The 288,358-nt window shown below is 40.7% G+C and overlaps 1 protein-coding gene across 2 annotated transcripts; it reads left to right on the plus strand.

The window, feature by feature from the left end:
- The first annotated feature begins 15,937 nt into the window (after positions 1-15,937).
- Positions 15,938-191,421, plus strand: LOC118113156 (MAM domain-containing glycosylphosphatidylinositol anchor protein 1). 2 transcript variants are annotated; one of them, XM_035162589.2, is made up of 18 exons: positions 15,938-16,479; positions 17,662-17,751; positions 64,834-64,973; positions 82,760-82,934; positions 121,817-122,013; positions 124,517-124,649; positions 137,948-138,217; positions 141,613-141,942; positions 143,394-143,693; positions 152,131-152,397; positions 152,499-152,647; positions 163,497-163,677; positions 163,790-163,813; positions 165,623-165,775; positions 165,910-166,071; positions 171,073-171,203; positions 181,913-182,030; positions 187,536-191,421. In XM_035162589.2, the coding sequence occupies exons 2-18, from the start codon at positions 17,685-17,687 to the stop codon at positions 187,619-187,621; spliced, it is 2,883 nt and encodes a 960-aa protein (XP_035018480.1). In that variant the 5' UTR covers positions 15,938-16,479; positions 17,662-17,684; the 3' UTR covers positions 187,622-191,421. The 2 variants fall into 2 exon arrangements, with proteins under 2 accessions (XP_035018480.1, XP_035018489.1); XM_035162598.2 differs by having other exon boundaries at positions 181,913-182,021.
- Positions 191,422-288,358: the final 96,937 nt, after the last annotated feature.

Consider the following 288,358-nt stretch of genomic DNA (forward strand, 5'->3'; position numbering starts at 1 on the left):
CTTCTCTTTTTCTTTTTTAGATTTTTCGTTTTTGTGTCTGTCATGTGTTAGAAATGTCACCAACACGCCTACTCGCTCGCAATGAATGTCCTGCTGTGTTCTCACATCAGCTCCTTGCAACATTCTGCAGACTTTCTACTTGGGGGCTGGCTGGAGAAACTCCCCAGAAATCCGGAGGCTCTCACTCGGACATTTGCATTCTCACACGCATCCCCTCCGGAAAATGTCTGGAGATTCCCTGGAGTGTAGTGCACGTCTGAAAGCAGCCTTAAAATGAATTACTCTAACAGCACAAAGATGCCACTGAGCTGCAAACCATCATCATCATACATGTATATTTCACGTTGTCATTTAATTTCAGGGATTTTAGGCCTTCAAAGTTGTTCCTACATACAAACCTGCTTCCTGCTTTCACCCCAATGAACCAAAGCTACATTGACGATAAAATGTCTCCATGAAGCCGCATTGTTTATGGTTGAAACAAATGCAAGAAATGTTTTGCAAGTAACATGTTACAAGTTATATGTGGCATGTAGTTCACCCGGCGGCAGAAAAGCAGCTGCTGGCAAAACATGTCCGTGTGCTCAGCATTGTCCACATCATTTACAGAGCTGTGTTACAGACAACAACCTATTCAAAAGCACCAGCAGCTCCCACTGGGTCCATCTCTCCTTCTCTCCAGTCCTAATTGGAGAAAGAGATGTCACACTGTGATTGTCATTGGAAATTGAGACTCTCAGTCAATTCTCATCATTCTCCCATAGCTGAACGCCTGAATGGAAAGGTCTCATCTGAGGCGTGCTTATTTATCGTAGTGCTCAATTAAAACACACTAGCTACTGTCTCCTGGGTCGTTTTAGATGAGTTGCACTTGTTTGGTCCCCTAACTCATTTCAAGCTGGTTTCACTCCTTGTTTTAGGCACGTCTGTTTTTGACATGAACTCTGGAAAATGTCTTGAAAATTGGGTTCTGTTTATATATATGTATATTAGTTTTTATTCCATTTCAATTTTTTATATATTTTCATGTTATTTATTTCTCCCACATTTACTTGTTTTTACTTTACTGACTTCCTTTTTCGACTGCCCTCTTGCATCTGTAATTTTGCAAATATCCCCACTGTTGGACAAGTATTATCTTATCTTACCGCCGAATGCTGTGGAATCTTGTTGTCTTTCCAAGTTGATGTCATCGTTGACATCTTTTACATGAAAAATGTTTGGAGCAACTGACTCGGACATTTTAAATCTCACATACAGACCCATTTCAGGAATATGTCCGGACTTCAATCCATGTCTGAAAGCAGCTTGAGTTATGCAGCACAGAAGAAACATGAAGAATGAAAGTTATTAGCTTTAAAATAATGAAATAAAAACATGATGAACAGAAGTTTGATTGCTGAGGGAGGGGCCTTAATACTCAGAAAATGTATAATTTTGACCGTTGATCTGGGAATTTGTAAAGCCGTTCATTTTACATTGTGAGAATGGATGCTTGTGTCTTTGATGATTCCCTGACTTTTCATCAGGTTGATTCGTGGTTTTGATTGAAAAAGCCATAGAAACTATTTGATGGGTTTTCAAGAAACTTGGTATCCAAAAAGCATTGATCCTTTAACTTCATCATCATGTTCTGTTGTTTGGGTCTATCACTTATACAAACACTTTAGTTTTGGCTTTAATACATCTTACCTACCAATAAGAGAAATGCAATATTCTCTCCCCTGCACAAACTTTCAGTTCAGCTCACCTGCAGAGCAGCTACACTCCTGTATCAGCCTCATGAGTCACAAGTCTCTGGTTTCACTTCTAAGACCCACAAATCAATATCTTTGTTCATCATCAGTGATGTGAAAACATCGTGTTTTCACACAGAGAGAGTTAACATGTGTCCTGGTCATAGCTCAGTTCCTCGCTCTCTGCATATTGTCTCCCCCCGCCGGGCTCCAGACAGAGCTGTCACTCAGCCACAGTGAATGGCAGCAGAGGATGTTGTACCAGCATCAGATTCATTTGTTTGAGCGACTTAGTTGAAAGTCAGTGCCAGAGCTGAGAGTGTGATAGTGACCATTAGAAACACTGCACACTGCAAGTGCAGTGAGTCAACTGACACAATGTGACTCGTCTTCTCCACTAATTCATAGACTCATTATCTTTTAGGGGGCATCCCTGGTAAACATTAGACCTGCGTAACGTCACCTCGTTAACTTTATCATCTTGAGTATGTTAGCATTAGCATGTCTTAAAGCTCAGCTGTGCCTAATGATACTCTCACAGAGCCACTATCAGGGTTGTAGACTGTAGAGGCGCCTACAGACAGTGAGCAATCTAATAAGTCTACTGCCAGCAACACTGTGCGACATGGATCGAATAAAATAATAACATCAAGTTTGATGCATGTGGACTGTCAATATACAAGAACAAAACACCATCGGCATGTGTCATCCATCTGCAGCACTATAGCGGTAAAAATGAAGCTAAGCCCTTGCAGCAGTAGAATTTATGTGTATTGAAAAACATCCAAAGAAGAAGAGGAGGAGGAGAAATTGGGCCTGATCTTGGCTACGGAAAAGAGACGTCCTTCATTCAGTGTGTAATTTATTTTGTGTACCTATTGGTTGGGTAGTAGATCAGGTCTCGCAGTCACATTGTGATATGGTCATCCATCTTTGAACCTCTCTCACAGGGTGACATGGGACTGCTGTTTTGGAGCCACGACCACAAATATTGAATGTTTTCACGTTTCGGTTACGATGGTCAGCTGTTGTCTGGATGTAAGCCCACCATGAGCCTCAATTAAAGATGTCTTCTGTTTATGTGCTTATTAGACCCTAAAACAATGGGATTATCAAACTGTGACAGAAGTTTACGACACTGGAGATAAACAGCAAAAATACAGTGATTACGTGTTCGGGATCAGGCAAGAAACCACGGTATTGGGTGTCATTACATTGTTTTGGAGGACCCTGCCTCGGTGTGGATGCTGGGGTTTCACAAAACATATTGTAATGGGTAATGTGACTAATTACATTTCAAGGGGAAACTTGTTTTAACACATCATCACAAGACTACGAGATTACTGAATGAGCCAGATTCCCGGGGCAAGATTAAAAAACTAATTTGGAGCAGAAGTATGAAGACCCCTGGGTTATAATATCAACTGCACATGCTGAGATAGAGAGTTTGTGTCTCTTACCTGCCTCGCAGCTACAGACCATGTATGGTAAAATCTGCTGGACCAACACCTAAATCGTCACTCAAGGGATCATCAATTAAGTTGAGTTATTGTGTGTTTCCAAGTCTGGTTCCTGGTTGCCTTTATCGTACTGCCCTGCTGTTTTGACCCCGGACTACCTCGCCATCTCGTAAGCCTTAGTTTTCTCTGTTTAATAAATCCCTGAGTTGCATTTCCAACATTATTTCATGTGTTCCGGACAAATTCAGGTTTGGAATTTTATGAAAACTGTTCTCCTCACTTGACCACATTTTTTTGTTTTGTTTTTTGCACCAGTGTCAATTGCAGACAAGCTCAGTATTTGAAATGGTTGTTTTTCCTTAGAAAAGGCGGCTTTTTCAAGAGAGAGATTCAGACTCTGGGCAGTCTGCCAGCTCTAGCTCAGACTGTCTGGAAGATAACCTGCCTCTCTGTGAGGTAATTGACTGTGGGGATGACAATAGCAAGGATGTCATTGACTTGACGACCATCAATAGAGGCGTTTTGCAGAAAGTATGTCTCCACTAGTAACCTCACACACATGCATCCAAACACAGACAGGCTGATGGTGACTGCACATCGAAGAGATGGGAATGCAGAGACTTAGACAGACACTTTGTGACAGGTCATTATTTATTAATGCAAGGGTCTGATTCACACACAGCATTTGATGTCGAAGTGGCTATGCTGGTTTGGGGCCATGGTGGCTTTTCAGGCCGTGACTGAGTCGACACAGCTTGTGGTTTATCTGTGAGGTCAAAAGATGAGGGCTGATATGTCTCTCTGCTGATGATCTTCTGTGTGCAGTCTGCTTTGTGGATGCTGCCGGTTAGCTAGCTTATCTCTGGATCTTCTGGCTCACTGGTCAGGCTTTATGTGCGAGTGTGTGTGTGGATGGCAGTGTTGAACTGGGTTAGATGGATGGAAGAATACATAGTAAATCAGAGTAATCATTGGCTTTTCTTGCTCAATCTCTCGTGCTGTACTTTTTTACTTTGCAGCAATGCAAAGAGCTGACCCTCAACATGCCACAGAAAAAGATTATCCCCTCGGCAGGCGACTGCTGCAATTTATTGCCTTTTCTCTTGCTCCTCTGAGAGCCAACAGGCCTGTATGGGGATGGCGAGTATCAGAATGAATCTGTAATTGAAAGGGAGCCGAGTGTCGACTGCTTGTTTGTTGTCAGGGAACAAGGGCAGAGTTCGAGGGCATCAGAGAGAAGGCAGGGGTGAGGGCACACGAAGGAAGAGAAGAGGCCGTTTTGGTATCACTTACTCCTGTCAGTTCGCAGGGAAACAACAGAAACGTGATTCGAGTAGTGGTTTCTCAAAGAACATATTTTATAATGGCCAAAACAGTCGTGAGAGTAGCCTTCTTGTGAAGAAACCCCCCATCCTGCACTCAACAGAGTTGCTACTGCAAAGATGATGCCATTGGATTGGTTCAAATTTACTTCTTTCATTTGCCTTTAGGAATCCTAATAGATGTACTGACAACCAGCTGCTGAGGGATGTGAGTTTTTTCAGTGTTCTCTCTCTCTGTCATGGATACAGCTATCATCGAACAAGTGGTCTACTGCACAATGAGGGACCTTCACAGTAACTCTTGGTTACGTTGTGTTGTTGATGAGAGAATTGCACTGTGACTGTCTCTCTTGTGCAATTCAAGGCTACGAAGAAATAAAACCATCAGATAGATTGGCATGTTGTTATTGAAGAGATAGGCAATTTATATACATTAAGGTTCTGTTGCAGTCCCATATTGTCATTCGTCATTTTTTTATTGCTAAGCTTGTAAATGTGGGCATGTGGTGGAGTGTGTTTTTGTTCCTGACATATTTTCTTTGAGATAGTGACTCTGAATGATAACCCTCATCCCTGAAGAACTTTGGTTTAATCTCTGCCTGTGTAGGTTAACCTCAGTGAACAGAAACCAGCGCAGTGCATGGCTCAAGAGGAGGGTAAGTGCGGTCTGGCCCCAACCACAGGATAAGCGACGCAGCAGCTGGAAGCTTGTTGAGTTCACCGGGGTTCAGGTAAGATCTGAGTCCTTTCTTGTTGGCAATGGATGGCAGTCAGGGTATGTTGTGGTCTAGGTTAGTAGCTGGTACTGCCATAAGGCTTAAACCTATAAAGAGGTTTTCAAACTATTCCTCAAGGGTATGTGGTCGAGTTAAGGGGTGTGTGGGAGAGATGTGAGACAAAGATACTACATGAGGTGCATGAGCTTCACAAATGGTACTCCTTGTTGGAATCTGTCAAATCTGGACACAGATACATGTATTAAGATTGAGTGTAAGTTATGCTGCTTGAGGATATAATGAATTCTGATGTCCCTCCTGAATAAGAGCCCATAAATCCACTTCGACCTCAAAGAAAAAAGGCATAAAACTCAGAGTAATTCATAGATACCTGCACCTTTAATTTGCCCAAATACAAAAAACCCAGGCATAAGAAACCTATATGGAAACATACTGTATAGGGGATGGGAGTAGCTATTTATAGGGATGTTTGGGGGTGTAGTTGTATCACTTCTGTCATAAAACCTTCCTCTACAATTAACAACAAATACTTATATGTATCACTTTTACCTGTGCCATGCAACAAATAGAAATGTGTGTGATGTACGAGTGTATTCCTTGTGTTGACTTTACATGTGAGTGAAAACTGGTATTGTTACCGTGTTGTAAATGCTCTTGAATAACCCATCTCTTACAAAACATCTTTCCTCTTTTGTAAGAAATAAACAACAACAATTAAAACACCTGCTATTTACCATTTGATACATAATGTTGTATCAATAACACAATCATAATCATTGGTGAAAGGTCAAAGGTAGCTGTGTCATGGTATTAACAATAATGTTTTATGAAGAATATACCATTATTCAGCGTTATCGTATCCATCTCACACATAAGGATTGGTATGTTGGTAGCAGACAGCCAACACCTCTGTTCTGCCTCTTTTAAGCTTCAGCTCGATGGAAAAACTTAATATCTATGTAAATTTTTGGCCCAGGAGCCTTTTGGGGGGGAAGGAAATGACTCGGTCTTAAAATTTGATGAGGACTTAGGTGGTATTCTTTTTAATCACACGATGCTAAGACAATGACGGCCCCCATCCCACCAAACAAGGGGAGACTCACACATACACAATTAACACACACAACGTCCATCCACGAGGCTTCTCACTGCGTGATTTATGGGCCAACTGCTGTACGGAAGGAAAGCGAGGGGAAAAAAAAACACCTAAAAAACAAGACAAACAACAAAGTTAATCATTTAATACCAGCAAATAAGATTGGAAAGGAATGAATTATTTGATCCCCCAGTTGTGAGTTTGTAGCAAATTGAGCTGGTAAATTACCTCCCTCTAATACTCAAATTTGGAGTCAAGGAGAGAGTAAGGAGAGCTAGGGAGAGGGAGAGACATTAGGGCCGGTCTTATACCACTGTTGCATTAATGATAGTGTTTGCCTGTGGCCAAACACACAGAGAGAGCTGTGTGTTAGCAGCGAAGAGAGGATAATAGCGTAGAGAATTATTAGACAGATCCGAGCAGTCTGTGTTTGAGTCAGTTCTTTAGCCTTATTACACACTGCAGGGGGTGGGAAGGAGGGGAAGAGATTTAAACAAGTAATTCTGCATTACACGGTGACAGTAATTACTTATACCACTCAAACCGAGGCATTAGACAGTAAAACACAAGCTGTGCACCCACTTTCTACATTTTCCCCTGATTGTTTCCTCCTTTTCCCTTTCTGCCTGTGTCTGTCCTCCCTTCCCTCCTCAGTCTCTTCCCCTCTCTCCCCTTCCTTCCCCGTGCCTCTCCTCCTCTCACCCTCCTCTCACCTCGTCTCTCTCTATCTCTTTCCTCTCTTCCTTATTAGAGTGGTAGAGGCTGCCTGGGTAATGAGGATCAGTGTTGTTTTAAACATGAAATGGTGAGAAGGCCCGGCGGGGTGGAATCAATAAGAGCCATTACCTCTCTCCTCTCTAATGATGCAGCCCCCCCGCCCTCCACATTTTTTCTGTGCACACCACCACCCCTTGTCTCAGCCCATTTCTACCTGCTATCCAATATCGGATGGGAGGAGGTTATGAATTATCGAATCCCAAGGGCAATGTGCCTCACCGCCAATTACCCAGTGAAAAATGACCCTTTCTTGGACATAAGTGTGTGTGTGTGTTTGTGTGCAGATGTGTGTGTACGGGCTAGCTGGAGAGTTTGACATGGACCAGCTGAGGCCTGTACTACTCAGAAAGTTTAACATACGTAGGATATCTTTTTGTAATCTGGCTTCACTAAGCCTAAAGACCGATGTCTCGCTAAGCACAACCCTGGTTAGAAACTCACAGAGTCAACCAAGCGTTTTTTAAGTACTCCCACATAAAAGGGGCTGAGTTTGAAGCATGTGACCAATAGCAAACATGGACAAACCAACTGATAGCAGAGCGACATAGATAATAAATGAAAAGCTAACTAACATTAGGCAACTAAAACTAAATTAGACACGTAATCCAGGCTCGAAGCAACAGTTTCAGCTGCCGCATGCAATTTAATAGTTAAAATAATATCACAGTCCATCAGTAGAACTTAGGATAAATACATTTGTGCAAGTCCAAGGATTTAGTTCCTCAGTCATTCTGCTTTGTAGGATGATATCAGTATACAAAAGCACAAAGAAATGGCTTTGACATTGTTGCAGCCAACAGTAGAAAATGAAATAAATAAGACAGGTGGGGAGCCTCTACACAGGAGTACGCTCCTGCTGAGGAGCTTGCCCTCTGCAATAATGAGGGTCGCTCAAATTAGAAATTGTCAGGGAAAGCCAAAGGGGAGAGACACTCTCACGATCCTCCCACCGAGCTACCAGAGAACCTCTACGAATGATGATGCCACTTTCCAAAAGAACTGATTGGTCAGTAGACGATGCTCTTCTTTGGGCCGATTTGTTATCTTGACCACAACCTGATCCGAAGCATGTTACCATAACATAGCTTAAGTTACTATGGCAATTCACTCTGGTTAGAATCTAATCACTATTGTAAACCTGAAAGTTAAACTTCAAGTTACCTGGGTAACCAAAAATTCAGATTTACACAGCTGTGGACAGCAGTTCCATCGCAGTCTGTTACTTTGATCTATGCGCACACTAAGTGTTTATATATACATATATAAACACTTTGATTACCACACTTAATAGAATGACACTCAGTAGTATAACTCTGCCATGTCCCTACAGTCCCCAAATGAAACCACAATTGAGTCCACTAGATCCAGATATTTCGGATTATCTGTAGTAAATTGCACAAGCTAATAGATAACAGTCCCCTTAACATGTCTAATTGTTTATTTTACAAGATCGAAAAGTACATAGATCAAGATACATGCGTTATTCACTGGGAAATCTGTGAAAGTGTCCAACAACACCTCATTTCTTTTTCCAGATCTTCGCAAACATTTTAATGGGTTCTTTCTTGGCCCATGTCCCATCCTTCCACCAAGTGTCATAGAAATCTTTTCAGTGGTGTTTTGCAAAATCCTGACAAACAAACCAACAAACGGACCGGGGTGAAAACATATGGCTGCACACTATGACTAATGATGCTCACTATTTTCCTTGTTTACTTTGTGTTTTGGAGACTCTGTAGGAGCAAAAAATTATCCACCAGCTTACACAGGATTACAAGGAATCTACATGATTTCTGTTACTACACTGAGGAAGGCCTTTTGCTGGTGGTGGTCAGTTTTACATAACACAACAAGAGTCTACAATTTCGATAGACATCAGTTTTTACCCATTTGTCAGTGTTGCTCTCGCTCTATGACACTGGGACCAGTCAGTTCTGCTCATGTCACCACCCTTCACTGTTTTGTCTTCAAAAGATTGACTTTCAAAGTGGTTTCTCTTAAACTACTAATGAGAAACTGCAGCCAAATTCTCAAATAGGCCTCACATGCACAAAACTGTTCTCCTGCAAATTATATTCACTGTGGATAATTAGGCAATAGTAATTCATGTCAACCACCCACATCCATTACCACTGACAGAACTAGTGTGCTGTTAATTTAGCTGCGTAAAGGAGGCTAGAGTGGTGGGTCCCTAACTCTACGAAATGTGACTATATCTCAACCATTCTATTTAGTTGTCATATAATCAGATATGAATATGAATATGATCCAGTCTTGTTCTGCTGAGCAAATGATGGACCTGTAAGAATAGACACAGAAAATAAAAACCATATGAAGATCATCCTAGCTATCTTGTATTTTATGGAAACGGGGTGTGTCTCCTTTAGATGCTCACAAACTCACCCCTTCAGAAAAGTTGTATGTACTTGTTGCATGTTCAAGTTAGAATGGACCATTCTATACACAATACAATACATATATGGTGTGCTGCACAGTATGTGATGTGTCTCCCTCCCGCCCAGGTCTCATAATGTGTTGGGTTTAGGGGGAACATGCCGCTGGGTGTTTCTGGCAGCAGCAGCTCTCATTAATCTCTACATACTACACCCAGTTCATTGACTTGACCTGACCACGTAACGATATTATTCTATAATAACTGTATTATAGCACTTGACCTCTTGTCCAAAGTAGATAGGCTTTAGAGGCGTATGGCTGTGTAGCACATTCGAAAAAAACATGAAAGGTGGAGTAAATAATCCTAATCCAACACCAAAAGTCAGCAAAATATCTTGTTTACTGTCAGTTCTCTGTGCATCTGCTGAAAAAAATCTAAACTTGTAAATGAGAAACAAACAATGTGGTTCTGACTAAGCCACACAACACTATTCCAGACAATCAGCAACAGGCGACATTTGTGCTCGTGCACAGGGCAAAGTAGAAAAGACAAGAAGAGGGGAGATGGCGGAAAGAGAAAAGTGGGAGTATAGAAATTCCAACACATGCCAATGCATAGTGCCAGTTTAAAGATAAGGGAAAGAAAAGGATCAGTCTACCCTCCATTCCTTGTGAAGTTTTAACTGGGTTGGATTTTGTCTGCAGACAAGACTGGAGAAGATGTCAAGGTGCAGTGCATGAAAGGAACTTACACTGGCGGCACCTTGACATCGACATATACTTCACAACATAATCACATCCTAGAGGAGAGATGGCTGAGGAAGAGCCAAAGAGGAGTTGGTCAGAAGAACAAAAATTGAAAAAGAGGTGCTATGAGCAGATAGATCTGTGTTAACATTGATGAGGCAGTGGTGGAAAGACTTCCAAGAGGTGAGTCACAAGAAGACGGTTGCAGATGGATTGCTCTGCTGCTGCAGGACAGGAAGGTAACATCAGCTCCTCAACTTTCTCCCACTGTGCAAAAATTAGGCCCAAATATCCCTGATAAGGAAGCTGCCATCTTGCACTCTCTGCTGTCAATAGTGACGTCTCATTCTCCTCAAATAGCATCAAATAACTAATAAAAATCAAAATATCAAGTGATAAGTAATCTGAACTACATAAAATGACAGAAACCATATTCGTAAGAAAATAAATAGTTCATACTTTTAACGATTTAACGACGTCCCATCTGCTAACATGGAGGTGGTGGAGGTTATGAACCATACTGCATCCAGCCATCAGGGGCAGTCAGGATGTTTTAGGGAGCCGTCTTGTTGCCTTTACATACACAGTCATTGGTTTAACCTAAAACCAGGACTTCACAATCCTCAACCCTTTGCGGTGTCCACTCTCCTCCATTGGCTGAGTTGACAGGTGGAGATTCCTGTAACCACTGTGAAACTCACTCACTGTGTTTAACCAGTGTCTCTGCCACACTCTCACACACACACACACACACACACACACACACACACACACACACAATGAAATTATCACTGGCCTCAAGTGTATCTTTTCTGTCCATTTAGCTGTTTCTATGTGGGGAAGTGCTTGGTGCTGATATACAGCACTTTGAGCTATGATTGAATTACACTGATGGGAACATCAATTACAGAACATGGTAGCTGAAAAAAAAACTTTAAACTGAGCGCCTCAGATCATATAACAGTGTGCAGTGTCCCGGTGGCCTGACAAGAATCAAGGCAGGAGATATTGTACATTGAACAAGAGACCGAGAAAACAGGGATTTTTATTAATCTCATGATGATGACATTTTAATGTCGCCACAAGAATCTTAATATGGTTTGTTTTGTTCCTTCTGTAAAAAATACACATCATCACGTTGTATTTAATTTAAGTATTTTTAAGTACGCCTTTTCCATGTGTTTTTGCTGTGTAACTCGACTACTATGACTACTACTCCACTACATTATAACATAATTCATTATAGTAAAAATAACAAAATTCCTGTTAAACACAAAATTCTGAGCCTTTTATTCTGTAAGGCTTTTGTCTTTGGTCACTGTGGCTCTATATGTCACGTACAGTATTGTTAGGTATTTTATTATCCTCTATTTTAAACGCCATAATGTTATTTATTTTCTCTTTTTTATTTGATGCAATATAAAGTAGGTTTGTTAATATGTACATATGGCTGTGGAGATATATTTAATTTCCGTGCTGGTTATAAATAAATGCACTCACCTAATGGATCCAGTTTCCTCAGGCTGTTGTATAGACTTTGATATTTTGCAACAAATCCAAGGAATTTTCTGAGAGATGTTCTCAAAAGTTATGGATTCGTCTAAAAAAGTAATACAAACCCTACTTAAAAAGAATGATATGAAATACTACGGGTTAAACCAGAATGGCACAAATCCACCACGGCCAAAAGTCCAACTGTAAATATACCATATTTTTTACATCAAGATTCATATATTATTTCCTCAGAGATCGAAACAAACACACCAACAAGCAGGGTGAAAGGGTGAGAACAACCTCCTTGGCAGAGGCGATAGATTCTGACAAGAAACGCTGTGTTTGGTTTGTAACTTTCTACAAGACTTACATCTAAACTCACTGCAAGAAGAAGTAATGCTCCCCATGAGCCGGAGCTACACACAGGAGTCCTTAGGTGGATTTATTGTGAGACGTATACACTTGTAACACATGCAAGAATAATGTACATTTGGCAGGTGCTGTATTTTATTGTCGTCTGTGTTCACTTCTTTGTCGGCTCACTTCACCCACTGCAATCATTGCTTCTCTCAGAGGCCCTCTGCGATTCTTTGAAAAAAAACATGGTTACGTGTTGTGGGATGTGAGTGTGTGTGTGTGTGTGTGTGTGTGTGTGTGTGTGTGTGTGTGTGTGTGTGTGTGTGTGGCTGCCACCCAAGGTTATTCCTACAACATGTTGTCTTTTGAGATTCATTGCCTTAAGCAGCGATGATGTGCTCTCAGCGCGACATGCCAAGAGTGTCGGCTGTAGCCCAAGATGAGGGGCAGAGAGGAAAGGAAAGAAGGAAGGAGACATAGTGTTTACGGGAGCCAATGACTTTGTTTACTCTGAATGAAAAATGCAGAATGGAGAACGCTAAGTAATTACTGACTGTCTGGATTCAGTTTAGAAGCATCAGACGAAATAGCCCTGAATGTCTTCTGCTCACTGCGGCCCAGAGATGATTGAAGTGTACCAATGTTAGCTCAATGTGAGCCGCAAAACATTCAGCTTCGAAAGTTTACTCCTCGGAAAACCTTCATTCCTTTTATTCACCGATATTCATGAGCATTATGAGCCTAATTATTCAGCCTATTCCTCCTAAAATCTTTCTGAATGAATGAATAAAATACATGCCAGGCTTTCTAAAGCCTAAAGAAGTTAACTCAGCTTTCACACCTGCCTTGTTTGGTCTGGATCGTCTGAATTTTCCGTTTAGTCCAAACTAAAATGACAGGTGTGAAAGTTGCCTCGGACCATGGTCCAGACCAAAAGAGGTGGTTTCAGTCTGGATCAAACTGGTTATAGATAGTTCAGACTTTCAGACCAATGAATTTGAGACAGCATTTGACAATAGAAGCAGAAAAAGAAGCAGAAGCCTTACTGGTTTCTTTAGAGCCAGAGGTGCTCAGGTTTGCATGGTTGCTTACAGTCTTCACCTCTGACGATTTGATGTTTGAAGAGCAGCAACGTTCATTTGGCTCATTTGATCTAGTGTCGAGTACTGAGCCTGAAGTTGATGATGCTGGTAGGAATGCTATAATATTACAGTGGCAACACAATTAAAGATATGAACCAGTTTGTTCATTTTCTCTATTCAAACATGCTGACGTGTGTCTACCATCCAATCAATGTCAATCACAGGTAGACACAGCTCGTTTAGGTGATGACGACAGGAAGTACGTATGTCATATAAAAGTCTTTAGTCAGCACCCTACTTTACAATGTGAAACTGAAACTAACTGGATCAAATGTAAACAATGTAACCTACATGTTCCTGTGTCAGCAGAACGAATCGCTCTGTGCAGAAGGCATTCAGAGAAGAGAAGCACTTTGAAGTTTCGCATCAGAGGCTTCAGCTGCTGCAGATTAGACAGATCGACCTTTGACTGGAGAGGTGGTAGTTCCCTATACCGGTTAGCTCTGCAGCTATAGTAACACATAATCTGCTCTGCATCAACTACTAAGGTGCCATTCAGCAACTGCGAAACACTGTCTTGTTGTTAGTCATGTTTACTAATTAAGTTGCAGAAAATGAATGTGTTGCAGATAAAACTCAGCTCGACGCTAATGAGGATTAACGTGATGAAATTAAAAAAGGAAACGCACAAATCACAGGTCACTGAATTCCTATATTTATTATCAGTAAAATAGAAACAAGATAAAAGCGATGACAAATTATTATAAATAAATTAAAGGTAGAGAAAGTCTTCAAATACAGATTCGAGAGTGAGGAATAATACGTCCATGCTCATGGTCTCCTCCACATCGCTTCACTGTGAGTTCAGATAACGGCAGATAAATGGTCTGTGGGACACTAATGTCACATTATGTGCGGAGATCAGGCCGTAAACAACTGCATGATATGCAATATGAACTTTCTAACACATCCATTATCCTGAAACTGCCGGATCCACCCAGTCAGAGCTTGAAACAGACCACAGCAAACATTAACCAGATTTTCATCTGCAATTAATCCTCAAGGTTAAAATATGGATTTAAGTCTTTGTCACACAGAAATATTATTAAGGAGAACTAGTCATGCAGTAAATGAGTTTGGGGGGGAAAAGTTAAATTGAACAGTTTCATATCTGTCTGTTTTCAAGGTCTCTGTGGTATAATATAATTACAATACATTTACATTTCTAATTCTCATGACTACACTGAATGCTGTGTTCATACTGTAGTTGTTTACTGTTTTCTTTTCTTCTACATCTTGTTCTTATCATCCACCCCCCGACTAAACCACCAGAACATAAACAGGCATTTTGTTCTAAGCTGACATGGATAAATAAATGAACAAATCATCAAATAAATGAACATGTTATTTCAGTTCAAAATCTTTAGCATATGGGAAATAGGACAAATAGCATAGGACTGCAGCTCTGTATAAATAAAGGCAGAGAAACGGACGATTCCTTTTCCCAGTGACCGATTGCTCGCTCTACTCTGATAAGCAGCCTGTTTGATATTTTAAGTGTCTGTTTCATTCTGTCCAGCTGCACACAGAGCCCCCGCTCTGTGATAAAGCAGCAGCCCTCTCTGTGGACAGGCCGGGAATACAAGGGCTCTTTACACACGACTCTGATTTCAGACCCCCTTCACGGCGGACGCACACACACACACACACACACACACACACACACACACACACACACACACACACACACACACACACACACACCTTGTACTCCTACTTTAGTGCACACATTCATTGGCGTAATGCATTCCCTAGCTCCTTACCCTAACCTCAACCATCACACATGCATCGGCTAGAGGTAGATTGGGTTGTCCACTTACCAGAATGTCGGTGGTTCGATCCCCGGCTCTTCCAATTGCACGTATTGAGATGTGTGATAAAGTAAGTGCTGCACAAAGATGAATGTGTGTGTGAAAAACAAAAAAAGTGCACACACAGGTGCATCTTGATAGTGGTGATGAGCTGAAACACGCCCCCATGTGGCCACATTGAGAAATGCAAAATCCCACGTCAAACGAGTGGAGAAGGGAGAGTGAGGAGTGTGCCGGTGTAAGTCCAGAGTGTGGGCTCGAAATGTGTGTGTGTGTGTGTGTGTGTGTCAGAGAACTGGGGGGTTGTTGAGCTGTCAGTTTATTCTTGCTGTCATAAATAATTGGTCCAGACAGGGGCGGGGTGGTGCTGTTAAGGGGCCTCTCCATTAGGCCACAAACTTTCTTAGCACCTTTCACTCTCTAATTGGCACCGACGAATGTGTGGTGGCACCGCAGCTGGCAACCTCCATCAAACGGTCGCCACCAGAAAAAGAAACACTATAAAAAAAACCATCCTTCCATCCCCCTGCTCTTATAATAAAATGCATCTTGTGTGTGTGGAGCCCAAAAGGCTTGAAAACCTGTTTTGGAGTGAATGAGAGAACAGGAGGGGGGAAAGAAAGAGAGAGAATGAGAGGAGGAGGAGAGCAACGCTGTTCTTTTGACAACCTGTTCAGTGCGGAGCTGTGAAGCTTGAGCGCATCTATGTGTAGAGTCCTCTGTCCTCCCTCTCTCTCTCTCTCTCTCTCTCTCTCTCTCTCTCTCTCTCTCTCTCTCTCCATCCCTCCATCCCTCCCCCCCTCCTCTTCACAGACAGGGGCGGTCGTTCTCAGTCTGCGCACATATTCCACTTGGCCAGCATCTCCTGGAGTCCACAGACACAGCGCTGATTGACCGAGCGGAGCAGGAGCTCATCCTCAGAGCGCATGATTGTGTTAGAGGGGCTTCACTGGACTGTCAGAGTAAAAACCCCACTCCAACCACGCCTTTAAGAGTAAATAATCCACATCAGAGGAGACTGGCTCTTACAGGATATTGCCCAACTAGCCCTGCTTGAGTTTTTTTTCGCGCAGGGAAAGTGGTTTGTATTTATTTTTGGGCGAGAGGGGACTCGCGCCGTGGCCGCCAGTCTGTGCGTAAAAATAATACAAAAAAAAGTTTAACGCACGGAGGAGATTATTTGAGGAGACTCCAAACCCGATCACCACTCCCCGGGAATTGTAAAGCTCGCACCGGACGCTCACCGGAGGAGGATATATAACTTTTATAAGACATTGTGTGGAGAGACTGGGAGATTCGGGCTGGTGGAGCGGGAGAGCGGAGGAATCCTCTTCGCTGCAGCCGGGGAGGAGTGCACGCAGCGCCGGGTAGCAGGCTGACCCAAAGGACGGCACCTCGGAGAGAAGGTAGACGCGGACGGCATCAGATGCCTGCACAGAGACTATGTTCTTTATTTTCTCAGCCTTATATTCTCGCTTGTGTGCGTATTTTAGAAGGAAATGTGCGTTTGAGCTCATCCAAAAAATGTAGAATTTTACTCATATATCCAAGTTAACCCATCCTTGCTGTAATCAGTATTCTTCATACTCAAATTGTGGGTTCACGCACTCTTTCGTTTGCACCAGCTATAGCCTACCCTATGCTTTTTTTTAATTTAAAGCAGACAATAAAACGTTGTACATGCCAGTGCAAGCAAGTGTCATGCAGGCACGTCCTGACACTAATGCATGTATTAACTCACATCCTATAATGAAACTTTGATCACGGTATAATGCAACCTGTCAGTGCAGCCGACTCAGAGCCATCATACAAATATCAAGGCCAGATGTCAGAGGAAATCCTCATGTTCGCTCAGAGGAGTCCCACAGAAGACGGTCCATTAGCCCCCGGCTCCAGCTGCTTTTCATCCTTTTATTCTTCTTCACGTTTTACCAAAGGCAGAGAATTCTCAGAAGACGATCTCACTTTTTTTGTTGAACAACAAAAGCAACAAACAAAACAGTGTATTCCTTTAGAATAGAACTCGACCCATCACCTTGCAGCCACTGCAGGGACACGGTAGGAATAATTGTATTGATCTGCAGGAAAGTCAGTCTGCGTGTGTGTGGGTGTCTGAGGTCCAAAGTGCATGACCCCCCACTTGTAGCTGATCCTCTGTGGATGTGTTTCCTCCCCCCACGTCCTCTCCACATCTGCCTACCTGCGTGTTCCAGAAGTGAAACAGCGGGCAATCCTGTCAATCTCCAATCCTCATTACGCACAGGCGTCCTAGCTGCGCGTAAACTCCTTATAATCCACGATATGTGATTGAATTACGCGCCCCTTTAGATTGAATGAAACGATGTAGGTAAGGGCTGTGTGGCCGGCTGGGGCCAAATTGCTCTGTGATATTATTTTCACGGGCTTAAGGGTCTTGCAGGAGACTTGGCCGAACACGAGAACACAATTGAAAGTGTCTCCACTTCCTCCTCGATAACAATCACTCAGCTGTCGCCTCTTGTTTGTCACATGCATTTTGCAGGGTCGTCCCCCTGTGTGCCTCCGCTCTCTTCTCACCTCCCCCCCCTCTCCTCTCCTCTCTCCTTTAGGTTATGACGGAGCTGAGCTGAACATGGAGCTTTTCTGGATTTTGTTATTTTCTAGTGTCTCTCCTCTCGCCTGGGGCCAAGGAGTTTACGGTAGGAACGTGATATTTACAAATGTATTCCCATGAATGTATCAATGCACGCTTTATTAGCGCAGGCTGACTGAGCCCCTGTTGCAGCAGGATGTTAATTAGCTCAATTATTAGTCCATAACCTTAATTAAAGGGCTTTCTCTGCACCGCACATTGTCCGCCTCATGACTCACTATTAGGAGGCAGTATTATAATAATAATAACTGGCATTTAAACAACTGCAAGAAATAGCTTCAGGGAGATCGGCAGCAAATGAACCTGAAAGAGAGATATTAGTTCTTAGATGTCACAGGAGGCTGCTGGGAAAACTACCAGCTGTGAAGTGGAGGGGGGAAACCCTGCTCTGGTAAATTCCACTTTAAGGCTGATATGAATCTTGATGGTGAAATCCACATTAGAGGTTATACGGTATAGATTAGGGCTCAGTAACACAAAATGTGATGGAACGTTTACACTTGAAGGTTTATGGTTATTATTGGATGGAGGGAGGATGAGACTCTCTGAGACCCTGGCTCCTCTTGTGACGGGCTAAACAGGACAGTCACACTGTGCTTTTGAGGATGAAGCGGAGACTCGTCCCCTCTTAAGGGCTGTCTCACTGTACTACAAAAGGCTCAGTTTCTTCAGCCACAGGCGCCCGGCCAGATATGCACCCCCCCCCTTCCCCCTGTCCCTTCGGGCAAGGCAAACACACAAACCGAACTGTCAGCTCTGATACCTCTGATTCTGACGTTTGAAGGCATGTGGCAGCCATTGCAAACAAGGTCTGTTTAGTCATAGCAGCATAGAGTGCTGTTGTCATAAGCAATCCCACAGTCTGCCGTCACACCCAGCCTGAGATTTCTTGTCATTCTCCGAAGCATGCAGGCCCGAGTACAAGTCTTTGCTGCCTAATCGGGCTTGTACCGCTGTGAATCTTCACACTGGTGCTGACCTGTCAGTGTTAAATTATCCCACAGGAACTGCTCATACATCTTACACTGTTTAAATGATAAGATCAATCTGCTTTAAACAATGGTCTGTGGACAGTGACAGTGTTTTTTGCTTCTATCTTTTTCTGCTGTCGTTCTAGCGTTTCATAAAAAATCAAACATGGCCTTACAATGAACAAGACTTACTGGGGTTAGCTGTCATTGTTTGTTTCCAGTAGGTGTATGCCCATACCTAATTTGACAAAGCAAGGATTTACCATTAATGGGTTTTAATACTGTCTTTAGCTCCAACGTATTATATGTATGTGTTAGATATAGATCAGATATAGTTTAGACATATGTTAGATAAAGTATTTAGAATATACAAGTAACTTTCAGTGGTCACCTTTGTTCAGCGCGTCTTAGTTCTTTCAAACAGTCGCCTCCTCATCGAGTGACTTTTCTGATCTAGTTCCGCCGTACAGCAGAAGGCTCACATCTCCACTCTGCCCTTGTGCATTCATGTCCCCATTTATATTTTTCATAACAAGTGTATGAAACAGTTTTGGCTTCTCTGCAGGGTGATATGCTGATTACCAAAAAGAGTGTGTGCATGTGTGCCTCATGGGATCTGTCACAAATATGCACTGGGTCGAAGCAGACAGTTACACAGGCGGCGCCAGTCATGGAGGCTACAAGGATATTTGTTGTATTTTGTGGGGGGGATAGTTTTTCTCCCCTGTGTTTTCTTATGTGCAACAGCCACCTTTCGATCTCTGCTGAGGGAGCAGAAGTCCCCAAACTTTGTGGGAGTCGTACTGGCCGGCGTTCACAGGCCCCACACTCCCAGGTGGACCGTGTGGTGGTGCTCAGCTGTGCCTACCTGTGTGACAACGGTTTCATCTCTGCGAATCATTCTCGCTGAAAAAGAGTCATTCAGAAAGAACAAATCGTTGCACAATCGTAGTAAACAACAAGGGTGAGGTTGATCGGAGAGAGAGAGAGAGAGAGCCCATGAGTTAAGGATGCTTGCTCGCTTGCTGTGTATGCAGATATGCATAAAATGGTTTCCCCTCACTTTGGAATTGTTTAGCACTTCCCGTGGCAGACAGATGCGACTCCGTCCATCGGGAGCTGAACGGTGAAAGCGTGCCTGATTGATGTCAGCGCTTTGGATGGCTTGTGAGGTTCATTTATTGTAGCCTTCTCTGGGGTGTGTTTGGATGCGTGTGTGTGAGTGTGTGTGCGTTTCCGTCAGCTCACGCCTGTGAGTCTGTCCGTGCAGGTGTTTGAGCTCGTGTAAGTGAGTTTGAGTTCATGTGCCAAAATGCATGCACGAGTGTGAAGCGAGTGTGTGGGTGCGCTCGCATGGAACGGTGCATGTTTGTGCGGCGAACACGCGTTTCTTCCCACTGCAACAGTTTGCTGGGTCAGCAGGGACTTGTGGATCAGTCAGTGTTTCTCCTGCAGCAGTGTCATATTGATTGTGCATCTGTGAATTTTGATTGGCTGTCAAAGAGCGTGTAACACCTGTCCTTCAAACGGCAATTGGACAGAGAGGTGCACCGAGCTCGGAAGGGCTAAACAGGAAAATACAACAGCTGTACGCTATGTGTGTTTGCCACAGCAATCTCTGCAAAGCAGGTTGTTTAGTAAAGTCCTCTCCTCTCCTCCACTATGTTTTTTTTTAGGGGATAAGCTTTTTACATGCATCTCCACACAGTGAATTCAAACATCCCTGCCTGCTTATATAAATTTCATTTAATCTGGATATACTGTAATCCTAAACTTTGCAAACATGATGTGGCATTCACACGCACCGATTCTCAACATTCTTAAGGATTAGGAGGGAAATTTCACGACGGTCTCACAGGACGTGACTCATCATCTGAAATGTACCAGTGTCTCTTCAACTTTGTGTCGGTGTGCGTCACATCACACTCAGCAGAGTTCACAGGGACACCAAATTATTGATTGCTTGACAAAGTCACACAGAACCATTTGCTGGTGCTGTAGATGGAATCTGAGCCGCGTTAGCCTGCAATATGATGCGTCATTATGTGCTTGTTAACAGGAAATTTAATGAACTGAAATCAATGATTTAGCTTCAGGTTTTTTTTTCCTTCTATATTAGGTTTGAGCATTTAGTCGAGGCCTTGCCACTGGCCACAGAACAAAGCACTAGATGCAGAAAGTGAAAAAAGTTAATATGCCTAAATTGCACAGAAATTCAACATCACTTTGAAGATGTTGCCCAAGGAAGAATGAAAGGCCTGGGATGCATTACAAGTTTTTTATTTTCAATCTGTGTCTGTGTGTGTGGGTGTGTGTAGTCGTACGGCCAACATCGTTTTAATGTGGAGCTTCACTCGCTGCAGTACATTAGCCCACCACGGCACATGTGTTGAAAGGAGCTGACCTAGAAAAGAGATCACTCCAGGTTTACCCGGCCAGGCCATTGGCCTCCCCACTGACTTCCACTCCCTCCTCTCCCCACATCAGCACTTTTTGTTTGTTTGTGTCTCTTCTATGTCTCTTGGTGCTGAGTTTATTTTGGATGCTGAATATTGCCCTTTTCTAATAAGCATCCATAATTTATTGTCGGCTGTGAGCGAACGGAGGAGAAGATGAGGCGAGATGGTGATAGGAGGAGACGAAAGCATTAACACTGGAGATAATGACAACCTTTTACCTCCCACTCTCCGACACCTGCTCGCCCCCTCCCACTCTTTATTCCTCATTACGGGGGCTCACATTTGGCCCCATAAGGAAGACAGGTCCTCGTAATGTGAGTGTGTTAACAGATTAAGGTCCCCACAGCACGAGTAATACATACACACACACACACACACACACATACTTTACTGATTACACACCTCCACATTAATCTGATCAGTAATGTCAGTGATTGTTGCGTGACCTTTCTCTCTTTATTATGTTTGATTAAAGTCCTTGAAAGTTAATTAGCTGTGCTCAAACAGTTTGTCCAAATGTCCAGATGAAAAGAGATTGATAGATAAAGAGATAAATGAATAGATAGAAAGAGGATAGAGGTTTGAGGGGTGTAGACTGTACAGGAGCTTTTCTTTGCTCAGACAGGAGTTACTGGCAGAGGTGGAGAGCTGATGGATGTTGGCAGGTGTCTTCGTTGTTTGTGATGTGCATCAGATTCTCCTTCACTCACCACAATAAACAATTTAAAGTAGACACTTAGAATACTTGAACTATTAGAATCAAACGGTGCGTCTGCTCGCTCCCCTTCCACTTCTACTCTCCTCCTCTTTGTCTCCCCGTCCCTCCCTCTCTTTGTATCTGTCTCCACTCATCTCAGTCAGTCTCTCTGATTCCATCCCTCCTGCTAAAAATTTTAGTGCACACGGTGCTTTAATTATCTCCTCGTGCTCTCATTTTTTATCTCGCGCTACTAGGTCCTTTGTGAAGCCGGGTAGGCCCTGCTGCCTTAATATTGAAAGGGCTTTAAGAACCTTCGCATCCACGATATAGTAACGCAGCTGTCTTGTTTTGATGCTCTCTCCTCTCCTCTCCTCTCCTCTCCTCTCCTCTCCTCTCCTCCCTCTCCCCTCATCTCCTCTTCAGTTTCACATTTTTTTCTGTAAGGCTGACTGGATATTAAAGCCTGACAACGTTTCCATTAACCTGCAGGTCAGCTACAGAGCCATAGGCGTATGGCCGAAGTGATATGTTGACTGTGGTTTACACTAGCCTTGCTACCTAGGGGTAAAGGATAAGAGCACTAAGACAACGTCTTGGGAGGTCTGATTTATCTCCCTGCCTCCCACCAGTTACTCTCTGAGCCCGGGGTGGGTCAGCAGGTAGGGGTGGGCAGTCTGGCACACTGGGGCCTCCAGTGAGCTGATATAGTAATATATCTCCTTAGAAAGTGGTAGTCTTCAAGAGATGTGTATTTATGTGTTTACACTGAGGTGTAAGCTGTGTTCCTGCCTCTCACCAGGTAATATATTGCCAGTGGGGGGCTCCTCCCTCTAGGTGTGTTACCCGAGATGTTTTTTTAGTAGAACAGACAGCTATACCATAAAGATGGACGATGCGTCTCCACTTTATCCAACCATTCAGAAATGAAGCCAAAGTATGCTGGATACGAAGACGGACACCTTGAGCATTTGGAGCCATATCTGCACAGTAGTTTTTATAGCATAACAGAATAACCAGAAAATCAACATGATAATTTTTTTAAATATACTTTCACTTTAGTTTGGTCCATGTCCCACCCATTAACACTGGAGATGAGGGGTGTATAACCTGTACTGCAGCCGGCCACCAGGTGGAGATCGAGCTGCTTTGGTTTCACTTTGAGGGTGGGGTGTCATGTCTTTAGATACAGTCTATGGGCTATACTCAAGTTAATAATAATGTGTGCTGTATAAGTTGTAATTTAAAAAATGATTTGTAAATTCAAAAAACGCACTTTTCCGCTTTCTTACGCAGCGTCAGATGTTTGCAGTAAGCACTTAATTAGCTTAGCATAACATCAACAGTGGAAATGGAGGGAAATCACTACCCTCATTAACATGGCAAATCTCATTTACTCAAACTGTACAGAAATAGAAGTTAAAAAAAAAAGTAAATTGAGAGAGTTTATTTTACAGCTGTTGCCTGGCAACTGCTTCCAGCCAAGAAATAGTCCAGCACATATCCCCATGCATGTAAAAAAAAACGTTATATCCGTACGTTACAGTTTACGCATGTATGTATTTATTGTACAGATATAAGAATGGTTTTGTTAATCAAACTCTCATTAAGTGTGATTTCTTAAATGTCAAATATTAATTTACCTTATCAACTTTATTGAAACTATTAACAGAATTGTTATTATTGTGAAGCTAATCCGTCAACCTATACTAATCCTCACTTTGAAAGAAGTTAAATCAGTTTCCTCCGTATTTATCATGCATAAATTAATTAATTAAGATTGACAGACGAGTACAATTTTACAATCATCATTTCTCAAAAAAACTTTGATATATATATATATATATATTTTTTTTTAAATAGGCTCCAGTATCATGTATCTATGCTGAAGTGCTGATGGAATATCATCATGTTACCGTCCTTCACCTCTTTGTCTGTCCTTGTGTTTCACTCACTCTCTCCCAGTTTGATGATGTTCTTGTTCATGCAGATTTCATCCACGCATGGTCACACATGCCGGCCCACGCACAAATTTGCACGTGCACATACATGCATGTGCACAGACACCTCTCACTGTATCTACCTTAAGCTGAACTCTTAGATCGTTACCTCACTCTCACCCACTCTCATGTTTCTGACAGTGTGTAATAACATGGGGGCCCACACACACACACACACACACACACACACACCTCTTTGGATGAGAGTGGTCCAGAGCGTAACAGGACAACGTGGCTGCCCTGTGGGTAAGAAACACTGTCAGGGAAACTTCACTTTTCTCCTCTGTAGCCCAGTCACTCAGTTAGACGTTATCAAGCACCTCTTGGCTCCACTTCAGGAGGGAATATTCTCATTTGTGTGTCTGTGTTTGTGCCTCTGTGTGCAATTTGGGGAATTCAAAGGAGCTTAATATTTAATACACAGTAGTAGAGGCTAGAACTACAGAGCTGCTGAAGTGGAGGTGTATTTTGTGGTGTCTGGTTTTGTTATTGCTGCCGTGCACGGGGCTTGATTCTGGCGTATGGAGAGTTAAGGAATAAGGGCTATAGTGTGTGCGTTTGCATGTACGCAGGAAGGAGGGAACATTTGGCGTCTAACTTATTCATGAAGGCGACAGGACGGTTGTGAACAGCGGTGAGAACATGGCTTACATCAGAGACCGTCTGCCTCCCCCTGCACTTCTCTCACACTGTCACTCTTCCTCTCCGCTTCCCTCTGTTTCATCCTCCCTTCCTTTGTCTAAAGCTCTCAATTCTTCCTTTGGCTTCATTCCTTTCATTCAATTTCAATATTTTTGAGCATAGATTCTTCAACTACGTCTAATCTATGTGGTTATAGCATCCTTAGAATCAGTCCAGTTCCAGGACTTTTTCTTTGTAGAGAAATGAGACAGCTTCAGTCAATAGAAGTGCAGGTTATGTGTTCGTTATCTGGCTTTTTTTGTTACTGGGACATTTTGAAGTTGGAACTTTTGAAATGTTCCACATGGCTTTAGAAATTCCAACCCCGCTTATTATAAGATGTCTACAAAATGATTATTTGCAAGGTGAACCTTAATTGGTTTCCAAACCAATGTGGATGTTACAGAATCGTCCTCATATGTCGCCTACATGTTTCACTTAGAGTGAAGGTGAGCCCAGATGAATTTGGAAAGAGCCTTCCAGTGTCTCTCCACGGACACGATTTTGTACAGTGAATGTAGAGTTTGAACATTTTTCATCAACCCAGCAGATCATTGTAAAATCACCTTAAGCTTGTCCAATTTAAAAGTGTACTCCTTCAAAATAAGAGTAGACTGAAGAAAACAGAGTTGACTGAAAGTGAGAAAACAAGTTAAAAGAAACAACCATGTCTCATCTTAACACGTATTTAAGACGTGCACGTTTTCATCATATATGTTTTCTTCAAACAAAAATAAGGCAACCGTAAAACATGCTTGCTGGAAACTCATGCTGATTTAACTTTGAATAAACAGGTGAGCAGCTCTGTAGCAGCAGCAGCTGGGACTCATCAACGTAGGTGACGTTGTCAATCATGGTGTCAGCGCTATGTCGCAGCAGGACTCCTCAGCAGTGGCAGGTGGGACTCATCAACGTATGTGACGACAACAGCAGCAACAACTGATTCTCCAGTTCAGGGAGTTGAGCTTCACTGAACTTTGAATAAACAGGTGAACAGCTGCTTGTGCAGCAGCAGCTTCAGCGTTCTGCAGACCGAGTCCAGCAGCATGTGTTCACTCGCTGTGGCTCAACAAACTGCAGGTCGCTTTGACAGTTTCACAAAGACAGCAGCAACTAGCATTTCCAACAGACATGCTTAGAACAGGCACTGCACTAGTTTTTGTAGCTCATCATTCAAGTCAGAGGAACTCACCTTCTGAAGTGAAGTGAATTTATTTATGTTAAGTTACTGGCAGAATATTAGTTGTTGCAACGTAATTCCTGTGTGATGTTTTGCAGGGCGCATTTCTAAACAGTGTAAAAAACAAACCTTATTTCCATTGATGTTTGTCCGACTTTTGAGTTAGTGCTGCTCAACAAGCATTCACTTTTTGTATCAGCGCACGTTGCCTTTATTTAGGTGTAAATCTCTACAGGAGGTTTTGGAATATTTGCAATATTGTTGACTCATACTAAACAAATGGTGGGGTGTGTGCAAAGAGCCATGCATGTGGGAAGCTGATCACGCTGCCTGTCGCTGCCTTAGGCACAGACATATATTGATCTGTCACTCTATAGAAAACCATGCACATAGCCACTGACTGCCTGGGAAAACCTTTTCATACAGAGAAGCTCTGACACAAAGAGATGCAGGAAGCCACACACGCACATACACACATTTTGTGAGGCTGCTCCTCCCACATTTGCTCTGCCGTTCCCTGTAGTGTGCGCTGAAAACCCTCAAACAACAACAAAACAACCGCAGCTACTGGAGTTGGTCATGTCCAACTAAACTTTCTGACAGCAGGAAGGGATCAACACTGGAAATCTATCTCCTGCTCCGACACACGTCTGGCCTCAATAATTCAGCGATGCGTGCCGCTTGGAGAGATCTCGCCCTCTTCCACTCTCTATCTCTCGCTCACTCCCTCTCAGATTTGCTCTTTCTCAATGGCAGATCGCCCCCTCCCTCTCCCTCCCTCCCTACTCATGACGGTTGTAGGAAAAAAAATTGCTGGTACTTTTCACATTTGAAATTTTAGCTCATCGGCCTCACACGTTTCCCGTCTTTCTCCGTGCATCCCAGCCGGCTCAGAGGAGTTGGGGGTATAATCTGTCGGATATGTTGAAATGTCCCCGCGTTGTCAGCGTAGCAATTTACCTGCCACCGGCTCGGCATCCTGATCCCTCTCCTTCCCCTTCCTCCCCTCCTCCCCCATTCTGTCTTTACCCATCTACAAAACTTTTACCTGTCAGAAAAGATGTCCCTGTCATCTTCCTCTCTTCCCTTCTCCTCTCGTCTCTCTGATCCTCTTTCTTCCTTCCCAGCCATCCATAAAGCCATCCTTAACACGTCAAGTAAAATGTACCCATTCTCAATTTTACATCCTCGTTCCACCCAAATTCACTTCCTTAATCCAAACCTTCTCAGCCGATGCATCCCTTTATCTCTCCCCCATCACTTTTTTCCTCCTTGTTTACCCTCTCCCTCTTTCCTCACCATCCCTCCTTTTCTTTATATCCAGCACATTTCTCCTCCAAAGCCCTGTCATCTTCTCGCTATCATCCGCCAATTCAGTGGCAAGCATCCACCCACCCTCTCCACTTACTGCATATATAGGACATAGCGCGCACACTGTCATTAAAACCTGCAGGCTGGCTTTGGGAAGCAGGAGTTGAGGGCTCACACTGCGGAGCAAAGAGATGTGCGGCCTATAGCAGCAACCTCGGGAAAATGAGGCCAGAGGGAAAGGTGCATCATGAGAGAACGGTGGTTTGATTTGGGTGAAAGTAGGTTAAACAAAACAGGAGGCTGATTACTTTAAATGTGAAGTAAATGAAATTCTTGTTCTATTAGTTGAAGACAAGTGGAGTTGAAACCCTGGCATGAATTTGTTAGTCACAGAAAAATAAGGATAAAATCGCAGCAGTGCTGACATGCTGCCTAATTCTCACAGAGCTTTTTGTTTTGACTGACATCCTCCCACTGTCCCTTTTAACAAGCTCAAACAGTGAATGGATAAAGTTATTTATTTAACCCTATTACAACAAGTTTTTTCAGTCATTCATTTCACTTGAAGTGGCTGAGGATTATTTATCATTTGAATTATTTATTCATTGCCATAGCAATTTCTTTTTGACACCTCTGCATACTTCCTAACTAGCCTCCATGCTGCAGTCTCAGCTCATGGTGTTACGACTGACTCAAGTTTGTGAGTCAGTGCAGTCTGTGCGTTGTGTTGTAGCTGATTTCATGAGAAATCAGCTACAATTCTGTTTATTTCAACATCTCCCACATTCCCACATTGTGTGTGTGTGTGTGTGTGTGTGTGTGTGTGTGTGTGTGTGTGTGTGTTTCCTGGAAGTCCTCACTTGGAATGTGTGTGCGTAGGCAAAATGTTCTTTTGGCTAGAAAAGGATACAAGTGGGAATTGGCCATTTCACTTACTGGTTCTGTTAAATATTAGCCCTCTCAACCAAAACACTTATCTGGAGGCCAGGTCCAGAGCTATCATAGTACACCCCTTGTGATGAGCACCACATTTTCATCTTTAAATTACATAACACATCTCTCCCTAACAAGTTTATTGGAGTTTGATCAGACACCAAAATAGGCAGTATTGCTTCATCGCCTTCGATTGATAGCCGAACTGGAGCTGTCATTGGAATCATCTGTCTCTGTCCCGAGAATCCTACTGTCTTTACAAATTTATTAGACATGGAAAGGTGTGTGGCATATTTAGGACTTACGCATGTGTAAGTAGCTCCAGTATCAACCATCATCAATGTTGGTTTATTTGTTTTCCAGAACCTCAATCATGGGTTCTTTATCAGTTATTAAAGGAAGCTGACCCCCCCTTTTAGGATTCTCCAGGCGGCCCTGGTGTCCATGGTTATTCACGGATTGACTGGGCCTGATTATGCACGTTGAGCAGGCTGACCCCCATATCCCTGCTGTCTCCGATTAGGGGCAGGCAACGGATGTGATGGACAGGCTTGGCGTATGTGTCCAGGGTCGCCACATCCCCAACAGACTCCCGGAGGACCGCGCCCCATTGGTCATCTCCCTTGGCTTTTTCTCTTTGATATTGAAGGTTGCATTCTCGATGCTGGAGCCTGCTGTGGTTTTGGCTGTTGGTTATAGACATTAGCAATGGGTGGTGCTTGGGAAGGTGGGGCTTTAAGTGTGGGAGAGGAGCACTAGCCTGAGTAGCAAATGCTTGCCCTTGTGGCTTGAGGTCAACGACAGGAGCTTTGAGTTTTTCTCTCATTTTTGTTAGCCAACTCATTCAGTTGCAGTAGAGAGACTTCTGTCTGTGTGTCTCGCTCCTTCTCTCTCAGCCTCAGTTCATCTCAGAGATACACATGGTCCCGTCTGCCTGTGAGTTCATCATTCAAGTATTTCCACTCATGCGCAGAATAGCCTCCATTTTTGGCACCCCCACGACTTTGGCCCATAGAGCTTTGATGTCACCAAGCGCCAAGATTTTTCCCAACTGTCTCCTCCTCAAATGCTTTTATCCACTTACTAGCCCCTTCATGGAGGTCAGGCAGTCTGGAGATCAGCCCCCCAAGGTCAAGTGTTTGCCCTGATTTCTTCCTGGCAAACAACATTTTGAGACCTCAGCCTCTAATTGAGCTATCATCTCCTGAACCTTGTTACGTTCCTTGTCCTGTTTCTCAAGTTCCTCATCTCCGTCTACCTGTTGTGGGTGTTGATGCAACCAGTATAATTCTCTCCTCTTTCCCATTCCCCTCTTTTTTTTATTTTTATTTTGAATTTTAGGATTCCTTGTTCTTTTTCTCTTTTTTGTTGTCTCTTTTTGCTCTTATCTTTTGGTTTATAGTCTTTTCTTCCGAGTTCCATATCCTCACACATACTCACATCAAATGCACCCCCCTTCGGCCAGGCTGGGTTTAACCCTTGAGTTTGCTTCTCCCATTTTCCAGACCTTTTTTCTATGTCTCTTTTCTTTGCTGGATATTCTTTGTTTATGGTGATCTGCGCAACAAAGTAGTTTTCTGAACAAAAGATATCAGAACCAATCTAATCATTAGATTCCAAGCAAAAGTTATCACAGCCAATCTATACAAGCATTCGCAAACTTTGACGAAATTTAAAGCAGCATATGATGTTACAAATCAACAAACTCAGAACAGCATCAAGTGTTACAGTTCAGCAAAAACTCTTGAACAAACCACACTGCACTGTTTAAGAATCAATGTAAACGCTGTTGCTGATGCAACCAGGAGAAGATCAGGACAACCACAATAATATTTCAGTCCTGTACAAATTAGATCCTCTATATCCAAATGCATGAATGCAAATATTAGTTTCAAACTCAATCACTCTGATGCCTTCAGCTGAGTGATGATGTTATTCCACTTTTCTCCAGGCATCCTTCATTTGAGGAGGAGGTGCTGTCAGACAGACAGAGCAGCCGTGATGTAAGACAGCATTTTACAATTTGAATTGATGTAAAGAAAAGTCTAGGTTACATAATTGTATACATGTGAAACTTGACATTATAACATCTCTTTTTTTTCATCACCTTACCACTGAAGTAGAGCTGATGACATCTCATTGAATTTTGACATTAAGTTAAATGACTTGGATCAAGCTCACGAAAGAAGGGAAAAGGGACGAGCAGCGAGAGAGAGAGAGAGAGAGAGAGAGAGAGAGAGAGAGAGAGAGAGAGAGAGAGCGTCACACCCTGAGTGACATTGAAAATGGCAGAGCAGCTAAAGGAAGAAAGGCTTCCCTTTGCCAGACTGACAAGTGGCTGACAAAATAAGAAAGAACCAGAGGGAACAAGTCAGCAGGAGAGAGCCAAAGAAAATGGGAGTGAGAGTGGAACCTAAACTCAAATTTGTTTTAGCCCCAGCTCCTATTTGGCAAGTTTAGTTTCGGACATTTTATATTTAACAAGATAACCTCAACCACCTCACACAGACCCACAAAAATGTTCCATTTTGGAAATGTTGTCAATGGAATAAATCTGTTTTTAAGCCTTTTCTGTAACTTTGGCAACAGCTAGCTATTTTTATTACAGATAAATCCTATCACAATTTCCCCATGGCCCAAGAAGACTTCTTCAGATGTGTGGTTCCACCAACAGTCCAAAACAAAAAGACTTTACTTTAACAGCAAATTATGGGATTATTTTTGACAATTTACTGAAACAATTGATAAATTATCATTATTGTCATTGATTAACTGTTAATCAACCACACAGACCAATTCAACATTTGTGAATTCATCATTTAGCTATCCGAAGTTTTCTAAGGAGCTGCTCTACAGGCCAGGGTTGATCAACATCATGTATTGACCAATGGGTAAACACAGCAGAAGAGCTAAACAGTTAGGCCAACTGCAGTTTTGATTTGAGTTGTATTAGTGTTTTTTTCCTGAAACCCCAGTACTCTGGTCTCATGCTGTCGGTCACAGGATGCAGCAGGTTCCATTGATAAGTGTTGACTCACTTTCTTCAGCTCGTATCAGACTCTCACCGTCTTCATCCCCCATGTTTCCTCTCTCTTCTTGGGGAGTCTTTCTCAATATTATTCCCTGATGAGATGACATCCCTCTCCTCCCTTCTATCATCCTTCTGTTCCTCACCTCTTTGAAAACACTCACACAAGACCACAGGTGAATACCGACGTGCAGACGAGGCTATTTCCCCCTTTTTTCCACTCCCTCTTTGTTTTTCTGCATCATGATTACCCACAACAGGCCTTTCTCCTCTCCTGTATTTTTTTCTTTTCTGCTTTCATTCTATCTTTCTATTCAAAGTCTTCATCCATTTCGAGTTCATTCTTCATGCTTCCTTGTTTTTAATCTTTCTTCCTCGCCCTCTCTATTCTCGCCTACAGCGCCCTGCAATGCAAACACAACCTGTTCTGAGGGGAAGTGAATTATTGAAGCCACTGCTGCCAGTCCCTCCGTGCAGCAGTGGGCTGCAGAGGAAGGAAGCAGGGAGCGGAGGGATGAATGAGGGGAGGATGAAAGAAATGGAGAGAATAGATTTGTAAGGAGAAAGGCAGGATGGGGTTCGGGGTGCAAAGATGCTGAGAAATGTAATTGTGTTTACACCCTCTATACGCTCTGTGGAACCGTGTTCGAGAGAATGAAGTAAAACTGTCGGCGGAAACATTATGGTATACGAGACATTAGCAAATTGCTTCAGGGAAACGTAAAAGTGCTCATCATACAGGCCCAAATAAATACGGTATATCTAGAGACTTGAAAACATCATGGAGAAGGTTTTATTACACATACAACAGTTTTTTTCTGACACTCTTTTTCTGCCAGTGCCCTGTCCTTCTCTCTGTAGCTCTCTGTCCTCTGCACCTCTATCAGTCTCTCACCCCATGTCCTCAAACAATGCCTGAAGAGCACATTTTTTCTTCAGTGCATCATCTGCAAACTTGAAATATATTCAATAAAAATAAAGAAAATGAAAATTCAGTTTAAACCTCTGTTCTCTTGCCCATGCACCATTTGAACCTCAATTCATTGTTAGTTTCCTTGATAAATAATTTGATAATTAAAAGATTTTTTGTAATTCAAAAACACGCAGATGTTTTTTTTCTGCCCTCAGCAGTGTCTGCAGGTTTTCACTTCAAGCTCCATCTGGCCAACAACCTTCACCAGCCAACTAAAGCAGCCTGTATTAAGCCTGAGACGCAAAACAAAGGGGAAAATCATTTTATAAAATGATAAAATATATCAATATGTTTTTGATAATGAAGCTTTTATTAATAATATGAGGTTAGTTAGGTTAAGGGCTTATTCATACATGTGGTGTGATTATGGCAAGTCTCCCTTTCTGCTGTAGCCCACGTTATCAAGAAGGCATTAACATCAACAATGGTTGGGGTGAACCACAGAGTGAAGATGTGCATGCAGCTCATCTGTGTTCATTAGTTCTCTCTTTATGTAGACTGGATAAATGTACAGTGACATGAGAGAGATGGATACAAAATTAATTTTCTTAACATTGAAATAGATGGTGTTGCTTCAGCTCACGAATTTACTCCATATTACAGCCTGATTTCACTGCATATGATGCCCCTCATTGTGGAGCATTACAGTCAAGACAACGCATATTCTGTTCAATGGAAGCTACAGGTGTCATATCTATTATTGACACCGTCCTCAGGAACAACGCATTCAAATGAGAGTTGACTACAACAAATGTGCTGGAAGCTGTGGAGGGTTTTTATAAACTCAGCCTGGATAGAGAATACAGGAGTTTACATGGTGCAGGTACTTTAAAAGAGAACTTCAAAATAAAGGGCTATTTTAGAGCCATTTATAAAGCCCAGTCTCTGACATCGTATTGCATTTGATGAACATGCTGGAGATGAAGAGAAGTTGTCCAAAATACATCCACATTTTTCTCTCACTATAGATTCACTGGCATATTATTCATATATGTAACAAATATATATAAATGTGTGTTATAGATAAAATATGATGTATTTAAAAAGCAAGATACAATAATTTGATTAGTATACATTTTATTTTTGAACTTAAGACAAAACAATTTGCATGCTCACATTTGTGTTACTAACATTACTTCACCCATTATAGATATGGACGTGATATAATTGGTAACCGGGGGATTTCATGCACTTTCATCTTCTCTTAACATGGCTACTTCTCTAATTGCTGCTTTTTGTTTTGGTAGCGAAGGCTTTGAATCGATGCCCAAGAAAATATGTTTTTTATTGGAGCCAAATTTAATTGAAAACTGTTGATGCAATATGAATGTGCCTCACCCGGGTGCCGGCTCCCTGCCAGAGTGCTTTGCTCGATTTTAGAGCAGATACTACTCCGTCAGATGTTTGTGAGCATCCAGGGAGGAAAATATCTTATGATGGAAGAGAGGTGACGGGGGAGTATATATATACTTGTGGCAGTAGACTGCACCGGTTAACGTGCAGTAACTAACTTTGTTGTGAGGGGCAAATGAGCCCAGCTGTCATCGTTTATCTGTAGGACGCTGCAATGGTTATTTCTCATTACCTCTGCCGTGGAGGTTATGTTTCCACCCTTGTCCACAATTTGTTTGATGTTTTTTCTTGTTTGTTTGTTGCAAGATTTCACGAAAACAACTTAACGGACAGGGGTAGATTTTTCCCTTTCTTTAAGATTGGGAGGCGTTTTTCAACAGTTCAACATCATGGATCGTGATGAAAGAAATCACGCACATTTAGTGAGCTGATATCTATGTGTATCTATGAGTGTGTGAAAATTTGACTGAATGTCAGGGGACTGTTGATGGAGGTATGTGCTCTACTGCGGGCCACTCTAGTTACAAGCTAACCCGCTGTGGTCCGTGCATTCTGCACACATCCCTCATGCTTTAGACTCAGTTTTTGCTGTTATGAACAGATGTTGTACACAAATATAAATAGTATAAACACCTGGCAGGGTCAGACAGACACTGGAAGACATGAGCGGAACCCACATGTTCTAACAACAATGAACAGAGCAGGAACATATTTCTGAGCAAACAACAACAACAAGCTGGTTAGTTTACACTTTGAATCCCTCACGCTGGCTTCATGTATTTTATATAAACACAAGACTTCAACTGATCCAATTAGCCTTAACTGAAGCACTCATTTAATTTACACATTCACAAGGCGCCCACATTTACATACACAAACAGAGAAGACATTCACTACAGTGTCAGTGATCTACTGGCTACGCTAGGGAAAAAAATCCAGCACATAGACGGCACCATTACACAGCCAGTCTACCTTTACATTTCCTGTTAATGTCATTTAAGAAACACCATGAAACCAATGAGAGAGTTGTGTTTTTTGTTGTTTCAGAAAGGTGTGAAGTTGTAAAGGGCAGTGAGTGAACGTAGACGGTCGTTTCCTTTTGTGCAGTGATTTGCTTTATGAGCCAGAACGTCTCCGTACACACACTGCTCCCATTCAATAATCACTGACCCAACACGTGTACAACATGACAAGAGAGGAAAACCAGAGCAACAAATCACGACAAAGAGATTCATCATGTTCTGTGATCGTTGGGTTTTTGTCCTTTAAAGTAAAAATATTTGTTTATGTCTAGACTGATCTCATACATGAGCTCTCTTGAATATATTTGACAGACATTCATTGAAGCAACAAATAATTTTAATCCTGAGTTAACATCAATTTTTAGCTTTTGTCTTTGAACTTGTTTTTTTTATTTATTTATATTTTAAGTCCTTTATTAAAAGAGCTAGACGTGGTAGAATGTATTTTTTTAATGTATGAGTCATTTTTGTTATTAGTAAATCCCCTTTCATGTATCTCTCTGAGAAACTCATTATAAGTGACCTTCTTATTTATGGTCTGCAGTTTCTGTCCATGTCCAACTGCCTGAAACAACACTATTTGAAGGGTGGCTGTAACTTCAAGCCAAACACACTTACAGAGAGATCAATATTGAACAATCTTATCAGATTATTATTACTATGCCAATCATAGATAAGTCAGGGACTTTGGTGTGTTTGATGCTCCGCTGCTCTTTATCACACCTGTTGTGTATCTGGTCCTCTGTAAGGGAAGCCAGTTAAAAAATACATATTTGTGTAAATGTGTGTGCACATTCAAATGTTTATGTTTCACCCCTTTCTCCATCTCTTTGACCGGTCTGCTGCTGTTTCTACATTGGCAGAGGTGTCTCACACAAGCACATTAACAGATGAATGCAAAAAATGCAAAAGCCACAAAAGAACTAAGCCACACAGTGAAAACACAATCACGACGGAAGTGAGTGACACTAGATGTTGACGATGAAACGAGCAGAGTTACTTTCTGCTGTCAATTTTATTTATCTTTCAAGCCTGTGGGTGCTTGTAATTTGATGCTTGTCTATATGAGATGTTACAGAACAGATGTTTTCCCTTTTTGAATGCTCTAAGCACCTGAACCATTACACCTCAAATGGACAAGCATCAAATTTTTAAGCGCTGACTAACTTTTTAAAGTTTTCACAAATGACGGTTCACTTGACCCATGTACCTATGACTTGACCACGGAAACAAACTCTGCTTGTTTCTGTTGTGTGGCTTTTGCTTTTGGGTTGTGGTGTTTGTAGTTGTGTTGTGGCTTTGCTATCGGGTTGTGGTGTTAGTAGTTGTGTTGTGGCTTTGCTTTCGTATCAGGGGTTTTGCTCTTTTGTTGTGGCTTTTGCAGTTGGGTTGTCACTTTTGCATTTTTAGTTCTGTTATAGCACTCGTATGAGACGTCTCGGCCATGGTATGTTTCTATCTCACTGTTTCATCACCTCATCTGAGCTATAACCAATGTGCAGATACATTGCATCACTGGTTAATATCTGATCTTGTATTAATGAACCCTGTCATATACACAGCTGCATACTGTGCATAAACAAAAACACACAGGGGAATAAATACATGTTTACCCTCCGTCGGCATTAGGCAATTATTTCTTCTGATCTGTCACACGTCAACATAAATGTCTTGTGATCAATATGGTTGTTTCTTTGATCATGTAAATAGGAACATGATTGGTCCAACACCAAAGTAGCTGGAAACTGAGGATGGAAACACAACCAAAATCAAAATGAATTCTCTGTAAACTCTGATGAACTTAAATTTCAACTCCACTTACAGCTGAAAAGTACATTTGGACTAATGACAGAAAACAATGCATTAGTTGTGGTGGGAGTGTAGTTTGAGGCTTTAACATCAGGAGAATTACAAAGGTCACACAACACATTTTACATTTCTTACAGCAGGAACAATCGTTTGAAATAAAGAGCAGAATAATGAGCAGTGATGAAAAACAAAAACAACACAAAAAAATAACCTCTGTGGCAGAGAGCAGGAGACAAACATGTCTGGTAGTGTATTCTTCTGACAAAAAAGTCTCAAACTGTTGGTCAAATGTCTTGGAGGTTGGATTTTCTCTCTGACTGTCTTCTCACGCTGCTCAGAGCAGAACTGGGACGGATGTACCAACCACCGGGGAGGTGTAACTATGTCGTTACACAGGGGAACTGGTCACAGAGCAGCCATTATCAGAAGCTGCATGAGATGACAAGGTCAGTTAGAGATGTGCTGTCTCCTTGGCTGACTGTCTTAAACACACAACACTTCAAGGAAGGTTTTAAAGGAGGTGCTTTTAAATAGGACACGTTTTCAATCATCTCTTTCCCCCCTGGTGACTCAAAGCTAACCATGGACAGAATTTAGTTAATTATTGTTCTGTTATCTAATTATTATCATGATCAGTTTTCATCTTTTGTTTCTATAAACATTATATTAAAAAAAAATTCTAATTCTGACCAAGTCTTTGCGCAGGAAAACCCTTGAAACCATTTATGAAAATCTTGGTTTTCACAATAAAAGCATTTCATGAACAAAAGTTATTTAGAATTTCTATTTGACAAATACTTAAAAGTATTCACTCAAAAACCACAAATCACATTTCCTTTTTCTAGTTTTTTAGTTGTAAAGCAGTTGACCCTGTATGGTCGATAAAAGATGCCTTTGCAACAGACCGCTCTTGCGTTTTTACTTTTTTAATTCTGTTTATCCTTCTGACTTCCACACATCGAACAGATATTTTTCCTCAAGATCCATGAATTATTTTCAAGGAAAACTGTGAAAATGTAAAATTTGCTTCTGTGACCTGTACCACATCCTTCCACCAAGGTTCGTGGAAATTGTGTGTAATCTTGTTTATAAACAAACAAATAAACCAACCAACAGACAAACGAACTGCGGTGAAAACATAACCTCCTTGGTGGAGGTGAAAACACACAATTAATGGGTCAAAAGGTGATTAAATCATTTCCTATTAGGGGAGTTTGCCTTTATGTTGTATCCAGCGGCCCATCATGTTACGCTCTCTCACCTCGCCTTCACCCGGATGTCATGTTTCCATCACGTTGACCGATGCCACAGCGGATTAAAAGCTGAGTCTAAGAGTCATTTGACCTGGGAGTGAATGCTGATTGTGTCCATTCCCTCTGCAGACAAAGAAAGGTGATCCTGTTTTTTTTGACCAGAGGAAAAGAGGCTAAAGACACAGTAATTATCTGTTCTTCTTTTTGGAGCATGTGGTATTTGGCAGTAAGGGTATCAGAGGGCTGAGGTATGAATGCAGTGTAATCCTGCTGCTTTCTGAGTGATCCTGATGAAGGGCTACAAAGGGCAATAGCTGCCTCTCTTTCCCACTCAGATACAGAAGTGTGTGACAGTTGCCACTTTCCGAGCCTCACTTTGATTGCTATAGGTCTGGACATCCTCTGAGATGAGGCTGTGATTCAGAACATGACGCAACCAAGACACTGCTGCTGATCCTCCAGATGGGGGGAGGTATATCAAATTATGGGCTGGGGTTAGGAATAGGTTTCAGTAAAGGTGAGGTGAGGTCAGGGGTGAGGAATGTAGAGAAATCTGTGAGGTAATTTTACGTATAGAGCTTTGAGAATGAAGGAGGGTCAATTAAATGCTCCAATGTGTTTAGTTTTTAAATGTCAAAAACACACACACAGACACACAGACACACACACACACACACACACACACACACACACACATTTACCATCTTAGCACAGGACTCATCCCATAAACTGAATATTAGATCACCTGCTGATGCTCTAGCAGCAGCATAGAAAGAAAATTTAGAGCGAGGGTCCATCAGCCATATTGACTAAGAGGATCACACAGTTACAACACACACGCTTACTGCACACACAGGGAGGCACACACACATTATTGAATGGGAGCAGGCGGTGTTCTGTGGCCTGCTGTGGTCGTAATAGCCTCATTATTCATTGGTGTGCTCCGCGTACACACTGAGCAAAGCCAAAATGAGTAAAACCAGAACCTATTATACACATGTGCACAAACACTTATGTAGAAACACACACACACACACACACACACACACATGCACACAGCCGTGTTTCCATCATTCCAGAGGATGTTATATTTCCCTTACGTCAACCATAATCACTACTCTCTTACCCTCAACCCTAGCCTTAACCCCTTAATCTTACCCTTACCTGTACCCTTAACATTATCCTTGCCCTTGACCCGAACCTGAATCTTAACCTTACCTTTATCTTTACCCTGAGCCATAGCCTTAACATTAACCTGAACCATACCCGCAACCTTACCTTTACCCTTACCCTTAACCTTACATTTAGTCTTAGCCCTACCCTTACCCTAACACTTAGCCTTAACCTAACCCTTGTACTTAAACTTTGCCTTACGCTTAACCTTACACATTATCTTACCTGTAACTGTACCCTAAATTTTAACCTTAACCTTGACCATTATGGGCACAAGCTTATTATCCCCACGATGAAGAGAGGTAGCTTTGATTCATCTCAGTGTGAAAGTCATAAGCTTCGTATGTGTGTGACCTCATATTTACAAGTTGTATTAATTGCCATGGCAACACGGGGCACTCTTACAATGAGTGTTGGTGGCTAGAAGTGAGTGGAGACTGAAAGTGACGTGTTTGATTCAAACAAACGAACTGTATGATATAAGCCTTTTGATGAATCGTCTTTGTAATTTTCTCAACAAACCGATTTCCATTTGAAAAGTCCCACTGAAAACATCTGGAAGTGTTGAATTAAATGTGGAGGCAGAAAGACCAACACTGAATGAACACAACAATGAGTTTTTTCCAGGTATTTTTGCCCTGTGTTGCATTTTATTTTTTGAGACTCGTGTCAGGGGAGAACCCGTCATCTTCCTCTCTTCTCCGAAGATTTTTTTTCTCAGCAGTTGTTGAGCCTCCTTGCAAACATCTCCAAAGCAGCCGTGACTCTTTTATTCTGAAGGGATGAAACCAGACATTTGTTTTGCATCATTGAAAAAAGTTTTTCCTTACTCGGGTTTTAACAGCTTGACATGAAACTATATCATATATTGTTGCTGTCCTGTGAAAACCATGTATCCCCACAACTTTTTATCAAGTGTTTCATTAAGTCACTTGATTAAGATTTTTCCTATATAATACAATGCGTTTTGAAATGGCACAAGGTAGAAAATGATCTGAAGATAGGTGCTATTCATCAGACGGTCAAACTATCAGATCATTCAGCCTCAGTAACTCCTTTTCGAGGGGAAGGCAATCAAACATTTTATGATGTTATAGTAAACCTGCATGAACTGTCGGGAAATTGGACTTTCCACTTTTAAAGACACACTTGTAGACTGTACTCGGAAACTTAACCATCTGTTCCCACTGACTTCCCTATGACATTTTGCAGTAGTTCAATAGTGTCTCACTACTTCATCTTGTGTGGCTGAGAGAGGACAGTCATTATTGGCACAACTGCAACATTGTGCCAATAGGATATGCCAAGGATATTTAAGCATTTGAACACACATCCCAACCAGTAATTTGTCCAGAGATGACAGTCTTAAAAGAAAAAATACTCAGACTAGTTCCTGAATTTGATTAATTTTCTATCACAGTTTTTTTCCACTGTTATTTATGTTAAAATCAAAGTAGGTTGACTTGTTCCGTAGAAAAAGGCTCATTTTGTCACAGTCGCTGAGCCTCTGAGTTGCTCTTGAAGAAACCTGATGGTTTTGCCATTGTTGTCTTGACCTTATTCAGTGTATAGACAGCGGGAGCAGAGCAGCTTAGCTAATTAACACTCCAAATGGGACTTAATCAGATGCCAAGTGTTCTAATAAAAATGAAAGTCACTGGGAAAAAGGCAGCCTCCGCAGGAGGATAGCCGGGGATATGAGAGTGTGTGTGTGTGAGTGTGTGTGACTGTGCGCATGTTTGTGTTTGTGTGAAAAGGATTGAATCCAAAATCAAATTTTCCCAGCAACAGTGAGGTGTGGAAAGTCTCTCTGTCCACAAAGAAAAAGAAAAAACAATACCGGTGTATCTATAGAGAGTTACATGGTGTAGTTAAAGCCACATGATGTCAGACCATTGATTCTGTTGGTTCTCATCACTGAAAACAAGCAGCAGGAAAAGTCCAATAAAACTGTGAATTTCAGGGACTTCTCTCCATGAGTTGTGGACTTAATTTTAAAAGATTCACAGCTGAAAGTCCGGACCAAGATCCCAACCAATGTTTTTGTCTTTGTTGCATTGTTTACATTTAATCTGGTTAATTTTGGTTTCACATTGCAGCTTAGGGAGCACACTATGGACATTGTGGGACATATGTGCATTTGTTTTAATCCCCTACATGGGTCTTTACATTGATTGGGTTGTAGATGCGTGTTTTTAATTTGTTTACTGTATTATCTAACTTTTTTGAATAAAGTGCAAAAGAAGGACTGAATGGAGAAAATGCATGAACCGCTTCACATCCTAAATTTCGTTGCCACTGAAATATAATTGTGGTATTACAATGAGTAAAACAATAATATTTTGGCTTGGACTAAACTGAAAATTCAGAAGGTCGGTATCATACAAGGTTGGTGTGAAAGCTCCCTTAGAATGAGGGATTGCTAAAACATGAGTGCAGGATTGGTCCAGATGAAGCTGACAGTACATCCCTTATTCTTTTAGTGTACAAAACAGTTAAAAATATGAAGCAGTGAAGAATTGATTCATCTCAATTGAGATTGTTAAACATTACATTTCATTGAAAAAACTGCAATGTTTTTACTGTAATAGGGCTGTTTGTTGTAACAGCATACTGATGCAAGGAATCTAAGTGGGCATCATAATATATATATTGGAATTAAGCACAGTGCAGCTGATAACTAAATGCTCATGGACTTGGTTTTAGATGTTGAGGCATTAGGCTTCATCCCTTTGTATTTAAATTCTATCTTGACCAGATGAAATGGAGAAAAAAGGAAAGAGGCTAATGGACACGGTTGCTGTTGCCCCAGGCAGTGCTCAGAAGTGCGTTTCATCACACAATAATGACCTTTAATCGAGAGACAATGACCTCAGTGATGGTTATGTTTTCCAGATGAGTTGGGAGAAAAACAGAGAATGAGCTGATAATGGGTGAGAGAGAAAGAAAAGGAGAAGCTGAAACACACAGAGAGAGGGAGAGGAAGTGTATTTAGTCCAAAGGCTATGGCTCAGTGAGTGCCTGTAAGGATGCATGGCAAACTGAAAAATATATGCTTGAGTAAGTAGATTGTGTGCATGTGATTATCTCCCTCCCCTCCTCTTAACGCGTGAATATTTAATAATTTCATGGCGTGTTGAGCATGTGTTGTGAGGAAGCATATTTAAAAAGTAAAGCATTGACAGTGGTGCTCCTGCTTGTGTTTCAACACCAAACACACTGAGCCTAAAAACGCATCTGAGCGTTGTATCCTTCATCAACGCACTCAGTATTTATTCTCTGCTGGGGTTTATTTCTTTGCTGTGTCCTCAGTGTATCCAACCTCCACACAGTGTGTTAAAGGGAGAACATTTTGTCATAATGTTGAATTTGATCTTTGTAGTTATTTGTGACATTTGAATTTGTCGTGGATATTTCGTTTTGAACAAAGCCTTCAGTTGTCGCCATGGGTGATTTACTACGAGTAAACGTCAGAAGAGTACGAGCACTTCTATGCTGCTGCATGCTATTTCAAAATCGACTATATCCAACCTACAATGAAAGGTCTCGTCACTCGTCCTTCTCTTTTCTTTCCTTATATTCTCGATCCTTTTATATTCTCCTCCTTCTTCCTTTGCTATTGCCTGTTTGTACCTGTTGCATTCACTGCCAGCCACCAGCGATGCATATTTATTATCCTCAGCTGTCTTGCCTCATCCGGCAAGTGTGGCGTGTGAGAGTAAATCTTCTCCCTCAGCCTTGTCTACTGTCGGGGCAACACAAACACCTATTATTTACTGTACGATTTATTTATGAATTAAGTCTTTTAACTTTTTGCTTACATCCATTTCCCAGGGAGGGGAGGATGGCAGGGCTGATTAATTGTGAACAGAGTTCCTGTGCCCGGCCGACACATGGCCCATGCACACACACACACACACACACACACACACACACACACACACACACACACACACACACAGAGAGAGACTCCTTCAAGTCATTTGCATAGACACTCGCTCACACGTGAATGCACTGTGGGGACTATATTACCTCGGGGACACATGCAGACATAAAGGAGACGTTCCTCACAGGGACTGGTCTCTCTGAATGTTTAATATCGACCAGAGCCTAACTCCTCTACTGACATCTTTGCTTTCCACTGTATGAAGCCTATACACTAAAGTTGTAGTTTTTTTATGAAGTGTACCTGCACTGCATCTGTATTGAAAATATTGTATAATATTGTAAATATGTAAATATCTATCTGTGAAGATTCTCAGTCATCCAGATCAGGGTTTCTTCAGGAGTTGTACGAGTGTACACGGGCAATTGGACTTGGTTGTGTTTCTTGCAGAAGCAAGACACCTTTGTACAGTACAACTCAATTAATAGGGACAAAAATGTTTGGTGTTGGTCATATATCTGTATATAATGATGGAATGCGTGTTCCAAAATTAAGATAAAATATTTTGGATACGTGAGCCACCATCGTGAGTTTTGAATGTCATCTGAAGCCAGAGTCTACGAAGTTGTGATGGTGGTGTGGAGCCAAGTTCCCGCCGATACCTGCTCCGGACCAATCACGAGTCAGTCTCAGCTTCAAGCGTCAAATCACTAATTAAAGCCAAACTTAGCGGACAAAATGAGCACTTGAACAAACATAAGTGTGATAAAAAACTACCTCAAATTAAACTTTTAGTAAAAATACGACTTCAACTTCTTACTTTGGCCGTTGTCCACACCACTAACATGGAGGAGGGAGCATTTATGACCTATAGTTAAGCAGCCACCAGATGCTTATTTGGCTTCAATTTAGGGGAGCTATTGTGTCGTTAATCTTTAAATACAGTCTGTGTTTCTGAGGGAGAACAGAACGCTTTACCCAGCAACTGCAAAACAGCTGCAATATAAAGAAAAAGGTTGAGAAAGAATATGTCACCTCATCAGTGTAGGTTGTCTGTATACTATATATCAAGCCGACCTCGTGAGTTAATCTACCAGAACTTCACCTTCTACTTTCATCAGCTATAGAACCTTATGAGCATAAAAAGCCTCTAATAGGTGATTCACTCCCGTAGAGAGTTCAGCATCAGATCTATTACCAGGTTTGGTTATAAGAGAGGAAATTGATAAGAGGCTCATTCTGTTTGTTTTGTTTTTACTCCAGTTCTTTGTTCAATTCTGCATGCGGAGAAAAAGCACATGTGTCCGACATAACACACAAAGGATTCTCAAGGTACTCTATGCTTAAGTACATTGTAATGGAGCAGTAAATTAACACTAAAGAATGTACACACACACACACACACACACACACACACACACACACACACACACACACACACACACACAGACACACACAGAGGTAGTCTGGATGAGGTCTGACTCTGAGTGCAGGTGAACTCCACCTCCCTCCTTCAGGTTCCCTTTGGAATTTCATTACCTGTGCTCGGTGCTTATCGATCCCGTTATATACATGAGGCCAAGCAGCTGCTAAATTATTCAGTCTGGTTAAATAGGGCTGTTCCATTATTCAGAAGTGTGGCACAGTGTAATTAATATTGTAGAGATATGTGACAGGCTGGGTGGCATTTCACTCCGTGACAGTACATTGCTCGCTCTCGACTTCCGTATTCTCCACTCACCCCTATAGTCTTTGTCGCCGTCTTTTCTTCTCTTTCTTGTTCTGCCTTCCTTACCTTCTCTCATTTGTTTCCTCTTTTGAGAATTTTCCTCCTCTTTCTCTTTTGCTCTGTTTATTTTCTTATGTCCCACTCTCTGCATCTTTTCACTCTTGACTATCGAATTTACCTTTCTCTGCTTCCCCGGTTTGTCTCTCAATCCCTTCTTTCCCTACGTCTATTGATTAAACTTTCTTCTGCCTCCTCCTCTCCTCCCAGCTTCTTACGTTTGTGTTGAAGAGTTGGTTGCGAGACTCAAACAGCAGCTGGGAATTTGATCAACGAGCTGTTGTGTGTGTGTGACCGTGCACATTATAGAGCGTCTTGTCTCTTTATTGTGACATATTTCTCTTCTCCTCCACAATGACCCATATTGTGCTGCGTTTGTTAAGACGTGACAGAACTCTCAGTTTGACAGAATATCCAAAATAATTAATCACTCGTGTGGCTGTACGTACAGTATATGAGAGAAGCAGAGGAAGACAGCTGCAGTATCTTTATACTGTATCTCCGGTTCAAGTCGGTGTTCTTTGAGATCTTGCTGTATTCCTGCATGCCTCAGAACAATGTATATGTAACAGCCATTATAGAAACCTCCCTTCCTGCTGCAACCCTCAATCGTTCAATCTTCATTAATTTGAATTGCCCTCCGGGGACAGATAAGGTTGTTTTGAATTTGAATTACTATTGCAGGGAAATACTGCATTACTGCTGTCTGGTCATTCTCAGAATGTAAACCTATTTACAGTGGCGTAGTGCTGGAGTGCACTCATCACAGGCATTTCTCCGGTTAAGTTTCAAATTTTATGTAATGATTGTTCCCACCACGGCAAGTTTAGATACATTAGTCGAGTTCAACTGACCACGCGATCAAATGTGAGTCCGACTGTATGAGTAGTTTCATCGTATTGGGATGTTATGTTACATCGAGACGATACATAAGATGTGCAACATTTACAGCTTGCCCTAACTGTAAATGTAATGATACTTTTGTGTCAGTGTCTTGTAATAAGGTTGATTTGATTAAGGTGAATTAAGATTAAGATTAAGGTTGAAATAATTCAAGACTCTAAATTAACTGTAGGTCTGAGTGTGAATGGTTGTGTGTCTCTGTATGTTGGTCCTGTGATGCTCTGGCGACCTGTCTACACTGTACCCCACATCTCACCAAGTGTCAGCTGGGATTGGCTCCAGCGCCGCCCGCAACCCTCACAGGATAAGCGGTATAATCAATACATGAATGTTTTGTTATAGTGGTAATTGTGAAATGCAAAATGAGTTTGTTACATTAGTAAACTAATGAGAGGATCCAGGCTGCACCTGCAGCTACGGTTGTGTTGTCCTGAATGGCAAAATGAAACTGTGGACGTTTGTATCACCCTTTCAGTCCCACTTTCAGAATGGTTTCCTGTGTATTGCTAACTGTCAGCTAGTGTTCTCCTTTTTGTACGTTGATGCTCTCTTTTCCCTCAGATGTCATTATTTTCAATGGCACAAAATTGCAAGTTAAAGTGCTCCATGAATGTAGTGATACTGTTGGCTAGCAAAAAAAGGGGCTACAGGTGTGTTTATTGTGGAGCTGTAGCCTGCGTGTGTGTTATAACCATGCACACACACACACACACACACACACACACACACACACACACACACACACACACACGTGCTGCCACTCACAGCTCTAAGTTTGATCAGGAAGCCTTGTCCTTCTCTTCCTCATGCAGCCAATTAGGAGGCATCTCCTCTTGCTCTCATCAGCGCTCCTCCTCCACACTTGTCAAAGTTCTTTGACAAAACAGGAGAGAGAAGACTTCAAAAGACGCTGTTGTCTTGTTTTTTCCCCCACTTCTCTCCTTCTGAAGGCCAGAGTGAAACTACAGAGGTGCTAAGATGACAACACAGAGAGCTCAAAGGGCCTGATGCTTTGTGTGCGAGCGTGTGTGTGCCTGTGTGTGTGTGTGTGTGTGTGTGTGTGTGCATGCACTAAAAATATAAAACTGGATAATTGGTTAATGCTGCTTTGTGTTTTTACGTGTACAGTATCTGTAAATGGCACGGTACGTTCATACACACAAATAAAGAAATACTCAGGCTTGTTTCTGATTAACCCACCAAAGAGGTTATGTTTTTGTCTGCATTTTTTTGTTTGTGTGCCTGTCTGTTGATTAAGATAAGATAAGATGATCCTTTATTAGTCCCACAATGGGGAAATCTGCAGTATTACAGCAGCAAAAGTCAAAAAGGCCTCATTAAAATTAATTAAACTAGTATATACAGTGTAAAGACAACTGAAATATATGCAGTGTGAAGATATGTAAAGTGTTTGGATTGCACATGAACCGTTGATATTGCACAGGCAGATGAATAAACCACAGTGAATGTTGCACAGTTGAGACTTAAAGTTTAAAAGTGATAACTTAAAAGTATCAGTCAAAACCTATTGGACAGATTACCACTACACTTGGTGGAAGGATGTGTTCTTGGCCAGGAAAGCACCCATTACATTTTGCTGCAGATCATACGAGTGTGTTTCAACATGTTCCTTTATTTCTCAGCGAATAATGCACGGACAACAATCAGTCATGTTCAGGGGAGTGATAAAATATGTGGTTTCTTAAGGGGACTGTTGGGCCTTGGTGGAGGTGTTTACTCCAAGTGCCATTCCCAGTTGTGCTTGTTATGGAACATGCAAAACAAACTCAAGCTGACTTCCTCTATGTATCTGTTTTTGCTGCATTTACACTCGTTGTAGCTGTTTCTTCCCTTTGTTGTTCACTGGACTGGTTCTGTTAATTGTGTTGATTAAATCATATTTTTTTTGTGTTGAATTACTCGCCCATGACCAATTTCATACATTTTTTTATTGAATTATTACCCTTCTGAAGTATCAGAAACAGCACTCAGTGTGAGTCCTTTCTTCCTTTCAGAGAAGCATCCTCTGTAGCTAATTTCATATTCAGCGAGTTATTAAGAACACAATTGCCTTTTTTCAACTTCCATAATTGTGTGGTTTTAGCTATTTTACATTTTAATCACACAGTAAGTGAGCAGTATTGGGAGTTTTGACTGAGGGGTGAGTGCAGGGAAGCAGACTCACTGTAGTTACTGTGTGAATCTACACACTGTATTTACATTGATGTCAATTTCATATCTTGTTATTTTTTTCTGTCTTCCACCACTTGTCCTTTCTCTGCCTCTCATTATCATTCCGTTTCTTATCTCCCTCTCCGTCAATCTGTTATTGTCTTACTATCCAACCTTCTCGGGGGGGTTGAGTTTGACTGTTCTCAGCTGCTGCTTAATATTTAATTTGCTGTTAAATAACACAGGGTGAGTCACTGTCTGTCTTTCAAAAGTGTTTAGTCGCAGAGTATATTTGTTTTTTTGTGGCTTATTTTGCAATTCTGGGAAATATTGTCTTTCATCCTGTAAAGAAATGCCTCAGCAAAACAAGCCAGCAGCCCCTTCACAACCAGTGGAACCCTCCAAGCTCTGTTTTCCGACTATGCATGGCTACACTGCCTAACCACAGTTTAAAAGAATTCACCACAACAATGAAACCCCTTTTCCACTGGTTAAAAAACCCACTAACACCCACTAACATCTGGCTTTTGTCTGCAATGGGAATGGATACAATCGACAATTATCCCCCGCAGAACAAATGACTCTGCAGTACAATACTGCTACTTTGCCTCTCTTACCTTCCTTTTAATGGACAAAGTGCTCTTGAGTATACATTGGCAATGTTCACAGAGATAAAGAGATGAAAAGACTCAAACTGGTAGTTTTAGCGTAACAATCTTAGTCAATACTTTCCGTGAGAAGAAAGTTACCTTGGAGAGAAAGAAAGCAGGAGCATGTTGCAGATTGAGTGTTCGCTCATCACCATGCACTCAGTCAAGAAGCACAGATGTCCATTTTTACTTTGTGTTTCAATTGGCTGCATATTTCTCCTCTATAAGCTCGTGATTGGATGTGGATGTCTTGCCCTGGCAATCAGCTTTGGGGCTTACCGTTCATTCCTGTCTGCTAAGGCCATATCTGATGTGTCGTCAGTTGGCAAATAATCCGCAGGGATCTCTTTCTGTCCTCAATGTAATTCTCTCTGCATGGGATTGCAGTTTAGCTGAAATATATTATCCTCACATGCATAACTTAAAATGTGTCATGCAGGACAGAGGCCTTATCATAGTGAAAGATATCTAAGATACCTGCAGCAGACAGGCAGACTGACATGGATACCTGCTAACGGTGTAAAGCTTTCAGTGTAAGGTTGTTTGTCTTCGAGAGTTTATTCTGTTCAGGATCTTTTCTCTATTGAAGAACTGTTTACTCTGTCAGAAGACATTTTAAAGGATCCCTAGAAAAATGCTTTTCCCCCCAAGTTTCTAGTAGAGATCAACAATATTTATTTTGAGACCGAGTACCAGTGTTTAGTTAATTAGCTGCACGTCATACTGTGTGGAAGAGACTGGAATCATTTATTTTACAACATATTGAACAATCCTTCGCTATTGCTTATAATATTTTCCTATTTAATATTGTTTGCTATTTTACATTTTTCATATTTATGAATCTACAAAGCACGCAACAGCAAATTCCTTCCATGTTGGAAACAAACCTCGATCCTGATTCTGTTCTAAGGAAACATTCGGCTTGACTTTGCTTTCAATATGCAACAATCATAATGACAATTACAAAAACTGTGTATAATGTTTGAATTGTTAGTAATTATCACAAAAAATTAAAATTAAATCAAGTGTAAAATATCTCCATACTATGTTAGCTGTAGAATCGAGCAAAATGCACAGGTCTCCCAGTGCTGTTATTGAAAATAGCAGGAATAACATAGAACTGAACTGAATAGCTCTGCCTCATAGGCTGGCCCTGTCGTCACAGATATCTGATTGAGTCAGTGTTGGACCATTGGCAGATATCACCATCAGATCACTGCACCCCTATAGTCTCTAAGATGTCAGAAAAACATCCCCAAACCACCCAATTTGGGAAAAAAGAACTTGACTTGAAAATAAATTCAAAGCTTTAGAGTCCAAGACATCCTCTGTTTTTCATGAGTTGAGAAACACAGACATCAGGTGTCTACAAAAGTTAAATCAACCGAATGTTCACTCCACAAACACAAAGGCAAACAAACTCTTTGACTAGAGAAGAATTTTAACTGTTTCATTTTGACAGTATTGGAAACATCCTGTAACTCATAATCTTAGAAAAGCTCTAAGTATTGTTTGACTGTTGGCTTCCTTCAAACTGTACAAAAGACATGATTGACAGCTGGTTGATCTGGCTGGCTGGAGTAGCACTAAATTATTCCACTTATGCAGATCGACATGTCTTTTTGAAACCACGTGAACAGATAGAGGCTCACATCATTTTCCTCCCAGTAAGATAAGTGATGCTTGTGTAGCCCAGGGGGAGAATGATCATGTGGAAGGAAATCTACAGTGTATAGTGAGATATAGCTGCACTCAGTAATGTGTCTGTCAGCCAGTCACAGTGAGACTGTAATCTATAAATAATAATAATAATAATAATAATAATAATAATAATAATAATGTTCTTTGTGGAGTTTTTCTGTATTGGCCAAGTACCATGTATGTGAACTTAAAATATGAGTCAAATGTTTGTGTATATGTGTTGGTCCTGTGATGTGCTGTCTTTTCAGCGTATGCAGGGATACGCTCTCGCACCAAATTAATCTTAGCAGGATAAGGCTGCAGATATACTCGCTTTTCAACCATGTGTTTGCGAAAGTCAACTGGAGGATAGGGAGAGGGAGAGCTCAGACTAGATCTACTGGATTTGTAAACAACAACCATGGCAGCACATGTCTGCTATAGTAGATTTTATATCATCTTTCTCAACAAACATTGCATTTCAAGTAAAAAAAACAAACAAGTTGTCTCATACAGATTAACCTGCACACCTCACCTTGTGTTTCCCACTGACCCATCTTTGGCTTTCAAGCCAAAAAGCACATCAAGGTTATCCTTGGCAAGTTACCCCTGTCAGGTTTTAGCTCACAGCTCGCTGCTCCAATTTCATCTGAGGGCTCATCCAGGGCAGGGCCTATAGCTGATAATTCATCATAGCTGATGGCACTACACACACACACACACACACACACACACACACACACACACACACACACACACACACACACACACACACACACACACACACAAAGATGTTTTTCACTTTTCACAATTCAGTTTTTCTTGAAAACAAGGTCAGGGACAGCATTTGTGCGCATCTGTATGTGGCATGTGTGTTAAGCGTGTTCATTCAAACACATCGTCTTATTACCCACAATTCCAATTGCAAAGCACAGTGAACTTGAATAGAACTCTCACTTTCACATCAGTGACTAAATAATTCTCCCACTTGAAACCTTCCCCCCCTTCGTTCGTCCTCTCTGTCCAGCTCTGTTCCTCTCACCTTATAAATACTGGACATTGTTCACACTGTACATGATGCTAAAGAAGTGGGATGTCCACTTTCAGAGAGGCAACATTATGTTTGTTGTGTATTATAAATCAGCCATGTGGTGTTTTTGTTAACAGTCGTGCTTAGCAAAATGTTGCAGCCTGTATCAAGGGCAGAGTTCTAGTAAGCGTGTTATTAAGATGAGTTGGTTTGGAATAAGACAGATTTACTTTTTCACAAACCGTGTTCGCTTATTTTTGCTTGCCTTCTCCTCTCCTCCACACACACACACACACACACACACACACACACACACACACACACACACACACACACACACACACACACACACGCACCGTCAGTAACTGTAATTATCATGGCTCGTCTTTGCCAGATGCCCCAGATGTTAGCCCCCTTACACCTTAACAGTTTTCCACAGCTCTCTTACTCTGAATGATAAACAGTTAGCAGTTAAGCAGAGAGAAGACAGTGTTACATTACACACTTATCGTGTCTAAAAATGTACTCCTCTTAACGGGGACAGAAAAAAAACAGAATTTTAGCTTTGCAACATGTACTCTCTTAGTTCTTGTATCCTCATGAATGACACCAACTCAGTCAAAGCCTCATGTTATGAGTTCTTTAACTCTGACAGATTCTGAACTCTGATTTCCCAGTGTCTTTATTCCTTCATGCTGGTGACAGCCAGTGGAAGACATTATGTTGTCCGTCCACCCCATCGTGAACATGATATCTCAGGAATGCCATGAGAGAATTTCTTTAATTGTTAATTTGAACTCTCAGATGAACTAATTGGAATTTTGTGGTCCAAGGTCAAATGTCAAGGTTACTGTGAACATAAAACATGTTTTTGGAATGCAACATCTTACCATACTTTAGGGGCCTTCTTCAAATTTGGTAAAAATGTTGACTTTGATAATATTTGATGGTAAACGGTCAAAGGTCAAGGTCACGGTAACCTTGTGTTCTTTTAGACATGATATCACATGCAATGGCACTTTGATGCAAAGATGAAATTATTCGATTTCAGTGGTTAAAGGTCACGTTGACCTCGTATTATTCTGAATGTCAGGAACATCTGGTGGATCTGAAACTGAACTGACTGGTGGAGGCAAGCAACTGCAGGGCGGCCATTCTAGATTTTTTAGATTAGAGAACTTTAGATGAACATTAACATAGCATTTGTATCAGTGACACGTTAAATAAGGAATAATGTTTATAAATATAAACCCTCACAGTCACCAGGGGTTCAAGTTGAACATCCATGGGACACCTTAATACAAAGTGCTTTTTTACTTTGATTTACCAGGAATCTGCCTATTCTTCTTTTTGGAAACTTCAGTGAAGAAGAAAATCATTGTTTTGACGTAACATTTTCTGCACATTTTTACCAATTGGCTCAACTTAGCTTGTGCCAATTGGTAAAAATGTGTCATCAGTCAGCACTATTTTATTTCTCTCTCATAAGCCAAAACACAATACAACACACAATCAAACACACGTTGCAAACAAGTATTTCCAGAAGTCGAAGAAGAAGTCGTTTAAAATCATTTACCATTTTGATTTAAGCTGTGGTGGTATTATTTTCTTACTGCTGAGGTCATGATAGACAAAGTTTTGCTCAAGTTCCATCCATCCATCCATCCATCCATCCATCTCTGTCCATTCATCCATTCATCCATTCATCCACTCATCCATCCATCCATCCATCCATCCATCCATCCATCCATCCATCCATCCATCCATCTCTGTCCATCTCGATGAACATGATTCCTGGCGTTCTGTCTTCACTGTTGTGAGGACCCCCCTTCATTATGAGCCAACACTTCATTAAATCCTGATAGCAGCTGGAAAAGGCCTGTGTGAAATGAAGTGTGACACATTAATGAAGTATTATTTCAGTAAAACGGCTTCAATGGCTCTTTGCGAGACTAATATCACTATCCAGAGTGTTGCTGTTGTGACAGGCTCACAGGGAGGTTTGTTTAAGATGTGAGGTAATTGCTCCATTCTTCCTCTTTTTCTCTGTCTCTTACTGTCAGTGGTGTCACCGTTTAGTCGGTACCTCTACCTGCTCTTAATTCTTTCTCCTTTTTACATTCTCTCACTCTCCCTCCCTGCATGATTTACACATCGCACTTGTGTAAACTGTTCTACCTCAGCCTGTTTCCCTCTGTCTCTCTGTGTTTGAGTCTGTCTCAGCCGTTCTCTGTCTGCGACTGAGTCTGCTTCCTTTTCTCTGTCATTTTCAATTTTCCAATTTCAGTCATTTTATTGGCATGACAGAGAGAATGCATAATATCTCGCCACTTTTCTTTTTCTACATCTTGTCTGCACTCGACTTGTAAGGACACCCCCCCCCCGCCCCCCCACACACACAGATGCACACACCTGCCTCCCTCCTTACCTCCAGCTCTGACTCTGACCTTTTATTCAAGCGTTTCTTCTCGCGCTCTTTTTTTCACTCTCCTCTCATCATTTCTCAGTCCATCCTTTCTTACTTCACCTGAACTGACCGGCAGGCATTGTCGGCTGCTCTGCTGCAGTTACTGTGGATATGCACCCACCCACACACACACACACACACACACACACACACACACACACACACACACACACACACACACACACACACACAATAATTCTTGTTTAGTTCATTCGCTGCCACTGTGTGTCAAATCTTGTCTGCCTCATGCTATCTGGTGCTGTTGGTCGGTGTGTGAACGCACATGTGTATGTATGTGTGTGTGTGTGTGTGTGCTTTCAGAGTGAGCATTATGGTTGAGTAGAATAAGGTCAGGCTGACAGTCAGGCAGACAGATGATGTGAGGCACATGACCTCCACACCTTTTCTCCTCCTCCACACCACTTGTCCTCTCCTCTCCATCCCAGTATAATCACAGAAAATGGAAAACAGAGACACTTTTCCTTTTGTCTTCTTATCGTGCCCATCCTGCTCCCAAAAGCTTCCTTGACAATGACCATATGTTATACCTAAGGTGGTGTGTGTGACATATGCTGTACACACACACCACACACACACACACACACACACACACACACACACACACACACACACACACACACACACACAGCAGAAACACAATCTTTGTTGCAGTTTGGAAGCCTTGCCAGCTGTTACTGTCCTCTGCCTGTTTCTCCCTCTTTCCTTTGCTCTCATTGAATTGTCTTGTCGTAACAGATGCTTTCGTTGCCCTGAGAGACCCAGTGGCCTGTGGTAATGATGACGTAGGAAGTGTGAAGTGCAAATCTGAAACATGGCTTAGGCTACACGTCTACTTTTTTCTAAAAGGCGGCATGACTCGTGAATCAGCGGCGGCTCCATCTCGTGTGTTGCTCTTCTTCTGTCTGTCACGATTAATTTCTCTCTTCTTGATATTAAACTTCACAGAGAGTGCATGGTGAGGTGAAACGGGACAGCAGGCATAGAGGGGTTGTGTCTTGTTGGTTCAGCTACGATCAAATAACATAGACAATCAAAAACTAGTATCATTTTATATTTATGTCAAAACAACCAAATTTAAACCATATAACACTTGCCAAAGTGGTGACTTTGCATTTATTCAATTCAACAAAACTGTCAGAAGCCAGGATGCTTTTACCTCAGGCGAAGAGCTACTCTTGTTTTTAGCAACACTAATCTCACCTAATCTCTAATCTCATATGTAAGCAATGTGCACGTGTGTGTGTGTTTTTGTGCGTTTAAGACTGTGTCTGAGCACATTGAACTCTAATCAACATATCAGATGCAGACTCATGTGTTGTTAGGGTTCAAAATAAAGGTGATAGAGAATGTTTTCCTTTCTTCGGGATAAATAAAACCGACTTCAGTCCAATTTCAGCAACAATATATTGTTTTAGAAAGATAAGACAAGATAAGATAAGACAAGGTAAGACAAGATAAGATCAGGTGTACCTTTATTGATGCACGGTAGAGGAAATCCACAATTGACGCAGCAGCACAAGGAAGTAGCAGCGCAAGGGAAATATCTAATAATGATAAGAATAGAAATAGAAATTTGTGAACAATGAAAGTAGAAATATTAACATATACAAGGTGTTTTTTAAATGTGTAATATGAAAGATAGGGATAGAGGTTTGTAATTGTGAAGCAATTATTGGTAATATTTCCAAAATGCAGTTTATACAGCATGTCAATAACACACTGTGTAATCTAATAGTTATTCTCCTGAAGGACAATTTTGACCAGGGTATGTTGCACAACACTGTCGAACTCACCAGTTCATCAGTTTATCAGTACTAGTATTAGTCTTTCAACAACATTCATAGCAAAGGAAGCATGTTAGCAGAGCAGCAGCTGCAGTGTTCACCTGTGCTTGTGCGTTCAGGCACAGTAAACTGCGAGTCTCTAGCGTGTTGGCAGTGAATGCAACACACAATTACAAGTGTTAAATGGTAGAAAATAAAACAGGTTATTAAGCAACCTGTGCAGACAGATATGTTGCAGATGTACTGATTAGATCCCGTTTTAATAGGCAGCAGGAGAAAAGAAAAAGTTTCACCTGCGGACAGTAACAGACGAGAGACGATTAACAGATACTGGAGCAGTCTTCTTGTGTGCAGAAGGGTTGGAGATCAACACAACCTGTAATTGTTCTCATGAAACTCAACAGTAATAAGCTGGTGTAAAATAAACTGTCTACACCTTCTTCCCTCCTCCTGTTTCTCAGCCTGTCAATTTATACACAGTCTACACTCGTAGGACAGACTTTGAGAATGGAGCTCTCTCACAAAAAGATGCCTGTCACACATTTCCCTTTACTTCATCCTCTCCTCAAATTGCATTTTTATTCCTTTCTTCTTTTTCTGTCTTATTTCACAAGCAATATAAATGTAGCTCTTTATTTGGCTGTGGCCTTGTATTGCCTCGGCCCTGCAGTATTATCCCATTTTAACAGATATAATATGATATAATATGTGTGTTTAATATTAGGGCATTTGTAGATGTTTGTCAATGGATTTTGACCTTCCCCTTGGTTGGTGCAGTAATATTTGATCAACTGTCCATTTGACATCTTAATAGCAAAGACCAAAGTAAAACAGAAATATATATCTCAAATTTTATGAATAGAGTCAGTTTCTTACACAATCTCTTAGAGCTTACATCAGTAGGTATGTAAGGTAAGAGGCAGGCGACATTACCTCGCTCAGTTGGCCACAACACAAATAAAACACGCAATGGGTAAAGGTGAAAAAAGCAGATTGTATTTAACCAAATTAAACTAATTTAAATGCCAAATTAAATATCTAAAACATGAGGGTTAGTCAGTAAAATCGGTGGTGTTTCCTGTGAATGCCTGAAGGATGCCCGCATGCTCGTGATGTAAGGTGCAAGAAAAAATATGCAGAGGTTACATTTTTGTTAAGGATTAAATACTACTGTGGAAAAATATACTAAGATAAGACTTTATTGATCCCACACTGGGGAAATTCACTAAAAAGCAGTGGTTAGGAAAAGTTACGACAGTTCCACGTTCCCTTGGAGAGGAGGGAAGTTAATCCTGAAGCTCGCCGCTGTATTTATACCCTACACCTTAAAGAAGGGTGCTTCCTTCAGTCGTGAGCGTGACTACAAACAGATTTACACCCTGTGACGGAGTGCGAGTGGGGAGGCTCGGGTGTGAGAAAAGGCCCACGATGCCGGGCGCCTGCGGAGAGGAGACCGAGGAAGCGCTGAGACTGCAGCCAAGACTTACGTAACCTGGAACACACAGGGCGCCACCGGTGTTGCAGATCACGCTAATCAGCTACCTGCAGAGCAAACAGAGGTACAGATTAGCAGCACATCAAACCCCGAGAGGAGCCCAGGGGTCATCACAGGGGGGGGGGATTCTCTGAAGCTGCACATTGATGTTAAAAAAAAAAGCTCAGTTATGTCTAAAGGAAAGTCGCTACAGACAACGCTGCGGTCCTTTGAATTTCTCTCTTTCGTCCCTTTCCTCAAGGATTGCGTGTTCTCTGCCTGCCAATAATCTATAACCAACAATATTTCAAAGGTCCACTTTACTTGGATATGAAGTCTGCAGTGCTGCCAGGAAACCGCTGCCTCTCCCTTTCTCTTTTCCATTACATTTTTTTTTTTCTTGATTCTCAAATTTACCCTGTGCTCTCCGACGACCCTCCTTTATTTATTAGCCTCTGCTGTTATCTGACACTGTTGTTGATTGGACAATCTCTTTGTCCTCTTAAAGTGACTGTGATTGAAAACAGTCACCGACAAACAGTGGTACACACACACACTCTGTATTACAGCATGTATCACACACTGTATCAAACACACCCTGACCTGCTGACTTCATGATCCTAGAGGAGCCGTTGATTGGTGTGGATGCTATAAATGAAAGTTTAATCAAAGCTCTACTGTAGAGGTTGGCTTTGGCCTCATGTCTGTACTGTTGGCACATTCACTCTTGAATAATCCAGCAGTCGTCCACATAGAAAACAAAACAGTCGTAGAATTTGAACCAAATACACACACCTCTTTGTGGGAGCCAAGATACATATATACATATGTTTTATTTTGATAAATGAATGGTCTGTATTTCATTAAACTGTATTTCATAATGAATAAGTATATTATGAGTAATTTGTTAAAACTCAGCTAATAAACCTTTGATTTAATTCCTGATGATGTAAGCATGATATTCTGGAACAGGCCGTTTCCACAGTTATGTAGGTTACCGTCGCTTTAAGAGAAACAGGGCTCACTATATTTTGTTTCCTCCTCGAGTTAACACGAAGCAGCGGTTGAGCTTCAACAACCACACACACACACACACACACACACACACACACACACACACACACACACACACACACACACACACACACACATTAACATGAACAACAGCACACACATGCATGGAGACATGCTAACATTCATGTAGATGAATCCATGCATCAAACAGATAAAATACAAGTCAAGGTGAGGAGAGGGTGAGCACATACAGAGATTGAGTATTTAATTTAGAAAATAAGTTTCTCTTATACGCTCTGCGAGTGTGTGTGTGTGTGTGTGTGTGTGTGTGTGTGTGTGTGTGTGTGTCACATTTTACTCCTTATTGTCTCCACCTTCACCATTTCTCTTGGTGTTGATGTGATCTCGAACTGGTGATATCTGGGTTTTCTTACTTTACCGACCGAATGTAGCCATCAGGCTGTGTTTATGTTCTAGATGTAGTTTAAGATATGTTTTCACCTTGCCAAGACCTAATCTATGATGGATTGTAAGGGCCTCTGAAAAGCAAAAGAAAATCTTTTTGAGAATATTATATTCTGATGATGTTGTAATATTATCAGAATAAAGTTGTAATGTAATAGAGTAAAGTAGTGATGTGAGGCTCCGTGTCATTTTAGAAGATATCAGAAGATCAGCCTGTCGCCTGGTTTCAAATTAGGACTGTGGAGCATCAAGTTCTACTTTTTCACAGGGTTTCACAAATAATAAAATACTTCATCTTTTGACTCATCAGCACTACATAATCATAAGTATCAGGGCTTGGAAAAGATTGTGTTAGAAACTGACTCTAACTGACTCTGATTGGTTAGATCTGCTTGATATTCAAAGAGGTTTAATAGTGTTTAACAAACGATGAGATTGGTTCTAGATTTTGGATCTAAACTCCAACGAGCACCGGTTGTCCTTGCTCTTTACCTCGACATATTCAGACTTTTTCTTCATTCGATTGCGACTTTATTCTCGAATTATAAGATTCTTTCCCCCCTCAATATGGCCCAAATACCGTGACAAGCAAACATTGCATGATTCAATATTGATTGTTTTATACAATACAAATCCCACGATTTTGCATAGAGGCAAAAGGTCAAATATATTGCTTTTTTTCTCTCTAAGTTTTCGTATTCGTCAACTTCTATGGTATCTAAAGAATTGTAATCAGCCTAAGTCGTGACACTTTGTAATCTGACTCACAAGAAAAAGGTATGTGAATAATGTTTGAATATCTGTCTCTATTTATAGTGAAGTGACTAGACTTCATTAGGATGTGCATGCAAATTGAGATCAGTAATATCAGTTATCTCCCCCAATTTTCACCTTTGAATCTGCCCTCAGGAAAAAAAGAGAGTAAAATGATATGTAGATGTTGTTGGCTCCGAATCCAGAATCAAATTAGAAGACACAAGGCAGAGAAAAGAAAGGCAGCTTGCTGGTGTTTATCCAGGCCCAATCTGGGTTTGGAAACCTGCCACTGAAATCAGCCCTAATGAAATTCATGTTTTTATGGAAGAAACTCTGCTCATTTAAGGAAGATTGTGTGTATTTAGTGGTACAGGGAAACATTTTGGCCGACTTTATGGAAGTATACTCAAAACCAGGGTGTATTTAAGGATTTTTTGGAAAAAAGAAGACTTATAAATAGAAAAATACAGTAAATCTATTTCTTCCTTGATGTGTGTTTATATGGGAGTGTAAGCAGGGGATCAGCAATTTACAGTCTACTGAAAGCACCAAAGAGGTTACCTAGGGTCGGTCCTTTCATTTATAACGGCCATTTAACTGTCAGGTCAAAAGTTAAATCAATGTTCCCCGATGCGTTTTGATATCTAGAGTTCCAATCGAGCCAAAATGAAAAGAAAGGGGTTGTGACATGAACCATTTGATCTTCCTCCATCCTGTCTGCCAAGAAGAATCCTGATAAAATGCTGAGGCAACATGAGTCACCCGCACTTTCGGTCATAAGGCTGCTTTTCTTTGTGTGTTGGCGTGTGATTGGTGTTTCTGTGGGTGAGATGAACACTTTCCTCTACTTTGCAGTTAATCGATACAGTCTGTGACTAACAACCCTCCACTGCTCTTAACTTCTTATTTTCTGTCCTTTCCTTTCCTATCTTTTTTTTTATCCTTTCCTTCCCTGTCCTCATGTCCTTTCCTTTCCTTCCCTCCTTTCCTTTTTACCCTTTCCTTATTTTACCTTTGTTTCCATTTCCTTTTTTACTTTCCCTTCCCTTCCCTTTCCTTATTTTACTATACTTTTCCTCTCCTTTCCTTTCCCTCCCGCTGGTAATGGCAGGGGAAGGGCCAATGCGTCTAAACGGTCTCTTGTGAATGAAGTGAATTGAGACACAGCTCATCAGCATGCATGAGCAGCTCCCATAAAGTAACTACGCATATCAATCATCCTGTGCGTGACTTCATGTTCGACAGCATTCGCGGCCTTCTGTGGGATTCCTCCGGCAAGATACAGTAAAACGTACATGAAAACACACGGACGATGACACATGCATGTGGCTACATTCGCTCACTTTTCACCAGCGAACACACGCACACACACACACACACACACACACACACACACACACACACACACACACACAGTCGAATGCACTGCTCAACACTCTGTCAAGCTGCCAGTGCGGTTTGACACCAGCTCTCCTGTCTCATCATTAGTTTTAGTGAGAGATGTCCTGTCCTCTCAACAAAAACAAACATGGCAGGTGGCAACGAATCAATTAATCAGACGAGGCATTTGCCGATAGTTATGTTTCACTCTCAACTAATGTGCATTGAATGTCTCAGAAAGTTTCCAATAATGCACGGGCAACACTTTCAATCAGCATCCCCCGGAACAGTTGTGATCGATGAATAATCAGAGTCAGATAGATTGCTGTCAAAACAGCAGCTTTCTATGACTGATGGTCTTAGTTCCTACTTACTGGATTGATGCACTTCTTAGTGGGACACAGCACGGGGCCAGTATTTCTGTAAAGAGTGTCAACTTGTTTTTTTCCCTCTGCTATTGGATCTTTGGCCTTATTTAGATAATTGATTCCTTTCCTCTTTTGTGGCCTTTTTAATTATCCTGTATTTGTATAACTAAACTGCATGATTTTGTATATAGATCTGTATTTTCGATTCAATGACACGTTCACAGTTCAAACTATAAGAGTAAAATGATTGCATTCTTTTATCAAAGCATTCCAGCACCCCCCCAATTCTTACTAAACTGTGACAAATAATGTTAGTATTGGTAGTAAGTGAATGGTTTATCAAAATAAGAACTACTAACAGAACAGGGGAACTTCAGGGTCAATCAACAAGTATCGGTGGGATCTCGATACACCGACTCCATCCAAATGTTCTGGGTCCAAATGTTTGTATCAGGGATGTTTTGGCTTCATTACTTGATAGAGGGAGGAAGGGAGGTGTGTCGTCCACCCTTTTATACAATCTATGGTCTTAACCTATATCTTATGTTACTCTACTTCTCCAATCAACCAGAAATATTGTCGCAAATATCACTTCAGTGAATATCTGCAAAGTTACTGTGTAGTTATCTGATGATCTCTCAGAGGGTTTGTTTTTATTTGCTCATGTGATCACAGTCTGAGCTGAGTGTGAGACTAGAAGATAGAGTCAGTGTTTCTGAAACCTGTTGAGCGTTCTTGCATTGTTTGCATCACTCCTTTGTTTTGCTTTCGTTGCCTTTGCCCCACTGACGAGCCTTGATCCCCATGCAGCCTCCTCTCCCTCTGGCCTATAGCTGTGAGTCTGTCTTCTCTGGATGACTACACCTTCTTACTCTTTCTTACTATTATCACCATCTACTTCTTCTATATCTATTATTGTATCACATGCATTCATCTGTTTCACGTTCACTTTCCTCTCTTTCCCGTTAGTTTGCTGCACGTCTGTGCTTCTCTCACACCTCCTTCTTCCTCTCTCTCCTTCTTTTTTTAACTCATCCTCTGTGCTGCCACTCTCAACTCTTCCTCCTCTCTCTCTCTCTCCTGCTGCCGTCTCCTCCTCCCCCTCCTCTCTCAGGCTCCCGTTCTCTAGTCCATCAGGCAGTTGAAGCAGCTAAACTGCTGGAGGCGAGAGCAGACAGAGGAGCTGCTCTGTCCGACCTCCCTCCCTCGACGGCAAACTAATGCCGACACGCCAATAAGTTGTAAGGAGACAATTATCCACCATTTATATCAGCCCCCCCGTCCTTCTGATTTAGCGCAGTGTACCTCCACGGATCCCAGCGCTGTTGCCCCACAGTGTTTTTCAGGCTTTTTACCCTGTCATGCATTACGTTTCCATCGATTGATTCGTTGGGATTTGCACCGGGGGAGGCTGGAGCCTAGAGGTCACAGTTTTATTCATTGGTCAAATGTAGGCTAACTAGGGAAATGTGAGGGAGGGAAACATAAATAAGACATGATCTCACCTCCCAGAGCAGCTGTTATCAACGAGCATTTCAGCCAGGCCCTTAACCCCCAGTTGCACCACTGGATCTGCTCAGTATCCATCAGATAAAAACTGTAATTATACTGGGCAGCTCCCACGTGTGAACCCGAGGCTGAGCTGAACAGTGCACAGACAAACTCCTTCAGTTAAATTAGGATTAAATGTGAGTTTTCTTCTTTAATACTAAAACTAAATCACTTGATATCTTCCATAACTTGGAGAGTAGCATTTAAAGTTGAACTTATATTTACATCATGTGATCATTTTTTTACGGGTTTTACATTAAGTGCATTTGATTTTTTAATTTTTCACCCAGCGAGCAAGATAACATGAAGGAGCGAACTTGAAAAACGGTCTGATTAAATATAGAAAGCTGCTGCAAGAGTAATGAAGTATACTGTGTATGCTGTGGGTTTTGTGGTATGAGTTTGTAAGTGTGTGTGTGTGTGTGTGTGTATTTGCATGTGGCTACAGAGAAGTAAAGGCTGTAGTACGCTGAGGAGGTCTATGGAAGAATCATGATTAGACTGAAGGAGCGAATGATTGAAGGCTCTGTGGATGGCCTCCTCAAACATAATAGTGGAGATTATTACGTCTCATATTCAAACAGGCGTTCACTCGCATTATTTCTACAGCCTTTACCAGCACACACTCGATACAATACACGGACCGTGGGAATCACACCACAAACTCTCCGTTTTCTCTTTTCTTCTCCAAAATGTGCACTTCAAGAAAACAACGACAACACAATGATAGCTGAGCAAAAAATGTTGAAAGGATTCTTTTCAGTTGCCAGTCAGGTGTTGATGTGCTGTGATATTTTCTTAAGATCTCCAAAATGCCCACTTTTATTTTAAGAGCCTTATTTACCACTCTGCCTCTGGGAAAGCCTCTGGGGGAGGCTCCAGCGAGGCAACAGCAGGGCCGGGTGGTGAAGGTACATGCAGTGGTGAGGTGCCGTCTGCTGTTTACACTTCACATGTCTGTCATTGAGGAAAACAAGCAATAACCATGTGTGTGAATGACAGGGTAACACTAACTCAGTGCAGCTTATACTTTAACTGCATCCCGTTCATACAGACAACACAGACTGTCCTGGGTTCGGTTGGGGCTTGGTTAGTTTTCCCTCAGGCTCAAATGATATTTTCACAAATATAAATTGTTTTCACCTTCTCCAGCCTGATGTGGCAGGATTCATCGTATCTTTTCTCATGTTGTTTTGCGTGATCAAACATAGTTTGGGCACCAGCTGTCGAGGGGTTTCTCCTGGTGAAAGATTGTGTAGCGTGTTTAGGAGCAAAATAAAAAGAGGATCTCACAGGTTTTTAAATAACCACATGGTTGCTGAGTCTGACCTGCAGTCTTTTCCTTCATCTCTATTTCCTCCACTGTGTCTTGAGGATGCAGAAATGTAAGTGGACAGGCACACTCGCTTTGCCCCAGTACCTAAAGCCATTAATGACTCGGCTCGGCTTGTTCCACAAACGACAACACACAGAGACACGTTCAGACTCTTCTCCCGCTCTGAACTGGATTTTCTGGCTCCAGATCGCGCTCTGCGTTGTTATGTCTGATCGAGTTGAGGTTTAAGGTGAACAGCCTGCCCACTTCCCTCCCGTCTGCTCAATGATAACAGTTGTAGAGAACAGTGAAGATTTGTTCGCCCTGTGAATCAATGATAATCACATCATTGTGCGAGGCTGTCCCCCACGCCTCTCTCTGGGGTTTCACACATCTCTCCAGCCTTTTTCTCCTCACCCGCTGCTTCCCTCGCTCCGTCTCTGTCTCTCCCCTCCCCCTCCTGTCTCCCTTCATCATAAGGGAGATGAAGCCATCTGAGGTTACTTGCACGCCAGCCAGCCCTCATGGGTCAGTGCTGTGCAGACTTTATATTGTAGTTGTCGCCATTGCAGAGAGCTCCCATCATGCATCTGTCATCCATTATTTCTGCTGCTGCCGTCACAGCCTGTTGTTTCTTCAGTATTGTGAAGTGGACTTGAATGTGGTGCAAGGGCATGAATTTAGGATCAGTGAGAGGATTTGAGCTTCTGGATACAATTATTGTGGTTTAGATAAGTGCTATACAAATCAAGTTATTATTATTATTATAATAATTATTGTGCAAATTAAAATAGCCTTTTTTGAATTTGTAACAATGACAGCTGATACTTGGTTAACCTTCATACCTCCATTCACTGTCTGCATTTGTTCTTCAGTCTTTTTTATTTATGTAAATCACCAGGGACGTCCTGATACCTGCATCAAAGTCCAGGTATATGAATCCGTATTGGCAAAGGAAACATGTTATCGGAACATCTCTCGGTTTTTATTGTAAGTTTTGATTGTTATGTGGTCATAAGGCCCCTTACGCTGTGCAGACAAAAGTCAACAAGGGATTAATGAGCGTGGTGGAATCTATGGTTGGGACATTGCTCCCAGGTTTACAGCTTTAGAGACCAAAGACGAGCATCGGAAATTTAGGACCTCAAATTTCCCCAGGTTTACAAACCGACTAAAACATGAAGAATAACTCTTTTGGTTCAAATATAATACCTCAAATTATCTACGCAAAAATGGACAATTGATCTGCAAACTTAATCACCTGCATCACTCATCAGTTTTACAAAATGTCTTGTTCATGCAGATACAGGAGTAACGTGATACTTTTATTTATCTGAGTCACTGATACTAATAGTCATCATCACACAAACTCACAAAACAATGACCTTCTTTCTGCTGTAGAGATATTACTAAACATGTAATGTGGTTTCTCTCCCTCTGTGTTTGTGTGAATACGTGTATGTCCGGATGGCTATGTGCCTGTGTGTGTGTGTGTGTGTGTGTGTGTGTGTGTGTGTGTGTGTGTGTGTGTGTGTGTGTGTGTGTGTGTGTGTGTGTGTGTGTGTGTGTGTGTCCGCTCACAGCTCCAGCTAATGCCCAGATCGTGCACTCGGGCGCAGCATGTAACGTCAAGGATGATAACATCAGCGAGAGAATCTACACCATCAAAGAAAACGACACACTCGTGCTTCAGTGCATCGTCAAGGGACACCCACGGCCAGAGGTGAGCTCCTACACCTGCTGAGCAGTTTGGTAATGTGCTGTTTTACATGTGTCATGATGCCGACGCCGTCATTCAGCGGGAGGTTTAGAGACTCTTGCTCCGGGACACATGGACAATAGTGTTTCTTGAGGCTCAGAACACAAGCTGTCAACAATGCAACATGTTGTTCTCAATATTTACTGCATGGACATATATGATGGATAGGGAGATTGACAGATGTCCTGTGTTTGGACGGGTGAATGAGCCAAAGCTTTGTTGGTCAAGAATATAACCCAATAAAATAACCAACAACAAGTTGGTTCACTCATTTCTACCTCTGCCATGGAGGTTATGTTTTCATCTGAATTTGTAAGCAGGATAATGCAAAGGAACTAAATGGATTAACATGAAACTCTGTGAAATAATACAGTATGGGTCCAGGGAACAACTCATTAAATGGCAGATTCAGATTTTTTTGTTTTTAATTTACTGAAAATTGCAAGATTTCGTTTTTTCACCAATTCCCCAGGAAATAATTATACATTTTTTAGTCTCTATATGGATTTAAATAGAAGTAATAAATGACCACATCAGAGCCGTGAATCTTTGTGAAAATAATCCATCCTCCAGCTAATCAACACTGCATGTTATCCTAGATAATGGTGTTAAAAGAATTAGCCTTGATCAACACTTGTGTCTGCCTCTATCTTCTTTTGAAATTGTTGAACTTCTTAAATCAAATGTTGGATTGACTGTGTAGGCCTCAGTTTCTAGATAATATCCACTCTTCAATAAGAGTCCAATTCTCCCGACACAGATATTGCAAAGCCTAAGGTCTTATTGGAGCTGTTTATGTTGTTGTAAAGCACGCACACCCCCTTAAATCTGACAAAATGTAACTTTGTTTACATGTCGTGTCTGTTCTCAAACAAACACACTGAGGCAAAACATGCTGGTGACTGACCTGGCTGCAGGCAACCTGGACACATTATTTCCAAAACATGCCCCGGCTAAAATATGTGGTATGATGTATCCATGAGCCATTAGTTATATTTATAGCTTCTGTTTGTGTTGAGTCACACAATCTGCTCTTTACTGTCGCATTTTACTGAAACCACCTAAGGCTCTAGTGTTGTCAGGGCGACATTGATGTCCGATGGTCTTCACATGAGATCTTTGTCTTGTTATTGACAGGTTCAGCACATTTGATTTAGCATCGTACTTGTTGTTTTATGAGTAGGGGCAGCTTTATTTACAGATTATGTTTTGTGACTCAAAAACCCTGGGTTTAATTCCCCAGAGCTGTCCGCTGGAAACAGTTAATTACAGTTTACTGACAGTTTGCCTTTTAGCAAGGTGAACTATGCAGGAGCACCACCATTTTAAACAGGATTTTGTGAACATATGAACTAAGCCCAGAAGGTCATATGTGATCAAATGAATACAATATGCTGTGTATGATATATTTGCCGTATAAAATTATTTACTGTCCAACACGTACATTTAAATCTACATATCAGTATGTTACTAAATATCCTTCTGTTCTTTTAAACTACACTGGAAAGAAGTGAAGAAGAACAAATGCTATTACACAACAGCTCAGACTCAGACGCCCATGCTGTGTGCGGCGTGTGGCCAATCAGTTGGTTTAAAAAGAGCGTGGCCTTTATTTTTCCCTGTAGCCAAATTCATCACATACTTGAACATTTTACACAAAAACACAGCTAAATGGGCAAGCAGTCAAAAATACAGTATATTCAAACACACACACACACACACACACACACACACACACACACACACACACACACACACACACACACACACACACACGTTGCAGTAGCCAAATTTAGACACATCTGGTTTTCTGGGTTGAACCCCTGCAAAACCATTTTGGATCGGGTGTGTGCATGTGTGTGAGTGGAAATGGATGTAAGTCTATGCTAAGTCCCCAAAAGTGACCGATGACAACATGTGTGTCTATGTGTGTGCGCATGAGTGAGTGCATGTGTTGTTACGGAGTAAGATGTAAAATAAACTGAGGTGACTGCAAAGGGGTTGTGTGTTTTGTGTGTATTTGTGCGGCAGTGTGTGAGGTGAGAAAAGCCGTGTTCCCCACGGGTGCACGTCCACTGCCATCACATCATCATGAATAAAACAGTGCCTGTGTGTCTAGACCCTGTTTTCTTCGGTCCGTGTTTATGTGTGTATCGATTTTGTGTATGTGTGTGTGTGTGAGAGAGAGGCAGTTTGTTGTGTGGTTGTAGATGCAAACTAATTATCTCAATGTAACTGAAATATCTAATTACATAGTTGAATGTTGACCTAACCTGCCTATATTAACTGTGGCTGTCATTTCTCGCTCATTTGAACCATCCATCTTTCTCTCTCTCACACACAAACACACACACACACACACACACACACACACACACACACACGGATACAAACCACATTTACAGGCCACGTGCCCCAAAACAAATGCAAACCAACTTTTAGTAAAACTTTTATTTTCACTAGCGCTGGAATAATAATTACACAAAATGAAGTTGGAAAAAAGCGTAGTCCACAAATTCATTCCCCTGGAGCAGTAAGATGCAGGAAATTGTGTCAGTGATTGCTTGTTCTTTGGGTCGGAGGTTGGAGCGTATTTTGAATAATGATCACATTGGTCACAGCCAGAATGTAAAATATATATAGTGCATGTGCACAAGCAAAACTTACCCTGCCTCTGGCTAAGAGACGTCGGTGTGTAAAATGTATATGTAGACACGCACTGACAAACAGAGGCAGATGGAGGCGAACAAACAGACGTACTGTGGTGTGGAGATGCAGCAGCGAAAAAGCTTCGGCTCCTACAGAATATAAATTTTGAATCTACCACAGTTAATCTAAAAGAGCAAAACATTTACCAAAAACGATTTCAAAATGTAGATAACACATTCCCTGTAAGAGGGACCCAAATGCATCTCATTTGATTACATATTCAAGCTGAATAATATCTAAAAGGCAGATCAGCGGAACCATTTGTTTTTAATGTGACAACATTGTTGTGGGTTTTTCCAATTAATTATTGTCTTTCTGTCTATTTGTCTTCAAGATTAGGTTGAGTATGCAGGACTGAGAGATACATATGAAGGTCCACTATTCTTTTCTCCCACCTGATCTCGTGGTCGTCGTTTCTGAATGAATCTCACTCAGTTGTCACATAAGATGACACATAAGTCAGTTGCAAACACCTTTGAAGGCAGTGAGATGTGGTGAAAAGCTGAAAACTAATACCTGTCTGATTATTTTGCTGCAATAAATCTGTCACTGAAATACAGTAGGTCCTCAACCAGTGGAAACTTTGACTGCTGTAAGTAAAGCAAGCAACCATATGATGCAAATGTGTTTTATTGTTAGTAACACAGTGAACAACCCAGAGATTATTTCTGATATTCTTCATTTCACTTATTTTATACTTTGTGTGAATTGACAAGATTTTGTTGCCTATTCCTCATTGAATCAAAGATGAAATCAAGTCAGAGTTGATGTCCAGAAAATTATAGTTGCTTAAAAAACAGTGACAATAACTGACTTGTTTCTGCACATGCATGTGTGCAATACACATTCAAATATACAACACGATGTACGAGTTCATGAAACTGTTGAATGCAAAATATATCCCAATAACAGTGTGGTCAACGCTGTCAGTGAGAAACAAATGTAATCAGAGGCTGTCAAGTGCACACGCACACATGTGCAAATGCATGAGGAGAGAAAGAGAGAGGGGGGGGGAGAGCGAGGCAGAGATTGGATAATAATGACAGAATGAAACAGTGGAAGGACAATAAAACAGAAATTGAACGATGACAGACTATGGCGACCCTGGAGGATTGAAGAAAGATAGAGTGATGAGAGATAAGAGGAAAAATGCTGATGCTTATTGTGATAAAGAGGAAAGAACGATTCAAAGTCAAGATAATCATGTCTGCAATTCTGTGTGTGTGTGTGCGTGTGTGTGTGTGTGCGCGTGTGTGTGCATTACTGCTTTGTGCAAGCAGTACAGGCGAGCAAAATGGATTCTGTATGTGACAGCATATTATAGTAGAGAAAATAGAGACCTAATAAGAAAATGTACACATTTGAAGCTGTTGCTGGCAAAGAGCGAGCCTTCGATGGTCCGACCTATGTCACATGTCATCCCGTATCCTCCTGCCATTCGTGTGCGAACCCTTAACCTGATCTAACATCTCCAAAGAAACAAAATGTCCAAATCTGACAAATATAAGTAAACAAGAATCATCTAAAATAACTAGGGAAGTCAGAACAATAAAATAGAGTGAAATAGAACTGAAGTGTGAGTGCTGACCTCTGTCCCAGGGTGTTGTGCTGGAGTAGCTCACTGCAGCATTCTGCATTCGGTCCCATTGGGCTTACAGGGTTTCCACTGCGCTCCGTTGGCTGTATTGACAACCTGATCCCTGCCACCGCAGCTCTCCTTCATCCATCCTTTCAACTTTCCGCATACCTCTTCTTCTTCACAGCCATGGGCTCCCAGTTCTGTCACTGCACAAAGCTGTCATGTCTCAGGCAATTTTTTATTACCTTCTTTGGCCATTGTGAGCAAAAATGGAAGCTCCCAAAGCCCCTTTTCACTTCCAATCCCAAAGCCCCTTTTTATTTTTGTATTTTTTCAGGGGGCTTTGGGATTTAAATAATCCGGGACGTTGACCTGGGGAACTTTACAGCAATCCATGTCTCAAAGGCATAAAGTACACTCACAATGAGGCTGTTAGTTTGCATTTGTTTTTGCAGATTTGTACAGAACGTCGCTTCCTTGTGCTGACCCATTTCCTCCGTATTTGGTTATTGGCTGCCTCATAAACTTGATTTACGACTGTGTAAGTGTATTAAACTGCAGGGTTGCAAAGGTTCCCGACATTTTAAAGGTTCTGACCAATTAGCAGTGATTTCAGCCAAATAAGTTGTCAATGGGGAAACATTTATTTTCCACACAAAAACAAAATTCAGCGCATGCATGTTCAGCAATTTTAGAGCGAAAGAGAAAAAATGTTTTGGTAAAAAATTGTTTTGATAGTTTTCATCTTATTCTTGGACAAGTTTTCCCATTCTTTTGGCAAATTCACTTCATGAATTAAAAAAAATGAATACAACAGTTGAACAGCCAGCAGAGTGAGCCATGTTTTCTTCCTTTTCTCTGTGAGGTTGGTTTTGGCCTCTAGGTGTTGGCAGACACACAAGACGTTCAAGTCGTGCGGCTGCCTTGTTATTATTTATGGATGTACTCCGCTAGCGTGATGCCGTCTGTGTTCACCCTTCACAGAAACAATATCATACAAATTTGGACAGACAGCATTTTAATATTTTTTATTGATAAACATCCCCACAGCAGAGTGGACCACACTGAATCTAAAAAACATTACAGCGTCATATTTTATTCATCAGATAAATTGATGCGTAGCAGTTGAGGATCCTTTATCTGTGTCTGGTTTGCGTGCGTCCCACATTTTGATGGGTCTATTTAAGATCATAGGAATATGATATATGAGTTCGGATTGGAAATGTTTTTTTGCCTTGATTTTCAGTCTCAATGCATTACTGGAAAATTCTTTCATACCTTGTGTTATTTTTCTTAAAGTATGGACCATTTTGCTTGAAGAACTCAAATCCAGCCCTTCCCGGACTGATATGATCTAGACTCTCTCGTCCGCTTTCTTCACCTCCCTCAGAAAAGTCGGGGATCCAATTCAGCCCTGTGAGGGCCAGCCCAATAAACAGCTGCTTTACTGAGATTGAGTCTGATTGAGGATTTATCCAGTTCTTTATCAAGACTGATTGTTTACTTTTGCCTGAGTTAGATTGAAATGATGGATTGGATCTCGTCCTGACCCGTACAGAGGAGAGAAATCTAATAATTTCTCTGTCTGTCCATCTTTCTTTGCCTCCTTTGCTTTTTTTTCTCTCTTCACATCTTTCTTCTCTCTACACCTCTGTCATCCTTGTCTGATTTATCTCCGTTTCCAATTGTAGATGCTCTGAAAACATTTTCTTTTCCTGATACCATAACCTGGACTTTGCATATCGGCCGACAACGAGAACCAATCAGATATCAGTGCGTAGTGCATTTATATTGTATGACCTGGCTCAGGTTAAACCCCTTGAAGCACAAATTCATACAGAGAATGCATGACATAGATTGCCATTATCAGTTAAACAGACATAAGGGAAAAATAACTCAAACACATATGTAGGAATACACAACACTTTGAAGTAATCATTTATATATTTTGAAACTGAAGTTTTGCATATAGTAATGGTCACTCTTCCACTTGTGGGACTTTCCAGCAGTTAAAGACCTGGTGTGACATTGGTACATATATTTTCATCCAACAGTTTCTTCACCCGTAGGTGCAGCTGGGTTTTAAAAAAGTGAAGCGTATGAATGATAAAAACTCCTTCTCCACACAAATACAACCAGAGACCACTTTAAGAAATGTTGATGTTTTTTAAGACAAACTTTCAAGGCTGCAGGCAACAGGGTGAGGCAATGTTATGCAATGATTACTGTCCTCCTGACAAACTCAAAGATTACACCTATTTAAAAACTAAGAAAGACAAAAAGAAAGGATAAAAAACCCGAGTGTTAGAGGTCACTTAGAAGGTGCTTGTAGCATCGTTCAAGTTAACTCCAGGGACAGCAGCCCTTTTAGTTAACAAAGCACTGTAGTCTCGCTCACAAAGCTTTTCTTGTCTCACACACACACACTCACACTCACACACACACACACACACACACACACACAATCACATGGCTTCTTCAAGAACACAATAGGAGAGTAAATGGTTTTTCTGAAAGTGATTCCTACCTCCCTATTATTTATTCATGGGTCTGCTGGTCATTGCAACCTTGAGACCGCCGTTGGTGTGTGTGTGTGTGTGGTTGATTCTATAAGAGACGTAAAGGTGGAGGGAGCCATAGCCGAGAAAAGTGGAGAGGCAGAAAGAAGTGGGGTGGGCTGGAGGGAGGGAGATGGGGGCTGTGGTTTGGAATGTGGGTTTGGATTTCCGTCCTTGAGGGGTGAGTGGAAGGCGATCGATAGTGAGGCTGAAAGCAAGGCTGATCGGGTGGCAGCACGAGGCTGCATAGGCACTCAGTAGGAACACAAGCTAGACGCAAACAAGGTCACTGCACGACCCCTAACTGGATGGAGAGACAGAAAGAACGAGGAAGAAGGGAGAAGAAGATCAAGAGGAGGTGAAGGAGGGAGGTCATGAGACAGGTGGGAGGTTGAACTTGTTGACTGATGATTTCATTAAACCAATCATTGGGTGGCACCATAGACTGTATATGAAGATGGATGGCATTATGGCTCCCCAAAAGTGAAGCCAGAGCATCTTGATCGCCACCTGGTGGCTGGCTGCAGTAACCCAGGCTCCGCCATGTTAGCAGCTGGGGCATGTAAATCTATAAGTACAAGACAAATACATTTTTCTCAAAGACAGTTTCTATAATTAGTCTGATTGGTCTTATCACACTGATGTTTGTTCAACTGTTCATTCTTCCTGTAAGTTTGGTTTAATTATTTATTTAATGCTATACAAATGGAGTGAAGAAAACATACCAACAGCAGCATTCGTATGCTGGACATTTTGGCTTCATTTCTGGATAGTGGTAGAAAGTGGAGACGCGTCGTACATCTTTATCTTTGGGGGTCACATAGAAGAAGATGCAGAGACAGGAACATTTAAATATTAAAAGGACAATTCCCTGGAAAGGAAAACACAACGAAAAGCAGTTTAAGACTTAAACTGTGGGGTTGTTTCATCCCAATCATCATCACAACTTAAACATGCTGACCATTAATCAAAGGAACAAACCGGATCAAGACATGTCGATGAGCTGGTGTATTGTGTTTATTCTGTTTGTTTAAGTAGGTTTACCTATGTGGGCTACCCACTTACACTTGAAATGAAAAAGGAGCCACAGCCTCGACTATATATCTTGTTTCTAGCAGAAAGAAAGCTGTCGCCATTTTCGATGTTGAGTCTGTTAAATAGCTGATGTCCTGTGCCTCTGAGACGTGTTTGAATAAATCCAGTTATCTAATCAACCTAAGCGCTTGATGACTTTAAAATGTAACTTTTTGTGTTACTGTCTGCATACGACTTTACCTCACACTCTACTTCAAATGGAAACTTTGACACACAAAGGCACCAAACTACTTCAGATGTGTCTGGCGGAGTGTGTCCTTGACTACTTGAGACAGTGTGGGCACAAAGACAGAATCAAATTAGATCTGGAAGCCAAAACAAAAACACTTAATATTGCTGGTGATGAGTCTGGAGGCGCAGCGTGGTACTGGACTCCTCTATAGCTCGTCTATATGTTTGAGTATCTCTGGAGTGTCTGCTGCCGTGGTAACGCTCTGCTCTTCGCAGGCGAGCTAAAAATAATAAAGGTCTAAATGTTTGTACGACTGCTCATGAAGTCAACTGATATAGTGAGAAAAAGAGATAGATAGATAGATAGATAGATAGATAACACCTTTCAAAGCAGCGGTTACAAAGTGCTACACAAAGAGGACAGATAAAAACAAGGAAGATGAGAAGCAAATTATTTAATTACAATGTCATTTAAAATCAAAGACAGCAAATACTATTGTGCACAATTTTTGTTAAAAGACTAGAATAATATATGTAAATATACTATGCTGCAATTTACAACCCTCCTTCATCATTTCATTTCTACTTAGTGTCACTTAATTGTCACTTAAGTATTAGTTACTCTGTCTAATGTAACTTTTTCTTATTTCTATTTATATATACGAATAGACACTGATCCTTCATCACTCGGTATACACTAAATTTTATTGACATATTTCTCACTGTATTCTATTCTATTCTATATATTATCTATATGTAATCTTCGAGCAAACTGGCACAAGAATTTCCTAATTATTTAATTAATTAATTAAAGGATTCAAAAAGTCTTATCTTATCTTTCTTATTGCTGGAAAACTGGAAAACACAAAGTGGGTTTGTGATTTCTATCAAGGTGCATGGGGTGGCTCTAAAAATATCTAAATAAAAAACATCTTTACTTTATCGTAACATAGATGAAGTAAAAGCACTGTTATTACTAGTTAAGCAGCTGATATATATTTTTACAACCCTACTCAAAATCCTACTCAACCTATTTTGAAAACTGGAAAACTAACATGGTGTGTTGCGTAACGCTACTCTAAACATATCTAAAATAAAACATTGTTATTTTATTGTAACGTAAATCAGCTAAAATGTCTGTCATTACTATTTTGGCTGTATTAGATATTTTATATTTTAAGTAGATATATCTTTTGTCAAATCTATCAGTTATCAGATCTTAATTAATCTTTTCAACCTCAATTATGCTGCAGTGTAGATGTCTATCAGGCTTTTTTCCTTCTCAGTAGCCTTGCATCATCATGCCACTCAGCAATGACATCATCCCTCATCTCTGCACACACACACACACACACGCACACACACACACACACACACACACAAAGAAAGATAGGAAGAGCTCAAATTTCTGCAACTAATGCTGTGCTTGTGCTAATAAGCCATTGCTCATTACAACTAACAGATCCAACATGGACGGAGCGTGTAAGGTGGCTGCTGACACAGTGACTGACGGCTGTCGACATGGCTGTTTAGAGATGGCTGACTCTGTCTGCTGCTGTTAGATCGGCTCCAATTTAAGCCATGTGATGGTCAAAATAAATTCTCTGGAAGTATGTCCACAAAATTATATTTGTATGATTTTATTTTTGCAAGTTCTTTGAAGGATAAAATAATGATTATGATTTAAACAATGTTAAATTCCTGTTGTCCCTCAAGATCTGTTGGGCTTTTGTGTATTATTAGCTATATCACATTTGTACGAGCAAACAAAACCTCCATCACCGTCACCTGCATCAGTGACTACACACAGATGCACTATTAGATATACGTACTTTCAAAGATCTCGATATCATCGCACATGCATGATTCCTCTGCTTCCTGTAATTTCCCCACAGCCTGTGTATCATATTACAGAGGCAGATCGAGCGATGAAGGCGTCATATCGCATGACAAGGTTAGAGAGGGCGATGGCGGCTTCAATATCAATGAGTCAGTTTTATTGAACTTTTTGCTGTGTGATCTTCGCACAGAACAGTGGAACGTGTTTCACACTGATATAAGAAAGGCAGAGTGATGGCAGCGGCTGCCTATTATTCAGATACAAGCTGGTACATTAAGTGTCTCAGGTAAAGAGCTTATTGATGTGAAATCAACCGTGTTCTTTTCGACAATAATCAAGTTCCACTACGTGCTTTAAGTAGTCCCGTCAATTACCTAGGCCATCGATTACACCTTTACACAGGCAGATGTTAATAGATGAAGATTGCAAAAATGAAAATACAATTTAACTGACATTACAAAGAAATATTCATCTTATATATCCGCACCATTATAATTCTCGGTCAGCTCTGTTAAACGTCTGCTCCACACTCCCCCGCATCGTTGCCAACCCTTTTTACCTCCATTATTCCTCCTCTCCGGTTCACCTTTTCATCCCTTTCGCTCGGCATTCTCAGCTCCTTCTTTCTTCTCTTTTTCACTGCTACTTTCCCTTCGACCAATTTTATTCTCCCACGTTTCTCCAGATTATAGAAGTAAGAAAGAAAAGTCTGTGCTCTTTCCTCCACTCACCTGTTCCCACGCACACACCTCTATCCTCGCTCTCTTCTCCCTGAACTTCCACACACCTGATGCCATGAATCAGCAACGTAACATCCATTCAGCCGGCGATGCTTGAAATGATATTTATTGCTCACTCTAGTCTCTTACTCTATTACCACCTCTTTTTTCTCCTTCTTCTCTCAGCTGCTTCATTATACCACTCCCCCCCCCATCTCTCCTCCCAGTGACAGATAATTAAAACAGATATTTCAATGGGCACGTTGGTTTTGTTTTATACTGTATGTCATCCACGCCTTGTCACTTCCAGTCTTTCAATTTATCCATGGTTTGCAAAGCAGAGAGGGGACGATTTCTTCTGTGTCTCTTCATCTGTTTAAACTATTATCAACCTGGGCTACTCCTTTTTGTTTATTACTGTCATTTCTGCCTTTTTTCTTTTCCTCCTCTCCCACACTGCTCGCTCAGATGTTGCATCCTCTCTCTGTGTTTGTCTCCGTGCCTGTGTGTGTGTTTGGGTTTGCATCCGTGCCAAGTAGTATTCCCCGATAACAGGATTACTATCTTAAGCCTATTCGTGGTAAGTGAGCCAGTTGGATGGATAAAGCACTGTATCGTCAACTCTGCTGGAGTTACATCAAGAAAGGAGTTAGAGAAATTGTAGAAGGCAGGCCTGGCAAGCTCTCGGCGAGTTACTGAGAGGGAATATAAAGGATTCAAACTCTATAACACCCCAGGAAGCAGCCACGGCACACAGAGCCTTGTGAGCTAAACATTGCTTAAAGTGATGTTTGAACAAAACATGATTTAACTTTTCATGGCAGCAGTTCACTCTTTCCTTGCAATTTGCGTTTGTGGTAAATTGAATAGGTACATTGACGACTGAGTCAAAAAATCTGAGAGATGTAGTTATTATTTGTTGGTCAGGATGATTATACTGTCTTTATTGCTTAGACATAAATGTGTCTGAAGAGATCACACTGGAACATAATAATTCAGGATCAGATGAAAGGGGGTGTGAACGATCCCATGATATCTGAACAAATACAACCCTCCCTGTACTGGTCCTTCAGAAGCTCCACCCCCCGTGGCAATAAGCCACAACAAACATGAGAAAATGAGACAACGTAAAGATTCACAAAACAAAATCCTTCTTCGACCCTTTCAACTCTTGATGGTTTCTCCACCATTAGAACGCTCACCGATGTTTACATGGATCAATTTGCCCTTTTATTATTTCATTTTCTTCGGTCTGTGGTCTCAGTTAGCATTCTGAGCGCTACTATGAAATAAAGTCCTGTGTTAGTATTTTCGGAGGTTGTTACATTCCGAACCAGTAGTGACTGTGTAAGTTATCTGAGCCCACTCTTTTAGGTTGTCCTCCCATCCTTGTGTTGTCAAAAATTGGTCCAAGAAAGAGAGTAAGTTTACTGTTAGCATTTAGTGTCTTTGGCCATTCCCATGGAACTCCCCCCGTCCTGTGGACGAACACAAACACCCTTGTTGCTGATTGGCTGGAATAGTGTTGTCCAACTTAATTCGCTTCTCAAATACTAGATTTCTTTTCCCAGCACACACTGAATATACAGCTAGTGGACGTTGAGGAGATATTAAAGTGCATTGGATCAAAATTGCTTACCCCAGCTTTAATCCAGTTTGTCTGAGTTATCTTCTTTTATTTGGGATAACTCTGCTGAATATTGTTAGCATGACAACATAGAGAAAAGATGTGCATGGTATTTCAGAATTAATGTTTGTCCCTTTATTGTTGTATAACATTGGCCGTTTCCTCTTTCGACAGAAGGGCAAAAGGGTCTGACAGCCATTGGAGCGTATCTGCTGCGTCCTGTTGTGATGTGTCACTCCGAGAGACAGATCAGGAGAGGCAGGGAAGCTGTGTGTGTGCTTGCATGTGGTGTGCGAAGGGGCAGAAGAGGGACGTTAGGAACAACTTAAAGCTTAGAGACAGGAGGGGCAGAGGGAGAGAGATGAGAAGAAGTGAGACACACGCAAACATACAAAAGATTGTGAGAGGAGGGAGACAGAGGTTTAGACAGACAGCTGCAGGCCACTGACCTGTCAGCGTAGTTGCAACACATTAGCCATCTCCCTCATGACCTGGAGCAGCACACACCCTTCTCTCCTTATCTCCCTCTTTCCCTACAAGCCGTCACAGCTCTGAGGCTGAAATCTGTTGCCAGTTTATTCTTTACATTCAGCTGCAAGCAAACCACGACAGGAGCTGTGTGATAAATCCTACCTTTACAGAGCTCATAATGTTCACTCTCTGATGACAGCGGGTCAGGCGGCTGTTGATTCAACTCCGCTGCCATTTTGGAGGTTGAACATTGAAAGATGTATGTAATATTTTGTCCAATAAACATTATAAGCTCCATTGAGTTAGGCTTTATTGCAGGGCCTCTGTATTGGATTGCAGTGGATTTTGCAAGGTGTACATACCTAATAAACTGACACCTCAGTGTATTGTTAATATCCATCTGTATTATGGAGCACAGCAAGTTTACTGTGGCTGGAGATGCTGTGAGCTACCGTTATTAAAATGCTGACTTGCTTGTCAGGCCGCAGCCTGGTTGACAATTCCAATCAAGTTTATTCATGTAATTCATATAAACAGCTGGAATCCATAATTCACCGCACAGCACCTCAATAACAACATGTCTTTGGTGCAGTGAAGAACACTGGTGGAGAGTTGTGCGGCTGAATGTCCCAAAACTATCTGGTGTCAGCTCGAAGCCTTAAATGGAGAGAGTCAGTGTTTCATCAAACAATACTGACTTCACTGTCTGGGTTTACACTTCAAAGACACGGCAACTGAATAACACCTGGTGAAATATTAAATGTTTTCCAAACTGAGTGCAGCCCCAGAAAATCGGGGTATAACCATAGACTGTATAAAAAGTAAACGTAGACTCTGGGTCCAGGAAGTCTAGCCAAGGTGTAAGCACCTGAAATTTGTATTCACCCGAACAATCGGCAAAGGGCAACTCCACTGATTGCAAAAAGTTGTCAGTTTCTATAGAAGTCAACAAAAAAATTAGCCTTTTCTCACTCGATGCCAGTAAACATTTTTCTAAGGAGTTTATGGTCTCACTTGCTAGTCTGCAGTCTTCTTCCATATCGTATATAGGCACTTAGACCATTAGCTTAGATCATTAAAACAGAGCCCTATTGGTTTTGACCATTGCAAAGACTCAAATATCTTTACTGGGCTCATGCCATAACTTCACAGTGCGACGCATTGGTAAGGGGCAAATGTTGTTATTGCAAATGACGGTCACATAACATGTAACCACTAATGGACAATTTACTGGCCCACTTGGCTCTGGTCAGTGTTTAAGTGCAATCTTCAATAACCAATTTGAATATGAGCTAATGGCCCTAACCGCCCACCCTCCCATAAAAACACAAACTCCTTAACTCCCCCCTCGCACTATTCAGACAAGGCTGCTCTCCTCTCTGCACTGCTTCTGTTCTACTGTGGAAACATCTGTGTCCTAGACAGCACACAGCTCTCCAGCTGAATACGAAAACAGCGAAACGAACCTGCTGCATTTCATGTCGAGCTGAATCCCAGGGGGATCCCGACTCTTCTCTTCGCATTACGTTTCTAAGTAAATGCAAGAGCTATTATTACAAAAGGCTCCGACTCAACCAATGCATCTGTGTGGCTGTGGAAATGTGGGGAAATATGTGCATATTCTAACGTGTGTAAACGGATTTGAATTTTGACACAAGATGTGGTGACAAGCGAGTGTTTGGCTTTCACCGTACTTTGTACAGAAATAAAGGAAGGAGAAGAGAAACGTGATAAGACGAGGGAAAAGAAAAAGGACTAAGGGAGAGATATCCAGACCTATCCGTCGGGACCTGAGACGGGGGGGGGGGAGGAAGAGCAGCATCACAGGCCTATTGAAGGAAGAGAAAAGAAAGGTGCGGAGGGAGAGGTCAGAGGAAGAGAGAGCACAGGTGATGGTTTTAAGCTGCTGGTGTCACAGGCAGATAAAGGCTCCTGTGCCTCCTGGCTGTCATCTGCATTGCACACAATATCCCCTTTATTCGCAATATCACCTCTCTCTATTTTGCTTCATCTGCCTCCCTGGTGGAGCAACTCCCAGTGTGAAGCACTTTTTCTCTTGCCATCACACCGCTGCCAGCAATACTTTATATATCATTCCCTCTCATTCTCTTTTTTTTTTTTTGAACCTGCTTTCACTCGCTGAAAAAAAAAAAACGTATCTCACTTACACATGCAGTCTTTCTTTCACACACATACCTATTGTATTTCTCACCAACTCATGCGGTTCTTTTTCTTTCCCTCACACACTTTGTCTCTTGTTTCCTTTCCTGCATTTTACCCCCGGGTTCCCCTTATCTAACAATACTCTTTGCAGTATTATTCTAAGCTCAAATGCTGCTTCCATATACCCATTGACTCTCTGTAATCCTTTGAGTGCAATACATCATCCTGATTTCACGCTCAACCTCCTTTTCATGGAATTTCGTCATATACACAGACAGAGGGACATGTCAATAAACATGGAGGAACTGCTTTTTTAAACTGTAATATATTATTGTTTTTTCTTTTTCTTCGTTCCAAAGCCTCCTATCACTTAATCTTGCGATTACCATTCTTCCCAACTTGAACGTAATCTTTATGTTCCTGAACTCTAATCCTATGAATAACTCTTAAAATGTTCCCTGTCCAAAGCGGGAGCAAACAAAATGCCTGTAATTTGTAAGATTTCCACTCATCTTTTAATCCTTGAATAGAAAGGATAAAAGCCAAAGAACACAGATGCACACTTCATGCTCACTTTCACTCTCTCTTCCCCGTTTTTATCTCAGACAAACGTCCGGACCCCCTTGTGCACAAACCCACACACAGACACACACACACACAGACACACACACACTGGCAAACTGGAGTCAGTAAACCATGGAGAGACAGGGTTCGGTTCATTGCTCACCTTGGCTGGTTTGATCAATGGCAGTGCGCCTTCTCAAATCCCTCCCACAAACAGAGCTGAATAAACAGACACTGAGCGTTTACACAGGCCCTGATAATCCACTAATCCATACAACCTGCTTTCTAACCAGCGCACACACACACACACACACACGACACACACACACACGCTTACACTCATATGCACGCAGGAGTGTATATGGACACTGATACTGTGTACATATCCAGGGACACAGGCAGGCAAGTGTGCACGAAAGCAAGAAACACACGCAGACATTTACATGCACAAATACACACTGTGACTTTTGCCCATTATCCTCTCTGACCTCCTCAAGAGGACATGGTTGATAGTGTTGTCAGGGCTCATAACAGACAGAGGGGTTAATAGGGATTAATGGACTGTACACACACGGTTGCACCGCACACACACACACACACACACAGACACACACACACACACACACAAAAGCGAGAACAACATTGCAGCGCTGATGAGTTTACAAGCTTTGATGCATCTTTGAAGTGTGTGTGTGTGTGTGTGTGTGTGTGTGTGTGTGCATATGTTAGTGGATTTGATGAATTGAGAGTACATATCATGTAGCTGTCTGCCGCACAGTGTTGGCACAGCTAGATGGGATAATTGAAGCATGAAAAAGCCATATAGAGTTTGTCAAAACTCTTAATAGTCTGAGTTGAGCATCATGGACACCACGGAGCATCGCGCTTAGTGTCATTAGTTCCAATTCTGTGGAGCAGACAGTGATTTTATCACCACGATAAAAAAGATAAGCACATTTATAATTTTTGTTCAGTTATTCAGACAATTTAATGAGCTGCCCAGCGACAATAAGATGCTATCTGTCTTAGCCATGCTTTTTTGTCACTTAATTTGCTTTATATAGACATGCATTACAGCAACTCACAGCAACTTTAAGGAAGCTCATATATTCGTCAGTATTTGTATACAGGTTGTATATGAATTATTTATTGGACACGTACGAGCTTCGGTTTGTGACTCTCTTTTTTGTTTGTTTTCTGTGGGCTTCTATCAACTTATTTCTTATTCATATTTTCAATTTCCACATAAAAATCCTGAAAATGGTCTAAAATATAAATTATAAAGCAAACAAAGAAAGAAACAGCTGTAGGAATGTTTTTATGGTTGGATGAGGTCGAAATGTTGGAGTCTTGGCAAAAACGAGACAAAGTGCAACGGAAAAATCTTACATGAGGCATGTGACATAAATATCCACTGAAAAGACTGAAAATAGAAGAGAGCCTCATGTCTGTGCGGAGACTAAACCTTTCCTCAACTTTATACATGAGACAAACTATTTAATTAATGTTAGGTTGAAGTTTGACTGGCCTTCTTTTAATTACATCATCACAACATTTTTTTCTGCATAGCATTTAAATGTAAAATGATCACGACCAGCTGCTTGTCTCGATGAACTGATCTCTAATGTCAACATAATCTTACTGAATGGATATCATTTACATTTTTTTGCAAATTCAGAAAACTCACATTTTTCACAAAAAACATCAGATTGGTAACAAATGCAGGTACACCAGTACAGTTCTTGTTTAAATTTTTTGGACAATCAAAATGAAAGTTTGTCCTTGAAATTGAAAAACAAAATGTGAGTAACTGCCCTTCAGTCTTTTATAAAAAACGGATCCTATCTCTTCACTTGGGGAAACAATCTCAGTTTAAAGTCTTAATCACTGCAATGTTGTAAAAGTTTACTCCAGGATGTGTCGGTACACTGTGACATCACTGCGACCAGAGAGGGCAGCACTGATTTTAAGCCTGTGTTACTAATTAATCAAGGTTACAAGTCACTCACTATGAATTGTTGTGTCATATTATTTTTTTCTCATGTGTAATTATGAAAATGTGCATGAACTTGAATATTGGTTTGAGCAGTGGAAGTTGTTATCATCTTTGCTCACAAGACATTTTGTAGAGATCGGTTGCCATCTCAACTTTCTTCCATTACACCTTGACTGATTCTGTCCTTCAGTACTCCTCTCTTTAACCGACAGCGTCTACGTCAATTCAACCTGTCCCTCCCTGTCCCTCCTTTCTCAGATACGGTGGACGAAGACGGCGGGCAGTGCATCCGAGAAATTCCAAGAAAAACCCATCTACAACGAGACGCTACGCATCAAGAGCATCCGGAGGGGGCAGGGGGGTCGCTACTACTGCAAGGCCGACAACGGGGTGGGGGTGGCTGCCATCAAGTCCATCCGCGTAGATGTGCAATGTAAGTGGGCAGGAAGAAAGAGGAAAATAACAAAAAAAACTCCTTCCACTTCTCAACCACATCTGACTTTCACTACCGCCGTTCCCACTTTAGAGAAAACCAAGATAGGGAGAGATGGAAAGATTGGAGGAGGAAAGATGAAAGACAGATTGGATGGATGATGAGATTTCAGGTGGGAATGGCTTCCAGGAGTATCTGATGACTTACGGTGGAGATGATGAAAAGCATAGTTGAGGGGATTAGGGGGAAAGAGGATATATCAAATAGAATTGCTGTATTAGGGAAGGGTATAGATAAGAGGGTGCAACACATTAAATACTAACAAATCAATTTCAATGCCGTTGACGCTCATAGAATGCCATCAGTTCAGAGTATTTATAATTCAGGTGTGGGTTCTCCACCATTGGGGGCAATTAGAGAAAAACAACCTGTTTTATCAGATACTCCTGGAAGGAAGTGAAGTCTGTGGGGTATATCCAGAGTTTTATAAGAGTTAGTCCAGGCAGTACGGGCTCCCTAACCCACTGTTTCTCAACTGACCCATGTCCCCTGTACTCCAAACAAAAGCTTACAACTAAATCAGGTTGTTAAGATTTAGACATTGCTGCTTATTTCTGTCGTGTCCTCGACGCCATTAGTATGTAAATAACCAATTGGCTGATTATGAAGAGATTACATCTCCCTGTCAGACTTTGTTACAGGTCATTTAAAATGTCCCTGTAGTCAAGGGCTCTGTAGTGGCTCCTTTGTTATTGTTTCTGACACAAACATTTACTAAATGATATTATGAGACCTGTTTATCTTGGACACAAGTAATTATCGGCACCAGTAATTTTCCAGAGTGTCACTCCACACTGAAGAGTTTTAACCTGCAACAGTGTCAACATGTCACACTCTGGTGCTGTGCAGAGACACACGACGTTTTCAGAATCTGTAGCAATCAAATTAAAAGCAGTCCAGTGACATTGGAGGAGGATTAACAAGACAAAATAAATGAAGTGCAAGGATGTTACGCTCTGTAATGCCAGAACTGCTTCATCACTGTTATTTGTGCAGCCGCAGTAATTGATTAAACAGCCTGAATATCTTGGGAGAAGATAGAGTTTGGTGTCCTTGGTCCCTTTTCTATCACCAACATTAAAATTGCTTAGAAAATGTGATCGTTAGGGGTTGAGCGAGTTTCTGAAGTTGCTGCACAAGTTCAGGTTAACAGCATTATCAGGTTTTGTTCCAAAATTAGATGTTGTTTCAACTGACATCATGGTCATTTCATTCATTTTATTATGTAGCCCCATCTCTCTGAGAGTCAGGACAACGTGTTCAGGTTGGATCCTTTATCGTGCAACATATGACGGTTGAGAAGCAGTGTTGTGTTGTAGGGGCCCCGTGCTGCTGCTTGTTTCACTGCCCCACTGTCCCTGTGAGTCAGGGGCCAGGTCATGGCGACAGGTAGATTCACGTGCAACCATTTCCCTCAACACATCAATACCATTGTATTATCCCATTCCCAGCACCCTAAAAATCCTTGTCCCTCCGTGACATCCATTTATAGCCTTGATAGTTCCTTCCTTCATTGATTCAATCATTTTAATGGTCAGTTTATAGACTAATAGAAAAAAGGCAGATTTTCCAAGAGCCCTATAACACGAAACATCCATTACTTCTCTTTCATTTGCCAAATTCATCTCTTCTTCTGCTCTGCTTTGTGTACAATACAACACGACAGCCTGCATCAAATCTCACACACACACACACACACACTCTCTCTCTCTCTCTCTCTCTCTCTCTCTCTCTCTCTCTCTCACACACACACACACACACACACACACACACACACACAGTCAAATATAACAAGTTGGGTTTTCTTAACCAAATTATTTAAACTAATATGTTAACTTCAGTTGGTGACTTTAAATAACTTATTGTTAGTCTTTTTTTAATAAATACAATTTTATAGCACTTCTCAAAATACAGTTGCAAAGTTCTTCACAAAAAGCAAAACAACAAATCAAATAGAAGGACGTAAAAAAATAAACCGTCCAAATCAAATAAAAAAGCTTTCTGTTTAAAGTATTTTTCGAGGAAGCTCAATCAGTCCCGGTACAACATGAAGTTGACAGGAACTCAACAAGCATAAGTTGCACAAACTTGAGTAATGGTACTAACTATGTACATGACTTTGTACAAAATACATTATTTCATTACGACCACTGAAACCTAGAAACATTTTAGAAGCTAGAAGGGAGCTCAGAGAGCTGCTCATACCTCCGGCAAGCTAATGCTCGTCATGCTAAAGAAAGGAGTTAATAATCCTGAATCTGTCTATTTTTCTGGACATCTCCAAAATTTTATGAGTTCTTCCTTGGGTCATCATGTTCCATCCCTCCCCAAAATGTCATGGGAATCGGGACAGTAGTTTTTGAGTAATCCTGCTGAGAGACAGACAGACGGATGAAAACATAACCTCCTTGGTGGAGGCAACAATGTGAAGAACAGTAAAACTAATGAACATGAACCAAGTGACATCTGTGTAGATTCAGAACACAATTTTAACACATTTCCCCAGAGCATGCTGAGAAAAATGAAGTTCCTATTATCAAATGGAACATGTATGCAGGCACAAAGTAAAGAAAACTCAATATAAGCAGGTGAAATAAAAACTAAAGTTTTGGTTTAAAAGTCAAGATTAAGTTGAATGTACTTTTAAATTTAATTAGGACATTTTTTGCCTTTACATTGCATACACACACAAACACAAACACACACACACATGCTCACCCCATGCTTGTCCCTTTAGGATCCGTCACCTACCCACCACCCTGCCTCAGCCTCTTAATGGGGCTCACCCTCCCTCCCTTCTCCTTCCTCCCCTCTCTCTTCTGATAGTGTTAGTTCTCCCCAGGCGCCAGCACGGCCCCTGCTGAGGAGCTGGTAATTGCGGGGGTCCTGGGTAGTAAACAGGTTGTTTTGTGAGTGCAGTTGTGACAGGGGCTTTGTGAAGCTAACCAGCTCTGATGGCCAATGCTTGTTCAATTCTCCATCCCCCATGCTGCGTTAGACCCAGCGGCGTTCAGCCACGCTTCCCGCGCAGGGCGACTTTAGTGCTAGAACGATGTAACAATTAGCCCGGGCTACCTGGGAAGAAAGACAGAGAGAGAGAGGGGGGGGATGAGAGAAGGATGGGAGAGTGAGGTAAGAGGGGGGGTCAGGAGGGAGAGAGGACAGAGGGAAAAGGAGGCAGAGAGCCAGCAGCAACCAAGGTCAATTCAGATGAACAACAGGGAGGTAAACTGGAAAAACTACACAATCCTCTTTCTTTAATCGCAAAAAACTAAACCATTTACTATTATGTATATTAATTAACTGATGGGAAAGAAAAATCAATCTGGTTTTTAGGTGCAGAGCCATTAGCCACCAGAACACTATGTGTTAACTTTGGTTGGGATCTATTGTTACTCTATTCACATGATTCACTTTGTTTTTATACCAAACCATTCAGTGACCTCCGCACTAAATGGAAGCTAAAGAAAGACAGGGCCACACAAGTTTTCAGTAAATATTGTAAATAAAATAGCAATCAGTGGATATATTGATAATAATAATAATAATAAAAAAAAAAGTCACACATGTTTGTTTATGTGAATGATAAATTAATATTTGTCACTGTATCTTTTCAGATTAATGACATTTTGTAAATGTCCATTTTGGAATTGGCCTAAAAACATGATTGGACTATGATCCTTCTGCATTTCCTCTGTCATTCATTCAGGTTTTTTTGATTTGTCATTGAAATATGATCCTTTTGGGATTTAAAATAGGAAATTTAAAGTTAAACAACCAAAAACAACAAATATTGTTTTGTCATATGTCATGTGGAGTTAGATTGCTTGACTAAAGGTAAGTCAGCCCCCAATAATTAGCCATACTTGCTTGAAAAGTCAGGTGATGGATTGTGGCAGATTTTTTAATTGAGATAGTTGTGAGTTCCACTAAAAGAAATTTAAAAAAGGAGGGAAAAGGTAGAAAAAAGAGAAGGAGGAATAGGACAGACGGAGGGAGAGGCAGAAAGAAAAAACGTGAGATGGAGAAATGGGACATAGGGAGGAGAGAAGATAGCGGGAGAGGGAGAGATAATAAGGGAGAAGCGCTCATATGGTTTTCAATTTGGATGCATCCAACAGAGCAGTTATTAGACTAGAGGGCAGAACATGCTGTTACCTGCACCGGGTTTTAGATCTCCCTCTTCGTTTCTCTCAATCACACATTTTCTGTTTTCTTCCACATCTCACCACAGCTCTACTTTCTATTCCTTCTTCACCTCTTTATATTCACCTCCTTCCCTCACATTTCCTTTTTTCATGTTGTCCTCTTATCCTTCATGTTTTCCTTTGTTCTGTCTCGCCTCCCTTCCTGCCTCGCTCTCCACCAACCACACAGCACTGCTACTGTGTGTGTGTGTGTGTGTGTGTGTGTGTATGAATCAGCTGGCTTCTTTCTCCTCTCAGCTGTGAGGCTCAACCGAACACAGTAGTGCCTGGCTTTAGGTCATCTGGCAAGCTTTAACTTTCGTACAGTCACATGAATGTAAGCATGCACACACGCGAACACAAATGTCTCCTCTTCACTCATTCACTCACTCCAAACACACACACACACACACACACACACACGGAGCTTTTGCAAAATCTACACTGATGCATACAGTAATATGGAGACACTTTCAACCATGCACGTATACTCAGATATTTCCAAAAGCACACATACTGACATTTCAAAGTGTGTGTGTGTGTGTGAGTAACAGTAGAATAGAATGAGGAGGAGAGAGAGTGAATGACAGATGGAAAGTGAAGACAGCAGAGAAAATGAGTGGAGAGTTTCAGGATCGGAGCAAAGGCACATCTATTATTCTGCTTTGAATAGCAGGCACATACACAGCAAGTCACCCGTATGTCTCTGTAGCCGACACCCTGTCTCTTCCTCAGTCACTCATTCTTCTCTCTTTTATTCATTTTGCTCCTTCTACCTGCATCCTAATATTTCTTCCATTAGTTTTTTCCCCCCCACAGCACACACACAAATACACACATATGGGCCTTTCCTCTCTCTTTTTCTTATTTACTCTATTTTGTTTACATTTTTTATGCTCAGGATCTAGCCTGTGAATCAGTTATTTATTCAGCACGTATTTACTTATTAATCACAGATAATAAATCAGTTATTGCAGAAGGATTGATGCTTGCAGGCTTGTTTTCTGTATGTATACTTGCAGGACCTTCAGTTGGCCAATTACAGAAATCATGAACTTAATACACAAGCACTAGTGAAGGTCTCCTCACTGTGAATCTTCCCTCTTCCATCTCCACTGCAAAACACATACATCACACTCCCCATTAACCCACTACCACGTAGACATGAAGCAACTGCCTTTCCCTGTGATATCCCCCAATCACGTGTATCGACCAGTCGACCAGTGACCTTGGCACTCTAACCGCTGAGGCAGTGGGACAGTGAGCAGGCGGGGTTTAACTTTAGTAACTTCTACTGATGGGATGGACTTGGTTCAGAGACCCAACCAATGATTCTTACGCAACGATCAGAAAAAAAATACTTTGTTCATGAAAAAAGAAAATCAGATCAATTTAGAAAAAATTCTCTCTGGATTCATTTCTCTCGTCAGGGCACCACAAGGTAAGTGGAAAAGTGTTGGTTACAATGATGTTGGTAATATTCATCCTGATTATATTCATGCTGGTGGCAATGTTGTGTGTGTGAACTGAATATTATGATTTTTTCTGGGTTTAGTTTTAGTTGAGTTTGTTTTGCTTTTATTGAAATATTTGTCTTTAGGTCGTCACAAAAGAAAACAAACCAAACTTACCAAACATTTACGGGTAGGTTCATCCAAATCACAGAAGAACACTTACAAACCAGTAATACACTGGCCATGTGAATGTCAAGAGTTTAACGGCATCTCGATGAATTCTGCTGCGTTCAGGAGAAACTTCCGCTGTGCTCCTCTGAGAAGACATTGTACACTTTTCTTTGGTTTTAAGTAGTTTCAATGGAATTTGAGTTAGATAGTTTTCCAAGATTCCTATCAACTACTACGCTTTAAACAACCACTGAAGTCTGGACATTTTCCAGAAATGTTCCAGAGGAGCTGTGAGAAGGCAAATGTCCAAGTCAGTTGCTCCAGACATTGTCCGGAACATTCAAGTTAGTCCATGTGAGGTTACGGCAGGAACATTCACACCAAGCGAGTCGGCGTGTTGATGACGTTTCTAACATGACAAACACAAACTGGATTTAAGAGCTTTTGGCTTTAAGGGCTGAAGCCAATGTGCTGTATACAAAAACGTGTTGATGGTGATTTCAGCAGCGGAATTTATACGTTATATCCTACATCCTGCACGCTCTACCCAGGCACCACCGCTCGTCTGAATGCTTGGGACATTTTTCTGTTGCTGTGAAACACGTCGGACATTCTCCTGCTCATGTCTTAAAGCAGCTTTAGTGTTACAGTCTGTCAAACTGTAAATGTGGGGATATGTCATGACCAAGCCAATGGATATGAATAAATATTAGTCACATATATCTATATATATATATACTGTTTATACGTAGACATATTGTATGAATCTTTATTTTACGTTTCAAAGTAAATAAAATAGAAAGTAAAAAATAGACATCCACTTCAGCAGTTTCCAGCCACATAGACTTTTTTCAAAGAAACTGTCTCTAAGCTGCTGTAGAAAAGTCAATGACAGTATAAGTCAATGGAGTATAAGACTATGAATCTGCAAATGTATACAAGCCCTTTCACAGCTTTGGCAGTTATCACCCTAACTGTCACTGGCTATGGGAGCCAACAGAGGAATGTGTAATCTATTATTCCAGCAGTGCGGCTTTAGAAATGGTCCCAGTGCAGTCATACCAGTGCTCGAGTTGTTTTTGACACACACAGACACACACATGCATGTATGCAAACATACACAAACACACACACACACACACACACACACACATTTTCACACCCGTAAACAGCCAGCTAGGTGGCATTTAGTCTGTCCCTGTTGGCCAGAATCTTCTGTCACAACATGGGCTCTGTGCTTCAAGGTGACACCAATTCTGGCTGGAGCAGGAGGAATGAGCAGTGGCACTACAATGGAAACCAAACATGCACACACATTCTGGCACAAAGGCAATTAGCTGTGGTTTAGACAGGGCAGAGAAAGGGAGACGTGGCTGCCGGTACTTTAAAGAAAGCTCTGACCTTTCAGTGGGATCGAGGCTGCAGCCACAGGGTGAATCATCGGACCACCACTCTACTCTCTGAGTCACTAAAACTCACAGAAACTTTCTTCCCTTTTTTCATCATCTCTTTCATATCTCTCATCATACATTTCTCCCGTCCTAAATTCCTCTGTTTATCATCCTCAATGCTCCTTTCTCTGTGTGTTACTTCTTATTACTCCTGGTTGCTCCTGCAATTTTTATTTCGCTTCTTCATGATTTTCTTTGCCTGTTTGTGTTTTCTACGTTGCTCTGTCTCGTCCCTGTAGGATTTGTTTCTTATACTTTCTTTTGTTGATGTCCTCCCCTGTTCACTTTTTTTTGTTATGCCACTCTCACTAAAGGGATAGTCATTGTTTTCATGCTGAACTGTTATTAAAGAGCTGTATTTTGATATATAGTTTAAATGGTTACATTACAAATGTACCAGACCAAGATACCTGGTAATCTGGAGACTTGTCTTAGCCTGAAGAAAATACAACATGTTCTGTTGATTTTGCTTCACAGTCTGAAGGAATTCCTTTGTAACAGTAGCAGTGAGTATTCAAACAACCACACAACACAACATAACAATAATTTAGGTGTGTCAGTAAACCAACATGGTAACAGTGAGTCCAGACCTTATTGGTTTCACATGTTTGCCTAATAAAATGTCTGCCATGAAAAGGATGAACTATGATGCATAATAAAATTACAATACATAAAAAACAAGACGTAATCCACAATAAACTATAAAGACACAAGATGACAGTGAAATAAAGTCCAATCCAAAAGAGGAAATCATACAGTGACTCTCTCGCAACTATGTTTGTACGCAGTTGCTTACAATGGTTTATGTAGATTTGATGCTCTGTAAGAACCAGCCTTTGTTTCTCGTCAGTTCATTTATAGTGCTGATACAGTGCTACTCATTTGTTGTTGTTGTTTATTAGAAATTAATTACTAGGGTAGAGCAAAAACACATTCATCTAACAAGTCGTGGGGTCTACTTTGATATATCCTGGGCTATATTAGATTATTATATTAGTGTCTATAGAGAGCAAAAGTAAACTGGATGAATACAAAGTACTGGGGCAAACAATTCTCATTCTCATGGAGAGAACACAGCGCCATGTTCATTTGTGGGATAAAGTGCATATATAGAATTGTATAGTTAAAGTCACAGTCAAATCCTCATATACATTCCTGTTATTAGCAAGCAGAAAAACACTAATAATAATCCAGCCCAAAGGCAGACTCATCACTATCTACATTTGTGGAATTGCTGCTTGAGTGATCTGCTGTATATTGATCCAGACCTGAAGCATCCTGAAGCACGGTGTTTGATGTCATGCTTCCAGTAAGTGAAAGGAAACCTTTGGCTTTGTCTGAAAAGCCTTTGCTTGTGAATGTCAGCCCTCCCTCCTGAGATGCTTTTTTTCATTTGATAAGAGGTCTTGGAAGAGACAACAACCTTAAGTATACAAAGCATGGAAATTCAATGTTGCCACATACATCTGCACACGGAGACTAGGAAACATCTGTTTTCTTTCAAAAACGTGCAAGTAAAAACTTTTTCCTAAGAAACTATTTTATGAAAGTAAAAATAAACATTATATTTTATAAACAATAGCATTAAAACTTCACCCTCTCAGGAAGCAACCACTTCATAAATCCGTCATCATAAAGGAATGATTCACCAGTAAATTCAGTGGAGGGAGGTTCAACGTCTACTCTACCTTAATGCAGGGAGAAGTCGTGCTGTGACAGAGTGACAGCGCTCTGACTCACTGAGGAAGGAAGGAAGACAACAAGTGGAGGGTGAATCCTTTAAGTGTGAGAGGAAACAGAATTCTCTTTCTTCAGGGGAAGTGGTGGGAAGCTCTGGTAACACTGCGGAATAACCATGTTAAATAAATTCCACACAAACACCCTCTGGGTCAACTTCACAACAACAACAGGTTACTGTTCACACTGAACTTTGACATGTACTGTACATCATTTTTATAAATCTATAGATGAACCAACGATGAACGTTATCACTGGAAAAGGTGTGCACTCGGCTCTTTGAGATGTGTCGTCACAGGCAGTTCAATGCTGTGACAGAGAGCTAACTGTTAGCATGAGTTGAGTAGTTATTAGATGTAACTCAAGCGCTGTGAGTGAGTATGAGCCATGTTTTAAGCTGGTTAACGTTCATGTTGTTAGTGTTTTAAGTTGTACATCAGGCTGTATATTCCTGCTTGTGGAAGGATTACAGTGTGGAAGGTTGTATGTATCTGTATGTGTATCACTTTAAGTAATATTGTACTCATCGACAATTACCTTCACCAAGGAGGTTATGTTTTCACCATTTGTGAGCAAAATTACACAAAAACTCCTTGACAGATTTCCAAGAAACTCGGTGGAAGGCTTTGGTATGGATCAGGAAAGAAGAAAGGAACGATTTTTTGTCTTCTCTTTCTCTAACATTGCGAGATAGGATGTTTTTTTTCTTTTCTATTTTCGCTGATCCCCAGGAGTAATAAATGTATCTTGATGAAAAAAAATCTGGCATATTTATGGAATCTGGCATATTAGTTTATTTCCAGGAAACCACACACACACAATCACCCAAACCGCATGATTCACACTGTTTAAATCTACAATGTGTAATGTGAAAATTAGCCACACGTACGCAGGAGTACATGCAGGAAGTCACACCCATGGACAACAACATTAGGAAGATGTGTTCATTAACAACTCACAGTACAGTGCTCCAGCTTGCATCAGGCGCATTCACACACCACCAAGTCTCATCTTCCTCTTTCCTTCTAATGCTACGACACTCGAATCACTGCTGTGACAGAAGGAGATCCTTCCAGTCAACCATGATAATTTCATAACAGTGTATAATGAATAAGGACGGTGCGTTGGCTCTGTGGTTGGCGCTGTCACCTCACAGCAAGACGGCTGTGGATTTGAACCAAGCTGGAGTTCTCATGTGGACCTCCTCTCACTGACCGTCCATCCACAGACATGTAGGGCAAGTGTACTGGACACGCTGCCTGACTGAGTGTTAGCCACTAAGCAGGATGTGTTTGCATTGTGTTTGAGATTCCTCTGCGATAAATAAAACTTACACAATAAAGCAATTTGATGGAGCTGCCATGAGACAGAAACTGAGTGAGGGGAAAGAGAGGGAGTTTGAATTGCGACCTTAAGATAAGTGTGTGGATATTTGTGTGCATGGATAAATAATTTGTGTCTAAGAGAAGTTGTGTCAGGGTGACCTCCTCCGACAACGGAAGGGCAAACATGTCCCTGTTTTACAGCACATTTCACAGTTCATTCAGATAGTCCTTTCATCGTGTCGGTACGTGAAGGTTGCTGTTTTATGCTTTTTTTTCACTTGGCAAGTTTAATTCAAAAAGAGGTTTGTTGTTCTCCATTCAATTGGTTATTAAACTGTGGATGTATTTCAGCCTGTAAATCCTCAATGCAACGCGTGGCAAAAGATTGGGCCATAATATTCATAATCCCACAAACATCATTCATTTACAATAGAACAAAGACTGAAGTGCACAGTTGTATGGGAAACGAAAAAAAGGAGATAAGAAATACCAAAGACATGACCTTGTTTTCTTCAGTGGTAGCTTGATGAATCCTGTAGGTTACATAAAGTACAAAAATCCCGACCTTCAACTCTATTTTACTGGTTTATTTTTTACATCTGCTTTCAAATTAAAGTAGTTCCCACAGTTGAATAAGCCGACTGAACATCCACAATGTGAATCTCACATTGTGAGTCGTCAGTAGATATCTGGGGCAGTCAGAACCAAAGGCTACATGCTTGAACGTAAAATATTTTTGGGAATCTAAGCGAAATATGGCACTGCTGTACAGTAGCTCAGTAAGTCTAGTGAAGGGTCTGTTTCCCACTGGGCCTACCTGCCAAAAACACTCACTAACAATCAAACCATCTACCAAATTGCATATCATACAATGAAGATATGTTGAGTATGTTGTTGCTGCTTGTAATAATTTATTTTACGAAAACATTGAATGCTACAATACCTAAGGTGCATTAATAGTTTATGTATCATTGTATCTAAGATGTTGATTTGAAATTGATTCATATGAAGAGCCTTTTTTGACTTTACAGATCAAATAGATTTGTTTTGCTAACACCCTCATGTTGGTGCAATTGCATGATGGGTTTGAGTGAGAAAAAAAGGCATCTTTTTTTTTTTCCATTGATTCAGAACAGAAAAATCCTGAGCACATCTTTTAAGTGACAGGAGCCTTGGAGAAATGAAAGAGGGCCAAACGTTATGGTCTTTTTCCTTTCAAAGTGGAACTCTCAATCTCACCAGCAGCAACAATTTAAAAACTCAGTCGAGTGGATCCCTCCACCAAGGCCCAACAGTCCCCGTATGAAACCACATTTCAAATCACCAGATGTGGACTTTTATTTGGACACAAAACTGTGCACACTCATCGATAATAGTCCTCTAAATATGTCTGATCTGATTCATCAAGATCCATGAATTATTATCTGAGACGAAAATGTTGAAAAACACCCAATCTTCCAATGTTAAAGTAAGTGAAAAAAAAAAAGTATCTTGCATCCACCCCCTGATCCAGGTCCACACCAACATTTTATAGTTTTTTATCCTGACCCATTTAGCATCCTAACACTAAATTTCATGGTAACCCGTCCAGTAGTTTTTGTGTAATCCTGCTGACTAACAAACAAACAAATAAACACAGATGAAAACACAACCTCCTTAGTGGAGGTAATAAACAATTAAAAAACATTTTGGGGGCCTCACTCAACAAAAAGCAAGAACTGTGTCTAGCTTTGAGGAAGGGGCTGGTGTGATATGTAAATATTGTTAAAGCACACAATGTTTGGCTGTGTGTAAAATATTAACTGATCCTTTAAAATACATCCATGCCCACCACACTCCCTTTGTACATTACATTACATTTAACTGACGCTTTTATCCAAAGCGACTTACAATAAGTGCATTCAAACATGAGGGTACAAACCCAGAAAAGTAAGAATCAAGTAAATACAATTTAAAACATTTTAAAATATTTGTATTTTAAATAATATGGTATCCTGCTGCAGCTGTGTACTGTGTTAAAGAATCACAAGAAAGCTTAGTTATTCAAGCCATGATATAAGCTCTGAGCAATCAAACACAAGCACAAAAAAATTGCTTTTCAAATTGCTCACAATTATTCGAAGCCTGTTGGAAACGGAAAGGTCAGTGTCAAAATTGTTCCCCTGCACTTTGAGGTTCATGGCTCAGCATGGATTATTTTTTTTGTTGTGTGTTACATTTGGAAAGCATTACTGTGTCGGTGCTCTCGGTTAGAAAAGATTGCCTTGATGCTACATTGAGTGTTTGGTGTTGATAATGTGCAAACAGCTCCAGGCTTCTCTCAACAGGACACTGTTGTTTTTTGGCCAGATGCTGCAGAGTCACAGGATGATGTGAATGTACATCACCACAAATATACCACCCAGGCTAAATGTTGTCCCTTTTTTTAAGTCCTATAATACATCTGGCAAATGTTCCTGATATAATTTACCATACTGTAGAAAAGGGGCAAAGCAGTGGTGTAGTGGGGGTGTAAACCTGCGAGGGAATTACACAGATACTTCAGAAGCACCGTAGTTGACTGAATATTGAATGTTGCCACATTATGTTGTTCATGTCTCCTCTTTTATCTTCCAAAAAGAAACTCATTATCGTTGTACATTACACAGCCCCTGAGGTTTTTATGTTTCCTCGCATTGTGTGTTGTGTTACTTCAAACTAGTTTTGTGCTACCTCCCAATACTTCTCTTCAATTCCTTCTGAGCCATATGTAGTAGAGTGTGGCTCGGCCGCATGTTTCTGTCTGAACCTGTCTGAGCCCGTTAATGTAAGCTGCACTGAGTTTGTGTTACCCTGTCCCTGATACTCATTTTCCCTGATTACAGATCAGCCCAGCCAATGTGACCGACCCGAAACAGAGTATCATTTCAAAATTTTGTTCAGAACCTGAGCCGTCCTGTCTGGTCTGACAGCTGCCGCTGGGCTTGGGTGTCCACGTTCTTATATGTAGCCCATTTCCCATGACTTTCTCCCAAGGGAACCCTGAAGTATGGATCAGTTTATTGATTTCACTGACGTATGCTGATAAAGCACTATACTGCTCATTAGGTATGGTTAATTAGTTAGTGAAAGTAAACCTAAGCAAATTCTTAGATCAAGGAAGGAGGAACTGTTTACAGCGATCTACAGGATGCTATTAGATTCATGCAGTTCCTGTACCCAGGACAACTGCACGGATACAGATGACTGCACACTTGTGTGAGATAATAAAAAGACAACGTTGCATGATGGGGGGAAGGAAACTACTCCAAGAGAATGCAAAACATATTGCAAGGGAAAAATCTTGCCATGATCCTATGAGGGCTCCAAAGTACATGAACTTAACTTGACCCCGAATATCAAATAACAAAAAGAGTTGATGTTGCAACATCAGTGTGAGAACTTTGCTGTGCTTTCACTCAATATTAACTGAATATGCACATTAACAGGCAAGGCCTATCAGTCATATTCTTTGCTCTCTGTGTGCATAAAAGATTCTCATTACCACTATCACACCTCCAGTCAAATATGGAAATGAAATTTCACGATATGAAGTAAGAAATACACCTGCACCACGAGGAGCTAACCTGGCAAACTCTGAGTTCTCCCTTGATCTCTGCGAGGAGGAGAATGTGATGATTATCAGCTCCACTGCTGCCAGATGATCATCGTATCACTGTCAGATCCACTTCAGAGCTAATCTGATGGAACACGAAGGAGGGTTTTATTAACAATCACAAATATTCACACAGTGTCTTTCAGGCAAATCTGTTTATGTGCATTAGTGTGTCTGTGTGTGTGCGTGAGTTTGTCTGTCTGTATTTCAGAGGAAAATGAATTTGCGCAGCACGTGTGTGTACAGTGTGTTGAGCTATATGCTCAGTGTGTATGCTGAGCAGAAGGCAGGACTATTGTCACAGGAAAATAATGCATCTCTCTTTCTATCAAATCAAATTTAGTCCCACGTGCGTCGTATTTTATTACTGAACAGGCAAAAGATGTTCCATAGATATGGGCAGGCAGAGAGATATGAAAAGGTGAATTAGCTATTGTGCTGTTCCTCATGAATACATATTTTTGATTAAGTTCATCTTTCGGATATTTAAACTCCTTTTGGATAAAAGCGAATGGAGAGAGATTTTGTTCCCCTGCAGCATTCAGCCTCCAGGTCTCTGCTTCATAAGTTAGCAAATAATTTAGTTTTTTTTAGTCTCATGTGTTTGTGTGGTCTTGCCCCAGTTTACCTGTGAGCAAATGGAAATATTCTTGCTTGTTTGCTTTATTGATTACTTCATCATGAGTCACACCACATGTATTAGCCAGTAATTTCTGCATTTTCACTGTTATCATTCTACAAATGTGGACAGAGGAATTAATCAAGATGTTTTGGTCCCTATCTTCCTGTGCTGATGCTTATGTTAACCTAAATATTCCATATGTATAGTATGTATAACTTCATTAGGTTTTGGTATTTTTCCAGATGAGAAATGTACCAATTTAGTTTTTGAATTTTATATAATTTAGTTGGAAGTTTGAGGACCCACTTCCTGAAGAAGTGTCATTATAGACTGTATATAAGGGTGAAGGGATGGACAACATGACTCCTCTAAAAAGTGAAGCCAAAGCATGGACCAAACAAAAAAGTCAAATTACACTTTAAATATTTTTTTCCCCAAAGATGGTTTCTTTCATTTTAGACAGTTCTTAAGTTTGACAGCTGAGACTGACTTGTGACAGGTTGAGCGTGTGTGTGTGAGATTCTTTGACCATCCTCACATTTCACATTACATCTGTTCACCGTGAGGAGAATAGAGCTCATTCCACACATACTCACTTCTCTCTCCAAGCAGTGCCAAGGTCAGGTTATAGATAAAGGGCCAACTAGCAGCACATTGTAGTGTCTGCGTTGAAGGACTTTTTAACCCAATTCAGATGCCCCAGAGAGAGGCACCAACTCCAATTCTTTTCCTATTTCACCAGTGGCAAGACGTAAGGACACAATGTGATCTAGGAATGCATACTTTAGGCTTAACTATCCAATAGGATGCAAACACCTACATGTATTATGGAGAGTGACAGCGATTCTAGCCAATTCATGGATGTGCTGTTGGAATGGGTGACGCAAGTAGAGGGAGATATATGGGGAGGCTGTGGGAGACATCTTCAGACTTGGGCTGACAATTGCTCATGTTACTCTGTTACAAGATGGCAGCTTTCATAACGGGATATTTTGGCTACATCTCAGGACAGTGGGAGGAAGTGGAGACATGTCGTCCACCTTTTTATACAGTCGATGATGTGATGAAAACAACTCTAACAGATATAAACAGCTATATAGGATACACCTTATTTCTCTTGAGCTACGTTATCAGGGTCTTGATACGTTTTAAAGTTACAAGTGTAAATATTTACTTAACCCTAACCCAAATTATTGTCCAGTTATGAATGAAAGTTTAACTCAAGAGTAATAATTAGACAGAGCTAAGATGTATAACTGTCGGACTTGAACTTCAACATCACCACAGCCTGTTGAACAGTGGTTTTACAGAGTGGAGGCTTCTCCTTCATAAAGAATCTTTGGCAGAGTACAGACACCGGCTGAATAATATTCGCTTGAACCAGACAGCAGACAGGTTTAATGCTGACAGCAGGTTCTCACCTGTTAATATGACCTGCCGCCAGCAACGTTTGGGAAATGATGACGGCGACAGTCAGCAACGTCTAAAACTGAGAAGCTGCTGAGAGTTTCGAGTTTTAATAAGAAAGAAAAGCAGAGAGAGATAAGAGATTTGTGTGCACTGAAAATGGAAACTTCAGAGTCAGTCTCACCACTGCTCCTGAATCATATTTCACATTCACACACTCTAATTTTGTATTTGGACATGCAGCAGGTCTAATGGAGAGCAATGCTGTAACAGAAACAAGCTGAGCTGGACAAGACAGCAGAGACTATTGAAATGGGATGTTTCTATTATTTTACCAATCCCTTTTATATCAGAAATGATGATGATGAACTATCAGTCTGGGAGGTTGAAGTCTGCGCAATTAGATTATATACTGAATAGAAAGGGGGAGAAGGTAGATAAAACACATTAAAAACATTGTTTGGAAACGACAGTAATATAAAGTAGGTGTGATTTGTGGTAAAAGGACTAAAAGATGCGGATACACAGTTATTGTCCTTTAATAGACCAGCTGTCCGATGGCATCTGTGCAATGGTTACACATTCTTCTCTTCACCAGCTGCGTCAGATTCCTCTCTGTTCTGTTGTGTCTGGATGAGACGCTGAAGATAAATCTTTTTAATGAGAGCATTCTTTAAATTTCACAACATAGAGAAAATCCATTCTTCACCTGAGAATATCACAGAACTAACACAGAAAATGATCACCTCGTGACATGGGCAATGTCAACAGGCCCTATGTCCTAATACCTAAATGCTTCCATGGTATTGGATTGAATATAGTAAATATATCTATTTCACCAATCAACATTTCTCACATATGTTTTAAATAACAGAGAAATAAAAATGTGCTAATGTAAATGGAGAACGTGAATGGTATGAATACAGTTAATGTGACAGAGAGGTGTCATCCCTCTGAGACTTGGAAGTTCCTGTCCGTACTGACCTACAGTTAAACAACCTCTAAGTGTAAGACCTGTCTCTAATGGAAAGGGGCTGTCATGGCGCTGGGGGGGTGGGGCAAAAGGAAAAAAAACTGGGACATGACTGATGCAGCAACACAGGAAATGGTTCTCTGTGTCCAAGAGAAAATGAATGATCCTGCATATATTGTACTTTTAGTAGAAATGTGTTCCTGTGTTCCTGTGTTCACTTCTACCATCCATCAGTACATTATTGTTTTTCATTTTCATGAAATGAGGCATTTTCCTATCATGTTCTGGTATTAAAACAAACACCAATTTGTCTGATGGAAGCGATATAATTACAGGTCATAATTTTAATCTTTCAAACGCACTAATATTTCCTGCATAAATGTGGTTAACATAAAGTGTGGTACTCACATTAAGCTATGCTTACAAATTACCCTGATTTGCATAATGGGGCTGCTAAAGGTCAAACCTTTAAAGGTATCCGGGCGATTTTAAACCTTATTTTCATGGAGGCTATGCTCGTCATTCAGAACAGACTCAACCCACTGCAACTGCAACACACTCTTGTTCGTTAACATCTTGTTATGATTTCTTATATTTTTATCTCAGATAATTTTGTGCTTCACTTGCTAAGATGTGGATTTGTGCATTGCTCTGTGTTTGGTGTCCTTACATTCACCCATCTGGAACATCTGGAATATCTACCTGCACCCGTGGCTGTGTCCCTTCGACACGTGTCACAGTGCTGTTGCTTTGAAACCATTACGTAGTACATTATGCAAGAATGATGTTCTCCCTCCTGCTTGTGCCCTGTCCTTTCTGTTGTAAGAGGTCATTTGGTTTCCCTGGAGGACTATTCAGCTGGGACAATTATAAAGCAATAATTCACACAGGACTTAAGGAAGGAAGTAGCACGGGGTGGCATGTCCGGATAGTGGCCACCGCACCATGTTACTGGCATTTCTGACACTGTGGATGGTTACACTCTGTAACGTTTGTGATTGTGTGGGTTGTCTTGGTGTTGGAGGGGATTAATTGCTCAGTTAATCTTTTAGGATACCTCCGACTTGAGAGGTACACTCAAACAAACAAAGCTGAGGAGAGTGAGAGATTTAAATATTGACAGGCAGTGCTCTAAGATGCCTTTTATTGCAACCACAGCCGAGTATGTCTTCCGTGTATTGAGCTGTATTGATTCACCTCCGACAGACTGGGTGCAAACAGCTTGAAAAACGGCCTGTGACAGTCAGGTAGTCACTGTTGTAATTAGCTTGGTGCCATTTCCTCAGTTAAGTGTGTGATATAATGCATTAACAGTAACACTAGCTGCCATTGTGGATATTAAGGTGTACAATTTGCATAAGTTTCGAGGGGAAAGTGTCAACGTAACAGTGTTTGACAAAAAATAGATTTTGCCAGTTTGTGTCAAAAAAATTGAGGCCTTTGCTGCTTTAAGAAAAAAGTGTTTTGAAATGACTCGATTTAGTTTAATGACATTGATCAAGTTTTCCTATCGTTTTCATCTGGCTTTGTTTTGGTATTTCCTGTTTAATTGGCTGATTGAGAAGCGGCTGAAGTGAAATAGTCAGGTCCTTTGTTCAGGTTTCTTTCTTAAAGATCACGTTAAACTTGAAATAAACGAACTGCTCAAATTGAACTCAGGGCATGTGGGGTAAAACACGTACATTACCAGTACACAGCAGCAGCACCTTCGACGCAATCTCTACACCCATCGACTATCGTCAAATTACCCTTTGGGGGCAACGGCCAATATTTTGAGAAACCTCTATGGCCAGATTTTTTTCACAACTAGTGAGTTTATTTTCCATTTTCATTTTAAAGCCACTATAACTACAATTTCTTGAGTCTCTGTTACTCTCCACACAGAAAACAAAAAAAACCTTAAACCAGAAGGCTTTCAACGGAAAATCTTGTCCCTTGCCTACAGATTGTGATATTCTCTTGCTGAATATGTTTTTACATATGAGATTACCTTCGGAGTGCATGGTATATGGTTTTCATACAATATTTAATCTATTCGTATAGTTAATCTCTGCCCTGGTTTTATGTCCATTATTATCTTCTGTGTTTGAGCCAGCTGTAGAATTATAATTGCCCTCCAGGGACAAATAAAGTTGTTTAGAATTTAATTTGAATTGTAATATAAAATGCAGGTCATCCAGGATCAGCACCTACTCCTTAAGGCCCAATCCCATTTCACCCCTTCTCCCTGCGCCTTAGCCCTTTCCCTCCGTTTAACGTGTAGGGTGAGGCTGTCCCGATACTTGTTGATACTTATCTTAGTTTAATATCGTTTCAATGAATTATGGTCATTTTTTTCACAACAACCTTAAAAAAATTTGTTAGCATGATAATCCCGTATTGTCACATCATTTCATTGCATCCCCCCTTTTTGAAAAAACATGATGCACTTGATTTATCCAGCGTATAGCAATGATGTTACTGAACTTAACTGCTCTAATAACAACGCATCCTGGCAGGGTTTCCTACAGACCACTGCTAGCAGCCTAAAGCTGTGGGCTTTTGATTCATACGTGAAATAATGCTGAGCATCCAAGCCTTTTAATTTCCATTGGATAAATGGCAAATGTCATTGATTCATCTGCATTAGCATAGATGTTATTAGGATATTATAGGTTTACCACTTTAGTAGCTGCAAGCAATAGCATTGGTTCATTTAAGATCTAAACAATGTTAATGTTATTAAGTAGGACTTTAGACATGTCAAACTCTACTGTCTTTAGAGTGTCATATGTCAAACTCTGCATAGCCTGCTTAGTTCTGTGTGTAAGTAAAAAAAGGATTCGGGGGTCGGTGTCGTGCATTCAAAGAAGAGTTGTGTTTCACTTGTTCCGCCCTTGTAACCTTGAATGATTCTACTGTAGTTTATGCTCACCTTGGCTTGCACATTTGGTACGACTTAGTACTTTGTAATTATTTTGTACATGAATGCTTAATTAATTAGTATGCCAGTTGTGCAGCTATGTCAAAAACGTCTCCCCTCTAAAAACCAATCCTATTTTGCATGTGACTGGTGCATCTAAGTCGCTACTCTTTCAAGGAGTTATGTGTGAGAATTTTCTTGGGTTTGTTGTCTAAACACAGGGATGTGAAATGTCTTATTTTATGGCACCGCATACTGTATATTTGTGTTTTGGTCACATGGCCTGGGCCAGTGGACCTACACTACCAGTAGAGGGGCTTATTCCTCGTTTTATTCGGTTTTAAGCAATGGCTCTGATGGCAAACGTGCAATCCCCCAAATGTTGTGACAGACACCCTGGATCTTCAGAATGTTACGCCCATAGCGTTTTCCAAACAAGCAATGCAGTGTCACTGAAGCAAGCATTTATAAAGTGAGTCTGCTGCAATGACTAATGTAGCTGCGAATTTAGCCTATAGCAGCTATAGAACAAACACAGTCAGCATATCTCAGCATTAAATGGGTCATTTTAACAGCCTTATCAATGGTCCCCACTCGGTGTGACTCGAAGTTCCAGAGTTTGCTTGAAAATCAGCTGTATTTGTCAAGACAGATGGACGAGCAGATGGATGTGATGAGCACAAACCACAATTAGCCTTCCATTACTTCCCTGACATATGCTTAATATGACATGTTACAATTACACTGTCATAATAGAGCCTCATTTATACAAATTTCCTACACCATCTATTTGTGTCACATTGCTTTGACAAAGCAAATTTGAATAGATCTCAATTTTAAATGTTGGTTATATTGCTCAAACTGTACAGTTATTTTTTCCTTAATTACCTGAAACCATTTTTTTAGGTTCGAATGAGCTACATCGGAAGTAGCTCCTCTTCATGTTGCACCATCCCGACATGTTACCTGAGTAGCCTACAATGAACAAACCAAACAAACTGTCTCCACAAAGAGCCGTACATGTTTTTTACATTACCTATAGATTCCCCAACATGCTGAGGGGGGTGGGGGAAGCGGGTGTTCAGCTGATTGCAATCTGCATCCTCACCACTAGATGTTTGTAAATCGTAGAAAACAGTCCTTTAAATGATCCTCGCGTCATAATAAGCTAGTTTCATTTTAAACCGTGGCAGAAAACCAGGACATGTGTCACATATCACATCAACCCATTAACACCTAAGGTGCAGACTAAAATGCTTAAATATTTAGCATTCATTTCAAATCATTCATTGTAAATATTGCCTTTTTTTCTAACTTCATAATTAAAAAATACAATTAAACTGGCAAAATCGCAGTGTTCCCCACTTCATCCTCCTCTTAGTCAAACATGTCTCTCACCGACTGAGCCTCTGTCACTGGGTCAGCAGGAACATTATCTGGGTCTGAATCTTCTTATGCTATTTTCATCATTATTTTCAACAGTAAAAAACTGCTGTAAACTTCTTCAATATCGCTCATCTTGCTTAGATCATCATCCATTGTCTGAAATGATAGTTAAAACCTTTTTTCCTGACTTAGAGCACTAACAAACTACATTTTCCATCACCTTACCCATCAGTGTTTCTGCGAAGCACAATATATTTTTTCACTTGTAAAAAACGACGCACATGTCTCATCTGGCTTTAAAGGGAGAGGCATGTAGACGTCGCCCAAGTTTAGCATTAAGATGAATCTGCACCCGATGTAGAAAGGGGCACCAGCTCACATCGGAGCAAATTTATAGAATTTAATTAATAATCAGTCTCAAATCATAAAGTCATGAATTCTTGATTCAATGGATCTCTGTTCTCCACTTCAAAAGAATACACAATGCAACAATAGATACAAAAATATAAGATGTATTGTTATTCATGAGGAAGGGACAATTAACAAGGAGGATGAAGAAGATCTAAGGTAAATTTAGAGATTGTAATTCTGGTAACGACATCAACCCAGTCATTAATAGCAGAGTGGAATAATTGGACCGAGCCTTGTTGAATGAGTGCTGCTGTGCTGTGGACTTTCTCGGACCGTGGTTCTGGGGCTAGTAACCTCACGTCGGGTCCAGCATGGACAGCATCAGTTGTTCAGCAGGGGGTTCTGCCAGTGGTCTCTTCTCAGGCACTGTCTGGTGCAGACAGGTTTTGGTTTTACTAAAAATTGGCGTTGGTTTTACGACAGGAAATCTCCATAAATATTTCAACAAAGTCTTAATGAGGTAATTTTTAATGATTAAAAAAAATAGTATTTAGTGAGTATTAGCTGACTGTTGATTTGGCTTAAAGGAAAAGGAAATATCGTGAAGGGAAGTTACTTAAACGGGCATAATAGAAAGTAATTCTGTAGGTAAATTGGAACGATGTGACAGTTAAGAGAAAATAGGCTATATTAATTAATTATGAGAAATGGGTAAGATGTGAAGTATAAGTGCAAAAGAAAGAAGAGTAAGAAGTGTAAGACAAAGGATTCAAGATAGTGAGTCTTTTTTGTGACTGTGATCTTCTCTTTTTGAGGAGAAGTACAGTTTTTGCAGATCTAAAGGACGAGGTTGCATATTCTATCTCCACCATGACCCAATAAACATTCACTGTATGGAAAACCACATAATAAAACAATGTAAGGCAGAAAGTGAACAACACAAATATTGATTATCTGTAGGTAATCACTGAACGATCAGTATAAAACAACATTAGAAGGTATTTTAATGACAGTATAATGCACTATTATAATATTATTAAAATATTACTATTTAAAACACTTATACTTTTCTTTTGACAAAAGGTCAGTTTAGGTACATTATCATAATAACCTTAATCACACTCAGCTATATTTCATACTGTAAAAGAAACCATCTCTATAGAGGCTTCCCTTTAGTCCAAAGCACTATTTTATATATTTCCCCCATCGTCTTGTTACTGACTTTAAAATCTCCTTTGTGCAGCTTGTTACAAGTGGATCAACACTTATGACATACTCCATTTTTCCAGGGGACTACAGTCTACAGTTAGAACAGAGGATACAGAGCACAGTGTATGGGTGACCTACTGTAGCACATGTGGGTGTACATGTCTGTTAACATCCCTCCATGAATGTGTAGGATTATGAGGTTTTGATAGAATGGGTTTATGCGACGTTATGTATGCATGCATGCACAGACAACACCATGTGTGCTTCTCACCCTACAGTTTCCTCACCCCCACGGTTTCCCGGTGAGTGTGGTGAGTCACTGATCACATGTGACATGGGTGTCCATGACAGTTTGGGGTCGCCCGTGTGCCCGCCCCCTCCGCGCCGAGGTACTACATCTCAGTTAACTCCTTTAAGAGCAGGGCTTTTTCACGGCTTTGTTAAACATAAAGTGTGTTTGACAATGACAAGCTTACAGCGTGGAAGAGAGGGTAGAGGAAGGTGAGAGGTAAAACAGTGAGGAGGGAAGGCGGAAAGGGAGAGTGGGACGAGGAGGGAGCAAGGCAGGTGTAGAGAGGAAGAGAAGGAAGAGAAGGAAGAGAAGGAAGAGATGGAAGAGATGGAGTAAAAAGGAAAGGATATTAGTACCACAGCTACAGTGGTAAACCCAACAAAAAAAGAAAATCAGCAAAACGGTAATAGAGACTCTCTAAAGAATCGTATGAGCCATTGTGATGTTGCAACAATCACACCGTAGCTTTAGACATTAAAATTGGCCAGGAGAAATGTGGGTTTTCTCTTTTTTTACGGCAGTGTGCCAGTTTCTCATACATAGTCAAGTAAGGTAAGGCTTTTATATCAATCTGCTGGGCGGAGACAAGATAAGAAAACTGTTTTGCTGATCAAAAGGCCTGACTGTCAGACTTGTATAGAGCGACGTGAAGAGAGTGGTAGAAGGGTAGAAGACTATATGGGGGCGACGAATCCTCACAGACAGAAGAAGCCAAGTGTTAATGTATTTGACAAAGAAAAAAAAGACATTCTTCATATAAAATATATATATATATTCTTTTCCTTTTATTTGCCAGATAAATTATCTTTGCTGAACTGAGTCACCCCCAAATGATGGAAGCATTTAGTAGCAAAACCACCCAAGGGAACATAGTGGGTCCATACTTACACCCACACACGTACACATCTTAGGTACACGATGGGATGAAGCACGGTGTGGTTATAAGCTGCAGACCATAAAGAGATAAGACCACTCCACTGGTCCCCATCGTTTCGCTTCATCTGAAATGTATTTTTCTTCCACCTTTGTTTTTCTGTCCCTTGTTTATTAACTCTCTTTTCTATAAGGGTAATACAATGCAGCCTAGGCTTGAAATGATCTTGACCTTACCACCGGCTGTTGCAGCACATACTGACTGTTCTCAGGGAAAATAGCCATTACGCTGTATTGAAGGATAAATCAAGTGCTGGGTTTCCGATGGTGCGGACAACACAAGAGAGATGGCAGGGAGAGAGAGAGAGGCGTCATAAAAGACTTTGATTTGCAAGATTTGTAAGAGTAGACACGTTTTACTTCGTAATGTACAATTCAAGGATCTATCGTAGAGCATGTAGTGTTGTTATTACATCATGCATTTGTTAATCTGAAGGAATCATTTTGTTTTTATTTGCTGAGTACAGAATGAAAATATGTTGGTGGTGCAGAAATTCTGTAATTTGACAACTTGAAGTGCAATAATACAAATACAGATTTTTAAAAACCTCTGTATAAATCCAGTGAAAGTACAGATTAAAGGATAACTATTGAATGATATTACTTTTGTTTTCCTACAGCATCATTTATCTGCTTATGACACTGTACCAGTGATCTTTGTTAGGAGGCATTAAGAAGAGTCATTTTCGTTTAATTTACCTCCCCCGTGATTATAGTGACCTTATGGTCTGCTGATGGCCGTCTATAAACCCAATTCAAATGTGATAAAACGGTATAACCATGACGTGGCAGTAATTAAGACGTCCGGCTGTCTTTGCAATAAACTCCCGTCGATATATGTCGCTGATCAGATTTCAGCGAGTCCCCTTTCACTCAGCTGTCATTAATTTCCGGTATCCATGGCCCCTTTGGGCCGATTATTGATGATGTGCCTGAATGAGATGAGGGTAAAATACGTTCTGACATTCAGCACATGCAAGGTTTAAACAAGTTTTTTTACATACATTATGTTTGTTTAAAACTGCAGCAGATCCATTTCTGCTTTAGCTTATTTATTAATGATAAATTCTACACACCCACTCCCTTGTTTAGCTACGTGTGAGAGGATCTTCTGTTTGACACTCAAACTGACTCAAATGTGAGACTATAAACTAAACATCTGACAGTGAACCTTTTATTTAATTCACTCTAATATTTCTTACCCTTGCCCTTGCGGGTAGGATGGCTGTTCAAATTAGCCAGCTCTGCCACAGAGAGCCTGCTGGGTGGCATCTGTATTCATCAGCGACATAAGGCCAGACCAATTCTAATATTATTTTATGGTGATGGCATTTTTCATCCAGCAAGGCTCCAATAACTTCCAACTTAGGTTTTTATGGCTTTGCTCTTCATCTCCCCTTTTTCTCTTTCTAGTCTGTGTTCTACATGCTCATCCTCGCACACTTTCCATTTCTCTTTCTCCATCTCTACACTAACCTTTTCACTATCAACTCACTGTAGATTTTTCCTCTCCTTTCCTACATTCCCTCCTTTTCTTTTCTCCTCCGTCCCATACTACCACATCTTCAGATTTTCATTTATTGCCCGCTGCAGCAGGCTGGGTAATGAAGGCAGTGTTATAAAGTATGGGAGGTGCCTGGGGGCAGGCTCTCAGCCCGTGTATTGGCAGATAGAAAAATTGAAATAGGATGAGGATGGAGACAGAGGGCCACAGACAAGAGCATTAGATTGCCATGAAACACAGAAAAGATCCTAGATTAGAAATATGTAGAAAAACATATATGAACAAAGGAAGTCGTTGCAGGTATATCAGTTTCCCTTTTTTGATTTGTCTGCCTTCCTGTAAAATCTACTATACGACTTAGTGTAGTGGTGAGGAAGAGTGAGGAAACGGCCAGATATGTCAACAGATAAAGAACCAATTTCATCATCACCTGAAGACGCAATTATTAAGCCCAAGTTCTATTTTTCATCTGATGCAGGCACCTGAGAAAAAAAAAAATCCAGAAAAGGAGGACTCAAAATAGCGAGAAATGGGATTTGGAGATATCAGAGTCTGAAGACAGAGAAAAGAGATGTGGAGACTAGTTCACAGTTAGAGGGGAGGGAGGGAGCTGCTGTGAATGAGCTACTCACTGGTCTTTTTATTGCCATGTAAAGCACTGACATATTATATACCAGCATTTACATACTTTTTATTGAATATCATAAACAACGTTCTGAATGAATCATCTGTGAATGAAGTAATGTCACTGCAGTGAATGTGACAAACCCTTTCCTTCAAATCACCAAAAAACTTTATTGAAAGAAAACCTATTTCCTTATAGGTGAGAATAGTTTTTTTTATTCAGAACCTCAGTCCAAAGTGAATCATTGCTAGTGACTAAGCACTTTTACAAGCTAATGCAAAGTCAGTTAAAAACATGTCAGTAAATTGTTCCAGTCAGGGGACATAATCTCTGTCTCAGTTGAAAAAGTAGGGAAGGAGGGAAAAACTGGAAGGGACACAAAAACCATAAAGAAAACAAGAAATAAACCAGAGCATAAACCCAGCAAAATCTGAAATGGATATCCATGGGGTGTACTACCAAAGTGTTAAATTTTCTTAAGAGAGGGCTAGCTCAGCTCTTTCTCAGTGCAAGCAGGACTGGTGGTGGCGAGCGTCACACAAATCAGTCGGAAAAGTAGGCAATAACCATCACAGCCACAGGCAGGTGCGGTTATTCTCTTTCACAGCATCGCCTAATAAGCTCTGTGAAGAGCTTCGCTGTGGGCAGTTTCTCAAATAGCACTTGGAGGCCTGTTGGTCTGAAAAGCTGTATTTTGGATTGTAGATCCTCCATTGTAAAGTTTGACTTTAACAGAAGAAGGGCTCAGCTCTGACATTGTGGTCTTTTTGGCTTCAGCAAACTAAGACATTGACCGACATTTAGCCATTTAGAAACATATCAATTCCAAAGAGGTCTGTAACACTAGTATGAGATGACTTGAAGACATCAATATTACAGTGCGCGCAATGCAATTTGGCCTATAATACATACCTCCAGTGTAATGTGTGGGACTTTAAATAACTGTGTGATGGTAAATGGACTGTATTTATATAGAATCTTTCTCCTCCTGTTGACCATTCAGGGTACTTTACATTACAGGCAACGGTCACTAATCCAAACACACATTCATACAGGGCTATTACATGCAGCGCTTTATCTACCACACTCTGTCAGAACAACTGTCTGGAGCAGTTTGGAGTTCCCTCTCCTGCCCAAGGACACTTCAGTAGCCAGATTGGAGGAGCCAGGGATTGAACCATCAATTTATTCATCAGCCAGGGATGAATAATAATTTTTCACTTCATCATTACCTTCCACTTTCTTTAACAATGTGAAATAGGACGTTTTTTAAAACATTTACTTTGACTTTTCATTTAAAGGGGACTGATATTTACGAGTGTTTGCAATTTGGTGCAGGTCCAAATAAAAATCCAGATCTATTGAAGTTAAATGTGCTTTCATAAGAGGACTGTTGGACCTCGGCGGAGGTATGCTCTTCTAGTTCTATATTTATTTACTTTACCAGTAATTTCAAGTAAATTGAATTGTGCTCTGACACAAATATCCATTAAGACCCCCATGACCTCTGACCCAACCAGGTCACAAAGGGCACGTGTTTGATTACAAAGTAAATCAATGGTTAATGTGACCACAGTAAATTGAGTCATTTGTACTAATACTCTCTCAGTGAGCAGGGTCCCCTAATGGTCCACGAGGGAACAACTGGGTTATTATCATGTGACTGAGACTGAAACAGGAGAAATGTCCTGTTCTAGACTTGACCGTATAAAGTGTCAACTGATAAAACAATATTTTATCATTTATTTAAAAAAGTAAATAATGATGTTATCCTTATAACCTCAGAGTTCATATTTCATATTTTAGAGCTGTGAAATATTGATTGAGTAAGCAGGTGCTGTTCAGCTTCTTGCTGGAGGGCATGTTGGTAGGATTAGTCATTAGCTTCCACTGTGAGCCACAGAACCTTTGACCTGTAATGTATGATGTGATTCCCCCTCATCGTGTATCTTCCAAAAATAATTGTAAGGAGGTGTTGGACATTGACTTACACTTTTAACAAAGCTTGTGACCTATCATCAACACGCTAACTGTTTCATCACTAGTTATTAAATCAGGTTCAATAATACCTGCATCCACAAATCATTTAGGTTATACCTACTGACCCAAGGTAATGTTTTCCAATATTTCTGACATCTATATATTAATTTCAGTGATATCTGTATGTATGTGACTCACATATCTACAGAACCGTTCATCTCATCGGCTTCACACTTGGCAAGTGTATTGTAGAGGGCCCGAGGAACTGCAGTGTTGTCTTTAGTGCGATTTGGACATGGGATACGCTCAATATCAATAAACTGAATTAACAGGCGACAGCGCTCTGTAGCAGTAGTGGCTCGGACTTATCAACAGAAATTACGTTGTTGATCGCGACAAAAGCGTGTTCACAACAACAGTAACAACAAATGATTCTCCAGTTGTTGGTTCTGCATACTGAGTCGAGCTTCACTGAACTTGAACTTTGAATAAACAAGTGAACAGCTCTTTGTGCAGCAGCGTTGGTGCAGCTTCAGGGTTCTGTAGATTGAGTACAGCAGCAGATCTTTACATGCTGTGGCTCAATTACTGCAGTGGCCTGTACTACGAAGCAGGATTTGCAGTTATCGGGGTAACTTCAGGTTAAATTCTGGGTTTCTGGTCCTACAAATCACCATGGCAACCTATGCTGAATGGTAAACTTGCTCTGGAGCAGGAGGTTTAGTTGGAGATAAGAGATCAGCCTGTATAAAAGCTCCGCCCACTGAACAATCAAATCCTTTGAAACATGACATCACTGTTCTTAGAGGATCCTGTGGTGCAAAAGAATAAAAAAACCTTTGTCAGCTGCTGGAACCGAACATAACCAACCGGACACGTAGGAGCAATGTGCTCACAGTACCACAGACAATGATGTACTGGGTGTGTTAGCGTTGGGAATAACCAGACATATTTAGATACTTTTATCCTTCCCTTTAAATAGGTTTATCTTATGAAATTATATATTTATTTTGAATTATGGATAGATAGTTTATAGATTTTCCTTATGACAGCCCCCATCCCCCAGCCCTCTCTCTCTCTCTCTCTCTCTCTCTCTCTCTCTGAGACAGTCAGCCCTCACCACAGTGACACTTCACTGTTGTGTGGGGCGCACTCTCCTTAAAGGGAAGGATAATGAAAGTATAAAACAATGCCTGGTTGGTTAAGTCGGTCCCCTCTGCTAACACACCCAGTACATCTCAATCTCTCCCTGTTCCCAGATGCTCCAGGCGCATCCTGTCACCATCATGATGCACAGTCACATTCCCTGTGCCATGGCGCACGAAAAAATACGTCCATATGTTTTTATTGACTATTAATTGCAAACGTTTCCACACTAGTATGGCCTCAATCACAGCGTTTGTCAAACTAAAGCCCATTTTAGAGGCTACATCATGTGATTAAGTGAAATGTTTCATCTCTCATCCCAGAGGCTTCTTCAGGTCAGTTCGACAGGTCCTGTTTGTAAAGAAAAGCTTCATATTTCGTGGCCCCAAGTTATTTATCTTGCACCCAAGCGCTATTATTTCATGGTCACGTAATATAGTTTTTTTTCCCAAATGTCACCAGGGGGCTCTGTAACTTACACATTTACACGATCAGAGATTTTGTTAACAGCTGTCCTTCCTGCATTTAGCAGCTGTAGCTGTGTTTCTTTTAGTCTAAATAATGAGTTTGTTCTCCTTGTATTTTTCTAGTATAACCGTTTGCTCCTTGTTGCGGAATATGAGGCTCCGCTGTCAGTTCTCTTGTCCATGTCAGTGATTGGTCATATGCAGTAAACAAACCCCTTTATGTGCCCGTGCTCATAAGGCAAACCTGGGTTGACTTAAAGAGTTGATAACCAGCTCTGTGTGACCGTTTAGCCTGATTGCAATTATTAGGTTAAGTTCACATACCCAGGATATCTATATATCCTGGGTATCGCTTCGTAGCACAGGCCCCTGGTCACTTTAACAGCTTCAGAAAGAAAAGCTACAACTAGCATCACCACAGGCCAAACAAACAGCCAATTCAAAACAGAATGGGCACTGCGCTATAGTTGTGTAATATGGTTCATCTTCTACATCATGTTCCTCAATCCCGCTAAGCAATAAAAACAATCCCAGCTTCTCTTTGAGACTGATGACTGATGAGACTTGTGCACCCTGTGACTCCGGGTCTGTCGTTATCTTGGGAGTCTCGTCACTCCTGTTTATGTCTTTGTTCACAGTCTCCTGTTAACCAGGCGACAATGAAAGTGAAGTTGTGCTGGAATACCACTTTAGTATCTGAGCAGGAATCCACACAAGTGGTCCAGAGCTGGTTTAATAAAGGCGTTGTGCAGATTGCCCCTGAGTGTAGAGTTTGTCCCACAACACAACACAATAAAACACAAGCAATTTAATAATTCTAAAAGCCGCAGCAGCCTATATTACTGTGTGTGGGTCTCTGTGTGTTTTCTATATGCTCTATTGCTCTGGTCCACTGTGCCCTGGATGCTACAAAGCTAATTAAATATGCAGCAAGCCAAAGGGTTAAGCATTACACATCTGTCACCTGGCTGTGCCCACACATTTTGGGAGATTTCAGCCTGTTTTTTTTCTTAAACCAAAACACATGCACATATTGTGCATTTAGCCCAGCTGCTACATGACCTGGGCATCCACATGACTACAGGTCTGCAGTAAGAAGGGCATCCTTTATCCTCTCTGCTCCCTACAGATAACTTCAGAAGGCACTTATGGGGGCATAGAAGGACTTTGTGCCTTCTGGGGCTGCAGCAAGGGGACTGTGATTCATGGGATCCATGTTTTGGCCCTGAGGAGTTTGTGTGGCTATTTGTTTGTGTGTTGTAGGTGTGCACTTTTGTATAGGTTTGTGTGTATGTTAAAGCTAAACGAGTGAGCTGTGCCTCTTTCGCATCTCACCCTCTTTGCAGTCACCTCTGCCGTGCAGTCACACTGTCCCTCTCATAACCAATCAAGCCAAAATGAGCCTTTTACATGGATTAGAATTATAGAATCACCCCACCATTAATGTTTAATACAATTTCAGGCTCTTTGCTGACAAAAGCATAATTAAAGCTTGTACATAACCTGCTGGTTCAACCAAAATGCACCATTTTCAGCTAAATTCCTAAGTGCTAGTTGGGGAGAAGACTCAAGGTGCAATTCCTTTTATCCCAGGCTCCTGTTCTGGTAAACCTTTAACAATACAAGGTGTAACACGGATGACGCATAAACTGCTGTGTTCTCCACATTCTTTGTAATCTATCAGGAGAGTTTAGGATGAAGCCAAACGTGGAGAGTCATTTTAACAGAATAGTTTTACAGTTTACACTCTACACTACCTCTGCCAAGGCCCAACAGTCTCCTTACATCCAATCAAGCTGCACCAAATTTCACTGATAGAAATCACCTCCCTTAAATATGTCTGGTTTTTTCCTATCAACATTCCTAAATCATTCCCTGGGAAAATGGTGAAAATGTTGAAAAACGAAATGCTATAGCAAGTCGAACAGATTTAATAAAATGTGGATCAGCCCCTAATCCAGATTAGCACCAAAAATGTGTGGGTTCTCCACATATATAATACCACATATTATTGTATCTGAGATTAATTTTATTTATGTTTGGTGAAATATGATATTCATACAGTGCAGGATAAAACTGCTGAATTTATGTTGTTGTTGTGTTTTTCTGGTCACCTTCTGTCTGCTTCCTCCTTTTTATTTTTCACTCTGTTGATAATGTAAAGTCATCTTCTCTCATTTCAATGATCTCGTTTAATGATCGATCCACTTTTCCATTCCCTCTCTCCCTTCCTAATTGTCTTTCACTATAAAAGGAGACTGTTGGCATTCGTAGGGTGCGGTTGCGTAAAAAGACACGACACATTGATTACATTCACCCATGAACCAATCAGATTCCTTTGACTCTATACATTGGTATTTATATTACTGGAACAGTCTCACTAGTCTTACTTCATCCGTCCATCCCTCTGTCATTCATTGTTCTTATGGGCTAAAGACTTGGGCACCAGTGAAAAAAAGAACTGTGATTTTTGTCATACCATAAAAAAAACTGAGTAAAAGAAAATCAACCTAAATCAATCTTTACTTCTGAACATTGCATTTTAAACACAGGCAATGTTCTCGTTATTTCTAAATGTGGGCCTCGTGCATGTTTTATGTCCTCTTTATGGCGATGTCTATGAGCAGAATGATGAATAATTGACAAGACGCGAAGCTGGATCAAACAGCAAGTCTGCCTCTGTTCGTGCCTCTGTATGCGCAGGCTTCTCTCACTGTGCGTGTGACTGTGCACAGGCATGTGTGTGTGTGTGTGGTTAATACAAATGTGTTTTCAATCTGTGTGTGAGAGAAAGACGGGGAGGGAGAGGAAAAAAGAGGTAGAGTTGTTTTGTGTAGTTGGTGGGATAAACATTTATTACTACAGACTGATGTCTGTTGTCGATAGTAACCATTTTTTAGTGGACAGCTGTGGACTGAACATTTTCTGGGCTGTTCAGCCGTCATGCATCATTACGTTGTCGTTTTCATTACATCCAAATGTCCATCACATGATTACCAATCAGAAAAAAACTGCCTTTGTTGTCCTGGATTTATCAAAAGCTGGATTTATCCTCAGTGATATTTATGAATTTATCCAACATGAGGGAACTGTTTTGACCATCACTGCTTACAAATGATGATAGAAGATTATTTGGCTGCAAACTTACATCTCGGCATAATATCAGAGCACATAAAAGTCCACATGTTACATTGGCCTGCAGTACAAGGGAATCAGTGCTCTTCTGAAAATGTATTTCCATCATTTAAAGTCAATCACTGCTGACTGATAACAAGTTAAAATGCAATTTGCTTTGTTTCTATGTGAAATATCAAATATATTATATATATGATTTTTTTTTACATTTTTCTTTGGTTTGTTTGTTTTTTGCTTAATTTAAAGAACTCATTTTGTATATATTGTTTTGGGTAGTCATGTTTAAATTTTTCCAAACTGAGATATCTCAACAATTGAATTGTCATGGAAATATATACAAACAGGATGAATCAAAGTAATCTAAACTAAACTAAGATGGTGAACCATGTTAAGCATTGTACCTGTTAAACATGAGCATGTGAGCATGTTAACATGCCAGCAGTAGCATTCAGCTCAAAGCAACACTGTCCCTGAGTAAAATCACACCGGGCTGCTAGCATGGCTCTGGACTGTATTTATTCTTGTTGGATAGTTTTGTTATTTGCTAAACCTGGACCAGATCCAAGCATATGGAGAGTGGAGTGTGCAGCAACTGAGATTTAAAACCTTTTCTAGATGCAGAAAAAACTCCACATTTTCAATGAATCAACTTGATTATCCCACTTTGTGCTGGTACAGCAACTCTGCTCATTTGTTCTGTTTTGAATGGAAAATGTTCTCCATCTCTTTAGCATGATTACTGTATGTTTGTCTTTTTTCCCCTCTTTCTTATATATTTATGCAGTTTCTGTGGGACCTATTATTTAGCTAATTGTTCATCTATTCTGCAGTGACCCCCAGTGTATCAAAGTGATTACAGCTGATTACTGAGGATAATACATCCGCTGTTCTATGTCACATAATAGATACTGTATATACAGTATTACTCACACAATCACATCCCTGAACCAAAACACCCCGCACAGACACGCACCAGGCTGCACACACACTGCACACCACACCTTATTCTCCTCCACCGCACGCCCACACTCAATTGGACCTGTCATCTTCTCTTCGGTCCCCTAATGGCCGTCTACTCCTAGAGAGCTATTAGAGTACAGGACATGTTATTGGAAATCAAAGAGGATTTGGAGTCTATTGCGTCCTCCTGCAGGGGAAGCACCCAGCAGAGGTCAACTTGTTACAAAAACACACTCGGTCAACCCTGACCACCAGGATGGATTGCTTCTCAGTACATCTCCGATTCTTTCATCGCCATGGTTACTCTGGTCATTTTTAATTATTTGTTTTTAGCTTGGATAATGAAGAATTGATCACGACCAGACACATTTTAAGACCATGAAAGAAACATTCTGTGTATTCAGCTGTTTGGGCTGTGAAATTAAGTCCCTGGTCAACACTAATCTAGATGTAATCTATTGCGCAGGTTAAAGGGGATTGGAGCAACTATTTTAAAATACAACAGATAAAAGGGTAAAAATAAATGGGGCCTTGTTGATGTGAAACCAGTGAGAGATATTTGTTTAGCCAGACTCCTTCTAGCCTTTCCAAATGCAGAAAAGTTAAATATAGAAGAAAAAGACAAGCGCACAAATCTGTACAAGAGCTTTACACTTTTAAGAAGTAAAGTTTGTGGATTGTAACAACACCAATATGTTAATAAAGCCGTTTAATTATCAAGCAAAATATGTTATTTTTGACTTTGACTCACTGAGAGTTAAAGAGCATCAACAGTGCAATGATTTAATCTTCACTCGTATAAATTGATAATTTATAATGGGACAATAGTTGCGTAATTTCTTCAAATTAAAATGCAATTTGGTTAAATTCTCAAGTCAAGAGTTTTAAAATACAGATTATATTCCTAAACAAACATGTGAAGGCCTTTCTTGAAAGACAGACATAAATCAGATGCTATTTTTTGCTGATTACCACTTTGTTGTAAAGTTTACAATTTGTATTATTTGTTTTTCACTTGGTATAAAAGTAACAAAATATATGTGACTGTGTACTTCAGCAACATGCTTTCATTTTGTCCAAGCTAAGGGCCCCACTCTAATGGAGAACTACACTAAAATGTCTTTGTGTCAGCACCACTGTTTAATGTCTAAGCAGAAAACAATGCCCGACTCCCAGTGCAGCTCGAAATTTTGGAAGCAAAGATGTACATTAAAAGCTGTGGCTAACAAAAAGCAGTGCAGTGCAATTGATCTGAGCTGTGTGCAAAGGCAGGACTTTGGGGAAATCAGAAGCTTCATTAAAGTTTCATATTGTATTTCTGTACACTTGCAGTTTCATCTAGTGTCTCTATTTACTTAAGGGCCCAAACTGGGTAAAGTTGGAATCACCTCGGGAGTTTGGGTTATAAAAGCGTCAACAACACAATTGTTTTGTTAAAAAAAAACTGTCAACGTTTTATCCGTGGCTACTTTATGCTCCCTGTTTTGATATCGATAAGAGGACATATTTGTAGTTTTAAGTACCAAAAATCTTCTCTCTCATGATTCTCTCTGGAGCTCTAGCAACAGGAGATTAGTCAGCCGATCAGAAGAGAAGCCCTGTCCACACTTTGAAAAATCTATGTGTTTTTATATGTGTATGCATGTATATGCATATGTATGTGTGTGTGCTTGTAAAACGAAGCATTTGGAAAATAATTACATCACAGCTTACTTCACTTATGCCCACTGTTGCGTTGTGTAATGAGTAAGCATCGGAAACAAAAAAGCAATGTCAGCAATATACCGGTTTCTCAGTTGGCACTGCTAGGTCTGATTACAAGTTTGAAGCTAAATTCAGCATTTCAGCTCCGCATAACTGGCTCGCCCCAAATTACTTGGACCACAGTGCCAAAGGAGAATAAGCTCAAAATGTGCTTCCCTGGTATTTGACATATGGATGATAGAGACTTTATTCCCACCTACTTGTCCGGCATGATCGTTTGACTGTTTGTAGATGTTTTTGTGTTCTTGTGTGGACGGAGATATTTCATAAAATGTCATGTGGATTTTGGGGAAAAAAGCTGAAATGAATTGAAAGACCAAGTAGAAATACTGAATATTCCAGGTAAGCACTCTGGGTGGATCATGCTTGGGGGCACAGGTGAGGACAGTGACTGTTTCATTGGGACATCACACTGTTACAGAAATCCTGACGGCTTCACAGACACACACAGTATCTGAATACAGGCTGTGGAATGAGAACCTTGATACCTTATGATAAAAAAAAGATAACGTGGGACCTTTAAAAGTGACCATGTTTCCAGCAGAGTGAACTGTATTACAATCGTGTTTTGACGTGTAGTCATTAGAAATCGTGAACAAATTCAATTTAAATCTTAAATGTGTCATATTATACATGTATGGGCACTATGTCCCCTGTGACTCTATAGTGTTTGTCCATTTACAGCCGACCTGTCTGTATCTGCCTCTCTTTGTGTCAAACTGTCACTCACCGCTTTTGCCACATTCAACCATACTGTCACATGTAGACAGCAGATCACACTTACTGACACACACACACACACACACAGACATATATATTTATATACGACCAGGATATTAGTCAGCTAGGATTCCCTCTGCACTGCAATTGATCTGTGCAAATCATACAGAAACCAGAAAACCGGTGCCAGTCACAGACACACACACACACACACACAAACACACACACACACACACATACACACACACACACACACACACATGCAGACACAGATTCACAAATTCAAGTGTACCAAGTGTACTTGCTCTTTTGCCAGATCTCTTTCCCCCACACATGCACATGGCAGAACCGAGAGCCAGGTGTCTTTGAAAGGTGCCCAGGTTTGATGGCCTGTTGCTGGCAGAGGCTTTTAGAGGGACTGGTGGTAGCTGACTGTCGAGTTTCCTGCTGGGCTTTTTGTACCAAATTGTGGGATGTCATTTTATGAATGAGGGTGTCCACAGGGGAACAAAAGGAATGGGGGTAACACTTCACAGAACTCAGACCTGAACGACTGAGAAAATCCTGATACACAAAAATACACAAAGTAAACAGCTCACTCATGTCAGATAGTATATGAGGCTCAGAATTTTTTTTTTTTTCAACCACTTGTTTTTTTTTACCTCTGCCAAGAAGGTTATGTTTTTCCGTCTGCATTTGTTTTTTTGTTTGTTTGTCTTATAGTCAGCAAGGTTACACAAAAACTATTCCAAGAATTTAAACAAATCTTGGGGTGGATCCAAGCATCTTTTTCACTTTCACATTGTGAGTTTTTTTTTTTACATTTTCAGTAATTACTCGGAAAATATTTTATAGAATAATATATACTGTATCTGACCTGCTAGTGGCAGGAAAGGTGAAAGAGACCATGAATGTCACATCACTCATAACAAATAATTGTTGAGATAGTTGAGGCTGACACAGGCATGCTGCGAGGATGGCATTTTTTTTTTCAATTAAACCTTAATTTCGAAATGATAATTCTCTCAATAGACATAAAAGCTTATAGCCGAACACTGTCTTTTTGTGACTGTATTCAGAGAATTTTGAAGCTGTTATGCAGGTCTCATGTGTTTTGCTGTTGTGTATAACTCGGCATATTACCTATTTTAGCATTGGCAACACAACAAAGAAATGCACAGAAAACACAGAAATGTGAGTTCTCTCACATCATAAATATTTATAACAATGTACCATGACCCTGTGATACACCTTTGTAAAAGTCTCATGCAACGTCCGCGTTGTTTAGAGCCACCTGAGCGAGTGTGTTTATGTGTCTCCAAACTTTAAACCACAATGTGCTCTGATGCTGTGCTGAGGTTGGACACACTTTGGTGTGGATCTAGATGTGAGTGTGTGAGCATGCATGTGCCTGTGTGTGTGTGTGTGTGTTTGTGTGTGTGTGCAGCCCTTGTGTGACAGCTGTGCCCTTATCAACAGCACGCTCAAAAATCAAGTGTGCTTATCCAGACAAGCGTTTCCGACCCAAAATACAATAAATATCTCCCTCTTTCCTTCCTGCGTCTCACGGGTGCTGCCACGCTCACACCTGATGGTGGCAGGAAACATAGCACACTCACATCTGACCTCTTTTCTATAGCTTGCAGCATTCCGCCTTGATAAATGTACAGCAGGTGAGATGGGTGGACACAGGAGAAAGAAAATGAGGGACAGGAGCACAGAAGAGAAAGGAGGAAGGGAGGAGTAAGGAGAGAGGTAATATGGAAAGGCAGGGAAAGGGAGGCAAAGGCCACCTTGGTGTTGGCAGAAATCGTTTCCATGATGTTCGAAGTCCGCAACATTCCCATTAGGCTGCAAAGAATTGGGATTACACACACAGGAGGCGATAGAGAGGCAGGGACGGTGATGAGGAGTGAAGGCGGCAGTGAGTTTTGGAGCGATGGGCAGCGACCGGGGGGGAGAGCAGCTTCCATGCTCATGACAGCAGCTGAAATCCTATCCAGTGGAGGAAAGAGATGACACCCCCATAAAGGAAATTCACGGGGGAAATGGGGCAAGTAGAGGGAAAGAGATAAAAATGACAGCAAAAAAGACATAAATGGAGTGTGTGTGTGAGTGTCACAGCAAGAGAGGGAAATGGCAGAAACCCGCGGATTGTTTGGACATTTGTTTGATAGCTTTGGTCAGTGGGGTTGTCCAATTCAGCCAACAAACAGCACGTTTATGCAAACAGCACTTATTTACTGTTGTGTCCCAGTTACCAAATCCCTTCACTGCCACACATAATATGAGCAATGTTTTGCACAGATAAGGCGACAGCATCAGACCGAGTAAAGGCCATTTCAACTATGCCTCTATAAACCTGTACCTTGTGGTTTCTTGGTGTGATTATTATTTTTATTTTTTCTGTGCACCAAATGAAACCTTGAAGCTTCTGGACTGTAATAATCAATCGTCTTCATGATTTAATTTTCCTGTGTTCGGCAGACCTTGAAACACCAGTTCTGACGGTTCACCAGACCATCAGTGACGTGCGCGGCAGTTACTACCAGGAGAAGACGGTGTTCCTGCGCTGCACCGTCAACTCCAACCCTCCTGCCCGATTTATCTGGAAACGCGGGAACATGCTCATCGAACAGAGCAAGGACAACGGAGTGGACATCTACGAGCCGCTTTACACTCAGGTACACATGAACACGTACGCAGCACAGACACATTGCTCCCCTGCTTTCTGTTTTTCTCTCGCATAATCCTCCTCCCACTGCATTGCAACCAGGTTTTTACCCTTATCTTTGAGAAAATGTCACTCCAAATCTCTCTACTTCTGCTGAATGTTCAGTGTTTACATGAACACTGTTACAACTCTATGGTTGTGACCCAGAGGCTCCAGGGTCATACGAAGTTAACTGTCCACTCACGAACCCCCCATTTCTGAACTCTTCAGTAGCTTTAACCTTAAGTCAGAGCTGCAGGTCTGTGAATGCCAATCTCCAAATGCCAAATCAGCGTGCATGGACCTCAAGAAAGAGTTATATTTAGCATTTAAAGAATTTGGACCGACATGTCACTTTTTGTTAGCCTTTAAAGAAAAACAAGAAGACGAGTGCTTAAGTGTAAGCAAAAGCAAAAATGAGGGATTAAATAATGTGTCCAACCTTGGCAGTAAAATATAACATTTTATTTATTCCTACAACATGAGCTCTAAAATGTACTGGATGCACATAGACATCAAATCTGGCTCTTTGTCCCTGTTCAATCATCTGTCCTGAGAGATCCGATCTGTTCCTAGTACGTCTGCTCACACACACAAGATGAGGGACCATTAATGATAGAATCTCATGTCCCCCTTAGGAGGGGTTGAATTAATCTTGTGCAACTGAGCTGTGAAGAAAGATTTTACAAATTTAAGAAAAAGTCTGAGTCATTATCTGGTGATCAGTGTTGATATTGTGGCGGTGGCTACAAATAAATCAGTGTATGGGCTCTAAAAATCATAAATCACATTTAAACAGCAGCAGGTCAGAGGCGTCAGCTGAGAAGACGCTCCTTAATATGAGGCCCAGGATGCATTTACGTCCTCAGAGCAAAACAATGTGGCCACACGTGTCCCAGACCACCTCCATGTGGTCTGAGTGATCGGATCTCAGGACGCATTAAGGTGAATTCAGATCTGAACTTAGCGCTGACCACTGATCGGATCACGTGGGACGTTAATACCAGGTCTGATTGAGATCTAGGTCTCTTAACAGAGACTCGTCAGCTCTCAGTCATATTGAAATAAGCTGCTCATCCCATCAGTTGGCAAGTTACTCGTTCAGTAAACCAGCGAGTCAGTAAGATGACAAATTAACAAAAAAAACAGTCTCTCAGTCTGAATGCAAAATCACTGCCTCCACAAAGGAACCCCCCTCCCCTTTATCCACTTATCAAAGTGTCAGTCAGCCACAGAGCAGATCCCCTGGAGTTCAATTAGCCAGCCAGTGGAGCTCCTCTCAGAGCTGCCTGAGACACTGTTAGTCAATCACCTACTGGAGCAGGCCGACAGTCGTACAGTATCAGACATGAAGTCTTGATCTGAACGACCATCAGCGATGTTGAAAGGGAGCATCTGCATGACAAGCACAGAGAAAGCTGTTGATATGGTTAGAGACATACAGTAGCTTCATGAATAGTCAGCGTTAGGACGGATGTATTCTGCCTCAGTTTCATTTTCCTGATGGTCTCATGCATTTGAAATTCATCATTACAGTGAATCCATATGTTGATAATCAGAGCATGGAAAGCACATAAACACAGTGTGTGTGTGTGTGTGTGTGTGTGTGTGTGTGTGTGTGTGTGTGTGTGTGTGTGTGTGTGTGTGTGTGTGTGTGTGTGTGTGTGTGTGTTTGTACCCTGTTTATCACACTGCAGCTCATCAAAAATGTATGTGACTTTAATTCAAGATTACAACCCAGTTTAGAAAAGACTCAAATAAAAGGCTTGGAGCTCTCTCATTGATATATTCTTATGTGTTATGCAATGTGGAGAGATTAGATCTATGGTTAGGATAATGTTTTTATATGATTGCCATATTAATCACATGGAAGGTTATGTGATGAGATATATATATTTTTAAATTCTCTGTTTCAGTACGATGTTGTGTGCCTGTTTTGTAGACAGGTTTTGAAGGCACGCACTTCCCACCTAGATAGCACACAGATGTGGGCAACTTCAGGCAATGATGCAGCCCTTCTGGCCCAATGTGGCCTGAACAAAATGGATATTAGCCTAAAGTGGCCAATGTGGCCCAGATATCCCAAAACACTTTTTTGCAAATTTGCGGTGATTCAGGTAAGGTGTAATCTGGATGTGAACCTAAATTGGCCCATGTGGTAAATGGTGAATGTGACCCAAATAGCACAAAACTAATTTGGGCCACTTTTGGTTGATGGGCAGTATTGCTTTGGCTTACTTGTGGCCCAGATCTGGCAAACAGGAGCAGACCGCCCAAGTGCCATTATTCCACACTGTATGTGGGCCAGATGACAGTGTGGCAGAGTGACAGTGTGGCCAAAACAATTCTGCTATGTGGGAAACTAGGTGCTGGACAGAAGCAACAAAAACCAGGCGGCAGTCAAAGCGCACACAAATGTTTTATTCACCACCCAGGTAATGAAAATCCTGAACTGTATGTTTTGTGCCATCCAGGGTGAGACCAAGGTGCTGAAGCTGAAAAACCTCCGACCCAAGGACTTTGCTGACTACACCTGCCAGGTGTCCGTACGCAATGTGTGCAACATCGCGGACAAGTCGGTCACTTTCAGGCTCACGAATGCGACCAGTAAGTTCAGCTGTTTGGTTGTTTTGGCAAAAACAAACTGAGACATGCTAATGCCTTCACAAAAGGAAGCATTTCTTTTCCCTGCTTTGACTCTTGCTCTCTCTGTCTCTGAGTCTTTCATCCCTTCTGACGGTTCTCTGCACGCCTGCTGTATCGTGGCTCGGGAATCTCTTGCTGTCTGTCTCTTTCTCTCTAGTTTAAAATTGCTTCAGTCTTTACTTGTTCGGGGAAATCGCATCCTCCTTTCGCTCTCTCTTTCTCCCACTTCCGTCACTCTCTCCCCCTCTGTCCCTCTCTCTCGCTCTCCTATAAGATTTGCTCTCAGTCCCCCTTCGCCCCTCGCCTGCCTCCCCCACGTGGCTTGGTGTTCGCCTGTCTTGTTTTTCTGTTGCTCAGAGCCCATCTCGGGGCCGTCAGCTGAGATTCAGTTGTCACACTTCCTGTTATCTCCAATTCACTCCACACTGCTCTGTCCATCTCCATGCCACCACTCGGCAACTCTGTTACTTACGACAACATTGTTGCCGTTGACAACCCTGTCAGATTTGTTATGGTCAGACTGATACACCACGGGGGAAAAACCCTGTGCTTGTGTTTTTTTTTATTTCTTATTATTCAGTATTCACTAAATTCCTTTTCTTCTCTCCCCTTTCTTTTTTTCGCTGCATTTTCTAAATGCCAGCGGGATTGAATGTTAGTATAAGTCGTGCTCGACAGTTAAGAGCTTTATAGTTTTTTTAAAGTGTTTTTCAGCCCTTTTATCAGCGATATTTAAATCCTTTTTGTAGTGTCAGTGAATTCAAAAGAAAGGTCCTCTATGTCAAACCTAATGAAACATTCTTCCTATAGAGCCGAGGCACTACACTTGTTTTCTACATGCCCATAAACCATTTGAAGATAAGAGCGCTGTTCAGGGTTTGGTGTTTAATTCCTTTTTTTTTCCTCCCCTCCCACTCAAAGGCCCTGAATAAATATACACTGAAAATGTAGAAAGAGCAAAGTTGTGCAGATTGCTTTAAGTAAGTGACAGATGGCTATAGGTTAACCAGAAGCAGCCTCATGAACAGAATATAACGTCTTTAAATCTCCGAACTCCGAAATAGTTCAACTTGTTTTTTTTTGCTTTCTTGCTTGGAGTCAGATGAGAAGATCAAGGCCTGGTTCGGATCAAAGTCCACTTATTAGCACGGCTATAGCTCACTAATTAACACATGAATTAACACATTATATCATATTTATTTAATCCGTACACAGCAATTGGTGTGTAGGACAATAGTTTGAAGAAAGAGTCCAGCACGTCCTGGCGGTATAGCATCTTATTTACCCTACAGACATGACAGTGGTATTGATCTTATTCAAGTAAGTTCAAGTAATTCCTTTGGCATCAACTTTCCTTCGAGCAAGGCACTAAACTTCACCTGTCCAGAAGGTAATCAGTGATAGTATCATTGAATGTGATGCAGAAAAACTAAAACTGTACAAACAGGACAGTAGTTAAAACAAGCATCATATAATTGGACCATACGGTTCTAGTATCTCAGTATTCTTCATTAAATGCTGAGGTGGAATATAATAAGGTGCATTTTTGAATTTGAGGTACTTTCATTATATGCATAATGAATGCATATAATGAAACAAATGCACATTTCAGAGTCTATTATTGTACTTTTTCCTTCACTACGTCTATATTTGACCATCTACGTATATTTTTGGCATTGAGGTTTAACATACAAAACACATGACAGCTTATGAAATATGATACATTGTTATAAAATAACTACCCAATAGTAATTAGAAGTAGTTCAACTGATTCAATAATCCATTACTTGTTGGAGAGTAAATTAAATCAAATAACTGAGAAATGTATTAACTGTTTAAGACATTTTTAATGCAATAATACTCAACATTAAATGGTACCAGCTTCACAAAAGTGAAGATTTGTTTTACAAACCACGTCATTAATTGACACCTCAATTAATGAGCCAGTTACTAAATTGGCCCTTAATGAATTAGTCAGTTTCAACCAAGTATAAAAGAGCAGAAAAATAATGATTTATCAGTTACAGTGAACATTTCCTCTGCTTTGAGTTCTTTTACATTTGACACGGATGGAAGTAATTCCATGCTAACATTTAGTCAACTTTAAGGTAATACTTTTATTACCTGACTTTGTAATGGAGTATTTTTACCCTGCAGGAATAGAGTTCACACTTCGCTGTGAATCCATGATATCTTTTTCATGGCAATACTGTGTACTCAGTAACACACTAAAGAGTAAAGAGACAGGGTTTTATTTTTTGCTTCCTTTGTATCATGGCCACAGGTATCGCTGACTTTTTTGTTTACATGTTTTATTTACAGACTCTGAACTGAAGAAGTTATCACTCTTGCAATAAGGCCTGATAGAGATAAAGATTATCTAAAGTGAGCTGAAGGTGCAGAAGGTGCAGAAGATAAAAGAAGGGGGAACAAAGTTTGGAGTTTCTGTGAAAGAGTGTGCAGGAGAGAGAGGTGGTGGCAGACAGATATAGAAAGAGGAGGAAATGAAAGCCTGAGAATAAATCAGATAGAAAATGAGAGATGGACATGGCGAGTAGTAATACTCAGGTGAATGTACCGTGGCTCTCAGACACGTTATTAATTTTGAGCTAACACCACAGAGGAGAAGGGATGGTAAATGATGGATTATGATAGAAGAGAAATGCCTTTAATAAAGAGAGAACCCTCAATGGATTATGGGGGACTAAGTGTGTCTTGGATATGATTTATTTAAACACATGAATAGCTTTTGATATGTATGTATATATACATTGTATTTTAGATAATATTCATGAGGTGTAATACCATATCAATCAGCAGTGGTATACCAAAGGCAAGGGAGCCCATTTTTGGCTCATTGGCCCTTCGGCTCTATCCATTAGTTGTAACTTATCTCGAGGCGTAAAAATCTGCAAGCGTTGAAAATCAACACGTCGGAGAGTTAAAAAAAAAGGGTTTAAATGCTCCTGCTGTGTGATGTAAGTGTTCCTCATTCTCTCCCCCTCTGTCTACCTCTCATCCCCTCTTTGGATTCCTGTGGTTGAGATCAGTTTTACCCCCACAGCTCAGACTACACACGCACACACACCCAAAGACACAGACACACAAATACCATAACAATCAGCACTGTGCGCCTGCCTGGTGCTGGCACAAGGACTCCGAGTGTTGCCAGAACGGCCCATCTGTCTGGACCGCACAGCCGCACAGAGTGGCAGAAAACATACACAGCTTAGTCCGTGTGTGTGTCTACGTGTGTATGTGTGTGTCTCTACTTCCTAACCTGCTCCCCCGGTAGTTTGGGAAACTTGGCTTGAGTGTGTTGGAGCTGAGGATTGAGGAAGCTGCAGTTTAGGAAATGTCTTTATATTTATTTTTACAGTTTCTCTCACTGCTCACACACATTTCTTAAAATAAACCTCATTAACATGGTTCCCCAAAGACTCTCTTTCTAAAAATGAGCTTTTTTTTTCACACATTCTCTCCACAGCCACACACGCCAACTATAATGGTGTACTGATATTAACCATGCACACACCTGTAGGTTCCCACACCGAACCTTAGACTGTATGTAAATATCGACGACTGCTCCCCTAAAGGGAAGCCAACACATCTTGATCACCTTCTAGTGGCTGGCTGTATATGTCATGAATCCCACATCCTCCTTGTTAGTGGATGGGACATGGACCAAACTAAAATGTCAATGTTCCCAACAAGGATTTCTCAAAGATGGTTTTGTTCATTTTAGGTAGTTCCTATCACACTGATGTTTGTTCATACATTGTATTTTTTTAAAGTTTGCTTTAAAAACAAGGTGAAATGTCATGATTGCGATTGCTTGAGCGCACGTATCGGCAGGACCTACATACCACAGCTCCACGTTTCATAAAGTATAAGTGTACAATAACTATAACTGTATCTAATCCTGCCCAGATCTGCTATTTCTGTGGGATTTTCAATATTTCTAACACTTGACTACTACCTCTGAAAATTAAGTTTGTGCTGAAGTTAAACATATTTCGGCCACAACACTCTGAGAAAGGTCACAGATACACTGAGGTTAAAGACAAGGTGAGAAACCGAGAGATGGCCACAGGAATAGAGATGATTGGAAACAGAGGAGAACACACAGTGAGCTCCTGCTTTTTCCTTTTTTTCCTCCATAATATTTATCCAATGAGTGTATTTTGTTATCACCCCCACTGAGCTCCTTTTTGTCCTTGCAGCGTCAGTCACTGCTTAGATTAGATTCATCCAACTAGGTCATGCCATCACACTGATACACCGCGCGGGAACAAGGGGATTGATTGATTTTTATATCATAATCTCAGTTCGGGATTTGAGTTTGGGGCTTGTGCCCTCCAGTAACTCTCGACGGCGGACAAATCCTCTCCAATGGCCTCCCAAAACATGGGAGCAATGCTCTGGAGATGTTATTTAAAACGATGGCTTACGGGGGTGGAGAGGGTAATGGAACAAGGCCGGGACATGTGTAGGGATGGAGCAAAACATTAGATTGACTTCTGTGGACTTTTTGTTTTGTCAAAATGGGCATTATGGAAACAAATATGAAAATTGCAATTTGCCAATCAGTTGCAGTGTCACTCCTTACACATTACTGCTTAGTATAGTTTTTAAAGTTTTTTCCCCCTCATATCTTCACTTTATTAACTTGTTCCTCTGAATACCAAAGTCTGAATACCACCACCACTCGTGGATTATTATATATTTTTAAGTAGCTAATACAATACTTTTTTTAAATCACTAGATGTTTTTATTGTAATGGGCTCCATCAGAAAACATCTAGGTGTCAGTAAGTGGTACATTAGTGAAATGGTTCAGTGAACACAAATTTATCCGCATTCAAAAATTAATACAAAAGGAACAATTTAAAATTACACTTCACATTAAAACAACACTGTAGAGCGCATACGTCCACCAAGGCCCAACAGCCCTTAAATTCAATTTATTCTCTTTTTCACAAAGATCTCTGTTTAATTTCTTAAAGAAACTCACAAAAATGCTCTTTGAAGCTTTGAAGATTTCTTCCTTGGCCCATAGTCCACCCTTACGCCAAGTTTCACTACAATCGGTTCGGTCACTGTTCAGAGACTTTCTCACAGTTTGTAAATGCTGAGCCTTATGAACTTGGGAAACTTTAATGTGCAGCTCTGCGTGTCAAAATATGTAATGAAAAAAAAGTATTTTTATGATATGTTGATATAAATGTGACAAAATGCTGAATCACAGCAAAATTACACACTGCTGCAAAAACACACAAACACAAAGATTTAAAACTGCTGACAAACTGTGTTATCCAGTCAATCTGAATTATGGGCAAGTAGATTTAGTCTTATATTGATTACTGTAACTCTACAGTGCACCTTCACAACAATATGACAGTCGAACAAGTGTATAATATATATAGATATATAATCCTATTGAGTGTGAATTCCCCTTTGAAAAGCTGTGGATCAATGTACAATCTGCAAGAACCCTCAGTACTAAAGCCTGTGTGTGCTGCATCTGTTCAGCCAGTTTACACACAAGGTTGTGTGTAACAGAGCACATCAACAAAACAACACAATGTAAAAACATGAATGAGAAGAGACAGCGTCTAATATAAGTGGAGAGTTGTGTCAGCAGAAAGATTACAGACAAAAAACAAAGTCTTAATTTAAAAAATCTGATATTTATGGTGCTGAGATCTTTGAGTTAGAACAAAGTGTATCAGACTTCTTATTTTTTCCTTATAAAAGGTAGACTGATGTGAGGTTGTGTTTTTTATTGAGGATCTTTTCTTCTTGTTAATATCTATAAAAATGTATATGTTCAGTTTCTTAACTCGTAGAAAATGCTGCAGGTGACTGTGAAGTTTTGTAACCGAATCACACAGTTTTAGAAGTAACACAATCTGTCCACAGACACATACACACTCAGCAAAGTGTTCAAAACCACCTCTGTGGTAGTTCCGGCTAGAGGTGTTTTTATTTTTATTTTTTGCCATTATCACACACACACACACACACACACACACACACACACACACACACACACACACACACTCTTCCTCTTGTGGATGGTAAAAATCTTCCATTTTTCAAGACACACCTGGTACTTCCTGTTAGTGCTCCATAGGCCGACCTGCCACCACGCCATCATTTTTACTGACTCAGTGGCTACCAAACACAAAGCTACACCTCCATCTCCACGTTTAAACTTATATTTTCCGCTGATTTCCCCACTAAGTCTGAAACTGGGATCACAGCATGACAGTGATAGGAGAAATAAGTCATAGTGAGTGAACAAAGACAAAACTGCAGAAAGAAGGAAGACTGAGACCCAGGTATATGAGACAGAGAGAAAGGGAAGGTAAAAAGATGGATATTGAAGATACAGAGGTGACAAACTGACAGCGAGAAGGAAAAGAGGGAGGGAGGGAGCAGAGAGGCATTTGTTACCTGGTTGTAAACTGCTGTACTGCCCATAAATCCCTTTACTTTGGGAAGAGCACTGGCTGATCCCACTGTTACCGTCACCCACGCATCCCCAGGAAATTGAAGCTATAATTCTCAAATCCTCAGTTCCTCCCTCCTCGTTTCACTCTTAGTTTTATCTCTCATGTTGTTTTTTCCTCTCCGCAGACTTTCTTTCTATAATTTGCTTATTATTTTCTCTGGATTATGTGTTTAATTTGTTTGGTTGTTTATTCATTTGTTTCACAAATGAATGTAGGGGGCTTATCAGTTGTCTGTGTGTGTGTGTGTGTGTGTTTGTGTGTAGTGGGTATTCACACAATGAAGTGCACGATAGCAACTAAACCAGGGTGATAATCACTTCCTAAAGGCCATATTCTTGACCTTGAGAAGAAACTAAACCCACACGTGTTTCTTTTCAGTCTAAGATAAGTGTGTGCTTGACATCATGCATGTAATCAATTAAGATTAGCTTTTCACCTCCTCTGCATGTGCTGTGGGTTTTTACTCTTCCCTAGTATGCTGAATGTTTTTTTACAAAGGTTTTTCCATTAATTTTCATTTGTCAAGCGTTCCACTAATTCTCCCTCTCCTGCCATCCACTGTCCTGTGGCCTTTGTCCATCTTCCCTTCTTGCATTGTTTTACAAATGTGCGTCAAATATCACATAAGACACAAACATTTTAAAACAACACTTAAGAAATCTGTTTTATTACGACCTACAATACATCATTGAATTTCAGTAATTTTGACAACTAGGAAGGAGAAACCAAACGTTGAAGTTTTTCAGACATTTTCCAGGGTTCATTTCTGAAAAGAGCTTGTGGATAGACAGAAACCATCATTAAATTGACCTCTGCCTATGTTTACATCTTTTTTTAATCACCATTCTTGGGTAATCATTCGTTAGGTATCTACTGTACATTAATACGAGTTATTATCTATAGTGGCACGCATAGCTTCTATGATATCAGACAGAAAGAAAAGACAGATCCTGATCAGGTCCATCGCAGAAAGACACAAACTACCACATGCAAAGACAATCTCTGTGTCAATATGTGACAGGAGTGCACTCAGAGGAAAACCACAAGAGCAACATGAAGACTCACTTTGACGCATCGAGCTTCATCAACAATATATCCCTGATTACAATGACACATTACAGCACTCTAACTGAATCTCGCAGACGGAGAAATCACCGAGCAAAACAGTTTCCGAGGAAGCTCCTGTGATACTCTCGTCAGACCTACAGGGTTTTACTCTCCCGCTGCTGGGATGTGATACAATGGGAGTAGACAGAGCTATTTATGTGCTGATTGCAGTTGTTACATCAGCGGCAATTTCTTGTCACGTTGAGTGCCATCACTAGCGAGGTTAGCTAAACAGATATCGCATTAGTGTGTGTTTTTGTATGCACATTTTTGTCATTCATTTAAGAGAGTACACGCCCGTGTGTGTACGTGTGTGTGCACAGCTTGGTGCATCTGTAAACTAGTTTGTCGAGCCTCCGTGCACCTCTTTCATTACAGCAATTGCAATCTGTTAAAAAAGAGATTAGATGAGAGGATGTACTGCATAAAGTCTATTAGAGGAATGAATTGCTTCCTGTACTCTGTGGGGTCGGACTCTCGCTGAGGATTAACAGTCTCTCAGGTTGATAACAGCCTGGATTCTCTACCTTCCTGTCCGCTGGTGCCCATTTAAAAAAACCCAGTCTGGAGTTTATTTCTGCAAAATTACCAAATATAAATTGTAAAAACATTAAATATGCTCTTTTGGATTTTTCAGAGATGGTAAACCTTCAATCATATAAATATACATATATACAAATAATAATAAAAGCAGATATGTTATGAAGACATCAACCTCAGAGCCATAGTCAATATTTTGGGGCTTCCCGTGATGACCATTCGCCATACAGTGTACACAGCTAGTTTCTTTTGTTGTTCGAGTTGAATATCTCCACACAAAACACAAACAATGATACTTTTTTATGGGGTTTTAGGGCCAGATGACATTTTGGCTAATCTTTGTTCACAGCTCTCTGCATGAACACTCAAAGCCTGCTCAAATGTGATTAATGACAAATGGAATCGAAAAGACTACCAGCAAAAAATAAATCGTATCCCTCACATACAGACCCCCCCCCTCCCTCTTCTCTCTCTGCCTCATTCTCTTGTCCTTTCAAATCATAAAAGCCCAAAAATGAATCCTAAAAAATAAATATATACTGCACACAACACGTGTGAGCATAAACACTATGGATTATAAAAGTGATAGTTGCAGTTAGATAAAAAAAAAAGTAAAAAAACTGAAAAAGGACAAATATCTCGGGACCATCTCTGTTCACTGGAAAAATCATCAACTAACCTTTCAACTGCACACAGAAAGTGGATTAGTAATTTATAGCCAGTGAAGCAGCTCCAGCAGAGAATTTGAGGCCTGTAATTTTACCCCCGGGGTGTCGTAACTGTTGAGGAGGGGGGAGACTCGGTTTTTGTAGCCACCCAGGGGATTTAAATAGGGGACATTTTCATCACAAGCTCATTTCTCCCAATGCATCCTTCCTGTCACCCCATTTACACCTTCCGGTGAGATATGCAAAAAACCCATTACAAGATGCTGCAGCTAGAATTGCCACCTGTGATCTGGAGCTTTAAAATACTGTAGAAAGTGCACAGATTTACATTGAACCAGGCAGTAAAACCACTTGAAACAGATATTTCACCATCATTAGACTGCAGGGAAGTCCTGTAGGATGTTTCATATAAAACACTGTAATACTGAACACAGACGTTTTCCAAAGCACAAGAGATTAGTATAACCACTGATCAACCCTGGTTTCCAATGGTCACCTTATAGTTAGCTTAACAGAAATGTTAATCAGGTGACAACAGGTAGACTTACTTTCTTTCTTTCTTTCTTTCTTACAGTTCTTTACACAAACCTGCAAACATTCATTTCATTGATAATCAATTGATTATTGACCATTCCATTACCTACTAGGGCTGCAACAACTGTTAATCGGTTATAATTGATGATAATTGATGATTACAGTAATAGTTGGCAACTAATTTAGTCACCGATTATTCGGGTCTGTTATAATACACGGCACACACTGTGACAGAGTCTGCTGAGGTGGGGGCAGTAAACCAGCCAATCCCGCGCCTTGTGTTGCTCACGTGACGACGCCATCTCCTCTCAGGAGTAAACGTTTAAAAAATGGCGGAGACAAACGCCGCTAATGATACAGAGGATTGTTAAAAGTGTGAGAAAAAGTCTTCAAGAAGAGTTAGCTGCAAGCTGTGTAAAGCAGATTTCACAATGAAGAGCACCACAACATCATGGTGGAAGGAACCTGAGGAGAAAACATGTAGGAGGCTTCTTCCTCATCTTCTTCTCTCAGTTAACTGGTGGATCGTTAACAGCTTTATGTTCATACTGCCGTAATGTTTTGCTGCTGTTTCATAAATGTTGGTACTTTTAACGACTGTCGCTTCCCCGATTCAACAAGGAGAGAGAGAGAGAGAAAGAGACAGCAGCGGTGGTCAAGAGACACAAAGCAGAGAAACAAAGATACTAAATGTAAATTTCTGATTGTTTCACAGCGGTTTTGTTCTAAAGCACAAAAACAACCTGCTGGAAGAGTTGAATGTAAATACAGACATGAATTCAGCTCAGTGCAGCTGGTCTGCTGTGAGTCACACAGACAGCTCTCTGTATCAGACGCAAGCAGGACAAGTCGTTTTAGTGTGTGTTAAGCGTGATTATCCACACTAAAACAGATATCAGTCAGAGTAAGACATTTTTATATAAAATGTATATAATATCATTCTAAACAATATATTATATTCTGTTTTAACTACTCAAATCTCCAAATTTCAACATATGTAAATGCATAGTAAGATTCAAACTACCTATATTATAATAATCTATTCCAGTTTTTGAAAAACACCATTTAATTCTGACTAATCATAAATACAACACCATACTGACTAGTTTAAACCTAATTTAAGTTATCTTGAATTTAGATGAATTTAGGACACCTTGAACTTGGATGACAAGTCAGAATTAAATTGTAGGTATCTGAAACTGGAATTATGGTTCTGTAATAATTAAATATCAGATGTCTGTGATACATGTAAAAACAGCATTGTACAAGGAGAACTGCTGGAAAGGTTCAAATTTAGCTTTTTGTCTCTTTATCTAATTAATAAATTAATCGAAAAAAATATGAGACAGATCAGTCAATTATCGAAATAATTGCAGCTCTATTGCCTACTTTCTTTCTTTTTTTCAGTGGTTTACACAAACCTGCAAAAATCTGTTAACAAAGCAACTGCCCACTTACACATCCAGAAAAAGCAACATTATGAATACATTGGAATTTGTTGTCCCACCTCCTCACAAATCTATGCAATATCAATACATAAATATGGAGTATAATAATATGTATAAAACATTATCAGACCCTGGTTATTGGTCTTATTATGAGCATGTCAGTGAGTCATCATTTAAGCCACAGCTAATCACACACATTTTAAATCAACTGACGAACTTACACAGCCACAGTTACCCACTGAAAGAGGGCACGCAAGGGTCACTACATCTACAACACTGGATTACTGACCAGTGGAATAACACACTCTACAGACAGATGTACTCTTCCTAGCTGTGGTTTTCTGTCAACGGAAGTTGCTCATGATGTACAGCTTCAAACTGTTAATTTTATTTACACACACGGTCATTGTGCGGACGCTTCGCTGTGCTCTGTCACTCTGGAATCTTTCCTCCCGCTCTCCAAACCTCCTCTTAGAAGATTAATAACCTTCTTTTCTTTTTGCCCTTCCCCCCCTCTCCCATTTCAGTCACGTCTTTTATTCTCTCTTTCCTCTTCAGTTTTGTGTGTGTGTGTGTGTGTGTGTGTGTGTGTGTGTGTGTGTGTGTGTGTGTGTGTGTGTGTGTGTGTGTCCACTGCTCTGCCCTTTTTTTCCATTTTTTTTATTTTGAATCTGCTTGTATCCAATCGATCTCTGTCTGGGAAAGGGGATTTTTTTTTTTCTCCTCCGCAGTTGCATTTTGGGTCATCCTGTACTTTTGCTGTTAGGTCAGTCACAGGAAACGGACGCAGTGGAGAAGACATGGCCGATATGAGAGCAAGGGAACAGGGACATGAATTACCTTTGGTTTGCGGATTAGTCTGCGCTCAGAAAGGACGGGAAATTCAAACCCCTATACACACTATAACACACAAACATACACTCAGGCCCATATATACCCATATCCAAAGACTGCATCATCATTGCAGTCTGAACAGAATCATGAACAGCTGCTGTGTGCTGATTTGTTTGGAGGTCAGGTCTTGCCTCTGCGTCTTGGGGTTTTCACAGGGAAGTGGGAGTCCTCCACAGTCATCTGGAACTCCCTCCCATGAAATATCCATAAGTGGTTCTGTGTATTTGATGTTTATTGCTGCCGAAAACACATTTATACCAGTATATGTACAGACTTCAAATACCACAGTTTGGCCATTGAAACAAGGATTAAGTTGGATACCAAGTAGATATATTTGCTAGTATCGGTAGCAGAAGATGGGGATGTCAAACCCAAGGCCAGATTGGATTTATTAGAGACTCTAAATTGTCCGTAGGTGGGAATGTGAAGTGTCAATGGTTGTTTGTCTCTATATGTGAGCCCTCCGACCTGTCCAGGGTGTACTCGGCCTTTCGCCAAATGTCAGCTAGAATTGGCTCTAACTCCATTTGCCACCCAAACAGAACAGATAATAGATGGATAGATGGAAACAACCCAATAGTTATACCTCTTTTCCACCAAATTTGGCCGTTAAAAGCAGGTTTTTTAAACGCAGATAAACTCGCTAAAAAGACGATTAGATTGACTCCATTCCCAAAGTAGAGTAGCTTGCCTTTCTGTTTGTTTCCCCCTGAGACTCATGTTCGACATCTCGAACTCCCCAGAAATGAGAATCTCTCTCTCACTTCTCTGTCTTGTCAGTGTTGCATTTGCACGAAACGAAGAACAAGATCGCTGTTGCACGTTGTAATACAAACCAGTAAGTACACAGTCGTTCATGGCTAATTATGCACCAGCGCTCAGAGGTTATGTGTTATAACGTTGCGCCAGAAAAGGAGCAACGTGAGCATCTAGACTCCGGAAATAAAGAGGATAGAACAAACTAGCACCTTCAGCCATGTGTCTTGTTTCCATCACTGTCAACCGGAGCTGGAGCCGATAAAAACCCAGTGTCTACAGTACCAGTCGTTTGACTTGGTACTGGATGCTGATTGACTGCATTCCCCATTGCAGACAAAAGCCAGATGTTAGTGGGCGTTAGTGGGTGTTAGTGGGTTTATTGAAAAGTGGAAAAGTGGCTTTAGTGGGAACATTTCTTCCATAGCAAGGCTGTGCGTATGTGCACACACTTTTATGTGCACACATAAATACACACACATTAGCATAACACTCCCATTCTCACTTTTACATAATGCCATCACTTGTATGCAAACTCCTGTAACCATCCTGCAACCCCACTGAGAAACCTTTAATTGCATCTCGCTATGACAGGTGCAGAGACAGTTATTACATTATTACTGTCAGGCTTCAGCATCTGTAGGTTTTGACGTCTGCATCCATCAATCCCCTACAACAGTTGCAAAGCACAGGCAAAAAAAAAGACTCAGTTCTGTTCTGTGTTACAACAGAGGAAGTGATTTGCATTTGTAATCCTCTCTCTCCTCTCTTTTCCTCCCGTGTCTCCCCCCGCAGCTCCCCCAATGATCCGGCTGTCAGTCAACGACACGGTGGTGGTGGACCCCGGGCAGGACGTGCAGTTAACCTGTGAGGTGACTGCAGGTTTCCCTCCCCCCAATGTGACGTGGTCGTGTTCCACCGGCAAACTTCCCCTCAGCGCACAGGTTCGAGGGGCAACACTCATTCTGCGGGCGGTCACACCGACTGACGCAGGCCTTTACAACTGCTCGGCTGTCAACAATGTGGGCAACCCTGCACGAAAGAACGTCAATGTGGTCGTCCGGAGTAAGTGAAACACGTGTGTTTGTTCACAGAGAGGAGGGCTCATCAAAAGGTGGCACATTTATGGTGAACCCTTGACATGGAAAGAATGTACATGTCAATGCGTGTGTCCATTTTCTTTCCCTTTGGTTTGGGTTCAAAATATTTAACATAATTTATCCTTTGTTATTCCAGTAATAATTTTGATTCCTCAATTCCTGGCTTTAAAACAGAAATCAATGCACGCCCATTATGTTTTCTGGTCATTCAATATGTTTTCCTCACTCATTGTAATCAGGGGGAAAGGAGCAACAGATTATAAAAACACATTAGTATTATTATTATATAACAACAAATACACACACACATAATCACATATGATTAATACTTTAATATTTTCCTCCGCCAAGGAGGATATGCTTTGACCCCCCCATTTTGTTTCTATGTTTGTTGGTTAGTATTTTTGTTTATAAGTTGGGTTACACAAAAAAATTAATATATGGATGGATAACCACAAAACCTAGTGGAAGGATGGGGTAGGGAAGAACCCTTCAAATGTCAGTGTGGATCTGGAACATGGGGCAGATCCAGGGATACTTTTGTCACTTTCTTTAACATTGTGAGGTTAGTGTTTTTCTCAATATTTTTGTTGAGAATAATTCATGGACCTGGATGACAAAATCAGGCATGTGTAAAGGACTGGTTTCTATGAGTGTGAGCAATTTGGTTCAGATCCTAATAAAAATCAGGATCTGGTGAATTTAAATGAGCTTTCATTTTCATGGCAGAGTGATCTACTGGGTGCCATTGTAGTTATTATTTAGACTTTACGCACAGGAACTACTTCAGTATCCTTGTATACTAAGTGTGTGTGTGTGTGTGTGTGTGTGTGGTGTGCGGCACACGAGCAGTTGATCCATCATTACAGAGAGCTGATGTGAAACTTGTCAGGATAGATGAGTTAAGTATCGTTCGTTTTCTAATTCCCCTACTCTTAAAATAAAAGCCTTCAATTCTCCCTCCCCTCCGGCTATTTTTAGCCCCTTTAATCATCTTTATTCACTCCAATTAGTGAGACTGGAGTGGAAGCAATTAGCGACACTCTCTTCTGTTAGTTAACACTGTAGCGAACGTATGCTGGATGGGTTTCTCCTGTAAGCTTAATGGGCCTGAACGCATCGTCACACCAGTGCAGGTGGCAACACGGCAAATGTCACACACACACACACACACACGCGCACACACACACATGCTCACACACGCGTTTAGTGAGTGGAGAAATAGAAGCTGGCAGGTGGCACATGCACTCGGAGACACATGCAGCCGCAGCCTCCCTGCATCACACACACACACACACACATAAGGGCACACACTGCATCCTACCAACCAGGTAAAGTGGCATACTTGTGTTAACCATATGGTCACTGCCTTATATCCCTGGCTCGACCCTAGGATCTTGTTAACAAGCTCAAAATAAGTTAAAATCAAGCCCCTGCCCCCTCTCCTCCTGGCTGCCACTCTCTCCCCTTGGTGTGGTAACAGAGAGCTGTTTTGTATTCAACATGGAAATCGGTTGGGGAAACGCAGCCTTTGAAACTGAAAATTAAATGTGACAGTGTGAGAGTTACTCTTTGTCCTTGATTTTGTTTCCCCCCTCCTCCTCTTGCCCCCGTTACTTTATTCCGTATCAGGCTCCTTTTGTCTCTCCCTCCTTCACAATTTGCTTCTTCCTCTCTCTCTCTCTCTCTCTCTCTCTCTCTCTCTCTCTTTCTTCTTCAATTTCCTTTGGTTTCCTTTTGTTGTCCCGCTGCCTCCTCCTCCTCGTGCCTCCCATACTCTGTCACACATCTTCCTTTCTGTATTAGCCATCTTTCCTCCTCCCTCCACTTTTTCTTTCTTTCAATCACTTTTTAATTCTCTCACTTCCCCTCTCTACCAATACTTAATCAACTCTTTATATTTTTGTCATTCTTAAAACTTTTTTCCACGTGTGGAAAAAGTAGTGTAAAATTGTATTGAAGTAAAAGTACTATTAAAAAAGGAAAGTTTTACTTACCCCCCCGTCTGATTAGTTTCTCGAGATCTATGAATTATACAACAAATCCACAAAAACATTGAAATACATCCTATCTCGTAATGTTAAAGGAAGCAGAGAAACACCAATTTTTTTATTTTAGGTCTATTGGGCCTTGGTGGAGGTATGCACTCCGGTCTATTCTATTTTTTTTTTATGTCATTCTTAAAACTTGAAAGTACTTTAAAGTAGAACTAAGTTACTTTTGTACTTTAAAGTTAACTCAGAAAAAAGTACAGAGTAAGTTATTCAAAATGTTCTTGGTTAGGTGTGGTTCTTCAAGGCTGTGGAGCAGATTCGGTGATGGTGAGAGTTCTATGAGGAAGTTTAGAGCTGAATCTTCTGAATGAGGAAGGTTCAACTCAGACACAAGAATCGATGATTGTTAGTTGAGGTACATTAATGCAGCGCTCTATTTTCAGCATGAAGAAGAACTTAATTAAATGCAGAGATTCTATTTGAAAAGTACACTTGAGATTTCTTGAAGCATCATAGACGTGTTACCTTCATTACATGTACATAGACCACAATAGAAAGTATTCAGCTTCTGCAGAAGGAGCATCCTGAGTTTCCATGTCCGTGACCTTTCTTGACATGAAATTTGGAATCATTTTCCCTTAGGGGAATAACATATTGTTATTATCAGGTGTATATGCATTGGTATTTCAAAACATATTCACTGTCACATCACACAAACAAGATAAATTTAAACAACTCACCAATGTAAAGTAACTCAGTTCAGCAGCAGCTCTATTAGGACTTTTCAGTGGCTTTGCTGTGACATGAGGTTCTTTCATGAGAAACCAGTGATAGAGAAGGTGCTGCACATAGAGGTGTGTGTGTGTGTGTGTGTGTGTGTGTGTGTGTGTGTGTGTGTGTGTGTGTGTGTGTGTGTGTGTGTGTGAATGGAGGAACAGCAAACCTGGACTCTAAGAGCTTTGGTAATCAAGACTAGAAAAGTGCTGAATAATTCACAGCCAACTTGTACACTGTATGTACATATAGTGCCCCTTGTGGAATCCGCTAAATTTGAATTTGTGAGTTGGTCACTGAATTTATAAGGGAATTTCAAGCCAGTTGCACAAATATGTTAAGATTGGAATATTTAAATAAAATTGTTTCTTTACAATTTTATAATTGTTCTCTTTGTTATTGTTTCTTCCATAAAATATTCTTGTCATTTCCAAGTATTTTCTGAGTGATAAAATAAAATAAAATATTTCACTGTTGACATTCCCCCTCCATTCACTTTTTTTTTGTCAGGCCTCCCATAGCCAGTCCCTCACACCGTACGATCCGTTTAACCCTTCTTCTCTCTTCTGCCTGTTTCTACCACCACACACAGCGATGAGCAACCTGACCTTTCAAATTACACCCGACTCCAACAAGGACAGCGAGAGCATCCAAATGGGGCGGGACCTCAAGCTGTCGTGCCACGTTGATGCCACCCCGCAGGACAAGGTCAACTACACCTGGTACAAGAACGCCGCGCCTGTCTTCAACTCGGACAGCCTGATCTTGCTGCGCAGTGACCCTGACATGGCACCTGGCACCAGCAGCTTGGAGATCGTGGACATGAAGTTCAGAGACTTGGCTACCTACAGCTGTGTGGCAAATTTCCCCGGCAGCAGGGTTCCGGAGCTCCGTGTGGATGTCAACATCTCTCAGAACAGTGGTAGGATTTCAGTTTTTTTTCCTTCATATCTCCGTCACACTGAGACCATTTCTTTAAAGTGATAAGATAAAATATAAATGCTTCAAATGGGCAATACATTTTAAATCCAAATACTCTTGTGGGATTAAAATAAATGCATATATTTAACTGCTGATTTACTTTAAAGTGAATTTGGTGAAATCTGCACTGGTAAGAGGCCAGTCAGATGTCTGAGGTTCCAAACTGGGAATTCTCTATTCAAGTAGACTGTATCCTGATCCCCACAGTGTCGAGTTGATTTATGAAAAATCCACCTTCACTAAAATGCATTTTCTCCATTGACTTGCTGCCATGTTTAATCTCTTTTTGTATCATTTATTTTTTTAAGCCGGTGATAGCCAGTGGCTGGAGGCATTCAGTTTTCAGGTTGTCTGTCCATCCACCAGCTCCCTTATTGAACACCTTGATTTGAATTCCTTCAAAATCCGTAAAAATTTTCAGTTTGACTCAAGGATGAACACATTAGATATTGGTGGTCAAACCCTTTTTTTACATTGTGAACACGTTATCTTACGAAAGCCGCGAGAGAATCCTTTCAAATTTGGTACAAATGTTCACTTAGAATCACAGATTAACTGATTAGGTTTTATATATATAGTAGGTATAGATTTCGGTGGTCAAAGGTCACAGTGGCCTCATAAAACATGTGCTTGGGCGCTTGAACAATACCTCAACTCTGCCTTCAGGGAATTTCTTCACATTTTGACCAGTTGGACTCCAAGATACACTGATAGATTCCACATGTCAAAGGTCACGGTGACCTCATATGAGGCTGGAGAAGAATTGTGTGCAGAGTGAAACTCCACTGGTTGTCAGAGGCACACAACCATAGGGCTGTAGGTCTACTGTCTATATGCATACTGGATTATATACTTAAAAAACAAAACAAAAGGGATAATGTTGATACAATACTGTGATCTGAGATCTATCCTTCAATGTTGGTACGTCACAGACTTTGAGGATCAGCGAGCACTGATCTTTTCTAATGTCCCCATGCATTGAAACAGTGAAACATTTCTTTTTATACTCAGTCTGTGTCTGTTTTAGCCAGTTTCTGTGTTCACACCATTTGTCATTTTAACGCCATGTCCACCGTATTGCCATATAAAGACATGTATACATTTCTTTCTATTTCATACTTATTTTGCTGTGCACTTAATCATTGAATCCTCTACCTGAGCCATTTAGAAAAGTGACACTTTTTCCTCAGAAAACCAATCTGCTTTCACTTGCATACAAAATGTATATGTAAAATAATTGTATTATGTATTTATATTGTGTCATTGTTTTACATTAGAAATTCATCTCCCATACGTTATTCATGTTTGTCTCAATTTATCTAGAAGCAACAGATTAAAGCTTTACATTTTCTCACTATTTCTTTACCACTTCTTTCTTCCATTCTCTTCCAGTCTCTCCTCCAGTGCTGTCAGTTCCGCCAGGAGGTCAGGTGGTCAACGTGCGAGAGGGAGGCACCGCTGAGCTGGTGTGCCTGATAGTCGATGGCAAACCACGTCCGCCTATACTCTGGTCACGGACAGAAAAGGACCTGCTAATGCCAGCTGAGAAGACTGTGGTTGAGACCCCTGACGGCCGCTTGAGGCTCAAGAATGTCAGCCGGGACATGATGGGGGCGTACCGGTGCCAGACTGCTCCGTACAACGGGCTTAACATCAAGCGCAGAGAGGCGCAGGTCCAGCTCAACGTGCAGTGTAAGTGTTGATCCGATTATTTTCACCTAGGAACTCGAACAACTCACAAATTCCAACAACATCCAACATTAGATCAAGCAGGGTCACACACTGAGAGTATTATGCCACCACTTCCTGTGCTGTCCAGATTTATTTCTCTCAAATACCAGTATAGCTGTATCTTGTCTAATACTAGAATAAAACAGATTTATATCAGCAGTACCAATAAAATGAAATAAGTAAATGAGCATCAGAAGTACAAATGTGTAATAGAAATGTGTAAAGTTTAAATATTATAGCAGGTCCAGGTTATTAACAGTAACAACTGTTGCACCACCACAATGGCAATATTCTGTTTAGACACCATTTTGTGGCAGACTTTTGTTTTTTGTCTACAGTTCTTACAAAATCACCTTTGTTTGGATTTCAAAGGCCACAAAGTCTTACCTTGTTGCTAAGGTGACGTAAGGGATCCATGAAAATACTACACCACATTTTGCTAATGAATACGTACCATACATACAAATAAGGAAAAGTATGGTAATGTAAAGAATGTTAAAAAGAAAGAGTTTGAGGAACTGAGGATGGATGTCTGAAAGCCTCTGTGAACACTGCAGTCAGGTTTGTCCTTACAAAACCCCAGAGGATGGACTTTGAGAAAGGAATAGGATCTGTAAAGTGACAAATAAGCTCAATACCTTCCTCCTTCCCATGAGATCAGTCTTTTACAATGCTTTCATCATGACATCACTTCTGATTACTGGACATCTTCCTGCATGTAAATACGCTGAGAAAACATAATGTGACTTGCAAATTTGATTTAGATTTTAATGAAAACGATTACTTTGGGTAATCACAAGTCTTCCTCATTTATTGATACAAACGACACAGTGCTGCTATAACACTTTATAGCATAATAAAACTCAACCTATTGCTGGAGAAAATAGCAGGAGGTTAGACATGAATACCCATTACAAGAACATACTTCATACTTTAATACTTTAAAGTTTCTACCCCCACTGGTTATTCTCAGTTTGCATTAGCTCACCAGGTGGGCTAAATCAGTGAAGTATATATAAAAACTGTCAATAACAGCAGCAGGGAATTGAGATCCCTGCTGTATGTCCTCATGTTAGTGCCTCTGCCGCCATAGAATAAGATGCAACTCATTGGTTAAATATCAAATGCAATAACCTACAGACAATAATCTTTATCTCACGCCAGAGGTTTTCTGAACTGAATATATAAAAGTCTGTCTTCTGTTGTTTGTGCATCCTGAACCAGTTTTGGTACAGACACACTCAAAGGGAAACTCACATGGATCTTAGTAAGATGAGACAAATAGTCCAAAAAGTAAACAAATCAGGAAAAATCCACAAACTGAAGCAGGAGTCAAAAAAACATGAAACTAAACTCTCGGAAAACGTGAGGGAAACCTTATCAGCAATCTTGCAATGGAAATAGGCAAGTAGGTGAGTGTTTAACAGGTTGGACAGGTGGGAACAGCAGGGGCAGGACAGTTGGCGAGCAACCAGGAGGAGGCACAAGGGCATTACAAAATAAAACAGGAAGCAAAGATGAATTACTGGACTAGTACATCCATATAACTCATCAAAAAATAAACAGACAAACAAAAACAGATCCGATTTGTATTAAGATAAATCCACTATGAACTTTAAAATCCCCTATGTGTTAAAAATGCTGTGAGATGAGTCACTAATGTAGCGTATTGGTCGAAGAAGACAGTACATCATTGCATTGGTGTTTGATTCAATTTCAGTAAATGCATGATCCAGTGTTTACTTCAGCCTTTTCAACACACTCCCTTTGCGCAAGGCCAAATGAAAACGACTGTCAGTCAAAGAGATGATATGTACAAGATGAAAGAAAAACACGAGGACACAAACAACGCAACGGCACACATGTTGTGTTGAGATGTACCACAATTATTGTTGTCATAGCGGCATTTATGTGATGCCAATCAAGCAAAACTGCAAGGGGACTGTTTATTTCTGTCGATGGAGAAATTTCTATTTTACAGAATCACTCAAGCCACTGAAGTATTTTTATTGAATTTGAAGAAAAGGTTGGTGAAGTAAAGTAAGCATTTGTCTCAAAGTGTGTGGCCCATTAGAAACAATTTACCATGCTGACACAGTTGATAAATACAGGCCCAGAGCAGCAGCCTCTCCTCTCCTCTCACTGCATGCTGGGAGTTCGCGGGAGTGAGTGCATGTGAGTGGTTACGGAGTGTGCAGAGTTGCTAAGTGAGTGGAACAAGTGCTTGACTGACACTTTAATTATGTACTTTCTGCATGTTTCCCAGTGACAGGTAAGAGTGGTTTAATTAATCGATTTGTGTATCTGGGCTGTAAAACATGTAAATTAATGGGTTTTGTACCGTAAACCACGGCGTCCTTCCCTGAGGACTGTTCCCTGTCTGTCAGGGTCAGAGTAGTGGCTGATGCTCGGTACACTGAGTTCAGGCTTGAAAACACCACAGATGCCTCTCACACTCCTCTTTCACATGTTGGTTGAGAAAGGCCTAGTACATGATCAGTGTTTAACTTTTTCGCTGTCTTGCTGTTGTTTCTCTTTTCGAAGTATATCTCTGTGTCTGTGATTGTGAGCTAATTTAATGAGAATTGACTTGGTTTGGAAAGTTTGGTGTGGTTTCAGAACAGTTTTTTCTAGGATTGAAAACTGCTTACAATTACACCAATGTGAAGCAAATATTAGGTCATGTGAAGCCATTGTGCAAGTTGCTTTGCCACAGGAATGAAAGCCGACCACCTCTCTTGTACAGATTAGAAATGAACAGAAGCTGAAGGTTTGCCACTGAAACATGTGTGTATGTGCACCAGGCCCTTACGGTCACAGCTAACTCTCTTCCTCATACATGTAAATACAAAACTGAGGTAACAGGGTAAAATGGCTGAAAAGTTAATGACAATGTTGTGGATGATACTGAGGCCCATACTGGATGCAGTGACGGATCAGACAAACATGATCAGTGACAACTGGTCAGACAGTTAATGGTGAGGGACTCTGCAACAGGTGAATCACTCAGTGAAAAAGCTGGAAATGAAATGAGGAAATGTTAGAGGAAGCTAGTTTGTCACAGTTTCCTGCTATTGTCAAATTTCCACCGGATGAACCAGAGTCATACTCATTAGAGGAGATTAATGATTTCCATGATGAAACTTACAGCACACAGTCGCTGGTAATAACAGATTCCTCCCCTAATGTGGACAGGTTCATTAACTCAGTTATGAAAAGTCGAAAAATTGCTTGGAAATGACCTGCTGAGCAAACAGAGGAGGTTTTGTTTAAAGAAGATTCTAATTCAATTCAAAGGAAGTTTAAAATATGGGGATAACTGATGAAGCGTGGCTGAGTCAAACTACAGTTAAACCATAGATGTGTTCTTCTTACATGAGATACATAGCTGTGTAGATAATGAGGAGTGGGGAGTGAGCTGGACGGGTCAGTGCTTTCTGAACCATGGCACCAGCCTGGGTGCAGGGGTCTCTGTTCTCCTCTCTGCACCTCAGATTAACACATGTTTCAGCAGGGAAGAACTAAAATACACTTCAGGCATCAATTCAAGATAAATCCTTTGTTTTTTTTAACATGTATGCTCATGATTCTGGGGCTGGTCATTCGAGCTTGAAATCCTCTCGTCCAATAGAAACTCAGTAATAGTAGAGGGAGGGGACTGGATTCATACTACACATCCTACAGTTGTCAGCAATTTTGAGAGAGAGAGAACCTACTCACTTAAATCCAGTGTGGTCGCAGAAAATGGCCTCACAGATGTTTAGAGGAAAGTTACCCCAACAGGCAGTATAGAACCTATAGGTGAACACTGTTGATAAAATACAGAACAGATCTCTATTCTTTAGAAGAAATTAATGCTTTTCTGGATGTAACCTAGAAGAAATCTGTTAGAGTGAGTTACTACTTTAGTGACACTGACAAGTTCATTCGGTCTGTTGGAATGCTGCAAAGACTGGTTGGCTTTGACTTTTTGGATGAAAAAAAAAAAGGTTCCAGCTTAAAAAAACACATTACAAGTCTGAGATGAGCAAAAGTTAAATTGTTAAAATAGTTAAGTGATCAAAGTAACAAGATCATGGGTCACATTTTTTCCACTTCTTCTGCTACTTACTGCTGGTCATGTCTGGTCTCTTACTATCTTTTATTCTTTCCATGCAGAGTCTTTAGATAGGGTCTTTAAACATCAGTGGTGGAAGGGATAGAAATAAAAGGGCATTAGTAACAGAAGTAGCCAAGTAGGAGACACACACTATTCCATGAGACGAGGTAGACTGGGGTTTATAGTGGGACAGCTCAGACCAGTTTTAGTGCAGCGAACTGCAGAATTACCACCAGATCCACTCATAATTGGGGGGGGGGGGATTTCAACTGCACTCTGGATTGTACCCTTTACAGAACTAGTGACGAACCAAGTCCTCAGTCATCTCAGAGCCTCAGGAACATAATTACATACCTGGACCTGTTAGACACATGGAGGACTAAACACCCACACACTTGACAATACACATGGGTTAGGTGCGAGCAATAATAGGGTGAGTGCAGCCGGACTGGACAGAATCTACATTTCCACACTAGCACACAGTACAATAAGCCCGACTGGTTTTAGAGATCACACCTTGTCAGTGCAGGCTTGCTCATTTCGTCAGGTGAAAGGGTAAAGTCTTACTGGCAATTTAACACCAAGCTTTTACAGGACAGCAACTACAGGTTTTTATGCCCTTAAAACATCCTTGAAGTTTAGTTAATTCATTACATTGTTCTGGTTTTATTGATACATATAACTGGGACTCATCCGCATAGCAGTGGAAATTTACAGAGTGTGTCCTGATAATGTTTCCTAATGGAAGCAAATATAAGGTGAATAAAATTGGGCCAAGCACAGAACCCTGAGGGACACCATGATTAACTTTGGTGCACACAGATGACTCACCATTAATTTGCACAAATTGGAATAGATCTGATACATGTATTTAAACCAGCTTAGGGTGATTCCTTTAATGCCAATTAACTGTTCCAGTCTCTCTAGTAAGATGTGATGATTGATAGTGTCGAATGCTGCACTGAGATCTAACAGGACGAGGACAGACACAAACCTTGATCGGAAGCTATGAGAAGATCATTTGTGACTTTTGCCAAGGCTGTCTCTGGGCTGTAATGAGCTCTGAACTCTAACTGAAAGTCTTCATATAGATTACTTTCCTGGGAAAATTCTCAAAGCTTATTGGCTACAATTTTCTCAAGGATTTTAGAAAGAAAGGGGAGGTTGGATATCGGTCTGTTGTTGGCTAAAACCTCTGCAGTGTTTTTTAAAGAAGAGGTTAAATTACTTAAAAGATTGTGGTACATATCCTGATGATAATAATATATTGATTGTATTTAGTAAAGTACTATTTATTAGGGGCAGAATTTCTTTAAGTGACTTTGAAGTAGGAATTGGAACTAAGATACAAGTTCTGTTTTCTCTGCAATGGTCTAATAATGGAACTTGAAAACCTTCTCCTCTTCTCTCCTCTCCTCTCTCCTCTCCTCTCCTCTCCTCTCCTCTCCTCTCGTCAAGAAGGATTTAGAGGGCTTGCTAATGCAGGCAGGGTGCGCAGGGTAACACTGTGTGAGCTCTGCTGTCCTCGCTGGCCAGCTGTGATTAATAGTGCAGGTGGCCACCCCACTCTGAACAGAGGAAGAAACAGAGAGATGAGACAGATTCATGAGCAGGACTAAGAGAGAGAGAGAAACGGGGTTAAGAGAGCTTGAAACAGCAAAGCGGGGTTAGGGGTGGTGGAAAGAGGGACGGGGGCAAGAAAACACTTGTTTGATTAGGAGGAGAGAAGTGAGGCGAAAAGGAGCAGGTTGGTAGAAACATCGTGGAATGAAAGTATGATATTTATGTTTATTTACATCCAAGAAAAGTGTGAGGAAACAGATCCTTCCTCACTCACTGCCCTTCCTGATGCCCCATTTTACTTAAATAATGTATTTATTGGGTTCGTTTTGCCTCCTTCCATTAAGCGCCACTGATCGATGTGAGGGAAGGATGCCATCCTTTTTTATGGCAGATATAATGAAGTGGATACGCAGATTTCTTGCCACTTCTGCCTTCCTCCTTTTTTTCCCCGTTGTCTCCCTCTCTTCCCTTGCGCACTCTCCCCTCCCAGTGAGAGGTGGCTGTTCCTCCCCATTGCCATTCTCATCATCATCAATCAGCTAACTGCTGGCCATAAGAGAGGACCTCTCTCTGTCTTGTCATTCCCTTTCTGCATCCTGCATTCTCCTGTCCTCCCCCCACCTTCCTTACTCAATCATCGACTTCTCTCACTTTCGCGCCACACTTTCACCGCCATTCATCTTCCTCATTGTGGTTTCCTTCTCCCCCTTCATCCCCCACTCTTACTCCCCCATTCACACACCCTCCCTCCCTCACTCCCCCAGTCTCATGTAAATTGATTTTCTTTTTGTGTACTGTAAATGTTTGGCTTGGTCAGTGTTGCATTCCTGGATGGAATCCATTTTGCATTCAATAAGACAGATAGCGATGGTGTGTTTACATGGATTATGGTCCTCTGACTATGAAACATTGCAGTGCCGAAAAGAAAAAAACAAAAAGTTTAGTTACAAGCTGAAGTAACCCAGTGACTTGAAAAGGGAAACCAACTGCTTAGTAACTTCTATAATTGTTGAAACAAATACTTAAGGGAATGCGAGAGAATGTTACTTATCCACCACAATCTACTAAGTATTGAATGATTCATAAACTGCTCACAAACCAGCGCACAACACTCCTATCACCCCTGCTCCACAGTTGGTTTCTTTCCCCCCCCTGTACCCTTGCCACGTGTTTCCAAAGTCAGGTAGCCATCAGTATGCACATGTGTGTCTATAAGCGTAAGCAGGGTATGTGACCATACACTAATCAGTCCATAGGCTTACAGTACGACCTTTGACTGCCCCAACCTTCCCTCAGCCTCTTCACATGACACTGCTGTGGCTGCAGGAAGCCGCAGCACAAGAGCTGAAACTACATAACGACTGGGCAACCAGCAGCCAACAACTGCTTTAGTTGATACTTGATGACTTTAAAGGCTGACACAGTTTTGATAGTAATTGTGAGGTTGGTAGGTTTTAAGTATATTAAACGCTGTAGTTGGTAATCCTGGAAGATTTTGCAAGTGCAGGCAAACTGGTCAGTTAGTGACAAACAACGTATCATTTAATTCATTAAGAATGAAATTTGTTTGATTGGTCCTATTTATTAAAGTCACGTTAGGGCCACAGATGTCGTCTTTTTTCTTTTTTTTTTGACAACTTATTGATGGAGAGGATTTCAACAAATAAGATAAAAAAAACTCTTTCAGAAACAACTTTCCAACTCTACCGTTACCTTACCGTACATTGTTCTGGTTGTTCTCAAAAACATCATATTCATTTGTTGTTCAGATTGCAGTACAGTAAGTTCCTTGTTGAACATCTGTCTGTTATTATTTCCTTCTCTCCTGCCCAGAGATGTCTGCATTGTCGACTCTAAATTGGCCGTAGGTGTAAATGTCTCCACAAAAGTGAAATAGATAATGGATGGATGGATCTCCACATTGTCTCAAACACAGAAAAAGCATCTGTCTGTTTCAGTCTCATCTTCTGCTTTTCTTATCCTCGTCTTGGTTTTCTTCTCTCCACCTTACTGCAGCTCCCCCTGCAGCCCTATCTGTCTATATTACAGACATAACATATATTAAAATATAATTACACATCTGTGTCTGATATACCTGATTCATATAGGGGACTGGAGTCATACTGCCTCATCTCCGGGGGCTTTAACACCAGATCCTATCACCATTACAGCTGCAACACCATTAGCATCTTGTGTACTATCTCCATGATTAGCCGGGGGTGATCTTGCCGGCTGGTGATTTGTGACAGAGTAATTTGGCCGTGTTGTGTCGTGGCTGATCCCAGGGTAACAGCAGCTAGTCAGTCATTAACCTCCGAAACACACATCGCTGCCGACGGGTTCATTAGAGCTGGTTAGGATTGGTTATAGCGGTGGGGACGGCTGCGTGCCTCGTAGAAACGGCTGATCTCTCGTGGCAACAACAGTTGTTCTGTGTCAGAGGATTTGTTGGAGCCAGTGATTTCTGATGATGTGAGGGAATCTGTGCCGCAGAGAACAAAAAGATAACAAGGCAGATGGAATAAGACTTGGATGATGGTGATTTATGTCCGTTTTACAATTCCCTCTCAGGCTTATCTGCTTTAGCTTTTCTCCCTCTTTCCCTTATTCATGGAGATAAGTTTGAAAATAGAAACTGATCATGGATAATGGAGTTTTTACATGGATGCACCTCACCGCCATGCTTAATCACAAAGTAAGTATCCATAATATCTTGAGTTCTGTTTTTTCCCACAGATCCGCCCATATTGGACCCAGTCTTCCAGGACTCGCGCTCTCGGAACTATCAGATGGTGACTCTGAGGTGTACGGTGCTGCGGTCCAATCCGCCGCGTCTGACAGACATCCGCTGGTACCGTAACGGCGATTTCGTCCGAATGCCCTTGCCGGACCTGAAGGAGACGCCAGAGCTGAAGTTCAAGCTGGAACCTACCAACAATGGCTCTTATGAGTGCCGAGTTAGCAATACTGTAGGAACATCGACATGCACATTTAATGTCTCTGGTGAGTGAAAAGACATTTTATTTGTATTTTACAGTTATTATCTTCTCGAGCCTATACTTTATCGGTGATGTTTTGTTCTCCCTCTCCCACCTATTCCACAGCTCAACCGTATAATGCAGAATTTTACTTTGACACGCCCAACCCAGTCCGGATTCTGAAAGGTAACAACTATTCCTACAACCTGCAGTGGACACAGAGAGATCCCGAGGCCACAGACCGCATCATCGGCTACTGGATTAATATCCGAAAGGTAAAGTACTCCATCACAAATACTTGCACAGAACTGCACATATTGACATGCGCTCACACACACAAACCTGAGTGTGCTGTGGTCGTGCTCTGAATCTCGACATCAGGCGGGTACAAGGTTTACAAAGGGACTCTCTAAATGTGTTTACAGAACACTCATGAGACTGACACTGATTAACCGGGATTAGACCATGGTAAACTTTGGTCACCAAACAAAAACACACTTATGCAATTGAAGCTGCTCTCCGACATGCACTGAACTCCTGAGGGGCTGACATTTGTACGTGAAGGAAAATGTCCAAGTCAGTTGCTGAGGACATTCCTGCAGAGTTTTTCCTGCCAGCCTTCCCTGTAAAAACTCTGGATAACGTCTGAGTGAGCCTTTGTGAGAACACGGCGGAAGATAATTCAGAGGATTCACCGCGATCAAGTGGCCGTGTTGTTGTTTTTCCAACACGTGACGGACGCAAAGCTGAAAAACTAAAAAGAATACAAATATCTCAGATTGAAAAAGAGATGCCATGCACGTAGAAGACACTGATGAAGGTGTCAACTTGGAGCTTTTGGCGATAAGGGCCGATACCGGTGTTGATGTGCTTTGAAAAGAAACAATGAGTGCAGTGATCTCTGCAGAGGCATTTGTACGTGATATCCTGCCCCCTTCGTGCTCTACCCAGAAGCCACCCCTCGTCTGAAAGTTTCAGAGATATTTCTGTTTCTTTAAAGGTGTCTGACCAGAGAATCCCCTGCTGTGTTCTTCACATGTGAATGGCAAACTCTAGAAAACGGTTTTGGTTTGTTGTGTAGTGTGCAGGCTACGTCTTCAGGACCTTTGTAAAGTCCCTCCCTTTCACTTAATATATTGATATATTGTGGAGTCTCATACTTGTTGTCCCCTTCCAGAGAAGAGCCGTCTCGTTTCCTTCAATTGTCAGGTCACATCACTCAGTCCCATCAAACACGGTCAGATCTGAGGCGACCCATGAGAGCACAGCGTCTGTGTTCTCAGACCTCAACTTAACATCATCTCAAACTTCCCACATACCGTCACAGAAGGATTTGAACTGTCAGTACCAGACAAGTGACAATAATGTGCTGTAAACATGAGGTAAAAAGACCGGGCCTCCGTTGCCAGAATTTGGTTCCAGAGACAGCTAAGAAAGTACAATTTTAAGAAGATTTTCATGTCTTATCTTTCTCTCAAAAGATTGACTTTGCATTGATGTGACTTCACAACCCTTTGATTGGTGTTACATTAGTCTTGCACTCACAAATATCCATTTAGAATAACCACACACTGGAATAACCTCATGAACCTCTGTTGCATTCAAGTATCGTAGATATCAAAGCAGACTACAATGCAGAAAGTCTTATTCATTCATTTCTGTTACATGCAAAGAATGCACACTATCCCACACCGTGCCATTCATGATGTTACATATATGTGATATGTATGTCACACATAGCCTTTCCATTACAAATTAATAAATTGTGTAAAACCTACATACTATCGCTACTAATAATGATCGATATCATAATTAACTTTTATAGATTTTTCGCAAAGTTTTTGCTGCTGACCCCAACCAAGCCCACTTTGAACAGTTTTAGAGTCGGCCTTCTTCTGTGTTGTTTCAAACATCTATTCACAGATTACTGGCCTTGTGTGAGAGGACAGGAAGGATAACAGTGAATTATACACAACTGGCTGGGGGTTGGTGTGTGTACGTGAGTGTGTGTGTGTGTGTGTGTATTTATGTGTGTGTGTGTTAGAGAGAGTGAGAGAGAGAGAGAGTGAGAGAGAGAGAGAGAGAGAGAGAGAGAAAGAGAGCAACCTAGAGAGCGGGAATAAAGGGTCTGCCAGCTTGCTTTTGTGCAGATGAATAGCTAATTTCCCTCCTACTTTAAAGACTTGGCTGCTTACCTTATTAAGAAAGACTCTTCAGGGAGATACAAAATGAGCACTGGCCTCCCTAAGATGCACATTAGATTGCATGCCTAAGCTCCCTAAAACTCTCTCTCCGCCTCTCCCTCGTTCCCTCTTCTTTTGTCTTTTGTCCTCTATCTTGCTGCTGGTACCCTCGTTTCACTCGCAGCATTTCTTCTCCCAGTCTCTTCCCATCTCCTTCCACATTATTTCCTATCCCCGAGTCTGCGTTGCTTCCATTTTCCCTTCTCTTAGCTACTGTGCTTTAAGTGCAGGCTTAATGGCATTTAACGTTAGGTGAAGCGTGGCAGCTGAAATAGCACTGATACATTTTTGCTGCAAGTTGTTATGCTGACAGTGTTAAAATAATGAGTTGCATTAAGTGGCAAGTTAGGACGTCTGAAATGCTGTTTAACTTTAATTAAATTTCAAGGAGTTTTACCTGCATGTTCTTACGCGTGAGTTAGAGAGTGACCAAAAAGCGACAGAAAGAAACGAAACGCAGGAGGTGAGAGTGAGAGAGTGAAAGTAAGGAAAACGGTGCAAACGAGAGGAATAAGATGCAAATGAAAGGAAAACAGCTAATCTCACAGGTCCTCTCGACTATTAAATGGAGTACGAGAACATTCAAATGTAATTCCATCTCAATTTCACAACCCATCTATTTCTGCAACACTTTCTCCAGCTCACCCTCTTAACACCTTGACACTCTATCTTTTTAGCACATGCAAAATGATGTGGAGTTCTCGGGGGGTGTGGGGATGGGGCGCGCAGGCACACGGGGGAATACAAGAGGACTCAGATCAGTTCATGTGGAGCAGTGCTCTGTACTTTAGGTCTGAGCACAGACATTAAGTGTGTCCATTTGTTTTATTCTTTGGAGGTGTGCAAGTGTCTGTGTTTTATATTCAGTTTGTGAAGCTTTGTGTCATAAATGTATAGATACATGCATTTATTTTTACCTGCATTTATAGTGTATGTTCATTCCTATGTGTGTGTGTGTGTGTGTGTGTGTGTGTGTGTGTGTGTGCATGTGTCAGACTACACACTTTGCTCCATCACTCATTGCCAGGCTGTGAAATTCCTGTTTACACGTCTTAATTTAGTTTCATCCTCCGTGCAGGATGTTTTTCTGTGTAGGAATTGACGGAGTTGACAGGCCCTCCTGGTTTCATCCAGCCGTCCTTACACCCCTTATTCCTCATACCACAATTTCCACTCCCACATTTTACTGGGAGTATACTTTGATTTGTGTGAGATGATTAAAACATGATATTCTTTCCATGTTTGGAATAAGAGGAACAGATTTATGCAGCCGTATGGTCATTTTGAAAATAAGGGTTTCCTGAGGAGCTGACAGAATTGCCAGCATTTACAAAATCTTTTATTTTTCAGCCTCTGAAGCAGATAGAGAGATAAAAAAGAAAATGATATCTTAAACATCTTTCTTTCATTGTAAATCTTTGCCAATTCCCTAAACCTTGAACATAAAAGAACAACAACTATATAACTCTCTGACGTCCCAATCTTCTTCCTCCTCCTACTCAAACATGTCTCTTACAGTCTGAGACTTGGTCAGGAACATTATCTGGGTCTGAATCTCCTTCATTTTTATATTCATCATTGTTATCATCAATGAAACTCTGCTGTAATCTGCTTCAAAATCACTCCCCTCAGTTGGATTGTCAGCCATTGTCTGAAACGCTACTATACATTCTCTTTTGTAGAGCATCAACAAATTAACTACATTTCCCATAATGCATTTAGCCTTTTTTGCAAGTATTTCAGTGAATCATGATGAACGTCTCATCCCATTCTAAATGAGAAGCAGCCAAACATGGCACCCAGTCTATAAGGTATATACACGCATATGTCGCATCTGGTTTTAATGGTTTAAGAGGAGATAATGAAATCTTGCATTCTTGATTCAAAATTACTGAATTTTACAGTCATTTTCCATCCAAATTTAAGAAACCTGTAATAAAACATCAAACATCTGAAACTTGGCAGGTACGCTGCAGTTCAAAAACAAATAATGACAGAGACCTGAAAATACAGAGTGAAGTACCAAGCGAACAATACATGTTTGGGTTTTTTTTAACCCCTCACATCTTTATTCTCCGACCTTCTGATTAGTGGACGATCCTCTATATCTCCTGAGCCACAGCCGCCTTGTCCCTTTTCTTTTCTCTCTCCCTTCACACCTTCATCCTCCCATTGCTCAGTCTTTCCTCCTCATCTCTATATGTCGTGCTGCCTTCTGCCTGCAGCTGTGAAGTTGTGCGTGTGTGTCACTGAAGTTGTGCAGCCAGCACCTGACCTGGCTTCAGATCATAGCTACACACTCAGGTTTTGTCTCCACTCAGACACAGTCACGCACGGCTACGCAAACACACCCCCTGCAAACACACATCCCCATTATCATATATATGAGAAATTAAAAATATTCATGATGAATTATAGTTGTACATTAAATCAAATATATGAATAATTTATGGACATAACCAACCCCAACTATGCAGACACACCAGGCCTCAAAGAGGGGACGGCAATGATACTCATACGTGCGCACACACATACCGCACACATGCACATGCAGATGATGTTCACATACACACACAGAACATCAGTGAGCTGCCGGGTCAATCATGAATAAGATCCATTAATAGAGGATAATAGAAAAATTAACCTCACACTCTTTAATGTTTGAAGATCCTCCTCTCAAGCTGTCAATCCAAATGTCTCTCCTTCTCTCTCTCTCTCTCTCTCTCTCTCTCTCACACACTCACACACGTCCCTGTTTTTATCTTTCATGGCCGCTCCCCTTTTCTCACCCTCTTTCACACATTCTTTGTTTTGTTGTCTTTTAATTGACAAATCAAAGATAAAAACACTGTGCGGCTGAATTTTCTGAAAGCATCTTTTTTCTTTGGGGACACTTCTTTTGTCCCCATATAGGACAAGCTGTCCCCAGTTAACTGGTCTATCGTCTGAAACTTGTCCCCAAGGATAAACACACACACACAAACTTGCATCTTTGGGAGGACACTCATTGACATAATGCGATCCCGAGCCTCTTTCCCTTATATCAAACATCACAACTAAATGCCAAACCCTAAGCTATAACCTAAATCTGTTTATAAGCTCAAACATAATGCCAAGTCTTCACCCATATATATAAACATAAACAACTAAAATGTCCTCACTCCACAAGATGTAATATTCAAACTGGTCTTCACAACCACACACACACACACACACACACACACACACACACACACACACACACACACACACACACACACACACACACACACACAACACATGTCAAAGCGAGGTGGATGGACTTCTATATCGGCCCATCAACTACCACCTCTCTGCCTTTTCAAATACGTCCGTCACTCACGCCTGTCAATTTCACTGTCTCCTTCTGTTGGTCCTCCGTCTACATGCTATTTATCTTCCTCACTCTCCCCTTCCCTCTCTCCCTGTCTATATCACACACGCACGCACACATGTTCGCATGCAAACACATATTATATTCACTGACCTATAGTGAGGGAAGCAGAGAGAAGCTGAGGTAGAGAGACAGACTTTTACCTGCAGTACGAGCAGCTGAATTCCTCTGAGTCACACCTCAACACCTCATTGATCCAATGTTTGTCTTTAGGTCCAGGGCATTGTGTGTGTGTGTGTGTGTGTGTGTGTGTGCGTGAACATGCATTTAGTCAACTTCATTTCTTTTCTGTCATCGTCTCCCACACACTTTGAAGACCAAACAAACGCGTTTGCATGCGTGTGTGTGTCAGTGTGTCCACTCATGAAGAAAGCACATTCCACCTACTTCGAAAGTTCTGACTCTTCAGCATTATGAACTCATCTCCCCCTGCGAACACACACTGTATGCATATTACATGAGCTGGGTTTTTCATTCCTGCTACATTCTACATAATTATGCGTGTGCTATATGAGCAATGTGTAAATGTTTATATGGATGAAGATGAGCTTAAGTGGGTGTTAAAAGGGCACAATGCATTTTACTATGTTACTGCTGCCATGTAAAATAGTATGCTCTGTGTGATAATGCACACAGTTAGTTACGGTGGTAACTGAGCAAATCTCTGCACATACAAACACTGGAGATACATTTGAATGCACAATCAATGAAAGCATGGATCAGACCCTCCGATACAAACTGATATATTTCCAGCTTCTGTTAAAAAATACATGAATGAAATTAAATTAAAATGTAACCAATAATGGGATAAACACCAGTTTTTGTGATGAGATCGACCCAGTAGTGAAAAGTAGCTACTCACAAACTGTATTTGAGTAGAATGTTAAGTTACTTGTACTTTACAGTTATGTATATCAGTTACTTTACACAGATATTATAACTCATTATTTAGATTAAGATTTTATATTAAAGGTTCAGTGTGAAGAATTTAGTGTCATCTAGTGGTGAAGTTTCATGTTGCAGCTGAATACCCCTCACCTCACCCTCCCCTTCCAAACTTGAAAGAGAAGCTGTGGCAGCCTTAGTCGTCATAAAAACTCAAAAGCTGTTTAGTTTGTCCAGTTTGGGCTACTGTAAAAAAACATGGCGGCCTCCGTAGAAAGGACCCGCTCCCAACGTAAATATAACGTATTTAAATACAAAGGGCCCATTCTAGGGTAAAGAAAACAATGATTCGTACAATTTAGATGATTACACACTTCACCTTTTTGTATTAACAATCTAATAATGTGCTAAAATTGTCACAGGGGACAGTTTACTGCAGTAAATGGTGGTTTTAAAAATCAGTTGATGAGGTATTTTACACAAATACCTTTTGCTAATGGTCTGTACTGTTTAGATTTAGAACATTATTTTAGTTAATTTAGACTTGTTTTAATGGATTCATTCTACAATGTTGCACTTCCTCCACTGTTGGATAATATATATATAAAATAAATATTACTATTACTTGTTACTTATGTTGTAATATTTTACCTATTACCATATGTCCATAGTGACCTGCAGGGATGTTATTTCAATTGTTTCTGAACAGTTTTTCAGAAAATCCGGTATATAATTCGACACTTTTACCAGATATCTTAGAAGAAGTAAGCAGGTATAATGTTGCAGGATTTACCTGTGAAAACACGCTGTTGTTTGAGAAATCCAAACCTGTGACCTTTCTTTGATTTGACGGTCTCTTAAACCAAAAGGTCACTTTGCTGCCCTTTCATTAAAAGAGGCAGTGTCCTGTTATACAACACCCTGCTCCTACATCCTTTTTTTTTTTAATCTACTGTTTCTGATTTCCTTCCAATTATTTCAGGCAGTATGTAAGGGTGCTGCTAATGAGAACATGTCGTGAGTGCTTTGGTAAATAAACCTAAACTTTCTAAATCTCTCCACCATAACTAAACAGTTCATTCTTATAATTTTCAGCATCGTAAAAGTAAGTTTTAGGGAAGGTGAATTAGAGGAGAGGACATTGTTCAGTGGGAGGGGAATTTATTTATAGAAAAAGATTATTTAGTCTGCTTTGAAAGATACCTGCTGTTGTTCAAGGAGGGAGAAGGATGTTTCATGACTGGCAGGACAGGGTGAAAAGTTGGAGGGAGTGGAAACAGCCAGACGTGGCACTGAGAAAAGGAGATTTTACAGCCATTAGTGGCATGGTGCCTCACGGGGAAAGAAGGATTTGATTCCAGCCATGTTGCCGAGCACTAACTCGCAGGGGCTGTGGCTGCCGTGTGGTACTGGCACAATAACTGGAGTTATACCAAATTTTTTGGCAGCCTGGGCAGGAGTCACCAGAGCTCTGTCAATAGAAACGACCATCTCAACCGAGTAGAGTTTGAATGTGTAGTAGTGAGGAGACATCGAATCTGAACATCATGTGTCAGGTGAGAGGAGGAAGAGCATGTCTCAGTGTAGCGATGTCACACCACGCAGTGCTGTAGGGAAGCATCGGTGCCTCTGTGACGTACCACACTGTGCGATTTGAGACCGATTTCGATTCAATTTCTGAGTCGTGTGACTCATTTTAGTGTCAGACCAATTTTAGGCTTCGTCGTGCATTGTTTGTCACGCAGTGTAAAGGGTGGTGCAGGGATCGATCAGATAATCTAGACTGCTCGTCATTCAGAAGACTTTCTGACATGTCAATTATTATGAGGCACTCACACAATTGAAGCATAATCACAAGTTGATTAGTCGAAGAAAGTGTAGTTTATTAAAGAAAAACTGAGAAATAAGGGTATAGTGATAACAGTGTATGATTAACAACTCAGATTATCTACTCGTACAGTGTGAGATGAAATTTTACTGCAACATTTGTAATAGATCAGCATTTAATTTTAATATCTTTTATAGTCAGTGTAATAAATCACTCAACAAATGAAGCCATGTCCAGTAAATCCGTTATATTGTTCTAAAGTGGTGAGGATCGGTCTATGTGTATATTATGTGCTTATTATACCTGATTTACTCACCATGTAACGGCTCTGTACCGGAGACATCTATCAAACACACATCCACATATACACACACTGCTCACCACACACACAGTATACATCAAGAGTACACACACACACACACACCTCTGCTGCGTGCATAACCTGATAATGGCATGCTGTGGGTGTACTAAGGTGTTACGGTGAAGTGGCTGACCTAATGCATTAGATTGAGCTCACTGTCAGGTCTTTAAGTAGCTGGGATCAGAGGCAGAAACACAGCTAATGGATCCTTCTCTCCGTGGGTGGAATAACACAGCAATAGCTCTATTAAGAGCGGTGCAAAAAAAAAAAGACAACAATTGGACTGGATTAACATCATAACTGTCTTTTATTTTTTACTCTAATATTTCATAGCCAACTCAATTTATTTCTGAATCTTTGTGGACATTTGTGGGTAGATCTGTTTCCTTCAAAATATTGAGTAAAAAATCCAACTCGATGGAACATCCATCATTAGTTTATAAGAAATATATTACATCATTATTGCAAAGGTGAAAAAAAATAAAGAGAATCTATACGCTCCTAAAATAGAAGACATTAATGAAATATAACTTAAGTGAGGACAATGACAGAGGACGATAATAAAGACGAACAATTTCACAAGATGGAGGTGTGTAGATTGAATGGAGCTGTAAAACCCAGTATTGTGTGTGTATATATATATATATATATATATACGTGTGTGTGTGTGATGAGTTTGTATATGTTTGTGTGTGTGGGAAAGCATTAATACCTTTGGTAAGAACTGTAAGTGTGGGTAAACCCTCTAAAAGAAACTATACTCCTTTCCCATCGCCAGTGGAGGAGTTTGCCTTTATTTGATATCCCGGTGAGTCATGTTCGACGTCATGAGAGTAACAGAAACTGAGGCGCTCTCGCTTCTCGCTGTCTTGCCAAATTAGTGGGTTCACCCGGGTGTCATGTTTCTTTCACTGCCGATCAGAGCCGATAAAAACCTGTGTCTACTGCAGAGTCATTTGACCCTCGAGTAAATGCTGATTCTATTTATTCCCGTTGCAGAAACAAGCCAGGTTTTAGTTGGTTGGTTTTTGACCAGTGGAAAAGGGGCTAAAGGTACTTCGACAAAATTTGCTTTTATTTCTTAAAAACTAGATAATTATGTAATATGTTGGAACGTTGATCATAAATGTTGGAACATTGACTGTAAATACAAATCAAAACTTGGGGAAAAGTAGGTTATTCAATGATTTATCATAAGTAGGGTAAAGAGGAGGAAAAATGTGTTTGTATTTGTATTTAAGACCACTTATGTACTGAGACTAATGTGGCCTCTCGCGCCTTTGAAGACGAAACAGCCGTCGTAAATTATTTCTTTGAAAGCCGGTTTACTTTGTTTTGGATAAAGATGATTTTTTATCCAAGATATGTACAACCCAATCCAGGTCCTACGGTGTATTGGTTGGCTAAATGCCCAGAACTGGCTGCATGCCCACATCTAATTTCATTTACCATAAATGGAAATGTGTGGACACTTGCACAGATAAGGAAAAGTAAAACAACCTAATGACATGGTGATTAAGAGGCTGCAGGAAGATAAATGGTTATTACTCCTACAACACCAAGCAAATAGCAGTGGAACACTTACGACCTGATATAATCACATCTGAGCCGACTGTTTTTGGCCTGGAAAAATATGAGCTGATCTTTAACCCTGATTTTGACTTTGTTTGCTTGTTAATCTAAAATAGCTGATTGTATTCAACTATAGGAATATGAGGTTCCCACCCTCAGTAACAACTTGGCTCGTGATTTGTAAAGAAATTGAAATAACATAACATAAACGTGGTACAGATGGAGTGAGGATGGTATGATGAGAACTGTTTATGTCTCTGCGCAACTAGTTTTCGGGTGGTTTGTCAGTCCGTCCGTCTCTCTGTCTCATTCTTGCGAACGTAGGCAGTTTCTTTACATTCGGTACAGATATTCAGTTGGACTCAAGGATGAACTCATTTTGATTTTGGTGGTCAAAGGTCAAGTCCGCTGTGACCTCAGAAAGCCATTTTTCCCAAGTGAACGCGTTAACTTAAGAATGCCTCAAGAGAATTCTTTGAAATTTTGCTAAAATGTCTGATAAGATTTGGGTGATCAAAAGTCAAGGATGCTGTGGCCTCACAAAACATGTTTTTGGCCTCTAAAAGACAATCTCAAGTCTCCCTTAAGGGGATTTCTTCACTTGTCAATTGGACTAAAGATGAACTGATTAGATTTCAGTGGTGTAAGGTCAAAGGTCATGCTGATCTCATATGAGTGGAAACCATTATATTAAAACTTCACTGGTTGGTGGAGGCATAGAACTGCAGGGTGTAAATTAGAGTTTGATGTTTATTTTGCAGATACACACCTTAATATGTTTTTCTCCTTGCTTATGTGCATTTCTTTACTTGTACCAATCTAGAACAAGCAGAGCTTGCTGTCGAAGCAGATAGACCTCAAGGGTAAGGAGCCAGAGAGGGGGGTGCTGATATCCCACACCATATCAGACCTGAAAATCCCCCTGTCCTACGAGGTCCGACTGGCCCCCATCACCACCTACAGCACTGGGGAGTACATCACTCGAATCATCCAGTATTCAGAACGTAAGAGGAATTTAAAACCATTTCATCAAGCATCTTATTTGATACAGTCTGTATAACTTGATGGATTGTTTATATCTGAGTGGTAATCGACATGAATTTAATTGTCTTGCAGCCTACACCTACCCGAGGCCCTCAGGTGAGACTTAACTCCCCCTGCTCCTCCACATTTCACAGCCCTCAGCGTGTTGTTGTTACCTGATTGATGTCAGGCTGGTGAAGTTGGGGAGGCATGTTAAAGTTTGATGAAAGCTAATTTAGCTTGTACGCTGCGAGCGATGTTCTAGAGTTTGTCTAGACAAAGTTTGCCGTGACCCATTCTTAGCCTTTATTAAATCTGGTTGCTAGGGAGGAGAGTGCAGGGAGAGTGGGATGTGAGAAAGCAAGCGAATGTTGGAAGCAGGTCTATGACATTTTAAATGTCATGGAAAGAGTGGCTGTGATTGGAGCATATGAGAGTGGTTATAGAGCGTTATTGGTAAAAGGATCTGAAGACATCATACATGGGCTAACAGCTTGAAACTCTCTGAATGAATCTCTATTAAATCTGTGTGGAATCTCGCCTTGGATGCATGTCTCCCTGTTGTCTCTCCGTCAGCTCCATCTAGCCCTCTCGCACTTACCCCCCCCTTCCCTTCTCCCCCCCTCTCTCCATCCCTCTCTGTCTCAGTCAATTGCAACTTGTCTATTTTCTTCATTAAGAGACACAGCAGCATTTTTCTGGCAGGAGTGGCAGTTGGCTCAGCCAGGGTGAGGCAATTAAAACAACAGCAGATTGGAACAGACTGCGAGAACAACAGTGCAAATTGAAAGGAACGCATGTAGTGGAGCAGGGTGTGAATAGCAATAGATTAGCTCCCTGAAACAAAGAAGCGCACACGAGCCATCCTCAGGGGGAGCAAGAGCCATATGCATGGGCCATGACCCCTGTGTGAGCGTGCGTGTGTGCGTGTGAGTATTTCACGGGGAAGCTTTCACTGAAGCTTGGATGGTTTTAGATCGTTATTGTTATACTGGCTTGCTTTAATTTACATTTCTCAGTGAGTCTCTGATAATAGTAGGGCCCTGCAGATGGACTAATGAAAGTGACAACACCACAGAGAGGGGACCTAACAACATGTCTCTTGTTAAGCCAGACTGAGGTGCCTTGCAGTCATGAGACAAAACTGTAATCTGTTATTAAAACATGCTTTGTGTGTGTGTGTGTGTGTGTGTGTGTGTGGGTAAAAAAGGAATCACAAACTTCCTTGAAGATTATCTGCCAAGTGAAGGCACATTTGATCACAGCTTCCCCAGAAAGTTGATGTGCATCATATTCTAAATCAGCCAGCTGAGGCAGTCAGATGGGAAAAGGCCTGTGCATCTAAATGAATTGGATGCACAACATCTACGCACTCTTCCTCCGAAACCGTACAAACAAGTCTTTGTGGTCACTTTCTTAAGCAGTTATTTGTTTCTGTAATTATCAGGTAACTAAGGAAAAAGGTTTGTCATATACAATCCACGAATTGCCTTTTTTTTAATGATTATTAACCTGGCTTTTTTCAAATTTAAATACTCTCATTAGTTGTAGGACTTATCTTGAATTACCTGAGGACTTTTTGATAATGGTGTTATATTTTATGTTGTTATTCGTTTTATTTTATTTTTCAGATACAATCATAATCAACTCTTTCTGCATTTAGGAGTCGTACATAATATGCGGTTTCCACTTTTAACATTAAATACTCTGCTTTCAACAATGCGATTGTTACTTTGTTAATAACTGCCAGGCTGTCTGATCTAGTTTTAAAGGTTTGTCTGCAGCTGCAACGTTGCCATTCATTATCCAGGGAGAAGTAGAACTGTAGGTTATGTCACCTGTAGTTTCTCTGCTTGACATGTCAATGATCACTTGTGTATTATTTTCTCTTATTGTTCTTTTTCTACACACACACACACATTCCAGACCATGTGTGTGCTTTCGAAGATGAGCGAATCTGTGGTTTCTCTCAAGACCGGAGTGACATCTTTGACTGGACGAGACAGAATCACCTGACACAGAATCCCAAGCGATCTGCCAACACTGGCCCCGAGACTGACCGCAGCGGGACCAAGGAGGGTGAGGAATCATTTTTTCTGCACGACGTGAATAGTTAGATGTTGACGACGAACGGATAAATCTGAATCCGATTTCACTTCAGTGTTGTCTTGCATCTGGGACTCTGGACAACAGTGTTGTTCTGTTGGTTTTAGGATACTACATGTTCATCGAAGCGTCATGGCCACGTGTTCAAGGAGACAAAGCTCGTCTGCTGTCGCCACTTTTTAATGTGTCCTCAGTCAGGGGTCCCAAGGGCTCCGGCCGAGTACCATACTGCGTCTCCTTCTACTACCACATGAAGGGCAAACACATTGGTGAGTACACGAGTACACACACAAACGCACACACACACAAACTTCTACCACATGAAACCATGCATGGAAGCAGAATTGCACACATGGATGTACAGAAGAGAATATACTGACACGCTGTACTGCTGGGGTTTTAATATCACTGGGCTTCTGTCAAAATCTGAACTCCGTGCTTGACCCTCGCTTGTAGAGAGCTTGTCAAACACAACGCAGCAGCAGTGTGTGTGTATGTGTGTGTGAGTGTGTGTGTGTCTGTGTGTGTGTGTTAGAGAGAGAGAGAGAGAGAGAGAGAGGGGGGGTTAGGGGACTGGTGGGGAGGTGGTGTAACAAAAGTTCTGTTCATATGTTTCTGCTTGTGCCTCAGTGTGTGTGTGTGTGTGTGTGTGTGTATGTGTGTTTGGAGGTGGTTGAAGGGGGCAGTGGGTGTGTGATTTATGGTCGTGGCAAGACACAATCAGTCATTTGGGGGAGCTGTTCGTCATAATATGGTCTGTCACACAGCTAGAATGCATACATCTTGTAGCCTACACACCTGCACACACACACCTGCACACACACTCCTGTACACACACACACACACACACACACACACACACACACACACACACACACACACACACACACACACACACACACACACACACAAACACATACTTGTCCATGTGGGTGTACTTGTACTTCTATCTCTGTGGGGACAAGTTCAAGATATAGTCCTTATTGAGTTCGGACATTTGGGGAAAGTGAGGACGTTTTGGTCTGTCCTTTTTACCTTCAAAAGGACACATACACACGGTGGAGTTTCACCCACGCATGAGGGAAAAGTTTGCAAATGCATGAAGACACACTCACAAACACACAGTGTTGAAGTGTGTGTGTCTAATTTAACTGATCCACATTTAACCTTATTGATCACTTCATCCTCCGGCTCTTACCAACCCACCATACACAATCATGATTTTCAAGTTTTCACATGATGAAACAATAAAAAATTTAAAACTATCTAAATCAAGGACACCAGCGGTTACTCAAGAGGTGGTGGACATAACTATTTCAACCTGAAAGAATATTAGACGAGTACTTTGCTGTGATTCTTTTTACTCAGTGCCTCATAGAGGTGAAAAAATTACTTTAGTCTTAAAAATGAGAACATTACAGTCTTGATTGTTATTATCTTCAATCGTCTTTTACTGCACATTCCTGCTCATATTATATCACAAAGCTAAGCTGTTTATGATAGTACAACATGAGCATTTTCTTTGTGCAGTTTTTACAAAGGTCTCGTAGATGTTTCACAGCAAATCAAAGAGACAAGACAATATTACCTGAGCCACACAGCGCCTTCGCACAATTAGCACAACCTGTTAGCAGTTACGCCCAGCACTGCTGCAAGACCACCCCTGCTGCAAGCCCACCCCCAATTTACACTGTGTAGTTCTGACAGTCTGTTCCAATCTGTTGTCATTTTAATTGCCTTACCTGGCGAAGCTCTCACTCCTGCCAGGGAGACACAGTTTGAGTCTTGATGGCGAAAACGAGGCTAAATGATGAAAAGACAGAGTGGATCAGTTGAGAGAAAAGATGAGACGGGAAGAGTGACGGGGGCACGGGGGCTCTAGAAAAGGAGAGAGGGAGTGAGGGAGGGAAAAGAGGGTGGTTGGATAAACGGAAGAACTGAGAAAAAGGAAGAGTAAGCTAAGTATGACGAGGCACAGAAGTGAGGTTAAAATAAAGGCTGGAGCAGAGAGCAGCAGGGGAGTCCGTCACCCTGGTGATGCTCAGAGGTATTTGCAAGGATGCAAGAGGGCTGAAGTACTGTTCAAGTGTTGGAAGCATTTAGGAACTTTGACATTACGTAATTTATAGAAATACCACTGCACTTCTCTGTCCCACATAAAACGTATGTTAGCTGTTTTGTAATCACAAGGTTATGTCGATATGAAGCAAGTAAAAGTATCTTTTCAGGGATTTCACAAAATAAGGAAAGAAAGCGCAATGCCCTCTGACTACTTTGGATTTTTAGGTTTGTAATAGGCCGGCAATGCAAGTAAAGAACTCTTCTTTATGGGGTTTGCTGGCAGCAATTACAAACAACATTTAATTAGTTTTGTTTGCCATTGGACTGGCTCAGGTCTAAAGCTTTCCACTGGCAGGCTTTCTTGGAATCACTGGTTTATTTTCACTTCACAGCTTTGGAAGACAAATTAGAGTTTCGAGGTTGTTGTGGATAACACTTATTAACTAAGACTCGAAATAAGGTCAATACTCTATGTAAGAACAACGGCGTCTGTGTGAAAAGTTTACCGCGTTACCGGGCAATAAATCAATAATTATAGCGATTTAAGTTTCTTCAATTGTAATATAACAAAAGCCCAGTATTTAACAATACATTGCTTAAAAATCATTTAAACTTAGAAATAATAATGCAACATTTCTCATGATAACTATAGATATCGACCAATATGACAACTCTTATCTAAATATAATGTTTGGCCATATCGTCCAGCCCTATAACACAAACTTTTTTATAGACGCTACTTATCTCTGTCTCTACTCTTTTGCTTTGTACCTTTAGCTTTTTAGGTTTAGATCCTCATTTTGAAGTAAACATCATGATCGGCTTGTTGTCTAGTAAGGTTTGATTAAAAAAGGATTTAGCTAAGCCTAGATTTGTCCTCCTTTCTCATGCTCCTGAAATGGTTATTTGCTCAGAATTCTGAATAACACGCTTTGGCTTGTTGTTTTTTGGTCGCAGATGCCAGATCACAGACTGTAATTGCATTTCTTGTGAGCACAGAAGAGCAAAGCTTTGACTCTGAGGCAAACCTTAGTGACAGAGACACGCAAAGGACATGAACCCTATTTACAGGGAGATGATGGACAGAGGGACGAGAGAACCAGTGTGGCAGCCTCTTATTGTCTAAGGAGAAACAGAGGAACTCATTTGATTTCAAGTGTAAGTGCACGTATCTGTGTGTGCGGCTTTGTACCGCTGCCGTCTTCCCCACTCGTGATTGTGCAAGTAGCCCTGATAGAGCTGTGCTTTCTCCTCGGCCTCTCTGACACTCTCACCAACACACTTTGCTTTACCTCAGCCCAATCAATAGACTGCTTATCAGAGTCCTCTTCCTCTCCTGCCAGGTGTGTGTGTGTGTGTGTGTGTGTGTGTGTGTGTGTGTGTGTAGGTGGTAAGGATGCAAAAGAGAGAGAATGGTTGATGAGCACGGAGGGAGACAATGAGATAGATAAAGTATTAGCCAACGTTTATTTTCATTAAACAACAGTGCTGCCCATGTCCTTTTAAATACAATGTGTTGAACAGGGGAATCTGTAATGTGGTTATTATATCTATACTATAATATCTTTTTTTTTTTTTTTAACAGACCATGATCCTTCCATTTTAGGGAAACATGGATATTCACTTTCTTGCTAAGAGTTAGAAGAGCTCCGTGCCAAATACTGTCTGCTCAAAATGAAGCCTGATAATACAGATAATACATTCCAAATGGACAGGTTCACAATGTGCTATACAAAATATATGATTACATAACAGTTGGAGAATATTTGTGGCTTACACCAGGGCCCATCACCTGCATACCTAAATAATTTGCTTGCTGTGGTCATTTCCAAAAACATTTCAATCTGTGAGAGTGACAGATAGTAGTACATATATTCAACTATCTGTTGTTTTTTACCGTGTGTGTGTCAACACCGTGATGCATTTTTAAATCTGCCTGTCAGTCTGCTGCTTCAAGGTTTAAGAAACAACAGAGGGATAAACATTTTTGTGCACACATAAGCCACATGCAAACTCCTGTTGTACACACACCCACACACACACACGTAATATACATATAACAGAGATGCGGTGACCCCCTGCCTGCGTATTTGTTTAAAAAACTGGTGGTTGGTTAATGTTCCAATTAGGAGCTGGCTGGGAATCGTTAGGAAGACGAATGTTACTCTCACACCTTAGAGACCCGACAGAGAGAGAGAGAGACTGAGGGAGAGAAGGAGAGGGGGAGTATGTGGATCACTTGGCTCCAATGTTGTCATTCTCTCGCCTGTTTTTTGGTGTCTGGGACACTTTTCTTTGTTTCCAAAGTAGATACAGATGTTTTTTTATTTAAAGTATCACATGGCAGAGTGAATCCTGTGTTTTAAAGGAAACAAAGTATTTTACAAGTGATTTAATCAACACATCTCCTCCGTATAACCTCTCCATTTACTCACCATCATGTCTGTGTGACTGCCTATAGCTATATCATTGTAATCTAAAATCATTCACTGGACACATCACAGCTCCACCCGGAGGCTAAACACATTTAACCTTCACCCACATTTAGTATCTGATCCTGGAGCATCTCTGTAGTACCCAGTGCATTTGTTTCTAATTCTTATATATAAACATTTGTCTGTAGAAAAGTAATTTAAAACACTGGTCTATATTTCATCCTGTCATTTAGACTTATTTCGCTATATATTATTTTATCACTCGATAGATATTTGGTGATGTTGGGGGACTTCATGCTAGTGACAGTGGTAGCACAGTTTTGCAGTTTGCCCCCACTGGGGTGAAGGCGATGATTAGAATCAATTAACTTCCTTAAATTAATAAAATTTGTCCACAATCAGTGGAACTATGATTACCTGTATCTTATTGTGATCATTAAACATTTACACATTATAATGATCATTATAATCATCAGTTACAGTAACGACTGGACCGTGTGTGCATTTGTGCTTGTATGTGTGTGTGTGTGTGTGTGTGTGTGTGTGTGTGTGTGTGTGTGTGTGTGTGTGTGTGTGTGTGTGTGTGTGTATGCGTGCTCCTCTCTGACCGTTGCTGGAAGATATTTTAGGAGGTTACTGTGTTTAAATGTCTTCTTGTTTAACTTTTTAATAATGATAAGCTCTGCTCGCACGATTACCATATCAAATGTTTGAATTTTTTGCTAAGTGACAGTCTTTAATAAGCTGCGTGTGTGTGTGTGCATATTTTCACAGGCACTCTGAATGTTCTCCTGAGAGTGAGAAGCATTGCCTCTGTGGACACTGTGATTTGGACCAAGTCTGGCCATCAAGGCCCCGACTGGAAGAAAGCGTACTTTGACATCAGCCCCAGTGGACCCTTCCAGGTAAGTGTTGTGTATGAACAATAGACAAGAGGAGAGCTTGTGTTACAAATGAGCTGGTAGCGTCATCCGCCATCTTCGATGTGCTTTAAACAAAACACAGCAAACTTTGTGCATCATGTGCTGCCTCCCTCCTGCTCCACCCAGGCACCACCCCTTGCATAGGCCAAAAATGATATTTCCATTTGGACAATCGCTCGTGTTCTTCAAGTCTTAAAGGCTGACTCTGGACATTCTCCGGACCTGATTAGCCTAACATTAGTAGTAGTATGTCAAAATGTAGCATTCAGTGGACCTTTTGGACCAGAATATACGACCCGATCATCTGCGAGAGCCAAACACATGGAGCGCTAAACCTCTTGATTTTTGAAAGATAATATTCACCACGTTGTCTCTGCATTGATTTGCTTTAAGAGATGAAAAAAAGAATCATATGCTTTTATGTTCACTTTATTCCTCTCATCTCTTTCACTTCTTAGACATTTATTCTACTGCAGCCATTTCCTCTCTACTGCATCTTTCCCAATGAGGAAGGTCTCCACTTCGGCCCAGATAGAAGAGCAGGGGGCATTTTATACTCTGGTGGTTATCAGGAATCAAGGGAATTTTCCAAAGAATTGGGATTGAAATTCTGCTTGGGATGTCATGAATCTTTCATAGAGGATTCTCCACAGTGGCTCTTAAAGCTCCAAAGAACCAGGGGATGTCATTGTATTTAGATTTGAGCTCCTAGAATCAGTGCCAACTCATATACAGTGTTGTCAGATTAAACGCAATTAAAAAAAATATTTTTCTCTTCCTTAGTGGAGGAAAAAATATCATCAGGTGTCCTTTCTACAAAATGAAGGTTTTTAGCAACAGAGAGTCTACAACTCAAACTCTATGTTAGTGTCCCTGGCAGCACCTGGGCCGCTGCAACTGTGCGGCTGCCGAAGTGTCCTTGGGCAAGATACTGAACACCAAATATCCCCTGAAGGCTATGCCGGCAGTGTGGGAGTGATTGAGAACGTTCTGCACATTGATGCACTATTTAAATGAGTGTGTGAATGAGTAAATGGAAAAGCTCCCTGACAAGAGCTTTGAGTGGTCATCAAGACTAGAAAAGATCCATATAAATACAGACTAATCATAGTGTCTGCCTGCTGGAATCAATATAGCTTCATATGATTATTTATAAAGCCCCACAAATGTGTGCGAAGAAATAGCACCAATGAATGCAATGAAAAATATGAAAAAATATTAATTACCCCCGAGCTTCTGTATGAGTGACAGAGGTGAATTCTTCCTTTATGAAATGACGCGTGTACAGCAGTTTTGACATTTCAGCACCGTGGGGAGGTGCAGATGAGTGAGGAACCTCTGAGTGAACATTCAGGTCACTTTGTGGTGAATGTCAGCACGGAGCCGATCCACACGGTAACCAGCGGATTACTCGCCTCATCAAGAATGTGCTGATGTCAGGGATGAGAACAAGGTTTCACACAGATTGGAAAAAGACAGGCAGCAAACATGCAGTATGTATGTACGCACTGACCTCAGAATGAAAAATAGATACACAAGTATAAGATGTACTGACTTAATACACTGGATTAGTATCAACAAGAAGGTTGTTTTCACCCCATCCATTCGTTTGTGGGTTAGTTTGTTATTTGTAAACATGACTGCACAAAAAACGACTGGAGGGATCACCATGAAACATATACGGATGTTGTGTGGGTCCACCGTTTTCCCAGGGAATAATATAAAGGATTTTGACACTGACATATTTTGGAAATTGACATCTCAAGTGGGTGCAATTTGGTGCCGCTTGAGTGGATTTAAGAGGACTGTTGGGCCTTAGTGGAGATATGAGTTTGACAATAATTGGGTACTTGTCAGATAATCTACACTAAATACTGTTTCCAAAACCTTCAAGTAAAGTATGATTGGACATAATATTGGCATGTAAATGCATCCATATGTGGCTCAGACGTGATGAGATGAGACAGAGAAGAATGGGCAGGTTAGATTCATGAATGAAATTTTGGGGATTGAATTAATAGTTGTTGTTATTTTAAATAGTCTAAAAACACAGGTGCAGAATTGGACCCAATGTACCATAAAAATATGAGTGGACAACTAGAGCATTTGAAGCTTACACCAGGGTCAATTCCCAGCCTGTCAAAGGAGCTATTTCTCATATCTAAAACTCTGACCAAACTGAAATGAAGCTCAAGGGGGGCAGCCTTCCCTAGTTTGAGCTGCACAACAATTCCCCCTTGTTTAAGTTCACCACAAGTTTAAAGTTTAAGTTTACTGTATACACACTCAGTCAATAGTGGAGGGAAAACTGTTTGGGAGACACAACAGAGGACGGGGTCCTGTTTTTGAGCTCTGGCTGTTGATGCATCATCGAGGTCCCATCGGCTCTTTCGCAGCTTCGCTTGCAGTCAGCTCTTCCCTGCTGGGACGTGGTCGAGTAAACTAGATGACTCAGTCCTCCTTTCTAACTCGACACAATGCTTCCTCTCGCTCTCACTTATTTTTCCCAGCACTTCTCACTCACTGTGTGTCTATTTGTGTGTGTGTTGTGTGTGTGTGTGTGTGTGTGTGTGTGTGTGTGTGTGTGTGTGTGTGTGTGTGTGTCTAACTCAGTAAGCTCGCAACACAGCAGAGGGAGAGGGCAAAAAAAAGATGATGTTTTTGTTTTGCATGCCTCAAACCTCCTGTGTGAGTTTCTCGATCTCTTTCTATTTCTTTTTTTTTCCTCCTTATCTCCGCTTATCGTTCTCTGTGGCCCAGAGCTGGGACCGACGGACCGGTCAGGTCGATTCAGGCCCCGGTAATGACTGCTGCCTCTAAAATCAACACGCTCAGGAAAGACAGTTCAAGCAGCACATGCGATAGCTCTCCATGTACCTTTATGTCTGCATCATCTGAAATCACATGCATAAACACTGTGTTGGATACAGTCCCACACGCACATGCAGACAAACTGCTTTTTAAACACACACACATATTCCAGTATCCAATCCCCTGCAGCAATTAGCTATGACAGGTCAATTAACAGGCTTATTTATGAGCAGGGGATGCCTGCTAGTTGTGTTGTAATGATTCTAGATACTCTTTGTACGTGCATGGGGGAAATTGAATCCATGATGAATGTGGGCTGAAGGCCTTGGCTGGGGGCTGCATTTGCTCTTCATTAACTATTCCTCTGCAACACCATGTTTCTTTCAGCATTAGAGAGAGAATGAAGCCTGAAACCGTGGGCACGCTGTATGTTTGAGGGCTCCCCTGTGATCTTATCAGTGAGGACTTGGTCTTATTTGGTTGTTCACATGTCTTCTCTAATCCAGTCACCTTCCGTTATTAGTTCATTACACCTTGTTGCGCAGGAAACTAACAGGTCACTTCAATTTAAAATAAAGTATTTGCATAGACAGAGTTAGACTCAATAATAAAAAAGGATCTCACTCTGAAACAATTTATCTTGTTCATCAGGTGTGTTAATGGTATTCATTTACATCCCCACTCCAACACAAACTCAAGTGTTTCAGTTTGTGTTTCTGATGGTATAAGTGGGACTGTATGAGAGCCATAATTCAAGATATGTACATATACTGATATCAATTTGTTTTGAGCAGCGAAAAGCTCTCAAATACACAGAAGCACTTATGGATATTTCATGGATAGGAGTTACAGATTTCTATGGAGGGTTGCCACTTCACTGTGGAAACACACAGGCAACAGCGATGCAACAGTGCAAACCACTGTACCACTGTGCCACCCACCAGGGTCAGTGAAAAGGTAAAATACAGTTTAGACCCAAATGGATGGAATGTAAATACGCCCCCAAAGATTTGAAGGTGTCATCTCTCTGAGCTAGAAATGGAACATGCCAACTCAGACATATGTACACACTTATGACAAATCAAAATACGTGCACATACACTACACACACACAACACAGAGTGTACTGTTCATGCACACTGTGTCAGTGCTGCGTTTAAGCAGCTGGCTTAATTGGTCCAGACACCAGAACCTGCTGGTTGTTAAATGGAAATGAAACTGTCAGGAAGAAAAAGACGACCGTCTGAACCGTGTTCGTTTGTGCTTGAGCTACACAGGCAGTATTTCAGAGACAGAGAATGCGGGTGTGTGAACGAGAGAGAATGAGATGAGTGTGTGTTTATGTCATCAATAAAGCACTTAATGCATCTTAAATATTCATCCCCCATTTGTATCGTGACTTGGGCAAAGGTATGGGAGGCAGGATGGATGAACGTGAGAGCAGGCACACGAGAGAGAGAGGTTGTCTCCTTGGCAACTGAAGGTTGCCGTACGGTCTTTCTCATGTGTGCATGCATGTAGTGTTTTCCCACTTAATCACTTCAGTTAGTGGTTTGATTGTGGCTTTGAACAGTTGGTCCGCCATTTGTTCACGCATCTTTTTCAATTAATCACATTTTTGTGAGTTTAACAAAACTGACAGAGAAAATCAATTCAATATATCTTTTTATCAATCAATCAATTGATGCGTTTACTTATAAATGTTAATATTTATCTTGCTGCCATTCAGTTAAATATTTTATAACCTTTATAAGGATTAAGATAAACTATGTATCCCCATAATCACACACACACACACATGTACCAGCCACACAAACCACATGTAACAAATAGAGTTGCTAAATAATGTAGCAAGCGTGAAGCCTTGATCCTCGCACTTGCCAGAGGAGGCGAGCTGATGAACATACTGTCTTACTCCCTCTCTCTTTCTCCTCAGTCTCACTTTTACCTCCTTCTTACTACCTTCTGTCATGTATCGATCTCCCCAGGGGCCTGATGGAATGAAATAAGACTTGTCTGGCTCTCGCGAGTTTTCTCTTTCTCTCAGCTCCTATCGTTGACTTGTTCCTGCAGCCACCCTCTCTTTCACCTCCATTCTCTTCTGTTTCTCATTCTCCCTCAATCTCTTTGTCCGTCTCTGGGGAGTGCTGATTTCCTTACAATCAATAATAATGATTAAGCTGTCTGCTACTGACAATTACCTGACACAATTGCTGTTGTTGTGTTCCTCTATTTAGCTTATTTTGTCGGAAAAAAGACGTTGGAATAAAGAATGGCTCCATCACATTTATTCTGCCAATTACTATGGTTCGCTGTTTCTGAAACACTTGATACTAGTGTTTGTTGCATGCGCCGACAATAGTTAAAGAGGACCAGGGTTTGGGTTTAGGTTGCTCAAGGGATAATATTTTGGCTGCTGTGTTTCCATAATAGTATACGATGCAAAAAACATCTAAATCAGCATTTGGCAGTTAAACAGTATTGAGTGTAGAGTCGGGCTGTTGCAAGAGGGCAAGTCACAAGTGTTTAGATTGATTGTCAAAATAAAATATGTTTTCATTTTTAAACCAGAACAGGGACGTTTGAACTCATATATATATACATATATATATATATGTATATATATATCATGTCTCATATGAGATCACATATTAATCACAAGTCGTAGTCTCCAGTTTGCAGCTGCAGTGTGATGCACATTTAAAGGTTTGCTGTGTAGGATTTAATTCCTTCTATCGGTAGAGTTGCAAATTGTAACAGCCTGAATACCCCTCCCTTCACTGTCTCCTTCCAAGAGTGTGGGTGAACCTACAGGTAATGCAACAATGCAAAAGGCCCTCTGAGCTAGTGTTTGGTTTGTCTGTTCTGGGCTACTGTAGAAACGTCGCAATGCAACAAGGGAGACTCCATGGGAGAGTTTCCACTTCCGATGTAGATATAAAGAGCTCATGAGAAAGTAATGAAACACACAATGAATATACACTAATAAAAAAACATAAACATGTATATTTTATTCAATTTATGCAAATTCTTCTTAGTGAAAAAATTGAATTACGCCTGTTTAAATGCATAGTGTCAAAGCCTGGTCATTGTGCAAACCCAGTTTAATTAAGGTCTTTACTGCGTCTGTAGCTTCGCCTTTTAATTCTTTTGATTATTTTTCTCCATAATTGAAGAAGACTTTAACTTAAATTCCCATGATAAATAATCAGACACAGCCTAGCAGTGTCCATTATTTTACTGTCTCATATCTTTCCTTTGAATGACCCTCATGATTTTCTAATCCGGCTGAATTCTCGGAGGGACGTGTTTTTGAAGTAGACCTTATTTAGTCCCACGGACTGCAGGAGTGACTGCATATTGACACTTGTTTCATTCCTGCTTCATGTTGAGAGCATGTCCACAGAGAACACTAACTTTCTAGTCGTGTGCACGGCTCAGTGGCTGCGTACACTGAAGGTCTTTGAGGTACTGCCACTCGCCTCAGCGTTTCCCTTCTCTTTGTGCTCCGTCCAACAAAAGTAATGATGTCTTTGAGAACAGCTTCCCTTCCTGCCTCTCTAAAACAAGAGCTGCAGCCCAGCCAGTGGTTTGCATTAAAACAAGACTTTTATTGTAAACAGGGCTCAAGCCGACCGATAAGAAAGCATTAGAACGTCAATTGTTTACTGCCCACTGGCCTTGATTGCTAATGACTGTGTGTATTCAAGTTGTAAATTCCTGAAATGTGAACTGTCTCTTTCTGAGCTTTTCTGCTCATGCTTTGGGTTTATTGCATTTTTCGGGAAAGCGAAGCATTTTCTTTGAGCTGCACATTCACATTCACAAGTGTCTCCACTTGTCAATCAGTATCTGTGGAGATTTCTCTCGCTAAATGTTTTTAACCTTCCATCGAACCACCATCTATCTTCCTCTGCTAACTTGTCAATCACAGTCCTGTCTTAAATCTAACAGAATCAGAGGATATTGCAAACTTGCAGAGAAGTTACGTGTACATGTAAAATCAATGCAGATGCAAAAAAGAGGTAACATGTTGTAGTAGAATAGCTGTGTTCTCACTCGCTCCCCTGTGGATTACCCAGAGGCCATCTGTGTTCCTCATAGTGTTCTGTACCTGGGGGCTTGTTGGAAACCAGGCCAACCCACATTTGTGTTCCACACACTGCAGCGACTCACTTCCGCACTCGCATTTCAAAGCTCTCTCTCTCTCTGTCACACACACACACACACACAGACACACAGACACACACACACACACACACACACACACACACACACACACACACACACACACACACACACACACACACACACACACACACACACACAATCTCTGTTTTACACTCTCTGGTGGCTGTGTACCCTCTGGTATGTGGACAGCACATCAATGCGAACATTAAAGGTTACACGGCTTGACAGAACGACACATTCACAACTCCAACCTGACACTTTACTGTACAGCCTTTGATCCTGCAGTCACACACACACACACACACACACACACACACACACACACACACACACACACACACACACAAGCTTTCTATCAGGCACATTAGCAATAACAGGAGCCTTTAACTGCCATTACTCTTAACATTCAATCTTCCAACCCCACCACTTGCAGCACTTTGCTTTTGGCATTTTTGAAGTGCACAGATTGTTTGTATGAAAGCAATTGTATATTGCATCCTGTATACCGGATGTATTATTCATTAAGATATATCTGTCATATCTCAAAAGTTAAAATCCTGTCTGTCAATGTTCAGCGACTGTATATGGAGCAACTTTGCCACTCCTAAGGTTGAGAAACTCTGAGCTGCACTTGTGTAGACACTTCAGCACAGTGCCCAGCAGTGGTGTTTTAAGTGTGAGCCAGTGTTGGCACAGGCCACTCACACTTCAGCTTGGTCGGTCAGCAGTGAACTTTAAGTCAAAGGGCGTAATCCTGTGTCCCTGAGCCTCTCCAAGAAAAACAAACACATGAAATCATTACTTTTGCCATCCTGTGCTGCATGGCAGGATTTTGCATTGCCTTTGTGCCTCTCCACAGTGTGATGTCTTTGAGGAAATGATTATGCTTGGTGCGATGGCGCTGCTGTGTAGCTTAAAGGAGGCAGTTATTTGTGATGTTGTTTTGTTCACTTTGTCACGGCCGGTGTTTCTCTTGGCTTCCCTCTCATCATCTCTAATTATACAACAATCTGGTGTCTTGGGCTCGCAGGGGCACGGAGGCACGCATGCACAGCTCCAGTGTCACTGCGGGTGTGTTTGCATGCATGTGTGTTTACCACAAACCAACACAGAGAATTGAATTTATGGGAAAAGGTGAAACAATAAATAAAATTAAAATAGTAAACACAGGCACAAGAAACAGCATTGTAGCCTTTATAAATTAGATGAGTGTCCTTTTGAGCAATTAGCCTCTTCCCTCTACTACCTCTGAATATCCCTCACACCCACCACCTGCTTAAAAAAAATCGAAAGACCCTTTTCTACAAATGAGCCTGACCAGCTAAACCCATCCAGCCTTTTTTCTCACTCCACTTCCCTCAAAGAGATTTAAGGTTCTTCCGATCAAGGCCGCCCCTTCTCTAGGAGCAGTGGTGCAGGCTTTGCATTCGTTACTTAGCACACATCATGTTTGCAAAGCAGTTTTCAAACATGAATTCTGGAGAACGACTGCAGAGACTTTCTCCGGAGTTTGGCGTTCACACATGAACAACGCAGCAGGAGATTCTCCGGTCAGATGTGTTCCCAAGGACGAAGAAATCTCCAGAGTGTTAAGGCTATTTATAGCCTATTGTCACTGGCGTCGGCTCTCATCAGCAAATATTCTCTTGACCTCTTCGGGGATGTCTACTGGCAGAACGTTTTCCCCCTGAGATATTTGTTTTAGTTTTTATTAAATTTTTTTCATTTTCTGCGTGCCACATGTCATCAAAACGCCCACTTGCTTGCAGTGAATCCTCTGAAAACTCTGCTGTATTCTCACAGGTGTGGAAGTTTTTACTTGGATATCATGCTTTACGCCATATTGCTCCTTGGGATAATGTCACAAGATTATCCAGAGTTTAGTGCATGTTGGAAAGCAGCTCTATAAGTGGTAAACATGAGGCCTAACACACAGTTGGTGTTCTGCGTCCCAGGCGGGGAGGCGCTGCTACTTATCATTTTGTTTATACATGCAAAGAAGATCCCTCATTACAGGACTGAATTATAAAGTCAAAGGGACAGAGGTGGTGCTGCTCTTGTGTTTCACTTCCCTTGAATGTAACTGAAGAGGAGATGAGGAGAGAGTGACACACAGAAAGAGAAAAAGAAAGACAGATGGTTTAGGCTTCCTGTATAGGCACTTGCAAGTTTGTATTTACGCAGGGATCAGTTGGGCTGAGTGACTCTAACGTACAGTGATTCTCCAGCAGGAGCTCAGTAACTGAATCAGAGGTTGGTCCATCTTAATCATCAGTTTCCCCCCCGATGATTTTCCAACTTCAACTTTTAGGCATTTTATGTTTAAACAGCTCAAGCTAACTGGAGAAAGTTCTTCGATAGCTTTCGGCCATGCTGCTACTTGTCTGTGGCAATGAATAGGTTATTGGTATCTGCCCCATGAATTTCTGTTTGATACTTCAAACCGCCACAGCTTTTAGGAGCTAACAGCACAACACCCGCAGATTAAAACACAGGTGCCTCGGCGGTGAGGGATGGGTTACCGTGGCGTTCGTTTCACTTACTTACAGACCATATATGGGCTCGGCTCTGGCTTCTCTCCAGGTTAATTGAAACCAACCCTCGCTCCAGCTTGATATATTTACACCCAAATTGATGGCGGCCCTGCTCTGCCTCTTTCTTAGGTTAAATACGTTCTGTATTCTGTGAATACTCCACAACAGCACTTTGGTGTTAACAGATGTTGTTTGTAGAGTAGAGTCAGTCATGCATGTTCTCTTACTCCTCCATGTAGGCATCTGCTCGCTCTCCTGTTAACCTGTAAATACAAAATAACGGTATACAGGCAGAACGCATGCTGTCGTCACCTGCATCACCTGATACTCCCCCTGCTCTGCTGGAATAACTTGAGGGTGCAGTGCTCTGCTCAAGGGCTAGTTGGTAACGTAGTAGTAGTAAATGTATACACACATATGAGCCCACGCACCAATTTGTGCAAGGAGCACATTCCTGTAGAAACGACTAAATGGGTCAAATAAGCTATTATTACTTTAGGGTTTATAATCTTTCAGAAGTTTTCATATTAAAGATTAAACATTGTACAGCATCAGTGTCTGTCTTTATTGTCGACATCTGCAGTCATGAGAGTTGCTTTTGTTGTTTTCTGGAGCAACACAGTTTTCTTGTTTATTTGCTTGTTCCTCCTCATATTCCAGACAGAATACGCTCGTTTTTTGATTAGTTGGGTGCGATGGGCTTTAGGTGCCTCGGTACACCACAGTAATTAGGCTGCCAGTCAAACCCAGATGGCTGGTGGCTAAAATGGGAAAAGTCGCCTGGAAAGTTTTCAGATGGAGTCTCCTGCTCAGTTATATAAATGATACTAAAGTCTAAAGATGTGATGTATAACTACTAACGTGTTATTTTCTGTGCTGTGTGTATAATTAATTAATACATTATTAATTATAATAAGTAAATAATTCAATTTAAAATTAAATAAATAAATATTTTTTTACAGAATTTTATGTTCGATCTGAAACCAAACAGTGTGTCATCATCATGTCTTTTTATTTAGATGTAAAGAAAACAGAAACTCATAAACTTTTTTCCCTAGAATGAATTATCTTTGTGTTGTTTTGTGGCACCAGATATTTATTTCCAGATATACTCACCCAGCCTCCATCTGTGTCTTTATCTCCTTCCCTAACCAGATTGTATTTGAAGGAATCCGAGGCCAGAGTTTCGAGGGGGACATTGCCATCGACGACGTCTCCATCACCATAGGGAAGTGCAAACAGGAGAACACCGTCGCCAGCGCAGGTAAGACAGGTAAGATAGACTTGTATTGAGTGGAGGGATGTAGACACACAAACACAAAGAATGTTTCCTTTCCACTCACTGTCTGCGCAGGCAACGTTCAAGGCCACTATGAAGCACTTTGCTAAGAAGGCACTTGCCTTTTTAGCGAATAAAGAAGTTGCTGGGAAGCTGACACTGAGCACAATTAAACTGAGATGAACCCAACTGATTTCAGCAAAACAGAAATTAATTGAGGGACAGCAGAGGAGGGAATTAGTGTAGGGACACGAATTCAAAGGAACGAGAGAAAAACGAGCTAAATATCTTCTTTAGTGTTTGGGAACTGTGGAAATAGAGCAGAGAGAGCGGGGGTTGTTAGTGTGGGGGCTGAACGCAGACAAGTGGACACTGCAGGGCAGCGGCGTCGAGGCGAACTGGAACCCTCATCCTCATTTCCGTCCATTCCTCTGTCTCTTTCGTTGTATTTACTTTCCATCCCTTTATCTTCAACTTTTCATTATACAACCCAACTGACTCCTCCACACCCACCTTCTTTTTATACCTCTTACCTTTTTTTCTCAATTAGCCATCTCCCCGTTATTTACTCCATACCTCTGCACATTACTCCTCATCCTTGAAAGCTTGGTATTAACCCCGCAGAAAGAAAGAGAGAGGTGTTTGGTGATTATAAAGAAAAAAAGTTGTTTTCACTGCCTGACGTAGCCACGATTTCTCCTCTCACTCCAAGTTAAACCAAGCTCAGGGTCCATCTGTAGAACAACACAATGCTATTTTTTTTCTTCGCTTCTAAATACTGTTTGTGAGGCAGCACTTTGCCTTAAGGGTGAAGCAGAAAGACAAACCAGGGAGTTTCAGTGAAGGAGTGCATGTCCATGTAAGCGTGTGCAGGGAGACACAAACAGCCAGCAGAGCAGACAGAGGGGAGATGTTGGAGAAGAGACAGAGGCAGAGAAAAGGTCAAAGACTGAGAGAGAGTGAAAGGATGTCTGTGTGTGTGTGTGTGTGTGTGTGTGTGTGTGTGTGTGTGTGTGTGTGTGTGTGAGAGAGAGAAAGAGAGAGGGAGGGAGGGAGAAATATAGAGAGACTTCATCTTATTTGGGCATTTGTACCTTCTAGACTCACACTCACTGAAGTAATTGTACCATTTAAAGAATCTTTTGATCATTTTTTATTTTATTTGGTGAAATCTTTTTCACATCCCGATAGTCATTATTTAATAAATTTGTCTGGACAAAAAGCCAGTGTCTGTGGCCTCACAGGACTGAAATAAACACAACCAATTATCTCTCACCCTGCCCGTGCTCTCAGCCAGAGAGACATACGCCGCTGAAGCAGAGACAGTGGCCAAAAGTTAGCCAGCGAGTCAGGGAAAGTCAACTTCCTGCAGTTATCAAACAGGGTTGATGTTTTTTTCGAGGGTGTAGCTTTGATGAGAGGACCGAAGGGAGGGAGATGGGAGGGGGATGGGGGGGATGGGATGAATCGGTTGCATTTTGTCTATGTGGAGCCTGCTCTTGCCAGCTTTACAGGATCATCAACCTAAGCTTTAAAATGTGTGCAGTGTGTAACATAATGAGTCTTTAAATTTGTATTCCTCGATTTTAAAATTACTGACTGGCCTCGCATCGCCTCACCTAGCAGACCTCCTCATCCCTGATACACCCCCCCCGCCCTACACTTCAATTTGCTAAGCAGCTGCTACTCTCAGTACCCAGGGCTCGAGACAGAGAGCTTCTGCTGTTACGGCTCCAGAATCCGGGAATTCAAATCAGCTTGGAATTGTGCGATGTATTTCCTGTTATACAGTATTATACTAATAAAGAGTTATATTATTATTATTATTATTATTATTATTATTATTATTATTATTATATTGACTAGTTTGCTCAAGTCCTTTAGGTTTAGAAAATCTAACAATTCCCAATTACACATAGGAAATTAGCTCGGAATGGTTTAACAATCTCCCAAAAAGCATCTTTCAATGAGAGAAAAGGGGGAAATAAGGGGTCCTCTTTCAGGCAGGACAGGTATGATTAGATGCTACATGCATATAGTTTAATACAATAATGCAGATTTTGTGGTGCAACATGTGTGAAAAAGTTTTGTCCATGTTTTACTGCCATGTCCCACCACAAAGAAAACCTTAGAGCCATGGAAACACAACACAAAAGACAAAAATGACAAAGTGAATTATTAATAACCTGCCTTTACCTCCTCAAAGCCCAAATGTGAGACGCCTGTGTGCGAGTGTGTTTGCGAGTGTGCGATTGGCCGTGTGCGATCTCACAAATATGCGCATGTAAAGACACTGGCGGATGGACTGAATAATGGATGAAGGTGTAAACAGGAAGAGGAAAGCTCTTGAGCCCTCTGAGTGTGCGTGCGTGTGCATTTGTGTCCTGCAGGTTTTGTGCAGGCAGAGCGGTACAGTGCAGACAGATGGGTAATTATCAGGCAGGCGACTAAAGAGTCCTCGTCACTGTAAGAAACACGAATGCATCTGTCTTGAGTATAGAGATTTTATGCCACCGTGGAGTCGGCAAAGGTAAAGTGAGGATGAAAGAAGGCTTTAGATCAACCTGTGCTCGTAAGGTTTGATGAATGGAAAATATGACTCACTCTAATTGTTTTTATCTGCCTTAATGCAAGATGCACAGGAGTCGTTTTATACTTGTATGTGTGTTGTGTGTTATCGTATTTCTTGCCTCTTTGGGACTTTTTTCAGCATTAACATTGACCTTGTCAGGACCAGTAGACGTAATGGGAACAAAAACCTGTTCCAAATGAGGCAAAATGTCGTTTCAGAGGTCCTGGTTAAGGTTAATGGTAAGATGTGAATTGTGAGTAGGTTAGGGTTAAAGGGATAGATCACTGAAAAATGAAAATTCACTCACCACTATCCCAATGGAGGGGTGGGTGAAGTGTTTAAGTCCACAAAACACTTCTGGAGTTTCAGGGGTAAACAGCGTTGCAGCCAAATCCAATACAATGGAAGAAACCGGCAAATTCAGACATAATAAAACAACAGAAACAACATAACATGCCTCCATACTGCTCGTGTGATGTCATCCAAGTGTCTGTAAGCACTGACATTTATATCTGACTCAAAATGAGGTAATTTACACCGTGTTTTAAGCCTAAATGTCCAACAGAAGTGGCTAAGCTAGCGGACGTAGCCACACGATGCTGTGTCCAAGGGTCCGTGAACGCACTTCGTATGAAGATAAGAGAGGAGAAAAAATTCGAAATAAATATTCGAGATCAGGGAGGCTCCGACTCAATTGGTAGCATTAAGGTTATTTTGGAAAAACCCCCCCACACTCCAGTCGTGAATGCCCCCGCTATTGTCAAAAGTGCCGAATTAGTGAATTATCCTCGAGTGTGCAGCAGCCTTAACATGGCTGCAAAGACTTATTCTCTCTCTTTCTCTTTCTCTTTCTCACACAGACACACACACACAAACAAATGCACAGATACGGTAACTAACATTCATACATGTGCATCCACCCATAGTGTTTTCAGAGGAGACTTGGATCCCACAAATGCACACATATGTCGACTGAAAGCATTTAAATCCACTTAAGCACACACATAACTTTTATATGCACATACAAGGGACTGTTATCCTGCAGTTCTCCACAAGTGAATCATTGCCAGTGACATGCTTGGTGCAGCTCCACCTGCGTATGAATTCAAAGAGCGGTACCTGTCTCAGTTGTGTGTGGACGGTAAAGAGGTGGTAGAGGGTAAACATGTCTCCCACAAATTTTAAGTGAATCCCATCCTGTTGATAGTAGCAGTTGATAGTAATACTACTTATCTTTTGAACTCCATTTTACTCCATGACAGCAAAGAAAGATGTATGATGCATGAGTATCACTGCCACACAATCACAGAAATAGACTTCCATGTTTCTTTAAAAGACTGTGTGTGTGTGTGTGTGTGTGTGTGTGAGGGGGGGTGGGTAGGATTGGTAAAAGGAAAGATGGAGAGAGACAAGCAGACAGAGGGATGTAAAACGCCATGTTCCATTTTAATATGTTGCCAGCATACTATATGTTATTGTATGTGTGTGTGTGTGTGTGTGTGTGTGTGTGTGTGTGTGTACAATTTTACCCACACACACACTGTGTGGGTAAAATTGTGAGAGGGTTTGTGTGTGTTTTGTACGCTTCAAAGCTTTATTATAAATATTGATTTTCTGCCTAGAGGATGGACCCTTGATATGAAATCGTATTGATCTTTATAATGCAATACCTACTTTTTATTTATGAAACTTTGTATTTGTCCAGCTCGCATGTGTAATTTGTTGCTGCATTTGTGTAATGCTGCGAGCGAGTGTGTGTGTGTGTGTGTTTCTGTACTTACATATTTGTGAGGACCATTTTTAGCATAGACCCTGAGTGATGACATTTTGACCGGTCCTCACTTTTTCAATGGGCTGAGTAAGGGTTGAGGGTGAGGTAGGTGTGTGTGTGTGTGTGTGTGTGTGTGTGTGTGTGTGTGTGTGTGTGTGTGTGTGTGTGTGTGTGAGAATTAATCTGCGTCTGTGCAGGAATTTGAACATAAAAAAAGCCGTAGAGAAACTTGCATATGCAAATGTTGGGCTTCAGGACAATTAAGTGACACCACATAAAAGGTGCACGTGCACAATAACAACCTGCAGAGGGAAAATAAAGAAGAACAATCCATCGCGTACTGTATTGCTGATGATGACATCAATGGTAACGTATTTTTCTCATTGAAATCTCAAAGCTGTCGAGATAAGGTGTGGGATCTCTCTGTCGCTCTTACTTGTTTACTCATCCACCCCCTCATTCCTGGTTCATTCCTTCTCTACCTTTCTTCCTCTTCCACTCAACCCATTCTGTCTGACAGCCTCGTTCTTTTCTCTGAGTGAGATCACAAAACACAGATCCATTTTACTACAACCTTCTGTCTGTTGTTTAACTTCAGTCTAATGGTTTGGTTTTGTTAAAATGGTGGTACGCAGTGGACAGCTTTCCAAACTCTCTGCCACGCCGGAGCTTTTTTAAGTTCACATGCATCAGGCCCCAGGCCAAAGTATTAACATGCACAGTTAACACAATGCCCACAAGACTCAAAGACATGAATTGTATATAAAATGGCACATATGAATAAAAATCACAATTTACACAATTTTTTTCAAATTTTCATATACAGCAAAAAGAAAATGAAATTTTGTGATGGCCACTCATTAAACAGATTTTACAAGAATCAATTATGAGTAGAAATTGATAAGCATGCGATGACGACAACATATATATTAGTTAGTAAAATTCTAGAGTTATAGTTATAGTAATTATATAGAGTTAGTAATATTCATGTGCTGGAATCACAAAGGACTTGTGCCATTTGGTTTAATAGTTTTTGAGTATTTTTAAAATACAATACAAAAACCCTGCACTTTACACACATCACAAAAGTAATTTTGCAGTCAATAACATATATTAAGACGTGACAATAATGATGTTTTCTTTTTTGTTTCCCTAGTCCTGATCGGTGGCTCACACTCACTCCCATTGGCCAGCTGGCTGACCTTTGGCCTCTCCTGCCTGCTGTCGCTGCTCTACAGATGATGAGCACTTCTCACCACAGCCACCACTTGTCTGCACTGCCAGACGCTGACCTGACTCGCTCCTTTACTGCTCTCTCTACCCCTGCCCCTCTCCGCCCCCTCTACTTACTTGTCACCTCACCTGTCTGTCCTCCTCGCTCACTGTCTCTCTAACCTTTATGCATCCGTCTCATCATTCCTGCTTATAGGTAAATGGTAACATAAAGTCTCGGTCTACTTTCTCCTCCTCTGATTTCTTTGAACATTTCCCCTGCAGACACTCTGCAGTATAACCAACAGACTGTATTTAAGGTGAACATACTTAATGATCTTCGACAGTCGACCTTCACATCCTCCCACTTTGTCACCTTTTCCTTCTTCTCCTTCATCAAAACCCTTCGCCCATACACAGACCCTCTCATGTATCTCCACTCCCCTCGAAGTACAATCCTTGACGGCCCAATTCCCGAGACACACCAAAGTGTCGGACACTCTACCAAAGATGACAAAGGACCGGAGGGAATAAAGCGAGGGAACAGGGATTCCAAGAAGAAAGCGAAAGAGAGATAGAAAGTCGGGAAAATCCTTCTTTTTCACAGAAACTGTCTCCCGCCCGTCCTAACCTTTGGGACCATGGGAGCGACTGAATGACAAATGAGAGGGATGAAAAAACTGATGAATGAATGAATAAATAAAGAAATGAATAGCGAGGAAAGGACAAACCAGAAGAGGAGGTAAAAAGAAGGGTGCTCCTGGTAGCCTCTCTGCTCGACCTCCGCTTGCCACTTGAGACGAACCTCAGCGCGGATACACGTGTACATTTATCTATATATATAAATATATCAAATATAACAAAGTTTAAACTTCAAACACAACCAGGACAGTGGAGGACTTTACAAAGTGAAATTAAAGAAGCACAACGTTTATACAACCTCTGCTGTTCCTTTGGGTTTTATTCTACGTATTATGTGATGTTGCAATTTGTCATGCCTTCTCAATGTTTTTGATATTTTGCTTTGGTTTTTGTTTGTTTACGCTGTTATAAGGGTCAAGGGAAATGGGTAATGGATTATTATATTAATATTTATGAAAGGAAGATGAGCTGATTTGTGGTAGAACCTGAATCAAGCACTTGGAGGAAATGCAAGGATGACCCCGAGCCACCTGGGTAGAAACCTCAACTCTTCTTCGCACAAACAGTACATTACTGAACACACACATTTACCTGGACACAAATAAACTCACACTTAGTTTTCCCTTCTGACGTCGCAGTCTGGCCCTCAGCTCACCCTCTGCCTCAAGTACACGTCTCATAATTTCCCTATTCCAGCCTCTTTTCATAATTGTCCCTCTGTCATTGGACGTCATGACTCCACAGAATAGCTGGACACCACTAATGAGGAAGAAAGGGAAAGTGCTGTGGTATGAGAGGCAGAAAATATCCTGGAGTTCGGTTGAATAAATGATCAAAGAGCAGGTCTTTCTCCGCAGGTTACTGAATGTCATGTATGATTCCTCCCTTACACTCCTAGAAGTGGAAGGAGAGGAGTGTCAGTATCTGGCCGGTGTGCGGTGTGGATCACATATCAGATGCTCTTGTCATTGTTTCATTAACGTTGAATGTCTGTAGTGTCAAGAATTTTCATAATCGCGTAGATATGATTGTTAAAGTCAAGCAATACTCACGTAGATCTATACGGTAGTTTATGATTGCATTCAAGACAACAGTTCAGTCTCCATATACAAACCCTTGTTTTCTCCAAAATACAACATACTGGCTTTTTCTCTCATCATTTATCAGTTCTGATTTATTTAATACCAGTGTATTCGTCATTCGTGCAGTAGCCATGATGTACATCATTCATGGCAAAGTGTGCCTGCATTTTGTTGCATCATGCTTCAATTGATCTAAAAAAAAAAAACTCCACATTCACCAGTCACACTGCTCCAATAACAGATCCGCTCGTGTATGCTCATCATTGCCACGTGCATTTGACTGTGTTGTGTCATGTTGAGTTTATCATTGCACTTATGGTTTTGTTTGTTTGTTGGTCTTCTTTATTGTGGCTGCAAATTGTAATCATAATTGTTCAGCCATAATGAGTACATAAGAGAAATATTGTGCCTATTTGACCTTCCCATGCAGACTGGTGTGGGAGGTAATTTTGACGTTGATGAACTGGCACTGATACAAACTGTTAGAGAAGCCATGCTTTCCTGTAAATGTATCTTTCTGCAACCATATACAGTTCTCTATAAGGCTAAGCTTAAAATCTCTTCAAAACACTTCTGTCTTTTCCCCAAAACACAACAGTAGCAAACAGTATTGGTTTTAAGGCATTCGCTTCCATGTTTCCAGTTTCTCCAACGCATATGGTTAAGGAAATACAGCTTAACAGCGTGGTTCTGTAAGTTAAAGAACCCTTTTAATTTACTGAATAGAGAATTTGATTATTAGCCATAACATTTTAACCATCCGAGGTAGAGTTACCACCTGTTATGAGATGCTGAAACAATCGTATATGCTCCTGCAGAGGCCACAAGTCTGTATGATATCCTCTGTGTTTTAAGAAAAACATGTTTTATTTGCGATGTCAAGGAGAAGTACTACTTTACCCACAATCCTGAGGTGTTACAGTGAGGTCTCTGATTGGTGGAGCTCATTGTTACCATGGAAATGTTAACCAAAATCCTGATAATCATGTCAGCTATGATTGGATCATTCAGTGTTACATTACATTTACCAGAGAACGACCATAGTGTGGTAAAGAGGCGAAAATCACTACATGTCAATTAATGCAATGGTTTATGGGATATGCAGTTCCTTCACTCTTAAAATAATAATGTACACAGTCTTTTACCTTTTCCTTTTTCCATTAACTATTGTTTTGTTTTGCTCAGAATCAAATGTGTTATGCTCATGACTCATCTCGTAGCTGCTCGGCCTGGTTCCAGGCTTTCAACTTTTTTCATTAAACATCATTGGAGAACATGAATGGGAAATTGACTTCCGGAAGAAAAGCTGTTCTAAAAGTGGGCGTTCACTGTTGTGTAAAAGAGTTTAAGTTGTACATATCGTAATGATATCCATCACTATAGCAGCCCATTGTAGGTCAGTATGTAAACTGTATTAAATACATTTAGAAATATCATTAAGCATTGGTGTGCATGGCATTTCATCACGCTGACTCTCAAATCATTCGTCATATTGCCTCATTATTTCAATAAGAGAAACCCATTGTTATCATTGCATTTGGACACATGACAGCTGAAAATGATCTGACAGAGTACTGAGGAAATCCTAAAATGTGTTGTTGTTCTTTTGTTATTTCCAAAACTGACGCACACTCTGTGGTTGTGTTTTGGCTTTTATTGTGACAATTTATGACTCAAGTGTAAAGGGGAAGATGCTGAATTATTGCACCCACCTGACAACAGAATATCAAAGCATAGCATACATGTGTGCAGTTAATCCAATCCGTTACTCCGCTCTTATCACTGAGTTGATGAAGCAACAAAAATCTCTTGTTGCGGACGACATGTGGCAAGATGGCCATGTAGGAGATTGACTGCAGCTGTATCCATGTGATCCTGAATGGTAGAGCAACATGTTTTAATCCAACATAAATCAACACAGTTGGCACATCACAGTTCAATTTGACTTTGATAATGGTAAATCGTCAAATATACAATTTCATTAATGGTTTAATCATTGCCATTTCCCAGTATTTAAGTGAGTGTAACGGAAGCAAAACCGCAATTGGACATGAGGCCCATAGTGAGGTTTGCATATATTTGCCATAATAAAATCACTTTCTGAAAGTTTCACTTATTATTGAAGTCATATTCATTATTTTTGTAGAAAAAGGATCATGGGTTGTTATCATCTGTTAATGAAATGACATTTTAAAAAAAGCAAAGAAATAAAAATATGTCCTTTGGTAGTAAACATCATCTTTAACATGCAGATCATCATACAGTGCATCACAAACAAAGTAAAACCGTGTAGCACAACTGCCAGTGAGGATATCATTCAGAAGAGTGAGGAATTAAACTTCAAGGACCAGAAATGTGATGACTCATGAGTCTGAAAGAAGTTTCACATTAACATCAAAAAATGAAACGAAACTAAACTTAAATAAAGTCAACATCTGTACATCTCAGTTTTTTTTTAAAATTGGTTTGGACTGAAGTGACTTCAAATCTAGTTTAAATGATTTTGATAAAAATAAACCAAAGACAAATAACGAAATGTTTACTGCATGAATTAGTAATAAAAATTATTTGTAAAGTTTGTTTTTCTCTTATCAGGCAGGGGACGCAGTAAATTTACTTATGAGAATTGTAGGTGCTTGTTCATTGACCGGTTCCACTCTTGTGTTATCTGAGCGTCTGTAGAGCTGCACATGTACACACACACCCAGTGGATACACACACACACTCATATAAAAACAGGTATCTGCCACCATGCAGGTAAATAAGAACAACCAGAATGACAAAGTGACTGTTAATCGTCCATCTACTGTATACTCTCTGCACTGTTTTCATTAGAATAGACCTGTCTGCCAAATGCTGCCACACACTGTACACTGCGTGGCAACAGATCAAGTATTCCTCCTGGCAATACTGAATCAAGAAGGGGCACATGACCGGAAGCAATTTACCTTTTTTGTTGGAAGTAAGTAATGTAAAATCAGTGTTTGGTTCTTGTTAAACTCCCAGGTAATGCTTCCCTGTAATGTTATGTTATCAGGGTATATTACAGCCTTGGTTTACAGACCACGATGACCTTTTCCTCAAACGAACGCTGTGATCCTTGCCTTGGCTTCTTAAAAGTGAATTTGGATTTGTTCTACGAAAACATTGCCTCAACTTGATGTTTGATTGAGGATGCTCTCTCCGCAAAATTCTAGCATATGATCAACTGGCTGAACCATTCATCGTCACAATGTGGACCAGTGGACCATTAGACTTTCCTAACTCCTACCATCCAAACAAAATGGTGTCTGTACTGTGTTCTGTGACATTCAATGTTTCACCAAGCAGCTTCGAAGTGATACGCCTTAGAACCTTATATATTTCTTTCTAGGACTCACCTGACTATTGTAACTCACTGTGACAAGCAATATCTCTGCATTGAAGTACGTTTTGGAAAAGCATCTGTCGCAGTGACGGTACACGTGCCGACTGTCAGGTTTTACAGCATACAGCCGTCTGTGTATTGAACCACTTAGGAACAGACAATGTGAAATGCACCTTTAAATGGGAATAAACTGGAAAAGGGTAGCAACCAGTGCTGGATGTTGTATATTTCTATCATGTTCTTATGTATTTTAGAGGGAAAATATATTTGAAATATGACTATGAAAGGTATAAATAAAGATTAATGAAACAGAAAAGATGTAGTTAGTATCATGTGTTACTAACTACATAATCAATCGATACGTTTTTTTAATGATCCATTGCAATGGCATGACCATATATATTGTTTTTTCAAACAATTCACCAATAGTCAATCAGTCACAAAAGAAAAATATGTTAGTTAGTTGCAGCTCGATGGTAAATGTAAAGCCTAAACTCAAATTAGCATAAAGACAAAAAAACAGAGGGTAACAGTCAGTGAAGCTCAGTCCAAAGATAACGACATTTATCTACCTGCATCTTTTAATTTCAATAATTCATTAGTCACATTTCATACATTTGTTCATCTGTACAAAACCAAAATGATTTTTTTATAGTGATCACCTGCAGGACCTTTGTAACCTCATTGAGATGACAAGGGTTACTTAGTTGCGTATAAACATCCTTTTTTGTATGGATTAAACAAAGTAAATATAACATCTCTATGAATAAGCAATCTTGGAGCCGATAGGCTACCAGGGGCTTCTGTTGTCTCTTTTATCACGAGTCACACTTTTCTCAACACAAAACACCAACAGTGATACTTTTTGTAGGTGTTTTAGGCCCACAAGCCATTTTTGGTATTTCTAAGAATTCACTATCAAATTACTTCTATCAGGCTTGAGAGGCCTTCACTGGTTCAGTGTTTACGTCTTGGCTTTGAAAGGAGCCTCAGGTCCTTTTGTTTGTGTTGAGTCACACTTGCAGAGATGAAATGGCTCTAGAGCGTGTGGGACTTACTTCACTTCTGGCAAAGTGTTTCAAGTCAGTCCTCCAGAGACTGACGGAGATGTTGCCTAGTGCACCCTTTTCTTTTTTTTTACGTGAAAATACATCACAACAGCGGAGGGGGGGTTAAAGATGTTCTACAGTTGCATATACTAATTAGTACACACACTTTATCATTATGAGTGACTAATAGAGCATCATGTCTGGAGTACTTAACAAATACACACAAACATGTGATTAGCACTGAACATACAACACATGAATGAGACAGTGTGTTTGAAATGAACACCCTCTGTTAAAGTAAAGGAGCTCTGCAGTTGTTTTAAAGATGGCTCACACTGAACGTACCTGGTGTTTTCATCCCCTTGTGAACTTGATAGTATCATAGACTGTATACAGAGATAGACGACGACGCGAGAGCTCCACAAAACTGAACCATCATATATCATCATCGAAATGTCTCCTCCATAGTAGTTGATGATTCAAAGTCCACATCGGATACCTTTTTCTCATCACAAGTGTTTATTATTTCCAGTAAGTTTGGTTTTATTACTTAAATGACTGAGTTTAGTTATTTGATGCAATAACAGCGAGATGAAATATCATGATTGACAGTTCCAAATCATGCCAAAGGCACAAAATGGCGGTGCCCGTATCCAAGATATTTTAGCTTCCTTTTTGCTCAATGGGAGGAAGTGGAGACGTGTTGTCCATCTTTATATAGAGTCTGTGGACAGCACAGCAATCAGTAAGAATTAACAGACTGCAAAGAAATTCAGACACTCGCTTGCTAATGAATTTTAAGCAAATGCTGCCAGCTCATGCATGACTTATTCCTGGGTTGTAACGATCTTACCCAAATGGTTTTCTCCCATCGTTCAGCACCTCGCTCTAGGATGTCACCACTATGTCAACCCATCACAACAAACTCCGAGGGCACGGGATTATCTTCTCGCTTATCTTCTCACGTGCATTGATTTAATCACTGTTGGGTTTTACAATTGCTACCTGTCTCTCCCCTTCTGTTTTTCGGTGTCTGTTGCCTTCAGCATTTTGTCATCAGACTGTCTCTGATTTCTGTTCCACCAAAACAAAAAGAGAAACAGGCCAAACATACATAGTAAGTATATAAATAGGCTGTCTGGCGTTGACCTTCTTTTAAAAGGCTGCTCCTGTTTAACTTTGCTTATTTCAGAGCTGGAAGAAGTGAGAGGTGTCATATAGTCGAAGGTTTTTTTTTTGCTCGGTGTAAAGTTTGACCTTCGACTCCTGACATGAGAGCGTTCGCCTCTCAGAATAAAAGTGCAAGGTCCATCTGGGATTTTTTTTATTCACCCTCTCTCTCTCTCTCTCTCTCTCTCTCTCTCTCTCTCTCTCTCTCATACATACAAATTCAGTTTAGATTTTCCCCTTGTTTGTTTTTCCTCATTACTCATTGTTAATGTAACATGGTGGAGAGAATGAAATAGGTGTAATAGACATGCTAACGCGCAGATCTTTTCCTCTTTCACCCCTCACATCACTTTTCTTTTCACTCTCTCTCTCTCTCTCCACTCCTCTCTCATTTGAGCAAAGTAAAGATGTACAGATAGGAGTCTAATTAGCGTGTGCTTTCTACTCTGAGCCGCCTCTTAGTGCAGCGCCGGGTGGAGCGGTGTGAGCTGAAAGGTTCAGAGCCACGCTGTCCTCCTTCATTTGTTGTCTGTGACACTGGGGACGTGCGATTTCTTACTGAGCCTGACTCCAGTTGTCTCACACTTGTATAAAGAGGGCAGAGGGGCTTTGCTGCCGCGCCGGCTCGATTCAAAGATTATCCGGGTTCATTATTGATAGGTTCCAGCCTCGCTACTGAGAAATCCCTTTGACGTTTTTAAAGCATTATCTTACCAATACCTCAAGAGAATCATTTCAAATTTGGCACAAATGTTCAGTTAGACACAAAGATGAAATAATTAGGTTTGGATGGTCAAAGGTCAAAAGTTAACATAATTATGAATTAACAAAACATGTTTGTTCAACAGATCATTATTAACTGATTAGATTTCAGTGGTCAAATGTCCTTATTACATGTTCTCCTCCTGCTCTTATGTTTTTTTTCTATTCATGTAAATATTGTGTACAGAATTATTTTTCTTTGCTCAAAGTCAGAACTCCTCCATCTTACCATTCCACCTCCGCCAAAAACAACACAGTTTTAACAAACTTCTCTGAAAGGTACTTCAGATCTAAATAAAACCATTGTTCCACTCCTATGACAATATCTCACATTTATTCCTTGTTGTTGAAAGAAAAAAATTCAAATAGCTTGGCTGCACAGATGGAAATGAAAAGATGGTACTGCCTGGATGGCTTCTGTGTTGTCTCCTACATATTTACCCCAATATTTACCAGACATATTTGTTGTGCGAGAATTTTGGGGCTATGATTTAAAAAGGCTTGGCTGCTCAATATGGGTTTGTGAAAACAGAGCCACCAGTGGGGTTTAAAACAGAGGAAAGAGTGGGACTAAAACCTGCTGCTCACATGTCAAGATTGAACAACTCAACATTTCAGATCCCCCCCCCTCTACACCCCTTCCTGCATCCCTCCTTTTCTCCAGAGAAAGAAAACGCATCTCATGGATGGGAGCTTTGTGTTAAACACACACCTATACACGTGCACTCCTCTCAAAGGAGTGACAAACTTACTGATAAAACGTTGTGTGATGCTTGAAGAGTGAATTCCATTTGTTTGATATTGAGCCACCAGAGATCTTATGAGCTTTGTTCTAGACACTTTGACTTTAAAAAAAAAGAAAAACCTCAACATCCTTACGACTGTCCTCTTTACATTATTCATCAAACGCTGCTCTTCTGTGGCTCCTTTAAATGCTTCCTCAGTGGCAGAAAATCTGAAGATAAAATGTTGAATTGTTCAGATAAATGTTTCAGGATCCCCAGAGAACAATTTACTAAAGGACTCGACCAGAATATCCAAAAAAGGTCAATTCCTCCACAATTCCTGCCACACATCTGTTTCCTGAATGTGTTTGCTTGATATATTAAGTCTGCACTTTTTTATTATTAAATTTGTCATTAAATTATAATAATATTTCTCATACCATTCAGAATGACTGGAAATAGTACTTGGTAAAGTAAATCTCACTCTCTTTTGTTTTCCTTTTTTGAGAACTGTTTTGGATGTAGGGGCTGTAATTGTATTAAATCCATTGAGCAGCTGTTTCTGGTCCTGGTTCCTATTTTGTTGCTTTCATAAAAGCTTTGTTTCAGGAGACTAGTTATTTTTTTCCATCAAATTTTCTCATCCAGTTTTTTAGGGTCATTGGGTCTTTACCAGTATAGTCTACCCTTAATTGTAATTACATTTAGTTAATTGGTTATACCCATGTACTCCATTTCCTCCCAGAGAACAGTAGAGTATGTATGTGATGTTTATTTCTCCCTTTATCTCTCATTTAGCAATCCAACATTCATTCACCAGACTATATTTGGTAACAATTTAAAGCAACACTATGTATTGTTTAATGAGCAACAGCGCCCACTGCAGCCACATGAGGTAATTAATTGAGATAAAGTGGTTTTTATTTTGAGGAAAACAAAGCTTAAAATTCTAACGGCGGCAGCTCTGACAGTGTTTAGTCTCAATCATGGAACTAAACAACAACTGAACAGTGGATATTACTCATGATCCCCGGCTTCCTGAACCAGAAGAGCTGCATAGCAAATTTATCCAAACTTAAAAGCTAACCTATCACGAATCTATCCTCTGTATGCATGAAAAAATCATATATTCTTGTGTACACCTAGTGCAAGGCTGAGTAGTATAGGTAGAGCCCATTTTGATGTTACCAAGCTTCTTTTATTCCCAGTTCTACCAATAGAATATTTGTTAGGTGAGTCAGTTGTACTTTGCTACCTGTACTTTGTTGTAAATCTTATTCAATGAAATGTTTACATCTCCTCATGAGTATAGCCCAAAAACTGAAATAAAGCCTTAAAAATGTTGACCATAATCCAGGGGTTTGTGTACTGTACAACATTAGGATGACTATTTGATCTTCTGCCAGATCTTCTAGTGTGTGGCTGGCAGATAAGTGACCTTTTACTTTTCTCAATGGAATTTCCATACTTTCACATTGACAGACATAATTTTAAGATAGTTGAGCTGTATCTCACCCCTGCCTCAAAAGCCCCTCTATCCCTCTGACACGTCTAACAATATGAACATTGGTAGCGATGACGGTAGAACTCAAGATTGAACACCTCCGATAAAAAAGAGCTCCATCCTGCAACCAAGTCGAGGGGTAACCCCTCCTCTGAAGGAACGACCCCTCACAGGAAGCAGGTAAAGACGCCATTATCTTCCTTCCCTCTAGATGTATCCAACTTTCCTCTGAAGTTTATTATGGCTTTGTATCAAGTCAGGCGCTCAGTTTAAACAGTCCCTGCTTAAAGTACTATAGACTGGTGTATTTTAAATAAATAATAACTCTTTGAATACCAGTTTCTCACCATACTTAAACCCTGAGTGTATTGGCGGTATTCAATTTATGTTTTCCTCCCAAGCTCATTCAGCTCATCCTCTGCAGGTTGACTCATCTCGCTTTTTGCTCCTGGCTCCCCAAAGCGTTACCATAGCAACGATCTCTGTATCTGTTCCTACGTCATTTGTCCCTCGTTGGTTTACCTCATCTCACCGATGTCCAGTTGACCCTTCCTCGTCTCCCTTGCTGCTTCTGTTGCATCATACAGAGTCAAGCTCCTTCAGTACCTTGACCTAATCTTGTGTTAAAACTGCGTCTGCAACTTCCCTTTTCCTTCACTCATCTTCTCATGTTCCTGAATGCTCTACGCATCCATCCCAAGTCTGTGGCAGACACTAAAACACAGAGGCCAGCCAGCTAGTTGAGCCTGTTTCTGTTTAATCCACTTTAATCTGTTTAGCGATGCCCTATATAAAATCACAAAAGAGACTGACCGACATGTCTGAGGCCTAATTAAGAGGAAGAAGATTAAAATGAAGATAGGAAGCATCGACTGCCCATTGTGACCTGACATGTTCTGTACAGACTCTCCAAATGTTGAAAATGTTATGGCCTGTCTGGATATCGAACATTTAACACTGTGTCTCCATAACCCTGATTAAAAAAAAAAAACAATGACGTACTTCTTACAGGCACAGGATGACGTCCACAGCAGCCAGTATCTGAGCAGACATTCTCAGTTCAACCACCCGTTTCCTGACCATTGAAAGCCCTGAGCTGTGAGATAAAGGACTTGAACTGCAGGTCCAACAGACCAGAGTTCAGTCTGAGAGACATTCAGAAATGTCTCAACAAGATTGCACAAGTTCATTCAAGCCCTGGTGGTAAGTTTAGAAAAACTTTATGTTGGATTCAAAGAAGGGCAGAAGCAGACTTCCACATTTAAAATTTCAGAGTGGCAGATGTACATGTTTTTATGGATAACACTGTGGTTCTGTTGATCAGTCCACTTCTTCTATATTTCCAGAAAAACACTGGATTACATAATCTGCACTTTGAGTGGAAACGTGTTACAGACCATTTATCATAATTGCTCTTGGATTCTCTAGTCATGCTCCCCAGGTGACAAAACCTACAGATTTTTACGATGCCTTACATCTTGCTCAAACATCATGTTAAAATTTGAGATTTTATTTAATATATCATTAACTCCGGGATAGATTGCAATGAAATTCTATGCAGACATTTATAGACTCCAGAAAATCTGTCCTATCTGAGGTTTAATGATCCTCTGACTTTTCACTTTCGAAACTCTTTACTTTTACAGTAGCGCCACCATGCTTTTGAAATGAATAACATTGGATGTGATGTCATTGAATGGGATGATATCTATCTGTCTAAATAATAATTTGTTTGACCATGTTAGAGTTAATCCTGTGTGTCATTCATTGTTGAATGACATGGAACAGGAGGCAGGTAAAAGAACGAGACAGGCCCAGATAATCAGAACATTTTTATTTTAGATTGGAAAATACGAAGGGATATGACCTGTCCTCAAGAATACTGATGTCACTTGGCATCTAGCTGGAATTAAAGTGATTCACATTGCTGTAATAATTACAGCTATCGATTGGTCTGTGCCGCATCAGGCAAGGTCAGAGACAAAAACAGACGCCGTACAGGAAGCAGGTTTAATCACATTTGGATTTACAAGACAATGCAAATCTATTTTAGATCTAGTTCAGTGTTATGCCAGGTTAATCTGGAATGAGTAGGATATGAGCCTTGGTGAGTGCTGCAGTCTGTGTACGGTGGACATCTTAAGAATCACTGCATTTTTAAAACAGGCCACACCATGTTTCACTGGTGCTAATTCATGTTTTCATCAACTATTGCAGCTTTGCATATTAACTTAATGGACATAACATTCTCAAGCAGTTAAATTGAGAGCTAATGGTAGATACAAGTCTCAAACATAAAAAAAACACAAGGTCATTGTTGAGTAATCTTGTTTTATTTTAATACTATGGTCCTGCATGAATATTATCGTATGAAAATGAGAATGAACCTTTAACTAATCAGAATAATTTGATTTTTGTAATCCAATGGATCAGGTTTCATATAAAATATTACATGTAATTTGTATTTACTAACAGATTAACAGATTACATTTTGAAGTAATTTGAATCTACGTATATTTGAAAATATGCATGATAATGCACACATCTGTGCTTATTAAATTTGAGGTCATTTTGCAAACAGCTATCTACAGAATAGCTTTGAATGAATCATACATTTGTCAGATTTTACAATGATCATTTAGAATAAATTGATGAAGACAGACTAAGATCACTGTGATGTGTTCTTGCCCACAAACTCTAATCAACCCACATGGATTAAGCAGTGGACAGCAGGGACTTCTTGCAGGTTTTTAAAAAAATTCAGTACAGAGAAATACATGTTAATCCTGAAGACATTTCCAATGTGTGTTAAACCCAGTGCATGGTTACACATATCCAGAGAATTTGAGATCAGCTGGAGGATCCTCCAACAGGAATTGACTTTGGAAAACACGATGAACATCAAAGTCTGAGTCGATCGTAACAAGTGCTGTTAAGTAGAATATTTTCCACTGCTAACTTCACATGCAAATTCACTGACAGTGCTGTAAAGGAGGCTCTTACCTAAATCACCATGTGAACTGCTATAATTACATCAGTAGGTCTGGGACAGGTCATATAAATATTTTATATATCCTAGAGTTACTAGTAGTTTTATTCCATTGCAGTCATCTTGACTATTAGAGATATACTTCTGGTAGTGGATTAATATCGGTACAAAACTAAATTGTTATGTTCTTATGTGTCTGAAAACAGTGTGTCCAACATTGCATCAAGATATTTATTTGACAGCTTAACTTCATATTGACATTGAAAGTAACTTATTAAGGTAAAATCAACACTTTTGTCTTTTTTACATTCTTATTACCACTTCAATAATCCTATCTTTTATTAATAAAGAGTTTAAAGATTATATTTAATGCAAGATTTGTTGCTTGTATGCTTCTTACGCACAGAAAATAATCACCTAACTGTAGCATCCTTCAGCTCATGACCAACTGCTAAATAGTTGGTTCATTCCAGTTCCTTAACGTTGCCTCCAGCACCAGTAGAAAGCAGTTTTCAGACAAACCAACCGTTCACCAGCCTGTCAGAAAAAAAGTCTGCAACTGTTTGAGAACAAAACAGCATCTCAGGACTGGAGACCAAAGAATAGCTAGAACTATAGTGAAGATTCACTCCAAGTTTATATTCCCTTATATCTGCTGCACGTGTTATAGTTTGATCATCTTAGCCATATTAACTTGAAGTGGTCACAAAAAGAAATCTGAACCATGCAGCTTTAAAGGCGTATCATGGTTTGACTGTGGATACAACTTAATTTCACCTGATAGATAGATAGATGGGTGGATGGATACAAACAGTATATATAACTGATAAATGGTGATCTACCTTCAGAGTTGCTACAGTACATTGTTTGACCTTGACCGGATTTTTCCACTTCTCTGATTCCAGCTTTCGATAAGCTAAAAATCTGTGTGAGTAATTAAGCCGGTGGTTTCATTACTGGCCAATTAGTCTCATAGCCACTCTCAATGAAGTGCCCGCTTATCTGCTTCTCTGTTTGCACACTCTTTGTACAAATCTGCTCGCTCACACACACACACTCCCAGGCACAGACAGTATAAACGGTATAGTCCACATCAGCATGGAGCAGATAGAGAGCACTCTACTAAGTATGTTTGATCTGTGCTGCTGCTAACAGTCAGATAATATAATCACCAGTGTGACTGGCTTATCTTTCAGTCCTGTTATTGAAAAGTTGTTGGGAAAGTTCGACAGCTGAACTATAGCAGTTGCGATTACCAGAAAGTCAACCACAGGGAGAACAAAAATATAGAGATCCACAAAAAACTAAACTAAATATCAATCAAAAATCAAACTGTGAAAAGAACTGCAGAAGAGAAACCTTACATGATTAAATTCTTTATTTTCTCTCTCCCTCTCTGTCTCTTTCTTTCCCAGTGTGCTCCTTCTCTTTCTGTCTCAGCTCCACTTCCTTGAATGTTCTGGTCTGTTGGTTTCTGCCAGAGTGCTGCCTCTTCCCTGGCCTCACACTCTCGCTCTGTCTTTCATGTCCTCCTTTCTCAGAACTCCATTAGGTGAGATGTCCTCTGCCAGAGTATGACACTGGCTGTATCCGACTTGCATTTCACAGAGAGACATTGTGAGGCCACCAGCGACCTTTCTTCTATCTGTCCCTTCTTCTAAAACTGCTGCCGCCTCTGCTGTTTGAGCCGCACCAAAGAAACTCAGCTTCCAGCAATACCAGTGGGTGAGGGAGACCCCTGCGGTGAAGATGCTGATCGGCCCCACACTGATGAGGAATTGGCTGTCTAACAAGACCCCAGAGTTTGCAAATGCAAAGATTAAAACGTTCTGTTTCTCGTACTCAGCGCTTTGCTAGACTTTGACAAAGTCACATAAAGGAGAAGGAGGTTCTGTAGACTCACATCAACAACAAACCCCAAAAAACATAGTTGTGAATGTCCTCGCACTTTGAACCAGATTGTCTGGATTTCTATATTGGGCGGTTTGTGCAAATTTATTGAGGGAAATTGTGGAGGGGCGAAAAAGAGAGCTGGGGGTGATATTGCAAAGATTATTCTCACCAGAGGCTCAGGTACGCGGTAGAAGATGTGGAAGAAAGCAATAAATCTTTTGAAAGCTCTCTGTCCATAAAACGAGATTATTTCTTTTGGATTTCCCTGTGACATTTGTCAGAATATATTTGTGGCTAACATGAATGTATTATTCAATTTTGGAAAGCCTCTGTTGTTACCAGACAACCTCCGAAGTATGTTTTCTTGTGTTTTAGTCACACAATCTACATCTTTCATTTCGACGCACAGTCCACCAGCTCAGACTGAAATATCGCGACAACTCTTGTCCCAAAGTTTGATGTAAACATATCAACCACTATTAAATGGATTTCCTTGGAATTGGGTAAACACATTCATGTAAACCTCAGGATAAAATATAGTCATTTCTTTTTAGTGGGTACCATAATCCAGTAGTTTTGACTTGTACTACTGCACATTGCCATTTGTTGTTTTATTGCTTGGGACGCTTTCCAGAATGTTTTTTTCTTTTTTCTTTAGCACCTGTCTCTGGTTAATAAAATATTTAGATTGTTTTAAGTATTTCCACCAAAACACTGCAGTGAACAAATGCGAGTCTAACAAAGCATATTCAAGCAGCCAGGGTTTGTGATGTCACTAACCTAAGAAACCAATCCTGTCAATTTGTGGGTGGCGCTCAGTAGCAGGAAGTGGCTCCTCAGCTGCAAGGGTTGGGCCATGTTAGCAAATTCATATCGCAGTCACACAATGAGGATGGGGGAAATATTTTCATGACAAATCTTTTGAATATGTCATTTTGAGCCACAAAGAAGTGTTTAAGGGGCTGTTATAAGCATTAACATGTCGTGCTGGGGTGTTAGCCTTCGCTGAGGTGTGTGCTCTCCAACTGCCATTCTAGGTAGCGAATGCTGCCACGCTAAAGTAAGACAGTGAGCATGTTAAACACCTTATCAAATTCTTCATGTTATCAAATCGCATAGTGGTGTTGATACATTCGACTCATATGCCAAATGTACACATTTTACACCGTGGTTATAGCATGACGAAGGTTGTGGTAAAGAATGTAATGATGCAAGATAACAGTAAATTGACAGAGATAATCAAAACAGCCAGAAAGATGCCTGGTGATTCTGGGGACACCGGTGTCACAGCCAGTTCATAATGTGTGGAATAAGAGCATACACAGAACAGCAAAGATAGAGTGCTTACATGTCAAACGAGATGAGTTACTAGGTCTGCTGTGTATTGTCACACAGTGAACCAGCACTGCTTCTGTTTATTTCAGCTGGGTACGTTGGTAGGGAGCTAATGAATTGAAAGAACTGAGTTTGGCAAAGAGAGAGGACACACGCACACACACCCACACACGCACAGTGGAGAGCACAGAGGACCCAGGCTGTATATTAGAGGTTCAGAGACAAAGTCATGCTCACTCAAACTCTCTCCTGTGTAAGAGTAGAGACAGATACACAGAGATGGAGGGTGAAAAGAGGTTGAGGGAGAAAAAAAACATCCAGCACTCTAATTTGCAGGACCTCTCAAACAAAGCGTGGCTTAATGAATTGGAAATGGTTTCATCCACAGAGGAACACAGCCGCAGATACAGCTCAGGGTGAGAGCTGCACGGAAAGTAAAGCCACCTCTTCTCGGCACAGCCTGGACCAACATGCCAGCGCCCGACTGTAAATGAGATGTGGAATCTGTTTTTGTTTGAAATGTTCCCAGACACGAAAGAAAGAGGGGAAAAAGCTCCAGTTCTCATGTCTTCTGAGCTGCATTTGTTTTTGTATGACAGTGTTTTTCAGGTTTGTTAAGTTCTGTATTCACACAGGCTATCTTTGCTTTTTCCTTTGCTCCCAAAACATGCCTGGCACAGTGGCACAGTGTCCGTCAGGGTTTAGCATGTTTGGAATCCAGATAGAGAAAATAAAAAAACTCATCATGTGCCCTGCAGTTACCATGCTGGTGCTCGCTGGCTTTGACCAACATCAGGTCTTGTTGTGGTTCATGATCCAGCAGCACACACACACCTCAAGCTTCTGTCTTTACACTTATTGCTTCATTCGCTGTTCTCAGGCAAAAAGTCGAGGCAGCGGTAACCAGTCAATCAATATGTTTGTCTCGTATCAAAGGCTTGCCAATCACCTCAGAGACTCACAGAGGAGACTGGGGTTCAGGTCTGCAGAATCCACCTGCTGGTTTAGGTGGTTCGAACGACTCTGCTGAGATTACTTTGTTGTTGTTTTTAGTTTATATAATCATGAATCTATTTTCTTTAGTTTTGCAGAATTTCTCGGAAGGAATCAGCTTCTCTGAAAATGCTCCAACACCATCAGAATTATTTTTTACTCTCAATGAGATGCTGATATTCGGAGAAACAGAATGTTATTGTTTTTCATATTACGTACAGATTATATTTTAGTGGCCTGGACTCTCAGTGTTAGCTGAAGGGTGTAGCATTGCTGCAGCAGGCTAAGTTTGCAGAAAATTACTGAGGTATTTTTAGTTATCAGACTTTCATTGCTGTGGACTAACATCACTGTGTGTCACTGCAGACTGAGCTGTGTGCTTCCCAGCTCGCAGTGCAAACACACTGTCAAGTCGAGAGCAAGTGATGGTAAATACAAAAACCTTTCCAAGTGTTTTTTTGTCATCACATTTACATCATGAGTGTGGCACTACACATGGAGAGCAAAAGAAAAATATATACATGCTTAAAAAATAAGAGGAGCAGGGTTCAAGCAGGGGCAGGTACAAGGGGCACTTGGCCCCAAGTGAAATCTGATGGTCCCTGAAGTGCCCCTGTCCTGTCAGTAGTCTTTTAAAATAAACTATTCACGTAATAACAATACTAACTAAAATATGACCATTAAGAAAAATTGTAGTGAGTGACCACACTATTCTCTTGATGTGCTCTGTTACGAACATCATCTATTGCACTCCTGTCTGTCCTGGGAGACGGATCCATCACTTGCGGCGCTCCCCTCTTTTTTAGAAGTTTTTTCCTCCCACCCAGTCACGGGTTGAAGACAGACGCTGTCGCACCTTGTTCAGTCCTTTGTGGCAGTTGAGAATATGTGCTATACTAATAAAACATTTTTTTAATTAACACACAGTTGCATATTAGCCGTGTAGGACACCATGGCAGCATTCAGAGCCCACCACACAGTCGCTATAGAGAGAGAGACTGTGTCAAAACATGAGTGGTGTCACATCCCAGTTTTTTGATTTGCAACTTTCCAGCAGCCTTGTTTCTGACCTTATCTCAGCATATCTCTTACCCCCAGAGGTGTTAAATTTCCCAACGCAGTTTTAAATTATTAAAGAAGTGTAAAAGGTTGCACTGAATTAACACTCTAAGTATAGTATATACTGTATTTTATGGCCTATTTACCATTTTCCATTTAAAGAGCAGATAACCACAGGGTATGCACATGTGCATTGTATGTGTACTTGGATTTGAGTTTGTATGCCTGCTTTCCAGTCTGTGTACTGCAGTCTTCTCATGTCCCAGACCTGCAGCTCCTCTAACCGCTCAGCCATAAAATAATTTATTAATGGCCCCATAAAGCAGGAGGAAGACTGGGGCCAATTAATGCTGAGAAACAAAGCTGGCCCGAGGGAGAATGAGGCAGGGAGCTGAGGTAAAGGTGCTTGTGTGTGTGTGTGGGTGTGTGTGCGTGCATGTCTGTGGAAGGAAGTGAAGTAAAGCCGGTGGAAGGGAGAGGATTGGAGAGCGAGAGGAAGAGGAAAGGGGGAGAGTGGAGGATGGTGAAGGGGGGAGGGCACAAAACCAGGCAAAGTGGAGGGACACAGCATAAGAGGTAACAGAAAGAAAAGCAAGGGAGTATTGGAAGAAAGACCGGGGGGGAGGAAGGAATGGAAAACAACGAGACAGGATGGAGTGAGAAGAAGAGGGACAGGAAGGAGAGGAGAAAGAGGAGAGGGCTGGTGGGCTGAAGAAAGTGGGGAAACATTTTGCTTTACACTGTTAAACGAGTAGATATATGGAGACGGTGAAAGGTGACAAAACTCATCAGTCAATTCTAATTATTGACTAAGCTCCCTGGCTTGTTAGATGTAAGTCCGTCTATGTGAGTGTGTTTAATTTTCAAGGGTTTTTTTTGTCATTCCAGCAATATCTGTAAAAACACATACAGTGGAGCAAACTTGCATCAGGACCCATGTGCATATACAGACAGTTCAATTGACAATAAAAAAAAGCACTAGTTGGTAAAACAAGAAACGTGCAATACTCTTAAAGGGCAATCAAGTACCTGAGTTCAAATTATTTAAAATATTTACAGAACAACAGGAATCATAAATACTACAGTGAAAAAGTATCTTATACGATTATTGATGGTGCAAGTTTACACAGAAGAATGTGTGTCTGTGTCTGCTGGGTTTGCTTTTTGGATTAGATGCCTGGGGGAATAAAGTGAGACTGAAAAGGTGACTGGAATATTTGTCCCAAAAAAATCCACCCTTTTTGACTGGGTTCTCTTCTCTACTGTCATAAATATTACGAGAGAAAAACAGAGTCCTTTTATTCTTCACTTAAGCCTATAGGGCCAGTTTGTGAAATTACATTCATTTGTTAAAAGACTTCCATTCCTCAAGCATTTCTCTCTGCAGCTCTTGAAAACACATTTGTAATTCTTCCCTTCCCTCTCTCCAAGTCCTTTATTAGGGGACCAAATAGCATTTGGTGGGTGAACACTGATTTGTATTCCTTCAGCTCTAATTAAATTTGTTCTGGTAATACAAAAGAGAAACCCATCAACAAATAACAGCAAAACAAACAAGAGGGTTGCATGAATTAAACCAGACGAACGAACCTGCTTTTGGGGCTGATTGTTTTCAGATGAGCTTGATAAAATAAAAAGAACTCTGCTTGCTGGAAATGACAAAAATGAAGAGGTTTGATTTAAGTTAGTTTCATGTATTCTTTTTATTTTACACAAGGATGGAAATTTAGATAATGTTGCACTTAAACAGTATGACTACAAATTGCTTTTATTTTTGAGAGTCCAAATCGAGGATGCAATGATTATTCTATGAACAAGTGGATCGTTGTGCATTTGGTGCATTTCCCTCAGGTTACTGTCCAGTTCCTGATTAAAAACCACACTGAACAATCGTTACCTTTTGTGAAACGCTGCTATAATATATGAAAAAATACTGAATCTACTAGTTGTCACCTTTGTTATGATGAACTTAAACATGGCGACTAAAACATATGCTTGTATTTTAGCTGCATGATCTGAAGCACATTTAGGATGCCTCCTTTTAGGATGCATCCTGTAACATCTCCTAAACCAATCAGAGTGTTATCTCCCATTCCTTTTAGAAGCCAGGTTCACTTGCACTTTGGGGGACTACTGTTTTAAGGTTGGATTTGCCCGGGAGTAAGCATGACATGAACCAACCTATTATTAACAGCCTTAAAATGACAGTTTCTATTCAAACAACTACTTGAGTGCTCATTCTAAACATGTCTGTTTGTAATAGGCAGTTTGCTTGGCCTGTGTTAATGCTGGTTGCAGTTTACTTTCTGAAACTTAAAAAGTGACCTGCAATGATTAAGCCTCTGCAAATAAAGACCGGCTGCAGGACCCTAACCCTAACCCTAACCCTAACCCTTACCCCTAACCCTAACCCCTCAGTCACTTTAAATACAGAGCTGTTCACCTCTGTATTTAAAGTTCAGTGTCGCTGGAATCGGTACGTAGAACCCGTAACTGGAGGATCTGTTGTCATTACAGTTGTGGTGAACACGCTGTTGTCCTGTACACGTTGTTGTCGTTATCAACAGCCTTACTTACATTGAACATATCTTGTGTCCCAAACACATGCCAAGTGTGTGAACGGTTCTTGAGATATTGAAGCCACATGCAGACGGACACACAGACTTCTGGAATTGTTAGATAGACGTGGGTGCTGGCTGAGAAAATGGCAACTGTGTTGGGCCGAAACTTACAAAGAAGCTTGTGTTGCTCCTCATGCTGCTTTGCACCACGTGGAAGTGGAGACCAACGTTACAACCAAAAATGTAATTGCACTACCTAAACACATATTCACCACAGGTTTGTTCAAAGCCACACTTACCAGACAAAGGCAGACTAAACAAACCCAATCCAATCCTCCTGAGTGCAAAAACGTCCCTTTATCTCCTATATTTCCTTTATTTCGGCAATTACCTTAAGCGCCTCACTAATAGGCTTAGCTACTCAGCCACAATGAAGACTTCATCAGAGCTCACGCTGACAAATCTGAGCTCAAGTCAACCTGGGAGAGACTCTGCTAAACTAGCGCACAGTGGGATTCATTTGATCTCACGCTGCATCTCGCTGGTGGACATGAGCGGAGGAAAATTGTGTCTATTAGGGTGAAGGAGAAAATGAACAGGACTCAAAGTTACACCATGCTCCGTCAGTCAGTATACTCAGATGTACAGGGGGGGGGACAGCTTACATGCAAAAAGACAAGAGCATGTTGATTTGTGCACACTTGGGGGACATCTGGATGCAGACTACTGTGTACACTTTGCAAGCAGATAAAAATAAATGTGCTCACTTGACTTGGACATGTTCCAACATGCACAAGAAAAAGTGTGTAAATGCCAAGGATGCAGTGTATGTAGTTCACGGCAAGTGCAACAACTCACGTGCCATTCACACAGACGGAGAATAAGTGCTCACAAGTGCCAGTTTTCATTTCACCTTAACAGCCTCGGTATCTTTTCTTGTCCAGCTACTCAAAGCAGCCGTTTCTGCTCGCTTGACAAATGTGACACAGTCGAGTCTTGTACGTACAAAAATGCCTCTTGCACAAGTTACATCCCTCTTTGCTTTCATCTAGACTCTCAGCTCCGCATGTCTCCTCTCATCTCCAGTCTCTCACTCTGTCGGTTTAGTCGCTCCCTCCTTTCTTTCTCTCTTCCCGGCTCTTCTTTGCTCCACCTCCCTCTCCCCTTCATCTGGTTGCAGCCGCATTATACCAGCTAATCAGTGTCTAATCTCACTTTTAATTCTCTACCTATTAACCTCTTGCTATCGTTTGTTTTACCATTACCCCCTTCAAACACACACGCGTGCCTAAATTGCCTTCTCCGCTAAATTGCAGTTTATTTCTACATCATGACACAGACATGCTGAGTTAATTATAGGGCGCAAATGAACATCACAGCAAGGGGAGGGAATGAATGGATAATGCATGTAGAAGCTGGCTCATGCTGCCAACTAATGTGTTTTTACAGATTAAACCAGCACTAGAGCTGATTGCTTTTAATGTTTGTTGAACATATTGTTTTCACCCCTTTTATTAAAATCGAAAAATTTCAATCCATGTTGACCATTCACTAAAAGATGTGACGAGCATTTTAAGTCTTGTTTTATATGTTTTTATTCGTTGATCTCGTGTTCATTCTAACAACATATAAACCACATTTTCATAAATAATAAATCGGTGATTCCACTGACTCATTAAAATGCTGCAAAAACATCACCCTGCTGCAGTTTGGGCTCAGCGTGAGAGTTTCCGTGATGCAAATTACAAACATACGATTGGAAACAACACTGAAAAGGCCAATGTACACCTCCAACAATATGGTGGACAGGTGCGTAGGAGAAAAAGCACATGCAGGTGAGAGAGGAGGAATCCCACACACTGTCCTGTACTCGCAAAAACACTCTCCTCTCAAGTAAAAGACAGTGTGTAGGATTCCTCTTCTCTCACAAACATAAGATCTGTTAATCTTTAGCAGATATACTTTGGTCATTTGGCTGCTGTGGTTCCTGCTTGTTATAGCGTTAGGTGAGTTGAGATTATACCAGCTAATCAGTGTCTAATCTCACTTTTTGAACACTAAACCTTTAGTAGCATCACACACTTAGTAAAGCTACACAGATTATGACAGTAAATGTGAGTGACTGAATATTATTTAGGTCACAGTTCCCTATTGAATGCTTAAAAAGTTGGAAAATGTACCATAGACAATATTAGCCACAAATGCATCACACACTTATGTCAACAACCAAAACTATCACATGCTTTAGACATTACTTTTCTTGCATATGCAGATAAATAACAAAATGGTGCAATACAATGATCCTAAATAAGTTTAATTCAAATAACTTTAATAATGATTTGGTTTGATAGTTAGGTTTTACAATATGTATATGTCAAGTCTTTTTCACAACTGTAAAACAGTCCAGAACAGACCTATTGCAATAAATATGATCAGTTGTCAATATGACAGGATACAGCTGAGATTATTCAGTAGTTACGTAGTTGTACCTACACATACAAAGACACATTTGTTTTGATAGTTATAGACTCAATTTTCTCCCCCTTTCTTTTTTCCCGTGTAAAGAAATTAAACTTACACATTGAGAACTGACCATTAGTTTAGGTGAGACTTATATCAGAGGCACATTTAGTTTTACAAGCTCAGGTGACAGTAAAACCAAGGACAGTTCACCAAGCCTTCAGACGGTTTGATTTTCAAAATCACTAGCTTGCTTTTCTTCAGCTGAGTCAACAGTTCTGTAGAGGCACAATGGAGGTCAATGAAATACACACTTTTTTATTTGGCCAAACAACACATTCTTCTTTTTTAAAGTAGCAATGGTCCATTCTGGACAAATGGAATTCCAATTTAGTCTCAGAGGAGACCATTAAAAATGTGGAGCCTAATATGCTTGCTGCACCACGTCTTCCTCTCAACACTTGACTGCAATTTACCTGTAAAGGTTTTAGTATTCAAGAGGTTAACAGCAGTATCCTGTAATGTTCCCGTCTCCAGGCAAGTCCGGGGATTGTATATAATTAGACTTCTGATAGCTACAGACTGTGCAGTGACAAGCCTTGAAGACAAGATATATATCAACCAGATAAGATGACAACCAAGCAGTTTTCTGTGGGGTGGCATTATTTTTTACTCTTTAAAATCCAGATTAGCCACACATCAGTAGCTTGATATGTCCAACAGCAGGCACACACCTGAGGAGACTACTCACCTCTGTCGTCTGGGGAAACCCTCTATGTTATTTTCATTTCCAATGACTAGTGTTAGAGGAGGAAGGCAGGGCTTCCAGGGAACAAGAAGCTTAATTGGCTGAGCTGATGGCAACACACTTAAAGTTAGAAGTGCATGAGGCATAGATCGTAGACCTGGACCAGTTCCCAGGTGGCAGCTCTGCTGGAGGAGCTTTATAAGTCTCAGAGCAATTTGCTCTGAATGAAGAAAGGAATATAAAGAGGGAGAGGGAGAGACGGGGCATGGATAAAGTGGCCGACCGTGTTTTCTGTCATCTATTTGCTTGCAAATTCCCTCCCCCTCTTTCAAATAATTTCTCCTATGCTGCCTCACCCTATAGCCAAACTACCCGATGGAAGATAATTAGGCCACACTGTGTGAGACAATTCCCACTGCAAACTCGATGTAGTCTTGGGCATTAGATTTGTATTCATTTTGGAGTTTTGAGATGCTTTCTTTGGCAAAATCTGAAAGAGTGGGTGGCTTACGATATCATTTCAACATCGTTTCCCAGGAGGTTTTACAGCTCCTCACAATTTAAATCTTCTGACTCTGACCTCTTTCAGTCGGCTCAAGTGCGATGAAAACTTGCATGCGAAGGTTTTCACAAATGCTCCAAAACATTCGATGGTACTTAAATCTGGTAAGGACTGGAGCACAATGTTGTAATTTATTTAATCCTGGTTTCTTCACATTGAATTTGATTCATTCAAATTTGATTCTAAATTCTATATCCAGAATTTGCCCCAAAGGTTTACAAGTGTAACCCTGTCTGCTGCCTGTTTTTCTTGTTTTCAGTTTTCTTACTTATGATCGGGCTCCTTCAAACATACATCAAATTGTAATGCTGGGTGGCAGCAAGGTGTTTCAAAACACAGATGTTTGTTCATAATATATATTTGTACAAGGGATTGCCCTTGGCAGGGAAGACATGTGGAATTGTATAGTGTCTAACCAAAATAAACTAGTGGAAAAAACATCTCCCCTGATAGTGATTTTTCTCATTTTCCAGCTTTTGGTGGAGAAGTCTGAGGAGAGAACATATCCTGCTGAATGAAGAATGAAGCAGCACCTCTTAGGCCCTTTGGTGTTGCTCTATAAGCCATGTTTCACTGTAATTAATGTTTCTTACCAAAGTCATGAATAATGAATGAATAAAACTACCCTTTCCCATCATGACAGTGCACCTAGTTCATCCCTCTTTGGTGTGAAAAATGCAAATAACTGAGCAGCTCCTTCCGCTTCAGTGGCTAAATAACAAACAATGATTTTGACTGAACTGTTATAGTCCTCTGGTGGCCAGCGAGTAGCGGGGAGTTGAGTGTCTTAGTGATGCTGATTGAGGTTTGAAACTGTACGTGTCTTTTTAATAACAACACGTGGAGCCGAGCCTGAGACACAGCATCCTTGTAGTACCTGTAGCTATGAGACAGCCAGGGGGAGAGAGACGGCAGCGGATTCAGGGAGAGATCCATGCAGAGGTAGCAGAGAAATGCTGCAGTAGGATAGTGGCTATATGCTCAAGCTGGAAACTTTGACAATTTGCGACCACATAACTGCATCCGTGATTACTTCGGCAGAACATTGGAAGTCAGAACCAGCTGGATTCGAGTTTGTGATCCAGTCAGTATTATGTCCTTCCAAGTCAATCCAACATGCACTGCTGGGGTCTAGCTAATACCCCGGCATGCCCACTGGGCTTGGCAAGAAGTTCCCTGGAGCACATCCTGAACTGCTGTCCAAAAGCCTTGGGAGAGGGGGAGGTACAGGTGGCGCCATGACCAGGTGCTGAAGGTAGTAGCTGACACCATCTGCACTGGAATCATGTAGAGCAAACACCAGCTCCCAACAGAGCTCCACATCCATCTCATCAGGGTGGGAGAGAAGCTGCAGATGAAGTGCAGGGCCTCTACTGGGCTGCTAGCTTCAGTGTCTGATTGGCAGTTGACGGTCGACTACAGAGGTTTTAAGAACACATCTAGAGGACGACACAATGTCCAGAAGTAGTTTAAACATATGGCTGTTCTTAGCAAGTATTGATGCTGGAAAAACCAAATAGAGGAGGCCCACAAGTGCAAGGAGGCAAACTCTCTAGAGCTGTTTATGTTATGTAGAAAGCATCTGTGGAAGTCCTAATTCACATACTTTTTTGTTTCTCAATAAACCAAAATTCCATTTCATCTCATTTTAAATATAATTCGTGACATTTTGTTTGATGTGTAACCGGAACTCTGACGAGTCAAATGTTTACATATTCTTACAATATTGTCCGTGGAAAACGCACATACAAAACCATAAAAACAAAAACCTTTCCACTCCACATTCTCATTCCCTCCTCATCTCCACCTGCCTCACATCTTCTGCTTTTTCTTAAATGGCTTTCGAAGAAAACACAAGCTTTCTGGCTTTCTGTCATCTCGTGATTCATGAGCTGGCAACTGGGCCAGTTCACCCCCTGCTGTTTGTGTGGCTGGTTAATGAAAGAGTTTATGTTTGTGTTAGTGTGTGTGTTTGTGGGTAGAAAACACAAACTTAAATGGGATGGTTCACCCTAAAATGGAAATTCAACTCATTGTCTACTCACCACAATGCCGATGGAGGGGTGACTGAAGTGTTTGAGTCCACAAAACAGGGGAAGACAGTGTTGCAGCCAAATCCAATACAATTAGAGTAAATGGTGACCACTTCTTCATATGTAAAAAAAAAAACTAAAATATAAAATGCCTTCATACTGCTCCTGCGATGTCATCAAAGTGTCCACCACAGGAGCAGTATGGAGGCATTTTATGTTTTTTTCTGTTGTTTTCACGTTTGAAGAATTGGTCACCATTCACTTAAATTACATTGGATTTGGCTGCACCGCTGTTTACCCCTGAAACTCCTAAAGTGTTTTGTGGACTCAAACACTTCACCCACCCCTCCATCGGCACAGTGGTGAGTAGATAATGAGTCAACTATCCCTTTAAGAATGCAGGAAAATGTTTGCAGACACAAACCTGATTGTTTATCAGACACAAAACATTTTGTAAGTCGCTCACTGTTACATCTTGGCCGCACTTACAAAACCCCATTCAGCTGGACTTCACTGAAGGAGTTTACCAAACTGAGTTAACTGCTCTCCGATGCTACCGTGGCGCTGAAGTGTTAAATAATAGATAACGCCGGCTTTACTTGATGCCCCACAGGCCTTTTATGAGTCAGTGAAACCAGAGAACAGGAAGGAGTGAGCAATTCTTTAAGACAGAAATCAATTCCTCTCGTTCAGCGTCTCCTATAGCTCGTGTTATTTCTCCTTATTGAACAAATAATAAGAGAAAGACTCAAAACATTTGTCTGTACTGTAAAACAGTCAGTGATGACACAACAAAATTCATCAACCGATTTTTTTTTTCTCATGTTCTTCTTCGCACCAAGTCTGTCTGAACCTAAACCTGACACACATTAGTGACACCAATCACCCCCGTGGAGTGTGTGTCTCTTTCTCCCCCAAGCCCATTTTTCCTAGAACCACATGTACACCTCTGGATCCTGTTTCATGCTGAACAGATCAAACACTCATCATTGAAAACCACATCTGTTGGCTTCGGAGTGGAAGAGAGTTTCTGTGATTTTCTGTCTGTGGTGGAGCAAAACGGTGAAAAGTTAGCATCAGGAGGAGTGTTTTGCTGCTGTGTTTGTTAAGCATGTCCTGGAGCTGTAGGGAGCAGTGCACTGGGAAAACGGCACATTATGGAAGAAGGGAGGGAGGGAAGTGGCAGAAGGGAGGGAGGGAGATCTTTGATGAGGCCCCGGGAGTGTCTCTAATGAGAAGCGATGTGAGGGAGCTGCTGCTTTTCTTCCATCGCAAACGGAGCTGTACCACAGTGTTATAATAAAGCCAAAGACATAACCAACGGCCTTAATTAAAAATCACAAAATCACCACTCTGCCTCATGCCTTCTGTAACACAAACTCCAGCAGGAAATCTTTCAGAGAGCATACAAAGGGGAGACAACACTATCAAAGGCTTGTTTTGACAGGGTGATTTGCACTGCAGCAACGGAGATGATTTTTACTGTGCGATGAGTCATTTTAGTTACTATCAGGACGGATACAGATAATATGTGAGATGTATCATGGTGAGTCAATGCTACTTGAATATATTGTATTAATCACATGACTACTTTCTTGCAAGTTTGACAGATTGTTAAATTATCTATTCTAGCTCTGCATTGATATTTATTTTTGGTCAGGATGAAAATGTTTGACCATTTTCTATTTATTAGGAACTTTAGTTAAAACAGATAACAAATTTTGATCCAGCCTTCGATTTACTTTGTGTTAGGCTAGTTGGCAAATGCTAGAATGCAAGCACTGTAAATATATGGTTTAAATGGTCTGTATTTATATAGCGCTTTTCTAGTCTTGACTCAAAGCGCTTTACAGTACAGGTCATTGCCAATACAGTGCATTTATAAGGGGGACCTTTTCAGGGTTCAGTATCTTGCCCAAGGACACTTCGGCATGCAGATGGGAAAGACTGGGATCAAACCGCCGACCTTCTGGTTAGAGGACGACCGCTCTATCTATACTTATTAAACATCAGCATGTTACGGCTCTATGCTGATTTTACGTACAGAAAAGAGATGTGTCCGTTTGGTACAATGTGACCGTTAAAATTCTTGAAAATAAAAGCGCTATGATAAAAAAAAGTTGAAATATTCAATTGTATTTGATGTTCATCTTTTTGACTTTTTCACTATTTCTCTAGTTTGGTCCCGAACAAAAGTACACTGGCCACTTTGAAAACAATATTTGGCAAATATGTATCAACTAATCCTCAACAAATCCGTGACTTTGCACTGTTAAACCTCTGTGATCTCAAATCAGCACTTTCATAATCCATCCATAACAGACTGTCTAAGTGTCAGGGATTTGTCAGCGTTTAAACAGGCAGCTCCTGCTTTCTCTCACCCTGTTTTCTCACAGTCTCTCTACCAATCTGTCTCTCCTAGCACCAAATGATTTTCCAACTTCATGCATGCGTGCACATGCTTTATGGGTGTACATGTGTTTGTGTGTGCTTGTCCCCACAGATAGGTGCATTGGTGTGAAGAGACAAGAGGAGGACCTTTTTGTGCTGCCTGCATCTCTTTCACTGTGACTCGCAAGCTTAGACTAGCATGATTTATCTGACACTGGAAAACAATGCCGTAAATAAATAAGGCTGTTCAATCAATCAGCATCCTGGTAATCTAACCTGTCCTCCTGCTGCCAGTGTGTAAGATGTGTGTGTGTTCAAGAGTTCAAGAAGAGTGGCAGCTGATCGTGGTGGCAGCTGATCGTGGTGGCAGCTGATCGTGGACTATGATTACAACAAGACTGCTTGATATACAATATGTCTACTCAACAACTCCTTAATTCATTTGTCATTGCTGCTCCCTTCATCTCTATCAGACATTTTCTTTCGTACAAATGCTGTAAACATTGCCATGCTTTTCCATTTTGTCCCAATCTGTTTCTTCTAATCAATGTTGTAAATACAGTAATTTTGTTGATGCGTTCAGTTACACGCGGCATCTATTGCACTTCTGTCCGTCCTGGGAGAGGGATCCCTCACATGTTACTCTCCCTGAGGTTTCTATGTTTTTTCCCCCTGTTGATTGGGTTTCAGTAGTTTTTCCTTACTCTTGTTGAGGGTTAAGGGCAGAGGATGTTCACCTTGTTAAAGCCCTATGAGACAAATTGTGATTCGGGAATATGGGCTATACAAATAAAATATGATTGACTGATTGATTGAAAATGTCTGTGAGGTTATAAATTACCTTAACTATGCTAAATAAAAATGTAACTGCTTTAAATATTATCCAAAAACTCATGTTACTTCATTAAATGCTTAAATTTAGTAGGATTTGTATCATAACATTTTGGTAGCGGCTCACTGTGAATTTGTCAGCTTCTTATCATTATCATTATAATTATCATTATCATTATCATTATTCATTACTATATCCATGACATGAACTGCTAATAGAACCTTTAAATCTAAGAGAAAATAAGTAAATAAGTATTAACATTTTAAAAAGCAATATAACAAATCCCTTTTTCTTTGTCTTCAACAAATTAACCTATCAATAGGGACTGATTAATTCATAGTCAACCGTTATCCAAAGCATTTGTGTGAGTAACAGCTCACCTCGTTCTGAGCCACGCGCTTGTAATTCATGGGCGTCTAACAACTTTGAGAACACAAGCTGCCTGAGTATTTGACATGAACAGACAGAGTTGTTAAAAAGTAAAATAAAAACAATACCGTTAACACAGCCCGAGATTTGGAAAAGAAACAACGTGTGAGACTTAAGAAAAAATAAGTGAGCCCATTCTTTTGAAATGACAGTAGGTTAATTGCAGTTTTCCAATGCTATGGCAGCGCTACGCTGTCACCACAGCTATAAGCACATGAATAATGCAGAAAGGGGAATACAGTGACTTACAGTGACTCCTCCATACCATTGTAGGTTTTTCTCATTAGAATGGTTCCCTTTTTGATACAATACTTCCACAGTCATTAAGGTAATGTGTCTGAAGAACCCAAGAAGAATAATGACCTTTAATAATCTGTCATCATGATATATTTAGTAAATTATTGAAGGAAGGTCCTTTTCGAGGATGAGCTGTAAAAATGAAAAGGAGATGAAAACTATACCTTAGTTCTTCACAGTAATATGTTATATTACCATAACCAGGATGTATATTAATACACGTAGTAATGGTAGCAAACACAAAAAAGACAAAGGAACCTATGTAACATGAATGAAGTTGAAATCAGACACCATATTTAATCAGGCTCACGTTTCAGCTTGTGTCCCACCTGGGAGTTGCTAATTAAAAATCAATGCTGTAATGCAGCTTCATCAGCACACTCAATTTGACAGGCTGCGTGCAGGTAGTTTGGTTTTTTAATTACGCTTTGCATGCTAATATGGGATGGAAACCAAACATTTACCAGCAGGGACACGTTTTCATTTCACACCGGGATGCTCTCTTGTGTTTATGAAACGAGTGAGTGTGTCTGCCAGTGGATTCAACAAGGCTGATGTGTGTCTCCTCACCATCAGACCTTAATTAGCTCTTTACAAGATCTGCAGGAAATCCGCTTATGCCAAATAAGTGAGAACTCACCAAATACCCGGCCCTGTGCAAATGTCTGGACAGTTCACATGGTTATATCACTCCAATTTAAAATTACAGTTCAAGTCATACTGTTTAATCTGCATTTGTTTGAAAGTAGGCTGAATGATACTAGATTTACCCAAACCTCTAATATTGTAACAAGTGCAGAAATGACAGAAAAAAATCATTTAAAAAATGACAGAGCTGCAAAATGAACTAAATAAGGTTGTTTATAGTGTCACTGCTGACACAGTCAAGACTTGAAAACAAAACATTTGGCTAATGATTTAATTTCACTTTATAATTAGATATACATAATATTCTTTACTTATATACATTGATCTGCCATAATTACAAACCATTAAACCTGAACTGATCCCAATGATTCCCCCAGTACAGGCATCAGCAGAGTAAAAAATCATGGCGAATGCCCAGCCAATGTGACCGAGCCTGAATATCAATTAAAAATGTTTGTCCAAATTCGGCCCAACTCGGGTGGGGGGGGTAGTCCACTCAGCACCTGAAAACATTTCCGAATAACCACTGGATCTTTTGATGGTAGTTTAATCTCTGTGGGAATGAATAGTTGCTTCTTACATGTTAATAGCAGCCATATGCAGTCACTCAATTCCATGTGTTAGTAGGCTTTTGGGATTGTGTAAAAACAATGCATCTGTTGATCAGGCAAACATCTTCATCCCGGGTTCTCCAACTGACTGTGTCATCAGCATGTTCCCCTTGATAGTTATAAAAGCTGACATGAGTGATAGAATGACAGAAGATGATAAATGACCTTCGTTCACTCAGTGCTTTGGGATCAAACGCCATTACCTGCATCTTCCTGATGTTTTCAGTCAGATGGTCCCGGATCAGCACAACAGTAAAGAATTACAGTCTATTTTAAGGATCTGACATGGTGGACCTCTGTTTTTTATACATTTTTTATGAAGTTATTTGATGCTTTAAAAACAGAGTGACATGTTATTATTGACAGCTGAGACTGACTCACAATTGGCTGAGTGTATGTATCAGCGGAACCTTGCCACCGCGGCTCCATCCCCCGATCGCTCCTACGCAGTCTCTGGTTCCAAATGAGCGAGATGGCAGCGTTTGCATCTTGTATATTCAGGCTTAAATTCCAGAAAGTGTGAAGAAGTGGAGACATGTCGTCTATCTTTATGTACAGCCTATGGTTCAGACTGACGATTGTCAGCAATGGTTTATTGTTTAATATTTAGATTAATAATAAAATGGCCCCTCTTTTTTAAGCAAAATGGATAAAATATCTGCTACAGTTGAATTTATGGGGCTGCAGATAGATGCTGAAGTGAAACCAGCAAACACAGGAATAAACAAAGGGGCCTTTGTGATGCTTTGAGACCAAATGTGTAATGAATCATCTGCACTCCTCCCCTGTTGATAAGCAACCTGATAGCAGTGTAATAATGACTTAACCCTTCCCTTACCACAAGAAGACATAATGCCACAATACTAAAATCTCTATGTGACACAGTCATGGAGTTTAGGTGCAGATTTCTTCTGGATTTTGAGTTTGTGTCCAAAATGAATGTGGAGTTTATACCTGTATGTATATTGATACGATGGTGACACATAAATGTAGAGAGAGACAAAGACCCAGTGCTGTGCTGGATTTCAGTATAAATGGTGTTTGTGCAATGCAGCATCTCCAGCTCTAAGGAGTAATTGAAGCTGCTCAATTAATTAAGTCTGCAAAATTTGTAGAGCACTTGACAAAATGCCATAACAATTACTGCCAATACAGTTTTATTAAAACGAAGAATTGTGCTGCTGTAAGAGATATTTGCAACTGTATAAATTTGATCTAGCGTATTTGCAGTCTTTGTGGGTATTGAGATATATAAATATATGTACTCTATAATTAATGAATTGAGTTAAAGGGATAGTTCACCGAAAAAGGAAAATTCACTCATCTACTCACCACCTTGCCGATGGAGGAGTGGGTGAAGTGTTTGTTTCCACAAAACACTTTTTTGAGTTTCAGGGGTAAACAGTGTTGCAGCCAAATCCAATCCAATTAAAGTCACTGGTGACCGATTCTTCAAAAGTATTAAAACAACATCATTTGTTATCCCTCTAAGCAGTCAATAAAGATGAAATTATTATCTTTGACAATTGAATTTTAAGTTTTCAAAACTTCAACCTCTATAATTACTTATTATCCACTTTGGTATAAAGTATGTCTCTCTTAGATCAAAAACATGGGACTCACTAAGACCTCTAAAGAGAATGAGGTTTTCCAATCAATAAACTCCTGGCAAACAGTGAAGCCACGTTCATTAAGGCCTTTATAAAAGATATATTTCTTTATGGGGGACTTCAAGGTCCTTCATTAAACCTGATTAATTAATTAACCTTGTGCTAGTTTTAAATGACCTGCCGAAGATGAACATACCGATAATGATAACCCATTCACTTTAAGCAAAGAAACAAAGTGTGCCTTGAGAGGGCTGCTGGCAACACCTGAGGTAACATTTTGATCTAAGCTGAAGGCGGAGGTGACGAGAGCATTTTAACAACACAAACTCATTCAAAGGTATAAGCTCAATACCTTAGTATTTATTTAGTTCATATTTACCTAACTTAGAGACATTTTCATTCAATTCAGACATCTTTTGCTTACAGCGAAATTCTCAAATCCTGTCTTTCCTTCATCTGCATCTTCTAGGTGTAAGGCACCTCTTTTTCATCCTGCGATATATGTATTCTTTTTTTTTTTTCAGTTTTGCATCTTGCATGTTAGAAACGTCATAAACACACCCACTCACTCATTGAATTTTCCAGACATTTTCTTGCTGTAACAGGGACTAACTGACTTTTTCCGGACATTGAACTGCCTGGCAGGTCAAGTTTGGTCTGTTGAGTCTCGGGTTTGTCTTCGCAGGTACCTGCCTCGCCCAGCTCACCATTAGTCTGCGGTCCAGCCATCTGCCTGCTCTGCTCCACAGTAAATCCTGGCTCAGAGTTCCACTCACTGGCGGATTTAGACATGAGCTACATGGGCAACCACCCAGGGTGGCATATTACAGGAGTCAGCATGGGACAGTGGCCTGGCAAATGGTCACATTCATGTGATCTGTTTTCTATCACTTACTGGCACATCATGTCAATGATACAATGTTGTGTGGGTCAATTATCCTTGTTGGAGTGGGTGCCTTAATTTCTAGTTAATGAGATAGGGAGGTAGGACGGGGTAGGTGGAATTCAGGTCCGTCAAGGTCCTATGGCAAGAGGTAAAATCTGTCACACTACACAATGCTACCAAACAAAGCCACAGTTTACTCCTAATGGTGTAAATATGAAATCATCAACATGAGGCTGGTTTGCAGAGGGTGCCATACGCTTGAACCGACACTGTTCCCAGTCTCGAGTCTCCATCACATCCTCCTCTAACTCTTAGAAAAGCTACAATAAACTCCTCATTTGAACTGTTGAGAAACCTTCATCCTGTAAAAGAAAATCTAAATCTTAACAAATCCTTAATAACTTAGTCAAACAGATGAGTGATTTCACAAAAAGAAAAAGGAGTTCACACTTTCTAGTGTTGATAATTCAAGATGGTAAAATAGCATACTTGTTAGTGATCTACAAGTTAAAAAAAGGAACTCACACAGGAAGTCAGGTGACATTGTTCTATTGGTTTGGGTGGATGAATAGGTTACGATTTAGAGAAATAGAATGTCTATGGGCCATATTCTACACTCAGTTCCCATTAAAACCAACACAAGCAGGGAAAAGGGAGTAAGCACAATAAGCATTTCTAATGGAAAATAAAGTGCTATCACATTTTCTGATCTACTCTGCTTTAGAAATTGGTGTAGTAGCCAGTTCCATCCCTGACATGATGATCTACTAAAGTTTATTAAACAGGTTCCCAAAATTGAACCTGCAAAAGGTTCAAATAATGTCACCAACTTTAATTTAATGCTGTTGTCCTTTATTCCCTGATGCTTCGAGCATTTAAACTCCTCTCAGAGCCACACTCCTTGTAAAGTTCTCTCGCTTTTCCATGTGGTGTAGCGTGATCAGCTTCTCTTCATGCACCAAGGACAGACAACTCATGGACTGTGCACTCCAAGTGCAGCATCAGAGCAATGCCATGTTTTCTTTTAAAAAAACACTACAGCGTTAACTTGACCCTCCCAAGTAAAGTTCATGGGCAATTTCTGTTGTTGATCTCTTTTCAGCCTATATAGTTTCAGTGTGTCATTATTGAGAAGGACACAGAAGCAGATGGAGGGAGTCCACATGCCGAAGTGTCCTTGGGCAAGACACTGAATGCCAAATTACCCCTTCTCATATAGAAAGTACCGCACATATATGCACTGTATGAATGTGTGTGAGAATGGGTGATTGTAAACTGTACTGTAAAGTGCTTTGAGTGGTCATCAGGACTGGCAAAGCGCTATATAAATACAGAACATTTACCATTTACAGAATTTTATAATAACAGAATAATCATAAGTAATCATTCTATTAAGCATTTTAAGGGACATGGCATGCATTGTCAGAATATTATCTGTTTACACATTAAACAGATAGTGTACTTTAAAGGTCAGAATTTTATACAACATCACTTTCTGCAGCTTTCCCTCAACTCTGCTGCCGTTATTTAAAAAATTAAATAAAATGCAACATCTTACGTGACAGATACCTAAATCAGAATGATCCTGGCAACAAGGGGGATGACAACACTTCTTAGCAGAAACAGCTGTGCTTGAACGATAACTGAGTCATACTATGGCAGGAAGCACAGGGCTTAAATCCTCTGACTTCCTGTCCAAGTTTGACGCCTGGAGAGAGAAACGAGGAGAGATGACATACGACCCTGTCATCTCAGCCTCATATGGTAGAACGGCTTGTGAGACTGGGAGAAATTACGCAAAGTATCCACTGACTGATGAGCGTGCACCCCCCCATACACACACACTATTTTAAATAGATACATAGGAATTATCCACCTGCTTTGAGAGGACTTAGTATCATTTTTAGAAAAATCCTCTTTGACTCAATCAAGTAGGAGTTACAGGCAGCCCTGCTCAGCCATGCAGAAGGTCATTTTACGGGGAAAGTATGTGTTGAATGAAAGACAGAATAACCAAGTATTCCGTTTTTTTTGGAAACTAAGTAGTGCATGTGGAACTTAACTCTACCAATGAACAGAAAGTCATATAAAAGTTAAATATTTAATCAAAACAAGACAAAGAGGGTAAAACCAGATTAGTTGCTCCAAGGGGCAGCACTTGGATACAGTGGTCCTTCTGTGCTAACATCACGCTAACATGCCCTCAATGACAATGCACACATGCTGATCTTTAACAGGTGCAATATTTAATATTAGTGCATTCAGGGGTGTTGGACTGATTGGAAAAAATAATTATTGACTGGGAAAGTTCATCTTAATGCCACCTCAAGTCAGAACAACTCTGTAAACTGGCAAAAATGTTGGTACACTAGTTGCAGAGTTGGTGACATCATCACTTCAAAACCAAATAACAATCAGCTCTAAGTAGAAGGTTTTAATGTGAACTCATCATGTCACACTTGTCACTTGCAGGCTGCATGTCCATGACTAAGCACAAAACACCATACAAGCTAATGCAGATGCTATTGATTTACGTGCATACATTTTTGAATATTTATATGACTAGCTGATCATTTTTCTTTGCTCATAGTTATTATTCAAATACGGGAAAGAGATGTTAAATGTTGAACATTTTCCATGTTATTTTACGCATTCTGACATTAAAGCACATGAAGACATCAAGCGACTTCACAACTCAGGAAATGGGACCTTCTGAGGAGCATGTGAATGGACTCTATGTTTACTCAAGTTAAGTATGTTAGCAAGCTAAACTAACTCCAAAGCTGAGGGTGAGGTTGATGTCATTACGTCTGCAGGTACACATTGTATTTGGTAATGTACTAGACAAATTAAATCTCTTCCTGAACCACAACTCAAGGCAATCCTTTGTCATCATGATGAAAAGTCACAGGATTAAATTAATCCTCTAGGGACCATGAATGTCTCCACAAAATGTTATGGTAAGCTATCAAATAGTTGCATAATATTTTAGTAAGAATCATGAATTGACAAGCTAACTGACTTAAAATCCCACTAATGGTGACCAAACATTAAAGTAGTGAAAATACAACAGTTAAATAAACTGAATGTGACTGTATGTACCATAATGTTGATATCAACATAATCAATTCCTCCTTGGAATATCTGGCACGGTCCCCTCAAGCTTCAAAATACCAGGTCTAGACCCAACAACTACCGGCCAATCTCCAACCTTCCTTTCCTCAGCAAAATCCTGGAACGAGCATTCGCCGCCATACTCCACGAGCACATGTCCAACCTTGAGCTCTATAAACCCCTTCAATCCGGATTCAGACCCCACCACAGCACGTAGACTACCCGCATAAAAATCTCCTACCAGATCGTCATCGCTGCTGACTCCGGCCACATCAGTATCCTTATCCTCCTAGACCTCTGCGGCCTTCGACACAGTCTCCCATACCATCCTCCTCAACCACCTATCCAAACACCTCAGCCTTACTGGCACAGCTCTCACCTGGTTCCAATCATACCTCTCCAACAGGAAACAGTCCGTTACCATCAAAGGTTCTAGCTCCACTCCAGCCCCAGTCAACCCAGGTGTGCCACAAGGCTTAGTGCTCAGCCCCCTTCTTTTCACCATCTACATGCTCCCGCTTGGTCGTTTCATCCGTCAACATGACTTTAATTTCCACTCCCTGACAACCAGCTCTATCTAATCACTCATCCATCCGCTCAGCTCCCCCCCAGTCATTAGTCAATTGCCTGCATGACATAAAAATCTAGATGTCAGCAAACCTTCTCAAATTTAACAGTAACGGGACTGAGCTCATGGTTGTGGCCCCCAAGGCTTTGCTCCGGAAGGTTGGAGATCTCCTCCTTGACATCGGCTGCTCCATCTTCCCATTCCCCGAGGTCCGCAACCTGGGTGTCATTCTTGACTTTACGTTCTCACCAGCACTAAGCCCTGGCAGCACATCACCCCGACCCTCATTGATCTCCACTGGCTCCCGATCAAGGCCCTCATCAACTACAAACTCCTCCTTCTCACCTATAAAGTCCTCCACGCCCTAGCCCCACCATATTTAACTGACCTCCTCCACCCCTACACTCCGCTCAGAAGGCTGCGGTCCTCAAACTCAGGATTGCTCTCCACTCCAACACCAAACTGTGAACAGCTCCCACCCTCTGGAACTCTCACCCCACAGAAATCCGCAACGCTACATCTCTGGACAACTTCAAAAAACTACTCAAACACCACCTGTTCACATAGGCCTTTGGCCTCAGTTAACGGTCCACCCTGCCATTAGTGCTGTTTATTTCTATCCTGTTTTGTGCGATTTACTTTATTTTATTTTATTGTCTCTTTTGTCCCTCAGACATATATAAAGCGTGCTTGGGCCTCTTGAAAGGGGCTATAAAATTCAAGCTATTATAATTATAATTTTTATTATTCATCAGTAAGTATTAACAGAATTACATGAGACAATGGTGCAAGTGGTGCACATGGACCAAATCAGTCTTTTTTTTTTTCTTCAGGTCCTTTTCTTGTGATGTATGGCCACTGCTAGTTTTACCAAGGGACTTTCACAGTGTGTTTACTTTTCTGCTCCACAGTGCAGCCTGTGTAACTGTAACTCTGATAGCAGGTAGCACTGTTTGGGGATTTTGGACAATACCTGCATGCTGTATTTGCGTGAATATTATTTTGAACACATCTACAATTGCAATCGCCTTAACCCACATGGATACATATGCACATGTATGTATTGACACAAACAGAGGCAGGGTTTGGTGGGTGTGTGTGTGTGTGTGTGTGTGTCATGCTTGCTGGTTGTGGCAGTGATAGATGCTGCAGAGGAGAAAATCATACAGCGAGGGTGTGTGCACTGGCTCTTGGGTTGACTACTACACACACGTAAATCAAACTGTGGCCAGGAGCTGGATTCTTACTGACAACACAATATATGGCCCTGTACATAAACATACATTCATACTTTATCAACTTTCTCACTCGCACACACACACACACACACACATATACCAATAGTGTACATTATACCAGTGCAGATGTAACGTAACAGCAAAATGTAGTGAAATAAAAAAAAGATATACTTTACTGCTGCTTTATGCAATGTCTGAAAACTACTTCGACAAACACTGCTCCTTAACAGTACACTTCATTGTATTATGACTTTAGAGGCAAAGTGGATGAGTCAAGTCATAAGGTGGGATGAAGCCAGTTGTGTAGTATGTACATTTACAGGCAACAAAGGTACTTTTCAGGGCAAACGTTATCTTAAGTACAACTATGCATACGTCTGCACCGATACTACATTATTTTAGAAACTGTATCTACTCCTTCATCATTGGCTGGATCACTGTCTGAAAATTGTGGGGGACTGTGGAGATTAGTTATGACTCAGAGTTGCATTTATCAATCTGAGCCAAGGAGGAAGACTGTGTGTAGAAAAAGCACTGCCCGAGAGGTCTGACTGTGTGACTGAAAAATCCTACACTGATTGTTATATGTACTGAACTAATCTGCAGTCTATTCTTGTTAAGCTTTAAGGTCTGTGCATGAAGTATAATTCAGTTGCAGTTGTTCACATTGTAAATTGAAAATGTTGCGCCTCACAATTCAAAACTTTTACTTTGAAGGCGAGCTGTCTCTGCGACTCTGGATCTTCCTATTAAATTTTCAATGTCCAAGTTGGATAAAGAAACAAATTGACTTTGAGATGTGCTGGATTGCATTGTGCATCTTAATTCAATGCGACAGCAGCGCAGCCAAACGTTAACAGTGTTAATACATTGGTTATCGGACATAAGATCACACACACATTAAAGACAATGAAATTAGGTAATACCCCTTAAAGGGACATTTTACAATATACAACATGAACAACTGCAGATGAATTTTAATTTATGCATGGACCATTCATGCACCATGTGATGTTTCAATTGAGTGACACTTAACATGGGCTGTTGAGAATTTCAGTGTGTTAATTTCAAGTTACAGAACCTTTTCAACCTCAAGATGATAAAACACAAAAACTATTAAATTGTCAGTCTCTGACCAGCTTGGAGATCGGTTTCTCCCCATTTCAGCTCTAATATATGAGTTTATGTGCAATGATTGTTACTGAGTGTCATGGCTGAAGCCCACACATGCAGTGATCCGTGGGAATCTGAAGAGTGAGAGGAGGAGATAGAAGTGTCAGAGACTCACACCAACGCACCAACACTTCCATGGTTGTGCACTTTGGGCAAAACATGCACATAAGCCTAGTCCTACCACTAAAATAACTCACAGGCAACCATCATGATAGCGGCATGCCAAAACAACAAGCAACTTGTTACCACTTTATTATCACCCCCACTTCTCCAGTGCTGAGCAACACCTCCACCACCGCCTTGAGATGTTCACCGATCTGCACACACACAACCGCATGTTCTAATACGCACACACTGACTCAGTTCAACAACACTTACACACAGCACCGTCACTGAGGATACACACCCACTAATGTGACATTTAATGGTCACTCTCTCAAACACATGCATACATACAACACTCTCCTACACAGGGAGCCATGCTGAGTGTTAAGCGGCAGGACCCAGATGGCAGCCACCTGGTGCGTGCTGATGGGCTCCTGCAATGGCATTGGACAGGATGTGGACACACACAGATGGCGACCCACTGAGAGCTGACGGGAGATGGATGTGCTGAGTATTGATTTGCTCAGATCAATGATTTGCAACCTGGTCATCTGACACTGGGGGAGTTGCACCGACTGAGCTGACACATTGACCCTGTACATTTGGCACAAATACATTAAAACAGTGTTATCCCAAACTGCGACTTCAGTAAATTTTTTCAAATCGTAGAGCAAACATGAGTATTTTTTATATAACACACATGTCATGGTTGCGTGGCTTTTATTGAACAAATCATTACGTCAGGTAGGTAGGCAATACAAATCCTTTGATATTGATAAGACAAAAATATGTTGTGTCGTTTAGATTACACAAACAATTGCTCATGTAGAATCATGTGTCATACAACAAGTAGTTTCACTGTTACACATACCACAGCAACTTCATTTACCACATCACATCACTCTGTGCTTAGGGTTTCTATCCCTCATGTCAGGTTTATATCCACACATGCTTTACTTATAGACATCCAACACACCTAAACAGGAAATACACCTTGACTTGCGACAACACTCTGAAGGACAAGCAAAACTTTTTTTATATCAATATACCACACATGTTGGAAAGTTTTCAGGTTCATGACCTCTCTGGTCAGCCTCCGAGTAAGCCTCATGTCCCATTTTCCTCACCGAGTGTACAGGAGTGTTGAAGTCACATAGGGAGAAAATCATGGAGCGGATATGTTAATTTGCCGAGGCAATTAATGCTGAACACCCCAGAAGCCATTTAAGTTTCTTGGCTTATTAATTATGCACTTTGTACATACTAAAATATCCTCCTATGCTGAAAAAAATGAGCTAATTAGCACCCCCCCAAAATTTGTGATTTTTCTTCCTAAGACCTTTAAATAGGACAAGCACTGCAAATAAAGTGTGTGAAACCAAGCCAAGTTATCTTTTAACCCTGCTGTCACCCCCCGCTCATCCTTCATTCCTACCTCTTACCTCCCTTTCATGGCTGTATAACCTTCTCTAAAAGCAAGTTTATTTTTAATGCGCTGGCGCAATGTCCTCTTCAGACTGTCACCGTTAATCAGCAGACTTCCGTTCCTCTGTTCAGAGGATGAAGCAAACACGCAGCACTTCCTTGTCATGTGTTAAATTACTTTATCTCAGTGCCTACTTGCCGCCTCCAAGGTAGACCCGTTGTCACGGTTACCTTTGGAGCTCCTCATTATTCATAAAGGTCATTGTGGGATGAAAAGCAAAGATGAAGGAAGGAGGGATGAAAAAACAGGCAGATTACTTTGCAAGAAAAAAGTGCTTGTTGAGTTCAAATGTTCAGATTTCAGTGTCTCCATTCCTGTGAGTCAAATCAGAGCTAATATAAGTAGCTATCTATGAATGTTATGATATATGATATATTGTAATATCTCTTTTATTATATATGAATAATAAAAATATAAAAATCCATACAGTCAGCAAGTAGTGTGCCAGTCAATGTGTTCATTTCTTTGCTTGCATTTAAACCAGAGAGAACTTGATAAGCTGATGCTGTGTATGGGCTGTGTTTTTGTATTTTAGGCAAGAAGGCTATACCATGTCCATGTATAGCAGCTCTGTAAGGCTGTAGTTTGGCACAGTGGTAGTTTAAAGGCTCATCTATGCTCAACCTTAGATATACCTAATAGAGACGGAGCTTTCTGTACTCTGCCTATATTTTTACCACATTTTTTCAAGGTCTGAAAACTTCCGGATACGGATGAAACAGAGCAGTATGGCTAATAGTTCAAGTGAGACCATCATAGGACACGGGGAAGAAATTTAAACAATTGTGGAACTTCTTGAAAAGGGACCTTGTTATTTGGTAAACAACAGGCATCTAAATAGGGACAAACAGCAGCTGTTGTTCCTTTGTTTAGAGGTACAGTACATTATCACAAACTCAACATTTTAGTTGTTGTCAGAAACCTTCGACTCTGCGCTGGCCTCTAGTGGATGCATTACTCATCTACCTTGCCAACACAAAGGACTCATGGAAGTATGTGGGCAGTGATGGTTACAAAGTTTGAATCGGAAAAGCAGCACAAATAAGCCTTATGGACTAGCTAAGTGTATCTCCACCTAGCATGCAGAGCACTGATGGTGTCTCCATGCAGACAGGTGCACATACAACGTAGGCCTGCATCTGTGTAACCGTATAATCCAATGTAAATTCTGTAAAATGCCGAGCATATGCTGTTTTACAGTTTGAGAGGTGGTTTTATTCTCCACTACAACCCTGCGTGATATGTGACTAAAGCCCTCAACTCGTGAAATCAGGCTGTTTTTAATTCCTTTTTTTTTTGTTAGGTACAGGAAATGCATCCACTGGAGTGTGTCCTAGCAATGATGAATCCCCAGGATCTTGGTCTTCCTCATATATGACAATGACAAATACCAGTAGCTACTTTCTTTTCTTTTTTTTAACCCATGGCTCTGGGGCCGGCTGTTTTAAACTTGCCTCAGAATCTACTATATCTTAAGGAAGTGGGTTAGTAGTCCATGTGGATTTTGTCCAGGGTCCATTTTAAAGCCCCAGGTGAGTAGCACCTTATATTTCAAGACACAAAGACAACAATGGAAATGTCACGGTGCCTAAACATTTGCCAAATCAGCATAAAGGTTGAGATGGCTGATGGAAAGGAAATTTACAGGTCTTTACTTTCTTGCTTAAAGGATTTAGAATGAAAGGCAAGTTAAACATGGGTCTAATTTGTGGGTACTGTAATGCAGACTCTATGCAAACATGTGTGGATGATCCTGCTGGGAGCAACGGTCAATGATTGTTTAGTTTGTAGCTGTTTTAGACATGAACGCTCCCAAATTGAGAATGGACCTTCTCTGGGCGTCTTACAAATGAAGAATGCAGCAGGAAAATGTGCTGGACATTCAGGCCAGGGTGTTTTGTTGTGTCCCTTAGTTTTGTGTCCCTTAGACATGTCATCAATACACCCACCCTCGCTTGCTGTGAATGTCAGCTGTATTCTCACATGAGCTGAATCTGACTTTTTAGGGACATTTTACTAGGAGGTTGTGTTCTTACTCTCAGCCACTTACTCTCAGCCACTTACTCTCAGGAAAATGTCTTGAGTTCAGTGCATGTCTGAAAGCAGCTTGTTTTTATGAATGGTTTCTATTGGCATCCCAGACAAATTAACTTAATATTGTTCTTTCCAGTGGTTAACAGCCTCTCCGTGCTCCCAAATTGCCTCATTCACTAAGGAGGCACTTTTTGTAAATCATATTAAGTGTTGATGCAGCAGTTTTGAAACCTCTGATGCTCTACTGCTGTTACTGATTTTAATTTGAGTCTTTACAGCTGACACACTGTGCAGCTCAACATGGGTTCATCAATCGATGGGCAGTATTGTCTGCTCTAATAACAGTAATTGCCTGAATTTGGTGTCACTAGGTACCCAACACTGGAAGTAGACTGTCAATGAAATTACACGAGCTGTATGCATGCCAAAGAGAAAATAAAAACATCCAATAAGTTTAAATACTTTTTTTAGTTTCTAGGTCTGATCATCATATTTGATTAGACGTGAAACAGCCACAACAAAACATAACCTCTGACTACCTGACACTCACCATCTGTAATTTCACTTTCAACCTGAACTTCAAAACTAATCCAATCAAAGTATAATTCCTAGGCTCATGGTCCAATTCAACTTTGACAACAATTGTTCTTTGCTATGCACAAATCTCCACCATCTCTTCTGAACATCCCAGAATACCAAAGTTCACTACTTTTGTGTTTTGACATTTATAATAGAGTTGGCTTAGAAAAGAATATGTAATACATAAGAATCGTGCCGCTCATTTTAACACAATTATCATGTCATTGTTGCCGTTTACAGTGTCATTCTTCCACTGATACTACAGTGTGAGACTTTTACTACACATAGCTCTGTGCGAAAAACCTATTTTTCAGTATGTGATAGTGGAAGGAGTTTCAGATACATTCTTATCTAGGAAAAGATACATTTGTATTCTCGCTCTCTCTTCCTGCAGCACATAACACATCCTGGTGTAATGAAAAAAAAAAATATCCTGCCTTCTTCTATTTGCTGTGGGAATTTTTTTTTTCTCTCTCTTGCCCTCTCCCTTGGTCCAAAAGGTCAGCGGGTCCTGTTTACCTACGTGAGGATCCATAATGCATGGTCTGTATCGTTTACTTGAGGTCCTCCCAGTGCCACTCATCACTCCCTGTGCTGTATGTGACAGGGAAACCAAAAGAGAGAGAGAAGATAACCAAGTGTCGGGCCGGTCCTTGGGGTAACTATATGCATATATACAGTATAAGTGCACACGTGCACACAGTGTCACGCACACACACACACACACCTGCAGCCCACAGGAGGGAAGAAGAGTCACTTCAGCGGTGGAAATAACAGTCTCCCCCATGATTAGCGTCATGCTGCCATAGCAAACTAGTTTCCTCATGTATGTAGAATACCGGGGGATGAATTGACTCCCGGATGAGCTACTGAATTATCAGATAAAATATACAGTATATATGAACTTCACACCAGCAAGTGCATAGGATCATAATTTAACGGGAACATATAACTGGAACATTTATATGCAGTTTAAAGACCATTAGGTGCAATGCCCAATAAACATAAAAGAATATTTCTAATATACACACGCACAAGAAGGGCAGATAGTTAATATTAGAGTGGTCAAGTCTATATCCAAGTGATCATATGGACAGTTCAGGGGTTGCCTGTGTGTGTAACCTAGACACAAGGTCCCGGACCCTCACTTGGATGGGATTCATTTTTGTGTGTGTGTGTGTGTGTGTGTTTGTGTTTATGTGCCTATGCATGCATATGTGTCAATATGTGTGCATGCTGGCTTCATGTGCCATGGGACCCTGACACCTGCTGATGAAGAAATCAAGTCAGAGAGTCCTCCCGTGGTCACAAGCTGCCCTTCTACCCCAGGAGTCTCTCTCACCAGTCTGTCATATTGGCCACTTGGTTGTCGCTCAATGCCCGGAGTCTGATTAGAAATATGCTTCACTCTGTGTTTGCCTGTCTGTGCAGCTCTGGCGAGGTCACTCAGTCTCTGTTCAAATCCGCTCAATCTGTTTCCCTTTTGTCTGCTGTTCTTTCTGCACGGGTGTTTGTGGACAGGCAGCCGTAGGTAGTTTATAATGAAACCATCCACACTGTAGGGCCCGTGACCGACAAACAAGAGTTGAATGCCTCACCATCTATTAAAAATATATATATATTGCAGACGAGCTGTTGTAGCACAGGGCAGGCCTCTTTTATTCATAATGCTCGCACAACACACCACTTCAGATCAGTGGACACAGAGAATGAAGTTCATCGTATTAAGGACATTTTAAACTGTGGGATCTCTGAGCTCACCTGATGCTGAAGCTGCTGGTGGTCTCTCTCTGTCTCATCAGATGCTCTGATTTATCCTCATCCATCTGCTGTCCCTCCTAAATCCTCCTGACTGGCTCTGTGTGGCAGCGTGGTGACATTTCAGAGAAAAAATGTATCTTAAAATTCCATGCAACATTCATTTTTTTTTATTTTTGCCTGCCTTTTTAATTATGAAATATGCTATTCTGTATATATGTTCAGCGGTTGACTATTTTTCTGTATGTCTTTAGCTTTATTTCAATTATAGTCCTTTTTTACACCAGGTCAAGGTCCTTGTTCCAAATCTTGGCTCTTATTCTGATTCAGACATTTATTTAAAGCATATACAGTCTGCATTGTGGAAGGGGCGAAATACGTCAAACTAATAAGATGTAACTAAACAAGAGCAACCACCTGTTACCTCTCCCTTTGCTGACAGGATGTACAGTTCTAGATCTACTGTAGATGCAGTGACAGGCTCTATTTGGACCACGGGGGCTTCAGGGTTAAACATTACAGCCCAGTATTGGTTTTGTTGTTCATCTAATTTGAGTGAATTGTTTAAGATGTCAACTGATACATAAAAACAGTTCTATTGAAAATGTTGTCTTAGTTTTCTATTATTTGGATTATTTTCATTATATATATATGATATACAACAATTGATGTATTTATGTTATTAATTCAGTTTCATGTTTTTTTCTAAAGGGGGGTAGGGCCTTGCAGCAGCTCTTGATACGAGCCCCCAAATGTTTATGGCAGCCTGTGTGTCTGTGTGGGTTGTTTGGGTGGAAAGTGCCTCAATGTGATAGAATAACATTTGTATTTTATTGTATTTTTTGTTTTTACTAAACCTCAAATGTACACATTTTTGGGATAATTCTTGTTCATTTCATTTATTTTTTTAAGCTTTTGCCATTTACTTTGCACAATCTACATTTATCATTTCACATAGGTGTCTTGTCCACAGGATACAATCTAAATCATGTCATCTGTCATCATGTTAACAGAAAAAACAACAAACTAAATCTCATAGTTTTGTTATAATAGAAAAACAACACAGATGACAGTGAACCAGCGTGCACAATAACAGGACCCTGAGGCTGTAGCAACCATTTTAGTTTTACTATTTGCCATTTTATTGTTTTGAATTGTGACACATCAACATGTCCCTGTAACAACACACACCCACACAGACAAAATAATCCAATCAGACAAAATAAGTGAAAACACAGTGTGTAGGTGGACATGGGATTAGGTAGTTTAATAAACTGTTGTTTCCGTAAAGTAATTGCTGCTGCAATTACCCACAACACTAATTTATTTGTTTTTAAGTGACGGTGTACTTTACACTGAAAACAACATTAAAAGAGGCTACGAGATAATTATACAGATAGTTTTTCTAAGCAGAAAATTAAGCCCTCCTTTCTTTAGTCACCTGTGAGTGTATGAATGTTGCAGTCCAGTGTAGAACAAGTGGGCTAGTCAGGTATTCACTGGGAGAAGTTCTATCTGTCACCATATATAAGGTAATAGAAACACTATACATGTGTTTTTCCACTGCTCTGAAACATTGCTGCCAGTTAGGTTCCCAGATGTCAACTTTTTACTCTGCTGTGGAAGTTTTCCGTTGTCTGACCAGCTACTTTCAAATAAACCTCAAAACTGTCTATGCACTCAAAAAAAAACTGTTGACTTTTGTAAGTGTATTTTAATTCCATAATAAATGTCCATATAACCTTATTACATAAGTTCCACGCAAAGGGTCACATTCAATGAAGTGTCTTCTATCATATTGAGTTAGTGTGAAATCAAATAACTTGAGTAAGAGTGATTTGATTAGATACATAAAGATATACATTAAACACAAGTTTCATGTATAAGTTTAAGTTTATTTAATCAAATTACTCTCTAATTATTTGATTTATTCACAATAACTCAAGATTATAGAAAGGTCTCCATTAAATATGACCCATTGAACTTATGTAATAAAGCTACATATATTAATATATTAAGCAATTAAAATACATAAAGTCACAGTTTTAGGCATCATTTTTTTTTAGTGTAGATCAGGATCATGTGGCTCAAAAGTTGTGCCACGTGCAAGAGATGGGGACATGACAGTCCGTTCATTGCACCTCGAGCAGCACAGTGCTGTCTTCACCCTGTGAGAACAAACAAGGCAGAGATAAAGTAGATGGAAGAGGAAGGAGCGAGCCGCAGCTCAGAAATCATTCCCTCCAAAAAGTCTGTTTAATTACATTGTGCAGCCCAATGTGAAAAGGTGTCAGAAGAGCAGAGGAGCGAATCCTGTCCTAATGAATGGAAACAGATGGGCAAGTCAGCGAGCAGGGCTACCGCCAAGAACTGACGTGGCACAGAGGGAGACAGGGTGCCAGGGAAAGGTAGGAGAGCCAGATAAAGATGAGGAAAACAAATAGTGATGAGGAAGAAACCAAAGTTTTAAACCATCCCGTACAGTTTTACACATCCTTTGTAAGTACTGCAGATGTCATTTATTAAGGCAGGTACTCTTCTGTGGCAGAGGAAGCATCTTTTCCTCCACGGAGAGGCGGACTGACACTCACTTTCAGCCCTGGAGTTAAACGATAATGAGCAGTCCATCCAAGAGAAGAGGATGAGGGATCAACAAACCCAATAAAGCTTTTGTTTCACACAGCACATTTCTTCCCTCACCAGAAAAAAATATGACAGGAATTTCCCAGAGGCTGAAATAATTATATTCGTTTCCAATCCAAATCAACATGTCTCAGGAGTTTCTTGATTGTAATCAGCAGTTATCAGTGTAAGTAATGATCTGACTTTGTTCTCGTTTTCCTTTATCTTTTTTTTCTGTCTGCTCTGTTCAGTGAAGCTTGTGACAAGAAAAGAAAACAGCACCAATTAGCAAACACCCCATAAGATACATGAGACGATTCAGTCCTGCGGCAGTCGTATTCATTTCCCAACCTTCATCCCCTTGATGACAAATTAACAAAGTAGTTATTTTAACTCAAAACAGGATGCATTGCTAAACCTAATAAAGGTTTTCAGGCAACTCTTCTATATGTTGCTCTTTGGGGGGGGCGTAGGGGCCACGTCACATTTGATATATGTTTAATTTCCTTCTTTTAATATTTATCCTCCTCTAATTCTACTTTGAGCCAGTGTTTATATCCAGTTTGCTTCAGAAGTGAAAGGGTTGAGGGCCCAGCTCCGATACTCACAGTTCACCGCTCCTACTGTAAATGAGTTAACGGAGAATGAGGATCCAACCATGCCATAAAAGGTAAGCCAAAGAGAGAGAGAGAGGGGGCGGTGGAGGATGAGAGAAAAACTCCCCCGAGCATCGTGAATTAGCTTTAGTTGAGTGAGTGCAGGGATTACACTGCGGGCTGAAATGGAGTGGTTGTTTAGATAGGGATAGAGTTATTAAACAGAGGAATGTCTTCGCCAAACCTCCGTGTCTAAGACAGAGTCATTCACATTGTTGCACGAACACAGGTGCACACGGAGGAACTGTATGAAGAACAATTGAACGTTTATGGAACAAACTGGCACGTATAAAAACAAATTCCACTGTGTTCAGTTTCTAAATCTTTAAAAAGTATTTATTTATTTCAGTGTTTCTATCCAGTGACGTTTTTAAGTCACTATCAATAATAATCATAAAAGCTTCGTCTGATTCCATAAGGCGTTAAATTGTGGTGATTAATCGTAATTTTAAGCTATGAGCAGCTCAGTCATGAAAATAGGAGCATTAATTGTATTATTGTTATTATGTATTTTCTAAGACTGGGTAGTTGAGGCCCGAATCTGCTTAAGATATCTTACAAAGCTCTTGCACTTCAGAGATGCGATTGCGGCAACTTGTCTAATAAACCTTGAAACAACACAATCCCATTTCCTCTCGCTGTGTAGAGCACCATTAAATGTGTCCTTAACTAGGTTTTTAACAAGCTAATTAATTTACACTCTGACTCAGAGGCGTGTCAAGGCTATGGCCACATTTTAATTAACAAGTCAAGAAACACACAGAGCTCGCACATGGATCCCTGATCAGGCTGTGTATGATTTGATTGAGTGAAAGGAGCCGTTATCATTACCCTTTTAAATATCTCTGTTTCTCCCGAACGAAAATGGGAGCGTTATGAACTCAGTGTTTTGAATTTCTGTGGTAGGTTGTTGATGCAGATTGACATGCGATGATAGGATGTCGCAGCATATGGTGCAGTGCTAAGTGTGCAGCCCAGTTGTGTATTTCATTGTGCATGCATGTGCACAAAGCCCTCTTAATTCAAGTGTGTACAATATACTTCTCACACGTCGGGAATGTTAGAAGTGTTGGCTCAGCTGTAATAAGCTTTCTGTGAGGTGCTTTTCTCTGCGTGTGTATCAGCAAAGTGGTGAGGAAAAGCTCAATAGATTGCTTTGTATGGCTAATTTGCTCAGCTCATTAAATATTGAGGTGAAGGCAGATTTGTGTGATTGCCAATACCAGCAGCTCCAGTGGTCTTTGTTATGCCTCAGAGCCTGTGAAATGAAAGGCAATGCTCTCGCTCAGGAAGGAGAAAGTAGCAACGCTCGTGTCATGGCAGCAATTTACGTGCTCACAAATGCATGCATGAGCATTTACAGCTGAAGGAACAGAGATAGTCACACACATACGCTCACAAACCTGCTGAACTTATGAGAGTGATGGAACTTTAATGTCTGTAATTTGGTTGGTCCGTCACTTTGATCCAGACTGAAATATCTAAACAGCCTTTGAGGTAATAAAACAAATATAACAACATTCTACCCTCAGAGACTCTAGGACCCACAAATAAGCCTGCATGTTTTAGGTATTTAGTCAGCAACCGTTAATAGCATTGCTTGGAAATCAAATTGATTTGGTATTTGATTGGTCTAGCAAAGCCAGGGTAATATGAGATAGTATAACAGTTATAACAGAAGGGTTTAATTAAAGGTTAAGTATAATTTAAAGCAAGTACTTACTTTTACTCAAGTAGAAGCTAATGTGTCACGTTTACTTTTACTTGAGTATATTTTTGTCTATCTGTACTTTTACTTCAGTTAAACTTTTGAGTACTTCCTCCATCACTGTTGTTCTTTTTCAGATTTATCCCACATTGAACTAAATCTATGAATCAGAGTTTGGGATCAGGTCTCAACTTTGGTCAAGACAAGTTGCACTTTGCAAACTGTGAGCAGGTATGGTCAGATTCAGCTCTCAGTGTCACATCTGGCATTTAGTATCTGGGATTCATGAGATGTATTTACTGTAACATCTCCCACTTAAGTTAGTGTTAGCAGCTCGACGTGGGCGTGGAAAGCTGGTAGCAATGTTTATTAGAGAAATGCTGAGTTAGTCTGGGTTTTGTTTAACTGCCAGCGGGCCTCTGCATCTCAGGGAGTAAACATGAGATTAAGTATACCCTGCTTATAAAGTAGGTTGGTGGGTGTATGTGCACACAAGTCTGCAGACCTCTGCTTATTTGTGGGAATGCATTTGTGTGCTTTTCATTTGTTCTGCATGAGCATCTTCCTTTCGGTGGCGACAGTGATTTTGTGTAACAGTTAGCAGCAGTGACATATGGAAATAAAAAAAGACAACTTGTACTCTGTATTCCTCTGTCTCAATCCAGGGACGCCAATTCCCCTCCACACCTCCTCAAATGGCCATTTTACCTCGATGAATTGGGTTCAAGTGCAATCTCGGCTATTGTCAGATGCAGTTTGGGGGCTATTCCTTAATGGCGCACCCATTGCTCCCTCTGTCCTGTGTTCTTTCCTTGAGTCGTTCCATACCTGGTGGATGGTGATACATCCTCCTCCGGGGAAGAGAAATGTTTTCCTCAGACACTTCAGTGCAGCTACAACGATGTTGAGTGCTGTCAGGGGGAGGGGGAAGGTAAATCTAAGGTAAAGGCAGATATTCACAATATGATATCTTATCAACGCTGATGGGCAGCAGCACCGATGGATCACTCACAGCTTTTTGAATCACACAAAAGCATCTTGTTACTGAGGTTCAACTCAATCGATTCTAATCCTGGTCCCACTGAGCAGTTCTGACTGTATAGTGACTGATCCAGCGTCTCTCAAATATTGTCTATCTAGTGTTAAATGAGGTGAGAGACTGATTGACACAGAACAAGGTGATAGTGCTTATTTGAGTCACTGAGAATTTAGTATTGTGTGGTTTTAAGATTTAGATTTACTCAAAACAGAAATAAAAACTATAAAGTGTTTATTAAACCATTGATTGCAGAAGACTGCTTCAAGTCTAAATTGTTTTTGTGAAATATTATGCTGCCATCTAACTCCTATACCTTTTATTCGATGCAGATGCACATTTAGAATGATTCCTATGAGTGATTCATAATAATGATAGTTAATAAATAATCAATAGCTTTTAAAATCAAGTCTCTTCAATGGTATCAGTAGAATGACTACCGGAGTGTATTCTTGTTCGAACTAATTATCTCCACCAAGGAGGTTGGTGGAGACAATCTGTGTTTGTTTATTTGTTTATTTGTTTGTTTGTTTGTTTGTTAACAAGATAACGCAAATATTACTGAGCCGATTTCCATACATTTTTGTGGAGGGCTGGGGCATGACCCAAGAATAAACCCATTACATTTTGTTGCAGATCCATCAGTGTGTGTACTTTGGTGCAGATCCCCAAAAATCCAGATCTAGTGAATTTAAATGTGATTTCATAAGGGAACTGTTGGGTTTGGCAGAGGTGTGAATTCTACTGAGTACCACTCCTTCCTTTTTTTTAATGTTGGGTGTTAAAAACAAATACACCCCACATGGTGTATTTGTACGATATCTGTGGACATTTGGGGAAGATTGCTGGTTTTCCTGGATTGTCCATCAACAATCTGTCTGGCGGTATAGGGTTGTAGATTTTCATGACCGCCCACACTGTCTACACAGCCACACCTGGAGCCTGGGAGCAACTTCCCCCACTGCAGGGATATAATTTGTCCCCAGTATCGGCTCTGGATAACAAGCGCAAATCTGTCAACAGGCCCTACTGGCATTGACCTCTCTGTGTGACCCTCTGAGGACAGCTGTGGGTCTGGCCCACTCTTCTCTCTGATTGACAACTACACCGTTAGAGGAGAGGAGAGGAGCAGAATGACAGTGTGAGAAAGTGGGAAAACAAGAGGGAGAGACAGATTGTGACTGTACATAAGGAAAACAGATTACAGGTGGGGACAGTGAGACAGCAGGAGTCTCTGATGGAGAAAGAGGATGTTTTTTACAGAGTTAGGCGGAGAGACGGTAAGAACAAATATCAGTGGGGACGCTGCGAGGGGCAGTTAATGCAATGTAATCCCGAACAGTAGAGAAATGACAGAAAAACACATTTCTACATTTACCTTTCCCTACCACTGCAAAGACATCTGAAGAAACATATTTATAAATGTTGAACCTAGATATTTTCTTCTTCTCAAAACTCAGGCTTAGATGCAGCTCTGGAGCATCTGGTAAATATGGACCATGATTTTAAAACCAAAATACCCCAAAAAGCCAAGTAATAGAAATGCAAGAAAATAAGACAATAGAACATGCTGACTTGTTCACTGTGTCTGGACTGCAACAAGCGGTTTGTGAGTTTATGCTTTTCAAGAAAAACAGCTGCTGGATGGAGACAGCAGTCATGATATCCAACCTGCATTGAACTAATTATGTGAATGTGCTTTATCTGGCTCACATAAACAAATAGAAGCTTAAAACTTATTTAAGCTCAAAAGATTAAAATAAATAAAGTTAAGAGTAGTTAATGATTTCATGCAAATCCTCTTCAAGACAAAAGTAATTCAGTTCTTAGAAAATACATGTTTCCTCTCATACATGAGAAATAAATGTCTCCATCTGTTAGTTTTTGACATTATCATTTCAGCAAACTTGAGAGTGTATCACAAATAAATTATAATAATGATTGAAAGCGCATGAAACACAAACTCCTTTTGTCATTTGACTTAGACTTTGTTAATCATAAGTGGTCAAATGATACAATTGTTAAACAGCCAAGTCAGCAGCCATTCACAATAAATAATAACAAAAGAATAAGTGTTCTATATACAAGAAGCAGAATTACTGCTGCACTGTTTGAATTCAGTTATCTGTTGAATTTATTGATTTTAAATTCACATACTCGTGAACTTTTAGGAGTGCAACCTGCCGTAAACACGGCCGTCTATTAAATGATACTTGTTTTACAATCCACCGCTCTGCCTCTGACTCACACACAAACTACAGCATCTTCACAAAAACATGTATCAAGTTGTCATTCGGTTACTGAGGGTATGTATCAAACCTGAAAAAGAACTGGCTGTTAACTTCCTGAATATCAACTTTCTCAGACTGAAGAATTTGTTCTGCCCCTTTTCACCGAGCCAGAGACAAGTTTCCACATCCAACCTACAGGCTGTCACTCAGCTCTGTCAATCACTACTCACTACAAGGGATGTCCAATTTTTGTTTGATGTAAAGTGCTGTAGGCATCAGATATACATGAAGTTTCTGAAGCTAGACTTTTCTGCATTTTTCTAAAGGGTACATCTAAACATATTCATGGTGGTCTTTATACATTAAATATATAAATACTGTATATTTAAATATTTATATAAATGAGCAAAGGAAGAAAACAAAGGTTTTCCTTCTTAAATGTCTCTATGAATGAAATTAGTTGAAAGTCAATGTGTGAAAATGTCAATGGCTCAAAACTCGGAAGAGAATAATTGTATCATTGTCAGTGGTTCCCTCAGGTTTTTGGATTCAGGTGACACGTTTCCTTTGTCTCTATCTCAGGGGTGGAAAGCAAAAGACGCAATTGCATTGCAATACTGTTACTTCAATTTGACTCAAGTAGAAGTCAAATCACTTGTGTAAAAATGTTCTCAGACAAAAGTACAAAGTAAGTCAGTTAGAGTCATCAGAGTTTTCGAAAATAAAATCATAATATTACGAGAATAAAGTCATAATATTGCAAGACAAAAAAGTCACAATTTCACTAAAATAGTAACATAACTGTAACACAGTAACATAATAAAGAAGGGCAATATCAGAGGATTAGCCCGTCACCTGCGTTAAATAAGGAATGTGGAGCATTTTGTTGTTATTCGTTAGTATATAGGTTTTAAAAATAACTAAATACTTTTGGCACTTCACCACCACATTATTAAAAGTTGTAGGACTTTGAAACGATTGTGCAAGAAAATGTCTATTCTAAAGAACAGACTTGGAGGAAATTGTCTCTTTCTTGGAGAAGGAAATGGATGAAGACGTAAAGAGAGTTTGTTGTGAGGATAGCCGACACCGGTGTCGATGGGGTGTCAACAAAACTATGTGATCTCTGCAGCGGAGTTATTACGTGATGTACAGCCTCTGTATATTTTGATGCAGAATAATAAGCAGAAAAACTAAGTAAACATACCTTAGTTAAGTAGACACATAGTCTGTCAGTCTTTCAAAATAATATAATTAAATCTAATAAAAGGATAGTGCTGCGGAGAATGTGTGTTTTCCAGCTAAAATAAAATATAAATAGATATTTAGTTTTTTTTACATATAAATGTTTGGTTTTCATCATTTTGATTGTGGACCAAACATCAGCCACAGCGCTGGTTGTCTGTTTATTCAAAGTTTATTAAAAAAGAAATCACAACAGTAACAAAAACTGCTCTTCAATCGGCCTTTGAATAAACATGTGTGTAGCTGATAAGAAGAACAGTTCTTGAGATATACAAGTCACATACTGACAGAGCTTTCTGGAATCACTAGACAGAGGAAAGGTCACTGTTATTGATAGATCGTTTTTTTCATTTTCTAACACATACAGGTAGATGGAGGGTGAGGAGAGGAGGGGAGGGTAGGGGGTTAAGGTGTAAGGGAGTGGGGGGAGTTGGGATGAGGGGATGATTGACAGGGCAGAGGGAGAGAAAGGATGGGAGAGGAGATTAGGAGGGTTTGAAGTTGAAGAGAAAACAGGGGAACCTCCTCCTCGTCGTCCCCTCATTCTCCTCCTTCTCTCTCTTCTTCCTTTCTTTCTTTTCCATCTTCTCCTCCTTCTTCTTTTCTTTCTTTTCCATCTTCTCCTCCTTCTTCCTTTCTTTCTTCTCCATCTTCTCGCTCTTCTTCCTTTCTTTCTTCTCCTCTTTCTCCTTCTTGACCCTCTCCTTGTAGCTGTCGGTCTTCAAGGCCTGTTCCTGAAAACACAGAGACAACATAAGTTTCACTCTTTTCTTTTTCAAAGTCTGAATCGGAAACAAATCAACAATCCAATATTATTCAATCAGAATGAGTTGGTGTAACGTACCTGAAGTACAATGTTCTGCTGGATCAGGAGTTTGATGGCGTCCTCCAGCTTGATTTCCTTTTCTAGGGACTCCTCTTGCTCAGTGGACCACCTTTCATCTAAGTCTCTCGTTTTTTTTTGCAGCTCCTCTATTTCCTCGGACCTGCCCTCACTTTTGAGGATGTAGTGCTGCAGCTTGTCCTGCTGGAGCTTCAGGTCTGCATTCAGGGAGACGACCTCTTCCTCTTTTACTTTAAAGAGGGAGACGACCTCTTCCTCTTTTACTTTAAAGCTCATGTTCATGTTTCTGAGCTCCTTCTCCAGCTCCTTCTTTTTGGCTTTTTCAGACTCCACGAGCTGAATCAAGCTGGTCAGGTCGTCTTTGGACTTCAACAGATGTGAGGCAGAATACTCCAACTTCTCGACCATCTTCTTCCTCTCTTCTCCCCAGGAAATATTTTCCATGGTGATCTGCTTTTTGAGAGCAGCGTTTTGAGCCCTCAGCTTCTCCAGCCGTTGGTTTTCAGCCTCCAGGTCTTTCACCCGGGCATTTTCAGCCTTCAGCAAGGCATTTTCAGCCTCCAGTCGGCCGTTTAGTACCTCCAGCTCCTTCAGCCAGGCGTTTTTAGCCTCTAGCTCCACCAGACGGGCGCTTTCAGCCTCCAGCTTCTTCAGACGGGCGTTTTCAGCCGCCAGCTCCTGGTTCTCCCTCTGCGAGTCCTGGAGGGCTCGGCGGAGCCTTTTCTTCATGCTGCACTTGTGTTGCTCATCTCCTGAGCTTTTGATCCTCTCCATGTTGATTAACAGGTGCTGCAGTGTAGCAAGAAGGTTTCTGTAGAGTACTTTCTTCTGTAGCTGTGTACAAAAGTTTTTGTAGAGTATTCTCTTGTCTTGTGATGGTCGAAAGTCACTGGAGAGAAGTTTCTCGTGTGTCTGATGTTGGCTCACGGTCGTCGTGTCTGGTTCCACTGACAAATGTTTCTCTTAAATAGGTGAGCTAACTTGCTATGATCTGTTTCATTCTACAACACAAGTATGACTTTAAAGTTGATCAAAGGAGGATTCCTATCAAAGGAGGATTCCTTTGATCAACTTCAAAGTCATACTTTAATCACAGATGAAGACCATAGACTGTATATATAGATGGACGTAGGGTCCGTGACGTCACCCGTTGGTTTCTGAAGAGTGAAAATGAGGCTAGTAGTAGGCGTTCACCCGGCGCCATCTTGCCGGTGCTGACTCCTCCTAGTTCCTGGCTAACCAATAAATGGGCAAAGAGGAGGAGCGCGAGTGAAGACTGACAGCTGAGCCACACCCGCAGGCTGTCCACAGGTGCAGGCTGTCTGAGTCACCTAGAGGAACATTCAACACAAATACACAGATATGTAAAGTCATACATGTGCCAGGTTAACTCCTTAACAGACTTTTACATGGTAAAAATAAAAGTTTATTACTTCAAAGTTCATCAGATCATAATCATTTCAGCTTAGGAAATAGGTGGTGGACATCAGCCTCAGGTTCTCTATGTGAATGTCTATTCTAGTAAAGTTACACTATAGTTACCTATAATTTATTTATGTGACAAATACATTATTCTGCATGTCCACTTATTTAACACAATAATTCAGTAAAGTCTGCCTAAGATTAATGATGTAAAAACTGAATGTAGCCGACAAGTTTAGTTTTCACTAACACGTTACAACACATCAACACCAATACTCTGAATAAAGAGCTTTAGGAGACGTAATGCTACTTTAAACAGCTGCTCTTAAAATGCAGATGTGACTTACTCACGTTTCAGTTGATCACAGTAAATCTGTTTCTGCAGAATAATAATCTGTGTAACGTAGTCAAGTCAAATGGGTTGGCGAGTGAAACAACTTTACATAACATTAGATATCTTACGTGGTGGAGCTTATTCTCCAAACACACACATTCGCCTGTCTCCGTTTAAACGATTCATCCTCATAAACTCTAACGCTTCTCCCTGCTGGGTGGACCGGTTCATGCCGGTTCATATCAGTTCAATAACTCCCGTACGGTCCCGTTAGCATCTCCATTACTGCTGGTATCTTGCCTGCAGGCTAGCGGAGCTAAACTAACAAGCCAGGTACAGAGACACCGATACCTGCTCATCACTACTAACACATAAATAACATACTATACTTTACTTACCACAGAAACGGGAGCGCAGACGTCTTTAACTTCTCCGTCCGGGGAACAAGCCGAACATCAAACCGTATTATTCATCCGATATGTGAGTGAAACCTCTCCACAGACTCAGGTCGTGTTCGGTGACGGGGGTTAGCCTGTTAGCCTGTTAGCTCAGGTGAAGCCGAGCAGGCAACAGGCTAGGAGCTGGAGTCGCGAGCTAACGGTGACGTCACCTGTCCATCAAGTGATAATTATTCATAATATCAAACCTCTATATAATTTAAACGAGTGAGTTAGAAAAAAATCCACCCCCCTCAGAGTTGTCATGAAGGAAGAACTTAGTGATTGAGACTAAAACCGTTTTTTGAACCAGGCTGTAAACAGGTTTAATTCTGCTCTAAAGTCGGGCTTTTTAACATGGGAGTCAATGGGAATTGACTCCTTCTTGGAGCCAGCCTCAAGTGGCCACCCAGTGAACTGCAGCTTTTTGCACTCCCGTATTGGCCTCATCGCTCAGCCCGGGATGTTGCCCCTTGGGTCTGGAAGTGGTGGTGACATCTGTTTGCTATTCAAAGGGGTCTCATAGTTTCTTAAGACAGTTACATTGGTAATTAAGATTGTGGATACAGTGGGAGTGGTTAGGTTTGATCTTTTTCCTTATTGTCATAATATTACGACTATTAATCAACATTTTGTTTCTAATACTCCATCATTGATATACAGATAAAACTATAACATGAAATAATTTAAAAGGAAACGAGTATTTTTAATGATTTAATCAAACTGGAATGATTTGACAGTGTTTACATTATTGTACAGGATAGTGTGTAGTGTGCTGGTCTCAGTGCTCTGCTGACAATACTGCTTTGAAGTGTCTCTCCAAACACCACTAGAGTTAGTAAATTCACATCAGGGATGACCACATAGCCTGATTTCATCTAAATGCAGATTACATTCATTATCAGCCCTAATGCTTCCACTGAACTCTGTCATCTTTGTCTCTTTTTTCTTTTCTCATATGAAATCTCTCTTCCAATCCTTTATGTTTTCTGCCTTCATCCCTCTCTCCCATCCACCGCTGCTTAATAATCACTTCAACAATGACTGATGATGATTTAAAACAGAGAGCATGAATAATTTGTAGATGCTTCTTTGGTCTCTCAGACGTGTCATCTGTTTGTTGTTGTGTGCAGCATTTGTGATTTTTGTTTACCGTCTGGCCAGTGGGAGGGGGTGACAATATATATATATATTTTTTACCAGATCAGAGGGAGATGACATCCAACAGCAGAATTGCTCCAGTCGGCAAAGGCTTGCATGTGTGTGTATTATTTTTGTGACCGCGTATGTGTGTATGTCTGTGTAACAACTCATACCTTTGCACTACTGGTCAACATGCAAGGTTTCATCGAAAGTCATGTCTTATCAGTCACGCCTTGAAAAAGAAGACGTTTTGAATAATGTCAATTACCTCTCCGTCAAGAATATTTAGTTTCTTAAACATCACAGGATTGGTTTCTCCCTGTGAGCTGGTTTCCCTTTAGTGTAGACATCCCGGTGACAAAGGCACTTTGATATTCTGTTGCTCCAGGACAAATCAGAAATTAGCAGCCATGCCAGGTTGCTTTGGCAGAAATCTACTGGCATCAGATGAGGAGGGGAACCAAGTGGAAATCAGGTGGAAAAACTAAATGATAAAAAAATAAAGGAAAAATAAATTTAGCATTCATACGAATTGACAGGACATGTGCATATAACATAACACACACTTGATTTAGTGCAACAGACAGCACACCTGCTCTTGTGTACATGTAATCTCAAATGAAAACAGGCACCACATCAACACACAACACTTTACAGATATGTAGGTGTACACATAGGTACATGTACTAGGCACAGTAAGCATTGATTCAGGGAGGGGTCACTGAAAATAACCAAAACTTGATATGGGAATATTATTTATATGTTTCTTTAATAGCAGCAGTGTTTCCCTTTACTTAGACCATGGCCGCCTGATAAAGTCTAATTTGTTTCAATAATGAACCAAAATCTCTCATAACATGGACAGGTCTTTAACTTTTTGTGCAGCACACTGTGCCTCGATCTCACTCTCTTGTGTGTGTCGTCGAGTTTTGCTGTTTGTGAGTTCGGTTTCTATTGTAATCCATGTACTATTCCATCATCAGGCACGTTAGTCAGGAAGTGAAAATACTCCAGCAGTTATCCTTAATATTCATTTTTGTGTGTAAATGAAGCCTCTGTTGTAAACATTTAATTTCCCCCTGATTTATTTCGTGAACCCACAACCTTCAAGCTCAAACTGCACCTATGGCTGTAAGTGGACTACACCCAGGTGCATGCTGGAAGATATATCTCTGGCCCACTTTATTTCTCATGATTGAAGAGTGTGTAAAAGAGCCACATTATCCACTGATTACACTCGCAAGGGGGCGATAGCAGGTGATAGGGTTTTTCCTCCATGCCGTGCATCCACTCACTGGTCTGCAGCCTCTGAAACCAGAAGCAGTGTCAGAAAGCTTCATACATTCGCCGGTGAGTCCAGTGGTAAAATCCCAGTGGCCACAGCAGGTATGCGGTACGCTTGTCACCTCATACCCACCTTTCTCTGTCACACACTAGACAACTGCAGGTGTTCACAAACGCGTATGATGAAATTGCTTATGATTGGCTTTGCCCCCAGTAAATCCAAGTGACACTGGCCTGCCTCAGTTATTGAGCTTTTCTCATAATGTTGGTCTTCCCTGAACCTTATTGAGAGCACTCAGGTCTTTGCAGTAAATAAAAGACAACCTCCACCTCATTCATGTCGCTGTTTTCATTCCCCTCTACTATAACCTTGATTATTATTGCTTACGAGCCACACAAAGGATTAACTGGATATAGATGGGGCATGACAGACAGGTTGAAAGTTGAAGCTGGTCTATTGTTCAGGCTCTAGTAGAAGGACATGCCATTTTCTGCCACAGCTCGACAAAATTATGGTTTTGTGGGGATTAAATAACTGACTTGTAACATATTAAAGGGAAGTTTCACTGACAATCATCATGGATGTCTAATCTGTGCTGTGTTGCTATTCATGTTGTATTTACTTAGAGTGGATAATATCACCATCCAAGTAAAACTTTAATTGACTTCTTTCCCCAATTATTATGCACAGCAGCAGATATTTCAGCACTTGTGTTCCTATATGACTATATTGCAACACAAAGTACAACCAGATGTTAATTTCTATGGACTTGACAAGAATATGATCTTAATCAATGAATTTGGCAAGTCCCAGATACATTTAAAGTAAACAAATCAGTAAAATGTTCACAGATAAATTATTGATTTTCTGAAGTACAATATAGTGTAGTTTGTAGTTTGTGGTCTGGCTCAGCACAGAAGAAGTCTCCAGTGACTTTAATTCAACCTGTTCGTTTACATCAAACCAAAAACCACCATCTTTAACAAACCTAAACCAACATGGTTTTGTAGCGTAAACCTAACCACAGACAGGCCGGTGGAGAGCTATTGTCTTTAGTGTAACATTCACGCGCTCTCTACCTGCCACTAACTCCACCTCATGCTGTGCAGTCATTGACAAATACATCAATAAACACAACCAGTGAGTGACCATGTTTCCTATAAAACATATCTGCAGTTGCAGTGTAGTTGTAAATAGCAGTTTCTAGGAGACAGGGTTGTACTGTCAAGTATGTGCACCACATTGCACGCACTGGATGAATCAATAATGTACGCTCACCTGACTCTCCGAAGTTTATGATTTCAATACTTGCAACAAATTTGATCTCACTGATCTGTTCACCGTGGAATTTTTTTGTGAGTCAGTTGCTGGTAAAGTAGAGAGCTTGATGACAAAAAGTGAAATGGGAGATGTATTTAACAGGCTTAAGATTTCCTGGAGAGCAGGAAAGGAGGAAATATGACAAGATCAGCAGACCTATGAATAAAAGTGATGCCCTAAGCAAATAGATTTTGATCACAGTGGACTGGCATTTACAAGAAAACCTCTAAAGAAATGCAGGTCACCTGTTTTCTGGCCTCTTTTTAATGTGTGACCTCAGATAATTGTTTAAACATAATATAAACTAATGTGCACAGGGAAAACACAAGGACTCTGTGTTGTTTGCAGAAAATAAATAAAAACATCCATGTGACCTTGATACGCACATGCACAAGCCTGCTATGTACCACCTTAATTAAATTCCAAAAACGTTTTTAATAACAGTGTTGAATAATGGTGTACGTAGAGATCAAGACATAATTTGAATGCTTGGTAAAGAAAATGAATAAGTCAGAATTTCGATCCAGGATGGGCTGTGCAATAAAAATGTGTTGATTGGCAGAATGTCGGCGCAGAAATAAAAACTGTTCGGCCACGAGAGCTGAACCTTCAGAGGAAATGATGAGATCAAATGGAGAATACTGTGCAAACAAACTGAGGGAACACAAAAGATAAGCCCCTCAACGAAAAATAAGGTTTTGCTCACATGGTCAAACACACACATGCGGCGGGCACACACACACACACACACACACACACACAGTAAGGGTCAAACTGAGTGGAGCAGGCACTTTGCCCAGCTAATTAATTTGACACAACAAAAGATCAGTATCTCAATGTCACAGCCCATAGTACACAGCAGTACAAACGACTGCCCAAAAATACTGCTTTTAAAAGGTTTAGGTTGGAATAATGTTGAAGGGATAAAGAATGTGTGTGTGTGTGTGTGTGTGTGTGTGTGTGTGTGTGTGTGTGTGTGTGTGTGTGTGTGTGTGTGTGTGTGTGTGAGAGATGGATAACGGGAAATTTGTGAGGAGTGAGGCCAAAGGACATGGCAACATTTTTAAGTTTCCCATAATTTATGGTTCCAGCATTGTTAATATACTAACATTTGAGTATTTAACAGCTTTGAAAGTGGAGGTGACGGGACATTTAGGCAGTTGATCACAGTGATTTAAACAGTTCACATGCAAGTAAAAAAAACAAACTACATTTGTTACCCTAATTGTTCTCTCAAAATGTTGGTGTTTTCAGTTAGGTAACGATGACCACACATAGAACTCATGCCATGTCCACACTGAGCGCACATCTTATTCAATCCTCTCTCCTTTGACCCGGTTTTCACACGACCTGCATCAGACATAAAATGCCTACATTAATCTAGGATCAAAAGATTCTTTTAAACCCCTCAGATAGAGATCTGTTTGAAGAGGATCAGCATAGTCCTGAACTTTTGGAGTCCTCTCCATCTCCTAATGTCCATTCTTATCAGCGACCTTGGTTGCGCTCAGCAATTTGTATTCTCCAGCCCTCTTAGCTTTCATCTTCCAACAAGTCCAATGTGGTTGGGCATTCACCTTGTAGCACCCCCAGGGAAAGAGCCTTTCTTTGGCTTCAAGGGACAGAACCACAAGACCCGAAATCACCCCTCCAACAAAACTCCATCCATTCATTATCTATGCTGCTTCTCCTTCGAGGGCTGCAGGCTGGCTGCAGCCAATTCCAGCTGAAATTAGGCGAGAAGCGGGGTATACCTTGGACAGGTCGCTGCAGTATTGCAGGTCCAACATACAGAGACAAACAGCCATTCCCACCGACATTCACACCTACTACACCTAATTTATTTGAGTTTCCATTTCACCTATGACCTGCGTGTCATTAGACCTTGGGAGGAGGCTGGAGTACCTGGAAAGAGCCCACACAGACATGGGAAAAACATGGATACTCCACACAGAGACACCTTCTTATTAGTGTAACATCTTAACTCCTCTGAAGAAAGGCTGTTGAAGTCACTTTTATGTGCAGGTATAGTTTCCAAACACATCTGTGCATATGAGTAATAATACCAGAACTGATCGCAGGAGGGTGGACGCCACGTCAAAACAGCTTGACAAGCACACTTAAGCTAGAGTCACTCAAGTGTCAAAGATCTCAGGATAATTCACAAAGCACGTGTACAAATGTCCCAAATATTTAGTTTTCCCTGCCACTTGAGTAGCCCCAGCCTTTGTCACACATGGCCACAAAAAGGGACAGATTAAATGACATTCAACCCTCCAAGAGACCAGACACAGCTTGCTCAACTTGTCCTGAAATGCCACAAATTATGTGTGTGTACGATCAATAGCTTTACGTTGCATTGTTGGAATCATTTCTAAATGTGATTCTAGGCATAGAAAACAGTTAATAAAAGAGACTGCAGGAGTAAAGAAAGGCATCATAGAGGCTTAGGCCTGTCCTCTGACAGTCAGCTCTCATTATTTCAGTGTCTCTGTCCCTGTGCTCACTGGTGCTACCTGCCTCCACTGAACCAAGGGAGGTCACCTGCTATAGGAGGACAGAGCAGAGAAGGAGGCAGGAGGAAAGTTGAAAAAAATTAAAAGGGGGGTAGAAGTGGATACGAGTGTGTGAAGGATCTCAATGGGTAGAGCAATGTCAAGAGAGAAAAATAAAGGACACAAGAAAATACAATTCGAACCAGGCTGTAGATAGTTAGCTAAAGAAGAAACCAGACAACCCTCATTAACTACACATCAGAATGAATGAAAAAGACGACCAAAATGCCAAAATGCTCTCCATTTTTACATTTGAAGCAGGGCCGCCCCCTGAAAGTCAGTGACTCCTCAGTCAGCTATGAGACATTTCGGTCCCTAAAAGTAGCTGCAGAGTGAGCGCTCATTTATTTCACACAGCTCTCCAGGGTAAAATCCTTACTACGTCTAGTCGTCCTGTCCATTTGGATGGGTACTGGTAGCTGCAGACCTATACCCAGGGTGAGACCGGGTGAGACAGAAGCAGCTGCTTGTTCTGGCTAATATAAGTAGATAACATAAATAAATATATCACAGCAACTTAATACAGTATAATTTCAATCTTTCTACAATCATCGAATATTGTTTTTTAACAAATCAAATCTTATTCGACTGACAAAATCTTTAGTCAGGTACAGCCCTCAGTACAAGTGAGCTGAATTACTCATGATATGAAAGCACTTCCACCTTGACTGTGAAAGTGGGGGTGATATTAAATGGGCACCTTTTTTCAAGGCAATAAGAAGAAAGGCAATAATCTTTTTAATTTTATTGGAAGCGACAGATGGAATCAAATTACTGTGGATTAGCAAGTGGGCTATCATGAACCAAAGATAATGAAAAATAACAATCGGCCATAATCCTAGGTAAAACCTTTTTTTTCTGTCCCCCCTCGGAACCTTTAAAAATGCTTTAAGTGGATTACTAGAACAGAGAAGGGTCAATGTGAAAAACAGCCCATTAATGTCCAATCGGTCCCAGTAAGCCTCACATGCCTTTGAAATCGCTAACTATTTGTTATCACGGCCATTGGTAAATCAAAACAGCATGTCCACATCAACATGTGTTCCGTGTTCTCCAAATAGCTGCATTAAGGTTAAATGTGTGTGTGTATGTCCCTGTGTGAAATATAGCCTGACGGTGTTGTTCATTGTGCTCTAAATGGTAATGCAGCAGAGTCTATCTACGCTGAGTAAATGCACAGGGAGTTTCCCTTCCCAAGCCTGCCAACTCCTCTCAGCCGGCCCCGATGGGTTATCAAAGCAGACACTTGGCAACCTACTTTCCGAAGCAAAGCATCTGCCCATTCAGAAGCAATGGGGCTAATGTCAGACTCTATCATTCTTATGTTCAAAATGACCTTGGCATCAGCATATACAGCAATAACCGATGCGTGGGTTTTAAGCGCAAGAGGGAGAAAACATAACTGCAAATCAATTCAAGTTTCAACATTGGTCCTTGTGACAGCCATTACTAAAACAAAGTCACCTTCAGCGCGACCAGAGGTGGCCATTACTTCTTTAAGAGGTGGGTTATTGATATTCTGTTCACTTTGGACATGCTTGCTTGCATTGCAAGTTTTGGAATTGGGCTTCCAATTGACAAATGCACACACACACACACACACACAGACACAAGAGACACTTTAAACATCTGGCATCTTTTTAACCTTCTGTTTCTTTTAACAGACAGCTGAAGGAGAGACTGGAAACCATGCACTGAAAAATATCAAGCCAACCAAATATAAATTCTACATGACTTCCCCACAATCCTAGGATGGATAAATTCCAGAGATATAATTGATAATATGATGAGCCTGGAAAAGTACTCCACTGAGAAACAGGAGGTTATGAGGGCTTTAATTTTGCAGATGGTTCCTCCTATTTCCCCAGAGTCTGGGTCACCAGAAGCTTCAGGACACGCCACACACTCACTTTGTGGAGCTGTTCCTTAAAAGCAGAGGTTCAACACCTGGGGCACCTGCATGTGATTTACAGTGAAGAAAAAGGCAAGAAGACTGAGTCATACTCTTGTGTCTGTACAGTTAGTATGAAGCTACAGGCAGGAGACAGTTTAATTTACCTTTAGCTTAACTCACCACAATGTCCTAGGGACATAGCTATCCTGGCTCTATTATAGGCAAATAGACTCTGAAGGTGGATGACCCGACTTCCTTAAGTGAAACCAATACATCGACCGTGATGTTAAAGTGCACACCAAATAGATTTTGTCAAAAGAGGGTTCATGTCATGTTAGTTGTTTCTCATCTAACTAATGTATGTTTAGGTGTTAAATTTTCCAATTAGTTTGGATTTAATTAGGTAATAAACGTTGTGAAAAACAGGGTTAATCATTATGGTTGACAGCTGTGACTGACTCCCGATTGGCTGGATGCATTTGTCATTGAGACCTCGATACTGCAGCTCCTCTCCCGGATCACTTCTGCATGGACTCTGACTCCCCAGCACAAGATGGCAGCTCTCATATTCAGGATATATTGGCTTCATTTGACTTCAGAGTGGGAGAAAGTGGAGATTATTCACAGTGTATTTTAGATTAAAAGATACACTCTGCCAGCACATCCAAACCTCACTAATATACCTTGTTTCCCTTATTTTACTTATGTTTTTGTAAAGAAAAAATAAATTAGATATTGGTTTGCTAGTAGACAGTGTATTTCCTTTGGAACCAGACAGACACTCGTCTTTTTCACTCTTTTTTGGTCTTTGTGCTCGGCTGATGAGCTGCAAATTTCTCAAAAATGAGTGGGTTTCTATTTAAGAGAAGTTTTGATTGATTGTTATTTCATGATGAGCTTATTTATATCTCATACCCAGTGGCATGGGCAGCCTCATGAGCCCAATTCCCCTTTGTAATTATCCATTGTCACACCTGTACACAAGATAAGTGAACACATGTGCCTGTGGAGGTTATTTTCAGATAATCTACAATGAGGTGTTTTAATTGCATTTATTTTGTCAATGTACTGCAAATACTAGGTGCCTTTACTGGAAGTGTGTACAGTATATAGCATCCGTTTTCAGATATTAATCATTCCATGGCGACAGGGAAAGGGTGGAAAGCCATCTTTTTCAGCTCCCTAAAATGTCAAATGATTATTATATTACTTAAGCCCTTACTGCAATAATGTCCTACTTTCAGAAGATGAATTAGTTTCCCACGACAACGGAGAGACTCCAATAATGTTCGAGGGGGAAGAAAATAGTCTGTAAATCTATATATTCATCCAATAGTAATAGTTCAGTTACAAATGGTAACAGTGTGACATTTCAAAACTGCATATTAAAAACAAATTATTTTTAAACCTCCTATCAGGGACCCCTGGATATTTAATTTGAAATAATCACAGTTGGCCAAGCACTACAAGCATTCTGCTTATACTTACTGTATAAGGACTCGCTATGAATTCACAGAATTTTAAATAGTACCAATACCAACTCTGTGTGTAGCTGTGTGGGACTGTCGTAGGCCACTTTTGGGACAACTTTAATGCAGAAGACTGGTTATTAGAGGACAGTTGGGGACAAAAGCTGTGTCCCCACTTTGGGGAAAGTTTGTTTTTGGGTCAATGCTTGAGATTAAGGTAATGTAAAGGTTTGAGTATGGGTTGGGGTTAGGTAAATAGGGATTATATAGGGTAAGCCTCCGGTAAAGAAATTCAAGTTTTTGTTAAGTCCCTGATAGTAACCTCCAACAATGAATGTATGTGTGTATGTGTGTGTGTGTGTGTGTCTTAACAAGCAGGATTTCCAGCCTGAGAATGGCTTAGCTGAGTGTCTAAGTTTTGGCTGAGCCCCTTGTCTCTTCCTGCTCTCTGAGAGCTGTGTCTAGTGTTTTAAGTGCCTGACAGCCAGAAGTACATAACCTGTAGCTTCTCCCCTCTACACCTCTGATTTGCAGAGGGATTTTAACTACTTTGCTTTTGGCAGTTTTCCCACATAGTACGATAGAGCAAAGGTCAGACAGAGATCAATTTAACTGAACCTCATTATTATTTCTCAAATTTAAATGTAGTTTAAGGATTAAGCAAGCATTGATTTAAGACCATTAGACAAAAGTAAAGTAACTGCACCACAGATAGAAATAATTTACATCTGTTGTATCTGATAAAGTATTGCATGATAAAGTTTAGCTTTGTTTAATCAGTTAATTGATTTGGTGTCAATGAGCCCATAAGCTTGTTTCCCCTGTGTTATAGCAGCCTTTCTATCAATAAATGGCAATGGAGTGAATACATTTACTCACAGAGGCAAAGCAAATATATTCAGTAAAGTCAAAAAGAGCAGGCTTCATCTCATCATTAAGATTAACTATATGACACTCATTTATACGTATTATACTTATATAATGAAATATGATTATATCAATTTAGTTTCATTTCAATTTGTACAGATGTGAATGTACTGATAGACTATGTTTATGTTTAACAGTCAGCTGGATAGTATTCTGCATTTCAGAATAAAAGTGCCAAGATAGAAGCAATGTGGAAAGAAGGCAGACATTTCGACACCAGCATTCCTAAATAAAATTGAAAAAAAAGAATAAATTGACTCCTGTATAAATAATAATTGGTGTTCTTTACCAAAAAGCCAATTTATTGTGTTAAAAAAGCTTAAAAAACTGTCTAAAGGGAGTCAGTGAAATCATGGCAAACTACTATTGTAAAGTTTAGGATGAGGATTGTTATCCTTTAATATTCTAGTTCCATGCAGGAAAAATCCACTCAGTGGTGTGTGTGTGTGGTACAGGGCTCCTCTCTTTGTTCAGACAGGAGTGAGCCAAGTGAGCTGACTTCCTGTTTAGCTTCTGGAGGTGGAGCCACAGGAGGAAGTGGCAGGCCAGGTAAGGAAAGAAGGGGAAGTATAGGAGGTGGTTTTCTACAAATATAATGGTATTGTATAATGTTGATTAAAAAAAGAATAACGCCCAGTTGTGTTAAGCATTGTAGCCAGATGCAGCATAAAGGGAAATAACCAAGATGTACCTTTCTTAATAGTTTTTTTCTTATTTACCAGAGTGTATAGGAAATAAAAAAAAGAAATTCAATTTTAGTAGCCCTAGTTTGTGTAGGTGATGCATGGCACAAAATGAGGGCACTATGTTGTGTTACCAAGCCAGTATACTACAGGCAAGAGTCAAAGGCATCACATTAGCTTCAGCTAGAACTCCAGGCATGTTCCTATAAAGAGGTAAATGTAAAAGAGGACTTGAAGTAGAGTAAAAGCATTTGTCTTCACACAGTAAGATCCTCAGGTTTTTAGCTTAATAACAATATGCATATACAGTAATATATTTTCATTATGTACAATTATATTTCTATTAAAAACATTGAATGATTTCAGGGAGAAATATGTTCCCTGCTAATGTAATAATATGCAGCTCTGCCAGCTAGTGCATAAGGCTTCTGCTGAAGAGTTAGCTGGGCTGTGAGTATTGCTTTATCTGCAAGTGTGCAGATTATCCAGGAAATGTGAGGCATGGCCTAAATGTTTTCCATTTTTCTTCCATGCAAACAGCCAGAGAAGTGACACCTTAGCAAAAGCTCCCCGGTGTCTGGGTCCCAGTCTTGTGCTAGGCCAGCAATCCATTTTAAATGAACTGTTTGTGTTCCTCTGACACATTTGGTGTTATTTTAATGGCCTGGAAACCACAGAGCAATATCGTAAAGGATTATTATACCTTTAAATCACCTGTGAGAAACGATCCAAGTGCATAGGAATTCCATTAATCATCTTTGCCAGAGTGCAGCTCAAATTAAAGCCGGGGCCTTTTACTCAGAGGCACAGAAAACGCCCGCAAGGAAAAAGACTCGCTGCTTTCAGCACATGGCTGTTTCTCTTCCTTAAACACAGACTTTTATTTGGTTCAGATGGTGCTAATGATAATACCGAAACCAAAGCACTGTCACTGTATTAGACTAAATGTTGATGGGAAAATAGCCCCAGTGGGGGGAGAGAGTGATTAGAAACCAAATCCTGCATAAACAACAGTCTGTTTTGCGGAACACTTAAATCAGTTTGTGTTGAGCCTCTCCTCAAAGGGAGGTTAGATAAATGTGATGAGGTTACTGTGCATCATCCAGCAAATGTCATGAGATGCGTTGCGAGATGTGTTTAGTCTGCCTGTTTAAATATTTGTAACTGTGCTAAATGCAAATGCTATAATAACATTCAACAACCACACGACCTGACTAGACCTGACTACATGTAATGTTTGCTCCAGTAAATGACAGCGTGCGAGGAGAGACATCACATGCAAATACCCCTCCAGAAAAGAGGAAGGATATGAGACAGACAAATACCCAGCCACAGTTGGCCAATCAATAAATCAGCCAACAGGAACTCAGTGCCAAAGTCCCTTTAATTGCCTGTTCTTCCCTAAATGATTCAGGTTTTGCCGAAGGCTTTAATGAGGTGTTGAATTTCACTGCAGGGATTGAAGCACAGGCAATTAAAAGGCAGATGTGGTCAGACCCAGATGAACTGAGGGAGTGAGGCAGACGGAGAGTGTCGACCAGATACTAACACCCTCCAAACCGGTGAACAGAACTAAACTTCTAAATACACCAGTGCACTGAACATTGAGAAATACTCTGTTCTGTTTATTTGAAACCAACTTCTGTCACTGCCTCTATAAATACATTTAACATTTAAACATTTAAAATCCATCTATTCCTTTTACTGCAGCAGATTGTATTTCCCAAAGAGAGACCTTTACATCAAGTGCTGGGTGTTTACAACACAAACTGTACAATCTTGTTCTTATATACTGGGTTTAGTTTGAACCACTTTACACAAAATGAACTCACTAACATGACATGCGGTGCAAACTATACCCAGGAATTGCACTTACTTGACTTGCAGTTGAATGTTATTTTGACTGTGCTTGCATGCAGGACATAAGGCGACGGTGAATTAAAGGTGAAGCCAAACAACATTAAAATGAGCTGCACTAAGGGGCAAGGAGAGGCTGAGAGCTGTATGACCAACTGATCAGAAGCAGAGGAAGAAGGAGAGGCAGAGTTGTGAAGCACCTGACAGTTTTGAAATGCAATCTTTTTGTACTGCTACTATATAATATAAATCAGCTCCCTATGCATGTATTCTTGGCATTTTGTCTCGTCATTTACAAAACAGGAACAAATGTAGGATTGGTACTTTCCCCTTGATTTATTATTAATATTATGTGTTATTTCACATTTTGTTGATAATATGTCTCTTTGAGTTAAAAAGGTGTTACAGTGATTCTCAGGAACCATTTTCAGTCATCATTTACATTTCATTTACATTTCATGCTTTTATGCTGATAATGTTCTCATAAATACTGACTTACAAAGTGCAGCCTTCCCTCTTTGTTATACTGATCAGGTCAAAGGGTGGTGCTTCATCTCCACTTTTGCATTTAGTGAGGCGTTATCTATGCAATCAGATTTTTATATTGGTGTTCTGCAAGACTCACACATCTGCTGTAATTCAAACAGAAGCTGTGGCTCGTAACATCGTAGCATCACAGTATCGCAAAGAAAAAAATATATTGTACCTAATCAGCATCAACAGTCCACCACCAAGTTTTCTCCAGGAAAAGTAAGAATAAAATAAACAGCTTTATCAGTTTTGTTACTTTCAGCTCTGTTTTAAGGTGGCACAGGTGTAAATATACTTGCATCAGGCCTATGGTGTTGCATATTGTTTCATTGTTTTGCATGGTGCAGACTGCAAAGGCTATAATATACTGCATAGTGGTATTCTGCTGGAGCAGGGCTGGGATTTGCTTTCTGTTCACAGAACCACAGTATGTACACAAACAAAAAGAAAGTTTTTCCAAGCGCACAACTTTCAGTAAGCACTCAGAGTCTTCACAACAATCCATGGTACACTTCCTTCTTTTCATTTTCATTTCAATGCTTAGGTGGAAGCGGATTATATGCACAGAAGATGTTCTCCATTACATTAAGTAGCTCGGCAAAAACCATTGCGATTTATGGTCAGCCAAACTCCTGTTTATGCTAATGGGGCATGTTTAATGGAGCGGGCTTAACACTGTCTATTATCAAGTAATCACAATTTGTACCCGATACACTTAACTGTTTTGGGGGGTCTGGATTTCTCCAACAAACAGACGGTGGATTGTAATTAAGGCTGCGAAGTGTCACATGGAAGAGTGAACAACAGTGTAATGGCTGTTATGGAAGCGCTCCATTTACAGATGAGGGAGCCTAAACCCGATCATCTCTTGCTGTTGTGGTTATATGATGTGAAAGTTTAACAAAATTGGGTATACATGATTTGCGAGCTGAAAGGGAATGGGATCTCATCTTTCAGAATAAATTAGTCTATGCATTACCTGCATTTCAGGGAAAATGTTAAATTGACTCAAGCTTCAGCCTGCCACCCTGCCAGCATCATCATAAATTTGAGCTAATCATTATTCGAGCACAATCTGTTACTTTAAGTGCTGAATGAGTTATGGCTAATTATTTGAATAACACATGCAAACGTAGTAACAGAGTATGAGTTTTTTATAGTTAATGTCATGCACTCAAGAAAGGAGACAAACAAAGCAGCAAAATGACAAAAGGTTTCCTGACATTGCTGGCATCATATCTGCCTTTATTCAAATTCTAATTGTTAGTAGGTCCTTCTGTTCAGTCTGGGATTTTAGTTCAAATTAAATTTAATTCCATTAAATAAAAACAGCTTTGTAAGGACTGGTTTTATCTTTGTTACCAAGAAATCTTCCTAACGTCTGACATTTTGGCATAGTGGGCGGGTCTTTATACCACAATGAGCTTTGGCCGGTGTCACTTTGGAGCAAAAGCCAGTCAGAGCCGACAAGGAATCCATTATTGGTGAATTTGTAAACAAATTATAGAACTGTAGTTGTTGAAAACTCTTAAGACAACTATCTTTTAAATTCATTAAAGGTGAATTAAGCTATTTGTCAACCTGGGCTTTATGCTTACAAATGTAGTTGTGTAAATTATTCCGACATACAAAAACTTATTGATCCAGTAGAATACCTCAACTGGCAACACAGCAGCTTTGGTTACAATGTAATCTTATGGGGGCAACCACGACAGTCCACAAAATGTAAATGCCTTTTTTTACTATGAGTCTGGCTATTTGAGCCTTCTATTGACAAGAAAAGGCCCTTTTAGCAGACATTTTGTGGGCTGTCGTAGTTGCCCCTATACAGTCTACAGCAATATTCTGGACTTATTCCAAAGGTTTTCATTAGTCCCATTCATTTAAACACCCACATTTATAAACATAGGGCCCAGGTTGGAAACGAATGAAATTTATTTTCATTTGTATTTAGCTGCTATGGAAAAGAAAAGCTACTCTGCACAACAGAAATTTCAAGAACCAGAAACACATGCAGACCCTAAACATACAACAATGCATCTTTAATTCACTTGAAGCAAAAACAACAAAATAAACACAGCAGTGTCCCAAAACAATTTCTACTCTCCTTTCTCCCCCTTCTCCATCTTCCTCTACTCTCATTGTCTTTCCTGTTGAGGTTTAATGTGAAACAAGTTTCTCAACAGCTGTTCTTTGTCTGCAGTCACTTGTGTGCTGCCTGACTTAGCTCATCCCTTGATCCCTCGTGTTATCCTCATCTCAACCTGCCTCCTATTCCCAGTATATCCCACAGTTAAACAAACCCCATTTCCCTTCTGTACTTCTTCTCCGTTATTCTCATTTCCCTTCACCTTTCCTTATGTCTCATTCTCTTCTCTGTTTTTGCAACTCTTTCCTCTTTACTCTCTATGCCCTTTTTTGTTTTCCCTTCAATCCGCATCTCTGTCTCCTCTGCCCAAGACCATGCCTTAATTTACATCCCCCACTCCCGCCACCCCACCCCTCACCGTCTAATAACTCAGTAATGGTAGAGTTGGTCTGCAGAGCCCCAAGCTATCAGCTTTTATGGCCCTAATTGTTTCTTCTGTGCCGTTAGTTGTAAGACTGTAAGACTGCTGTCGAGTGAATACAAATTGGCCACAGAAGGGAGCACGATTGTGCGCCGATCCAAGACTAATCTCAGAGATTCTCGGCAGACGCAGAGTCAAAAGAGGGAGCTAATAACACGATACTTGTGATGGTGCAGATGAACTTGGGGTTGGAAAACACTGGAATAGCGCAATCACCTGAGGTCATTATTACCTCAGCATTGAGTCCTGCATCATGAAATACTAAATCTCACTCTCCTCCAGCTTTTTAACCAGCCCCTTCTCCCTCCCCTCCTCTCATTGTCACCATTTCTAATAGCGAGGGATTAACATTTAATTTACCCTCCTCACAAGGATTATCGAACAGGTGACACATTTCATTTTGAGCTCACTCCATCACACCGGATGCTTACGAACACATCATGCAGCAATATATGATCTAGGATTACTGCAAAAAAAAAGAAAAGTCCCAAATGATACAAACAATTATATTTGACGTAAGCTGCTTTTCATTTCTGTGCCACAACTGGATTCTAGTGATAAACCCTTTTCCCACTGATTCATCTCAATCTGTCTCAAAAACGTATAGTCTCTTCCTTTCAGTGCAAAAGCGGGACTGCAGTGCATCCTCCTTTCAAAAGATGTGAGAAACAACTCCATGGTCTGTCTCACATATGACTGACAGAGGGACTAAGTGAATGACAAAGCATATAATCATCCTCTATGCTTTGCGTTTGTGGCCATAACTCTCCAGCAGTCATAGCTCATCAGCGGTTATAAAAGAACCAAACAGCTTCTTGACACCGTAAATAGGGGTTTCACTGCTATTGTAGATAACTACACCACAACAAAACCACCCCAAGCATCGCTTTCTGCAGGCCAAAGGCTAATTGGTTTGCCTTCAGCTTCTGTCAGTGAATGGCAGGGCCGTGGATAATCATGGGCTATCAAAGGGCCTCCAGCTGCAGAAATTGAACAAACTGAACCACGGCAATCAGGCCGGATTAGGTCTTTCCTTCCCTCATTGGTTTGTTTTCCCTCCATTTTCTTTCCATCATTCATTCTGTCCATTGACATGTATTTAACTTTTAGAATCACTTGCAATAACCATCAAAATGTATTTTTTTTATTCTTACTGATGTTTATCTAAACAACTAGTTCAAATGATTGATGATAGTCTTATCTCACTCATCTTGACACTAAGCCATTCACTTGTGAACCAACCAGCATCCGATGAGAGAGGAGCCACAGGCACGTATTAGATGTCGAGAGCAGCTGTTCCTTAACAACAATTGGCAGAAGCATATACACTGTTATAGCATCACTTACAGGCCTTTCTCTATGAAAGAGGCGCCCACCCTTCTCCTGACTGATAGGCACTGAGAGACAGACAGTTCATCCAGTTACCTGACATGTATTTTTATAAGCTCTTGCAATTTTCCAAAACAGTTTCCATTGAAGCCTTCCCAAATGGTATAAAGTAACAAATCATCTTGCATGTCAGGTTGCATGTCTGTGCTCAAGGAGCAGTAGTGTTTTTAATACTGTTTTCTCATCGTATCGTCTCCTTATTGGTCAACATTGTTGTGGTTTATTGCAGCCTGAAAGGAATCCTGCAGGCAAAAGTTTTTTAGGTTAACAGGTAAATTATTCTATATTTTTATTCCTATCCTTATTTGAATTTAACTTTTTTAATTTTTTTAAATGAGATCAAGCATAAGGAGACAAGAGATAAAACCAAGTGTTTCAGACAGAGGCTGAACACAGGAGCTGCAGCAAAGTGATATTTTTACTGAACATTAACGCATGTAAACCCTTTCAAGTAATAACCTATACTGAAACAATACATTTGAATATTAGCAGATAATGTCTCCTTTAAAATACTGAGATTGGGACACTGACTTTTAGATAATACATAGTTTACTATGTTCCACAAAAGAGGAACAATCTGCAGCAGCGTGTAAAACTAGACAAGGTTGTCCCTATAATCCAATTGAAATCATTGTTATCCGTATGGGGTGTGGACGCATGTTTTCTTTGAATTGACGTTGTCCCTTAAAGTCCTTGTCCTATTCGTTGTCCAATTTCATAGATATGATAATTTGTGTGTGCTTGCATTGTTTTATATTCTATTATATTTACTGAAATAATAAAAATGATATAATTGTATTTGAATTACATTATGCCATATGTACTCAAGCATTTGTGACTTTGAATATATCTGACACATGATAACCAGCCTGCAAGGAAACAACAAACAAACCAATGAGAAATGATGGTCTGTTCCCAGTAATATGTTTTGTATCTAGCACGCAACAAGTTACACAAAAAAGTAGGGATTGCATAAAAGCCTTCTTCATGTCTCTTTTGACTAGACCTGAATGGAAGAGACCAATACGAAATGGGATGAAGCCGAAATAATGTGCCAGCATTTCTTTAAAAGACAAGGGGCTAATGTGTCCTTCAGAGAGATGAGAGTGATGGAACAAAACCTACAAAAGATGTATTCCTCTCGTCAAAGAGAGCCTGATTTTAATAAAAAGGCAATATAGAAGATGAGGTATTGCAACAGTTGAAATGCATTTCCATTAGGACACAACCTCCTTGGCCTCAGAATGTCTGCTCTGCTGTGCTTTTAGGCTTCCACATGTGAAATGTCCCCATGTGAGGGAGACATAAAGAGAGCGAGGGAAAAAGGGAAGGAAAACAGCAAAAAGAAAATGTGTGCAAATGGACACGCACAGATACACAGTGCCCGTGTCACCTCTTAGATCCTGTGCTGGTGTGTTTAATCCTAAAATCCACATTTGGGATTATTTCTTGAACTCATCCACCACCTGTAACAAAGGCTGCCACTCCCTCCACCGCAAACCACCCACTGGATAACAGGATTTGCCTCCATCAGAGCTGTTTTATCATGACTCAAGCTGTATTACTGGGAGATTAGAGAGAGGCTTGGGGATGGAGCCATGAACCTACCCGCTGGTGGGGCTGGGTCAACCTGTCCTACCACAACAGAAGTGGGTGTCTGCATAGGAGCATTTCCATATGTGTTTCTTGTTCCAAAAGAGAAAGAGGAATAATTCATCATTATTCAACTGTTGCGGTGCCGATGTGGATTTCATATTATGTTTGATTTCATTTTATAATTAGCCATGATAATTCAGAATTTACTACTCTGGATCAAATGAAAAGTTATTTGTTAAAACAGAATTGTGACTGAACAGCTACAAAATTAGCTGGAAAATGCTATACAACTCTGTATCTCTCTCTCTATCTCTCTCTCTCTCTCTCTCTCTCTCTATATATATATATATATATATATATATGTGTATATATAACATATGACAAGGGACCTCTGTCATATTGTTATCAAATTGTCATCACCAAAATCTACTTGCAATTTCAATGATTTAGATTTTTAAGATATACTAGTGAGTTTATATTAAAGGTTCAGTGTGTAGAATTCGGTGACATTTAGTGGTGAAGTTGCATGTTGCAGCTGAATACCCCTCACCTCACCCTCGCCTTCCAAACATAAAGAGAACCTGTGGTAGCCTTCAATTGTCATAAAAACTCAAAAGGTGTTTAGTTTGTAGAGATGGACCCGCTCCAGACGTAAACGTAAAGAATTCAAATAAATGGGCCCATTCTAGGGTCAAGAAAACAAACAATGTGTACAATTTAGAGATGAAACACACTAGTAAAAACTTGACTAACGTCACTGTGGAGGTTGAACAGAAGATCTGCAATAATTTTATTTTCAACCAAAGCCTGAATTATAATGGAATAACAATACAATAACCATTCATACAAGCAACCTCAATCTATTGTTTGGCTGTGACTATTCAATGCTTGAGAGTGTAAAACTGTAAAAGTGACGCTGCGGAGCTCTTCAATTCTTTACTTTATGTAGTTGCCATTGTCATGAATGTGGCCATTATTGTGAACGCTGTTGTTGTGATTGACAACTTGTCATTGACGAGTCCCAGTCACCACTGCTACAGAGCGCTAATTGTCTGTTTATTCAAAGTTTATTAATATTGAACGTGTCATGTGTCCAAATTTATCATGAGTCCAAATTGCATCAAATCCGGCACAGCACTTCCTTGGGCCTCTAACAATACACATGCAAAGTGTGAAGCCAATAAGATGAATGGTTCTATATATATACGCAGGCCACAGAAGGCCATTAGGTAAGAAGAGGAAAGTTACATACGGTTGGAGTTGTGGTGGCTTGTACGAGTATTGATTACATTTTTTGTCCATTGTGTCTGGCCTATGCCATAGCATGAGATCATGATAAACAATATACTGGTGCAAATGTTCCAGAAAACATTCTTCCAGTAAGGAAACTAATGTTGAACGTTTCTCCAGATGTGTGCACCACAGACAGAAATGTGTGCTAATGATGAATACGCCAGTAAGGTAGTGCTTGACAGTAATACAGACCATAATAAGTGGTCTGACAAGACAGACAAAAACATTGCTTACATGTTTTCATTAACTTGTATATGTAATGAGGGATACATCAGTTGATAGAATTTGATTGGAAAGCTAAATGTTGCCAGGTCAGTGATCTGTGAAATTCTGTGATTTTTTTTAGACAGCGTGTCCTTGCTGCTGTCTTGAGTGATATAAGCTTTCATTATTTGTATGATCCACGTCTATGGGCAAACCCCGACATTAAGTGCTTGGCATACAGATACCGATACACGTCTGGCAGCAATTTTGAAGGGTTTACAATCAAGATGTCTGTTCCTTCCTTCATTTCAACCCCACTGACGTCTGTGTGATGGAAATAAAGCATCTCCCTTTGTCTCTTTCATGATACTGTTATCAAAGTGAATAATGGGCCATCTGTTGTTCTAAGCTGATAACCCTTTTCTGTAATGTAATTAATACAATGGGTATTCTTTTATTTAAACTGCTGAGCTTGTTTGTAAATTGTGTAAAGTGCAACTTGCAAAACATCTCTTGTGTCCTTCTAGTTGCCTTTTTGGCTGTTTTTAACTTTGTCTTTAACTTTTATGACAAGCAGCAATAACAAATACACTGTCACCTCAGCAAAACAATTATGAAAGATTGGTGGTACCACTGCATTGCAAACTGAAATGTGTCGAAACCCACACATCAATCCAGGCACTATGAATAGTCAATCACTCTGCGTTGCCTTTATAAAATTATTAATGATGATGGAATGTTATTATTCATCATTTTGTTAATATTTTCATATATTGAGCCTAAGGTCAGGGGATGCATTGTACATTTAGTTATTTGATTCTACTGATTTCCTTTTAGGAGTGGCAAGCCTCATCCTCGTATACTACATCTTGCTTTTTTATTTCCTCCCAGCTGCAATGGAAGAAAACACAGGCCCTGTTCGTACCTGGCATTAACACGCATCCTGGGTTTGCTGATCATAAATGGACAGCCCTGATTTCATCATTTCCCACTTTTAGTTAAAATGCATCTCTTGTGATCTAATCTCACTTCCCTGCTCTGTATGTAAATAAACACAAACATCATTTCCATTTGCAACAACCAAATGCGTTGTTGTTGTTTTTTACTGGCGGGAGGCAGCAAAGAACCTCCCGTGCCTAGTCTGCTGGAAGAACAAGAGGAAATCAAAACAAAACAGAGTCTATTCCTCAGCATTTCCCAGGCAAATAAAATGCTCAGGATGTTTGACGCACTCATAATTTATTTCTATGGGTTTTTCAAATTCTGGACAAAGATTTGTGAACGTGAGTGGAATATGAATTGGATCTTACTCTCAGAGGCGTCGCAGTGGGGGGAAAGTGGAACTGACTTCCCAAGCATCCCAAAGGGGAGGGGAGCCCTTAAAAAGCCTGAATCATTTAAAAAATATATTTTAATTTCTAAGTACTTGGCTGAAAAGGGCTGAAACTGGCTAAAAATTATAAAATGCGGGGAATAAGAAAAGAAAAACAGCAAAGAGAAGGAAAGCAAACAGAGGGCAGACAACTGTTGACAGATTTATTTGCACAGGAAGGTGGGTCCATCCATCAATAACACAGTTTATTACATGGGGTCACACTGACTGCGGCCACGCCAGGTTTGTGTGTCTGATGTTCATGTATGAGGTTATTAAACCTCATACATGAGTAAAGGGGAATTAATCCCCTTTACTGAGAGGTCATAGTTTACTTTTCCACACAGAGTCAAATCTCACTCAAAAAGAGCAACCACTTCCATTGGTGACCCTTCATAATAAAAGCCCCTTAAAGATCACTGACCAACCTTTCATAATAAGGAGACTAAATAAAATAGCTTACATTCACACTGGGTGATGTCCCGCCGCGGAGCTATGACTATACAGAGGGTCTATTTTGAAAATGGCCATAAATGTGTGTGTGTGTGTGTGTGAGAGAGTGCGTGTGTGTGTGAGAGAGAGAGAGAGAGAGAGAGAGAGAGAGAAGGAGTGAGCAAGAGAGAGAGAGAGCTAATTGCCTGACTAAAATTTGACAATAAAGACGTTGAAAAAAACAAATGAATGGATTCAGTCCACAGAAACACTGGAGTGCCTTTATTTCAAAATGGGTAAGCTGCAGGGAGTGCTGCAAATATTTTTGTTTGTGACATATTCAACAGATAAACTCTGAATCTGGTGTGAACGATCATTTTCACTATTTGTTCTCCTGAAAACTTCGCGCAGAACAAGATGAAAGTAGGCGAGACCTTGAATATCTAGAGGAGCAGCCAGCCTCCGCAGCTGAATCACAGCTGAACCGCAGCTGGCCCCGATGTGGCCTCGTTAATTTGTTAACTCGGGCGTGGAAACGAAAAGCAAGTTGTTCCACGGCCGTTCTGTGGCACAACCACAGCCAGTGTGACACAGGCCTTTACCCTCTGGATTCACCATTTTGCTATAGTGACATGATTCTATGTTTTTAATCTGCTTGAGTGTCTCCACTATTATCCATGCTACTGACGGAATGACACCAACTTTTAAAACAGTCTAAAATGATGGCTTATTTATGTCTGTGATTGTATAGTGATGGCTACTGTTCATTAGTGACTACCCAACACTACAGATTCATTTGTACAGTTGACTGTTATTTGTAGAAATACAATTAAAATCGAGAGAGGAAGGGGGCCCACAGAGACTACTTGTGTATAGAGCCCAGAATCTTGTGCTACGCCCCTGCTTACTCTCAAACAGACGACATCACCCAGGGTACATTAGTGAAGATTCAACTAAAAGAATTTGGCCCTGAGAGCCTCTGAATATTTTTTTTTATTTTAGGGTTCATATAAACACTGTCTCCATAAGAACATGAGTTTATTCTTGGAAGAAGGTTTTCTGGGAAATTTGCACCGGAATTCTCTATCATGTCCAGGACAGAAAATATGATTGATGCGGGTGCAAGCCGCATCATCGAGCAGGACTGCTCGATACATAGTATTTCTCCTCAGACACTTGACCATTAATGACATTAATCCACCAATTCACTGACCTTCAGTTATGCTTCAAAATGTTTACCCTTATCAATGCTGCTAAAACCTTTATCTTGGTGATGTTCTCCTTTACACTTGACACCTATTGCACTTCTGTCCGTCCTGGGAGAGGGATCCTTCACATGTGGCTCTCTCTGAGGTTTCTACGTTCTTTTTACCCTGTTAAAAGGGTTTTTTAGTAGTTTTTCCTTACTCTTGTTGAGGGTTAAGGGCAGAGGATGTCACACCATGTTAAAGCCCTATGAGACAAATTGTGATTTGTGAATATGGGCTATACAAATAAAATTTGATTGATTGAAGCCATCCCCACTCGAAGCCTTCAGCCCTGAATTCATCAAAAGTCAGTAACTGTGCATGCACTGTAATTGGAAAGGTGTTAAAACAAAACAATAGGACCAAACCTGTAATGGTAATAAGTGAAAGGGTCACGGCCATCAAAGCAGAAGTAAATATATGTGAGTGAGGTCAAAGGAAAATGAGAAGTAATTTCAACTAAAGCTCCGAACAAGGCCCAAGAGGAGGGACACATGAATGAATAAACACTTTCCACTGTTGGCAGGTGGGCGGCTAGAAATGTCCGTGTTCCCTGAAAACAGCTCAACAACCACACTGACACAACAAATCAGTATAATCCCTCATGTCCTGTAGTGCCTCTTTCAAGCTGTAGGCCCTCGGAATCGTTCAGGATTCTGCTGCAGGCACAGTCTGTGGATGCTAGTGTGACCCAGTGAACTGCACATATTGTTAAAAGTGTCTTGGTGTAATGGCTAATGTTATTATCTGTTGATGGTGATTAAGACAGATGGCCAAAACATTTTTTGGGCTTTTTTGTTTTTCATGCAGTCCTCCAGGATAAATAGCCACAGATATCTAATGCAATACCTGCTCATGTTTTTAAATATGTCAGTGACAACACAAAACATCTCAGGTCATTAAATTTACAAACGCAGATCTTTTTTCACAAAATCTGTGTGATTGATACAAGCGTGATAGAAGGAGCGCCAATGAGGCGTGCACATAAAATAGCAAAAATTTGTGAATTAATATTCATGATCCCGAAATGAATCCAAAATATTCTCCTACTGTAATGTAATAGTCATCCCTCATGTGTCATAGCTAAGATAACGACGTACATGGTGAGATGACTTTGGTGATCAGAAATCTCTCTGCACAGTTATTCCCTAAAGATGCAAACATACAGCTGCACTTCCCAAACTCTGTGTTGGGCGATAAAAGTAAGAAGTAACTTATGGAAATCATGTTGCAAATGGATAACTCTAGAGAGTTCGTATGAAGTGCTGCGTCGATAAACTGACTAAACTGGATGGCATTTTTTAAATTGCTTTCACTGAGACTTGCAAAACAAAACATTACTTTGGACACAAACACTGAAGCACAGTGCAGCACTATGTTGTTTGTACATTCTCAGCTATGCCAAGAGACTGGAAGCATGTCTTGCAGGCTGCTTGCATCAGCCACAATCCGCACATTGACACTCCCATACGCATGATATGTCACTCAAAATAGATCACGGGCTTTGATAATGCGTGCATGCTCAGAATCAAGGCTATTGTATCTCATTTGAATTCTGCGAAGGTCGGAAAGGATGATGATGGTGGCGGCGTTCTCCTTGCCAAGGTTGTGAGTGCTTGGTGTGCCATACACTCACAGCCACAGCCGTTGTCTTCATCAACATCACCCTTACAAGAGAGAGTGTCAAAACATGAGTTGAGTCTAAACCACAGAGAAACTCAAACTTTCGAGAGAAAAAGCCTTTGTGTCGGCGGCATCAAAGAGAATTACTGACTTTTTGTAAAACACACTGTAGATAAGGTGAAAAGCAAGAAACTTTCGAAAATAAAGTTTTTTCAACCCACAGGGATCACACAATAAGAGCACCATCTATGGAGATATCACCAAGAGAGCATCCTTTATTGTATGATCTCATCTAACTTACGAAACATCCTCGCTGGCAACTTGTGGCATCTTGATCCTTATTGCAATCTCTGCTTTGTCCACATACATTATGTAAAACATTTGGTCCTCGACCTTGAATTAGACGTGTGAAAACTCCAGATTTGGTTGGACGTCTTTAGAAGCAAAGAAATTTGGATTCTGGATAGGGCTTCACTAATCCTGCTGTTTCCCTCTGCTGATACACAAGCAATCAAGTCAATAAGCATCTTTCCCAAAAGCAATTTGGTAACATTTGAGGACATTTTAGAAATGAAGGAGTGTATCCTTACTTTAAAGTATGTTATTCCCATCAGAGCACTGCCTGCTCCTGTCTGAGCCTCACTCATGTGATGCTTTTAACATTTTATACTGTGAGCTTAATGCAGGTGATATTTGCAATTTGTATTTGAAATTCCACAAAACTTCATGTTAATTTCATGGAATTTCATGTCTTAAATGTGTCAATTTAAAAAATATAATTAGTTATTCTATGTAGATGGCAGGGCGGCATGGTGATGCAATGGTTAACATCGTCGCCTCTCAGCAATTCGCTATTGGTGTGAATCCCGTTTTGGCTGGGGTCTTCCTGTGTGGAGTGATGCATCTTCTCCCTGTGTTTGCAGGTACGCCAGCTCTAAATTAACTGTAGATGAGATGATGTGATATGATGAATGTGAGTCTGAATGGTTGTTTGTCTCTGTATGTTGTGATATACGCTGGCAGGATGTTCCCTGCCTCTCACCCAATGTCAGCTGGGATTGGCTCACGCTCCCTGGCAAGCCTAGAGGGGAAAAGCAGTATAGATAATAGATGGATGGATGCAGATAGCTAAACAAGTAAACAGTATTTGAAACTTATCCAGAGAACTGTGGCTGTGCCATGTCACTTTCTGAATATTCTACTTTTTAACAGCTGTACCAACAAAAAATCAATAGGCACTACCCATAAACATATCGGTACTATTTGCTACTGTCACTGTACGTCTTCTAAAATGTTTTATGCCCCCTTGTAGACCAGGCCAAGTCAATTTAAACAGTCTATCTATCGCTTTATCATTGATTTTTTAGGCTTGGGCAATATTATATGAGAGCGTTACAACACATTTATCAATAACTCTGTTACGTAGAGGATTTAAACGTACTCTTTCGTTCTCTCTTTATGAGGCTGATAACGTGTAAAACAGACACAGTACAGACAAAGGCAGGACACGATGAAAGGGAATGGCTATAACTGAACGTTCAGGGGAAACAGATATGTCAGCATGTCACGGCAGATTTAGAGAGACTATTTGAAAGTGATCGGTCTAAGTTGTCTTCATATGTCGTCATTACAGGAGTAGAAGGCTGACTTGTGTCACATGCCTGTCCATCTCCATCTCTGTCTGGGTTAGTGATGTACCGTGATTTATTTACAAATTAACCCAGTTGGCTTACTTTGCTAAATATAACTTATCGGTACCTATAGTAAATTACCTCTCTTTGTTGATCTTGTTTTATATATGTGAGTATAATAGTTTAACAATGGGCCTTGGCAGAGCTATTCTAGATTATAATGGTCTTTAGGTTATTATCTAAACAATGAAATGGACTTAAAAACATGCAAATCATTCAATGGTTACTGTGCCCATGTAAATACTTTATAGAAAACTGTATAGTGTAAAGAACCGTTATTGAAAGCTTGTATAACCTTGTAACTGTCATAATTTTATGCATTCAGTACTTCCTGTCTTTGACCTTTCCTGCCAGTTGAACCCAAATGTAGATTGCCCAGTTACCTTTGTTCTTTGCCATATTGCCACTGAGACCTTTGTGACATACTTTCCTGCATTTTCTGCCCCATCCTTCTTGTTTAGAGAGCTTTGCCTGATTAACTGGTATTTGGACTTTTGCCGACTCCTTGCCTGTTCGGCTGCCTCGGACTAATTACCTGTTTATGAGCTTTTGGCTCTCGAGTAAAGACGTTTCTTTTTTGCCTACACCTGATCTCCTGTGTATCCTCTGCATTGTGCCAGCCTTAAATGCCTGATAAGTGCCAGCCTTAAATGCCTGATAAAGATAGATCGCAATTTAGCTTAATACAACTTGGCCTCTGTCACAGGCTTATAATTACTTGGGAATATATTCAATAATTCAAATGCAAATTGACACAGCTGCTCAAAGTTCAACCCGAGAAAGCAAATAGAGATTTTGACAAGATCATTAAGAAAAGATTATGACTGAAAGAAAAGAACAGAAGAATTTTTTTCCCGCCCCCGCACACTTCAGCAGCACGCCCGGTCAAAATTCTCACCGGGCCTTCTGACTGATATGTTAATTGATCTTTTACTGACTATTACAGGGCAAGATATTCATGAACTGTGGAGGGAATATTTATGAGGCAATGAAAATATAAAATGACTATTACCCACCTCCTATGACTGGAGGACTCCAGACTGCACTGTCTCTCTATTTGCTACATTTCATATAATACTACGTGTGTTAGGTCTGTTCACCTGATCTTATATTTAAAAACCCAAAACACCTTCAAAAGACCTAAATAAATAATGGAGAAACTCTGTAGTTACTTTTTCTTTAATCCTACTGAGACACGGAGGTCGGCTGAGGAGCAGCATCACTCGAGCCAAACCAAAATATGAAGGAATGAAGATGAATACAAAAATATATTGAATAGAGCTGACATCTGTCTAATGAGAGAATCTCATTGTCTGTAATGTGACAGCATCGCTATGCAGATGAGATTGTAACTTTGTGAAACTTGTTAATAATGACGAAAGACAACAGTGCACATTTGGAACAGTAAATGTAAAGAGTGTGGTGATAACAGGCTTCTACACCGTTTCCTTCTTATTGTTCCCCTTCCCTTGTGTCAGTGTGTGTGTGTGGGTGTGTGTGTGTGTGTGGGGCCGGCTGAATGTGACTTCCTGGTTCCTGTTCTCCTCATCATTAAAATAATCAACTCAGGGAGCCTGCCCTGTATATAAGAGTGGCTCAGCCCACAATAATTTGCCAGATTGTAGAATAGAATAAGAAGAGAAAGCAGTATATAATGAAAGTAGAACTTCTACCACTAGAAAACCTTCAGAAATTCATAAAAAAGTTTAAAATGCTACAAAAGATATAAACCACAATATATTATTATGTGAATTTACGTATATATATTTTAACAAATCATATGTATAATATATGACTGCCTTCTAATCTTGCACTTTAAAACTCAATTATTCTGTCAGTCACTTCCTGCCAAATACCTGTCTACCTGTGTCCCAGGATCACCTGCATCACTGCAATACCTGCCCTCCTCTGCTGAACTCTGTTTGGATGCCTGCTCGCTCTGTCACCGGTCTGCTCAGTCTGTTGGATTTGGGACTTGGATTCACTTGATCCTGTTGTCTTCAAGCTGCCTGATTCACATTCTGTTGTAAGTTTTTACAATAAATACCGTAAAACTTGATTTGTGTCTTACCCTGTGTTCTGCACATTAAGTCCAGCCCTCTGTGTAAACCATAACAATGAGAGAGATGAAAAGTGATCAAAAAAGTTAATGAAATACCTGCACTTAGTTCTGTTAACATACCACAAACCCCATATACTATATCATTGTTTTCATTTTGTTGTGTTTGTTGTTTTTCACATTCCTCAGACACGTCGGTGCTTGTGGGGCTTGCACTTTCTACAAAGGATATGTTATAATGTAATGGGCAGATTGCAATACGGTCTAATTCACTAAACCGTTCTTGCCCCCAAGAGGATAGACCCTTTTGCTTTTAATGACCCTACACTACCCTCTAGAGAGGCATCGCAGCCCAACTACTTTAAAAAACAGCTCAGTTTTATTATAAACTGTGAACTTTGCAGCTACTGCAGCTATAGACAGAGTCCACTTTTTAACGGACTGATTAATCTTAATGTTTTTCTAACAATTGTTGTGTTTTAAGCAGTGTCTTTAAGCCATTTCTTCTATAAATACTCACAAACGTACCTTCAGGCAGAATGACTGTGGAAGTTGGACCCCTTGTGTGCGGTGTCTCATAGTGGATCAAAAACAATAAATAGATTCTGTTTAATTGACAGGTTTTACAAAGCAACACCGATTTAAGAAGGAATTTTCTGCTTTTTTAATGACAAGGTAAAAGAGAGGGATCATAAACTCTGAACACTGAGCACTGAACTCCAGAGAGCCTCGGGAGTTTCCGCAGACTTTATCCGTCTGCCCCCCCTAGTATAAAGTCCACAGTATAGGAGCAGATATGAGAAAAAAATGATCCACAGGAATCACCATGAGTGAGTGGGGGGGGGGCATAAAAAAAGATAGATATACATGTAGAAGTCACTGGGGAAGATGTTTAGAGAGGTTTTGGTGATAAGAGCCGACGCTGGTATCGATGTGCTGTAAATAAAAAGAATGTGATCTTCGCAGCAGAAATGAATACGTTACGTCCGGCCTCTGTCTGCTGCACCACCTCTCACCTGAATCCTCTGCAGGATTGGTTGCTGTTGTGAAAACGTCTTATTAGAGATTCTCCTGCTGTATTGTTCATGTGTGAAAGGCAACCTCTGGAGAAAGTGTGAATCCGACTCTCCAGAGTTCCTTTAGAGGTCATGTCTACAACGACTACACCCACACACACACACAGAAAGCACACTAGTCATTCTTGTGAAACATTTTATTTCTTGTATTTCACATCTTTCATCAGTGTACAATATCTCAGTAAGTTAAAAACACCATCCGCTCCTCAACAGAGCCACGAAATTAATTGGGGTCAGTCCAAAGCAAAAGAAACATCTGAGCAAGTGTGATAGTGTTGAGATGATTATAACGTTTATGGAAATGCAGGTTTCATTTGAATTCAGCACCAGATGCATACAGTAATACCTGCAGCATTAAACCCACTTTAGAAGCACTTTTACAATCTAAATTTATGGTACAAGAGTTGGCACTTTGGAAGAGCTAATTATCAGTTTTAAATGTATTTTACTGCAGTAAAATTATTCATCTCGACATTTAAATGAAACAGACCCCCTGTGCATTATAAGACACGGTCCATTATGAAAAGTCAAGCTAGTTTACTTTTTATCCACAACTTACATTTGTCAGGTAGGTACTTTGTCTTAACATATAGTGTAAATGTCATTTTCTCATATTTGCTTTTACATGCTTGGGAATTTAACCTTTATAAAAACACATCATCTAAAAGAATATGGCTGACATAACAAAGGAATGTCCTTTGTCTCTACATGGTTAAAGTTGCAGATGTACAGTATTTACGTCCACCTTTACCTCCCTTTACCTTTCCTCCTGCAAACCCCTCAACTTTACTTTTGTTCTTCAGTCCTTTCATCTCATCTGCCCTCTGTCCCCACCTCTTATCCTTTGCTGCTCCCCTTGCTCTCTGGATTAGCATAGACAACCAGAGGTGCATGTATTCTTATATATTGATCTATCCATTTTTAATGACCCCAACGCTTCCTGGCACAGGAACCATCTTATTCAGGTTCCGCTGGGCCAGTACTGCTGTCAGGTCTTGTTGACACTCTGTGCTACTTAGAGCGAGAGCAGGCAACCTTGGAAGTGCATTAACGGTGTTCCCGGGGGACACGGACATGTCCATCAGTTCTGGTCCCATATTAAAAACCCAGAGAAAACCCTGGATGGTCTTTACTGGACAAATCCTAGGGGGGAAATCCACCTAAACGTTAGGATGTGGTACCTCTAGGGTTTACAGGGATTACAGCAGGAGGACAGTCTTATACTGTGACAATGAAATACCAGTTCCACATTATATTCTGAAGGTATTCAATGCTTTAACCGAACGGAGATACTTTTTGAGATATATTAGCTCCAAAAGGAAAATTTGGACCAATCAAACATTCACAAATTGTCTTCTCTAAGTGAGGGTTTCCCATTAAGAAGTGGGAGTGTGAGTGTAGGGCATAGGAAGAGGGAGAATACCAGACATATATGATTCATCCACCGCTCAACATTTTCCTAACTTTCCAGATTCATTACCATCTGCACAGTCTAGACTGCCCTCATCCTCTGAGCTTCTGTGTTTTATTTCTTCTGTTCTCTCTGCACATCAACTAATTTCCTCAGTGTAATAAAAGCACTGTCACTAATGAAGGCCTCAGACGCTTAATGACCAATCAAAACACGGTCTGCTGAGATGGCAAGCAGCAGAGTGTTCACGATTCGGTTTGAGGTTATGGGGAAGGGATTGGCCGGGCCACAATGGAGATGAGGACACAGATGAGGGACGGGAAATTTACTGAGGAGAACTAGAAAAGAACCATTCAATAATGCAGCCATTGCGTTTAGTGTTAAAAATAGACAACTTTACACATATATTATATTGTATTATTATATTGAAATAGCAGAAGATAATGTTACGTGTGAACATGCATCTTTATGTAACTTATGAGCTAAGACTGTGTGTTGACATGAATTGATCCTGACGGACACACCGGCAGAGCAGATACGAGTTGCCAGTGAATATAATAAATGCCCTTAGAGAACTGGGCTATAACTGGTTAGCTGTCAGGTGGAAAGAGAGCATTAAGCAGGTAATAAATATCGGTACATACATGTACTCCCATGTTGAAAATATGACTTCACTTGTTAAATTTGAAGAAAGTAATGGCACCATTAAAATAAAATAGGATCGAGGCTGGCAAGTGATCGGCTAAACCTGGTTAAACCGTAATTACTCTTCAGGGACGTGAACGTGAAGTAAAGCGAACACGTCCACAATGAGGCAATAACGTTTTCACTGGTCAGTGTCACAGCTGCTGCTCTGTTGGATAGGGGAATATTTGACAGGGTCAAATCCAAGAGCAAGAGCAAAAATCTGAGCAAAGGTTTTGTCAGTGGAGAAAAACAGCCTGAGCGCCAGGAGCAGGAATCAAACTGAGACACGGGACATTGGTGCAGTTGTCTGTTACAAAGAGGGGCCAGGGTTGGATGGTGAGAAATTGTAGAATCATGAAAAGAGGAAATAATGCTCTTAAAACACACATTCTTGTACATCTATTTTGGTGAGGACAATCATTGGTCTATTCTATTACCTAGCACCTTACCCTTATCTCAACCATTACAACAAAGTACCTATCCTTAATCCTTACTTGAAGGGTAAGGGTTTACCACATGCCCTTGCCTCTGACAGCGCATGTTCAGTTCACTGTATTTTTTCCTCAATTTAACCTCACCTAATTCTAACCCTCACCCTAAAATTAAGTCTTAATCCCCAAAATCCTCAGTCCGTAAAGTCTAACCTCAAAATCGTCCTCACAAAGTTATCAAAGACAAAAAACTCACTCACACCTATGTGTGTCTATTGGCTATGTCTTGACATATGTGCACGTACACAAATATACAAATTCACACAAATGCAAAGGTACACAAAGACTACTGTGTCCAAATATCTTGGTAAAATTGATGTTCAGAACTGATACTTTTGGATATTTTAGTCTTTATATGAGGAATGTGAGGTTTCAAACTGAAGTTAATGTCCATTTATAGACCGAAAGGATTTCATGTATCCCTGTCGAAATCAATACGACTGTGTCGGCTATTATTCACACTAATTACATATTATATGAAGAGCTGCACATACGGTAAGCACTCTAACACAACACAGCCGAGCACAGTCACCAAAGATCCACCCACACGGCAACAAGCTCACACAAACATACAGTATGTCACACACATGCCACATATCTTGAAGAGACATAATTCTCAGCCCTTTGCAGGCAGCAGGCCTCTGGGTTTTCTCCCTCTCTGACAGTGTGTCAGACGGGCCCGTTCTCCAGCTGCTGGCTCGCAGGGACTGAGAAACCCGCCTAATGAGATCACTGGCATCCATTTCGGCGAGGGTCAGCGCTCATTTCGAGCAATTCATTTTTAATTGGTCTCAAATCTAATCCATTTCATAATGTCAGCCCCTGTGCTCATCTCGCCCCGAGGCCGCTGAGTGACACGGAGCGATTCCCTTGATGTTGTTTGCGCTGCGTGTTATTACATCGCCCGAAGTGATGGGGATGATGTTGCTGTAATTGTTGCTCGGTCGGTTGTTGCCGTTGATGCAGGAATGTTGCCGCCCTTCAACACAGATGATAATATTAGCATGTAGTTACTTCTCTTACACATTTCCAGGATTACCTCGGATATTCTAATATCAGCTGTGAGAATCAGGGCAGGAGAACTGGAAGTCTTTCTCACTTTCCACTTTAATGGCAACCAGGAGTAAACCACTCAACCCTCAGCAGCGCAAGGAGAGCTAATCAGTGTGAGATTGTACCGTGTAGCCCTCTGGTCTGCATGTTCAAAATTTCTTTTCAGAGCAAGTATTAAAATGGCATACAATATACATACACTATCTATCATTTGAAAGAGTGTAATGTACTCTGGCTGTCTTTGGAGTCCTCTCTTCTTCCCTTTTATCTTTTCCCCCCTTTACCCTTTCTCCTGTCCTTATTTTCTTCTGCTTTCCAGCCTTCGCCTTCCTCCATCTAACTTGTGTGACCAGCTGTGTCTCCTGCTTTGCCTCCATCAAGATGTCAGTTCTAATTTGCTGTTTGTGCTGACTCCATCCCTGCTAGCAATCAGTGAAGAAGACATTCATTACTCCCGGTTGTGACAGGTCCCCTCAGACTCTCGCTTGACCCTAATGACACCTGACAGAACACAGGTTTACTACTTAGCAAACTGACCCCCCAGAGACAGCCGATGGGGCCCATTTGGCTAACACATCCTTTGATGGTTTACAAGGACCAGACAGGGTAAGGTAACACAAGAAGTCTCGTCCTATAATGTCTTGAAGGGGCTCTCATACTGGCCCTGCAGTGTAATTTCAGCTTCTTTGTACAAAAAAAGAACAAAAGTTTGGTGGGTTCATTTAGTTCCCTCGAATCACATCAGTAGAGAACTCAAAGATAATCCTCAAATGAAGAGGTCATCAGCTGAGTCGAACATAAATGTTTCTGTTTGCCCATTTTCAGATCTCTATTTGGAAAACATGTCATCTTGCTGTACCTCCAGAGAGAAATCCTCTTCAAGCCATCGCAACTGCTCATTCCCCTGTGTGAGGAACTGCAGGAGGCTTCTCTGCGTTCGCACTTTTGTTGTTGTTCCCACATCTCTGTCCATCTGAAGGTTGGTTGGTTGTTGCTGGATTGTTTAGTCAAGGCTGTCGGATATTTTGAGGACTAACTCGATGAAAGTGCATTGTACAGATTGTGTGGCAATTCAGAGGAACGGGTGGCTTTTTGATGCCAAACTTATTTTTGAGTGTTGGCACAATGTGAACTATAGTAGGAACAATACCAGGCATGGAACTTCAGGGGCGGAGCCATTGGGGCCTTTGGTACCACAAAAATATTAAGGACACAAAGAAGACTTGGAGCTTACAAATAAATAACTTTCTGATAGAAATAAAATTATACAAATGACATGATAAATATTATTCAAGTTTCTTCCATATAAGTGTATGTGTGTGTCATGCCCACACTACAACCAATCAGCTTCAAAACTTACCAAGCGTTGTTGGGTTATTTTGTAAAAACACACAAACAGGGATAAAAACCAAACCCTACTCATGACCAGGCCATCGCTCAGAGTAATATTAGCATGATGTGCTTCAGTAGGTGGTTAGATTAGTCTCTTTTTGAGGACAGACAAAGTCGACTTCTCTTGCCGTCTCACTTTCCCACTCCTCACCAAAGATATACAATGCCATCCATCAATCAGTTTAAGTAGAAAGCAATAAAAAGTTAAGTCAAATGGGATCATTGCGTCATGAAATGACTTATTCCCCTTCTCTTGCTGCTTATTATTGAGCGGTGTTCATTATTATATGTGCTTATTAGGTGTGCAAGTCCAACTCTCGTTGGGACCATAATCATTTCAACTAACTTCGACTGTGAAGTGGAGTCATAACTCTTATATTGCTGCCTGTCCACAGACAATTGAGAGTGTACAGAAACACCTACCACCTCATTTGGCAAGTGCAGCCTCCTCACAGAGGGTGACAATGTTGGACCTGAAGCAATTGGTTTAAATTACCCTACTTATAAGCCAATAAACTAATAGGATGAGTGTCCTTACTCTTTCCTAGGGTGTAAAATGTAGCTCTATGATTTACTATTTACAGCTCATGTTAAATGAAGTGTCCGTTTAATTAAGTGCAACAGTGCTGCAAGACAACTTTATGAACAGTACACTTTTCTTTCATCATTAAATCAAATGCATGATTTAAATTACAGAATGTCAATGCTGAGTCGTTTAAGATTTACAACACAATTATTACATCACTACTCTAAATCAGCAGTTCTGATGTGTTTATTTTGCCTACTTTTTGCCTGTGCATCTGATAGTATATCCAATAGTGCATCCTTGCTCGTTTAAAGTGGAAAATTGTAAAAAAAAATCTGTCCAAAGGAATAGTTGGATGTTTTAGAAAATAAATATATTTACTTTGTTGCAGAGATGAAACACCGGTGCATAACCCTAAAAAAAGGTAAATATTTTAATTTGAAAGATTCATTTGTTGGCCAATTTTTTTATTTTAAAAGAGACGGTAAGTCTTTGGTTTCTGTGCTAAGCGAGGCTAACGGCCTGCTTTCCTCAGCTATGCATTCACCACACCGACTTGAGAGTGGTATCACACTTATCATCTTACTCTTGCCCCAGAAAGTGAATATTTTCCAAAATGTTTTACTGTTCCATGTTTTGCCTTAATCTAACCAAAGCTACATCATTTGTTTCCACCCCTCTTCTTTGTCTCAGGTAATAGTAACACTTGTAGTTATTGTAGTTATTAGTCATTGTAATTGAAAAATGCTGTCAATGCTGTTCTGCCTTAAGCTGCAGGTTGACACGGAGCCAAATAGATGTCTGTGTAAAAGTGAGAGCAAGCATTTTGGTACAGACGCCGACACTGATATGATAGGGCATGTGTCCATATCGGATTGAGTAGGACATCGCCGTGGCAACCAGGAAAATGGATGTTATATACTAAGCTGTAAGATGTGTCAGACAGAATCTATCGCAGCAAAGACAGACGATACGTGGGGAGCAGATCAGACATTGAACGTTGCTTTTATCACTGTATGCATTGTAAGCTTGTTGTTAGCTGTTTAGTCAAAACACCACAAGACACCTCCTGGATCTATAAGCTATCAGATTAAGTGCTGACATGCTCATCTATATAAAGTGTGAGAGCAAGCATCCTCTGGCTGGTGGAGAAAACAATGTCACACAAATTGCAATAAAAAGCATAAGGGCGATCTGAGTCTGGGGATAGAGAAAAGCATGACACACACCCGTACACGTCACACCTCCGATTCCAGCATGCTGTATACAATCACACACTGGGGCAGCATTACACCAGCTGCTTCTTCTTTCAGTGTAAAACAAGCAACACCGTGTAATGGAGGGTCATCTTAAAGGCAATGTGGCTGTTTTAAAAGGGCTTTAGAAACACAGCTTTGATGAAGTTCAGCATGTACCACACAGCCCCTTCTGCATCCCTGCATGTGGATGTGCCCACACAAATATAAGGGACTCACCATTGTCCTTGACGAGGACTCAAGGGTTTGCCAGAATGACGAGGGATGGAAGAGGAGGAGCAGGAGGAGGGGAGCAACGGCAGTAAAAACATGGCTGAGCACCTGCACAAAGAGACGGCCGCCAGCTCATAAAGCAGCTCCACAGCTCGCTGCTGCCTCGTAAATCCCTCGGACTCCACCGTAGACTTTATGTCGACATGTCTCCCTGTGCACAAAGATGTGATTCGACGCATATTTTCAGAATCGCCTCGATTGAATTTGCTTTGCAAGAGATTAAGAGCGGAAATTTATTAGTATCTGAAAATGCAGGCTATGCAGGTTATGCTAGTTTCACCAGGCTTGCTCAGATTCGACAGCACGTTCAGGCGAGTGACGGTGCTCCAGCATGGCAAGACTCTTTCATTCAAAATTCACCAGAGCGAGAAAAAGTCGCTACATCGAATTAATGACTGAGCAGCTCAAAATGGTCAATTCTCTCACGAGTTACACATAAATGTCCCCACACCCTGCTCACCCAACCCGAACAGGCCGCTGGCATGTAAAATGCTAACACTAAAGTGCCGTCAAATGGTTGTTGGCAATGAAAATTAATAGCAGCTCAAGACAATAAAGCCACATTGCACCGTTAAAAACTCCATTTTGAATTCACATTACCCTCAGGGCCCAGGTTTTTTTCTGTAATTTTATATTTAGGTCTTTGTCCTGGTCGGAAACTCAGCGTATTAATGTAATATTATGTTGAGCTGGTTGTTACAGGAAGTAAAAATCCATTTATTTCTCCTCTGTGGCTTATTTTGAGACTAGAATATTTTTAGAGGAACAACCCAGTCGCCGGGGTGAGCGTTTGTGTCTTCATTCTCACATGCTCCAATCTAATTGTGTATGTGTATTTATTTGTTAATAGTTAGCAACAGCTATTATAAGACATCTTGGATCAATATAGCATTGCGTGATTTTAGAGGCCAATATTGTCATGTTGGAAAAAAAAGAACATAATGGAGATAAGGTTGCTCGGGTCATTTTAAAAATGTTGAAATTGCACAGATTTCTAAATAAGGGATAAGATGCTTACAAAACTTTTTTTCTACCAGCTACTTTCTGCTTGTAGTCACAGAGCAAAAACTGTCACTTCCACAAATACACCAACAATCTAAATGTAAAATGCAGCGAGTTCAAGATACAAGAGCACACTGAGACACTACAGCTCTCTTTAGATTGTTTTTACTGTAATGTTGTCGTTAAACATTAAGAATAATTTATAGAAAAAGACAATTTTCTCCCTGATTGTCTCATTCGATGTTGTAGGGTATAAAGAGGCGGCAATATTAAAATAAGACCATTTCATGACGAGTTAAAAACTCCTTCTAGGGGCTTTAATCTTTCATTGTTCTGGAACATAAAGTAAAAATATATTTCAGCCACATATGCCCATTCAATTAAATACAATTGTATGCATATTTTTTGCTAAAGAACAAGTCTTTCTTAATTACATGAACCAAAATAAGTCAAAAATATCAATGCGCTGAATGACAGTGGAGTAAAAGAAAGATCTCCCTCCATGGCTTCTGGGAGAGCAGGAAGTGGATGACGGCAGCAGAGTACGAGGTTAATTGCTGATTAACATGGATTATACTCTGATACCACTCCTTTGTTCAAATTGCACCACTAAGATGAAATGCCGTCATCGCTCCATGTGAAGTGAAACTTGTCGAACTGCAGATGAAGCAGCTGGTAATTTTGAACTTTTGAAGCTGATTGGTTGGTAGTGGGCGTGTAGAGTAGGGGACGACACCACTTCAGTAATTCAAGGCACTTTACATAGAAGGTCAAGACCTTGAAAATTATAGAGAAACCCAACAGTTCCCTCAGTAACTGGAAGAAACCCATTATTAAGAAAATGAACACATTATTAAGGGGGTTTGTTCAGTGATGTAGTGCACTTATTTGTCCTTCAGCATAGTGTATACCCACTTCTGAATCCCCTGTGGTCTGCATCATTCATTACTATTTTCCTAGGACAGCGAAAGCATTACCTGCCTTACTCTGCCTCCGATTGGTTAGTTAGGATGAGAATATCAAAGTAAGCCAATCAGAGGCTGAGAAGGATGGGTCATATCTGTGTTTGTCTTGCTGGTAAGAAATATCACCTGCCCTTTACCTGACCTCCTGAATAACAGAACTAATTTAAAAAACGCAACTAGATTCAGCCTCTAAGTAAACTCAAACATGAAGCGATCAACCCAAACCAAAATGTCAGCAGCAGTTCATGATGTTCTGTTGTCTCGGTTCTTGTAAACTTGTAAATTCTGTGAATAACATGCAGTGAGGTCATTTATTTAGTAAGATTTTTAACATTTGCAAACTGTAGTTTTTATACAATTATATTTTCAAGCTGCCCCATGAAAAATTATCTTAATTTTATAATGGTGGCCCACTCTGTCTGTTGCAAATCAACTGGGCCATGTGACAGTTTACTAAAGCAACTACTGGCCTATAGACGACTGATTTGACTCAAGATGCGTCATCATGTAGCTGCATCACCCTGACGTCTGGGGGACAATATTGATGCAAAATCTGCATCAGACGATTTGCTCTTTTCTGGGTGAACTAAATATGTAAGAGTAGTCTTACATGTCACAGTTTATAACACACAACGTCTATCCTTTACTGGACGGCCTAATTCAAAACATATTAAGAGTATACCTACTACTTCTATATACTTCTCCAGGCACCACTACACCACTGGGGTGGTTTTTTTGGTCATTTTGGTTTAACGGGTAAATCCCCCCTCATCTCCCTACAAATCGCTTGCTGCACAGCAGTGACTTTGACCGTCACAGACCACATCTATCGGAGATTAGCACTGCCTTAGGAATAAGGATAAATGTACTTCTTTTACAGTTGCCTGTAAAACCACTGTTTGCAGATTTCTCCATCATCAGGTGGTACAGGCAGCTGTGAGTGGATGAGCTGAACAGAAGCCAGGATAATAACATTCACACATTAATAGTTCCTACGGGGAAAATGGCTCGTGACAGCAGCAGAGGGGAAGAGTACAGAGACAGAATCCCGAACAGAGAAGCACTGATACTGACTCCGACGTTTTATTCCTAACTCTGATGATGCACAACTTCAAAGTTAAGTTTTTAGTACGTTTTGAGGATGAGGAAAACACATAAGAAAGATGTTTTCTAAACTGTATACACAATATACTATATATTATATAATATCTATCTTTTCCAGCTGCATGAATCTAATTGAATCGAATTATTTTATGCCTGAAAAAATGTATAATATCTGCTTCAAAAACCATACATGTAACACCCAATGAAAAGTGTCAAGATAAGTTTTTACTGTCCACACTGATAGTTTTCAGTGGCCTGACTGTTTATCTGGTTGATGCACTAAAATACGGAGTCTCCATATACAGAGCAGTAATGCAGCAATTCAATTCGAGTCCTAAGAAGCAATAAACATCGAACACAAGACAAAAGTTGTAAAACTGAGTGTAGGGGGAGAAGAGGTGATGGCCCACAAACAAAAGTTCAGCCTTTGGGAGATCCTGGGGTTGAGTCGGTCGTGAAGAGATGTCTCCAAACAGTCAAAAAGTAGCTCTGGAGGTCTTCAGAAGTCAAAATCAAAAGAGTGTGCGGAGCGGTGGGAGAGACACCAGGAGTGAAGTGTCGCCCATAGAAGCCTCTGGTGTTGTTTGACCTTTTGCTGCCTCCAATGAAACAGAGCTGATGTTTGTGTGAGCTGAGGAGCTGAGGAGCCGGTGCCAGCTGTGGCTCATCTGATGACCCTCCTTCACACTTGGCTGTTTCTTCTCACTCTCAGTCTGTGGAGCTGCAGGGGTCATGCATGAGATCGAGCAGCAGTGATACCGCAATTTAAACATCATTGCCGCAGCAAGAGGTTTGAGGCATAATTGTATCACTAGGAGTAAGAATTAAGACTCAATTATGATGTGAAATTATACTTTTGCTTGATTTCCTTGGAGAATTGTCTGGTCTTCTTAAAACAGATTTACTGTCCTGATTCTGCCACTGTGAACTTTTGAGAGACATTTTCAGTTTGGATCTTTTTGGACTTTTTCTTTATGCTATGGACTTCGTGTCTTGTGTATTTGTAGTCTCCGTGTTTCCCTTTGTTAAGTGGCAGTTTGTTACCACCTTTGGAGTTTGCTTCAGTTTCACTTTCATCATGCTTCAGTTTCACATGTCAATGTCCTTGTGCTCACGTGTGTTTTTCCCTGGAATTCTTTGTGCCTAAGTTTAGCTGATTTGTA

Source organism: Hippoglossus stenolepis, chromosome 1 (assembly GCF_022539355.2).
Source record: "Hippoglossus stenolepis isolate QCI-W04-F060 chromosome 1, HSTE1.2, whole genome shotgun sequence".
In the NCBI taxonomy this organism is placed as follows: domain Eukaryota; kingdom Metazoa; phylum Chordata; class Actinopteri; order Pleuronectiformes; family Pleuronectidae; genus Hippoglossus; species Hippoglossus stenolepis.

Coding starts and splice junctions, on each gene's coding strand:
- LOC118113156 (XM_035162589.2), top strand. CDS start 17,685: ATGGAGCTTTTCTGGATTTTGTTATTTTCTAGTGTCTCTCCTCTCGCC. Junction 17,752..64,833: donor CTGGGGCCAAGGAGTTTACG/GTAGGAACGTGA, acceptor GTCCGCTCACAG/CTCCAGCTAATGCCCAGATC. Junction 152,648..163,496: donor ACTGGATTAATATCCGAAAG/GTAAAGTACTCC, acceptor GTACCAATCTAG/AACAAGCAGAGCTTGCTGTC.